We start from the raw sequence: 288,358 nt of genomic DNA, 5'->3' as shown, positions 1-288,358 counted from the left end.
GACAGATTTATGGCCATGACTCCTCTCACTCCTCATGAACGCCTCTGACAGCTCTGGGGGCCGGCCTGGCCACGCCACAGCCGTTTGCACCCTGGCTTTGCACAAAAATATAATCTGGTTTCGCAGTCAAGTTCGAAGGCAGCCTATGGAATTGCAAATCTTTTCAACAATCCAGTCTGCACCTGTCTCAGCCTTGTCACGGCCAAGCAGTGCTGTGGGCACCAGCTGCAGGAAGGGCACAGCCTCTCCTCCTGGAACGGCTGGATCTCTCCTGGCCTGATTTGCTGCTGGTTAAGGACCTGTTAGGGATGGAGAGTGATCCATGGGTGGTGATGGGGAGAAGCAAAGTGTCAGCATGCAAATCATGATCCTTCTCTCTTTCCTGCTTGTCTGGTCTCAGAAATGATGAGGGTGTGAATTTCAGTTCATGTCACCCCACAAGTGGCTTAATATAGTTTTCTCAGAGCTACCATCTTGGTTTCTCAGAGCTACCATAATGGTTCTCCATCTTCTCATGTCACAGTTGGGCTCTGGTTTTGAGGACAAGAAAAAGACAATAGCCCTCTATTCTGACGAAGCCCCTGGATTCTCCCCAAGGCTTGCTAAAGGGATTCTGTGTGCCCATCATTCCTCTGGGCTGCAAAATTTGTGGTAAAAGATCTGACGTTAATATTCTTTTCCCTCACTCCTCCTGCCAGACCCATTCTCTGCCAGCCTAACAGGATGGGTCATCCACACCGATGAAATAAGAACCTGTTCTGTGAAAGACTGTTTCCTTTGCATTAATCAATATGTTATTTACTTAGGAAGTTAAATTACCTGCACATTGACCTTGAGGTGCTAAAATATAGATGGTTTTCATAAGCTGGGCATGAAACACAAGTAACACGTCTAAGTCAAAAGTTTTGTGATAAATGAAGAGAGCAAAATTAATCTGATATTTATGGCCATTTTGAGTCTGTTTCATGCTGCCAGCCATGAGGAGAGAAATCAGATTTATGCTCCAGAGAAGAAGAGCTGAGCCCCCTCGGCAGCCTTGAAGACGCTGCGTTCTGCTCTCACTGAAGCAGGAGCTGGACGGGTGCTTGAAACACTGTGTCTTTCCCGGGAGCCCTGACTCCCGAGGGGCTTCCCCCTCCCCAACACACGGGGCCCGGGGGGTCAGGGCAAGGGGGCAGCAGCAGCAGCCCTTGGACTCTTCCCCCTCCATTGATCCATACCTGTGTTTACAAGGCGCTGCATACGTCTTGCCAGTTAACGGCACCCTGCAAACCATTCTGCTCCAGTTGACAGCAAAGAAGTACAGTGTCGGAGGTGGGGCTTACAGCTGGGAAAGCCCCTTGTTCTCCGTGACCCCATCTGGTTCTCTCAGTGGCAGGGAGAGCAGATGTGGCATGTTTGCAGGGGGCGGGCACAGAGGGGTGGATGAGGCTGGGATGCTCAAGAGGGGAAACTGAGGCAGGGGTGCACTCAGAGATTTGCTTAAGAGCTCAGAGTGATGGAGTCAGAACCTGCACCCAAACTATGATACATTAACCCAGGTCATGCAGACCACGCCTGTGGGTTTTTTTAATTAAGTCCTGGGAATGACTTCAGTGCTTAAACACACGGCGAGAATTTGAACTGGATTATGATTCCCCGAGGGTATTTTGTTCATTTTTGAATGCTAGACCCTAACACAGGGATTAGTGCACAATTTCACACAAATCCATTTTGTGCATAGCTCAGACCAGTTAGAAGTCTTTTGTTTGTGTCGTTTGTGATGTCTTTTATTGCATCGCATGTCATCGAGCTGTTCTGTCTCCAGAGAGAGGCAGAGAGTATGATCCCTTTAGGAAAGGACCCCTGCCTGCCTTCCTGGATGGAAAGGGCTCCCTGGCTGATGAAAACCTGAAAAGATGCTCATCCCCCGGGAATCAATGCAGGTGTGGAGAGCAGGGAGCGCCACAGGATTTCCTGTCCGTTTGCTGGGCGGGGCGGGCAGGGGGGTATTAATTAGTAAAATTACTTTGGGAAACTGTTTGACATTCTCTCCTAAAGTCAAATATTCATATGCCTTCTTCCACAGACATTTCACTCCTAGATAAATACCCAAGGGGATTACCTGCCTCTGGACACCTGGAGACACTCTTAGCAGCACTGTTGATATAGCAAAGCCCTGGAAATAAGTCAAGTGCCCATCGGTGTAAATGGATGGATAAAAACTGTGGTGTACTCAGCAAAGCATTTTCTAGAAATCAAAGTGAATAAACACAATAATACAACCTGATATGGCTTAATCTTAGCAATATAATATTAAGTGAACAATTAAATCCCTGAAGGTTACAGGCAAGAAAATAACATTTTTATAAAATTAAGAATAATGAAAATTAAGAATAATGAATAATAAAATAAAACATGTAATTTAAAGAAAAATATGCAAATTGGAAAACAAAAGAATGATGAGTCTGGGATTGAAGATATTTACTTTGGATGGAAGGAGGCAAGGGAGGGGATGGATCCACCATAGGTTAGAGGTGGTTTCTTTTCTTTCTTTCTTTCTTTCCTTTTTTTTGGCAAGATCCTAATTTTTGTTTTTGACAGTGGATTTGCTGGCACTTATAATATCATAAAAATAACTAAGTAAAATATAACTAAAGGAAAGAGCTACATGTTCTGATAAAAGGTTTCTCTCAGAGAACCCTACTACGTGCAAGGCAGTACTTTAAGAAATAATGTAATATTTAATACCGCAACTTTCTTATAAGGTAAATACTCTAAATTTCAAAGATACTGTCTAAATTTCAAATCAGGAAACAAAGGCAGTTTCTAAACCCAGGCTGCCTAGAACACAGTCTAAGGCACATTTAAAAATTGCAGGCACAGCAAATTCACGGTTTTGAAGAACCACCTTGAAATAAAAAGTGTTTTCAGGAAAATAAAACCAGGAAAATTGACCACCCTCAAGCCCTGCTCTAGGGAATTCTAAGAGATGCACTTCAAGGGGAAGGACACGCTCTCAGGAGGATGATCTGAGGAAGCAACAAGACTGGTGAATGGGGTTAAATCTAAACAAAAACAGACTGTGTGAAAATAACGGACGCTCGGTTTCTGGCGGTAAAATGGGGACAGGTGGTAAAGAGCCCAACAGGAAGTGGGGAGCGGGGATCAGAGTTCAAGTGCTTTAGAGAATTTGTGTTTTTCCTGCAGAAGAGGGAAGTATCGATTATCTAGTCTCTATTCAGCCTACAGTGGAAATTTCCAGGATAACCACGAAAGGACAGCACTGGGGCCTTGGGGAGGCTCTGGGGTGAGTGTCTCGGGGTAGGGGGGTTATGACATGCGGGGTGGCGTGACCTCCAGAAAGGACAGCTGGGCATACGGAGGAGATCCCAGACAAGACTGGATTCCCTGTCTTTCAGCCATAGGTGGAGAGGGACATTGGTGACCCTCCAGAAGGGCCTGCTTGGCTGGGCTCTGGGCGGGACCCGGGGCTGCAGTGTGCCCCTGGGCGAACCTAGCCCCTGCGCACCGACCCTTCTAGCACAGGGAGCTCGCACCAGCACAAACATACTTTCAGCACCTCTAAGAGTGTTGTTTTTCTCACCTTAAGAATATAGCTGGTTTTTCTTTTCTAATATAATGGTAATTGCTGCCAGTTATTTTGAGCACAGACACCCGTCCCTCAGCTGTTCCACAGAGCTGGGCTGACAATCTGCTCTCATCCCAACATACATCCAACCCGCATCCCTATTTCACTTCTGCGTGGCTTACTACTGTTACAGAAGATGGAGTAGCTTTCATATTCTGAGAGTTTGTAAACTTCATGGACAAAGACTTTCGTTCCTTCTCTTAGCATTGTCAGCGGTAAATAAGGAAAGAGAACAATTTGACATAATAATTATCTCTCGCAGACCATTAGCAACGACTCTGGAAAGGATTTTTGTTTTGCTTTTTACAATGAGAATTAGTCTTCTTTGGTTTTTGGACCCTGAAGTAGCATGTCAAACGCTCAGGTGACGTCGCTCTGGGGAAAGTAAACCTCTTTTGTACTCAACCAAGAGCTAATCATCTTCTGTTATTTTCAGAATTAATTTTTCCCTAGAAATATTAATTATCTCTTCATGTATCAAGTTGTCAATACAAGTGAGTCTAGGAGTCTCAGCTTGGGGGAAAAGAGAAACAGAGTCACATGAAAACAGAGTGAATTTTGTGTTTGGGTCAGTAAGACAAGCTGAGACTGCAAACATCATGTGGGTGGATTTCTGGGAAATGTTTCCTTTGGTCAGAAGTGGTGCTTTTATCTTTGACCAGTACGATACTATCTATAGCAATTTTGTATAGTTGAGAACAGACTCTTTTCAATAAAATGAGGATAACACTAGTAGTGTCTTAGACAGTTGTTCCTGAGATCAAATAATCTCCTGTGAATGGAAAAGTGGGTACATTTTAATTCTAAGTGTCTGGTTTAACTTTCTTGAAAATTTTGAACAGGGACTGTGCCTGCAGCCGCCTGAGCAGGCCTGAGAAAGGGGACGCGGCCGAGCCAGACATGGGAGGAGTGAGGGGGCTCAGCGGGTGATCAGGGTCAGAGACAGAGGACCCACCTCTCCCAGGGCTGGGGGACGGTGGGAGGCTGAGCGCTGGCTTCCCACGCCCCCAGCCCGCAGAGGCCAGGCATCCGAGGGCCTAACAGGCCTGGCCGCGGGACTGAATCACCTCCCATGGCCCACCTTTGCTTTTGGTGGACCAGAGATAAGGACACCTGTGTGTTGGTTTCCATTTATAAACTTCCTCCACCTCTTCCAAGGGCAGCGCTTAAGGGCGAGGCCCCGCCGCATCGCAGCAGGATCGTTGCAAGAGCCCAGGGACCGAGTGCCAGGCTGGCCTGGGGGTTATCGAAGGGGAGTCAGGACAGAGTGAAGAGACCTGAGGTGATGAAAACACTTGCACGAGACCCCAGCAGGTCCTGTAGGGGCCCATCCCGACCTTCCGCCCCGGAACTCCCACCCTGAGTCCACAGCCACTGAGAGCAGGCCCTCTCCTGTTCTCCTTCAGGCATACCTGGGCCTGCACCGTTGTTTCTCCAGACTCACAGCCGCCGTCCCCCTGTAAATTCCACCGATCTTATGTCCTGGTTTCCAGATCCTTCTCAGCTGTCGCTCCCTACACATGGCACCAAGAACCCGAGGTGGTGCCTTTCATGGTCTTCCCTGCAGGGAGGGAAGCCCGTGCCTACACCTGCTTAAATCTGGAGTCTGCTCTCCTCTGCATGTCTGTGTCTGTGCCTGGAGGGGTAGGGGTGGAGGTAAGCAGCCGGAGTCCATCCGTATTCCCGGGGAGGGAGGTTCAGGAGCAGAAGTCTTTTCCTGGGAAGAGCAGTGGTGGTGAATATTAGTAGGATCGGGAGAAGCTGGGAGTCAGCAGAGAAGTCGTACAGGTCCTAGGACTGACGGCAACACGGGTTTGGCCACAGAGCAGGGGCCGGGGTACTGAGACCAAAGGTGTGGTCCGTCAGGGCACTGATGTCAGCTCCCGCCCCCACACTAAATGCCCCTGTGGGAGAAGACCCAACATTAAGGCTCAATATTGGGTGCTGCCCTGGCATCTGAAATTGGGGGGCCTCGAACAGCTAACTGCTGGTGTCCCCTCTCATCTCTGCTCCCACCGATAAGGTTCCCTGGCCGAAACAGCCCTCCTTCTCAAACAAATTGAATACAGGCCCTGCCCATCCCTGGGTGGCGAGTCTTGGGTCCCTGCCATCCTGAAGAATTATCCAAGCAAGCCAATCACATCCTCCCTCAGGATCCAGGGCACCCGCTCTCCTGTCACTATAAAGCATCCCCTGGCAACCCCTGCTGGTTCACTCTGCTCCCCAGAGCACCTGCCCTATGACCCCGTGTGGCAAGCCGTGTCCTCTTTCCAGGAGCCGTGAGCACATTTGATGGATGAACTGTGCTGATCTCCTCTGTCTGGGGTCAGACGTGTGTCCGTCCATCCCCATAACCCTAAGGCGGAGGCTCCTCCCTCACCAAAGGGGTGAAGAGGAAGCAGTCAAAACAACCACATGTGCAGCCCAGCCGGCACCCTCAGAGGGAGCCTGACCCAAGCCCGGGAGAATGGGAACCGCTTAAGCCCAATACGTTGGAAAGTGTCTGCTTGTCTTTCCCTGGCCTTGTTCTCCAATTGGATAACTGGGCATTTATCACCTTCCCGATGTGGTTTCCCCAGGCACCTCCAACCGGTGACTGGGGCCCCTGCCCGGAACCCTGACCTGAGTCTGAGCCAGCCCACCTGCACCCAGACCTGCCCCGGGTTGCCCGCTGCCTGGCTTTCTGTCTGGGTGACACCTCTCTTGGAGTCACAGTTGTCAAACTCTCCCTGCTGGGGACTGAAAGTTTATGTCCCTCCAAACTTCATATGTTGAAATCCTAACCCCCAAAGGTGGTGGCATTGGTAGGTGGACCTTTGGGAGGTGCTCAGGTCACGCGGGTGGAGCTCCCATGTATGCGATCAGTGCCCTTTTAAAAGAGGCTTCAGAGAGCTCCCTCACCCCTTCCACCATGTGAGGACCCAGGGAGAGGGTGTCAGCTACGAACCAGGAAGAGGGCCCACGGCTGACCACGCTGGTGCCTAGATCTTGGACTTTCCAGCCTCTGGAACTGTGAGAAATAAAGTCATGTCATGTGTAAGCCACCCAGTCTGTGGCATTTTGTCATAGCAGCCCAAGCAGAGTGGGACCTACCCAAGCTGAGGCTTCTTCAGGCTTGTCACCACCCCGACTGGCTCTCACTGGCCATCTGCCTCCCTGGCCTCTGGAATCCACTCTTCCTCTGTGTTGGCAGTGCCTGCCCACTTCTGAGCCCTGGGACCATGCAGTTGGCTCACTGGATGCTTTTCCCAGGGCTTTGCCTGCACGTCGATGGCTGGCCCCACACGGTCCCCTCCTGCATCTCACGATCCCAGTGATTCAGCACAGGATGAATCCAGAGCCTGGGAGCCACAGAGCCCGACAGCTAGCAGTGGCTCTCGGGTCCCCGTGGGCAGAGTGGCCATTGCTAAGTGACCACGTGGGGTCAGTGTCTGCCCACAGCTAGTCAGAGGGCGATTATTCCAATCCATTTTATTCCAAAAGCAAATGATACAATTCAGATTTCTTTTCATGCACAAAAATAATTTTATATCTTTAAATCACATAATCACTACTAATTGATTCTACAGGCTATTCTATTTTATAAATGGAGAAATTACTTTATACAAAAAAGCCAGGAAATATTCTAAAATGATATCAATTTGAATATTACTCATAAATGGTACAAACGAAGTTTTTTAAAGTTCTTATTTTACAAATGTTAAGTGACATGGCCTATCATCATTTTTATTTTAATTTTAAGGTTTTTACTGTCTAAAATTTAACAAATGAGTATTTGAAAAGGACCTTGTTTGGCTTTGGTTCAAGATAACACAGACGGCAAAGAAAGCCTGATGGGGGGTGAGGTTTCTTTGATTGAAAGCAGTGGAAACTCTCTATGATCATTTAAGAAAAAAGGAAACGCATGGAATGATTCTGGTGGCTCATTGCGCTGGAGGTGGTTGGACCCACGGGCCCCTGGAAGGAAGGAGAGCAGGCTGAGATCTCCTGCCATCCTTTCCAGGGCCGGGAGTCCTGTTGGCCTGGCCGGGGTGACCCCTGGCTCTAAGAGGTCACGGCCCCCAGTCAACAGACTCACCAAGACCTCAGAGAATGTGTGGCTCAGCTCCCAGAGGAAAAGGAGAAGCTACGACCAAAGGGGGAAGAGCAGGGATCCTGGGCAGATAAAGCCCACGCGTGCCCACGGATGGCAGATGTTTAGTGATGAGGAAAAAGTGGCCTAATTCGCAGCATTCAGACACAGGCACATTGTCAATTTCAGATAAATGATCAATAACAGGTTAGGATTTAGTAGATGAATCATCCTTTTGTAAATTTAGAACATAATCATAGGATACTATGTTTAAAATATTTGTATTATAAAACACAGGCTAAGCATAATTATAAAAATCATTTGGGATGGTGCATTTTTCTTAGTCGTTTGATAATTTTCTGAGATTGGATTCTCATACTCATCTCTAAATTATTACCGGGACAATCTGGCATTTTGTAAGAGTAGAAGAAAAATTACAAAAGAATTCATCACGATGTTTACAAGCTGGGAGATAAATTTTGTGGAAATGTACCTAAAAGGATTCTTGGAGAAGAGTTCTTCTTGCGTTTGAATATTCATCTTATTCCATCGATAGGAATTTTCTTGGTGCCTCCCACATGCATTGGACTGAGGGGAATGTTTTATATATTTATAACTATTTCTATGTCTAGTTATTGATCTACCTATCTGCCTGTCAACCATCTATCTATCAACCTCTCTGACTTCTGGGCTGACTACCTTTTGGCACCTGAGACATGTACATACAACTGACACATGTACTCCAACTACTGAGTCAATTCCAATCCAGGTGTGTATGAGATGGTCCCAAATGCAGGGGAAAAGGGAAACACTGTGAAAGTCATTAGGAAGCAGGGAGGTCTCTTTCACATGTGGCCGGAGCCCAGGTAGAGAACACCTAGGACTTGAAGGACTTGTGTGAGGACTTGGCCACACACAAGGGAGAAGGGAAAGTGTGACGTGGGCACAGCATGAGCTGAGGCTCCGGTGTGTGTGAGTAGAGGACGGGAAGGAAGCAGGTCTGGATGAAGCCCTGGTTATATTTTGGGGTCCATGGGAGATAAGACAGTTTGCAAAGACCGAACACAAACATTTACCTCAAGAGCCCCCACTGCTCTGATGGACAGGTCCCAATGAGAACAGAAAGTTGCCAAGCGGAGGAATCTCCAGATAAAGCTTTTGTTTTCAGAGATTCAGAGCCTAGAAATGGGAGGAAGGGGAGCTGGAAGGGGGATCAAGGCAGGGCTGCCGTCCCTTGCCTCTGCAGGTACAATGTCCCGGAGTCCAGATACCTGGTGGACATTGAGGGCCTCGCTGCAGGAAGGAGGGATACCCAGCCTGTCCTGGTCCCCGTCCATGCATCCCCTGGAAGAGTTTTCTCGTGCCTTTGTCGAGCAAAGTGTTAAAACAAACCATTGTTGGTTAAGTGCCAGCCTTCGGATTGTACTTCTTTCCCTCACCAAGGAATGCAATGTGAGCTCTTGCATTTTATAACGCGCTCCAATTCTTTGCGTGTGTGGGATTGTAGATGTATTTGCTCTCTTCAGTTAAAAATCAATTTTACATGACACTTTTATTCTCAAAAGTCTTCTTTTTTTAAAAGTGAATAACTGCTCACCCTAACAAAAAATGATGAGCATCTTGGCTTTTCATTTATTGTTTTAATCAGAAAAATGATACCCAGTTTCCCATTACTGGTCCAGCCCACTTTTCTCATGAACAACAAAAACATGATGCACATTTTGCTCCATACTCTTTTTACAACACAGTATTATTTTTTTTGAGGAGTTTTCTACAATGGTCAGATTTTAAACCAGGGAGCAAAGTGGAGCTTTTGGTGGCTGCACTATTGGTGGCCATTGCTGTTGGGTTAGGGAGGCCGAGGAGAGAAACAGCGCCGACAGAAAAGACCAACTAAAATACATCACAAAAAAGTGCAACCCAGGGAAGTCTAGAAGGAAAAAAGCAAGGCACCAAAAACTGCAATGAATCTACCTCAGTAAAATCAGCTACAGATATTAAATATGCTTTACCCTCTGTCTTAATATAAAATGGTGCCCAGGAATAGCTAACTTAGAAATAACTCATATAAATGTGCGTATCACAATAGGTATGTACACAGATGTGTGTCTTCAGCAAAGAGAAAGAAGTTGAACAAATAAGAAGTAATAGGCACGGTCTAAATTCAGCCGGGGGTTAGAACTCTGAAGCTGTGAATGTTCATAAAATGAATCCCTCTCGTTGAAGTTCCTGCTCAGACTGACAGTAAGCATAGCTTCCATTGCTAATAAATAAGTAAATAAGCTCTTCTTTCCTTTTAATTCGGCTACTTCCGACCATGGAACCAATATTGTTGTTTCCTTTGATGTTGAATCGCTAACCCTATGAGGCTCAGCTTGGCTGCAAGTGTCATAGCCCATGGGGTCAGCAGTGTCTGCATTAACACAGCCAGGGGTCCTCAGCGAGCAGTCTTACTTCCAGTACAGAGCTGAGCTCTGACTACTTGGAGCCAAAGGAAATTTTGAGCAGGAAATGAAGGAGCCACAGCACCTGCCCTAGACTGGGGAGCCCGGCTTGGGGTCCCAGGCGGCCCTGAAGGCACCTGCAGGCTGGGTGAGGGACGCCGCATGCTCTCCCAGAAGGAAGGGGTGGATGAGTGCCCCGCGACCTGATGACCATCTGCCAGTTCCCTCTCGTGTGCACTGTCGGAGGCTTGGGTGCGTGGGGTCTGTCTGGCTGAGGTAAGTTCCCTCTTGGGGGAGGGAGCCACTGCTACAGCCCTTTTAGCTGTCAGCTTTCCTGGTGGCAGGAACCACCAAGCAGAGACATCACTTTCACCAAGATTGCTCACACTGGGAGGGGCTGCAGCAGATTGGGAGGGCACGGTGAGGAAGGGACCATCCTTATGGACCACCAGAAAGGAACAGGTATCCAGGTACGCTGTGTAGCTGGAGCACTGCAGAGAGTCTCCTCAAAGCTGATGGCAGCTAAAATACCCACTCGAATCTAAGAGCTTCTGAAGGTTTGCAAGTGTTAATAAACAAACCAAATATCGGACTCAATTTCAAGCCAGTGTCCGTTCTCTAAAAGGCGGTGTTGCAGGCAGTCTCTAGGGCGCTCCTGTGATCCCGCCTCCTGGGGTCCACCCTGTGTGATCCCCGCCTGCAGGGCATGGGCGGAACTGTGACTCGCTCCTACCCACTGGAGTATAGCACGTGACAGGGTGTGACCAATGCACGACTGCAGTGATCGCCTTACACAGGCTCTCCCTTGCTGGCTTTGGAGAAAGAAGCTGCTGTTTTGTGAGCTGCTGCGGGGAGAGGGTCACATGGCACAGAGCAGAGGGCAGCCTCAGGCCATCAGCCAGCAAAAACCGAGGCCACAGTCCTGTAGCCACAGGACCTGAATACTGCTGATGAACACATGAGCTCAGAGATGCATCCTTCCCCAGTCAAGCCTCAGATGAGACCCCAGCCCTGGCAACACCTGATCTAGCCCCTCAGAAGACCCAACGGAGCTGTGCTGGGACCCCTGACCCCCCTGGAAATGAGAGGTGATTGTGTGTTCAGTTCTAAGCACTAAGGGTCTGGAAATGTAGTTACAGAGCAACAGATAACATACAGCTGGTTAGTCATAACTCCCTGTGTTTCCTGTGGAAAACAAATAATCGTAGAACTGTAGGAGCTCCAGCACCCCTTACATCAACCACGCTTGGATGCTCAGGGCTTCCTAACCAGATGGAGGTGAGGACCAGACCACATCGCCAGCCTGTGGGCCCCCAAACTCTGTGCCCCCGCCTGTGTGCCCCTCATCTTCTCTGAAAGCAGCTGGAAGTTGAGGTTTTGCAGTCTTACTGAGCATATTTGACATTTAGGAATAGACAGTACAGTCTGTAATCTCCTCTTGGTGTTTTTTGGCCTGTTGCTTATTACTTGTCAGCTCCAGTTGAAGATCAAATCTCTATGGGAGAAACAATTACAAACATAATGGCAGGGGAAAAAAAAAACCCCAAAACCCTCCAAATGAAATATTTATCTGGCATCACTCATGTTTTTTAAGTTCCGCAGATCTTTTTCACAATTGATAAACTGACCATTTTCTCAAACAAAATGAATACGAACGGGCTTTGAAGATAAAGTCACAGCTGGAGCAGGTACGTTATTGTCAATGCTCCTTGGTCTGCTTCCCCCTGCACCCCCTCAGCAGGAAGCAGCCTTGAATGAGGTGAGACAGACAAGGTCCGTTTGTCTGAGCCCTGAGCCAGGCACAACTTCAGGCTGTGTGAAGGTCATGAAGGTCAAAGCTCAGAATCCTGCTTCCTGGTTTAGAGAAGCACCTGCTTCACTTTTTTTTTTAATTGTTTTTTGATCCCTGGGTTATGAATTAGGATTAATTTGTAAGCATTTTCCATCAATTTAAGTGAATAAATAAACAAGCAGGAGTTCTCAGCTTTCGGGGATCAGTGACCCCAAAGGGGAGAGTTGATGTCCCAAGGTCACAGCCCGTCCTGTCTCATCTGCAGTTGTGATGGACCAGGGCTGGGCCCTGAGGGCTGTCGGGTGTGTTCCCCTAGCCCCCTGCTGCACTTTGCTAAGGGCTGCAGCCCAAGTGCGTTAGCAAAGCCGAGAAGGAGATGGCAGTGAGAAGCACGTTTGTCCAGCAGAGCCGTTCCTGTCCTTCCTCCCAACTGTGAGCTGAGGGCCATTGCGGACGGCGGGCCAGCAGAGCTGTTGTGTTGGGCTGCACTCCGTTATTTCTTGGTGATGGTCCCACCCTGTGCTCGCTGCACTTGGGAAAAGGGCCCCGGGTCGCTGCTTTGTCATCTTTCAAACAGCGGCAGCTTCATGTTTATCGGACAGGAGATGATGCTTCCACACCGTTATCCTCCTGAGGTGTCACTGGCAGGCGGGATCAGGTTCAGGAGGGACCCAGGAGACGCTGCTCTCAGACACCCCGTGCATCTGCTCATGCGCTGTGTGTGCGCGACGTAAAAAGACTACGGTTTTTTGTCCCCCTAAGAAACAATTCTCGTTGCCCTGACATCCCTGTTGAGAATGCACATTTGGACCAAAGGAGGCTTAAGAAATAGACTGTAACTATTCGAGTAGGACAAGGGCAGGGGAGGCTCGGGGAGGTCGCCCAGGCCACGCGGCCCCTCAGCATAGGGACACAAAGGAGACAGCGGTGTGACATTGGCAGGGAGAGCACAGTCATGGGGACGCTCTGCCAGCGTGGAGGCCGTCCCAGAACTCAGCCACCGTGAGAACCACTGGGACAGACACCTGGGTCTCTCTCCTCCCCCGGCGTCTCCTGCTGGGGTCTCCACGGCTGAACTCAGCTCTCCCTTGGACACCTCAGGCCCCGAGGCACAGGGACAGGGAAGGATGGAGAAGGGGGGTGGGTGGATCCGTGGAGATGCAGCAGGGCTTCAGGGCGCCCTACCCGCCTGCTGGCCTCTCTCTCTCCCTGTCGGCAGCGCTCCCCAACAACTTGCCCCCCCAGATGAAGCAAGCCAGCCCTGCCCCACCCCACTCTGCAAGAGCTTGGGCTCCCATAGACCACAGAGTTCATTCATGGCGGGCAGGACGTCGCCAGGCCTCTCTTGGAGGCCTCTGGCCGCCTGCTCTGCCCACTGGACCGTCCACCCCAAGTGCTGTGAACTCATCACGTCGGGCTTTCCTCGTCCTGATCCTGCCGCCTGGACGCCCTCGCCTCTGAGAAGGGAAGGTGACTTCCTACAGAGCACAGCTCAGTCCCCAACTCTGCTTCCGGGGCCAGTCCTCTGCAGACCCGCTCCGCCCCGGTGCTCCAGAATGTTCCTCTCACCGCCTGCGCGTGCAGGGACCTAGGCCTGTCCAGGCGCAAGCTCCCTGGGCAGGGAGACACCACCCCTGTCTGTACCCCTGCAGTGGGTTGGGGGCTGGGGGACTTGCCACATGGAGAGTCCCAGCAGCCCGGGCTTCGTGGTGGGATGAGGAGATTGCCCCCCGCCAAGGCCCTGTCCTCCCGCAGGGCAGGTACGGAATTGCCTTCCCCAGACAACAGGGATAACGCCACCCTGAGTCTTGATGGGCTAGGAGTTCACCTGGGCAGGAGGGGCTTTCATCCATTCGGAACACATACGGCATGCTCACGCTTTCCTGCCACACAGGAAGCTCAGGCTCCAAGGCCCAGAGAGGGTGCGGGCCCAGCCAGGCTGTGCGCCCTGCATCCTGTGTGTCCGTCCGTCACCTCCGCCTGGGCAGGGTGGACGTCGGGTGTTGTTCGCACAGTGAGGCCGGCGTTGGGTCTGGGTGTTACCTATACAATGCAGGGGTGGAATCCCGGGGTCCTCAGGACCCACGTCCCATCCCCTTTTCAAGGCCGTGGCGGGTTCCGTAACATGACTCTCCAGAGCCCGTGCCGGGTGGTCTGAGGGGAACCCTTTATCCTGAGCTGCCCCATCAGCCAGAGCTGCCCCTCGGGTCACCCGTGTGCTGGAGATACTTGCTCTAGGAGAGTCTTTCTAAAACCAGCACAAAAGGCCCATCTTGGAAGCATCCAGTTACCTATTCCCTGGATTAGCCCCACCTTCTGTGGATACCCAGCTGCGCTGTGGGTTCACAGATGCTCGTACCCTCTTTCCTGTGTCCACAGGAAGAGGAGGAAGGTCCCCAGGCACAGCACAGGACCAGCTCGAGGGGAGCAGTGGGCCACTTAGAATCCAGGTGGGGGGCTGCCAGCTCTGGGGTTGATCAAAGATGAAGTTGGACAAAGGCACCTTCCTTAAGAGACAGAAGGGAAGTTCCCGGGAAGATAGCACGTGCATTTCACACAGTGGCCAGGATGGAAGGACACCTCACCAGGATAGCACAGCTCGGCCCCCAAGGAGCCAGGACCCTGAGGCAGTGCCTTCCTGAATGCAGGCTGGAGGGGACAGGAGTTCATGACCCCCCAGGACAGGGCAGGATAGCAAGTTTGCAGGGACGGTCAGAGGACGTGTCCCGGGGCTTCACAGGGGACAGAACGCGCGGTGCGGTGTCCTCGCTGAGCTCTCTGAACGTGTCCATCAGCAGCCCGGGACAGGGTACTCTGTCCTGCCCTGGACCCAGCTGCTCGGCCCTGGAGCTGGTGCATCGGTGGCCCGCTGCTGAGTGGGAGGGAAGGAGAGCTTGTTCTCCAGAAAGCGGTCACACGGCAGGAACCCCAAACACACCGCAGGAAGGTCAAGCTGGTGAATGGAACCAAGAAGGGGGGTCTCGTGGAGGAACGAGGGTGTCCAGCAGCCTTCCCCTTTGCTGCCCCCTCACCCGAGGGAGTGGGCACCTGGGCCCTGGGTCACAGGACGACGAGGCCCCACCCCAGGACGGCCCTCGGGCTGGTCCTTTCAGCTTCTCCGCACCAGGGCTGTCCATGTGCAGCCCCTGAAGACTCAGGATGGTGGCCTGGAGCCTGTCGGACCTGCAGGCACACAGACAGTGCCCGACAACTCACTATCAGGGTCATGGGATCACGCGAATCTCCCAAATATAATTTTTTAAACTTGGCCCAAAATGCTGTCCATCTAACCCCACGTACCTGCCCCGCCCCCATCATTGCAGGGCAAGGATGGAATTAGCCGGCATTAGTGTCATATTAAACACATAACCTTTTTAGCACATCAGGGAATCCATCCACCCAGGGCAATAAAACAGCAACTGCAGACCGGCCCGTACCCTCCAGACACAGGTCTGCCTTAGAGAATGGGCCAGAGGGGCGGGGGCTTGCTGGAGGGCGGGAGGGAGACCTGACCTGGAAGGGCTGCTTCATCATCTCAAGGCATCAGAACAAAAGCCCAGGTGTGATCCAAGACCAGGTGGAGCTGGTCCTGGAGGACACGCCTGCCCTGGATTTCACAGGGAGGGTTGTGATGCCCACTGAGATGAGACCGGGCCTCACCTGGGGGTGCGTGTCCGTCCCACGTGAGCCCCTGGAGGCCAGTAGTCCAGCCCTGGCACGCTGCGTGTGGCACAGGAATCGAGGCATTTCCCCTACACCCACCAGCAGAGAACCTCTCACTGCGGCACAGAGGCGGCCTGGGGAAGATGGCAGCTGCAGGTGCCGCGTTCACGTGGCTTCTTGGAAATCCTGAGATGCAGGCTGGGCTGGGAGCCTCGATTGGCTGGACAGACAAATCAGTCCCAGTTGGAATGTTTTCCCCAAAGAGATGCATCGTAGAAACTGGTTTGAGAGTCAGGTGCACCAAATTTGAGAGCCTGGGTAGGTAAGGAGGGCAAATTGGAGCTATCAGTGGGTTTCTCCTTCTGCATTTTAAGGGTAATAAACTGTAGAAAGGTGATTTCAGTGATGGTGTTTCAGAGCAGCACCCTGGCAAGGCTCCCAGGCCACCCGCCCCACAGAGCCGCCTGCACTGTGCAGGACACGCAGGTGTGTGGGTAGGCGGGGCAAAGGCCCATCCCTGGGACAGTCCTCAGGGCCAGGCTGGCGTCCACGGCCCTGTGGGATTTTCTGCACAGGCTAGCTGATGGGAAGCAGGGGCAGCCTGGACCAGCTCTTCTCTGGTCACCGTGCCTCTTGCCTGCAACCTACCTTGGTCCTGGTGGCCCTTCAAGGTCCTGGGCTGCAGGAACTGCACATCTGTCACTGCCCCACGCACACCCCCCCCCCCAAACACACGGGTCAAGAGTGTGGACTGGGGCTTTATAATAGGGTCACCACACGTCCTGCCTACAGGGACACTTCACTTTACGTCCATCGTGTCTCTTCAGTGACCCCCAGCCCCTCTTCTCTCTCTAAAGTGTTCTGGTCTGAACGACAGAACGTAAGACCACCCCATGAAGAACAAACAATTCGGCAGGGGAGTCTTTACTGGTCAGAATTCAGCATCCCGAGACTCTAGGGGAGACCCTGCCAGCTTGCCACCCTTTGGGGTCCAGCTCCTTGAAGAACCAGAAGTGCAGACACCACATGTGCTCCTCGCTGGGGTCCTCCCATGGGGGATGTGCCATCAGGACCCGGCGAGAGCACAGACCAGGCCACGACACAGCTGGAGGAGGACAAAGCTACTGAAAACTCTCGCAAGAGTGACCATCTCTATTTTCTGTACAGTGATGTGTATCTGTTCATCCCAAACTCCTAATTTATCCCCCCTTTCCCCTTTGGTAACCGTATGTTTGTTTTCTATGTCTGTGAGTGTGAGTCAATTTCTGTTTTGTAAATAAGTTCATTTAGGTCATTTTTTTTTAGATTCCACATATAAGTGATATCATATGGTGTTTGTCCTTCTCCGCCTCTCTTACTTCACTTTGTATGATTATCTCTGGGACCTACAACAGCAAGGACCTACTGTATAGCACGGGAACTATATTCAATAGCTTGTAATAACCTGTATAATGGGAAAGAATCTGAAAAAGAATATATATATATATATATAACTGAATCACTTTGCTGTATACCTGAAACTAACACAGCATTGTAAATCAACAATACTTGAATAAAAAATCTATTACTAAAAAAATGCTTTTCAGAAAGCTCTATTTACTTAGGCAGGCCACCTTTACTTTACCTCAAAAATGTTTTGTAATTTTCCTGTGTCTGACTTACACAACTGTTAGTTTTACTCTTTGATACAGGATGCTTCTTGATGCTAATGTAACTGGTATCATTTTTAAGAAATCGTGACTTTATAATTTTATCTGTTATTACACAGTAACATATATTTATTTGTATATTGACCAGGTATCTAGAGACCTTGTTAAATTCATTTTCAATTTTATTTCAATAATATTTTGGATTTTCTATATACATAATAAGGTCATACGTGAATTATGACCATTTTGTTATTTTTTCCTAAACCCCTATGCATTTTCTTTCTTTCGTTTTTTTTGTTCCTTGCCGTATTGTTGAAGAGAGGACTTATCTCAGTGTGGAGATAGTGGACATCCTCGTCCTGTTGCTGACCTCATGAGCAAAACTCAATAGCTCACTGTTGAGTAGATTGCTTGTTAGAGATACATTTTTGTATATTTTTTAGTTGAGATCGAGCTTATATACAATACAGTGCACAGATATTAAGGATTCAGCCTCATTACGGTTTACATGTGTATATACTTTTGGAACCACCACTGCGTCAACCACCATTGAACATTCCAGTTGTCTCAGAAGGCTCAGGTGAGCCCCTTCCCATCCTCACCATGCCTCTGGCTTAGTGACTGAATCCAGTCGGTTCCTGATCTGTTCGATTCATCTGAAATGCGTGACCCAGAAAAGCCCCCTCTGGATGTGTCCTGGGTTAGCTCCTGTCCAGCAAGGACACTCAGCTGATGGGCTTCTACCTAATGCACACTTAGGAGGCCTTTCTCTGCTCTCTCGAATTTTGAGTTCCTAACTTCCCTATAATTCTTCTATTTATTTAAAAAGTTATAATACTTACTCAACCATAAAAAGAAACGAAATTGAGTTATTTGTAGTGAGGTGGATGGACCTGGAGTCTGTCATACAGATTGAAGTAAGTCAGAAAGAGAAAAACAAATACCGTATGCTAACACATATATATGGAATCTAAACAAAAAATGGTTCTGATGAACCTAGGGGCAGGACAGGAATAAAGACGCAGATGTAGAGAATGGACTTGAGGCCACGGGGAGGGGGAAGGGGAAGCTGGGACGAAGTGAGAGAGTGGCATGGACATATACACACTGCCAAATGTCAAACAGATAGCTAGTGGGAAGCAGCCACATAGCACAGGGAGACCAGCTTGGTGCTTTGTGACCACCTAGAGGGGTGGGATAGGGAGTGTGGGAGGGAGACGCAACAGGGAGGGGATATGGGGATATACGTATACGTATAGCTGATTCACTTTGTTATACAGCAGAAACTAACACACCATTGTAAAGCAATTATACTCCAATAAAGATGTAAAAAAAAAAAGTTATAGTACTTGAAGATTGATTTTTTACTTAATTCTTATTCGACGTAAATGGTGTTTGTTGCTATAGTCACATTTCCATTTTCCCTCTCCCCTCTAAGTAGTGACGATACTGTTTCCACGCTGATTGGGCTCCATATGACTGACATTGAATTAAATCAGGCGCTGGTGTGGCTCGCCAGGGAAGGTGAGGCCCACGGAGGCCAGAGGCCTCCCCCCAGCACCCCTCCCCCTTTGCAGCTGCAGGACAAATGTAGTTGATTCTGTGCTCATCTGTCTTCACCAGCACAGCTGCGATCTAAAAGTAATCAGAACTCTGACCCCACGGTGCAGCTCGCACTTTATAAGGCGAGGGGTTCCCCTCCTGAGCTGGTCACACGGACGCTCTGAAAGGTCACAGAAGGATCGCTGGTTGTTCTCAGAGACCTCCATGGCGAGCATGAGGGCCCCACGTGGTTTCTGAGGTTAGGGGTTGCTCCCCGAAAGGGAGGCGATACACAACATCGCAGCGATACAGGACATCCCCAAACATGTTGGCTAGGGGCCTCCCCCCCACCGGATCCCCTGGTTTTGCTCATGAGATGCATGAAGAGGGTAAGTGTTGCGAAGAGCAGCCTTGACTTAGTATTTCCTCGTTCACGTCTCAAAGCCGCCCTCAGGGGCAGGTATTCTAAACCCCTTTGCAGAGGCACAGATGTGACCCTCCAAGGACATACAGCTGGTGTGTGCCACTCTGGGCGCCGAACCAGGTGTGGGTGACCCCAGATTCACGCTTATCCCCTTCAGGGCACGACTTGCATGTGGGCAGTGGCTTCACCTGGATGACTCTCTCCCCTGCAGGAGGCACCTGGGCACCTAGCATCGGAGGGATGGAGGAAAGCCCACCGCAGAGGCACACCCAGACCCCGGAGGGAGCCCTGGGGCCGCCCGGCCAGTCCTGCAACTGCACCCAGGTCTGCAGCGCCGCAGAAGGAAGAGGGGCCCCGACGTCCCAGGAGCTGTGGTCTCGCTGGGGAGATGGGAGGAACTTGAGTGAGAACTGAGCATGCGTCAGAAGGAGGCTCTGCGGGAGGGTCCGGCTCTCCTGAGCACGTGTTGACCAGGAGGTGCTGCGCCCAGACCGTGCCGGACATCGGGGTGAGGGCTGGGTGTGCACGAGGTCACAGGGGGGCTCAGTCTCTCCTGGGACACGTCCCGCAGCCGCAGGATGGGAGCCCACAGGGAAGGCTTCTGTTGACACAGCCGGGGTCTGGGGCTGGAAAGAGGCCGGAGTGGGCAAGAGGAGAAATGGGAAGGACCCTCCAGACTGGAATGGGGGGCGGGGAGGGCAGAGGCTGGGCCTGGGGAGGGGGAATGGGGGTGGGCCTGGGATCCTTCTCCCGGTGATGGAACTCCCGTGGCTGTGGTGGTCCCCTCTGCTCCCCCAGATACAGCCAGCCACAGAAGGGGCGGTCAAGACGGGCAGAGCTGCTCCTCTTCCAGCGTCTCCCAAGGCCGCGGGCCACCCTGGTGAAGGCGCCCAGGCAGGTTAAGCCAGCAGCAACCCACAGCTTCACCATGCGGGACACCAGCCAGAGACCCTACAGGCAGCCTCTTGGGAAACGTGACTCGGAGGATGGACATCCGTCCGCAGTGCCCGGGAGGGAGGGGCTCTCAGAGCAGTGGAGCTGGGGGACCTGGCTGGGATCTGCTTCTCCGCGCAGAGACGGCCCAGGTTCCCTGGACCTGCGGTGGGTGACACGGACCAGTGGACACCGGAGGCTTGTGACAGGCAGAGGCAGTGGGGAGGCGGTCGGTGCCCAGCAGGCAGGTCAGGGCTCTTAGGTTTGAATGTTTTTATTAAGCTATGAAATATTTTTAAAACAAAGGAGCCCAGAGAACATCGTCATGAAAACATGGGACCCCTTCCCCGTCTGTAACAAATCTTAGCACTTCCGCATAACTTCTTCAGATTTTTAAGGTGTAAAACGTGGTGGACGCATCGGAGGCCCCGGCCCCTCCCCGAAGCCCCTTCCACTGTCTTCCTCGCCCCAGAGGCACCCCTGGTCCTGAGTTTGTCGTTTCAGTACCCGAGTGCTTTTAGATGTGGGTCATATCAGGTTTGCGCGAGGGCGCAGGCCAGGGCTGAGCAGGGCCACGTGAGCCTGCACCCAAGAGCCCTGCCACTTGGGTCCCTCGGGGGCCAGCCCCCCAGCGCCACCCTGGGAGGAGTGGCTCCTTCAGTGCTTCCACGGTGGAGGTGCACCAACATGTGGCCATGTCGGGGTGCCCTGTGATTTCTGTGTAAATCCATAAGCAGTTTGCACGTCCTACAATTTTATGTAAATATCCTGCGATCCTCCCCGCAACTGGCTTTGGAGATTTAGCCGTCTTGACATCTGTGGCTCCTTGTTGCTTATTTAAACTGGTGTGTCACTGTGCATAGTTTAAGTCTACAGACTTTACCCGCCCATCTTCTTATTCATGGGAATTCAAAGAGTTTCAGCGTTTCATATCACAACACGCGTTCTGATACTCGTCCCCGTGTGCATATGTGGAGGACTTGGGGGGCATCTTCAACTTTACTAGTTTTTGTTAAATTGCCCTAAAACGGGGCTGTAGGGTACTCTCCTCTGTCAGTGTCTGAGCGCCACGCCGCTGTCTCATCCGAGCGGCTGAGTCCGATAGCTTCTCATTTCAATGTCCATTTCCCCAGTTGCCTAAGGCTCAGAAATGCACTGGATGTTTTTGGCCATTCGTGGTCCTTCATCTGTAAGTTATGTGTTTGTGCATTGGGTTTTGCCTTTTATCTTATCGATTTATTGACCTTTATTTATCTCAGACATTGATTCTATGCATTGCAAATACCTTCTCTGTCTGCACCTTGAGTTTCCATTCTGTTTATGGCATCCTCTCTTTTCAGAAACGTAAAACTTTAGTGTTACCATATTTATCAGTCTTTTCTTCTACAATTTTTGTTTTGTGTATCTTATTTAAGAAATCTTTGCCTACCCCAGAGCCAAAGAGACTCTCCTAAAAGTTCTTCTAAAACCTTAAAAAAAAAGCCCTGTGTCTTTTACATCTCTGTTTCTGTTCTATTTCCGACACACAGAAATGTATTAAAATTATTTTTGAGCCTAGCTATGTCTCTCTGGCTTCCCTTTTCTGTACTGTGTATGTCATTGATCTTCACTGGAAGCTGTGGAATGCATTGAATCGTAAGCAGTGTCCCCTTTTGGTCAGAAGTCAGCTCTGATCCTCAGGGAGACAGCCAGGGTGGCAGGCGGGGTGGGAAGGATGCCTCCCCGTGACCTCATCGAGGGAGTCTTGAGTCTACAGGTAAAGTTCCCCTGACCTCTGTTCTCATTCCTGAGATCAGCAAAGCATTGTGGTATTTGCCAAAGTGGCTCATTTCTTCAGCGCGTTTCCTGGGTATTGAGTGTTTAGCTTTCCAGCTCGCTAACGCAATGGCCTCGACCTTTCTCTTGCTGGGGACCCAGGGCTCTGGCAGGATATAAGATTCCCCGTGACAACTTCTCCATCAGTTCTTCGCAGGCCCCGCTTTCAGAGAAAGCCCCCAGGCAACAAGGGGGCTGGAGGGGGCCCCCAGCAGAAGGGCCCCATCCTCAGTGTTGGTCCACCGTGGTTCTGCAGCGGGGACGCTTTCTGCTGTTGACGCCCTGCCCTTCTGAAGCCACACCGATCCTGCACTCAGAGGCTGGTGCCTCTTCTCATGGACAAGCTCTGCTGCATCAGCTAAGCAGTGTGTGTGCGTGGAGCCATGGGTGTCACACCATCCTTGTCCCAGGAGTCTGTGCGTGACAGGCGAGGATGGTTTTGGGGGTGCTGGGTCCTCCCAGGCAAGGACTTGCCCAGCACACCGAATTTTCTCTAAACTCCTTCCCCTCAAAATGCACCAGTGTCATTTCCCATTGGGAAGTCTTGTTTCTTATCACACATGAACTCAGGAAGACGGGAATGACGAGGGACAGCTGGCATAGCTTTGGGGGCAAAGGTGGCCTCGTCTTCAAAGGCAAAATCAGATGCAGCCAAGGTCCTGGCTCCAGACATCCCTGGGGTCACCTCTCCTGCACTGGTGGACACGCCACCCTTATACGTCAGCATCGAGCAGATTCGAGGCTTTGGTGGTCATGGCTGTTCTGGTCTGACCTGCTTTCCTTCCAACGGGGACCCCCACTCCTCATTCCATGATGTCTTTCCCAAGTGCCCCCTGCCCAGCAATGCCCCTCATTTCCCCTTCCTACCACTTCAGCACCCATCAAACTCGATACCCTCCTCCCTTGACAGCCATCATTCCTGTCAAAGCGTCACGATGATTATGTTTCTTGTTATGACCCATCTCCCCATGAGAGGGTAAACTTTGCGAAGGCGGGCATGCTGCCTCTTGTCTGTTTTGCACCCACACTGTCACCAGTGCCTAGAACGTGCCAGCCACGGGAGGCGCTGTTCTAGAACCGTTGAGTTATGTACAAGGATGTTCTTCCGATGGGCCCCACGGCTCAGCACGACTCCCGTTTGTCCAAGAAGAGGTGACAGATCCAAACCGGCCTTTCAGAGCTCTTCTGGGGAGCCCAGGGAAGCTCCCTCTCCCTTGCGGATCACAATCTGTAAGGACAGAGGCTTTGGGCTGCCGCCACCATCTTCCCCTCCACACGGAGAAAGCCCATCTCTGGCAGAAGCGCTCAGAGACAGCTTGAGAAGAGGCGCAGAACTGAGGGATGAAGAGTAAAAAGGAGGAAGAGAGAGATCAATGACATCGCCTGAGTCCTAGGATCCAGCTGTTCCTGAAGCTGCCCTTCGAATGACAAGTTCCATGTATCAGTCAATTGGCCTCTTGGCTGGGGATTCCGTCACTTGCAACTTTTGATGTACTGGATATTACAATGTGCCAGCCTTGGGCCCACACTAGAGAGCTAACGGAGCCCCACCCCCCAAAAGCATCTGAGAAATACAGAGCTTTGAAAAACGCCCACATCCATGCTAAAGGAATGAGAGGTCAATTTCAGCCAGACCTCTGCCCCTCCAGGAGGGCACTCAAGGCTTCCCAGGTGCCTGGTCCCTGGGCTCCCCCTTTAATCCATAAAGCTCCAGGTACGGGGCATGCCCTAACTCAGGCCTCCACGCAGCAAGGTCCGATGTGAAACCTACCTGCCAGCCTCCAGACCTTCCCCGCTCCTCTTTCGTGTCACATAACCCCGACTGGGTTCAGACAGCTCTGTGCTCAGCCTGGAGGCTAAATCAGGGTCTGCCCGCGTTGATCCTGCCACCTGCTGCCTCTTTACCTGAGATGGGTCTGGGATGGCGTACAGCCCAGCTCTGGCGAATGAGAAGCACAAGTCTGCTGATCAATATTTTTTAACATATAGACTTAAATTTTGAAATCCCTTAAGACTGACAAGATGCAGCAATCCCACAGTGAGTTCCTGAAGCCCCTTCCCCCAGTCTCCCCCAGTAGTGGCGTTGTGCATAATCAGGTGCCTTGTCAAAAGCAGGAAATCGGCCTCAGTACCATTCAGTTGATTCAAATATAGTTCTTGTCCGGACTCATCAGTTTTTCATGGACTCTCTCTTGTTTTACGTGTTTGGCATATAGTCCTATGGAAACTTAGCATATACACAGATTCAAGTTACCATCAGTACCACAGGATGCAGGACTGGTCCAGCACCACCTGAACAGTCATGAGTCATGTCCTCCCTCATGCTAAGCCCTGGCCACCATGTTTGTTCTCCGTCACTATAGCTTTGCCACTTCTAGGATACCATAAAAATGGAGTTGGATGGCGTGGAAACATTTGAGCCTGGCTTTTGTCACTCAGCATGATGCCCTTGAGGTCCATTGAGTTATTGTGTGTCTTTTTACTGCTGACTGGTATTCCATCCTATGGACCTACCACAGTTGATTTATTCATTCAGTTCTTGAAGAGCATTTGGGTTGTTTCCAGTTTGGGGAGATTACAAATTAAACTACTATGAATATTTGTGAACAAGTTTTTGTATGAACATAAATTTTCATTTCTCCAGGATAAATACCCAGGAGTGTGATTGCTGGGTCATAAAGTAATGTCTGTTTAACGTCATAGGTAACTGCCACTTTTCAGAATGGATGTGCCATTTTGCATTCCCACCAGCAATACATGAGGATTCCAGTTGTTCTGTACTCTTGTCAGCACTTGCTATTATCAGTATTTTTATTTTATCCATCCTAATAGGTGTGCATAATTTTTTCATCCTAGAGCTAATTTCTGTATTGTTCATGATTAATAATGGTAGACATATTTTCATGTGCTTATTTGTGATCTAATTCTCTAAAGAAGGGACAGCTATGAATCTTTGGTCAAGCGTCTGCTCAAATATTTTGCCAACTTTCTAATTAGATGGTCTGATTGCTCCTCACTGAGTTCAGAGTATTCTTAATATATTCCAGATACAAATCTTTTCAGATATGTGGTTTGAAAATATTTTCTCTCAGTCTGTGGCTTATTTTTTCATTCTTTTATCTTGAGCTTTCATAGGGCAAACATTTTTAATTTTGATGAAGTTCAGTTTATCAATATTTTAAATGGATTTTGTCTTTGGAATCATACCTAGTAAGCCCTTGCCTCAGAACAGGTCAAGAAAATTTTCTCTTATATTTTCTTCTAAAATTTGTACAGTTTTCTATTTTACATTCAGATCTATGATCCATTTTGAGTTTATTTTTGTGTAAGATATGAGGTACTAGCTGCTTTTCAGAAAGATTTACCTCACTGATATATTATAGAACTACCACTAGATGGCCCTTCACCACCTCCCTTTCTTTGCCAGTTTTGGATATTATTATGAAGATGTGATGGCAGGAGCTGTGGCAGCTATTTGGGTATCATGAAGTGAAATGATTTAGGATGAGAAATAACATGACAAGAATGGTAGAGTAAAAGAACCAAAAAAGTCACCAAACCAAACTTGGGGCCTGATACCTTCAGACTTCTTGTTCAGTAAATGTCTTTATAATTTGAGACATTGTTTGGGTTTTCTTTAACTTGTAGTTTAGTGCATCCTAACAGATGCCCCATCCTGGTCAACGAGGTGCCTGGTATAGATGGATTAGTCATCACCGTTTAGTCCAAAAGTCCATATTCATAAGCCCAACAGAGAATGGAGGAAACTTCTTTCACGCCTGTCCCAACAAAGCTGAGGGGGCAGTCAGTCCCAGCCTGAGCTGTAGAAGCATCAGGAGGTCTGTTTTTGCCTGGTCAATGGTGAACCAATGAAGAAAGGGGCTTCTGAGTTTGTAACAGTCAATCACGAGCCTGATCCCACCCAACATAGGATGGAGACAGGACACAGTGGGAGCTGTGCTGCCACAGAGGGACACAGAGTCCCCACCTGGGCAACAGTGACAAACCAGACAGCCAGGGCCGTCACCAGGCAGCACTCCTTCTGGGCACAGCTGAATTCAACTGTGTCCAGCTGGGTTTTGTAGTAAAGTTCTTCAGCCACCCTTCTTGGGACCAGGACTGTGGCCAACCCTGGATCATGTGGGTGTCCTGCCAGCTACAAAACCCATCAAACAGTGTAGGCTTCCCAGAGACACTCCTGCAGGGATCTCCACCTACATCTTTTATGAGCATATTTATAATGGATTTTGAAAGCATCCAACATTAGCACTGTCTGTAAACCAGGCTGCAGCTCCAGAGTTCACAGCGTGGTTAATTGTGGCTAACAGGAAAATGGGGGACATATGCCAATATTTATGCAAATAGCAAGGCTGCCCCGGGCGTGTGCCCTGGGGACATCTGCTCAGCATGGCCATCTTCCAACGACACAGGCCTTGTGTTCACAGGGCAATTTAGATTACTTTGCAGACTGGATGGAAATAAATTTTGAATATTAATGCTAATGGTGTCAAAGGTTCATAATCAGACTCTGTGGCCCTAATTTTAGACCCAGTAGTGTGTCTGTGGGAGAGAAGAAGTTGGGAGTGTCTACGGCCATCATGGGAGTGGTGGGAGAGGGGGTTAGTAGCTCAGCTGTTCACCATTCTGGCATCAGGAGAACTTGGTATGAGCACTGAGATGTGAGGACCTCAAATGCTTAAGATGCAGTCTAAGAAATCCCCCAGACACCCAGACTTTATAAAATCTGCATAGCTACTGGCCCAGGTCTGGTCCCCCAGAAGCAGCACTGGAGATGGGAAAGCATGGCCCATTGATGTGTTGCGGGGATGGCCCTGAGGATGCGGGTGAAGGAAGAGGGTGGGGCTGGGGACAGCTAAGCAAGGGTGGGTCTTGGCTGGAGACTGGCTTCATTCTGAACTGTGGAATCTCCCAGGAGAGCAATGAAACTCCTTGCCATCGTCCCATTCAGGGCCCTGGAAGCCTCTTTCAAATCAGGAAAGGGATGGAGGGGAAACCTTCTCCCTTCTCTCCCCATCATACATCCATTCATCTGCCCGATGGTGATTTCATTCAGACGTGCTGGGTGATGTCCATCCCGTAAATATGCCTCCACCTCTGCCTTCGAGGAGGCTTGGAGAACGTGCTGGCTCCAGATGGTCAGAGGTGGAGTGGGCAGCAGGGAGCAAGTGGAGGGAAACTTACAGGCTAAGTAACGATAGCAATTCCTCATGCGTCCTGATGGGGGCGCAGCAAAGGAGTTTAGATAAGGGTGTGGAGACCACGAAGGCACCTGCCTGGTGGCCATGCTCCTTCTTTCCCAGGAAAGCATCCCTTGTGGACCAGAGCGCATTTCCTGACCACTGGAGCTCTGATGGGTCTCTCAGTCATTCCCAAAGCAGCGCTCCGGGAAGCCATCACGGGTCACTCGGGGTGGGCAGGCAACTTGGACTCTATTTGCCTCGGCTAATCTAGTCCACAGGGAGATACTGAGGCGTTTTGATTAGGGGAATAATCTGAGTGATGCTTTCGTAAGACTAACCAGGCAGGAGAGATGAAGGAGCATAGAGGCCAGGACCACAGACTGTTGGCTTTGACGGTCATCCTAGTAAGGGGTGAGGACTGCTAGGAAGCGGGTGGGTGCAGCAGTCAGTGCGATGGGAGTGGAGCAGTGGCTGCGTGGGTGGTTGGTGTGGAGGGGGCCATGCTCTTGCCTTTGATGGCAGAGGAGGCTTCCAGGGGTTCCTCTACCCACAGCCTGCCCAGGAGAGCAGGATCTGAGATTCGGCAGCAAAGACTGCTGGGGGGCAAGCACGCTACCTAAATCCAGTCAACTGGGGCACCGCCTCGCCCCTTTCCTGATGGTTACAGGCAGGAGGGAAGGTGAGTCCCACTGCCACAGAATTGGCTCCAGGGCATTCTCAGGAATGTCCCCGCCCACACCCTCAGCCACTGTGCTCACTGGTGTGGAGCTCACAGCTCACTGCCTGAGTAAAGGAGCCACGTCTTCTCCCCAAGAAAGGGCACGTGATGTGTAGAAAGACCATCACCTCAGTGTTTCTCCTTTCCGGGAGCCGGGGCTGCAACACTCACCGCAAGCTTCCTGTCCCCTGTCCACAGTGCTGTCCCAGGAACTGAGGGGGGCGAGGCCAGGCGTGGAGGCGCCCCAGTGTCTGCAGATGCACCTGTGCAGTTCCCAGGCTGTCTGTCGTAGGCTGGTCACTGTGTCCAAGGCCATTGGCTGGGCTCGTTTGTCTTAAGCAGAGCCACAAAACACTCATTGTCAGGAGCCTTGCTGGACACTTGCTGGACACAGGCTGTGCCTTCCCGAGGACCTGGGCACCCTGGGGTCACACGTCTGTAGGAAGCTGCTGTTGCTCCTGGGACAAAGGAGTTCCTCCTGCTATCGCACGATGAGGCAGCTGCCGCCAGGGAAGAGACGCTCATGCTCCCGGGCATTTTGTTAGCGCAGGTGAGGGACAGGACCGGGTGGCCTGCATCTGCACCTGCCTCGTCATCCCCAGGGACCTGTTCCCTGTCACATGGGCCAGTAAAGTACAATAAGAAGCTCAGGCCTTCTCCTTCTCCCTCTCTCTCTCCCCCAACCCCTAGCTCTCCCTCCCTCCCTCTCTCCCTCCCCCCCACTTTCTTGCAGTCACCATGGCAATTTGAGCAGATGTTTTCATCTCTCTCCTTCACTCTGCCAGAGCACTTGGGTGGGTGCAGCTGAACTTCTGATCACTGATCTTTAATATAGCACTAATTACAGCCACAGAAATCAGGCCACAGGGGCAGGAGAAGGGAAACCAGCATTTGTGGAGCCCACTGTGAGCCGGGCCTGCTGCTGGCGCCCTGACCCACGATGTCCTTGGATCCACGCCAGTAACCAGGCTCCAGAAAGGCTTCTTGTGCAGACCCCTGGTCCCGTGGCTGGTGCGTCTGCCCCCTCCAGGTGAGTGAGGACCCCCGCAGAGCCTGGGGAGCCGACCTGAGTCCAGATCAGACCAGGGCACCGCAATGAGGAAGGCAGGTGGGTTCTCCCACAGCCCCGCTGAGGTCCCTTCCAGCCAAGATCATGCTGTTGGTCTACATGGAACTCAGCCGCAAGCACCTCCAGTGTGAGGGGATGGGTTACCTCATCCTTCCTTTGGCATCTCATTAGAGGGAGAGGGAGACAGAAAGAGAGAAGGAGGAGGAGGGGGAGGGGGAGGGAGGGGAGGGGGAGGGGGAGAGGAAGGGGAAGGGGGAGGGGAGGGAGGAGAAGAGAGAAAGGCGGGCAGTTCTTGTTCAATTTTTCCACCTTTAAGCATCTTGATCTGGCCTCCTGGGGGTACAGCTTGTAAATGAGAACTTTCTCCACTAGAAAAATACTACAAAACAACTATTAAATAAGGGGAGCAGGTACCATTCATACCTTAACATATGACTAGAAAAATAGAGCAAATTTTCTAATTTTTGAGACAAATATACATTTTGCATCTGCTCTCTGCCTGGCATGTGTAGGTTCACTCTGGAGGGAAATAGTGACCAAAAAAGGTGTGGTTTCCCCCAACACTTCCTCCACTTTTGTATTATCTAAATTCTAGCATAGGGACAGAATTTAATCATAAAATATACATTAAACAAAGTAGTCATCTGATAAAATTATGCAGAGGAACATGGATTTGCTATAACATTTCTTTTCCTATTCATGTTTTTCATGTGAAACACCCAATCAGTCACAGATTAGTTCCAAGGTGTTATGAAACCCAAATAAATCTGTTTTTTTTCCTATTTGCTTTAAGGCCCATCTCAGCCTAGTTCCACGTCTGAAAGAAATACGTTTGCCTCTAGAAACCTTAAAGTGCACATGAGTATTCAAGGAAGGCGTTCTTTAGGGGGCTGTACCGAGAAATGACATCGTGTAACTCAGAGCAAGATTTCTGCCTGATCCCCACACCATTAATCTCCTCACAGTGCCCCCAAAACCCCTTTCACAAGAAACTTGCCTCTAAATAACACTTCCCCTCGCTTGCTTCCCTCCTTGCTACTCCCCTTTCTGGCCACCACCAGGAACGCTTAAGACAAGAGTTTGGTCCCTGTCATAACGGCAGTGGACCTTCCTTCTGCTTCCGAGAATCTCGTGGGGGAAGAGACAGAATTTAGGAGCTCAGAGACCACTCTGCCAGGCTGTCACACCTGGAGGGGGAACAGCACTGGCGAGGTGGGCCTCCAGGGTGGCCCCCATGGATGGATGCCATGTGCCTGGTCCCCCTGGTCAGGGGCAGAAGGCCACGCTGAGAGTCCTGTCAACGGCACCCCGGACACAAGGACTGACCCTCCCCAGGCAAGGCGGCCTTGTCCATGTGGAGCCTCCACTTTCCTGGCCGAGCCGGGGGCCAGGGGACCATCCTGGGGAGCAGTGGCCAGGGAGATTGAGAACCGGCCAGCAGTGCAGGGGGGAAGAGGAAGATGCAGGATTACAGAGGAAAGAAGCTGCGAGAACAAAGGCTTGGGCGGGAAGTGGCTGCGTGGGCTGGGAGGGTGTTAAACAAGGGGTGGAGGAGCTTGCGATGCTGTGAGCACTGTTTGGAAGGGGCAGTGGGATGAGGGATAACTAGATGCTGGGCTTCAGGGGAAGGGCGGGCTAGCCAGGTCTCCGGCTCAGGAAAGTGGGACCCCGGAAGCCATGGTTAGTTCCAGCAGGGGACAGAGAAAGTGGAGTGAGTCTCAAAGGAAAAGGGGTGGGAGACTTTCGAACACCTGAGTTTGAGAGGTTGTGAATGAAACTATGTAGATCGTCAGAAATTAGGGTCAAGAACAACAGAGTTGGGGTCTCATGAGTAAAAGATGGTATCTAAAGCCAAGAGAGTGGATAAGCCTATAAGGGAAGCATTGTGGTGGTGGCATGAGAGGAGGGACAGGGGAGAAGTCCTAGGAGGGCACTGGAGGAGAGACTCCGGGGAGGGTGAGAAGAACTTGCCAGAGATGTCGGAGTGGAAATGGGAGAATGTGGGGTTAAAGAAGCCAAGAGAAAACACTTTGAAAATTAAAGCATGGAGATGGTGCCAGATTCTTCCAGAAGAGGGGGATGAAAGAGGGGAAACGTGCACTGGCTTTCCCACTGAAGCTGAAGCCCTCTTTCAGATGTCACACGTCAAGGGAAGAATGCGAGGTGAAGAGGCGAAGACCTAAAGCAAAAGCATTATTCTCCGTGATGCTGATTTCTGAAGGAAAAGAGCGTTTGGTGGGGAACCCTGGCTCTGGGCATGGATTCGAGAGAGAGAGATGTTTGACAAGAGACACAGCCATGCGAATGCCGAGGCGAGGACGCTCCGGGAGGAGACCTGGCAGAGATGCATGAAGAGCTCACCTGCAGGAGGGGCCCAGGTGGGAGGATGAGACAGGACCAGAGGGAGGGCGCCTCTGAAGCCCAGTGGATGGGAAGGAGCCAAGGAAGTTTCAGAGGCAGGAGAACCTGCAGGTTTGAAGTCAGGACATTGACGGGGCTCTTGGAGCCCCATGAAACCTCCAAACTCTAGGTCCCCGTCTTGCTCCTCTCCTCCCAAAGCCCTGGGAGGGACCCTAGTGAAGTGTTCACATGTTCCTATATTTTTAATAAAATTTGTAAAATCTCTGCCACTCTTCCCCTCATGTGTGGTGGTGTTGGGTCAGATGTAGATATTTTTAGGATCCAACTAAGGAAGACTTAAGTTCAATAAGACATATTTATGGGTTTAGAGTTAGCGCCTGTCCTGGTGTAGGGGTGGCTTTGAGGAAGCGTGACCTGCTCACCGTGGTGACTTCTCAGGTGTGGGGACATGAAGGTGCAGGACCAGGCTTCTAGACAATGTGGACCTGGCTCATGGCACCAGCACTGGAAGAATATGGTTCACGAAGGAGGAAAAGGGCTGGAAATCTACGGAGCCAGAAGCTGGTCTGGGGGAAATTTTCCCAACCATCATCTGGGTAAAACTCTAAGAGGCGAATCAACTTTCATTAATACCTAGACAAAAGGGAAGTCTCTCTTGTCAGGTTAAACTCAATGACTGAGCACATACAATTGAAAACGTGCCATACACACATGTGCCATAGATATATATTCTCTCTGGATGGATAGATAGGTGGATAGAATATATGCTCTCAGAATGTATATTCTGTATATTCTATGTCATATAGTTTCAATAAAAATAATTACATATATAATATATATGTCTATGTATATATAGAGAGGTATGTATAATTACTTTTGACTGAAATTGCATGGAATGTAATTTATCAGAATTCCTATTCTATATGGCACACAGTTAGCAGGACTGCCTGAAGCCCCATTACCAACCCAGTTCACTGTTCTCATGCACTCACATAAACCCACCGGGGAAATATTCATATTCTCTGCTCAGATGACATGAATGTTTACATCAAAGAAGATAACATAAAACTCATACCGCATGAGTCCATCAATGACAAACTACTTAACAAGTGTTGACAACTCAGTGACTAATTGAGATTTAGCAGCTGCATAGGACACTCAAATGCCCTGAAGTATTAGGGTTCATATATGAAAGAAACCTGACGAGATTTTCCCACATTTGACTACAGTCCTAAAATGTGCACCACATTCCCAAGAAGTTGGGAAGCTGAAAGAAATTGTCTAAGCTATCAATTAAAAAGAAAAGAAGAAAAAAAAAGTTTGATCTACCATGCTAGAGGAAAGAACTGATTCATTTTACTATTCTACGTAGAAAATGTTTTGCAAAACCATGTTAAGTGAAAAGTCATTGAAGAGTCCACAGTCAAAAATGTAGTAAAAATAAAAAGGATCATATGAATGTCAGGCAGCTAATACATGCATGATGGCTTCTTTGTTGCGGGGAGGAAGTTTGTGATGTTTCTGGTATTTGTCGTTATTTTCAGATTTCGTAATTTGTTGTGATTTCTCTCGTCATTATACATATGTATTTTTGTATCTAACTTATATTTGTCATTTCGTTGTCTTTCTCAAAGGTTTTTCTTTTTCCTCCCCATCAGCAGTGCCTGGCAGGTGACGGAGCAGCCAGGAAACGATACCTCTCTTCCTAGGGAAGGACACGGGGCTCAGGTAAAGTGACGCATTGCTGGTCCAGACCAGGTGGAGATGGACGTGAAGATGAGAAGGAAATGGTGGAGCAGAATAAGGCCCCGGGGCTGCTGGCCCTGATGAGGTCCAAGAGGGGTGCTGGGAACCAGGACGTGCGATCCAGAATGACAGGCGCCAGGGCACATGTTAGTTTCTGGTCTCAGAGATGCCACCGTGCCACGGTGAAACTGTGTGCGGGGGCTGCAGTGTGTAGAGGTGATGGTGACAAGGCACGAGGGCCAGGCATTCGGATGGCTCGTTCCCAAGGACCTAGGTCACTCTGGATGCAGGTGGGCATTCTGGCCCAGGAGAGTATCACCGTCCAAACACCGTCTTCAGGGCGACCAGGACAAGAGTAGATAACAGATAAGGAAGAGGGAAGCTTTTCTCAAGAGAACACAAGCCTTGAAAGAAAAACAGAGCTTTGTGGTTCCTGTTTTGTGAAGAAAAATGGAGCATTACCTGGAAGGAAAATGAACATTCTCTCTCCTCCTCTGAACTTGGAGCAGCAGTTAACGATCACAGGAGATGCTTTTGGTGTTCAAGTCACATCCTCTCCACCCTGTTCCAATTTCAGCCACAGCAGCAGTGGATGGCACAGGCTCCATGCTAACAGCTGGGGCGCTTGCAGCTCAGACCACCCCCCTAAGCTCCCCTGAGCACCGGGGTGGGGGGTGCCTAGAACTGGGGCTGCAGAGGAATGAGGCCTCAGCGTAGAGGGAAAGCTTGGCAGTACGCTCTGAAAGTGAAAGCCCAGCAGGCAGGATGCTTTCAACACACACACAGGAACCAGCACTTTAGATCTGATCCCATTCTTGAGAAAAGATCAAAATCCAAATATCCCCCCTCCACTGTGGTCATTGTGATGACATTGGAGATAATGCCCATCAATATATAACAAAGACTGCAGTAGCTGTTCTCACGGCACCCTGCCTTCATTTGCTCAAAAGTAAAGACACACCGCCACCTTACAGAAAAGTAGGAACCCCCCACGTTAAAAGGTAAATTCTCTTCTCTAAGAGTTTGCTTTTTATCTGCTCTATTGGAAAAAAAACTGCCTCTTTGCTCAGTGAACTAATGAAGGGTTTCCGCCCACCCACCTCCACTGCACAGTGTGTAATCCCTTTAGCATCACAAACGGGGTAATGAGCCTACTCTTCCTCCAGGCTGCCCCCCACAGAGTTAATCTTCAGGATTGTCAATAGGAGGGGCACACTTCAGTGGGCCCAGCCGGTTGCAGGGGGAATGATGATTGGGGCCAATGACAATATTTTTCAATTACTCATCCCTTGTGCTCGGATGACTCAGGCTAAAGAGACCCCAGTGGGTGCTGCCCTGTGCTGTCTGGGTGCCTGGTCCCCACTCTCCAGGGGTCCTGGTTCTTCTCCCAATCCCTCTCCTGGTCTGATTCTTCAAAGCAACACTTTACTGAACAATAGAAACGCTACCGTACAATACAATACAGTTGTATTTTCCACGCAATGAAGCAAGCCACAAATATCACTTTTCAACATATTTCTGAGGACTTCCCTGGTTGTCCAGTGGTTAAGACTCTGTGCTTCCACTGCAGGGGGTGTGGGTTTGATCCCTGGTCAGGGAACTAAAATCCCATATGCCGTGCGGTGCAGCCAAAAAAAAAAAAACCAAAACAACATTTTTCTAGCAGCCACATTTAAAAAAAAATGAAACAGGTGAAACTAATTTCAATAGTATTTTATTTAATCCAATATATCAAAAATATTATCGTTAAAACATGTAATCAATATAAAAATTGTGAGTGAAACACTTCCCATTTTTTTCACACAAAGTCTTTGAACTCTAGCATGCATTGCGGACTTACAGCACGTCTCAGTCTTGCTCAGCCCCATTTCAAGGGATCAGTAGCCTCACAGGTCTAGGGCATCACTTGCCATAATCCTCTGTTCAAGAACTTCACTGACTTATTATTGCTTCTTCAGGGGTTCAGATTGTGGGTTGCAGAGTCAGATCACCTGGGCTAAATCCTGCTACACCTCCTCTTGGTGACCTTGGGCAAGTTGTTTCACATCTCCGAGACTTGGTTTCCTTATCCTTAAAAATACCATAATACCAGTGTGTAGTTCATGGACCTCATGTGTCATGGCGCTTGTCTCATAGGAAGTGCTGAGTCTGGGCTCCCCAAGCCCGTTGGGCAAGACTGTGGGGTTGCTCCCCCTGCAGCCCTGGTTTTGAAAACAACTCTTTTGCCCTTTTCTTGTTTGCCCGTTCCTGTTCCCCTCTCACCTTAAAAGAACCTGATTACAGGAACGTGATCACCAGGCAATTTAACCTAACTCCTGACGTGCTCCACCGAATGCGCACCATGCCTTACCTAACCTGTTGATTCTCTTCCTAGACTAAAAGAAGTAAGAATGAAGAATTAAGTAGTTAAAGAATGACTAGCTCTCTACCCCCAGCAAGCCCCCTTAGCAGTCCGTCAGGCAGACCACACAGGCAAGATAACATCTGAAGAAGGATCATGAGTCAGCCAGTCTGCATGGAAAATGATGCAGAATCCATCCTCTTGTCTCAATGATTTACTGAGATTCTTTCCCTTTTTTTCCTTTAAAAGCTGTCATGGCCAAGCAGAATCTTCAGAGTTGGTATGGGACACAAGTCTGCCTTCTCCCCAGGTTTGCCAGCACCCTGAATAAAGCAACCTTTCCTTTCTACCAACACTTGCCTCTTGAGTACTGGCTTTTTGAGTGGCAAGTAGTCAAACCTGAGTTCGGTAACAGTTTGCAGATGTGTCTGAGGGTAGAGAATCCTGGACAGACCCTCATCCGTCCCCCATTCCTAAACATCATCACAACCCTCCATGACTACCCCCCCCAACAACCCTTCCCCACCTTCTGGTCTCATTCCCCACCAACCTGGTCCTTTTCCTTCTGCCACCTCCCCACTCCTCGGACTTTTCTCTAACCATAGTGAATTTACACAATTTCTCTTCCCATTAAGGAATTCACTGTGACACTGAAGCTGAGCCCCCTTAAAACCAAGTCCCTTGCCGAGTTTATGATTAACTTCCTTATCCAAAACTGTATTCCCTTTCTTGTCCTGCTTCTGTTTCCCTGAGGATTGAGGAGCAAAAGAAAAGGGGGGGTTGGAACCAAGCAGATCCCTGTGGGGCCTCCCAGGTACAAAGTCCCTCCTTGTCCCCTGTTTCTTGCTTGTAGAAAAAGGCATTAGTCTCCTAGGCCTTCCCTGAGTTCCAAAGAGCAGACTCCAGCACTTACTAATTAGAGAAGTACAGGAATGCAGAAACAAAGGAAAAGCAGTTAAGCCAGAAAAGTAACAACAGTACTTCAGTGATAAAACAGAGTCTTATTTTTCCCTCAAGGGATATACATAACAATCTGATGCATATCTTTTGAGCACCAGCTGCCCATTCTCCTTGCTTGGCACCCTTCAGTAAATGCTGTACTTTCCTTCACCACAACGCCATGTCAGGTTTGTGAAGGGTTGCCACCTTCTATATATTCCAAAGACTGTAGTGGATTCCATGTTAGTAATTACGAATCATTGAATGAATGGCGTGCATAGGGCTTGGAATAATGGTGCTTGTATTTATTGTTTAGCAAAAACGTTCCGGACCTGGCACTTTAGTCATCACTGAACACATGAATCCAAGCAGCTGCATCACTGGAGACAGAAATCATAGCTAGTGCAACACAGCAGTGCAGTTCTTGTGCTGTGTGGAGTTAGTGCAGACCGCATAGGGCACAGCCCCCAGCAAGACTGTCCTCACTTCAGATGCCAACTGCAAGTTCAGGGGTCCCCAGGCCTCCTGAAATTCCAGCCAACTGGCTACAAACTTGAGGGTTTCATGACCCTCTCAGTTTCAATAATTCACTAGAATGACTCAGAGAACTCCAGAAAGTGGTACGCTTATGATTCAGTTTTATTATAGAGGCTACAAATCAGGACCAGCCACGTGAAGAGACTGCTGGGGAGGGACACAATTTTCTTTTGCCCTTCTAGGTTCTTCTGGCTGGTCTAATAAAGTGACATGAGACAGATTAACAGGAGAAAATCAAGCAAAAGTTTAATAACAGGTATGCATGGGAGAGACCCAGGAGGACTGAGTAACACCTCAAGATGGCACCTTAAGTACCATCTTCATACAAGACAGAAGAAGATATTGGGGGCTGTGGTTTGAGACTTCAAAGGGGAGAAAGGCAATTGACATGGAGAATAAAAAGCAAAATTTTTGGTGTCGCATTGTCTCTCCAAGGCCCAGCAAACATTTGTTTACCAAACCTTTGCTTTTCCATGAATTACCTAGTTAGTATAAGCACAGATGTGGTCCCAGTGCCCACCATGAATAACAAAGACATCAACTCTTATGCTCACGGAATCCAAAGTGTTTAGAAGCTTCCTCCCAGCACATGGGGATAAAGGCTAGATGCATTATTTATTATGCACGTTAGTTATTCAAAATGCATTGGAAATAGGGTTCTTGTTACTGCCATTTCTAGTAAATCAAGAATTATTACGCTCTTACTTCTCTCTAAAACTATGAAATAAAAGTTTTACACGGGCACACACATTTTATGTGCACTCACAGTATATTCCCAAAGTCTCTGGGAGAGCACAGCTCCCATAAGGTAATAGAAGGATAGAATGTTGTGCCACTTTATGCAGACGGAAATAACGAAAGGGCTGGAATTCACATATACAGATGTTTAAAACACAAAAATACAATTATTATGATATAGAAAATTCTGGTAATGGATATATTTTTTGAGCCGAAGGATAATAATTTTCTTCAAATTGTGTAAATTGACATCTAGTGAATGAGCATGGCATTACAGGTAAATAAAATTGTATTACCATAAATTAATGGATAAGATGATGAGCCCTGTGGTCCCTGTTACTATTTTTATTTTACTGTGATCATATCACAAGAAATGCAAAGTAGGAAAGAATTTGTAGAGCAAATCTTCAGTTTTTCCCCCAGAATTACTGCAGTTTAGAGTCTTATTTTTCTGTTACGGTGGAAAGTTGAATTTAAAAAAAAAAAGCAAAAAAACCCTCCATAACTTAGAGGCTTCCTGGCAAGGGAGGAAATTTCAAACTTTATGACCCTTGATGATTTAATTAACCTGTGAAATTGTCTTTCTAAGTGCCTCCAGAACCTCCTTTATTTTTGTCCTATGGCCTCTATCAAACCACTTCCAGTATAAAACACTAGTATTTGTGACACAGCTCTTCTCAATTTAGAACTTTTGCTTTTGAGAGAAAATAAGTAAGTCACTTTCCTGAGGTTCTGGTGAACTTGAGTTCCATTTTAAAGGAAGATTTTCTTGGTACATGAATATCCTTCAAAGGAAGAAAACAGGAGTTCTTTACCTAAGGTCTACTGGGGTACATACACCTTACTTGGAATTTTTACAAACTGCAATATCAAATGATCTCATTGGTTATTTGGTTTCATTTCTAAGCATGGGATGTGACCGGGCAGAATTATTGCAGGAAGGGGGACGCCTTCTAGGGCCCAAGAGTGGGCTCTTTTCTAACACTCGGAAATGAATTGTCTGAGGAGACACACGTGCTGATAAAGCAAGAGACTATTGGGAAGGGGCGCCCGGGCGGAGTGCAGCAGGGGTGAGGGAACCCGGGAGAACTGCTCTGCCACATGGCTTGCAGTCTCAGGGTTTATGGTGATGGGGTTAGTTTTCAGGTTGTCTCTGGCCAATCGTCTTGCTTGGCCTGTATTTGGTCTGACTCAGGGTCCTTCCTGGGGGCACGAATATCTCTCACCCAAGAGGGACTCCAGCACGAGGGTGTTTGGGAGGTTGGCAGGACATATTATGGGCTGGCGTCTCTGCCCTCTTGTGGCTCCTCCCGAATTCTCCCAGTTAGTTTTTGGTGGCGGCAGCATCATGGTCCTTATCAGACCTCCTGCTGTGAGACAAGTCATGCACGTGGTTATCATTGTGCCTGGCCAAGGCAGTGGTTTCTTTCAACAATTCCCAAACAGAATCAGGTAAAATACCAATCATTACCACCATGTTATAGCCTCTAATAATCTTTATGTCCAGCAGCCAGAATTTTTAAAAACTGCTTTGTCATCACTGATGTTTTTTTTTTACATTTCTTTTAACATAATTGAGGTAAGCAAAGAAAGGAAAGCACAACAGAGAGAAAGTGTCCATGGAATTTACTTTTGTCCCTGAGTGGAGTGGGAGTCAAAGGGCACAGAGCTTCTTGTTAAGGTTGTTGGCAACTGACACACTTAGCAGTGATTTACTTCTGTGCATTTGCATAAGTACATTGGAGAATATGGATCATTTCAGAGGAGAATTGCTCTTTTTGAAAAGATTGTAATTTAAGCAAAACTCAAACCGGCCCCAAGGCAAAAACCTTGCCTTGAAACACCCTGAAAGGCTGCTCATTTCCTGCTGAGTAGAAAAAGCCACATAAAAGTGGGGAGCCATGAAAAAAACCCTGGGTCCTGGAAGAAACTGGATTTGTAGCTTAGAGTGGAGGAAGGGAAGGGAAGCAGTGCCTCTGTTTAATGATGCAGCCGTTTCCAGAACTGCTGCCATTTCATGTGACACACCTGAGCAGGTGTCCCCTCCTCATGCACCCGGATGACTCCACTGGTACCTGCTTTCCACTGTGTCCACTTGTTACCAAACACAAGTTCATGTGCCCGACATACAGCGAGGCCAAACAAACTGAAACATCAGAGTTTGGAGCAGAGAAAGTTTTATTGCAAGGGCCAAGCAATGAGAACGGGTTGTTCATGGTCAAAAACCCTCACTCCGTGATGGCTTTGGGGGAAAAGTGTTTCTAGGCAAAATTTCAGGTGAGGGCTGCAGGGTGTGTGACTTTCTTTTGATTTTGTTTTTTTTTTTTTTTTTTAGTGGTGAAGTAACAGGGCGGTGCTCCAAGGATCTTGTGCTCAGCCTGAAGTTACCATCCTCAGCCTGGGTGCAGGCCTCAGTTCCTGCAGAAGAGCTCAAAGATATTATTATGTATATCCCTTGAGGAGGAACCGGGACCCTGCTTTAATTGTTGGACAACCATTTCTTGACTCTTCCTCCCTTGTTTCTGCATTCCCTCCCTTCTCTGATTAACAACAGTTTGAATCTGTCCCTTGGAACTCAGGGAAGCTCTAGGAGCCTGAATGATACCTATTTCTTACAAACAGGAAGTGGGGGACATGGAAAGGATTTGTACGCGGGAGGGTCCCACAGGGTCCTGCTTGGTTTCACACTCTGCCATCGTGATCTGTATGCTGCCTATCCTTGGCTTCCCTCTCCTGCTTCTTTTTTAAACTTCAAAGGATGTACATATCTTTGAAACTGTGGAAAGTTTTCATTCCAAGAGTAAGTTTGACTGTAGTAAAAATCTTAGTATTCAATACACAGACAGAATGCCTTCTGTGTCTGGCAACCCATCTGGCTGTGCTGCTTTTGGTGTAGGAATAAGCGCCATGAGCCACCCTGTCTCTTCGCATCCGATATCAGATTACACTCCAACACCATCAATTATCTGGAAAATGCCTATGACCATGGATTTATCAAATTCATAAGAGACAGTCTTGAATTACTGCCTTTCAAGAGATTTTTGTCAAGAAATGGAAGTAGGATGTAAGATTTTTCTCCGCAGAAATCCTTTTGCTTTTCAACGCGTTCTTAAGTGCCCACTTGAACCTCATACATACACTTCGCTTTGCGGGAGAAGGGGAGCTGGCTCTGGGGACAGCTTGACACGGGAGATGTAATTCACAGCTCGGCTCGCTCGGTGAATTCTGCTGACATGTGAGCAAGGTAAGCAGTGTGATTAAAAGTCCCACCATCACCATGTTGAGTGCGACTGCAAAGCTTTCCATGGATGAGAGCTTTGTCCTGCTTCAGAAATTCAGGGCTGGGGCTTCCCTGGTGGCGCAGTGGTTGAGAGTCTGCCTGCCAGTGCAGGGGACACGGGTTCAAGCCCTGGTCTGGGAAGATCCCACATGCCACGGAGCAACTAGGCCCATGAGCCACAACTACTGAGCCTGCGCGTCTGGAGCCTGTGCTCTGCAACAAGAGAGGCCACGATAGTGAGAGGCCCGCGCATCACGATGAAGAGTGGCCCCCGCTCGCCGCAACTAGAGAAAGCCCTCGCACAGAAACGAAGACCCAACACAGCCAAAAATAAATAAATAAACAAATTAATTAGTTAATTAATTAAAAAATTAAAAAAAAAAAAAGAAATTCAGGGCTGCCTCTCCCATATTTCTGCAGACAAAAGCCCAGAAGAAAATATCTTTCCATTTCTCTTTTAAAAGGAATCTAGGGCTTCTTCCAGCAAGATGGAGTAGATGAACTTTTCCCTGTGCATCCCACTAAGTCCACCACCACCCCAGATGCTATGTATGTTATAGACACAGGAAAACTGTGCCCTTGCAGGGAGTGTGGACTGGTGAGCCACCTCGGAGGTCAAAGATGACAGGTTGCCATGTCCAAGTGCCAGCTTCACTTTCAACTCACTTAAGCCCGTCTGTGGAAATATTCTCATTGACTTTTTCTGTTATGCACTATTTAAGTGCACTTTTTTGTCTTACTGGTCTAACTAACATTTGTGTAAGGTATCTTACATAAACTGGAAATCAATTTTTGCATGAGAACAAATGAAGGCTAAAAGATATTTCCTACAAAATGTGGTCATTTGTTTTTATTAAAGATAGTTGTCTCTGGTGCGATATACCACAACTGTATGCAAATTTCTATGAGCATGTGTCAGTAGAATATAGCTTTTCTCAGAATCACAGAGATCCATGATAATACATACATATATATATATTTATACATATATAAAATATATAAATATATATATTTTATATATAAAAAATATATAAAAATATATATTTATATATAAAATATATGTTTATATATATAAATATATATTTATATATATATTTATATACATATATATAGTGAAGAAGCACTGAACTTCTAGACTTTAATAACTTGTAGAATTTCCCAGTAGGAATTTCTTGCAGAGTGTAGTTTAGACCAAGGGTCCCCAGCCCCTGGGCCTCGGCCTGTTAGGAACCAGGCCGCACAGCAGGAGGTGAGTAGTGGGCGAGCGAAGCTTCATCTGCCGCTCCCCACCCCTCCCCAGCCCTCCCCACCCCTTCCCACCCCTCCCCATCCCTCCCATTACAGCCTGAACTATCCCCCCCACCCCACCCCAAGTCCATGGAAAAATTGTCTTCCACGAAACTGGTCCCTGGTGCCAAAAAGGTTGGGGACCGCTGGGTTAGAGCATCTAAATGTTATTTACTTAGAAAGGAAGATGAGAAAGAAGCTGCTGTCCTAGGAAACAGAGACGCGACGCACTGGGTCCGGAGCAAGCGCGCGCCCAGAGGCCCAGGTGGCCTTGATTGAAAGCGTCACCCAGCCTCGCTGCTCTGAATTCCTGTTGCCTTTCAGAGACGGTGCTCAGGTGTCCGAGACAATGACGTCAGTCCCGGTCTAAAAATGACCCGCTATGGAATATCAGAACTGGAAATCTTTCACTCTGGGTGATAATCTCCCTCCTTTGAGTTTCAAGCAAGGGCCTTGGTTTCCTCACCTGTGACCCGAGGGGCAGATATGAGTTATTACTAAGCTCTCCCTGTGCTGGTGCTTGGAGACCGCGTGTTCCTGCATACGTTTGAAGCACCTTCTCGCTGGTTAAGCAGTATCACTTCTCGGCCCTCTGGGCCTCTACTGGCGTGGCTGTCTTTGGGTGGAGGGCCTAGGAGTGAGCTGAGGCAGTGTTGGGCTCAGGTTTAGAAGATGCCACAGCAGCATTCCCTGAGTGTCTGGATCATAAAACATAAGACGGGCTCGGCATGGGAAAAGAAAGCACCAACTCCTATGTGTCAGAAACACCACGTAGGCCACCAGCTAGTGACCGTGGGGTCCTGCTCTCCTGGGGACCGGGGCGGACACCCACTAGTCATCATAGGGATACTCTCACTGGAAGCCCATAGGGACGCCTGCACATCCACCCACTGACATCCCATCTCCCCACAAGGCTGTGCCAGTCTGGACGGTCCCACATCTAGGTCCCCCTCTAGGGAGACACAGAGGCCTTTAGGATGTCTTCTCAGGCGGGACTCGGTGAGAGTCAGCATCCAGGAAAAAGCGAGCAGCCAGAGCAGGATTTATGGGGGAGGCAGATGGTGGCGGGAAGTGCAAGTCTTCCCGAGGAAAGGACAAAGGAACACGGGGCCTGGCATCCAGCCACACAGCCCCGATCCCAGGGCACTCAGGGTGTCCTCTCACACACATCACAGTGGCCTCTGTCTGAGCCCTGTGTTCCCACTCACGGAACAGCCTGAACCAGCCCGTTTCTCCACCTGTGCTGCTTCCTCTGCCTGGAACCCCCTGACCTGCTTCCTGCCCACCTGAAAAACTCCTACGTGTACCTCAAAACCCAGGTCAAGCATCACCTTGCTGACAAAGCTTCTCCTAGTTTCCCCAGTGCCTCACCACTTCCGGGTCATTCAGCTCACACACTGTCTACATCAAAGAGCATCCTTGAAGACAAATACCCCTGAGCAACTGACTCTTACCCTGGATTCAGAGGGCGTCCAGGTGAGGGCTTCCAGGTGAGGGATTCCAGGTGAGGTTCTCCAGGTGAGGGCCTCTAGGTGAGGGCTTCCAGGTGAGGGCTTCCAGGTGAGGTTCTCCAGGTGAGGGCCTCCAGCTGAGGGCTTCCAGGTGAGGTTCTCCAGGTGAGGGTTTCCAGGTGAGGTTCTCCAGGTGAGGGCCTCCAGGTGAGGGCTTCCAGGTGAGGTTCTCCAGGTGAGGGTTTCCAGGTGAGGTTCTCCAGGTGAGGGCCTCCAGGTGAGGGCTTCCAGGTGAGGTTCTCCAGGTGACAGCTTCCAGGTGAGGGCCTCCAGGTTAGGTTCTCCAGGTGAGGGCTTCCAAGTGAGGGTCTCCAGGTGAGGACCTCCAGGTGAGGGCATCCAGCAGCTGAGGCCTGACCCCTCTACAGGAGGGTCTTGTGGTATTCTCTGAATGAAGGGAGTTTAACTGGAGGCCACTGTGCAGATTTCAGTGACCAAACACAGAGCAGCTGTGGCCAGCCAAGACAGTGACACCTGGGCTGGGGACAATGATATATGCCTTGGCAGCTGGAGGCAGACACAGGGAAATGCACAGCCTTGAGCCCACTCATTGGCTCAAACAGGGCCACCACCCCTGCATCCCAGGGTCAGGGTGGGAGTCACAGATGTGGAAGTCCTGGCCTCTGTGGCTGGGCTCAGCCCCTCCTCTGATGGTCAGCTGAAGTGGGACAGAAGGCCATGGTGGGTCCTGAGGCACCCAGACAGGAGGGGACAAAACAGACTGGAAAATTAAGATCTATAAATGTGTAATGATGTATGACGAGGAGCTTCTTTAGTCAATAGAGAGCAGAATAGAATGATGTGATTTTTGCAGGAGGCTGACTAAGGCGGCAGATGGAAGTCTAGCTAAGAGGAGGAGTTGATTTACACGGTAACTTTGGGGTTTTGAAACTCAAGCACCCTAGCTCAGCTGCTAGAGCCCAATACAGCTCTTTATGTAAAGGACTCTGGTTTTGTCATTACTATTATTTTTAGGAAGTGATACATACTTATAAGGAAGAATAAAGAAGAGATATTTTAAAGAAGAAATGTATTCTAAAGACCTATAATGCCATAACACAGGGGTAAGCACTGTTAAATTCATCTGCATTTTCTGCTGGGCTTATGCACAGAGATTTACATAATTGGAATTATACTGCATGTGTAATTTTGTATCCTGATTTTTTTTCAGTTAATATTGTGTAGTAAAATTTTTTACATGTTGTTGACAATTTTCGAGAAGTATTTTCTTGGTGGTGTAATTATCTGTTGAGTGATCTAGCACAATTTAATAATTCCCTATGGTTGGACATAAGACTTTTGCATTTTTTCACTGTTATGGATAATATTAAGATGAGTACCTTTACAAAGAAGTCTTTGGTGGTCAATTTGACTGTTTCCTGACACTAAGAAAAGTAAAACAGATACTAACAAAAGGAATCACTGGGTCAAATTTTGTTGAGTCAAGAAAGACTTTTTTTTTTTTTTTTAGATTCATAATTGTTTAATTAGATACATTTTATATATCCTGAACATAATGGTTCCCATAGAAATAAATATTTTGTACACAAACTTTATTTACTTTGCCACAGTCATAATGTGCCAGTTAATCCTTAAGTAGCAGAAGCAAGCTCACTGCACTCTTCCCTAACAGGTAATAACTATTGTCATTATTTTTAAACTTTTCTAATTTAGTAAGTAACAAATATCTCACTATTGTGATAAATTGTCTGTCACTAATCACCAGCAAATTTGAATAATTTTTAAGTTGGCTTATCAGTAATCTCCTTGTCAATAATCTACTCATTTCCTTCAACCACTTTTCAATTAAGGAAAACAAAAGACTTTATTAATTTCTCTTGAGTTTTTGTCACTTAGGAAATTGACTCTTTGTTTGGTATATTTGTAGAAATTCTCTTCCCTAACTCCTGCTCCCCAGGTTATAAATCATCTCGTGTGCTTTTCAAATGATGTTTTGAACATTTATTTAGTCCTATCCAGAAGAACATCATCTTCTTGTGATTTCTTGTATTGTTTATCTACTTCAAACAAAAAAAGAAACAGCAAACAAGAAATTTCCACTCATCCAGAAATCAGGTAATAATCTCCTAAATTTCCTTCTTGTTCCCTGCCCTCAGCGCTGTGCTTCTGCCTTTAGCTCCACGTGGCTTTTGTTTTGTTATAATCGTGTAGTGTAAGAACCCTACGGCCCCCTTGTTTTTTTCAAGATAAGAAATGTCTTGGTAGATTACACTGACTAATGCATCTCTCCCTGATTGAGCAGCAACAATTCTCTGATTAAATATTAAGCCCTCAGACTCAGTTGGGTCCATCTGTGAAAAGCCTTTTCTGTTTCTCTGATCTCTCCATTCTTCCAAAAGCATCGCACTGTGCCAGTTCCTTCAGGATTGCAGCATCTGAAGACTTCTTCCAGAATGGCCCCAGCTCTTCTCACCTGCCGATTATTCAAACACATTTCTCTGAATAACCGAGTGTAAGCAACTGTCTGATGGGCGTCTAAGAAAGGAGCGCTGCCCCTGCCCTTCATGGGAATTGCATTTTTACAATCCACCTGCAACCACAAGGGGGTGGAATGCTGGAGGCAAGCAGACTCAGGGAACGTCTAGTCCAACTCCTAAATCATACCCCACTCGAGGCCTGTGGCATTGCCGCCTGCCCCTGCCCTGGCCCCTGAGGGTCCCCATCCTTGGTGGCTCTCACGGTGACTCAGGGCTGCTGACCCCTCTGGGGCTTCCTCCACCCACAAGGACCTGAGCCCTCCAGAGACACAGGGAGCAAGTCACTACTGCCCCCGTGAGGATGGTCCAGAGTCTATGGAACCAAGTTTGAAAACAGAGTTTGCAGGGCGGGGCCTATCAGGATGCAGGCTCTCGGCGGCGGGGAGATTCTTTTGCTCCTTGGACCACTCAGGAGATGGATCCTGAAGTGATGCCTTCTAAGGACCAGACTTATGGTTTCTTCATTTAGACAGTGCATTGCATGAGTCTGATAAGGAAGCTGGGCTGGGAAAATGTCATTTCTGATACAGAAGATAACAGGAGTGACTATAAGCCGATGAGGAAATTTGAGGAAATAATCTCGAAGGAGGCTGGAAGTGTAGATTTTCATCAGGAAACCCGGGGACACTTTTTGAAAAAGTCACCTGTAAAATGTACACTTCACCTGTGTGCCGTCTTCCAGCAGGAATGCTAACATGATAAAATCCATGACTATTAGAAAGATAGGAAAAACTGTTTGTTAAAAAAATAGGAAAAAAGACTATGTTCTGCATACGTCTTTAACTTAGTTCACAAAAGGAAAATTCAAGGTTGACCAGTGATCATTCAATGAATAAATTTTCTTGAGAGTTTTAAATGCCAACATTCTGAGAGAAACACAGAAATAAGTAAGAGTGGTTCTCTGCCCTCATGTGTAAACAGCTGAAAATAAAACAAGATTCGATTTTAAACTCTGTGGGGCAAGGACCGGGACTTTCCTTCAGCCCGTGGTCCCCAGTTCCTGGCACAGGCTACGTACTTGATAAGCGTTGTTGAAAGAGTAGGAAGCAGCCGTCCTGGCAACCTTCAGAGCTTGCTGTTGACGGGACTCTCCCACCTGTCATCTTGTTGGCGTCTCCAACAGTGAGTGGGGGATCATTCGCTATTCCACAGCAGTTACTGAGGCAGGAGCCGACCACAGCTCAGCTCTGCGTCGACCTCTCAGCCCCACCAGTGCCCCTGTCCTCACTGCACACGTGCCAGGAACACTTGTGGCTGCGGGGCCGGCTCTCCTGGCGTCCTCACCACGGATGAGGCGCCCTGGATTGTGGGAAGATCTGTTTGCTGATGACACACAGGAAATGGGTGTCTGGGTTGACACTTGGCGTTGTGGGGCCAGTAAGGACCAGGTGGTCCCCAGGGTCTGGAATTCCAGCTCTGAACCTACGGAGCCTCAGAGCCACGCTTGGGACTCCAGCACGGGGAGCCCCTGACAGGTGGCCACTGTGGGTCCTGCCCCATTCCCAGCCGGATCCCAAACACTCGGGGCTGTGTTCCAGCAGCAGGGCCAGCACCTGCTCTGAGGAAGAGCTTTCCTCTCAGAGTTTTGTTGGATGGGAACAGTGGTCAGACACAGAGTGGTGCTTCCTGGAAGCTCCTTAGAAGCTCGGCCCCCAGAGCAGCCGGCACAGGATGAGTGCTACGGGGGTCATCTCTCAGGCACCTCCCACTCACACACAAGCACTTCTTCACGAACACCGGGGTCCAGAGCGGGGGAGCTTGCCATGAGATTAAAAACCAGCCTAGAGCACCGAACCGAGGAATTAACATAGCTTTTCTTTTCATTGAATTTACATCCTTTTTCTTTAATTGAGGTATGGTTGATTTGCGATGTTATATAAGTTTCATGTGTACAACATAGTGATTCACAATTTTTAAAGGTTATGTTCCGTTTACAGTTATTATAAAATGTTAGCTATAGTCCCTGCGTTGTACAATAGATCCTTGTTGCTTATTTATTTATTTTATTTTTTCTGTATTTTTTTTTAATTGAAGTATAGTTGATTTACAATGTTGTATTAGTTTCAGGTGTACAGCAAAGAGATTCAGTTATATATATATACTTTTTCAGATTCTTTTCTCATATAGGTTATTACAAAATATTGAGTATAGTTCCATGTGCTATACAGTAAATCCTTGTTGTTTATCCATTTTATATATAGCTTTTTAAAGAACTTAACCCCGACCCAACAATGCATTCAGCTGGCACTCAAACTCAATGGGCACAGTAGGTGTTCATCTAATGCCTGGTTTGCTTAGTGTTGAGGGAGGGTGCTGGCCGGGCTCAGTGCACACGGCCCTTTCCTCTCACAGGAAGTTCTCTCAGGAGCTGGGCCTCTCCCACCTGAGCGTGTCTGGCTGCCATGGACAAGGGCCACCCTGCGTGTGGGACACAGAAGCTGCGGTCCCTGCGCCTACAGTCTTTTATTCCTTCCTGCCGGTCGACCCAAGTCCTGAATGCACAGCTCCTGATCCATGATAGGTCTACATCTCAGAGGTTGCACAGCAGGTGAGGCAGACACAGTGATCCCCGCTTGTTTTCACCCTGCAGTTTCCAAGGACACAGTGCTTGGAGACAGCCCTGTGTGAAACTTCATGCTTGCTTTGTGGCTTCTACAAATCCCAAGGCCAGTTTCTGATTAAAACAGCAACAACAAAGATGCTCAATTAGGTAGGAATTGATGGTAACAACCTTGATGTGATAAAATATCCCTCAGTCCCAAAGCCAAGCTGTTTCCTAATAAGAAAACATGGTGAGACGCCGCATGCACCATCTCCATGCCTGCTGGATGTTCCGCTGGAGGTGTCAGCCAGTGCAATCAGACAGGAGGAAAGAATAGAGGGGCAGGAAGAAGACCTCCTGTTTGCAGTGCAATCAGACAGGAGGAAAGAATAGAGGGGCAGGAAGAAGACCTCCTGTTTGCAGTGCAATCAGACAGGAGGAAAGAATAGAGGGGCAGGAAGAAGACCTCCTGTTTGCAGTGCAATCAGACAGGAGGAAAGAATAGAGGGGCAGGAAGAAGACCTCCTGTTTGCAGTGCAATCAGACAGGAGGAAAGAATAGAGGGGCAGGAAGAAGACCTCCTGTTTGCAGTATAATCACACAGGAGGAAAGAATAGAGGGGCAGGAAGAAGACCTCCTGTTTGCAGTATAATCACACAGGAGGATAGAATAGAGGGGCAGGAAGAAGACCTCCTGTTTGCAGTATAATCACACAGGAGGAAAGAATAGAGGGGCAGGAAGAAAACCTCCTGTTTGCAGTTGTGTAAGCATATCCCTAGAAAACCCAGGAGGATCAAGGATAAAGTTAAATTTACTAAAGTAAAACTGAAACCTAGATGTACAAAGGCAAAGCAAATTCAGTGAAGTATCAGGATATAAAATTAACACAATAATAAATAGCTTCTGTGTGTACAAACAATGACCACATAGAGGGGATGGTGGATTAGAGAACACCATTTAAATAGAATAAAAAGAAAAAAATACAAAAAAATAAACTTAACAAAACTGTGAACTTATATGAGGAAATCTTTTAAGTACTTAAAAAAAATAAAACCAGACTTGCCTGAATAGAAAGGCATCTTCTCTTTTGGGGTGAGACTATTCAAAGTTATGAAGATGCCAGGTCCCTCAGGTTAATGTATAAATTTCCTGCGATACCAATAAAAATACTAATGAGTTTATTTTTTCTGAAAACAAACAAGTAGATTCTAAATTTCATATGGAAGCTAAAGCAAAAGATCTTTTAAAAAATTAAAAGGAGGACTTCCCTAGTGGCACAGTGGTTAAGAATCCACCTGCCAATGCAGGGGACACGGGTTCAAGCTCTGGTCCAGGAAGATCCCACATGCCGCGGAGCAACTAAGCCCACATGCCACAACTACTGAGCCTGTGCTCTAAAGCCCGTGAGCCACAACTACTGAGCCCGTGCGCCACAGCTATTGAACCCCGCATGCCTGAAGCCCGTGCTCCGCAACAAGAGAAGCCACCGCAATGAGAAGCCCGCGCACCGCAACGAAGAGTAGCCTGCACTGGCCACAACTAGAGGAAGCCCACGCGCAGCAACGAAGACCCAACTCAGTCAAAAATAAATAAATAAATTTTTAAAAAATTAAAAGAAGAGCAATGAAGGGAAACATTAGATATTAAAAATATGATAAAGCATCTATGATGAAAAGAGTGTAATATTGGGACATGAATCAACAGACCAATAGATGAAAATAGAAATCTATAAATCAACACAATTATATGTGGAAATTTAGTATATTTTAAAGTATATTTGACTATCTCTCCAATCTCTGGGGAGAATATAAATGTTGTTTAGTGATTTTTAGGGACTTGACAGCCACTTGGAAAATTTGGCCATCCCTCTCATCTTTCATCATAACACAGTTCAGATAGATCTGAAGATAAAAATAGATACATGCAAACATTAGGGGAAAGCAGGGGTGAACTTCTTTGTAACCCAGAGATGAGAAAAGCTTTTCAATTTGGAACTCAAAATTTAGAAACAATAAAATGAAAGATTGATAAACACAACAGCATACTTTTAAAATTGTGTGGTACAAATCCCCATAAATGAATTCAGGAAAAGAGCAAACGTGAAAACGTATTTACAGCTTTACTCATAAAGGAGAGTCATAAGTTAAAACAACATGTTGATCCCATTTCTCACCTCTCAGATTAACACGAATTCATAAGTTTGACGACACTCCCCTTGGCAGGTAGGGGGAGGAAGGGCCCCTTCCCCAGTGATGTTTGGTGTACAGAATGCTACTTCCCTGTGACGGGGAACTAAACTAAATGTCTAAGAAAATGGCATAATCACACAATTTGGCCTCAGGGTGCACTTCTAGGAATCCCCTCAAAGATGAACCCACCTTTGCACACATTCACCAGGGCAGCGTTTTTCCCTCTGGGAATAGTGGAAGCATCCCGGGGGTAGTCATGTGGACCACAGCACCTCCTGCTGGTGGGAAGTCAGGAAACTGGAGAAATGACCAGGGGCCTCTCTATGCTGAGAGGGCAGGACCTGTTTTATTATTACTTTTACTATTTAAAAAAGATTGGAGTATAGTTAACTTACAATGTTGTGTTAGTTTCAGGTGTATAGCATCAGTTTTATATATATATATATATATATATACATATATTTTTTTTTCAGATTCTTTCCCATTATAGGTTATTATAAAATATTGAGTAGAGTTCCTTGTGCTATACACTAGGTCCTTGTCGTTTATCTATTTTATATATAGTAGTTTGTTAATCCAAAACTCCTAATTTATCCCCCCCCACTTTGGTAACCATAAGTTTGTTTTCTATGTCTGTAAGTAAAAATAAAAACAAAAACAAAAATTCCAAAAATTGCACATAGTACACAATCACTTGTTTTTTTTTACAAAAGGAAGCCCAGGAAGACTAAACTGTATGATTTGGAAGGACACATGGTGAAGGGGCAGGAATGGGTGTGAGGCTCCTCTGATTAATCTGTTTTATGATTTTAATTTTGAGCCATGTAAATATTTTCCATATTCAAGAAATGAAATTAGTTAAGAAAGAAAGAGGAAATAAAAGCAAGCCATAAAATGGAATTCAAACAGAACTACATGGACCCAAGTGTATATCAAATTTATAACAAAAAACAAACAGGAAAATAATTCAAAGATCTTTTAAATAGTGCACTCTGTCTACCCTTAGTGGGATATATTTTGAGAACGAAAATAAAAAAGTTTTAAATTTTAGTTAGGTTTACTGTTGAAAGTGGCAATGATGTAGTAATTGTGAAATGATTTTGTGCGTACTGTAGGAGACAGCAAATGAATGAGAGCTCTCACTGTGGCAGAAGGGAAATAAAATGCAGAACGACAGAGGGTGTAAGAGAAACCTGTGATGCTGGCTTTGAAATAGTAGTGTCGGTATAGCCTATGATCTTAAAGATATACATTCTTTAATTAAAAATATAAAAATAAAATTCCATGTACCTCTGCTGTAATTGTGTGTATATATGTGTGATGCGTGTGCCTATACGTGTATGTATATATAATCTCCTGTATCTGCCCAGTAAAAGGAATCAGCGTTCCTCAGAGCCTGGCAGAGGGAGAGTGGCACATGAACCCAGGACATCTCACTGTCCCAGAAATAAGGCAGAGCCCGAAGCCAAAGGACTCCATGCCAAAAGGACACAGATGCCCATTTCAAGGACCACCGACTGGCTATATCTGAGACCATTTGAGCATCAAAAAGAATATTGGTGATAAAGGGTGATAACGCATTGAAAAACCTATCCATACAGATGACCATGAGAGAGGAAGAGGCAAAAAGGAATATTTCTCTTTACCAGTGTAACACACGTCCCACTATTTTGCCACCTGTGGTTCCCTAAGTGAAGGGTCGTGACCCTGGGAGGGAGGTGGTGTCCATGCAGGCTCAGCCTCACCCACTGAGTGCACAGCACTGCAGAGCGCGTTTCCAAGGACACCACCCAACTTGGGGACCGATAGCGGAGCAAGCGCCATCATGCGCCTCCTGACAGGAGGCAGGGGGAAGATGACATAGTCGAGTTCTGGGCGAAAATGCTGATTCCGAGGTTAACCATATGGGACAATCCGACAATCCCAAGGGCTGATGCTGAACTTCCAAAGAACCAAGGTCCTGAAAAATAAACAAAATACTGGGAAGCGAAGGGAGTTCTGGATTTTTAAATGTCCAAAGACAACTGACCACATCTAGTGAGTGAACCTGATTGTATCCTGGGGGAGGAAAAAGTCTGGCGTTTTTATAAATAGAAAAAACTTGAATATGGACCATGAGCTGATATTATTGCATTGCTGTCAAAACGCCTTAGGTGTGACAATAGCATTTTTGGCTGGGTGGGCAAGAGTTCTTATTCTTTGGAGACTCATGATGAAGCATTTAGCGGTAAAATGTCATGATGTCTTAAATTCACTTTCAAATAATTTAGAAAAAAGGTAAGTGTGTTTACAGAGGTGTATGTGTACATATGTGTATACATATATAAAGAGAGAGCACAGATATGACAAACTGCTGAAAACTTATGAATCTGAAAAGTACAGCACTGTTTGTTTTACAATTTTTAATCTTTTTTTGTAGGTTTCAAAATTTTAGACTAGAAGCCAGGGAACAAAGAATAATTCTATGTACACAAAGCTAGGTAATTTCTTTAATCACTAATATGAAAGGTGAGTCAGAGCTGATTCTGGCTGGAAAAGAAGGAATCCCTCAGAGAAGCAAGTATGTCAGGCCACCACCCGGCAGGGACCGGAATTGCCTCTGGCCCTCGGGACACGGAGGAAGAGGGGGCTCTGGGCACAGTGTGGCCGACGGCCGCATCCTCCTCCAGCCCTGGGCAGAGTGTCCTGGTCTCTGCCCTCCCATCCCTGGCTGGGTGGTTTGTCTTCAATGCCCAGAGTTTCCTCAAAAATACCCCCTTCCCTAAGCTGTATCCCTCTAACTATACACTTGTAAAATTGTTCAGCGCGAATCTACTCGCCCATGATTCCATTCATTGCAACAGCTACATGATGTCCGATGTTTATGTGCTCACTACGAAATATTTTTATAGCAGAATAAAATTCATATTTCAAAAGGAAGTGATGCCTTTAACAATTTCTGTACCCAAATTATCTCACACTTGCATTTCCCAGCGTGCGTGGGTGTGTGGACACAGGGTGCACTGGGTCTTGTGTTGAATGAACACACATGCAGGGCTTTGCTCTCCCCGTTGTCAGGAAACCACAGGCCCGGCCTTGCTGCTGCCTGCCATCCAATCCTGCAGTCCAGGTGTGGACAGATCACCCACCACGTGGCACTCTTCTCCTTTCCTTTCCATGCACACACACGTGCGCGCACACACACACACACACGTGAGTCCTTGCTCCCCAGGTACTTTCAACTCTACGTTGCATGTTTAACCCTCATAGCTCAGACCGCGCACCGGGTCCCTACGGCATCCATGCTTCCAAAGCGTGAGAGCTCAAAGCATCCCAGCCCAATGGGACAGTGGTCCCTGCACCCTGGTGGCCCACACAGCTCGCGCTACCTCTACCCTGAGCACCCCTCCACCCAACCTGGCCTGGCCTCCACTGCTGCCTGTCTGTCCAGGCTGAGCTCAGTAAATGTCGTCCAGGTAATTGAGAAAAGCAGGGTGAAATTGTTGGGTTGGGGCTCATGGCAACAGGCATGAGTGCCTGAGAGCCACAGGTCAGCAAGGACAGAAACGACCCTGACCCCGACGGAGAGACCCCGTGTGTGATGTTCCAGGGGAGGACCCACCTTAGAGCCCCGCTGGGCATGTGCTCTGGCCGTGGTCTCAGCCCCCAAGGATTCTGTTGGAGGGAAGGGTGTGGCATGTGTCCCTGCAACGCAAAAGGGGCTGCTGTGGCCCCTTGAGGACCAGCCCCAGGCTGTCTAGAACACGGCAGGAAAGAGCCCAGGAACACAGAAGTTTCCACCCAGAACCAGGCGGCTCTGCAGGGTCTGTGGGGCAGCCTTAAGGCTGTGCTCCTTCCTGCACGTGACCCCATCTTCAGGTCACCCCCCTTGGCTTCACTCCCTTCTCAAGCAGATCCCCGGCCCCTCCTCCAGATCTCCGCAGCCCACTCCTTTCCTGACGGCAAAGCGCCCCGAGCACTCCCTTACAGAAGACCCTAGCCACAGGGAGAGTCCTCGCGTCACCTCCACGAAGGCTCCTGAAGCCAGAGGCGCACACGGTCACCGTCACCGGCACTGTCCCTCCAGCCTCACGACTGCACACACGACCCTCCCTGCAGGGCTGCACCCGGGCAGGGCGTGTGGGCTCAGGGAAGGGCCTGGTTATGACGGGCGGAGCTCAACCGGCCCTGGCTGCGGAGTAACTACCCTCCAATCCACTCAGAACACAAGCTTTTCGGTCCAGGGGTTTCGGGAGACATTCTTTTCCTGCGTTTCTGTATTGAGTCTGACCAAGAGAGTTCTCAATGCCTCTCTCGTAGAAAAAAAAGTCTTTTCATTAATCAATAGTTTGTCTAACGACTCTGCTGAGACGATCAATAAACTTCTAAAGATGTAGATTTTGTCCTAGTCTCATTATTGGGCCTTCATCACAAATTTCTATTTCGCGCAGCTGATTCTAAACTCAAGAAACAGCAGGAAGGTCGGCTGACCTTGAGCAGTGCGGGGCCAGGCCCTTGACGACCGAGGGCCCAGCAGCACCTGAGAGACTGGGCCCACGTGGACGAGTGGTTTCTGCACCCGCTGAAGCTTGTCTGCCCAGGAGAACCGGGCTGGCCACACCCAGATGTCACCTCCATGGAAACTGGTCTACACGGCACAACGCCGCCCAAACAACAAGTGCACGCAAAACCGAAAATGAAAAGAAACATCAAACCAACCAATGCACAGAGGACCCGGCGGGCCGAGTGGCTGGATTTCCGTGGGCCTAGGGAGGAGGTGGGCTTTGTTGGGAGGTGGACTTGGGCTGGTCATCCCTCGGCAGCACGAGGCGGGAGCAGGGGCCTGGGAGCAGGGGCCTGGGGTCCGGACTGTTTCTCTCTTTATGTCACCACCGCAGGGTCAGGGCCGTCTCCACTCCGGGCAGAGCTGAGTGGGATGCTGATTGGGGCTTGTGCCCAGGAGCCCTCCTCGGTCACCCCCTGACCCTTGGTGCTAACTCTGGAGTATGAAGTCTGGATCTGGAGGAGGAGGGGGCACCCAAAGGCCCAGCTATGGGGACTGGGGCTCCTGACATGAGGTTTGGGGTCCTGGGGGTCACTGCTTTCTCTCCACTCTTCTACATGTTTGAAAAATTCCATCTTAACATTTTTTAAAGGCCTTAATTCATCCAGGTCAGAATCTCATCTAGGTCCGTCTGAGTGCTGCTCAGAAACAGGGAAGGGTGATGGTTAGGACGTGTAAGGACTTCGCCCGTCATTCTTCTGGTGCCGAGTCAGCCCTCGTTCCCTCCTGGGACCTCGCTTTCCCCGTCCTGGTCTCCAGCCGGGCCTCCGTCCACTTCGGGCCGTCACTGCTTGCCAAGAGGAGACGTGTTGCTCACCACGCGGTCCCAGCCTCGCTGCCTCCTGGGTCCATCCGCTCCCGGGCTGAGCAACCCAGACGCGGCCAGAGCCTGCTGTGAAAGCAGCCCAGTGCTGGCCTGGGCCCCTCGGCCACCAGCGTGATCTGATCTGGCAGCGTCCCTTGCCTCCCTGTCTTTGCTCCCAAACAGCCTCTGGCGGTTTGGTGCGAGGACTGCTGAGAAGGTGACTAATTCATGAAATATGCATAAAGGTAACGAGAGGCTCCACCAAGCTCGGAGCATTCAGCAAGGCCTCTGCGGTGGCCTCATTCACAGCCCGGGGGTGCTGCCAGAGGCTGGGAGGCAGCACAGAAGCCACAGAGGGAGGCTTGGAGATGATGGAACCCAAACCCTCACCGACGGGTGGAGAATCACAGTCCCACAGAGGAGGAGGGATTGACCGGCTTGTGCTGCTGGATGCCGCCCCCCACCCCCGCCCCGTGGCCAAGCCCGGACCAGGAGGAGGCGGTGCTGCTGGGGGGAGGGGGGGCACAGGCGAGGACACCGCTCCCCCCCCAGCCACGACCCCCCACCTGATCAGAGGCTCTTTAAAAAGCCACCCTGCACCCGGCCTGCTTTCTCAGCCTGTGGATGAAAGGAACAGTTAAATCCTAAATATTTTCATGTAAATTTGCCTTTAGACTTAATACTAAAACCACAAATGATCGTGGAAGTGAACACATAGCTGAGAGGCTGATTTTTTTTCTGGAGATATTTTCATTATTTGATAAGGATATAAATGGATTTTAACTACCTCCCCAGATAGTTCTTTTTAAATGTTTTAATTTTAAGAGCTTCCTGGCTTCATATATTATATGGTACATAATCAGGTTACATATTCTCTCTCCTAACTCTGCCTGAATAATAAGAAAATGGGATTATAATAATACTTCTGCAGGGGCGATTAAATGCAGCAAGGCTGGTCTCCTCCCCATCTGAGCTGGGCGGGGGGGAATCTTTGTCCGCATACCCGCCATCTCCCTGACCTCCTCCGCCCCGCTTCCACTGTCCGCCTCCGCAGGCCCAGGGTCCTGGCCACGCCCAGTGCAGTCCAGACCCCAGGGTTCCTTCCCTGTGATAAGGACGTCTTGGAGGCCTAAGATGTTGTGCATGTGGCATCGGCCGGACCTGTCTTGTGCCAGCCACCTGCACGTGTGACCCCCTCGCCCTGCAGCCCTCACGAGACGGGAACCGCTATCTGGCAGCAGAAGAACCGAATTGCCTCTTCCGAGAGTTTACAGGGCCAGCCCTAGCTTGCTGGCTGCCCACCAGCCCTCGCTGACCCTCTGGCTCTATTCCAAACAACACTGAACGTGAGTCAGCCCTGGAGGGACCACGAGGTCGGGTGTGGGCTAGGTCTGTGGCCCTAGGTAAGTGCCTTCTGTCTGAGCCTCAGAAGGCATAAGAAAGGACTCCTGAGAGCTGGGTGAGTGCGGGAGGGAAGGGGCTAAAAGGATTGATGGGGCTCTGGGCACAGAGTGGTCATCACAGGAAGTTCTCTCTCCCTGGAGGTCACCTCCCGTCCTGACTGTGAGGGGGCCGTGTGGAACGGTGGCTGGACACCCAGGTCCTCGAGACAGCCAGCTGTGCTCCAGTCACTGCCCCAGTGCACACGGCCTCTCTTTGACTCAGTCTGTCCATCTATAAAATGGGGCGATAATCTTGACCAGCTCCTGGGTGCATGTGAGGATCACAGGAGTCTGCAGCGTGAAGCAGAGAAATGCCTGGCAGGGGGTCTGCACTGAGGACATCGAGGGCCATTGTTGCCTTCAGCCCATAACACCCTGGACCTGGCTGTGCTAGGTCAGCAGGGCCCCGTCTCACGTCTCCCTTGTCTCCACTGTGAGCCCTGGATGCAGGGGCTGGGTCTACGCCTTCCATCCCCAGAACATAACAGGCCCTGACACTTGGTAGGGATGCAGCATCTGTTTTGCCAAGTTGCCACGTGGGACCTAGTTAGTTGTCCCACCGTCCACAGCTAGAGATGAGGGCGGTGGCAGGATTCGGACAGCCGACAACCCACTGGGCAAGGGGCTCCTCAAGTCGAGAACCCAGGGTTTGCTGACCTGACCTCACGGAAACCGTCCCGGCTGCCGGAGTTCATAGTCCCCTGAATTGGCGCCAGGAACACTTTACGCTTTACTGCGAGCAGCCCGGAGAGAAGCGGCCCTTCCCTTTGCCTCCCGGGCGATGCTGATGCGTTCACGGCGGGCTCACCGGCTTCTTTATGGGCTGTTTCCATTTCTAAAATATGGTGTCAGTTGCCGAGTGATGATGCACGTGGCAAGAAATATTTATTACGTGCAGGACCGTAATAAATATTTCTTTTATATCCTAAATAAAACCTAAAACTCCTGAGCATTTTGTGGGCCTATTTTATGTCTTCCCATTATGGACTTTGTCCTGTGATTCAGCCAAAATTTAGTGGCCATGAACGTGAGCTACCGTGGGGCTCCCCTGTCCCCGGGCAGCTGTCAGCACTTGGTGCCCAGAGCGGGTTCCATCACTTTTGCCCTGAAGGGAGACCCCAAGGGGGGTGGAAAGCAGGGGGGCGTGGCTGAGAGGGACAGCTTTCAAAACACAGGAAGTGGCCTCTGATATGCTGATTCCTGCCTTCAGGAGCCATGGTTGGATCAGGATTTCTGTTTTCAGATCTCCGAGGGCAGTGCGTTGTGTAAAAGGTAAGATTGGTGAAGGCAGTATGTTTGCAGATACATCTGGATTCAGAGAGCGTCTCAGTGCTGTCGGTCAGACCTACAAAACAAGGGGGGTGCTGGTGTGGGCCTCTGACTTGCGTATGGGGTGTGGGTATGGGCGGCAAAGTGGTGGAAGTTGGAAGGGGCGGAAGTGTGTGTCACTCCTCGACACACTTGGCCAGAAGGTGATTTATCGTAAGAGGCGTGTGGGACGCCCACATTCTAAGGTTTCGCTGGCAGCATAGGAGGACGGGAACGGAGAGGTTCACCGCGGACGACGTGGAGATGAATCCAGATGGATCCAGTAGCGTTGCCACCAACGCCACCACCCAGTCGGCCTGCAGCTGTAGGGGGTGTGTGTCCTCCCCTGGGAACCGTCGTCCCGTTTGTGGTCATGTTCTTAACTGTTACCCCCACGAAGTGGCAATCATCTCCCTAAGACTGGTCCACGCAGGACCAAGACAGGGGCCCTAGAGGACGGCTCACGGAAGAGATTTCAGAGAACAGACACATCCAGGTGGGGCACAGGGGAACCCGGAAACACTCACAGTCCCCAGCATCCTGCTGAGAGGCTCACTCTAAAAGAGCCTCTGAGGGGACGGACTGCCTAAGGACAGGGGAGTGGGCGACAGAAGGTGCAGGGACATGGCGCTGTTTTGGTGCTCGCTTGTGCCCCAGGCGCTGTCATGGGGCTGTCCACACACACACTGCACACGCGTGTACACATATAGCCACACGCACACACCTCACACACGTGCACGCACTCACTGAGGAGGGAGAAGCACGGCCTGCTAGCTCAGCACCGCTTCGGTGCTGGAACCTCCACCACCGGCCGCCAGGCACACAGAGGCCTTGATGCCAGCTCTGCTCTCGAGGGCAACAAAGCCACAGGGTTATTTCTCCTGATAACGCAACCAATCCTCCTGAAATGAAAATGTTTCTACGCCTTCTCGCCGCAGCTGGCGCCTCGAGCCCCTCTGCCTTCTCTTAGACAATCCCCTCCTGCGAGGGGTGGTAGAGGCAGTGAGGATGGTTCCGGGACCGAGGGACGGACACGGGAGCAGGAGGTCTTGCTCTGACCGGTGTCCAGTGAGCCCGCTTCCTGTAGCTCACAAGGTCATAGCCCAGCAAAAGCAGAGAAACAAGAATCCAGACCAAAGGACAGGAGTCCCCCCCCCTTCAACAGAGACGTTGTTTTAGACCATCTGAGCCAGGCCTGCGTGAGCAGTGGATGGCACGTAGGTGCCCATGTCACTGATGTGAACCTACCGGTGGAGATACTGCTTTAAAATCCCGCCTCTGGGTCCTCGCAGAAAAGACATGTTCTCACGTGGAAAAGCCCTGCAAGGGAAGAAGCTGGCCGCGCGGTGAGCTGAGTACAGTGGCTGCGGGTCCCCGTCTCCTCCCGGCAGCTGGAGGCTGAGAAGGCGCTGGAGGAGCTGGTGTTCGGCTCTGGAGGAAAGAGACTCGGGCAGGGGGTGGAGGAGGCGACACGGGCAGGTGTCCCCCAGGCTGGCAGGCCCGCCGGGCACAGGCGCTCCAGGCCAGGGCACCTGGAGCCCAGGGTCCCCGTGAGAGCAGGCTAAGGGGCACATGTGCTGCTGGCCACCAGGCAGCAGGAGGGTCACCTGGGCTCTTCCCATCAGCTCCGTGGCATTTCTGAAAACAAGGGACCTGCTGATATGTTACTCAATCCTTACTTCCCTTTCCTCCCGACCCCCGATCCACCAAAAATTGAAAAGTGACAAAGTTCAGTGTCCTCAGAGAACCAGCTGGGTGGCCTGCTGGAGCCCGCATCTGGGTCATCCCCACCAGGTGGGCGGGGGTCTCCTGACCTCAGTGTCCGGAACTCCTGGAGGATTGACGATATCCCCAGAGTCCACCGAAGGGGGCACGTGGAGGACTGGCCTGGACGGAAGGTTGGCAGACGGCTGGCTGAGGACTGACCATGAGGGCACAGCACCGCTGGCATGAGGCTCTACCTGCTGGGGGCAGTGTTGCTGGAGAACGTGGAGGAGGGCATTTGGAACAAAGAGGGAATGAGGATGGCAGCCCCCAGGGACATTCTCCATGAGCAGCGGCTGGAACCCGGCCGGGGGGCTGCTAGGGTCGCCGGGAGAGTGGTGCCTCCTGGGTACTGCATAGGACACCCTCTGCTGTTCTTGGGGCGACAAGGATATCCCAGATCATGCCAGCCTGGGAATAAAGCCAGGATCCTAGGGACAGGGGAAAAATGGAAAAGTAGGGACCCTCTGGTTTAGGTCCAACCTGCTAAGGCATGAGCACCCTTGTCACCCCCCCTCCACGAGATGATGTGGGCCATTTCTAAAGGTGTCGCTCTGGTTTCACAGCAGCTCCTGGGAGGGTCCGTCATCCAGCTGTGTTCGGGGTGCGTCCTGATGCCCTGGGTGGGATGGAGATGGAGTTGAGTTTCGGCTGAGGGCTCGGCTTCTGCACACTCCCTGTTTTCAGGTTATTTTCTCAGTGTTCACAGCAAAACGCGTGTGCCGGGCTTTGAAGAGAATGAGTTGATAAAGTCATCTGATTACAACTTTTCTGTGTCGGGGAGAGGTGTTACGGAGCCGGGGAGCAGCTGTTTTCATCTGTGGCTCGCAGGAGGAGGTCACCAGGTTGAGGGCATCTGGGTGAGGTCACTGGGCTGGGAGTAATTGATCACTTCAGGACAGTCTCGGCCGGCACTGCAAATTCACAGCCGCCTGACACAAACTGCATCTGAAAACCCGGCGCCTGTGTGCTGAGTGAACAGGGAGACTGCACAGCTAATTGGCTTTACTGTTTCTCTTACACGATAGCAGGGAGATGGAGGGAGCTGAGCAGCTGCCAGCTGTGTCACCCAGGCCAGGGACACAGTGGATTTAAAGTCACCCCTTCCCTTTCCTGGGGTTAGAGAGCACTGACATCCCAGCCCCCGGGGCCTGAGCCTATGAGACCGAGGGCAGGGCAGGGACCGGATGAGAATGGTCCCGTGACTGGACCCAAATCAGACGTGAACTGGAATCAGGGTAAGGGCAGAGATGAGACGGGCTCTCGGCCAGTGACCAGTGAGGCCTGGCTCCGCCGGGATGGAGGGCTCCGTGCTTCTAAAGAACAAGGGGGCGTGAGGCTTGGAAGACCTGGGAGAAAATGGGGCAAATACCAATGGTGCTGATTCAAGTACCGTCCAGGGTAGAGGTTGGGCAAAAGGACCTTGAGGACCATAGGCGCCTGGGGGAGGCTGTCCCCTCACAGGGGTGAACGTGCGGCCCTCGCACGCCTGTGGCTGACGCACCACCTACAGCAGGTGCTCTCTGCTCCCACCACAACTGCCTCGTCCTCCCAAGAACCACGGCTCAGCAGGCCGCCCGCCCTGGGGTTTTGGTCCCACTGGGCCCTTGACCCGGGACCTGCCCCCTCCCGTGCCTGCCCAGCCCCATCTCCGCTCCCCCTGATTATCTACACTGGGCACATGCCCCTGGACCTCTGTCCCAGCCACGACCCCTTTGTGACCCCACGTACGGACCAGGTCATTCCCAGAGGGCGGGGTCACATCTCTTCGTTTCCTCGTTTCCTGCCTGGCACCTCCTAGAAGCTCACCAATATCTGTGGGTCAAATGAATGAATGAGACCATCCAACAATATGATCTTGCTCTCCATGGACACACATGTGACAGACTTTGAAGAAGCCTCCCGGGCCACGTCACTGACTCAGCCATTTGGTGTGTTTGTGCTGCATGCTTCCCTAGGAGGGGCCAGGCGCTGGGTCTTCCCTGGGCCTCAGGTGCATGAGACATGCCCTCGCAGGGTCACTGATGCTGGGACAGGATGTTGTGGGAAGTTCCCGGGGCTGATCTCGCCCCCCCTCCTCTGAGCCTTTGCTGAGCTCTTCCCTCCCCCTCCACCTCTTCCCCTCCTCACACTGCCCTGCGCCCTCTCCTGCAGCACCTACCTAGCTCTGCATTAACCGCTCCATCATGGGCTGACCCTCCTGCCGGCCTGGGAGCCGCTGCTGGGGTTTCCTTCTTGCAGGGCCTGGTGCGAAGACACACAGTAAACGTGAACGTCCCTGAGCAAAGCAAGGAATGACCACTTCCAACCACAGCGGCCTGAGTCCTATGTGCCCTGGCTGGGGGGGTCGGGGGTCAGGGAGGGTAGTGGTTTAGAGCACAGATTCCAGAGTCAGACCGGCTTCTGTGCAAGCCCTGCCCGCATCTCAGTCTAGGTGCCTTTGGGCAAACTGCTTACCCTTCCAGACCTGAGATTCTCCTGTGAACGGAGGAGGGTAACAGAACCCACCGCAGAGGTTGCTGAGAGGACACAGGAGGCCCTCGGCCAGTGCCTGGCACGGAGCAGCGTTCGTGACATCAGCCACCATGATTGGTGTCTCCGTTACCTGCACATCAAGTGTGCTGGTCGCTTGGAGCCAGGAGCTTGTCCAGGCTACCGAATCACTCTGGACCGCGGCGGCTCCGAGCACGGGCATGTCCCGTTTGGCTCACAGGCCTGCAGTTTGGGTGAGGCTGGTGTGTGCTCCCCCCAGGGTCAGCGGCTGCCTCTCTGAGGCCGGGAACCACGTGCGTGGCCCCCAGCTGGGGCCGTGAGTGGGACACCCGCACCGGGCGTCTCCGGGGGGCCAGAGCTTCCACACAGCACGGCGGCTCCCCGGAGCGGCGCCCCGGCCTGGAGGAGCTAGGAGACGCGGCAACCTCTCCCCTCCTGGCCCGGGGAGGCTCAGCACCGCATCTGTCACTCCCCGCTGGTGCAGGCGGGCGCAGACTCCCACCCAGCTCCTACCTTGTTGGGAGTGTCAGGCAAGACGAGCAGGAGGGGTGCGAAGGGGGCGTTCATTTTGGGCAAAGGCGATTTGCCACAAAACTGCACCAGAGGGAAGTGTGTGAACTAAAAATGTCACTGCCGTATCAGTAAACAAAGGATGTTGCTGCCATCAAGCCATCACATGGCAGCTGCCCCTCGGTGAGCCCAGAGGGAACTTGGGATAGAGGCAGGCTTTGTCGCCCACTCCCCACCTAGCTGACAGCCCCTGCAGCCGGCAGTGCCCCGAGGAGACTCGGGATGAGACAGCACAGGACACCGGCCCCAGAGAGCTGAGGTGCCCATCGAAGGGACGATTTCAGTGAGCCCAGACTCCTGCATCTTCTCACACACAGAAAAGTGCTACATTCCTTAACTTGAGATGTCTGGTTTTCTTTATTTAACAGTCATCTTTTGATGTTCTGATTACCTGGTCTTTGTTGCAGAAACTCCTCTGGCTTCACCCTGACCTCTTCGGAGCGGCCCCTCCGAGCGATCTGAGATGCTGTGTCCCGGGATTAAGTCCTCAGTTTTGTCCACCGAATAAAGCGTAACTCTCATCTTCTAGGCTGTGCATTTTTTTCAGGCGACAAGAGGACGCTGCTGAGCCCTGCGTCTGGGAGAAGCACACCCAGGCCCTGGGAGAGGTCGGAGCTCCACGTTCCCCCACTTCTGCAAACAGCAGGTATTCTCTTCATGGTCGTAAAAACATTCTTAAGTGTAACGCAACTTTTAAAGATTGTTTCTTGGGAACTAGAAAGTGGAGGTGGAGAATTATCACATGACAAAAATCTCTAACGTTCCATTTAAACAACTCTGTTTGCCCCGCATTCCATGCTCCTGAGAGGCTGTCCGAGCCCCTCCCTCCTCTCACTCGTGCCCACCCGCCCTCTTCTCTCCCCACATCATCCCTCTGCCCCCCACCCCCTGGCTCTGCCTTTGGACCTTATAATTGTCTGTAAAGGCGAGCACGGTGGTTTTTTAAAGGCCTTCCTTTAAGCTTTCTTTCATAGCAGTGACCCCCGGCAAAATCATCGCTTCGTTATCTCGACAGCTGTTTCATGAATCATCAAGAGCCTTTAACCTAGTTGACACTTTAAATATTTTATGGGGAAAATATAAACAAAGCAAAGTTTACGTACTTGGGGGAAAAAAGACACAGGAACAACTTTCCCTCCTTATTGTTGATGAATTATTTGAAGCGTATCATTCAAATGAAGCAACCAGAAAATGAACAGTAAAGACAGTAAACATTTAGTAAGAAAATAAACACTCAGCAGATCAAGGACGAGGAATCTGTCACAGCTGTCAACAAGGAAACACGTGGGAAGGAATCCACTCGTGTTTGTCATTCTTGCTCATGTCAGCAGACATGACATGCTCCGGGCCAGTAAGACCCAGGTCCAGGCCCCCTGCCCGCCTTCCAAGGACCCTCCCTGCGGGGCTGGGGACCTGAGGAGGGAGATCCCTCCTGAGGTGAGCTCTCCCAGGGATGTCTGCCCTGAGCGAGAGGTCCTAAGACGATGAGGAAGTGAGGGACACGGCATCACCAAGAAGGACTTGAAAACTGTCGGGTGGAGAGAGGGTCACTGCCCACCCAGGGACCACAGACAGGACCCCACCTGTGGGTGGTGTGTGGCAGGATAGCGGGGGAAGCACGGTCTGGAGGACAGGTTCTTGTCTGGGTGACACACGGGAAGAGAAGCGAAGGGAGGGGGTCAGGTTGAAATGGAGCAGGACCCTATGGTCCTTCCCCCCTGACCCCATGTCCTCCACCTGCCTTTTGTCTGTGGAAAAACTTCAGCCAAAGAATAAGTTTAATAAGAGAAGTGAGAAAATGTAGAGACAAAGGAAAACAGTCCAACAAGACTAAATAATAACAGTTTAGTCATTAAGCAAAGTCAAGGACCTTTACTTCCTCGTCAAGGGCCATAGATCATATTCTGAGCCATATCCCGTGAGCTGTCTTGGGGATACTGAAACCCTCCACCCGCCAACTCCATGATGACCAGGCTGTAGCCACGACAGAAGCTGCCACAGTTCCGAGAACTGGACTCAAGGAAATGGGAACAAACCGACCCTGGAACTGAAGATTCACTGTACCTAAAACAATCAAGAGGACGCTGGTCAGACCACCGATGCCCTATTTCAAGATGACTGTCAGAGCTGTCTGGGCTGTTTCTGCACGGAGCCCCTTCCCTCCGCCTATAAAAGCTCTTGCTCCCTGATTGTCAGAGGCAGGGGGAGGGAGGGCTGGGGTGGGGGGGCTTTGGACAGGAGTCCGCTCTGCAACCTCACCCCCGTCCCCCGTTACCGGCATCCAAAATAAAGCAAACTTTCCTTTCCACCAACTTGCCTCTTTTTTGGCTTTTGAGCGTCGAGCAGCTGGACCCCACTTCTGGTTACAAGGGGACCAGGGGACCAGGACCAGAGCCACATCGTCCCGAAGCTCTGGCCTCTGGGGCATGAAAGGAGGTTTAATCCAATGATCGATGACAGGAAGACCCACCTCTTCCTCCAATTCTCATCTTTGTCCTTTGATTGGATCCCGTGTTAACTGATTGACATGCTCACAGATTCCTGCTAAATTGTTTTTTAAGAGAAGACGCACATGAGGTTTATGTTTTTTCTCTCCTTTTCACCCATTTCTCCCACCTCCACCCCTTGCCCCTGGCAACCACCAATCAGTGGTTAGTTTCCTACTAATTTTTAACAGCTGAGAAGTCACTACTGAGTAAACCTAATCTATGCTAGTGGCATTTAAAACGAAAGTGAAATGTGCAAAAATTAAAGGAACTTACCATTTAAAAGAAATCTTAGTCTATTGTATTTTTTTTTTAATAAATTATTTTATTTTATTTATTTATTTTTGGCTGTGTTGGGTCTTCGTTGCTACGCATGGGCTTTCTCTAGTTGGGGCGAGCAGGGGCTGCTCTTCACTGTGGTGCGTGGGCTTCTCGTGGTGGCTTCTCTTGTTGCGGAGCATGGGCTCTAGGCGAGGGGGCTTCAGTAGTTGTGGCACGTGGGCTCTGGAGCGCAGGCTCAGTAGTTGTGGCGCACGGGCTTAGTTGCTCCATGGCATGTGGGATCTTCCCGGATCGGGGCTTGAACCCGTGTCCCCTGCATTGGCAGACGGATTCTTAACCACTGTGCCACCAGGGAAGCCCAGTCTATTGTATTTTTACAATGACTTAAATATATACAGAAGTCTAAAAAAGTGTTGATTACTCCTGCAGCCCTGAAAAGGAGCAAATATTTTAAATATAGTCCATGTACAAAGATAAACCAGCTTTTTTGAAACTTGTGTTTCTCCTTGAGGGCTTGTCTGATTAGACCCTAGCTGCCCTTTTCCCTCCTACAACATACTGATTGATAAGTGATAGGTGTGAGTCTAGATGTAGATATAAAGACAATCATAGAGATGATCTGTCTATCCATCTACAACTTTAAACCATTTAATTTTCTTAGATTCAAAATCACGATTATGTGAACTAATATGTAAGCTTCTAAATACTTGGGTGAAAAGCAAAAACGTCTAGAAATGTTCCTACAGGCCATCAGGCGCCTGTGTCTTTCTAAGCACTAAGATATGTATAATTTAAGCTCATAGGCAACATTCCTTTAGTGATTAACTTGTAGCAAAAGCAGTAGAATACAGAGGTTAAAGTAAAAGAAACAGATCCAATATGGAGTCAGCTTTGTTCTCCCTGTTACAGTTTCAGCTCCAAGAGGAGTCGACATGGCCAGAATCCAAGCGTCTAACTGAGCAGAACCAAGGCGCTGGATTCTGCCCTTGGGCACCAGGCCCTCCAAACTTACCAAGCTGTGGGCAGTGGGAGTAAGAATTCCCTGTGTGGGTAACTGAGAGGGGCCCCTCCCCCCTCCCCTCCCACTGCAGTCGGCACGGGGAGACAACCCCACACCCCGGCCGCGGGTTCACCACCTCCTGTGAGAATCACCCAGCCTCACGGGGTCTGTCCCTCTGGTGGCACTGTGTCCACACCGTCAGCGGGCTGTCCAGCACTTCATCAAGCCAGCTGCTTCCGGGGGAATAAGACCCATGGTCGCACCAGTGAATTTGGTGGGCAGGAGCCCATTGTTGCCTTGTTTCCCTTAAAACAAGTTCCGTGGTCAATAGGACGTCCTGTGGGAAGCCAGGACGATAGACAAGGCCTTCTGGGAGAGCGTAGACTGTGATGATGGTGGAAGCGCTTTGGGCAGGAAAGGAATCTGCGTCTTAGGGATTCATTTCTTCACGAGGAGAAATTGCTGCCCCGTTAACAGCCAGAGGATCCACGTGATCTGCCTGGAAGGGCGCTGCAGTGGGGACTCAGAGCCACCTCTTGCGGCAACAGTGACACCACGGTGACAGCGATGTTGCTAAACTCACACACACACCCCCACCCCCAGCATTGCAGTCTCTCTGCAGGTTGGACCACGGAGCAGGGATCCAGGGGAGTACGCGGCTGATGTCCCGCAGGACTGCCCACCTGGCCCACCTGGCGTTGAGAGCTCTTTGTGACGCTCGTGGGGCATCAGTACCCCCAGCTCTGTGGTGACCTCATCATCACCCATCACCCCAGCCGCTGGCGCCGCATGAACCCCAGCCCAGAGCAGCGTGGATTCCTGCCTCGGGCCACCTCCCCCTTATGTGGTGGATGACGCAGTTTCCAGAGCGGTTGCTTGGAACAGCCTCAAGCTCCCCACGGAGAGACTCTCCCTCCACTGGTGCTTTTGGGGTCTCTCCTGACCAGGGCTGCGAGGGGCAAACAGCAGCTCATGGCTGGGGCCAGCGGCACGTGAGTTCGTTCACTAACCCAGGCTGCACCTTCTGGGTGATGTGCAGGAGGCAGGAGGCAAAGCCGCAGACAGGGAGAGGCATCCGGAGGGGGGCGTGGGTCCTCTTATGCCTCCAGAACGGCTCAGGCCCGGTCTCGGCTGTAGTCGTTCATTTTAAACGACGTTGTCATGCACATCTGGTGTTATGCTGGGGGATCAGACGGCAGCTCATGGAGGGCGACTCGGGCTGCAGACACCTGGTGTTCCGTGGTCAGGTGGTCAGCACCTCCCCACACCCCGGGCAAGAAGCAGGCAGCTGGCTTGGCAGATGGACGCTGCCAATGGCAGGAGAGAGCACCGGCTTCGTGCAAAGCCCCAGGGGTCCCCGGAGGCCCCTTACTGCAGCTCCCAAGGGCTGGGGAGCCAGAGCCCCCCCTCCCAGACACCTTTCCTGGTGGTTCTGGGCGGAGTGCAGCTAATGAGACATGGCCACAGGGCGACCTTCCCCCGGAGGGTGGCTCACCAGCAGCTCCCGTCGGCTTCCTGGCAGTTCGCTCGGCCGGGCTGTGCCTTCTCTGGCCATGTCTGGATCTCTGTGCTGGTGGGAAGCTTGTCTGAGCTGGGGTGGGGCGTGGGGATGGCCGCTCCTTACCTCTGCTCTTCCCATGTTCTTCAGACCTGTCTCTACTCACAGCCCTCATCACCCCAGTTCCCTTTCTGTTCAGTTCCTCTCTTCACATTACGAGGGGATTTCTATCTCCTGATGGACCCTGTCTGATCTGGCAGCGGCATATGCATCTCAGAGTTCATCTCCTGCAGCGCTGATGGCCGCAGACGCCCAGCCCCACTGGGTGATGGTCTGAATCTGAGCCACGGCTCCGGAACCCACAGAGGTCACTGGCATAGAAGGTAACCAGTTAACAATACGGGCATTAAGACCAGGGCGTACCCCGATAAAGAGAGAATCCCTCCTTGCCCAATTCCCTCCTAATATGTGTGGCAAAAAGTGTTCTTTTTTTGGGAACTGACTGATGAGAAAGAAGGTAGGTGGGGAGGAGGTGCCACTGTGAGCTAGAGACAAAGACAGGGTTAGTGACTCCATAAACCTGAAATCAGTGAACAGGTGTTCAATTGATTAGAATGCAATTAATTAGCTGGAGTTCTATCAAGTATGGTTCCACCCGGAACTCGTAATTTGAAAAGCAAGATTTCTATTTGAGTAGTACTTTCACAGCCCTTACGTGCAATCGTAAATATTTTTATGAATCTTTCCAAATAGAGTATCTTTAGCTGAAACACAGTTTTGTTGCTTAAGATTGTGTTGGAAGTCTAAGCCACAAAAATATACTGGTTTAAAATATTTATTAATTCAAAAAAATTTTTATTTTTTATACAAAGATGGTGAGAAAAATCTCATGCAAACTCTGGGCATACAAGAAAAATAACTTAAATATTAATAGGATGATTTTGTACAAAATAATTCTTTTTTAAGTAGGACCTCCCACAGAAAGCACAGCCCTCTTCTCCAGGCCCGATGTCCCCGGAGGGGGCTGAGGCGATCGCCCTTTGACCTGTAGGTGGTCCACAGTCCAAGTGTCCGACGGTCACAGGTGTCACTATGATGATGAACAGCCTACACTACTACTTGGAAAACTAGACCCGGGGACCCGAGCCGGGACGTCCCAACACCACAGAACTCCTGAAGGATGGAAGGAACTCATGAAAATTTTCACAAAAGTTTCAGATAATCAGCTCGACTCATGAAAACACCTTGAGATGGTCAGAGATGGTGTCTGTTTCTGCTGAGGTACAAACCTGCAGCAGATTTAGAATCTGTCTATATTACAAGTAATTTGCATAATTAAAGCAATTAAGGGAGCAACATATCACGGCAATTAGAAATGCATCAAACTCGGAAAGTTGTACCAAAGGGAGCTTCAATATGAAACAATAACCCTCTGAGAACGAAGCCCACGGCCCCTGGGGCTCCCGACCTGGCTGTGTGGGCAGCCGCCGCCATGGTCAGCCTGATGGCATTTGCTCACACTCATCTCATTTTCCGGAGCCTGAGTCTGTTTTCCTTGTCCCGCTTCTTGAGAATAAGGATGAACTGGTTGAAAAAATGCTCCTGGTCCTTCCGTTTTTGGACGAGTCGAAACCTCTGATCCCGGCCGTACTTCTCAGCAAACTCCTTAAATGTGGTCCTGAAAGACCAAAAGCACCCTGAGACCCCTTCCTGGAGGAGAGCGGGCGCTGGTGCTCTGCGCACCTCCTGCCCGAGCTCAGGGTGGGGATCTCCCCCTTCCAGGCCTGGGAGCAGCACCCTCGGCTGGAGGGCAGCAGGAGGACGGGCGGAAGGAACAGCGCCGGGCCTCCGGCGCCACCTGCCTGCTCCCCTCACTGGCTGTCATTCCCCACTGGGCCCGGCAGGGGCCTGAGCCACGTAACTCGCACACTTGCCCATCTCTGCATCCAACCGGCCTCTGGGCATGAGCCTGGCCTCACCTGCCTCCTGGGCCTGGTGTCACTGCGAGCTTCTCACTGCCCACCCCCATCACCGCTCCGGCCACACAGGTCTTCTGTCCCCTGCTCTCACTGGGCTCCAACTTGCCATGGTCTTTGCGTATGCTGTTCCCTCTGCCTGGCACACCCTTCCCTCATTTCTTCCCTCATCATGTACAGCCCTCTCCTCATTAGATGTGAGGACCAGCCCGTCTTCCTCAGGGAAACCCGCCCCATCTACGGGTCAGAGAACTGGGTATCATCCTGAGGAGCCTCAACTGTGCAATGTTACTCGCCCCTCCCTGCTCGAGTAGAAGTGTGTCACCTGCTTTGTTTTCTGTGGAGCATCTCGAATGTCTAAGCCCAGTGGCCGGCATGTGCTCCGCACCCAAATACTGACTGAATCCATGATCGCCCGGCCAGGGAGTCCCCTGTAAGAAACTCAGTGGCACCAGCCAGGCCAGGCCAGAGCGGGTGGGGCAGCTCAAAGGGCAGAAGGAGTGGACGTGGCTTTGCAGACAAATGGAACCTTTGCCAGCATCGGCTCCCCACGGCTTCCTCTCCTCCCAGGCCGGAGCTTGAAGCCAGTGGTTGGGACGGCTCCAGGCAATGGGGGGGGAGGCGGGAGGGGGGGAGGGCGGAGGAGACAGTTCCTGCACATGTGTCGCCTGCCTTCTGCTCGCAGAGAGCTGGGGCCGCCCGCCTCCTGCTTGCACAGAGCTGGGGCCGCCCGCCTCCTGCTTGCAGAGAGCTGGGGCTGGGGCTGCAGGAGGGGCCCGAGGTGAGGGAGAAGCGCGCTCGCCCTGTGCTCAGGGGAGGCCTCTTGCTCCTCGTATTTCTCTTTGCGGAGAAATTTATATTTCATTGCAGACATTTAATTGTTGCATTAAGTTATTATAACTTAATGGTTCTTTTTTTTATCCGTGAATAACAAGATTATACTGATGTGGTTGTTAGGAGACAAGATGAATCATTAGTAGCCCCACCCTCACTGCTGTCACTAAACGATGAGTCTCATTCCTTCCTCACCAAGCACTGCTCTCCTCCCTGCACACGCCGGGATTCCGCTTGCTAGACACTTCCCGAGGAGAGAAAACCCTTCTCTCTGGTTTTCAACTTTCTCCGTTCGTTCTTTCCTTCTTTTCCTCCCTCCCTCCCTCCCTTCCTTCCTTCCATGATTTCACAATTGCCATGAGGTGTGACTAACGCACACTTATCTGAGCTTCCATCACCGACCTTCTTGGGAAAAGTGAGACGCTGAGAGGCACAGGGGGCTTGTTATCCTGGTCGCGTGTCTGGGGGGAGCCTGAGCACCTTCAATCAGGGGCTGGGCGGAGCCCCTTCTAGAGAGGTCCTATTCTGGGCACCTCTGAAAAGAAGTGTCCCTGAAAAGAAAAAAGAAAACTCCGACCCTTTAGCCGTGCCCAAGGGGACAGCCTGGCTTACTGCTGACCCTGGTGGACCGTCCAGTGAGCCTGGGGAAGTCCTCCGAGTCACCTGCACTGCATCTCCCTTTCCCCTGGGGACGTGGTCACCCGCAGTTGAAGGAGGTGGCCGCTGTGGCCAGAGCACCAGTCCGCCAGCCCATGGGGAGGTCCCCAGAGGCTCCTCTCCCCTCTCCAAGACCCCGAGAGCCGGGCAGGGCTGGGATCTGGCCCTGGACTATCCCCACGGCTAGCATCAGAGCCAGGATGACTGGAGGTGGGGCCGAGGGTACTCAGGACGCCTGCGCTGAGCCCGCTGGCGACCAGTGGGCGGCAGGGAGAACTGTCACTAGGACGCCTGCGCAATGGCAGGAAGAGAATGTAAAGAAGATCTGAAAAGGGTTTTGAAATGTCGCAGAATTAGCTACCTTTGAAATAAAAACTAGTTTTATAATTATAAAAGTAACATATGCCCAGTGTACATTTCTAAAACATAGCAGGCAATTAAATCTAATTTCAAAGAGTAACTTCATTTCTACCACTGATTTTCCTTCTCTGTGTGCATAATCTTGTTCGTAATTGCTGAATACATTCTGAATATCTCTCCTTTGCCTTCATAACATATTCATGGCAGGGGGACTAGGCTGGCTATTGTTAACATTTTACCAATGGATGGCCAGAGACGATTAGCTAATTGTCTTCACCGACGGCACCAGTGGTAATGATGAGAGCTCTCCAGGACCTGCCAGGTGCCGTGTGTCTTGCCTACACGAAGCCCCACACACCATCCTCCTCGTGGCCCGTGAGGCAGGGCCGCTACACCCCCTCAGATCAAGACACTTGAGCTGGGAAGGTCCAGTGCCTGGCCCTGCGGCGGGGGCCAAGGATGGGCAGGGCTGCTGTGCACTGAGGCGGGGGCTCTAGATCCAACCCCCTCTCCCCCCACCCAGGGTCACCAGCTGGGGGGACAGAGCAAAGCCACGGCTAGAACCCAGAGTTCTCATAGAAAATCACAATTTACAAATCATTAGACCCACATTTGCTTTCCTGGGTTAGCATTTGGTGATGGGGATAATTCATGCGAATTTTTTTCCCATTCAGAAAGTATCTATCCTTTAAATAGGCGAAGAAGTTTTCTGAGGCCTATGTAACCAACACTAAGTTATATTATCCAGTTATTGGCCAATGAATTAACCAATTATTGATCAAAATGTAGATGCCTACATCTGCATAGAAGGCAAACATCATTCATTCCTTAAAATGAATTAATGTTCATTTAAATATGATTTATTTATGCATTATTAAAAATGCATGATGTCAGCATTATTATAAAAATTATAATGTGTAAATGTCCATTTAAAAATAATGTCTCAATTTAAAATGAAAATACATCAAAATCAATCATTTTTCACTCATAAAAGTTATAGTTGTATAATTAAGTAGTTCTTGTGCATTAATTTTTAAATGTCAATTAAAGTTAATTTTAAAGTCGAGTTCAGCTTATGTATTTCTCTAGTTTCTAACATCGTTTTCATATTAGTTTGTTTTATTTCATGGGAATAATGCCTGATTATCTTAGGTGAGGTTGACAGCCAATTTCACTCGGGCCATTTGCTGGTGTGTAGTGTCTTCACTTCACACTCTGGACAGCTGCCCAGGCGTGTGGAACCCAGGGGCTGGCAGGGTTTATTTTACTGTTGCTGTGTATCATTTGTTTTGCATTTGTATTCCTCCATCATTAGATCAGGGGAATTAGGCCCCATCTCACGAGGGCTGACCTATTGATGAGTTATTTTGGCCTTGGAGTCAGGGCTGCTGACCTGTGGAAAACCACCACGCAAGGTGGACAGAGCTGCCGGGGTGCCTTTGGTTAGCAAGCAGTGCTGGGAGGTTTGTTCACGGCCGGCACAGGGGAGAAGGGCTTCCCGCTCCAAAATTACACGTTTGATGTCTATGGAACATAGGTCACATGATTTAACCCAAACTGACTTTAAAAGACCCCTTACAAAATTTGGTAAATTTCCAGCCCCAGAAATCGCCTGGCCTTAACTCACTTTCCATACCTGGGTGAGAGTTTAGATTCCTCTAGAAGTTTTTTGAATTCTTCTTTGGCTAGCAGCAATTTGCTTTTCTTTTCCTTGTATTCTTCTTTTATTCTTGTCTTGACAAACTGTTCAAATATCTTAAGACACACACAAAAGAGAACTATTACAAGAATGCATACCAGAAATGAACTCTTGTGCTTCAAACACCACGCAAAAACACAGCAAGAATCTGAGATGAGCCTGCCTTTTTCACAGTTGCTGGAGCTACAAACTAGAGCCTTTAATCTGGCCTCTCCATGAAAACAAGTGTCTGGACAATTACACCTGCTCTCCCACGAGGCCAATGTGCTTCTCCACGTCCAGGCACCATCTGGGCGTCAAACACTGAATCAGCCTGCTTAGGAATCCTGGGTATGAGTGGGCGGCCATCTCCAGAGGCGCGGTGGCAGCGGTGGACAGTTTGGAAATCCCAGCCCCAGTGCTCCAGAATTTCTTGTTTTGGAACCTCTTGAGCAGCACTTACCTGCATGCGTTGTCTCACCGACTTTCACATCCTGGCCAGCAGTACCATGACACATGAGAGTACGTGCTTTGTTCTAGTAATCCCTATGGCAATGTAACTGGCATTTGAGTCTCCAAAATGACTTTGAACTTGTGAAAAGAAAGTCAGCCCAGCATCTCTGGTTTCCCACACTCTAGTCTTCAAGAAGACCCACTTGTGAACAAGGGTCTGGTTCCCCAGGGGCTCCTGTGGACAAGGTGAGCCTCTCCTGGGTGTCATGGAAACACCCAGTGAGGAGACCTGACCACCGGGCACTGCACTCCCACTCCCCAGCTTGATGAGAGGTGGGCTTTGAAGCCTACCTCAACAGGAAAACCAGCCCCTTAGCCTAAAGGATATGGAAATTGTCTGGTAGGCAAATCCATCCAAGACCCTGGAAAGGTTTCTCTTGGGTACTGGCAGCCGACATAACTAAATGCCACCAGGGAATCCTTCTTTGCGGTAGACCATAGTGTGAACCTCCCTTGCTTGGATTAAGACCGCTCGTTGTTCTAATATCAGAAAATTGTCATTTGTAGACTAAAGCCAAAGGGAGGTGGAGACAGCTGTTTCATTCCCAAAGCTCTCCAAGCCTCGAGAATGTTAAAAGGAGAATAAACTGGAGAAAATTTAGACGTGTGTACGAACGTAGATAAAAAGATCAACAAAAAGCCCACATCTGGTCCTATTAGGCCAATAAATAGCAGTTCTGTACCAACCCAATCAGTGGCCACTGCAGATACTGGAATCTGAGCCAAGAGCTCAGGGAATCTCCCGCCCTCCTGCCAAGGACATGGAACCAGGAAGCGGCGACTTGGCCGAAACCCCATCACTCCCCTGCAGAATGGGTCTCCCGGCTCTGCCTGATGGTTTCAGATTCCGTTTCAGTCACGGCCAGTGTTTACAGGAGTATAAATACAAAATGCTACTCGCCTGCTGAAGAATCATCAGCAAAATGAAATATTCAAGAACAGGTTAGACGGAGAGCGTGCATATATATTTAAGTGAGAATATGATTGGCTTATTTCACCTTCAAGGCAAGTGGTAATGTAAACTCTCCAGTTCTTTTATAATTTAAGCTAATAAAAAAGGTAAATGTAGGGTTATTATCCAAATAAAAGCGTGTGGGTCCATCATTAGTCGGAGTTTTGCTCTATTAATTTTAAATCTGGATAGAAACCCTGGCTGGTGGTGGGGTCAGAGCTGGTGAGAAAGACCTCCTTCTCTCTCTGCCTGGAACCATTTATCCCTCTAATCAGATTTTGCTCTCTCCTCTGCCTTTGCTCTGCTGCTTTATTTATGCCGCTACAATTTAATGTAACAGGTTCTTTTCCCCTCCTCTTTAACAAATTACACCAGTTTTATTCAAAATGGGGCATGACTTTTTAAAAGAGAGACCATTGGCCATTATCTTGTCATGGCGTGTTCTAGTGAAATAAGATGGAACACTCTGTGTTACCATAGAAACAGGTCTGATGAGCGCTCCCAGGACCCCTACTCTCTGTTTCGGCTCATTCACATCTCCTCTGCAGACCCCGTGGAAGGATGGATGCAATATGCATACACCATGAGCCTCGGCTTTTCCCACGAACGCTACGTGACAGTAGGTCCCACACAGGGTCCACGTTTGGTGCTTGCCAGCCCAATTCATTCATAAATAGGACTGTGTTTTCTGAATGGGGCCCAAATATTGTTTCCTTCATCAGTTCAGCTTCAGCCCCGTGCCTCTTAGAAACTACAACACTGTCGATTTGCTGGGGTGGGGTTTCTCTTACGATGCAGGCATTTAATCTGAGGCCTCTCTGGTGGGGAAGTGCATCAGCTACGGGAAGCCTGCTTCCTCCTCCTCCTCGTGGGGCTCTGGGACCACGCTGTGGTATGAACACAGGCCTGATGTTTCCTCTGCGTGACTTCACAGGGACGTCTGAGGGCCCCCCACCAAACGGCGGAGTCTGGCTGTGAGCTGACCTTCTAGTCTGATCTGTCTGCCCCGAGAGCACCCTGGCAGTCACGGCCCCTCCCGGTCAGCGCTTGTCTCTCTCACCGGGGCTGTGGGCGTCCAGCCCCCCTGCTCCCGTGGGTGAGTCCTGTGCCATGACCGCCCCCCAGACACCCGGAGGGCAGGAGACCCTGCCCTGCCTAAGAGCCTGGTCCATTCCGGGCAAACAGCGCCCTGAGCTCCCTGACGTCTGAGAGACGGGGCTTAAGCATTGAATCATCAGCTCGGCTTTTCTTCGGGGTGTGGTGGGAAGGGTCTTACTTCTTCACTTCTTCAACTTCCTTTAAAGGGCCTGATGGCCTCTAAAACCACCCATGGACTAGAGGTGGGATAGCACTGATCACGACAGTCAGTGAGGCAGAGTCTACAGCTGTGCTGATCGTTACCTGTTACGGTTTAAAGTGATCTTGTCACCAAAATAAACGGGCTTCTCTCTGGTCACAGCTGGAGAGCTGAACTTTGTGATTTGTAATAGGGCAACAAAAGGGTGAGATATTACCAATGATTAAAATCACCGAGTTTCCTCGGCTGTGGGGAAAACAGATATAAAACACCCAAACACAAAGCGAGGCCCTGCCCGCTTGGCCTGCATTGAGCCCCTTGGTCTACACCTAAGGGAACTTCACGAGTTGATGACAGAATTGAAAATAAAATTGCACTTTCCATCCTCTTGGGCCGGGCTTTCCCAGACCCTACTGTCTGAAATCAGATGGATGCCACCAGGGCCGTGACATCGGAGGTGAGATGACCCTCGTGGGCTTGTGTCTCTAGTGATGGCGCCTGGTCACCCACTTTCCACATGTATCTGCTCTGCACTCAGAGGTCAGAGGGAGGGAGACGCACGATTGGGGCGGGACCAGAGATGCAGATGCAGAATCTGGATCCTTCTGGAATTTATCTCGGGGCCCTTCTTGGATGTGCTCCAGGAGCCACCAGATCCTGGCAGGGCTGTGAAAGCTCAAGCGTCCCCACCGGTCAGCACAGCCTGTCCCTCTGTCTGTCTGCTTAATCCGGAAGACAGTTCTGGCTCTGTGACTTGACTTGTCAACAAGCCAGGGCGGACCCCTGTCAAGTGTCCATTTAAAATGACCTCCAGGCCAGCTATCTCTAATCCATTCTTGCTTTTCTGGGGACCCACTTTCTAGAAAAGTCCATCCTTTACCTTTGCTACTATTGTTCCCTGGACCCTCTCCTATTTCACTTTAATTATCTCAGATCTTAAGTCTTTTTAATACAGCCATCCAGGATGTGGTTAATGTTCCCCAGAGCTGAGTTTTCACCTCTGTATCTGTCTCACGGGGTCATGACCAGGTGGTTCGCTAACAGCAGGTACCAGGGTGGCCTCCCTCTGCGCCCATAGCTCTTCCCATTCACGAGCTCACAGGCCAGCACTCAATTCTCATGGCTCCCCCACTGACACAGCAAAGATGACAGGCACCTGCTCGTCCGCAGAGATCTCGGGTGGAGCACCGCTTTAACTCCACGTCCTCGAGTCCATCACCACACCTCCTACCACCTTACCTGCTTCCGCTCCTCGGAGTTCAGCAGGAGATAGCGCGGATCAAACACGATTTTATGTAATTCTTTCTCCCAGGTAGAAAACGCTGACACCTGAAGAAAGATAGTCAATAGAGTTGCTTTTAGCATCTCATGCTGAGCCTGGAGTCACACTGAAATGATCAACGGTGAGAGACAGCACTAAGGAACCGGGGGTTCAGGGATGTAGCATCGTTTAAAAGTGTTCAACTTGTCAAACTTTTAAGAAAATCAATATTTAGAGCATTTGAAAATCTAATTTCTAGACTCATGACATTATTTCCTCCCTGGATATCTTCCAGAGCCATGCGTCCTGCTCTAAAACCCCAATTATGCCTGTGAAGCTGGGACATTCTGAAACGTCACATTGTGAAAGGAGATATTTGTAAAAATTTTCAGGACACCGCAGGTTGTAACAGAGGACAGTGTTTTAGAAATAATCAGAGTTTGGCACAATTTTAATTGATTTTTAATCAACATTTAAACCTTTTTTAGATAGGTAACCTTTTTAAACAAACTACCCTACTGTCTAATAGTTTTAGATTTACAGAAAACTTGCAAAAATATTATGAAGCTACCGTCTACCCCATACCCAGTTTCCTATATTGCTGACATCTTAATGTTAGTATGCTAGATGTGTCTACACTATTATTAACAGGAGTCCACACCTTACTCAGGTTTCTTTAGTTTTTGCCTAATTTTTTTTTCTGTCCCAGGATTCCACGCAGGACACCACATCACATGTAGTCTCATGTCTCCTCGGACTCCTCTGGGCTGTACAGTTTCTCACTCTCCTTGGTTTCGATGACCTTGATAGTTTTGAGGAGTACTGGTCAGGTATTTTGTGAGATGTACCTCTGCTGGGATTTGTCTCAGTTTTTCTCTTGGTTCAACCAGGGCTGTGGGTTTGGGGAGGAAGACCCCAGAAAATGTGCCCTTCTTGTCCCATCCTATCAAGGTCCATACTGTCAACGTAACTTATCAGAGCTGATGTTGACCTTGATTGACCAGCTGAGGTCTTTCCTCTATGAATTTATTCTTTTTCCCCTATCCCATGCTGTCCTCTTTGGAGGGAAGTCACAATGTATAGCCCACACTTAAGGGGTCCTGCTCCACCTCCCGAGATGGGAGTATCTGTATAAGTTCCTTGGCATTCTTCTGGATGGGATATTTGTCCATTCTCTCACATTTACTTATTTGTTCAATCATTTGTTTATATCAATATAGACTCATGGATATTTATTTCATACTTTGGGTTATAATCTAACATGATTATTGATTTGCTCCTGGTTTGGCTGTCGTGGTTGGCTCCTGTGTCCCTGGGACGTACCCCATCATTTTGTTTTCTGGGCCCTTCAAGATGCTCCAGGGTCATCTCATATCGCTCCTACCTTGGCCCTATTGACTGTGCCTTAGGCCCCATGCTGGGTGCTGAGGGTTCAGAGAAAATAAATCAAGGCCACTGGCATCAGGAGGCCCACGGTCCAGGGTGAGGCAGAAAGCTAACTCAGGATCTCCTGGGGGGCATTAGTGTCCTTCTGGAGACATGCCCAGGAGCCAAGGGGACACAGAGAAGGGCCTGGGGAGAAGTTGTCTCGAACACTGGCTGTGCTGGAACCGGGCCCATGAAGGGCCTGGGAGGTGCTCACGAGGCGCTGCCTGCGGAGCGAAGGCCAGGCTCCAGGAACTGTGGGGAATGTGGAGATGACAAGGGCGGAGCACGGCTGGGATGAAGGAGGCCATGCGGGGCTGGGAGGAGGCAGGAGAGACGGGCAGAGCAGATGCGCGGGACACTCCCAGACCCACTTAGGCACCAGGGCCTTGTCTGGAGAGCAACGGGAGAAGAAGAGCCAGACGTGATGTGTATCTAGGAGCCTGGGCAGGGGAGGGACTCCCAGGACGTGGGGAGGTGAAGCCAATGGGCAGTTTACAAAAACAAGATCCCTTCACATTCTGACTTTTGAGCAGGTTAAAACATTTCTGGTAGAGATATTATTTCAATAGGAATTGTGCTTTGCTTGGTGCATCATAAAATAATGATTTTTCAAAATTGACAATTCCTATCCTCACTAATAAAAATTGAAGCCCTTTTTAATACTCATGAGCTCTTTTATCAGGCAGGGTGACCCAAACTCCACCCAGGGATTTTTTTCAGTTGACTAAAAACATGGTGAAATTTTGACACATTACAGGGATTGGGGGGAGGGGCTCTGGAAAAGCATCAGGGAAGAATGATTTCTCTATTTTTTGAGAGCTGACACTTGACCACGTGAGCATTAGGGTGGATATGGAGAGAAGGAAAGGCCAACTTCAATACAGCCCAATCACATGGACGTCTATCCACCATGTAGGGACCTGTAAACCCCTCCAAGGTCCTAGTTTTATAAGGAAGGCCAACGATTATTAAGAATTGGCGTCACTTAACTGACTCCACCAGTTTGTTGAGAAGTTTTGGAGTTCTAGATGTATAATCAACTACGTTTAAAAAAATTAATATATTGTCCTTGCCTCCAGAGGAATTTACAATCTGTATACAAGGCAAGATGGGCCATCTCCCCAGTGACTGTAATTTGTGATAAAACAGACATCGTCACATAACCTGACAGCCACACTAACAGATGCTTTTGAAGTTCAGAGGAGGGTGGCAGTTTTGGACAGAGGGGCAGCCCGGGCGTGGGACCTGTGACAGAGGCTGGAGCAGAAGGGAAGCCTGGGCAGTCGAGTGTGAAACGGGGCCCGTCACTGCCTGCGGGTGGGCACAGCCTTGTCTGTGAGACAGACTCTTGCCAAAGAAGGACCCTGATGACTGTCGTTCCCTCGACTGTGAGACTCACTCTTGATGGAAGCCCAGCCTCCCTGGACCTGTGTCCCCATGGTCACGTTGTCTGGTAGGTTCATTCCATGGGGCAGGGGCTGAGGTCTCCCCTTTCTTGCTGGAGGCCTGCGGGGAGCTATTCTCCACTCCCAGGGGTCCCCAAGTTCTCCACGGTGGGCCCTCCACAATAGGTTGGCTTCCTTAAAGGCGGTGGGAGAATCTCTATATATGAGACCCAATCTTACATAACATGGTGTCACACCGACATGAGGGTGACCCCCCATCCTATTCGGAGTCCTGCCCACTCTCAAGAGAGGGGGTTATTCAAGATGTGTGCCCCGGGGTGGGAGTCTTGGGGCCACCCTAGAACTCTGCCCACACAGCAGGTCCCCAAGACAAATGCACGTTCTTGCCTCTAACTTGGCCTTCGTTTCTCAGCAGTGATCTCCACCCCACGTCTGCCTAACAGTCCTTTGAATCTCTGACACCTTACATGTGATCTGGTCCAGGATAGCGGAACTCTTCAGCCAATTTTAGACCCTTTCCTGCAGAAGTCCCGTCCTTCCCTGCAGCCTGACCGTGTCGTGTAGTGATTCCGCCTCCCTTCCTGGGCCGTGTTCTGTGATGTATACATCATCTCCTGACAGTTGGCAACGTATTCCGTCTCAGGGTGCTGACACCAGGTGGCTCCGGGCCGTGGGTGAAGGTCAGCACTACTTGTCTTGCTGAGAGTGTGTTTGGACACTGTCCTAGCCCATGCCGCTGGCCTCTGGTTAGCACTCATGCACATCTTTATTTAACCCCCCACTGGAACATCACCCGCTATGGGCTGGGAATCGGGAGACGTGGGCAGCGGGTCCCCTGAGCTGTGCTGGAGGCCAGCCTCCTGCAGTCTTGTGCTTCTCCTGCTGGCAGACTCCCCACTGATTCATCTTCAGTGTCTGAATTGTGTTCCCTGCCATTTCTACAACAGAAGACACCAGAGCTGGTGGTTGGAAACACAGGCACAGAGAAGCAGCGGCAGCGTGGACTGGCCAGGGCGCAGTTCCCAAACCTGGACAGATGCCGCCATAAAGTGGAAACTGTCAGCAGGCGTCCACCCCCGGCAGTGGTCCGAGGCTGCCGCCTGGCTGGCTGACACGTGGGCATCCCACGTGGCACTGTCTACACCTACAGGTGCCACTGCTGGAGGGACGACAGTTCCAGCGAGGCTGCAGATCAAAGGGGAGACACTGGTACCCTCTCTGCGGCCACATAAACCAGGCCCTTCCTGTCATAGTTGTTTTCAAGGTTCTCCCAGAAAAATAACCTTGTTTTAAAACCCCAAAGAATCGTGCCAGCACAAGTAGCAAAATGACGACCTCACCCTTGTCGCCTTTGGGGGTGGTCATCTCGTGCCTGGACGACCACAGTGGCCTCCTGATGGCTCCCCGTCCCCCAGCGTCATTTTCCCTTGACCCGCAGCCCCCATCTTTCCATGAGCCCTCAGACCAACGGGTCGGCCACTCGGCCAGCACCCAGGGCTCTTGGGTCTGGCTCCAGCTGTCCACCCAGCGTCCTGTCCAGCTGAGCGGCCCTGAGCGCCCCCCACCAGCGAGGGTCCCCGACGGTGCCCACGCCGGGCGGCTGACCCCTCCACCCCTCCACCCGCGGGGCACGGCACGGTGACACCCTCTCAGAAGCCACCACAAGGTGACCCTTCCCCGGATGACACCGGCTCCAACCTCAGCCCCACCTTCACGGAAACCTCTCCGAAGGCCAAGGAGTGGGCCCTGCGTTGCTCCTGGGGAAAGGGACCCCGTTAAGTAACGTGCTCTGAGAGCGTTGGGTTAAGGCTAAAAAGTGAGATAATAACGCAAGTCCCATGGGTGCCACGGGGCCACGGCCGTACCCTCGGGGTCCTGCCCCCAGGCTGGGCACCCAAAGGAGGCAGGCATGCTTCGTCTCCGAAACCAAAGGCTGTTTTGAGTGCTTGTCAAGCCTTGGGTCACAGAAAAGGCCAGGAGCCGAAGGACGAGAGGAAGGCACCCGTCTGCCTGTCTATCTGCCTGCACGTGCGGGTCGGACCCTCGGCTGGCATCCTCTCTCCCCTTGCTATCACCTCTGGTCTCTCCTGGTCTCAGGGAAACGGACCAAGGCCTCAGTCGGGAGGTGCGAAGGCCTCTCTCACCTGGGAAGGGGAGAAGCAGGTATGGGAGCTCTGAGGGGGCACGAGGCCACTGGGGGGGGGGAACCTGACATGCTGAGCCGTGCAGGAGGCCCAGTGGCCCCTGAAGACGGTCCCTGAATCTCCCTCCAGCCTGAGCCCACTGCCCTCTGCTTCCAGGGGCCGGAGACCGTGGCCATGGCCCCTCCGTGCATTTGCCCAAGTTTGCCCTCCTGGCTTCTCTACCTCCAGCCCCCACCCTCGCCCCAACACCACCTCCCTCCGTCGGCGCTCACCCCACCCCTCCCGAGCCCAGACCCCCTCCCTGCCCACTACCTCTCCCTCCGGGGCCACCCTGCCTGAGCGCCCAGACCCCGCCGCCCTGACACGGCGGGTCACGTGTGAGGACGTGCCCAGCATCCTCCGGTCCTCTGCTCTGTCCTCCACGCCGCCTGCAGGCTCCGCTGATGGCAGAGGGCGTGTTGCTTGTAATTAGCACTCCCGCCATCACCCTCTTTATCCAATTTCCTGGAACGCACAGCTGTGTCTTCTATCTCTGGCTCTGGAGCTCCTGACAAAGGCGGCTTGAGGTGGACACAGCACAGGATGAAGTGAGCAGGCTGTGCTCCGGGCTCACCCTGGGCGGGAGGCGGTGTCATCTCCGGGACCATCTAGAAGCAGCCGCGGGAACGGAGCTTGGGTGACGGCGGCGCATTGGGGGGGTGACGTCAGGCATGAGGGACACGGACACGTGGAGGGAGAAGAACGGTGCATCAATGGGCAGGTGGCCCCTGGGGGCCCCAGGCCGCCGTGCCCCCAGGGAACCGTGGAGACTCACGCAGAACACGCTGGAATCTGCCAGCAGTTCGTCCCACCGAAGGCGGGGAAGTGGAGGTTCACCTCCTGCTCCCACCCTCCCTGGTGGAGCGCTGCCCCTGGAGATGCTCAATCCCTAAATTTAGAGGGGGGAGTGGTCGGCATGTGGAAGGTTCCCCTGAGCCCAGGTGAGCCAGGTGACCCACAGGTGATCCAGAAGTGAGAAAGGGGCCGCGTGCTTCCCCCAAACTCCAGAACATGTCGATGCCCACCCTCAACTCCTAGCGCTCATGGTATTTTGCCAATTTTGGTGCTTTTTTTGGGTATTTTGATTGATAAATAAAACTTTGCACTGTTATTCCACCGTATCTCAGCTAAAACTTCTCTTTCACATTAGGGATAGTTATAACCCCTTTCTAGGCATTACAGTGGGTGGTCCACAACTCCCCCAAGGTCATCTTCATGATTAGACCGCGATCTACTCACTAATAGAGAGGTGACCACAGTAATATCTGCAGAGCTGAATCGCCAAAGGCCACGGCAGTTAACTCAGGAAAGAGAAACCACAGCATAAAAACCAAGAGAAAACCCAAATCAAAGGAAAAGAAGAATGAGAGTCAAAAAATAATAAATAGTAAATATTTATACTTCTTACTATTCAGTGCTGGTGGAGCACGCTGGTCAAACACCGCTGGGAGAATACATTGTAAGAAAACGACTTTTTCCAAACAATTTGGTAATACAGGTCAAATGTTGACAGCGTGTAGGAAACAATCCTACACACAAAAAAACCAACATTAATGCATCGATATGGTCATCAGAGTGTTATTTAAACTAGCAAAACTGGGCAATAAACTAAATAAATGAAAAAAGGGATTTTTGAACTGACAATGAATCGACTACTATACCCTCATCAAAAATGTTCCCAAAGGTTTATAGTAATATTTTAAAAATGGGTAAAAGGAGAAAACAGTATACCAATGTATAAGTTAGGTTGAACCTTATGAAATTGACTATATTAAAAAACTTTGGTTCAGCCATGTTCAACTACAGTTCAATCTTGGTTATACTATATAACACCAATGTTTATTTTTGCTATTTCTTTAAAATCTGTTTCTAGAAAGAAAGACTGGAAGGAAATGTACCCACTGATGATAATAATTGTCTCTTAGGGTTGGGTTTCAGGTGATTTTTTTCTTATTTCTATTCTTTGTATTTTGCAATTTTCCTATAATGAGCATGTGTTCTTTTGAGAGCACGATTTTATTTTATTAGTTGTATGTGCCTGGTGAGACTTTGAAGAGCTGCCATCGGAACATGAAGCGGATAAACTTCCCAAGGAGCAAAGATTCACCTCGTGGAAGAGACCCTGCAGGTGTCCACAACTCACGAGCTACAGCTCAGGCACCTCACCTCCAGAGCCATCTCACCTGTGATGTGTACCTGCACCTGAGGGTGACCGAAACCCTTCCCCACATGTCTTGGCCCAAGTGCCGCTACAGCCCTAGGCAACACCACTTATGCATCTGGGTGAAGGAGCACCGGACATCCCCCACGAGGGAGGGGGTCTTCCTGCCACATGGGAGAAGATGCAGCTTCCCTGATGGTGGGAGGACACCTGGTAAAGAGCCTCTCCTTCATTTGGACCAACTTTGCACCAAAAACCTCAGGGTGGACGCCTGTCTTAGCGCAGAGAGAGACCACTGTGGCTGGGCTGGCGAGGGCCTGCGGCCTGTGAGTTCCATATTTCAACACAGACTCGGACCCAAGTCCAGGGGTCTCAGCTGCAGAGCTGGCCACTGTGCCAGTCCGTCTCCCCAAGGCTGCCCGCTGCTGGGAAGCTGGCTGGGGGTCACTCGCAGAGGGACTCTGGAGTGCCTGAATCAAGGTCCAGGGTTGTGGAAGAGTCTTTCTTTCTCGGCGCCTGGGAAAGCCACTTCCAAGGGATACTTTGCAGAAGGAAGACACCTTCGATAAAATGCCTCTAATGCATTTATCTAAATAGACAGGGTTAAATTAATCCTCTGCTACTCAATGAATCCTGCCCCTTTATAGACCGAAGTTTAAAGAAAACCCTACTGTGGTTTATACTAGTGAAACAATATAAAAACAAAACCTTCCACTTACATATTTCAAAACCACAAAACCGAAGGCCCCTTCCCCAAGCCATAATCCCCATGGAATGCCCCAAACCATATGCCCTTTTAAAACTACTAGAAATCCACACACCTAGTGCCATCATTCTATAAGCACATGAGTTTCTGAGCTGAAGCACTGAGCAAATGCAATAAAAAATCTTATTAATCACCCAACCTATGAAAAACGTGACCTTTCTCGGCCGCATTTTTAAGCAACTGGAAATCTGATGGGCTTAGCTATCAACCCCTCTTGAGCACGAGTAACTCATAGAATCTGCGGCACACTTTATAAAGTCCAGAAGTCATAAACGCTGCCTTTGCTTTACGACATCAGCAGTGCATTCAGGTTGGCCTTTTTTCTTCATGAGCAGCATACGGGCTTCTTCTGAAACCCTTGTAAGATAGGGGTCTAGGCTTCACCCCAGTCTCTCTCCAGAGAAAACCCAGAGCACTGGAGTTGGTGCCTCCCATTCCCAGGGTGTTTTTGCTGAGGCTCATGCATGAGTACCTAAGAATCAAAGGCTGAATGGAATCACCCACCTCAACGAGGCAAGAACACACTGAAAATCTCCTGAGTAAAACTGCTCAGCTGAGGCCACTGGGATACATTCAGAGACTCACATCCTTGGGAAGGAGAGGGCGGAGTCTCCGGCAGCCCTGATCTCCCACGTGGGTTAGTCTGATGTTGTGTTGGTAAGATGCGCCTGGTTGGTTTCCAAGACAAAGAGGTGGAAAACTTGGCCACTGATGAGATGAACGCTGCATCTATTTCTCAAATGCTCACAATGCCATCACGTCTCACGGAGGACGGGCCATGTCTCCCAGTTAACTCCACTGGGACAGACTGGCTGGGTCCATTCAGATACTCGGAATTATGACTATTTCTGCACTGTCCTTGCAATCAGAAGAGGTGTGGCAGCACAACTCAGGAGTATCCCTCCCAGTGGGTTTGCAGAAGAGAATCTTATTCTCAGTGGCTCCGAGGGGAGAGGATCTGCTTTATCACATTCACGTGAGCGATGCCATAAGCCCTTTCGTGCAGATGCCTTGGGGCCACACGAGTGGCGGAGAAGGAAACAGAACAGCAGCTGCTCCAGGAGATAAACCCCCTTACCCAGGCTCATGGGCCCACTCTGGGATCAGTGCTGGGCCGGCCCGGGGCACGTGCAGCAAGACCAGCGCTCGGACACGAAGGGACTCCTGGGAAATCATTGAGTGCCTCCTGGGAGCCGGGCCCTGGGAACCCAACGGCGCGTTGGAGAGTCCCGCGTCTCCAGGAGCTGCGAGCCAGCACGGTGACTTGGCGATGTGGAGGGGACACAGAGCGGCCGTGTGGCATCATGTGTCAGCTGGAGAGCCAGGGAGGCGAGGGAGGGAGGGCTACCCAGGGAAGGGACCCCGTGCCAAGAGTGGAAGGTCGGTGAGGGGGGCTGTGAGACAGCTGAGGGCGGCCACCAGGGATGGTGACCGGTGGTGACACTGGGTACAAGCCTCCAGGACCAGGAGGACACTGACAGCCATGGAATAAGCAACCCCGTCGAGTGGCAGTGACGACATCTAAATGGAGTCAAAGCCCTGTTGGCAGAACCCTCCCGGGGTGGCTGGAGAAGGGAACACGGGCACTGGACCCATTTCTCCGCTGTAGGAACAGAGGGGCTGGGCGGCCAGAGCTCGGAGCTCCGGCCTGTGTTCCTGGCCTCCTCTCCTTAGCCAGGTAGTGACACTGGCTTTGTCTGCCCGTCTTTGCTGTTGCAGTGGGAAGGCTGAGAACGGGGTGAGGGCCGAGGAATGGGCGAAGGGAGAGGTCGGCCGGAGCCCTTTCCCAACTGCCACGCGGAGTCTTCGGTGGGTCGGGCAGGGAGCCCACACCACACACACAAACACACACACACAAGCATGTACACTCACAGGCGCACACATACACACACACACAGACACACCTCTCACAAGAGAGTCAGTTGTTTCAAGGCTATTTCATCCTGCAGGATTTGTTTAATCAAATCATCTCTATGTCTTGGTAAAAAAAAAAAAAAAGGAAAGTTGCATGGGGAGGGAGTCTTTTTTTAGAAATAAAATTTTAGCCTAGTAAACATAGTTTTTAAAATTATGTCTTTTTACAAAAACACGCCCTCCCTCTACACCAGGGACCACTCCAGTATGCGTGTGCGTTCACAGCCTTCCCATCTTGCACTTCTGGGTTACTCGGCATATATGTGAATATAGGCTTAATCCATTGCATCGCAGTTTTAAGCTCACAAGCCTACTTTTCCTTCCAGGTCCTTGCGCCAAGGGCTGTATTTTATTTTTGAGTGAGTCTCTAGATAGATAGAGCAATGCATGCATTAAAATTCATGGTGCAGAGGAAGAGAGGTCTCCCACGGAAGGTGCCTGAGATAATCTCCTTCTTACGCCTAACTCTTAAGCGCTGGCACCGTTTAAGTTTCCCTGTAGCCCCAGGGCCTCACCCTGCCCAGGTGCCAGCGCTGCTCAGACCCCCTGCTCTGGGGGAGAGGAGGTCTCCCCAGGCCGCCCCCCACCTCAGTTCCCAGCTGCACCTGCTCTGGGAGAGGCCGTGCGGGAAGCAGCCTTGGGTGGGTGCTGACTGCAGAGGGAATTTGCTTTTGAATTCCCAAGGCCATTTCCAGTGTTCATTACAATTACCATTACACACCGGTTCCTATTACTGCCTTCTGCGTTCGGTCTCATTTTATGAAGAAATCCAACTGGGCTAAACTATTGTATCGGGCTCATTTTATACCCAAAAGCCAAAACAGGAAATAAAAGTCATTGGAAGGAGATTCAATTATAAACTGTTTTTTCCTCCTCAATTCAAAATGAGATTCAGAAGTCAACTACAATTAAGACATCCCAGGTGTACGAAAACCTTTGGGTTGATCCCGAGGTGTACAAGTCCCTCCCCAAGTGAAGTGGAGGGCTCGTCCCTCTGGGGGTGTGGACCCCGGAAGCCAGCAGGGCTCCAGCAGGAAGGCCATCAACACAGACCAATCATTTCTCCACATGGCCCCGGGGACCGTCCCTTCCAGGTGACCCACACCTGTTCACCTCTCAGCCGCTTCCTTGGACAGGTGGCGACAGCTACCCCGCGATGCATCACACCCTTCAAACCTCCTTTCCCTTTTAGGACAAGAAGCAGGATTCATTTCCCTTTGCTTTGGCCTCACATCACGTGGCCCCTGAGTGTCAGGCAGCGTGACTGCGGGCTCGGTGAGGAAGGGGAGGGGTCTTGGGCTGGGGGACAGTAGCTCCGCCACCCCCACTGAGGAGCGCTATCATGTGGCATCCTTACCCCTCTCTCCAGGAGCATGTCTCGGAAGTGGGTCACCCGCTCCTCCAGGGGCAGAAGAATCTGGGGCGGCGGCGTCTTGGCACCCGTGTCTTTTCTCTCTGCCTCCTCGGGCCCGGGACTCACATGGCCTTCCGTCCTTCAGGGCACAAGACACAGAGAGTCAAACGTGACCTTGGAGACCCAACTGCTTCTCACTGCAAGCTTTCAAAACCCTCTGGGTAACCCTGTAAGGGGCAAAGATTCTTTGGACACATGGCAAAGCGTGGAACAGTCAGCCCAGAAAAGCAGAGATTTTGCTCTTGGGATGTAAACAGCATTGCTGCCTTTGGGGCGGAAAGTTGAGACTGAAGCCCTAACAGGATGGACACCCTCGGGAGGGAAGGCGACGGTGGGAGCCCGAGGGCCGAGGGCACCCCGCTGGGCCACCAGGAAGGAGGCTGTGAGTCCCTCACCATTTCACCGCCAGAGACCGGTCGTCACCCGAGGGAATGGAGCGAGCCTGTCACTTGAACCAAGCGGTGGAGCTTCAACCTGGTTCCGCTTTTGTTTTTAGATACTGTTTCATTTCGGATAAATGCATGGAAGACATTTACGGGGAGACTATTCTATCAACACTCAGGGGACAGAAAACATTGTTCTGATGTCTAACCTGCAAGGGAGATTTCAGTGACAGCGGGGAGACGGGATGCCACCTGGGCGATCTGCACAGGGACGGGGACAGCTGGGCAACGTGAGCCCAGAGACGGTCCGTCCCCCTCCACAGGGGTGGCCGTAGCCACGGCCCGGACACAAGGGGCAGGGAGGAGGAGGGCCCAGCGTGGGCCCAGGGCAGGGGCCAGGCAGGGCAGCTGGGAGGAGGGAGAGAGCCTGCTTTTACGAAGCACCAGCTCGGCAACTTGCATCATTTTATTTAACTGGCCATTTGATAGATCTCTTTATGGTTCTACACCTTCTTCTGAAAGCATCTGGAAACCTCCTTCTAAAGCACCTTGACGTTTGCTGCTGGAAGAAATCATCTGGCCAGATGCAGACGCGGTTACCCCCACTCCTGTCCCTCCTGCTCCCCAGCCTGGTAGTGGGGTCTGCCCAGCCCCACCCCCGGTCTCCTCCCAGGCAGCCTGTTCTCAGCCATGATGCACAGACCGGACCTCGACCGCCTAGAGAGCAGCCCTGCTTAGACACCCAGACCCCTCTGCGGGGCCTCCTCCTGGCCTAGCCCTGCCCCCCCAGGACCAGGGCCCTCGGGCAGTGACTTCAACAGGCTGGTGCAAACCTGATCCTGAGGCCACCTTTCTGACATGCGCTCAGGTCAAGTGAGGATGTCAAACCTAAAAAGCAGCCCTCTGGGAAGCACTGGGACTTAGTGTCTCCTGCATCCGGGACAGCGTCCTAAGTGCTTGGAGGTCCAGAACAGCAGGGCACACACACTTCAAAAGCCTGGCACTTCCCTCCCTCTTTGCAAAACCAACCTCAACCCGGGAATTGCAGGGTTGAAGGTGCTCACGCCACGCACATCCGGGTTTTCTGATGTAGGTCAAGATCAGGGCTCTGGCCTGGGTGCTTTGTTCCTGGGGGACTTTGGCAGTGTCTGGAGACATCTGTGGCTGTCACCACTGGGAAGGTGCTCCGGCACATAGGAACAGAGGCCAGTGATACACAGGAAGATCTGGGCACATCTGCACTCCCGCGTTTCGGGAGAAGGAGACGGACCGTTCAGGTCCTACAGTCACTTAACGGCTCAACCAGGGCAGCCCCACCTCCTGACGCCCACCAAATCTGCAGCTTTTCCACCTCTGTCCAGGGTGCTGTGAAAATATGCAGGCTACCAATTTGGGGACATGATGAGAACATGGTATACCATGTGCTACGTCTAACAAGGGTTTTCACGCATCAGGGTTATAACGTGGATTAATCAAACCTCATACAAAATGTGCAAAGAAAAAAACCTGCTCGCTCAGCCCAGTAGGGAATCTTATTTATAGACCAACTAACTATTGCAGGAGAACTTACATTCTTCGTTTCTCGTGCAATTATGCGGAATTTTGAAAAAAGAAAATTATCAGTGGATTTGCCATTGAATCACACTCCAAAGGGTATAATTAGGATTTCTTTGTAATACATTTTCATTAGTTAAAAATAGAAGCGTGGAAACAAGCCTCGCATTGTTGTAACTTGAAATAAGATTAATAGGAACGTTGTGAGCGTGGCAATGATCACGGATTACAGCTTATTCCACAAAATATTGTGTTCAGAACCACTGGGCACCTTCCAGACTGCAAAGCTATTGGTTCAGTTAGAATTAATCAAAAGCAAATGAAAACTTGCTAAATATATTTTCAATATTCTTATGGCTGAAAAATTTTGGTACAAAAAGTAAATTCTGGGAGGAGCTTCAAGATGGCGGAAGAGTAAGACGTGGAGATCACCTTCCTCCCCACAAATACATCAGAAATACATCTACACGTGGAACTGCTCCTATAGAACACCCACTGAACACTGGCAGAAGACGTCAGACCTCCCCAAAGGCAAGAAACTCCCCACGTACTTGGGTAGGGCAAAAGAAAAAAGAAATAACAGAGACAAAAGAATAGGGACGGGCCCTGCACCAGTGGGAGGGAGCCGTGAAGGAGGAAAGGTGTCCACACACTAGGAAGCCCCTTCGCGGGCAGAGACTGCGGGTGGCGGAGGGGGGAAGCTTCGGAGCCACGGAGGAGAGCGCAGCCACAGGGGTGCGGAGGGCAAAGCGGAGAGATTCCCGCACGGAGGATCGGTGCCGAGCAGCACTCACCAGCCCAAGAGGCTTGTCTGCTCACCCGCCAGGGTGGGCGGGGGCTGGGAGCTGAGGCTCGGGCTTTGGTCAGATCGCAGGGAGAGGACTGGGGTTGGTGGCGTGAACACAGCCTGAAGGGGTTAGTGCGCCACGGCTAGCCGGGAGGGAGACCGGGAAAAGTCTGCAGCTGCCGAAGAGGCGAGAGACTTTTTCTTGCCTCTCTGTTTCCTGGTGCGCAAGGAGAGGGGATTCAGAGCGCCGCCTAAATGAGCTCCAGAGACAGGCGTGAGCCGCGGCTATCAGCGCGGACCCCAGAGGCGGGCGCAAGCCGCGGCCATCAGCGCGGACCCCAGAGACGGGCATGAGACGCTAAGGCTGCTGCTGCCGCCACCAAGAAGCCTGTGTGCGAGCACAGGTCACTCTCCACACCGCCCCTCCCGGGAGCCTGTGCAGCCCGCCACTGCCAGGCTCCCGTGATCCGGGGACAACTTCCCCGGGAGAACGCACGGCGCGCCTCAGGCTGGTGCAACGTCACGACGCCTCTGACGCCGCAGGCTCGCCCCGCCTCCTCCGTACCCCTCCCTCCCCGTGGGCTGAGTGAGCCAGAGCCCCCGAAGCAGCTGCTCCTTTAACCCCGTCCTGTGTGAGTGGGAACAGACGCCCTCAGACGACCTACACGCAGAGGCGGATCCAAATCCAAAGCTGAGCCCCGGGAGCTGTGCGAACAAAGAAGAGAAAGGGAAATATCTCCCAGCAGCCTCAGAAGCAGTGGATTAAATCCCCACCATCAACTGCATGTACCTGCATCTGTGGAATACCTGAATAGACAACGAATCATCCCAAATTGAGGAGGTGGACTCTGGGAGCAGGATATATTAATTTTTCCCCTTCTCCTTTTTTTGTGAGTGTATATGTGTATGCTTCTGGGTGAGATTTTGTCTGTATAGCTTTGCTTTTACCATTTGTCCTAGGGTTCTGTCTGTCCTTTTTTTAAAGTATAGTTTTTAGCACTTGTTATCATTGGTGTATTTCTTTTTTGGTATAGTTGCTCTCTTCTTTCTTTCTTTTTTTTTATTACTTTTTAATTTTCTTTTAATAATTATTTTTTATTTTACAAACTTTATTTCATTTTATTTTATTTTATCTTCTTCTTTCTTTCTTTCTTTTTTCCTCACTTTTATTCTGAGCCGTGTGGATGAAAGGCTCTTGGTGCTCCAGCCAGGCATCAGGGCTGTGCCTCTGAGGTGGGAGAGCCAAGTTCAGGACACTGGTCTACCAGAGACCTCCCAGCTCCACATAATATCGAACTGCAAAAATCTCCCAGAGATCTCCATCTCAACGCCAAGACCCAGCTCCACTCAACGACCAGCAAGCTACAGTGCTGGACACCCTCTGCCAAACAACAAGCAAGACAGGAACACAACCTCACCCATTAGCAGAGAGGCTGCCTAAGATCATAATAAGGTCACAGATACCCCAAAACACACCACCAGACGTGGACCTGCCCACCAGAAAGACAAGATCCAGCCTCATCCACCAGAACACAGGCACTAGTCCCCTCCACCAGGAAGCCTACACAACCCAAGGAACCAACCTTAGCCACTGGGGGCAGACACCAAAAACAATGGGAACTACGAACCTGCAGCCTGCGAAAAGGAGACCCCAAACACAGTAAGTCAAGCAAAATGAGAAGACAGAGAAACACACAGCAGATGAAGGAGCAAGGTAAAAACCCACCAGACCTAACAAATGAAGAGGAAATAGGCAGTCTACCTGAAAAAGAATTCAGAATAATGATAGTAAAGATGATCCAAAATCTTGGAAATAGAATGGAGAAAATACAAGAAACGTTTAACAAGGACATAGAAGAACTAAAGAGCAAACAATGATGAACAACACAATAAATGAAATTAAAAATTCTCTAAAAGGGATCAATAGCAGAAAAACTGAGGCAGAAGAATGGATAAGTGGCCTGGAAGATAAAATAGTGGAAATAACTACTGCAGAGCAGAATAAAGAAAAAAGAATGAAAAGAATTGAGGACAGTCTCAGAGACCTCTGGGACAACATTAAACGCATCAACATTCAAATTATAGGGGTCCCAGAAGAAGAAGAGAAAAAGAAAGGGACTGAGAAAATATTTGAAGAGATTATAGTTGAAAACTTCCCTAATATGGGAAAGGAAATAGTTAATCAAGTCCAGGAAGCATGGAGAGTGCCATACAGGATAAATCCAAGGAGAAACACGCCAAGAGACATATTAATCAAACTATCAAAAATTAAATACAAAGAAAAAATATTAAAAGCAGCAAGGGAAAAACAGCAAATAACATACAAGGGAATCCCCATAAGGTTAACAGCTGATCTTTCAGCAGAAACTCTGCAAGCCAGAAGGGAGTGGCAGGACATATTTAAAGTGATGAAAGGGAAAAACCTACAACCAAGATTACTCTACCCAGCAAGGATCTCATTCAGATTTGATGGAGAAATTAAAACCTTTACAGACAAGCAAAAGCTAAGAGAATTCAGCCCCACCAAACCAGCTTTACAACAAATGCTAAAGGAACTTCTCTAGGCAGGAAACACAAGAGAAGGAAAAGACCTACAATAACAAACCCAAAACAATTAAGAAAATGGTAATAGGAACATACATATCGATAAGTAGATTAAATGTAAATGGATTAAATGCTCCAATCAAAAGACACAGACTGGCTGAATGGATACAAAAACAAGACCCGTATATATGCTGTTTACAAGAGACCCACTTCAGACCTAGGGACACATACAGACTGAAAGTGAGGGGATGGAAAAAGATATTCCATGCAAATGGAAATCAAAAGAAAGCTGGAGTAGCAATTCTCATATCAGACAAAACAGACTTTAAAACAAAGACTATTACAAGAGACAAAGAAGGACAATACAAAATGATCAAGGGATCAATCCAAGAAGAAGATGTAACAACTGTAAATATTTATGCACCCAACATAGGAGCACCTCAATACATAAGGCAAATACTAACAGCCATAAAAGGGGAAATTGACAGTAACACAATCATAGTGGGGGACTTTAACACCCCACTTTCACCAATGGACAGATCATCCAAAATGAAAATAAATAAGGAAACACAAGCTTTAAATGACGCATTAAACAAGGTGGACTTTATTGATATTTAGAGGACATTCCATCCAAAAACAACAGAATACACTTTATTCTCAAGTGCTCATGGAACATTCTCCAGGATAGATCATATCTTGGGTCACAGATCAAGCCTTGGTAAATTTAAGAAAATTGAAATTGTATCAAGTATCTTTTCTGACCACAATGCTATGAGACTACATATCAATTACAGGAAAAAATCTGTAAAAAATACAAACATGGAGGCTAAACAATACACTACTTAATAACCAAGAGATCACTGAAGAAATCAAAGAGGAAATCAAAAAATACCAAGAAACAAATGACAATGAAAACACGACAACCCAAAACCTATGGGATGCAGCAAAAGCAGTTCTAAGAGGGAAGTTTATAGCAATACACTCCTACCTTAGGAAACAAGAAACATATCAAATAAACAACCTAACCTTACACCTAAAGCAATTAGAGAAAGAAGAACAAAAAAAAAAAAACCCCAAAGTTAGCATAAGGAAAGAAATCATAAAGATCAGATCAGAAATAAATGAAAGATCAATAAAACTAAAAGCTCGTTCTTTGAGAAAATAAACAAAATTGATAAACCATTAGCCAGACTCATCAAGAAAAAAAGGGACACAAATCAATAGAATTAGAAATGAAAAAGGAGAAGTAACAACTGACACTGCAGAAATACAAAGGATCATGAGAGATTACTACAAGCAACTATATGCCAATAAAATGGACAACCTGGAAGAAATGGACAAATTCTTAGAAATGCACAACCTTCCGAGACGGAACCAGGAAGAAATAGAAAGTATGAACAGACCAATCACAAGCACTGAAATTGAAACTGTGATTAAAAATCTTCCAACAAACAAAAGCCCAAGACCAGATGGCTTCACAGGCGAATTCTATCAAACATTTAGAGAAGAGCTAACACCTATCCTTCTCAAACTCTTCCAAAATATAGCAGAGGGAGGAACACTCCCAAACTCATTCTACAAGGCCACCATCACCCTGATACCAAAACCAGACAAAGATGTCACAAAGAAAGAAAACTACAGGCCAATATCACTGATGAACATAGATGCAAAAATCCTCAACAAAATACTAGCAAACAGAATCCAACAGCACATTAAAAGGATCATACACCATGATCAAGTGGGGTTTATCCCAGGAATGCAAGGATTCTTCAATATACGCATATCAATCAATGTGATACACCGTATTAACAAATTGAAGGAGAAAAACCATATGATCATCTCAATAGATGCACAGAAATATTTCAACAAAATTGAACGCCCATTTATGATAAAACCTCTCCAGAAAGTGGGCCTAGAGAGAACCTACCTCAACATAATAAAGGCCATATATGACAAACCCACAGCAAACATCATTCTCAACGGTGAAAAGCTGAAAGCATTTCCTCTAAGATCAGGAATGAGACAAGGATGTCCACTCCCACCACTATTATTCAACATAGTTTTGGAAGTCCTAGCCACGGCAATCAGAGAAGAAAAAGGAATAAAAACAATACAAATTGGAAAAGAAGTAAAACTGTCACTGTTTGCAGATGGCATGATACTATACATAGAGAATCCTAAAAATGCCACCAGAAAACTACTAGAGCTAATCAATGAATTTGGTAAAGTTGCAGGATACAAAATTAATGCACAGAAATCTCTTGCATTCCTATACACTAATGATGAAAAATCTGAAAGAGAAATTATGGAAACACTCCCATTTACCATTGCAACAAAAAGAATAAAATACCTAGGAATAAACCTACCTAGGGAGACAAAAGACCTGTATGCAGAAAACTATAAGACACTGATGAAAGAAATTAAAGATGATACCAACAGATGGAGAGATATACCATGTTCTTTGATTGGAAGAATCAATATTGTGAAAATGACTATACTACCCAAAGCAGTCTACAGATTCAATGCAATCCCTATCAAATTACCAATGGCATTTTTTATGGAACTAGAACAAATCATCTTAAATTTGTATGGAGACACAAAAGACCCCGAATAGCCAAAGCAGTCTTGAGGGAAAAAAACGGAGCTGGAGGAATCAGACTCCCTGACTTCAGACTATAATACAAAGCTACAGTAATCAAGACGATATGGTACTGGCACAAAAACAGAAACATAGATCAACAGAACAAGATAGAAAGCCCAGAGATAAACCCACGCACCTATGGTCAACTAATCTATGACAAAGTAGGCAAAGATATACAATGGAGAAAAGACAGTCTCTTCAATAAGTGGTACTGGGAAAACTGGACAGCTACATGTAAAAGAAAGAAATTAGAATACTCCCGAACACCATACACAAAAATAAACTCAAAATGGATTCAAGACCTAAATGTAAGACTGGACACTATAAAACTCTTAGAGGAAAGCATAGGAAGAACACTCTTTGACATAAATCACAGCAAGATCTTTTTTGATCCACCTCCTAGAGTAATGGAAATAAAAAGAAAAATAAACAAATGGGACCTAATGAAACTTCAAATCTTTTGCACAGCAAAGGAAACCATAAACAAGACGAAAAGACAACCCTCAGAATGGGAGAAAATATTTGCAAATGAATCAACGGACAAAGGATTAATCTCCAAAATATATAAACAGCTCATTCAGCTCAATATTAAAGAAACAAACAACCCAATCCAAAAATGGGCAGAAGACCTAAATAGACATTTCTTCAAAGAAGACATAGAGATGGCCAAGAAGCACATGAAAAGATGCTCAACATCACTAATTATTAGAGAAATGCAAATCAAAACTACAATGAGGTATCACTTCACACCAGTTAGAATGGGCATCATCAGAAAATCTACAAACAACAAATGCTGGAGAGGGTGTGGAGAAAAGGGAACCCTCTTGCACTGTTGGTGGGAATGTAAATTGATACAGCCACTATGGAGAACAATATGGAGGTTCCTTAAAAAACTAAAAATAGAATTACCATATGACCCAGCAATCCCACTACTGGGCATATACCCAGAGAAAACCGTAATTCAAAAAGACACATGCACCCCAATGTTCATTGCAGCACTATTTACAATAGCCAAGTCATGGAAGCAACCTAAATGTCCATCGACAGACGAATGGATAAAGACGGTGTGGTACATATATACAATAGAATATTACTCAGCCATAAAAAGGAACGAAATTGAGTCATTTGTTGAGACGTGGATGGATCTAGACACTATCATACAGAGTGAAGTAAGTTAGAAAGAGAAAAACAAATATCGTATATTAACGCATGTATGTGGAACCTAGAGAAATGGTACAGATGAACTGGTTTGCAGGGCAGAAGTTGAGACACAGATGTAGAAAACAAACGTATGGACAGCAAGGGGGGAAAACCACAGTGGGGTGGGGATGGTGGTGTGCTGAATTGGGCGATTGGGATTGACATGTATACACTGATGTGTATAAAACTGATGACTGATTAAAAAAAAAAAAAAAGTTAAAAGGGACTTCTCTGGTGGTCCACTGCAGAGGGCCCGGGTTTGATCCCTGCTCGGGGAACTAAGAGCCCATGAGCCATGCAGCACGATCGAAAAAAAAAAAAAAGTTAAAAATGGGCAAATCAACTCTGACCTCTTCATTGGGCATATTGAGCCATTTTCACTGTGTTGGGCCTTTTCCAGCACCATGTCTGACAGTGGAATAAACTCACAGCCGCTCTCTGTCTCCCCTCCCACCATATTAAGATCTCTTTGCCTTACTAGAAGTCATCTCAGCTGGGCCTTTTGAATTTGTCTGAGCTGCCTCTTCCCCCGGCGCTCATTTCTCTGTGGCCTGTCCCTGTGCTGACAGCAAATCTCTCACCCTCCTCCATCCTCTTCAGGACCAGCCTCCGTCCCCATCACTGGGGCAGCAAACGTCAAGCTGAGCACGCTTTCCGGCAGAAGGCGTCGCAAGACTGAACAGAGTTAAACCATTAATTACCACAAACAGAGGCCAAATACATGGAGATACGACGAAAGACTCTCAGATGACTGCACAGTTATACCTCCAAGGGGCTGTACAGAATGGGCCAAAATTCTTGATAACCAGTCTTGGGAAGAGGATGGTGGGTCGATGTGAGATGTACTCCCCGCCTGGCGACGTTTCTCTGTGTCCCTGCGATGAGGTGCAACAAACCTCTGGCAAACCATAATCACAAAATAAATAAGGATTAACTCGATTACACGGAAGGATTGCTGAAGACAGACCCGCCATCTGCAAGGAGGCACGTCTCCTCCAATGCCCTCTTCCTAGAGTCCTCTGCTCCCTTGAGAAATCTGTCAAAATCCTACTTGATATTTAAGACTCAACTGACACGTCACCTCCCCGATTGCCTGATGTCCCCATGGCCTTGTCGAAGTCCCTGAACTGCTTTATCACGGATACAGCACTGGCCGGGATGCAATAGCTCCGGTGTTGATGGGAATCTCAGAGACCTGACCCCTGGGCCGTCCCTGCCCAGGGCAGGAACTCAAATCAAACAGCAGCTACTGCTCCAAACATGCAGAGACCCAGGCTTGTCCACCCAGAGACCCTAAGGAGAAGCCGGGGGCCCAGGGAGGCATGGGAATCAGGCAGCGTGCCCGGCCCCGGTGCAGGGGCGGCAGAAGGTCCCCGTGCCCAGGGGGAGGGGCTACAGCTCAGCCATGTTCTCATGAGATCACCAGACTGTCAGTTCAAAAAGAAAGGGCCAGAAAGGAGTAGTGACATGGTGGGACATGGGGCAGGAGACAGAGATATTTCTGCAGCTACGAGCTGGCAGCAGGGTGCTTCCAGCCGAGGAGACGGTGCGATTCCCGGGGTACCGCATAGCAGTACTCTCGCCGGGAAGAGCACATCTCACTGTGGTCACCTGACACGCCATTAAGACACCCTTTCTCCTGGGCTAGAGCATCTAGGGGCATGGAACGGCACCTAACTGACCTGTGTCCCCTGCTACCCCGCTCCCCCCCCACCCACACGATGGGTGGCAATAGACCTGTGTTCAATGCTTGTCCGAGAGAGAGGACGTGGTAGGTGGGGGAGGGGCAGGAGTAGTTATAATCTGGGAATGCGGTCGTTTATTTTTTCCTCCATCTGCTTTGCCTGCCTTCCCAGGGCCATGACCTTTCAGGGAAGGGCCAAGCCTCCTTCTTCTGCAATCAGTTGGCAGGTGATGTGAGCCTCACACTGTTCCTGAAAGTCTCCATCCCACCAGGGAGAAGGGGGCCTTGGGAAGCTCCCAGATGTGTCCCGTCAGGACCAGATTGGGAAACTGGCATACAGTACACTGCATACAGCAGGCACTTAGCATCTGATAAATTACTGGTCAGAACCTCAGGGTTGGAGACAAAACAAGGTCTCCTGTCTTTCCATCTGGGAGTGGCTTGGTGCCACTCCGTGGGCAGGAGAAAGACCTGCCTGTGGGTGGGCGCCATGTTGGATTAGATGGTCATCAGGGGCTGGGAAGGCCCCCAGGTCCCCAGCAAATGCTGGACATTTGGGCATGCTCTCAACTGCTGAATGAAGCCTCAAAGAAGAAGATTCTACAACAGGCCCCTCCCTCACGCAAGGGAGGACAGACCTATGATGGATTCATCTCAGAGGTCACGTGCCTGCTGCCAGCAAGCAAGGGCCCCAGGAATGCCCGGCCAGGTCTCCTTCCTATCGGTATGTGAGGATACGTGATACGTGGTAACAGCTGAAGGCCAAGTGCTACTGAACAACAGGGCCAAAGGCAGTGAAAGGCAGGCTGACTTGTCTGAAAAAGAACCAGTGAAGACACTCTAAGGTCAGGGGCTCTAGAACCGATTCTAGGTTGGCCGCCTAGTGGTCAGATTTCAGATTTATCTCCATGTGGGTGAAAAGTTTCACGGAAACTGGAAAGAGAACTTGGCCTATTCACCCAAACCCTAGGAAACAACACCTGCCATAGTACACGAGGGTGTGATGCACGGGTCTCAGGATTAATGCTGATATCTGGTCTCCCTTCTCAGAGATTCATGTTTTATAATCCTTTTTTGCAGAGAAAATAAATGCCAGGTAATATTTATGCTTCAGTCTGAAAGGACAAATTAAAATCCCATGACAAATGACTGTGCACACAGTCTTCTCATGGGCAGGTATTAATGAGGCGTCCATCCCAGGTAGGATGTCCTAATGACACAGGGCACAGACTCCGTACGGTTTATAAAACCGCAGGTTTCTATAGAAACTAAAATCATGAACTATGTACAGAGACTAACTTACAAGGCAAGTGGATGTTAATAATTCATTTTCCATGCATGTCCAAGGCCACAAAGAGACGCACACTGCCCTATCTTATGAAGAAATCCAGACTCCGGCACTGGCATTGGAGTGTAGATCATTCTCTTGTTATCTTGGGACACATCAAAGATATAATTTTATAGCAATCTTAATTTGGATTCACATACTTTCTAGCATTACCTTAGAGCATTTCAGAGGAGCCATGCTCTTACTTTCTCAACAGCTAATTTTTCTGGGATTCTGGAAATCATGTAAATGGAAGTGAAAGAGCTGGTCTCACGGTTCATGTGAGGACAGGGCCCAGCACGCTGGCCCCTCCTTGCTGCCCACACTCACTGACCATCCTTTGCCTTTGCACCTCGGGTGGCGGCAGCAGCTGTCTGACTGTGAACAGAGTGTTTCCTTTCCTCTCTCACAGTTGACTCTCTCTAGGTGTGGGCTTGATCTGGGGACAGGCTCAGGGGTGGCGGCTACAAAACCTCCAGACACTAGATTGTTTGGTCTTGTCCTGTCTTTTGGATGGTGGTGTTCTTTGTTTGTCCTAGACAGATGCCCCCTGCCCCAGGTGGCCCCCAGGTGGGATGCAGAATTGCAGGTGGATGGATCACAGTCTCACAGCTCTGTGAGGGCACCCTGGTGTCACGGATGGGCATGGGGGCTGGGGACTACCTCCTCAGGCTGCCCCCAAATCCTTAAAGATGCAGCCTGGTCCAGGGGACATGCTTTCAGTGTGACATGGTCACCTTGGTTTGTCAAGAGGAGAGTAATGAAGGGCATATTTGGGGAAAGCAGAAAAATGCCACAAGGGCACTTCTTGCTAATTCCATGCTCTTGTGTCTCCAGCCATAGCTGTATATGACTCCACGGGAGCGCCTACTGTAGAAGGTCAACGTTACCACTTACATTCAAGGCCATCAACGGGACTTCCCCAAAGTTTACGAGCTACCACAATAAACAATGTTCCAAGCCAACAGATTTCTTTCGGTCACTTACCGTAAAAGGCTTCTGTACCAAATGGCCTAGAAACATAAATACATTTCCAAAGCCGTGGGGCCGATGATATTTAAAAACTCAAAAAAGTAACTGCACCCTGTCACGCTACAGAAAACCACTAGTTTAGCAGGAATCCACTGGCTCAGCAACTGGCAAAACCTGGCACCTCGTGAAGGGGCTGGAAGCCGTACGTACCACTGACAGTTTCTTTATTAACGGGTTTTGTAAAGAGTGATTATTTCACTCTGGCTTTTAAACCAGCTGACATACTTTTGCTGAATCCTTCAAATAATTCAACTCAACGATTTGAAATAAATTCTAAATTCTTTAAGTAGACAGCACATTTGAAAAGCAGGTCTGAACTATAAACAACCTACACATCAGAAACCAGCCGAACCCCTGGGCACTGCACACAAAGGGGAGATGCAAACGATCAATTTTCCGGTCCCAGGGAAGACGCACTATCGTGCATCACAAACACATTCCATTAAACAGTAAATAACAAGCCATCTGCAACAGCGCTTACCAGGTAGCTGAAAATATTTGGGTAATTTGAAAGCTTGTCATTGTGACATATTTCTCTTCCCAGGGAACTTTAGGAAAAGTTATCATTTGGACCTGAATCATATGCACAACTGATTTAATCCCATCTGTGTAAGAATGTTCAAAATGTATACGAACTGGGCCAGGGTGTGAAAAAGATGCAGGGAGCAGAGAGCAGCGTCCAAAACGTGCCTCGTAGTTTAGAGGCCAGGATATGGCCGCTGAAGAGTCATAATTTGCAGAAGCACTTAAGTGCTTTTTGATGTGAAACATTACACTATGTATACGAAAGGGAAGGTCAAAGTGGACTGATTTGGGCAGGTTCTCTAGAGCCTGGCCTCTTCCTAGTTATGCAGCGTCTGCTAAATACAAGTGCCCAGAAGCAGCTGGAAGCTTGAGGAGTCCTTGGGCTTACTGACAACCACCTTCCCCAAAAGGACAAAAATGCCAAGATGATGCTGGGGTCCATGCACCCGAGTGAAGAGCTCTGAGCAAGGGGCACGCAGGCCCAGGCTGGGAGGAAGCTTTGGAAAAAGCCACACGAGGGTGAAGCTTCCCCTAGACTGGGCGCAGTTTGCAAAGTGGCTCAGAAGTGAATGACCAGGACTCACGGAACATTCCAGACCCTGAGTGCAGCCCCCCCCAACTTCCGCTGAAACTTTTCCTCCTGGATCTCAGTGGCAGAACAGAGTGACCCAGGGACTGAGGCCTGAACCATGGCGGGAGCCAGGTGCCTGGGCACCTGACGGCCGAGGGGGCTTGGAATCATATGATGGCCAAAAGCTTCATGCAAGCACCCGTGTTGGTTTCAAAGTCAGTGCTGAGTCATGGAAGAAGTCTTTCAGATGATGAAAACCGAGACTAATGCTTTGACATTATTTAAATGCCGAGTGTTCAGAGTTTGGGGCCAGTCCCACAGGAAAACGAATAAAACTGGGTGATATAGGCAGACATCCCCACTCCTTTGGAACCAGCTGAGACCTCCCTCCTGCACGAGTTCAAAATGCATCCAGTAATGGCTAGATTGCTGTTTCTCTTGTGCCTCAGGAAGCTCATCTTGTTTTTAAAATTATATACATTTATCCAAAGATCACAGAGACTGGCTTAGCTGACAACCAGGGTGTGAACACAACAATAAAGAGATGACGCTTGATTTCCTTTCCTGGAGCCCTTGGTCCCCAATGAAGACACTTGGTGTCCATCCTCTGTGGCCCACGCAAGTGTCCTTTGACCCCAAAAGTGACTGTCTAAGCAGAGGATATGGGGGAGCAGGAAAACAGTGGCCTGGGCGATTGGGTGGGAGGTGCCTTGCTCCAGTGCCGCAGGGAGCCCCCGGTCCCGCCAAACTGCTGCCCCAGGTCTCCTTCACCCGTGGAAGGAGAACCCACCCTCCACCCAGACTGCCTTCCTGTCTTGGGAAGGACACTGCTTACCCTTCCCTACATTGTTTCCAGAAAGTTCTGTGGGGTCTGCTTGGTACCAGTTAAAATAACAATATACCTGGGCCCTGGTCAGCAAAATAGTTTTGTGAGGGGTGCACAGTGGAAAAAGGTGTTGAAATAAAAGGAATAATGTACCCACTTAGGACTAATTCTGTAGGTTTGTGTCTCCACAGGCACCCTGACCCTTGGCTGCCAGCCCTGCCTCCACTTCCTCTCTCTCTTCCTCTCCCACCGTCTTTCACCAGGAAGCCACAGGGCAAGGATGGAAGAGGTGAGAACGGGCACAGGTTCTGAGTTAAGACTGCATTTTCCTTCATCGCTGCGAACATTTGTTACTGCAAAAGTACTTCTTCTAAGGCACATTTTTTTAAAGAGAAAATACGCACAGTGCAAACATCCTGACAGCTGCTCAGGGATTCCTGCCGCAGGCCTGGGGTGACCCATGATGGGGGCTGATAAACGGGCACCCGGTACAGGACTGAATGCCCTGCTAGGCTGGGATGAGGGCCATTCCCGCCGGGACATCGAAACCACGTTGGCACAGGAAGCGGCCTCGTGGATCCTTTTTAGATTCGCCTTCATCCTTCCCTGCCTCGTGCCTCCCACCTCCCCCTTCTGGGAACTTGGACACACAGACCCCTAATTTTACCCCTTTACGCAGAACTCAGTAGGAAAGGGACCACAGACCGGGCCTTCCAGGAGGGCCAAAGCAGGAACAACCATTCCCCGCCCACCGCTTGAAAGGAAGGGCGGATTTCCCTCCTTCCTGTGCTGTGGCCACAACCAAATCATAACAAGCAAACTTGGATGGAGAACTTATTCTCCTGGTGCCACAGGAAGTCACACGGGCAACATCTCACTAGGGCGTCACCCACTTTGCAGATGAGAAGTCTGATGTGGGAGTGAAATTACTTTGCCCAAAGTCACTAAGCGAGCAAGACACAGAGCTGGACCTCCAACCCAGGGCTGCCAGACGCACAACGCCCCCCTCACCCGGCGCACAGCACCACCTTCACCTCGGTGCTCTCTCCACTCCTCAGGGCCCCAAAAGCAAGGCTAGGGGTGAACGTGGCCCCGGGGAGGCCAGGGGAGGGGAGACGACATCCAGTGTAGACCCGGGACACCCAGAGCTGGTTCTGCTAAGACAGACCTGGGACCTCCCGCCCTCTGTTTAGGGGTTGGATCCATTCTTGGCTCAGTCAATAGAGTCAAAGTGATCCCTTTTCTTTCTCCACCACCAAATCATCCCTCGAAGAAAGACGCACAGGAAAGGGCGTGGCCACCTACCGATTCCTCTTGGTTTTCACGTGTGGGTCTTCCCTGCTATCTTCGGAACGTGATCCATCACCGGGCTTGGCTGAAAGAAAGCCAAGTTTGCCTGTTAGCACGGAGCCTGTGGCTTTGACAAGCCGTCGGGAAGCACCACTTTCAGGCAGACTCATCTTGAAATTAAGAAAACAGACTTCCCTTAAAGATGGACCTCAAATTCTGTAACTACGCTCTCAGGGTGCACTCCTTTCATATTTCAGCAGAAGAGAAATCTGATGTGCTTTGGTGCAGAGAAGTCATCTCTAGCTGCTGGCTGTGTAGAGGCTGCTGGACCTCCCAGAAGGGCTGAAGGAGGAAGGGGCGTCCACCTGACCCCACCCCTCACAGGACTTAGGCCCTGGACCAGCCCTGCTAGCCACGCTGCCTTCACCTTCTTGTGCTTGAACCACGGATCCGGACTCCCCGCTTTGTCTCCTGCAATGAACAACCCAATTTCTCCTGCATGCGGCGTGCCCACCACCGCTGTCTACATGTCTGCTTTCTAAAAGCCAAATTGATTTTGAAGTCGGGTCCCCTACTTACATCCTGAAGAGGTTGGCCCTATAAATGTTTGATGAGCTTTCGGAATGAAAAAGTAAAAAGGTGCTTCGGTGTTTCATATCTGTCTCCAAAAGGAAAGAGGAAAAATGAGTATAAAGATGGTTCTAGAGCATCATTGTTTCGGTGTTGACAGGTTGAATGATGTCCAAACACTCCCTGGCATCACAACTGCCTCCTTGCCTGCTTTTTATTCTGTGTCTGTCATCCCCAAGAAACCACTTTCTCATAACCACGTCCTATGTGGGCACAGGTGCAGGGTTCTGGGCTCTGCAGTGCGTGTCCCATGTCCTCACCCGCTGCCCCCGTCCCCCAGGACTGCTTGAACCCACGTCCTTCCTGAGGAGGCTCTGTAATGAGCTCATAACGAATGTGAAGCTTATGGGAAAAAATATGAATTTCCACGACTGCGAAGCCCTCCACACCTCTTCTTTTTATAAAACCTGACAATTCTCCATATGCGCTGTTTGAAATCCCAGTAATGCCTCCTGCTCCAGCTCCAACCCCCATCTACTCTCAGGCTTGCTTTCAGCGCACAGTGTGGGGCTGCAGCAAGCTGAGAGGGGCGGGTTCTGGAGGCGCCCAGCTCGTCCAGACCACCCTGCACCTTGGTTCTGGTGGCCTCCTCCCACCGACGGCCCGTCCACGGCGGGTCCTGCCCAGTACAGCATTGTGGGACCAGTGAGCGCTCCCTCGGCGACAGCCCAAGCCCAGGTGGGCCTTTCGGGGCTCTCCAGTGGGGCCCTCCCCACCTTGGCTCCAGTGACACGTGGGGCTGGATGATGGGGCGTCCCGTGCACCCTAGGGTTCTGAGCAGCACCCCTGGTCTCTGACCCCCAGATGCCCGGCGCCCCTCCCAGGACTGACAAGCACAGGTGTCTCCAGTAATTGCCAAATGTCCCCCAAGGGACAGAGCCTCACCCCGCCCCCTGCCCCTGATGAGAACCAGTGGTCTAGAGAGAGACCTTTGCAGTGACCGAGCTGACGGGGCGGGCACGGGCTTTCTTCTTCACTCCCATGCTCTCTCCCCACGAGCCCATACATGGCTCCAACAGTCAATCCCCTCTCTGCTGTGACCCCAGAAGGTACACTTACCTCCCCTGCTCCTGCCCGGCTCTCCACCTCCGTGCCCCACGGGCCCCTCATCTCAGCACATTCAACCTGGATCTACCCTCGCTCCCACTCTGCCGTCTCAGCCTCCAGATCCACCAACAGCCCTCCACGTAGGAGCTGGGACTCTCCCTTACGATGCCCCTCCTGGCCCCCACTGGCTCTGGCTGGGTTTTGAGGAAGGAGTGGGTTGTGTTTGTCTGCTTGTCCTTCAGGCGGATACGCAGACATCAACATCAAGACATTTAATAAGGTGTAGACGAGGCAGACCCTTCCCCACACCCCGCACAGGACACACTCGGGGAGACCAAAGGCAGGACAGGAAAACTGAAGAAATAATGTTTTTAAATGAGGTCACACAATTATAAAGATGTTGGTTATTTTCTAGAGTGTTTTTGTTCATTTTGAAGAATTCTATCATGAGTGAAGTTTCCTGATCAAGATTCAAAATTCAGAAGTCATAAAGGAAAACACAAATTTGACTGCCTTTAAAAATACAAGACCAAAGGAACATCAGGAAAAACGGTGGAATAGGGGACTCTCGGGTCCGTCCCTCCACCAAAACAGCTGTTGAGCTGGAAAAGTGACTGGAGTCAAGTATTTGAGAGCTCTGGAAACTTCAACATCAAGGGCAGTGCTGGCTGGGGGGAGAGGTTGCTGTCCTTCAGCTGACCTCAGTGATAACGGAACAGAAACTTCAGTTTGGGGATTGAAAGTGACAAGGAATACACACATAAAAACTAGTTTGGAGGGACTTCCCTGGTGGTCCAGTGGCTAAGACTCTGCACTCCCAATGCAGGGGGTCTGGATTTGATCCCTGATCAGGGAACTAGAGCCCGCATGCCACAACTAAGACCCAGTGCAGCCAAATAAATAAATACATATTTTAAAAATCTAGTTTGGAAAAGTCACAAATGGACAGCTCCAACCCTCAACAAGCAGGAATCAGAAATCCTTGAGGAGTGGGAGAATCGCATTTCCAGGGTTGCCCCACCGTCACACTCAGAAAGTCCAGATCTCAATAAAAAGCTACAAAGCATACAAAGAAATGAGAAAGCACGGTCCATTCACATGAAAAAAAAGAATTTGACAGCAGCCATCTCTGAAAAAGCCCAAGTAATAAAATTCACTCAAAATGGATGAAAGAGCTAAACTTAAGAGCTAAAACTATGCAAATCTCAGACAAAAATGTAGGGGGTAAAAGCCATGATGCAGGATTTGAAAATGGTCTCTTAAATATGGCACCAAAACACTGGCAATAAAAGAAAAAAAAATAGATAAATTGGACTTAATAAAAAATTTTAAATTTCTTGCATAAAAGGACACTATCAACAAAGTGAAAAAGCAAACCACAGAATGGGAACCACATTTGCAAATTAAATATCTGATAAGGGATTCGTATTCATAATATATATGACTCCTACAACTCAGCAACAACAACTAAAACAAAAACAGCCCAGTTACAAACGGGCAAAGACTTAAATGGACCTTTCTCCAAAGAAGACACGCAAAAAGCCCATGAAAAGGTACTCAACACGTAGTCATTAGGGAAATGGAAATCAAAACTGCAATGAGGTACCACTTCACACACTCTGATGGTGATAAAATAATAATAAGAAGAATTTTAAAAAGGAAGACAAGTGTTGGCAAATATGGAGAAGGACATGGAACCCGTGTGCACTGCTGGTGGGAATGCAAGATGGGGCAGCTGCTGTGGTAAAAGGTTTGACTGCTACTCTAAGAGTTAAACACAGAATTACCATGTGAGCCAGAAATTCTACTCCTAGGTATGCACCAAAAAGAACTGAAAACAAGGATTCAAACAGATATTTGTATGCCAACATTCATACCTGCATTATTCACAACAGCAAAAAAGTGGAAACAACCCAAGAGTCCATCAACAGGTGAATCAATAAACGAAATGTGGTTTATGCCTACAATGGAATATTATTCAGCTGTAAAAAGGAATGAAGCATTGACACATGCTATAACATGGATGGACCTTGAAAACGTTACGCTAAGTGAAATAAGCCAGACACAAATGGACAAATATTGCATGATTCCACTTACATGAGGCATATAGAACAGGCTAATCTATAGATATGGGAAGTAGAATAGAGGTTACCAGGGGAATTATCAATAAATGGTTACAGAGTTTCTGTTTTGGGGGAGGAAAAAATGGGACATAATGGTGATGGTTACATAATACTGTGAAGGTATTATTGATAAATGTCTCTGAACTGTGCACTTAAAAATGGTTAAAAAGGCAAACTTCATGTTATGCATGTTTTACCACAATAAGAAAAAAATTCAAGATCAATTAGTTTTATGGAAAAAAAATCAAAAGAAAAATCTTGGAATCACACTATAGACAAAATATTGATCTCCTTGATTTACAAGATTCCGTATAATTCAATAAGGAAGACAAACACACACTTCACAGGAATACAGAACAAAACAAATGGCCAATCAACCAGTTGAAAGGTTCAATTTCACTCATAATTAAAGAAATGCCAACTGCCACAATGAATGGGTCTAAACACTTAAGATTGGATGATCTACAGTGCTTATGAGAATAGGCAGAATCTATTAGTGGGCATGTGAACTGGTTGATCTTTTTGGAGGACGATTTAGCAATATCTGTCAAAATAAAATGCATGTACCTTTTGACCTGGCAATTCCAGTAATATGAATTTATACAAGAAAGGTACTCGTAAAAATGCTCCTAAGATAAATATATGTGTACAAAGGTGTTCATATCAGCATTCTGTGTGTGCATGAACAAACAGATGACCTAGAAGTCCACCAACTGGAAAGAGTCATGGGTATCCAGCGGAGAGAGAGGGGAGAGAGAGAAAGAGAGAGAAGAGAGATGGGCTATGGGGGTAGAGGGGCTCAGAACACGGGGAGCCGGAAAGATGCCCACGATGGTGAAAAGCAGAAAGTGCAGCATGTCAATTCCTCAGCTGTTCTACTAAAAATATATTCAATACATACTCACAAACATCTACCTATTTTCAAAATGTATTGTTTCATGCCTTTAACCGGCAAGGAAAGGCATGTACATTTTTTAAAAAAGGCACTGAGCATACAGTGAGGCTGGAGCAGGTGGTCAAAGTTCTTCGGAGTCTGTGAGACAAACGTCTTCCTTTGGGCAAGTGGAGGTGATGACCCCTATTATATGTTCGGTCCCCTCTCTCAGAAGGGAAGGCACAATGTCTGGTTAAACTTGCTGGAGAACTGCAGGAGCGGATTTGTCGGGGGAGGGCATGTTCGCATTCAGAGGAGAACCCTGGTATGCGGCATACACCTGTGACCCAGGCAGATGCAACTTGGAAGAGTCCAGGGCTGTAGTTGCCCCCGGGGATCTAGGAACAGTGGTGCTCTGGCCTGTGAATTGCGCGGAATCCAAAGTTCACCCCTTAATGGCAGGTGCTGGTCACCAAGGCTGGGGTCGCGTCCATCACCTGAGCGGGCTCCACTCCTCAGCTTCCAGACTCACTAGCTTTTTCCAGGGGAGCCGTACGCTCTTAACACAGATGAGCTTTCACCTTAACACACGTGAGCAAAGCACGTGACCTGAGATCTCAGGGAAGTTCTGGGGGCGTCTGCAAACATCTGGCTGAAAAGACTGACAGCGGGTTAAATAGCCTTGATATTCAAGAAAGGCACGGGCTAATCAGCAGAAAAAGACCTCAAAGTTTCTCCAGCCCTGGACACGCCCACAGCCCACAGGAGTGCTGGCCCGAGATGGGGCCGTCATATCAGTGGGGTGGCCCCTCCGGCCAAAGTTCCGTCCTTTCACTGGGGTGTGTGCAAACAGGGCAGTTTGGGAACCTAGCAGACAAAGTGATGCGGTGCTTCCGTCCCGGTCTCTGCGAGTCATCAGCCCCTCGAGGGTCGTCTGCCCGATGAGGCAGCGCTGAGCCGAAACCTTCGTCAGCTCCTGAGACTGTGACCTGGGAACCCTGCCAAGAGAACGTGTGCTCTGCCCACCTGGAATGTTTGGGGAAAACGGCCCTGGGTGGAAGCCTGGCTGGGCTGTCCGAGCTTCCTGGGCCAGGAGGGCAGGGCATTTGAAGCACTAAGTTCTGGGGGAAACTGCTTTGAAAAATGCTGTTCCTGTCTCACCTGTTTAACGGTCCTGGGTCTTGAAGGCACAGAGACAGGACATAACTCCTTTATCGGCACTAATTCACGGTGGCATCCAGAAACCTGGATGAGCCCTGGCCCTGCCCGTCCAGCAAACTGAAGGTGAGTGTTACAGAGCATCGTAAAGACCCCACGGTGCCAGCACGTCCGGCTCCTCCCTTCCCATCACAGGCTGCCTGGTAAGTTCTGTCAGTAAGCGATTCTCTGGAGGGATGACCAGTCTCCACTCACCTCCCTTACTTGTGGTCCTGTTACAGGGACTGACCAGTGTGGGCACCGATGCTGATAATGGCGTTAACAAGCCACCTGGTTCATTCATTGTGCAAAGAGGAGGCGTAGGCGAGGCTGCCAGGTGGTGTCGGGCTGTGGATGGAACACAGGTCCCAGGTGATGGTCAGGGTTCCTCCCAAACAGCCGGGGCAGGTGACTTCTGCATGGGGAGAGCCCCTCTCATCCACCTGAGTCCTCGCAGATGAACAATGAGGCACATCTTTGGCACTTTGGAGAACACCCAGCACCTGTGTTTTCAGCAGTCCTGGGTCTTTTGGAGTACCGGGCACCTGGTCCCACTGTGAGGTGGAGATCAATGCACCGTCCCTGGGCAAACAATGCTTGGGAACATGACCCGTTCACAAGTCCTAGCTGGGTTTACTCACAGGGACGGTTTCATGTCCTCTTTGGTGAAATGCATGTCATTGTCAATGTACATTTGTCTTGAATATAAACGACTAAAATGTTTACAGAGCAACTGAAGCCAAGTGACTTCCTGCCACGTGGAAGCGCCAGGCTCCCTGCACCTGACTGTCCTGTGTCAGGCACAGGGAGCAAAATGATCTCCAGAAACTCCTTTTTATCGTATGCTCATAAGATGCCTGGCGAAGCCGCCCCTCCTTAGATCTGGAGTCAGACCCTCCAGGGTGCAAACCCTGGTCCCCCACTGGATAGAAGTGTGACCTTGAGCATGTCAATTGATCTCCTTTCTTTAATTCCCTCTTCTGTAAAACAGGTATAAAGATGATGGATTGCAGAATAATGGCCTCCAAAGATGTCCACATCCTGATCCCTGGAACCTGTGAATATATTAGGTTGCGAGGCAAGGGGGATGAAAGTTCCTAACCATTCGACCTTGAGACGGGTGGTGAGCCTAAGACATCCAGATGGGCCCAGTGTCATCACAAGGACCCTGAAAAGTGGAAGAGGGAGGCGGAAGAGTCAGCCAGAGAAAGAGCTGAAGATGCATTGCTGCTGCTTTGGAGCGGGTGGGCAGGGCCATGGAGCCCAGGAAACCAGGTGGTCTCTTGAAGCTGGAAGAGGCAGGGGAACGAGTTCTCTCCTAGTGCCTCCGGAAAGAATGCAGTTCCGACAACACCATTGAGACGTAAGCTGGGCTTCTGAGCTCCAGGACTGGAAGGTAATACACTGGTGTTGGTTTAAGCCACTAAGCTTGTGATGATGTGTTACAGCAGCAAAAGGAAGCTGATATGGATGGCGCCCACCTCCTGCGGCTGCGGTGGGCATGAGGAAACAAGCGCCCCTTTTTCCCTCCAGGGTTCCCTCCCCCTTCCCCCTCAGCACTTCTCGCCCCCCCCCCAACGCCCCCCCCAGCCCCCCTTCCTGTCCGCCTCATCCACTGGGAGGCACCTGAGGGAGACAAAAGGCAGGAGAGAGAGGCTGGGAGATACTCCTCCTCATCTCTGCCCCCGCCTCCTGTCTCCCCCACCCCAGAGGATGGGCCCCCAGGCGTTTTATCTGATCACCCTCTGATACATCCCCCCGGACTGCACCAAACCCTCCCAGCAGAAGGGACGGAACCCGCTGTGGATGGTGCAGGTGCCCAGCCAGACTGCCGGAAGATTTCTACCTCGGACAAAAAAAGAGGGCGCCTGCCGTTTCAGTCAACAAAGAATGTTTGTTTGATGGCTAACAAGCCATCGGCCATGGCAGCTGTCCTGATGGTGAGCCCTGAGGGGACTTCAGGATGGAGAAAAGCAGGGTACTGGCCCTAGATAGTTGAGATGCGTATCTAAGGAATGATTTCAATGAGCCCAGACTCTTGGGTCTTCCCACAGAAAAGCACTAGAATCATTAACTTGAGATGTCTGGTTTTTATGATTAGCTGTAATCTTTGATGTTCCATTAAATGTTTTTTGTTTTTTTTTTCCCTCAGCAAAAACTCCTACATATCCTGGCTCTTCCCTGACCTCTTCGGAACAGCTCGTGATCTGACAGGCTGTCTCCCTGGCTTATAGTCCTCTGTAGGTCCCCGAATAAAACGTTAACTCACAACTTTTAGTTTTCCTTCAGTCTACACTACCCATTGCTCAGAAGAGAGGTCTTTGGTGCTGCAGGTAAATACAATGGAAGAACTGAGCCTCTAAGAGATTTGAGAAATGCTGAAGCTGGCGGAAAAACACACATGAGTATGGTACCCTCCACACTGAAGTGCTTGTAGCAGCCCCGAGAGCATCAGGACATAGAACGGATGTGGGGTGAAGGCTGGTACTTCTCATTTCACGTTAGTTCAACAGGCATTTATTCCCAACTAACAGTGTGTCTGCTAGAGACATAAAAAAATCTGGATGTGCTGCAAGATAATTAGGAAATAATTCAGGCCTTCATCTGAACCTCTCAGCAATGAAAACAGAATGGAAAAAAGGGGACTTTTCCCTCATCTGCTGAATGATGAACCGCTTAGCACTTTGGGCATCTCTGTATCCTTTTCCCCCGAGTTGTCTGACACTCTTAGCTCTCCCTTCCACAGCTGACATTCCTAGTACACACACACACACACACACACACACACACACACACACACACACACCCCTTCAAACCTACTAGCAGTTCAATGTGGCAGCGATTTTGTCAAATTCATTTATTTCATTTGCCTATTGAAAAATAATCAATATCAACTGGAATGTTTAATGCTTCCATTTCAGGCGAGAAACAGGCTTTAATATTCAAATCTATAATGACTCATACTTGAACAAAATGTGAAAAACAAAATTCTACACTGAGAACAATCTCTTCTAGAGCTGGTTCTTATAATAATTAGGGTCAAATCATTGGATGAGTCATGATGGATGACCAGCCAGGGAAAAACGCCCCTTGCTGGTGGCCTGAGGTCACCAACTCTGCCTGCTCACTGCTAATTAGTCCTCCAGAAATATTTCCTGTCCTGTTTCGCAGCAAACAGAACAATTGGGGTGAGTGGCTCTTAGGAAATTAGAAGTAATGCATTTAAATGCCAATTCTACTCTGCAACAGCAAGTTGAGAATTGAGGTCATTTGCATATCTTTAAGATTCAGGTTAAAATACACTGGTTTAAGGCAGTGTTTTCCTCTTTTTATAAGAGTAAGTAAGGTTAAAGCTCATTTTGTAACTGCTTGTAAGTTTATAATCACACATCTATCTAGATAGAGTAGTTAAGGGGCTGCCATTATAAAGGTGGCAGACAAAATGACTTGATACGTTAAATCTAGGAGAATCAGGTATTTCCGGTTGTGTTTGTTAGATTTAAGGTTCCATTCTCCACCTTTTTAAGTGTAAAATGAGATTCAGGTCAGCGGAGTGAAATGGAGCCATGATCTATGACCCAGATAATTCAGGTCCTTGTTGCAATTAATTATACAAGGAGGCCATTGGACCAACATCTAAGCCAGTAGAAGCCTCAAGGTTACAAATCAATGGAAACGCTAAGGAGGACCAGTCTTGGCAGCTGGCTGGGCTTTACCTGTCGCCCATCAGGTAATTTCCTTTCTCTGCCTCTGCGCCTTCACTAGGTCAGCCTTCCCAGGCTCTAACCACTTCCAGTTTGGTGCTGCGGGATTGGAATCGATTTTTGGTCAGATGAACTCTTCGCGTTTCTAATATGCCTGTTACTCTTTTAACGCTGTCTTCCACGTACAGACCTCACAAGCCTCGAAAGGGCAGAAGACCCAGTGGGGGACTCTGCAGACCCCTCTCTGCTCTCGCAGCCCTGACTCGACTTGGTCCAGAGGAGAGAAACAGGCCAACAACTGTATACTGACTGCTAATGAGTGCCGTCCTTTCTCATTCCTTCCAGGCCTTGGGAAAAAAAAAGAAACATCACCCAATGATCTCCAAGAATGATAAGCTGAAGAAAGGAGCAAGGAATCTGCCTGCATTGTTTGCGTCTACCACGAAAATAAACATCATGGCTATGACAAACTGCACCCGACTGTCCTCGAGGGGTTTGCGGGTCTCAGGACACCCCCTCCCAGGGTGTGCTGCTCTCTCTTGCCCCAGAGTGAGGGCCTGGGGACATGGCTGTCTGTGAGGGGTTTTTGGTTCAAGCCTCCGTTCAGCGTGCAAAGCATCCCTTTTAGAAATGGATGCCACTTAATAAAGGAGGAAGCAAAATCACAAACCCAATTCTTCCTGTCCCCGAGCACAGCTCAGTGTTACAGACTCAGCTGGATGTGCACCTAGAACGTTCCTTTCTCTCCACATCAGCTGACCTGAGTTGACTCTCGGCAGCGGGTGGGGTGGTGGGTACGGGGCTGTACTCTTTATCTTAAGAGAGGGGGACTATTAACCGTGTCAATCTCTCCATCCTAGCAAACTGCTACCAGCTTTGCAAGAGCAATCTTTCCCATGTCTCTTAGCACTGATAAAAATGTTAAAACTTTTATGATACCTTTTCCTAAATTTCTGTTCAAATACCTCTGGCTCTGACTAAAAATGGGGGCTGGTCTCTGTCATCTGTGTTAGCCCCACCTCAGGCGGAATCAAAACTATCACTGCAAACCCAATAAAACACCCACAAAAATAAAACGAACACTTCTTCAAGGGGTCAAGATCCTATTCCCTGGCCTTTCAGCCAAGCTCTGCGGGTCAATCAGGGAGAAGCGCTGATCTCAAGTTTCCCCAGTGAGGCCAGTACTATTTTAACCCACGTGCTCAGGGAGTGGGTCTTTCCCAACACAGCAGCTGATTAAAAATGTATGAGATCTAATCGGAAAGGATCCTTTCTGAAAATGTTAAGTGCTCTCCTCTGACTCTTGGGGAAACGAGATTTGCTGGGGCATCATTGGGAACAGTTACTGCTCTGCAAGCATCCGATTCCTCTACAGCTGAGAAGAATCCTTCTCCTCTCCACATGCACTTCCACTGAAATCAAGCATCCCTTCAAATAAAGAACAAATGGATTTCATAAAAAGCTCTGAAGTGGGTGTGTGAGGGGGAAGGGTTACGTGCTCCCATTCGTGACATGTGGTCTCAAGGGGCGTTCCTATGACATTTGGAACAAAAATAAATGCTGGAGAAAAAAAAAAAAAAAGGAATTAGTACATCAAAATGACCACCACGGATGAGCTTGAAAGGTGAGACTTTTCTGCATTTTCTAAAATGTTTAACCAGTACACATTAATTTGATAGTAGAAAACAGATTTTAAAAGCAAAAAAAAAAGAAAAAAGTTAAATGCAGGCTAATGTCTGTGCTGGACAGGAAGTTTTGAGTGGCTGACAGATGAGAGGGCTTCCCCAGGTTAGTAACTTTATGTGAAAAGAAAGTCATTAGAGAAATGCAAATCAAAACTACAATGAGGTATAACCTCGCACCGGTTAGAATGGGCATCATCAGAAAATCTACAAACAACAAATTCTGGAGAGGGTGTGGAGAAAAGAGAACCCTCTTGCACTGTTGGTGGGAATGTAAATTGATAACAGCCACTATGGAGAACAATATGGAGGTTCCTTAAAAAACTAAAAATAGAACAACCATATGACACAGCAATCCCACTACTAGGCATATACCCTGAGAAAACCATAATTCAAAAAGACACATGCACCCCAATGTTCATTGCAGCACTATTTACAATAGCCAGGTCATGGAAGCAACCTAAATGTCCATCGACAGACGAATGGATAAAGAAGATGTGGCACATATATACAATGGAATATTACTCAGCCATAAAAAGGAATGAAATTGGGTCATTTGCAGAGACATAGATGGACCTAGAGACTGTCATACAGAGTGAAGTAAGTCAGAAAGAGAAAAACAAATATTGTATATTAATGCATTTATGTGGAATCTAGCAAAATGGTACAGATGAACCGGTTTGCAAGGCAGAAATAGAGACACAGATGTAGAGACAAACATATGGACACCAAGGGGGGAAAATGGGGGCAGGGGGTGGGATGAACTGGGAGATTGGGATTGACATATATACACTAACATGTATAAAATAGATAACTCAGGAGAACCTGCTGTATAAAAAATAAATAAATTAAATTAAATTAAAAAGAAAGCCAGAGCCACCCCCTTGGGAGGATCAGTGTTTCTGCAGAAAGCACCATAAAAACTTAATGACTAAATTCTGAAACAGGGAACACGATTCCTTCAAAATCAATTGCCAACATAAGCAGGAAAATCGTGCTTTCCTTTCATGCTCATTGGGAATGTACAGTTTAGACCCTTATAAAACTGGGTTCACAGGGCCCGTCTCTTAGTTACCTGTTGCCGCCTCCAGCTTGCGCTTGTGGGGAGGGTCTTCGATGATCCTGTTGAGGTCCCCGCGGTTCCTCAAGTCCATCGGCTTCTCCCAGACGGACAGCTGCATCGTCGGGTTGAAGAAGAAAACCCGGTCATCGCCCGTCCAGACCACACACCTGTGTGAATCGAGAAACTCCTCTTAGTTTCCCTCAAAGACCCTTGGCATGAGCCCTAACTCAAAAAGCCCTTCAAGGCTGAAATCCACACATTTGCAAAGGTTACTTATGCAAAGTATGAATGACGGTAGCAATGTCTGGCTTTTAGGGTGATTTACAGATATTTCTCACATGTTGTCTCATTTGATTCACAGGCAGACATTGTCCTCACCTTCATTTTACCGGTAAGGACACCAAACTTCAGAGAAGTGAGCGGCTTAACTGAACCCCAGGAGCTCTGAGCTCTTCCTGTAGGCCAGCTCTCTCCTTTTAGCGGAATTCCCGCTCTGGCCCTGGATCCAGGGACCCAGTAACATGCAGCGCGGTGCCCGGTAAACCTCCCCAACTGGGCGCCGCCTGTGCGGCCGGGTTCACAGGCCCCGGAGGCCCACACAGGCCTGCAGCCCACCCCTCTCCAGCAGAGAACTAGCACGTGGGCTGCTTGAATGAGCGGCCTCAGCCTCAGCTCAGTCCTGGTTTGTTTTTAGAAGAGCAAGGAATTAAGCTTTGTGTTTTCACATGTAGGATTCTAAAATCTCCGAAAGGAATAGTATGCAATTTTAAGACCTCTTATCTGTGAAAGGTTATCAGGGAGGAGAAAAAGATTACGAAGGAAAAATAGTGAAGAAAAGAAAAACAAAAGAAAGGAAAAGCTTCCTTCCTAAGGAATATGTCTGTAACGTGGGAATGCACACAGAAATTCGGATTTGGCCTCAATGTATCCCAACAAACAAGGCCAGTTAAGGCCACCAGACTGGCCTCTGGCTGTGTCCTGTGACCAGTCTTGTGATGGTGCAGAGAAATGAGCTCTGTACCTGTTTCTGGTCTGGGCCTTCCAGAAGATTCCTCTTGGGCAAGAGGAATCCTCTCCCCTTCCCGGACCTCAGCTTCCCCCAGTGACCTCTGAGGGCCCTGAAAGCTCCAGGACTCTCCTTGGGCTCCTCAAAAGCTGCAGGAAGGGGCGGGACAAGTCCACGTGACCTGAAACCCTCTGATCTTTGATTTCTCTCTGGGGGGAGACTGATCAGGGACACTTCTGGGCAGTGCCTGGGCTTCCGGCAACCGGCTCCGGCCTTACCAGACAGACACACATGGATGTCTGCCCTCTCTCTGGATCTGAGCCAGCACAAGCCACTCTGCTTCCCGCAGAGAAAATCATTTCCACCCTTGAATCTCCATGCTCAGCCCAGCCGGCCACTTCCCATAGGCCGGACAGAGGGTTCAGGGGCTGAGCCTCATGTTAGGGGAACTCTGTACAGACCAGGTCCCTTCGTAGAAATGACCTTGAGTTGGTCTGTCTGATTTACTACCCGGCCAGGCCAGGTTCATGGGAGCGGTGGACAGAATAATGGCCCCAAAGAGGTCCACATCTGACTCCCTAGAACCTCTGAATGTTACCTTACACAGCAAAAGAGACCTCGCAGACGTGATTAAGTTAGTATCTTGAGACGGGGAGAGTAGCCTGGACTGTCCAGGTGGGTTCAGTGTCATCAGAGGGTCCTCATAAGAGAAAGGGGGGGGGGGGTCCGAGTCAGAGAAGGTGTGAGGACAGAAGCAGAAGTAAGACAGACAGACAGGCAGACACACGCACACACCTGGGGTGGGCGGGTAGGGGGGGAGAGAGATTGGAAGATGCTCCAGTGCTGGCCTTGAAGTCGGAGGAAGGGGCTAAGGAATGCCGATGCTTCTAGAAGCTGGAAAGGCCTGGAACAGGTTCTCGCCTGGAGCTTCCAGAGGGAACCAGCCCCGCCCACACCTGGATTCAGCTCCGTGGGGTCCGTGTTGGATTCTGACCTCCAGAGCGATGAGATGACAGATTTGTGGGGATGAAATCTCTGAGTCTGTGGTAGACTACCCAGCGCGCTTCACCCTTGGCCGCTCTCCGTCCTGGGTGCCAGCATCCGGGCCTGCATCCCTCCAGCAGTGACCCAGACCCCAGTGCCCACAGCGCTGGCCCCTGCTGGCCTGGTCAGCCAGGTGGAAGGCCACGACCCGCCTCTTCAGTGGACGCACCCTCCAGCTCTAGACCTGCCCTTGACCTTCAGGTGATCTTGAGAGCCACCCTCACCCTCTGTGGCCTTCGTTCCATCATCTGCACAGGCGGGGGTTGGAACGGAGATTCGTGTTGTTCTGACATGCTCACCGCTGTGGGAAAATTCAGGCAAGACGTGAGGGTCCCGCCTTTATTAGACGCTGGGCGGCTCATGGGCCCACAGGGGCTGGAAGTCGAGGGGCAACGCTGGCAAACTGGGCAAGATCCCTGCCTATGGATTGGATCCGCCCCAGCCCCAGCGAGCCCAGGCAGGGGACAGGTAACCTCTCGGGGCCTGGAGGAAGCTGCGTGCCTTTTGGTGCAGAACTCAGCTGGCATAAGACGTTTTTATTGAGTATAAAGCTGCAGGTAATTATGCTGTGCTGTAGATTATGTACAATTCCGCCACTGAGTGAGCTCTCAAACAGGATTCGGGGCTAGCAGGGACGGGACCATAAACCCTGCTGGGGACTGTGGCCCCTTCCCTCTCGGACACGGCTCCGGTGGGTGATGGAGAGCTTCCTGGCGGGTCTGGGAGCTGCGCTCTTGGGAACACTGAGCACACGTTAGCTTCTGGGGACCATGGGGCGGGGTTGGGGGAGGTTGCCTGTTGTGAACGCAGGCTGTTTCCAGCTTCAACTGGATGAGAATGCAGGTGATGTCAAGTAAGAGGCAAGCAGACCAGCAGCAGCACAGGGGTGATGGCAGGTCCCACCCGGGCACCTCCCTCCCTGTTGAGTGCATCAAATCAGGTTTGTCTGGGGCACAAAAGCAGCCGGTCACCTGCCCACATGCAGGCTTCTGAAGCCTTCTTTGGCTGGGCTGTGGCTGGAAAGATTGCTCCAAGACCAAAGCTCCTGGCAGCCACCAGGGTACGTTTGTAACAGTCTGGCTTGAATTTTTTTTTTTTTTCATGATGTTTGACTTCACTTGGCCTGAGTGAAAACTTCTAGAAGCATCTTTGGCTCCCTGCATCCCTGTCTATACACTTAAAAATTTAAGAGCTGCTGTGTGGACCCCAGGACCCCTGACCTCACTTGTAGGACAATGAAGTCCTGCAGCTGACACACCTGACAGGTACCGCTGTCCTGGCAGGAAGTCATCCTGTCCCCACCACCCATACACACACAAACACGCGCATACCAGAGATCTGGGCTTCACAGCCCAGCCCCCAGCAGCCTCATGCCCACAGCCGACTGGTCTATTCCCTCCTCTAAGAGTCACAGAGGGGAGCTGGGGGCGGGGGGTGGGCACCCAGGAGCCCAGGGGCGTGGAGACCTGCCTTCCAGGACGGCTCTGTCTCTCTGTGTCTCAACACCTCAGACAGTGAATTCACTCTCCTGGGCCTCAGTGCCCTCATTTTTTTTTTTTTTTAATTTATTTATTTATCTATTTATTTATGGCTGTGTTGGGTCTTTGTTTCAGTGCGAGGGCTTTCTCTAGTTGCGGCGAGCGGGGGCCACTCCTCATCGCGGTGCGCAGGCCTCTCACTATCGCGGCTTCTCCCATGGCAGAGCACAGGCTCCAGACGCGCAGGCTCAGTAGTTGTGGCTCACAGGACTAGTTGCTCCGCGACATGTGGGATCTTCCCGGACCAGGGCTTGAACCCGTGTCCCCTGCATTGGCAGGCAGACTCTCAACCACTGCGCCACCAGGGAAGCCCAGTGTCCTCATTTTTACAAGAAGAGTGGACGAGGCTCCAGCCCCAGGTGATTTCTCAAATCCCTTCTGACTTGTATTCTAGCTTCTATTCTTTTCCCTTAATTTTCCAGCTCAGTCCAGGGCCCCAGTCATGGTCAGGTCGGTGCCCTCCCCGTGGATCAACCTTACGGGCCGGCGCACCCACCCCCAGCTCCCTGAGCTGGTCTGCCCTGGGCTCGGATAATCGTGCTCAGTGGGTCACTGCCTCACCTGGAGATCATGCCCACCCTGGGGCAGCCTCCCCTAACAGCCAGGGGGTGAAAGCATGGGTCAAATCCAGGTGTTCATGGCCCAAGGCACCCAAGGCTTGGCCTCCAGCTGAGACCACATCCTCTCTTAGCCCAGCCCCCTCCTGCCCTGCCTCCCCACTGCCCCCTCCCTGGAAATCACTCCTCAGGTAACTGGTAACTCACAGGCACCCGGAGCGCTGTCCCGGGTGCTGCTTCTGGGGACCCCGACTCAGGACAGACCCCAAAGGTGAGGAAGGACTAACTATTCAGGAAGACCTTCCGAAAGCAAGGCAGCAGGTGGTGTCTGGGACGGGCCACCCTCCCCCACCACCTCCCTCTTCCCTAAAGACCTGCACTCTGGGTTTTCAAAGATGAGACCTGGTCCCACCAAACACGGCACCGCCATCGCTACAGCAGCTGAAGGACCCAGGGAGTGATGCGCTTGCTGAGAAAGTGCAGTCAACTAGGATCTGCCGACGTGGGAAAGTCCGGGGCGTGTGACTCCATCCCACAGGGGACAGGGTATTTCGGCGAGAATTACTGAGGAGCTGGCAGCCTCGGACGCAGAGGCAGGGAGGTGGTCGTGCATCCTTGGGCGCAGAGAGAGCAGCCCCGGGCCAACCCCCCAAGGCCGTGAGAGACCAGCCTCAGCACACCCCAGCCCTCCCACTGGCTCTGCGGGGCGTCCTGAGGTCCTGGAGCCGGGGGCCTGCCAGACATGAGAAGGTTCTGGTCGGCGGCGGGCAGGGCCTGGGTAATAAGAAGCAGCTGGAAGTAGGTGAGTGAAGGTGTCCCGGCCCCTGGCTGCGGGGAACGGGCCCTGTCCTGTGCTGCTGGGGGGTGAAGAGCAACAGGGTTTCAGCTTTCAGCCCAGGCAGATGCTGACAGATGTCATCGCCACCTAATGCTGGGCTGAGGGCAGACGGCTCACCTGGGCAGGTGTCCTCCCCCAAAGAATCGGATAGACTCAGATACAGGGAAACATGGGCTCCAAAAAGTCCCCCTGACGCGAGGCCCCAGATGTTCTTTATCAGGTGGACACAGTTCAGTATCTCAGTTTCCTGGGTACCTGCCCCTCTGGCTCCAAGCCTGGCTATTAAGAAAGAAGCTTTCCATTGGGGGATTGACTTGGGCCAATTCTCTCCCGATGCTGGATGGGTCTGTGCTGTACCTTTGCTGCCTCGGGGATGCACTGACTCTGTAAGCGCCCGGGGCTGCGTCCACGGATGCCCACACCACACCTTCATCGCGGGGAAGAGCCAGTGCCCAGGACCACAGTGTAGGACACATTCACAACCTCCTGCTTTCACCACCCGCTGAGCCTCTCCAGCGAGGGAAGAGTGGAGCTAATTAGGGACTTAATAGGGGATTATTACCTGGGAGATAGAGGAGTGGCAACAATTAGCACAGCACATGTTCATATCTAGGCTACAAAAAACCCAGTTCCTGTGCCGCAGGGGCACGTGTGGGACTGAAGCAAAGAGCTGGTGGCCAGGTAAATAAACATGATTCCCCAAGAGAAATCTGCTTATCCACTTGTTACGGTTGGTGTCAACTAGACCAAGCCAGCTGTGACATGCAAAATTAATTTTATGTATCGTTTTATGCACATTTTAAGTAATATGTATACGTTCCTCTGCTTTAATCACGCGGTATAATTTCTGGATGGTTGCCATATTCCCTCTTCTCTTTATCTGTCCGCAGATCCCAGAGGACATAATTAGTGCACCAGAGTTAGTTAGGCCTGGTACAAAGCATCCATACTTAGCAGCCTTACTATACGAAGATCTGGATTTTAGCAAATGGAAACGGGGATTGCTGGTTTGTCGTACAAAAGGATCCCCGCAGTCACCTTCACATTGCAAATCCAGATGTTTATGGTTCTGCAAGATGGAAGTCACCTTTGCTTCTCCCTCCAAGCGTCCATCTCAGCCCAGTGGGGAGAAGGTTACATGCCTTGCCACCCCCGACAAAGACACACGTAGGTCCCTCTCTCCACCTGTTGCTTGCCCCCGAGCGCCCTGTCCCAGGAGGAGTGTCCCATCCGCAGGACATTCACTGGGTCACATCCCCAGGGCTGAGGTCTCTGAACTGAAAAGGCAGCACCTCTGTGTCCTTTGCTCTCTGTTCCTCTCCTCATTCTGCCCACCTTTGTTCCTGGGAAGGGGCTGACCTGGAAGGACTGAGCAGCCCCGGCTTCATGGGGCAGGTTGCGTGAGGCACACTGGGGCCCGCAGACACGAAGATTCGAGGAAGAGAGAGTAGAAACCTCGCTCCCACTCTCCCTCCTGGGATATCGTGATTTATGCTCAGACATGTATATTTGGTCCCCGTCCCCATTTCTGCACAGAGCTCCTAAACTCTTCCCAGGTGAGGAGGGAGGAGGGATCGAGGTGGAAGGAGCGTCTTCTTACTCACATCCCAGGCTCCTTCCTCCACGCCCGAGGTTATGTCAGTGAGGGACTCTGGGAAGGTCCCTAAGGAAGGGGGCTGGTGGCCAGGGGACCAAGCCTGTGATTAGAAGGTGGGAAATTTCTGTCCCCTCCCCAACCTCTGGGGAGGGGAGGGGGCTGGAGGTTGAGTCAGTCACCACCGATCAATGATTTAATCAATCATGCCTATGGAATGAAGCCCCCATAAAACCCCACAAGCACTGAGAGCTTCCAGGTCGGGGAACATGTGACACTTGGGGAGTGTGATGCCTGGGGGGCCATGGAAGCCCTGAGCCCCTTCCTCATACCCCACCCGGTGCATCTCGTCCATCTCGCTCTTCCCCAGTTGCACCCTTTTATAACAACCGATGACCTAGTAAGTAGACGGTCTTCCTGAGTTCTGTGAGTCGCTCTAGCAAATTCACTGAACACAGAAGGAGGTGCTTCGAATCTTGATCTATAGCCGGTCAGTCAGAAGCACAGGTGACAACCTGGACCTTCACTCGGCATCTGAAGAGGGGGTACAGTCTTGTGGTCTGAGCCCTGAACGTGGGGTCTGACAGTGTCAGGTGGGTTGACCTGTGGGACACCCAGCCGGTGCTGCAGAACCACTCCATGTGGGTGGACCACACAACCTGTGTCAGAAGTGAGGTCAAGGCTTAGGGGGGTCTTGAGAGCAGAGGACACACCGGCGCGTTTTTGTTCATCCTCTCAGCCTGGTCTCCAGCTCGGGCACCTCCGGCTGCCGTGCCCACTGACACCAACGTGCGTTTAGTGACCCGATAACCTGCCGGCTGGAGGTGAGGGCAGTGACCAGCCATGGGAACGCCTCGCGTGTGCCGGGGAAGCACCCGCGGGTCCTCAGCTCCCAGCTTGGGACACGGGCGCCTGGAAAGGCCCCAAGACCCTGGCAGCGTGGGAGCTGCCTGGAGAAGGGGATCCACCCGTGCCCCTGAAGGCCCCACTTGCTTTAACTTCTTTGTGAAGCTCCTGGAACATGCTGCCTGCCAGCCCTCAGTCATTGACCGTGAACTTATGGTCTCATTTTCAAGTGGTGGAGACAGGGGACAGCACAGAAGCATCAGGCAGCCCTGCGGAGAGAGTGACCCCCGCAGGGGGCTTGTTCTCACATCTCGTCCAGGACCCCAGGCCATCTTCACGGAACAGACGCCTTCTGGGCGGCTCCATCTCGACCACGGGCCAGGGCGTCCAGGAGAATCCGCCTTCGGGGACAGTCACAGTGTTTCCTCCTTTGCTGTCACATCAACCAGCCGCTGCCCTCAACCAGGCAGAGAATGTGCCGGGGACCCGCTGCAGAGTCCAGCTTCCTCAACCCGGGGGTCTCTCACTGCAGGGAGGTTTGAGCGCTGGCTTCCCTGCCAGCCTAAGAGGGCAAGACGGGGGTCGGCTCGGTGGGAGCGGGCCCGGAGTTTGACCGGCTGGGGACCTCCATGGAGAGGACGCACCATCAAGGGAAGAACACAGTGACTTCGGACACGGAGAGGCACTCCGGGTGCTCGGCCGTGAGAAGTGGAGACCCACTCGGTGGAGACAGCCGAGCTCCCCCGCGGCCCTGCCCACTCCTCTGGTCACCGCAGCCTCTGACAGCGCCTGGGGACCCGCGGGGATCCCTGGACTCACGTCTTACAGACCCAGTCACCTCCCCCAGTCTCCCCAGCGCACTGTCGTGTGGACGCCCCACTGTGAATCCCTGCTTACCAGAGAGCTAAAGGCAGCGGGTCCCTGGCACGTTCTCGGTCTGGGTGAGGGCTTCCTTACACACGTGGGCGAACTCAAGCTTCCTGGCCTGCGATGGCCGGCGGGGACGGCCGGTGGAGGGGCCAGCGTCTTGGCCTCCTGCACCTCCAGGAGGTCTCCCTGTCCTCCGCCTCCTGAGGACCTGGTTGACCCCAGGCGCAGGCTGACGACTAGCCCACTCCCTGGACGGGGTCGTGGTGGGTGACCCGAGCTCACTGGGTGCAACAGGTGCAGCCCCCAGGGCAGAAGAGCTCTTTCCAGAGGCAGATTGCAGTCACACAGGGTGTGTCCTCACCAAGGCTTCCGTGGGGGCAACACCAAGGTTAAGGACGCGTCGGACCACGCTGCACACAGCCTCCCCCAGTCGGGAGGGAGGGAGGCTGCAGGAGAAGCCTGTCTGGTGCTGCCCCTACGCCCCCCTGCTCCCTGCGAGGTCCAGGTCCCTCTTCCACTTTTCAGGGGATGCCCAGACCCAGCCTCCCAGGAGTGGGGGATTTTATACACCGGCACCCTTTACCCCGGGCTGCTCAGTGAGGCCAGGCAGCCTCGCTCAGTTGGGGCTGAGTCAGGAAGGCAGGGAGATAGGGGAGCAGGGGTGGGAAAGATGCCCAGGTCCAGCCGGCGGGCCTAATTCCCGCTCAGAAAGCGCACCACGGCCTCATCTGAAAGTCCGGACCGCGGCCTGGACACGCCTGCCCTGCGGGCACGACTTCCTCGTGCAGTGTGACAGCCTGAGCCACCAGCCTCCCTGTCCTGTGAGTCAGGAGAGGACGGCTCCCGCCATGGCTGTCACTCGGGCTGGAAGCCTGATCAATCATTCAAGGCAAAGGACCCACGCAGAGGGCGAGGGGCAGCCGAGGACGGTGTGACTTCAGGATCCCAGGAAGCATTCTGTGCTGCAACACAGTGTTATTGAGGAATCGAAACCACAGCTTCCACAGTTAGAAGCTTCCAGGGCCCAAGGTCATGTCTTCTCCCCAATTATAATCCCCAAGGGCAGCATCACGTACTCACAGTAACAGGGCCACGCGCCGCGCTGAATTTATCCCCACCCCCAGTACGATTTGCGGCAAAGCGCGGTTGCCTTAGAAACACACGTGAGGAGTCCGGTTACAGAAGACCCCAAACAGCCTTCGTGGCGTCATAAAAAATAAATGGTTTAATTTTGTTTTGTCCCCCATTCGGTTCCTGGCACCAAGCTCCTAAAGCCCTTGGAATCAGCTAAGTGACTGAGCGTCTTTTTTACTCACAAGGAGCCCCTCTGAGCACACTCGAGTTTGCGCCCACGCCCCATGTGGTGACCCTTGGGGGACGGGGCTGGGCCCGGAAGGACCTGCTACGTGATGAGAGGCTTGGTTTGTGGCCTCACCTCACGCCCTCCAGGAGGGGAGAGGGCGTGCCTAGTAATGAGACATCCATAAAACCTCCTTCAGGTCAGAGAGGTTGAACGTGGTGACCACACTGGTGTCCTGGGACGCTGATGCCCCCAAGAGGGCATGGGGGCCCCGAGACCCCTCCCACACCTTGCCCTGTGCCTCTCTTCCACCTGGCTGTCCCTGTGTTGTGTCCTTATAATAAAACCGCTATCATAAGTAAATCACTTTTCTAAGTTCTGTGAGTCGTTCTAGCAAATTCTCAAACCGAGGGGAGGTCGTGGGAAGCCCTGAGTTTGCAATCAGCTGGGCAGAGATGCCGGCAGCCGGCTGGGTCTGAAGGAAGAGGGGTGGGACTGAGCTCTCAGCCTGTGGGGTTTTGGCTAACCCAGGAGTTGGTGTCAGAAACCAACTGAATTGCAGGACACTCTGTAGGCGTTGGAAACGCTGTGTCACTAAGTGTTAGCATAGGGAGCGCCGACCCGTGAGGCTTCCCCAGGGTGCCGAGCATTTCAGCTGAAGGCAGAGGGCGGGAGGCCCCCGGGTGCCGGCGACACCGACCATTGACCGGCCGGAGGAGCGGGTGCCCCGCCTGTCCAGTTAAGAGCACAGGTTCTTGCCGTGAGCAGGTGACCAGGGCAGGGCCGCAGGGCAGGACAAATGCCGGAAATCACTCAGGACACCATGCAGGGCGAATGCCACGGCCGGGGACCACGGTCGGCTGCTGCTGCCGCCCTGATGGTACATTAAGCGATGCCAATGGTTCTATTTCTGTTCTCTAAATTAGCTGTTCCTCCTGACTGTATCCTGCAATCTAATCTTCAGGTTTTAAAACTAATTTTACTATAATAACCTTTTTTTCTGCTTCCAAATTACTCCATTATAAAAGGACATTTTAAAAAACCAAAGTCAGTGGCTCCCTCGTGGAGGGCGCTTTGAGTGCGGCGTACTCAAAGATCAGGAATCCTCGCAGGGCAGCTGCAGAGAGCCAGACACATCTTTAATTAACATCTATTCAGTTACGCTTTTCTTGGAGTAGAGGGAAAGGCCTTTGAAGCTCAAGGCGTGCTGCCGTTTCTTCAGACACTGCCTTTCACTGATATGTATGCAACAACATTACTATTTTAATACATATTTGCAAGTATATTCGAGCAGGGTAACTTATCACTTAAATGCTATTTTTCGGCAGAAGTTGACAACAGTGTGAAGCGCTACCTGCCAGGAGCTGCAAATTAATTTTTTAAAACAGCATTACCGATAGAGTAGGCATTTCTCTTTCGTGACAACAAGCAAATGCTGGATCAGACAGGGCTCTTTCCCACCGCTCCCAGGCTCCGGGCATCTTACCAGGGGGATCCGGGCACCGGGGTGGAGGCCACGGGTCTCGTGCCTTTGGCCGCACTGTCTTCGCCTGTCACTAGGATCGATGCAGCCTCCTTTCAGTAGAGAGAGAAGGAGAGCACTTAAAAAAAAAAAATTTAAACAGTCCTCTTCAATTACAGGCAACCGAGTAAAGAATAACAAGTCTCCTGCAGACAGACCTGCCCACAGTAGCTATTAGATAATGACCTGCTCAGTAGAGCCAGCTAATGGGACCCGGCAGTCACGTGAGAATTTAGAAGTAATGGTACCACGGACCGTGTTGAGTGACTCAGACTAAGGCTTCCCTCTAATTATCCCCAATTGGCTCAGCTGCCTGCTTTTGTAGAAGCAGACACAGGCGGTGGTGGCTGAGGGTTTGCTTCCGGATGCCTTAGTGTCTTGGGGGCAGAAATTCCCACTGGATTGTCTCTGGAGATGGGCTGACCCAGGGGCTGGAGTTACTCTACCACCAAACACTGCCTTCAGTGGCAGGGAACCCTGGAGCGGTGAGGGCCCCAGGTGCGGCTGGGCTGGCCCGTCTGGTCCCTTGAAGGCAGGGGGAGTGACAAGCCTGTGTCCTTGCAGTGTTCCCTTGCTCCAGTGACTCGCCCCCCCCCCCCCTTCTAGAGCATCCATGTGAGGGCAGAGTTCAGGGCGTGTTCTACATTGTGCAGGTGACTGTGGTGCACAGTTGGGTTTGAAAATCACTCTGTCTCTGTCTTCATGTAGAAAATAAAGAATGTTTGAATATGACATCACCCAAAAGAAAATGAAGATTATTCCCTAAAGTTAAAAAAAAAAACCAAAACCTATGGCTGGGACACTTGATCATTGTTCATTATGGACAGAATCCAGAGAGAAACAAAAGTTGTTTGAGATTAGAAAACATGGGCAATTATGACGCCAACATAAACATGGATCCAAGATTTAGATTAACTTATTTAGCTGCACTGATGTACGACATGTATCAGATTTTCTTAAACAAAGGGAAACAGAACCAAACTCCTACAGGTGGAACTGAAAAATTACCATGAGGAATTTTTTTTTTTAAAGTCAGTGCCATCTCAATTTTGGAGCAGCTATAAGAAAGAAATGAAACCATAGTGAGCACAATAAATTCTAGTGGTGAGGAAATACTTTTTCTTCTTCTACCAGCTGTTTCCATGGTTTTAATCTCAAATTTAGAATAGTATAATAAGGACTGTGTTCTCCTTCACAAAATCAGGTGAGATTAAAAGATACCAGTGCATTATCCAAAGAAGCGACCAGGTTCTGAGTTGAGAATTAATTTAATTGTCAGGAGCAATTAAAGCTCTAGATTCGTTTAAAAAGAAATTAAATGTCATCCTAAAATTTGAGGATCTGTTTCTACCATCGTCAGTGTCAGTGCTTTAGGAGGTAGTGTGGGTGAGGAAACGGTTAGCCATTTGTGGGAATGATTCAAAGTCAAGGACGCCAATGCTGCCACGCCCCACGTGGGCACCGCTGCCAGGCTGGCTGCACAAGGACAGGGCAGTTGCACCAAAAGCCCACAGGCTTGTTCCAGGGCCCCCGAGGGCCATACTGTGACCAGTACTCATTCCCACCGTCCCAACCTCCTTTGAAACAGAATCGTTAGCAAGGAAAGTGCTACTTTATGAGAGCACTGAAACATAAAATTCAAATATAAAGTTAAAAGATCACCAAGGGTCTATAAGGGTAGGAAAAAGCCCCAAACAAGTCACGTGAACTCCGGCAAAACCACAGGCAACGGAGTGAACCTGCCTCCTGCTCACTCGGGAGTAGGGCCCACAACATCAGGAGAGAACGGCCAGTGCCAGCAGAGCCAGGCAGAGGACGGACGGGAAGGGCCGGGATGAAAAGGTCATCCGGACCAGGTCCAGCGCGGCCTCTGGGCAAGGACCATGGGGAACCGCATCAGTTAAAGGTTAGACAGGCAAGATCCATGACATGAGGGGTGATCTCGTTCACGCCTGTCCATCCTGGTGTCTTACTGGGGTCTTCCTGGGGCCCTTCACTCACTGTGACGTATAATTACACTGACTAAATGATTTGTAATTTACGTAATTATCCCTAAGCTCATAAATTGAAGAACAATCTTTTTTTAGAATTTTGGGGTAGTAGAAAATGTCTTTGTTTCCTATGAGAAAATAACATAACTGGGAGTATTCAGAAACAGTTGTGTTAGAAATACATGTGTATATCAAGACCAGAGTTTACATTACTAATCCAATTAGAAAAACGAGGAGAGATTTTCATTATGAAGCTAATTGAAGAATGAAACCTAATGAGGGGGCTCTGAGTAGTAGATTTCCCCCACTAATTATTCAAGTAAATACGGTGGGACATGATTTCTGATGGGGACTAACACTTAAATTTGGCAAAGCTGGGGCTCTCTTGGTGATTCTCACTAATTACCAAGGTCGTCTTCTTGAGATGCACGCTGGTTATGATTTCCTGTTGGTGATAAAAATGGCTAATCATGGCATAAAACTCCCCTTCCACACTGAAGTCATAAAAGTGAATTAGAGGCACAGAGCCCAGAGATAAAGAAAGTAGTTAAAACAGAAGAAAGACGATCTGTTTAATAAATATGTAATTGTGACACGGATGTTAATCTCTTACAGAGAAATCTTACATCAGGGAGCAACAGTTTAATTTGCACTAGCGTTCGTGATCCATTTATACCATTTAGCATCGGCACTAATGATGGGGAGGAAGGCGTGGGCCACAGGTGAGTGTGCCCAGGGATGTCACTACCGGGGAGCTGGCAGGACAACCGCGGGAACGGGGACGTAACAGGCTGAGGCAGAGACACACCTGGTAACAGCAAAGGAAGAGAGAATGTTCACACGACACTGGGGCAGACCAGAGGCCAGCAGTGTATCCGACAGATCAGACCAGAGGCCAGCAGTGTATCTGACAGATCAGAGCAAGTTAAGTGCCATTTGTGACTTTCAAAAGCAGCAATGAAAGCTGATTTCTTGGGTTAGTCATGGGAAGAGAAATGCACCCAACACATTCACAGTCTATAAAATGCCTTTTGGTAAACGAGCAAAGGGAAGGACCTGAGATTCTAATGCGTTCAGAAAACACAAACAGGCGCTGGTTTTCCTATAACAGTGAAACCAAACGCAGACCGCAGCCTCGCCTGAGGGGCGTCCAACTGCCTAGCCTGGCTGCCCGCGTGCCCGTGCCTGCTGAGACGTGAGGACGGCGGACCCAGACCAGGAAGGGAAGGCCAGGCTGCTTCTGCCCGGCTCCCGGATGCACCTTCCCTTCCTCAGGGCTCTGGAGCTGTCCTGCTGGACCCGGCCCTGTTCCACACAGGGGACCGCAAAGCACCACTGCCGAGAGCCAGGTGGGAAAACAGGGGCGAAGGCCGTGCGGGCCCCGCAGCCCCCAGCCCGGGGTTTCCCGTCTTCACAGCCCACTGACCTTGGCTGGTCTGTCCCCCGCCGGGCTCTTCGTCTCCCCGTGCAGCATCAGGGCCGGCGGGCAGGGCGCCCGGCTGCGCTCTCTGCTTTTATCTGCGGGGCCAAAACAACCGTCGTTAGCATCCGTCTGTCCTGTCAGTTTGTGAAACTGAACAAGGACAAACAGTGGCTTGGAGAACTCAGAGTGGTGGCGCACACGGTGCCTCCCGCGGGAAGCTGTGCCGACTGCGCGGTGCTGACCACGCCTCCGCTGCGACCTCACGGCCAGGTCCTGGCAACCCCGTCTGAGCCTGCCCAGCGCCAGCCACGGAGCACTTGGCCACGCACGCATCCTGGACCAGGCCACGTGGGTCACGATGGATGGGACTCAGGTCTCCCTGACAGGGGGGCCAACGCGGGCAGCAGAGCCAGGCTTCCGTAGGCTTCAACAGCCAGTGGCCGTGATGGGCCACCCTGAGCCCTGTCCCAACAGGGGCTGGGGGTCCATGCTGGCCAGACTTCCCGTTACCATTGTTTGCCCATCACTGAAGTGGACTCTGGCCCCCGTGGGTGGCCTGCACAGTGCTTTGACTGTGTAGACAGTGACTGTCTGGGAGGAGGGAGGGGAAAGTGGCAACAACCTGACTCCAGATACGAAAACAGACTTAGGCTTCATCTTATTCAGAGACATTGAGTAGCCTCAGACGTCTGTGGGCAGTGACGGACAGCAAGATTAACCATGGTGTTAGGACCAAGGATTAGCAGAAACACCAAGCCACCTAAACACACCAGCCTCACAAATGGGTAAATTCACCGAGGAGACCCTGGAAGGGTCTGGAAGGGATTGCTTGACCTGGAGCTCCTGTCTGTGCAGCACAGTTGAGAAGGTCCCAGGGTCTCTCCTTCCCAGGGGAAGGGAGGAAAGAAGGATTGAGCATCGCTCTGTGTGTGTGTGTGTCTGTGTGTTCTCATGAGTGTGCATGTGTGTGTACATGTGTGTGTATGTGTGCGCGTGTATGTGTGTACGTGTGTGCACATGTGTGTGCATGTGTGCACGTGTGTGCGCGTGTATGTGTGTACATGTGTGTGCGTGCGTGTATGTGTGTACATGTGTGCATGTGTGTGCATGTGTGTACATGTGTGTGCATGTGTGCATGTGTGTGTACATGTGCGCACGTGTACGCGTGTGCGCGTGTATGTGTGTACATGTGTGTTCGTGTGTGTATGTGTGTGCATGTGTGTGCGCATGTGTGTGCATGCTTGGGCTTGGCGCCCACCTGGGGCCCGGCCATGGCGCCACGGTGGGCATCGGTGCCCGGCACCCTCGTGGCTGCAGAGCCAGGTTCAGGCTGCAGAGCAGCGGCCCCGGAGCCTGGGTGAGGAAGCAGGCACCCCACTAACAACCGTACCTCAGAGATGCAGCAGTGCCCCAGGGCCACCTCTGGACCTGGACCAAAAGTCCAGTCCCCACAGAGGTGCTGCGTCTGGGCGAGGCAGAAGCACGCGGGAGCCAGCCCTGAGGCCCCGCCTCCACCTGTCACGGACATGGATGGACGGACAGAGGTTGTTATGACCACAGCCAGGCTTGCTGTCACTCTGAAGAGTGGCCTGGCCTGCAGGCTCTCCCCAGGGGCCAGCTGGCTGGTCCTGGCTGTTAAAGGGACCTTAGCTCAGGCTGGTGGCAAACAGACCGAGCGTGGACCCCAGACCTTGCGGCTTCCGGCTGCCCTCACATCTCCAAACCGTGTGCGTCTGGAGCCTGGAACGCACATCGCCTTCACACGGGGGCGGTCAGTGCCGACCACTGGGCTCCCGGACAGCCGTGACCACCACCCAGAGGCTCGCCTCGGGCCTGGCAACACCGCGTACAGGGCCATTTCACCATCGGCCTTGGGGAAGGAACTGTAAACCACACCTCAGTCAACAAACCACATCCCAGCCTCGAGGGCAGTGGAGCTACTTTGTCATCCCTCACGGGGACCAGCAGAGCCCCTGGGCCACGTGAGCGTTTCCAGAACCTGTAAGAATGACCCCCCACAGCCTGCTTCTTGTCAAGGTGCAGAGGGCTGTGCGGGGCCAGGACGGCTCCACACCGGGCACTCCTGTCCCCGCCCCCTTCCTGTGTGCGCAAAACAGGCCAGTGCGTCGCACCGTCTACAAGAGACAGAGGAGCCGATAGATGGGGAGGATTTAGGGAAACGGTCACTTGCTCGGTGACACTGCGGCTCTGCTTGAAAGAACAGAGGCAGAGACAAGTGTGGCCCAGAGAACAGACAGCCCAGGAGCGGGGGCTTCGTCATGAGGTCACGCGACTGCATCCCGCGCACCTTATGCTGTGTGTGGGACGGCACGTCCCCAAGTCAACCACGCGGGCCTCGGCCACGTCCATGTCAGACCACCCTCTCCAAGCTTCCTCCCGCGGCTGCCCGCTCCTCTCCTTTACTCGGAGACCCTTCGCGAGGAGGAGACCCAACGCTCTAACCCCCCGGCAGCCCCCAGCAACAAGATTTTCCTCGTCTGGTAGAAAGAGCCCTAAAGCAAAGGCGGATGGTTCCACTGAGTCAACAGCAGATTCTCTGACACCCGGTCCCCGCTCGTCCTGCAGAGCCTGGCGTGTCACGAGGTCTAGAGCCGGGGACCCCCGTCTGGGCTTCTGCTCAGGGCCTGATCCCACCAGCCACCAACTCCGTGCCAGACGGGAACGGGGGTTTGCCAGGGGGCATCCGTGGGGCAGTCCTGGAACCCAGCCCTTCCCGCTGCGGCAGCTGAGGAACAGGATGGGCGGCTGGTGCCCAAGGTGGGCAGAGGGGGTTTGCAAGGATGCCTGGGTGTGGGGAGCCTTAGCAAGATGTCTACACCGGCCAGAAAAGCGCAAGGGCCTGGGCCGGGGTGGGGGGAACACTGAGGAGAGAGCCACGGAGGGTGGTGTCTGAAGAGGCCACCAGAGCAGCTCTTGTGAGAAAGAGAGGCCAGGGACACAGGGACACTGCCTTGCCCAGGAGACCAAGGCTGCAGAACCTCCCCAGAGCCGCCCGCAGGACCTGGGACCCTCGACCCCTGCTCTGTGAAGGAGGCCAGAGAACAAAAAAGAAGCTGAACTCCCCCCGCTCCCACCTTGCCTCCCGGCAAGGCCCAAGGAAGGGGGAGAAAAGCTTGAGCTTGCAATGAAGTGGAAGGGTCTGGGTTATGACCCTGGGCTCTGCTTTCTAATTGCTGGACCGAGACCTGAGCTGTGCGTAGAAATGAGCAGCTTTCCACCACCTGAGCACACGGTGTGGGCTCCTTCCCAGTCCGCACGGGCCGTGCCCGGAGGGAGGGGCCGTGTGCCAATGCGGGGGCTCCGCACAGAAAACAAAGCAATCGGGCGTCCCTGGAAACGTGAGGATCTTCTCACCTCATGCCAATACTACACGGTGTAAAAAGTGCGAGGAAACTGACCGCAAGGCCCCGTGCTCATCATAACGCAATTCTCAGTGAGAACAGTCTTGCTTACGTGTATTCCCTCGTTATTCTGAGAAAATATATTATTTTTTTTCCTTTATTGAAAACACTTGATCTTTGTAAAAATCAGCTCTCAAATCTGGCATTTGGGCTCCATGCACGGCGTTGCTCGCCATGATGGCTTCTTTGCAAAGATGGTCCTGATCGTCACGCTAAAGGCCCTCACGGCACACGCGTCCCCCAGAGCGCCTGTGACGATCTTGAGCCTCGCCCTGCACGGCTTCCTTAAGAGCCGGCCCCTCTCACAGCCGTGGCTCGCGCAGCCTTGCTGCTGGGCTGAGCCGGGGCACCCAGATCCCTCTCGTAACAGCCTGGGTCTCCACGTTTGTCCTGGAGGAGCCAATGCTACGTCTCCCCGAGGGCCGCTCCGGCGCCCACTCTGACCTGCTTAACCACGCGTGCTTGGGGCCTCTCCACAAACCCCGATGAAGCTGCCATCACATGCTCCCTTGGGTGTCAAAGAGAACTAGTTTGTGGAGGAGAATCAACAAGTCTGAAGACCTGGTGCTGAAGTGCTTAGGGGCGTGCATGACGCCTTTCCACCCTGTGAGGGGGGCAGGATGGTCAGATCTTTTGGGGCGGTTGGTCTATTGATCAAGTCCAGCCCTGAGAGGGGAAGAGCTCTCAGATAGTTTGCTTTTCCTCCTGGCAGGGCTGAGCGACAAGGAGGCCCAGAAAGGTCGCATGGAAGCCGGGAAGAAGAAAGGGGGCCTGTGTGAAAACTGCCACACAATCCACTGAAAACATGTATTTGCTGCTTGTACAGAATCCAGCACAACCCTGGCTGTTTGTGGGGAGAAGTGGGGGGAAGTGGAGTGAGCAGTTAGACAGCACCTTCCCTCAAAATGCTGCAGGAGTTGGCAAGGGTGACGGGAGGGGATACAAAACAGCCCTCGGAAGGTGAATAGTCGGCATAACTTGTCCCGTGGAACAAAGGGGACAGAAAAGCCATGCTCCTTCCATAGGTGAGACTTAGCTGTGGAAACGTCTAGCTCAGCAATCAATCAACCTCGTTTCCCTAAAAGAAGAGTGAGGTGGGCTTGCTGTGTCCTAATCTGAGGTCAGGGGTCCATGTCATCTTCCCAGCATGTCACCTCTTGGTCATTAGTCCCCATCTAAGACACCTGTTCCCTTAGAGTCCTGGGGACGTGAAGACTCAAAGTTATCTGGTATCAGGCCTTGGACCAAAGATGGCTTATATACAATGGTAATGGGACAATAGCTATATACCCCGAACTATATTGAATAAAGCACTAGGATTGTTTCAAACATTTAAAAATTGCTTTCTTAATTATTAACATAAAGAACCACTGCAGACGAGTCAAAATTGTCTAACTTGTCAAAAAGATATGAAAACACGTCTGCATCTTTTAATTAAAAAGGTGACTCTGAAATTCAATCTCATTTTAATCCAATACATTTTGCCCTCCCTTGGTCTCAGTTTCCTCATCTATAAAATGGACCAATCTCCTAAGTGTCTTCCAATTCTGGGATTCTGAAAGTCAACAGGACATCTGGAACTGTTTGGGGTATATTCCCCCCAAATAGAAGATATAAGCAGTGAACTTGGAGGGCCAGAATAATCTTCTGGTTTCCTGCTGGGGAAGAAGGAAATGGATAAACCCCAAGGAAGAGGGCAGAAGAGACAGTTAACCTTGTCTATCCTGAAAACCAACAGTGGCTTCTGACGAATTTGGAATTAGTGGGGAATCTCCTCTTAGACCAAGGGGACCCTTGATCCACAGATGGTCTGCACCACACGACCCTGACTGTGACCTCCTGGGGGAGCCCGTGAGGTTGGGGGGACAGCAGGATGACTTGAGTTCCCTGGTCACTGCAGACCATCGGCCATGATGGGAAGGCTGACAAAGCCAGCCCACACCACGAAACCCCACGTGCGCACAGGCCTCCGCCTGCAGAGACTGGAAGTGAACAGAGTGAACAGGGTCCCTGCCGGGAACTGTGCCCAGAAACAGAGGCTTCTCTCCAGTGACCCCCAAGTCCTGGAGAAGCCTGTGTAGGAGATGGGGTGCTAGGGGCAATCCTGGAGTCTTGAGGTCCCATTTTCTGTGTTTGCCACGATCTAGTGACCCCACTTCCATATATGAATGTTCTCACCTCCAAGAACCAATAGCGTATCACCCACTTAAAGAAATGTCTTAAGGAGAATAATGAATGGTATTTTAATCTTGAATACTGTCTCCTGTAAGTGCTGCCTTAAAATAATTTCTGCGATGCTTAAGCAAAGTAGAAACAATCACCTCATTTTACACCTAAGAAAACTAGACAAGGCCTTCTAGCCTCCACTGTAACTGAAGATCATTTTCAGGCAAATGGCAAATCATTTGTGAGTCCTCCTACATTTTTTATAGGCAGTGATTTCCCAGAGTTGACAAGCTGTAGAGAGAATTCATTTTCTACCGGTTTGTAACACCCTGGGCTTCCCTTTGCAGGAACAAAGGGTTTTAAAACACTCACATTAGAGGCCTTGAACTTGGCTTCCTCCACGAGAAAGGATCACAGCACTGCCACGTGGCTCCACCCCTGTAACCTGACTGTTGCCCACTTCTGCAAAGCGACCACACTACACGTAGCTTGTCTCCATCTCCTCGGGCCCAGCCAGGATCTCAGGCCAGGGCTTCCGGATCCTGCTGCTGGCCTGACTGACTTAACAAGGGTCTGATGTCACCATTGCCCAGAAGGGCGGTGGAGATGATGGGCCAGCCTCACCAGACTGTCCTAGAGCCTGAAGCACCCCGGTCCTCTCGTGAAGGCAGTCCGCATTAGATGACAGGGAGCCACATTAGAACAGAGATGCAGGAAACCTGCCCGCAGCACGGCGAGCTGTTGAACACTGATGGTCAGAGCACTCCTGCCCTGTTTTCATCAGGAGACACGGAGAAGGGCACAGTGACTGCCTCATCTGGACGTGGGGTTCCCGGAGCAGAGGAATGTCAGGGTCTGGGAGGGAAACTGGCTCCAGTGCTGTGCCAGCCCAGAGAGCTACTCCCAAGGCACCTGGGCACCGCAGCCACCCAGGAGCAGGCCCAGAGGAAGCTGGCACCCAGGGACAGTGTGTATCCAGGGGATGCTCCAGAGGGTTGGCTGTCTAGTCCACACCCCTGACCTCAGTAAACACGTGTTCAGTGCATGAATGGATGCATGAGCTGCATGTGAGTCCTGTGCAATTTCAAACACATGTTCAAAGCTCTAATTATCATCCCCAAATAGGGATATCAGAGGCAAAAGAGACGCATTACATGAGACAATTTCTATAAGAAAAGAAATTAAAAATATTCTGTGCACTTCGTCAGATGTATGGTGAGCCAACTCAGACCAGGAAAAGAGGAGAGGCTGGATGGAGAGATGGAGGTGGAGGTGGAGACTGGAGGGGGAGGGAGAGGAAGAGGGAGATTCCTGTAGACTGCAAACCATCATTTAAAACACTTCTCTCTGGCTCAGGTAGAGCATGTTGCAAAAGTGCAGCATTCAACCTTTTCCAAAAAGCAGAAATCCATTTCACAGTCCCAGGCTGAGTTATGTCAGCAACGCCCACCTTTCAAGGCAGCACAGGAATTACAGCTGCTGAAAGAGGGAAAACACCCGCCCATCACTCTACGTCGCCCTGGGGATGCCAGAGAGCACACACCCGGCAGTGCTTGTTCCACCAAAGTGGGTGTCACAAGAGTCACAGCTGGGCTTGTCACGGTGGTTACCCTGAGGACCTGAGCTGGCACCAGGGGCTCAGGTGCCCATCCACCTGAGAGGCAAGGGTGCACCCCCAACACACACAGGCACGTGCTTACATGCAGACAGACAGACATACACACGCACGTACCCACACACACAGAAAAGACTACTATTTTGATGATTTTTCAGCCATCGCAGAAGTTAAATGCATTATACAGAAATCCACTGCTTAGTTAGGTTACTCTCTGGTCCACCCATGTCAGAAAGGAATGGAAAAAAAGCTGACATATGTGTGCAGGAAGTGTGATGACTTTTTCTACAGCTGACATCAAAAATAAGTCGTCTCTGTTATAAGAACTATATATACTATGCACTGCTTTCAAAACACGGACAGCATCTTTGAAAATTGTCCTACAGTCTATCATTTCCCCTCTTCTGACTCCGAGGGCACTCTGCCACCTCCTCTTGCTTGGGCGCTCACACCTGCAGGCATGTGACGGGCAGTGTGTGCTGTGCCCCCACCTCCAGCAAGCCTCCCGCGGCCACAGCTAACAGCCACCTCCGGGGCTGGCACCGAGCAGCGGCACGGGACAAACGTCAGCTGGTGGGCAGGTGAAAGGCTGGAGGGCGGGCTCCCAGGACAGGACTCCCCACGATGCCCCCTGTACGCTCCCCCCGTATCTCCCGTCTCCACCGACGTCTCACCCTTCTATATCCAGACTCCAGTTTCTTTTCGTCTTGAATGACACTTGCACTCCCAGACTGTAGCCGTCCAGCCCCCAAGCCCCTCTGCTGTGGTCCTTTTCCCTCTAGTAACAGGGCCTGCATGGTGCCATTTTTTACCTAAGGGGCCTCTACCTTCCTGGACAGTTATTAAGTCTCTTCCTTCTCTTGGTCCTGAGGCTTTTTCAAGCTCCCTCGTGGCCCTCTCGGAGCTTTAACAAACCGCGGCTTCCACAGGGGACTGAAGTCACGGGGGAGGGAGGTTCTGACCTCATGTGGTCAAAATGGCAAAGCCGGACGCCTCCCTGCCCGGCAGGTGCAGACCTCGGCCCATCCCCGGGCCCCTGAGAGCTCTGCCTCACGGCTGAAGTCTCCTCGGGAGGACCGCCTGAGGAAGCTCCGTCCAGCCTCTGCGCCCCGAGGTTACCTGTGTTAGTAGGATAATGAATTTAAAACAAGACGACGGCCAGCGTGATGCTCCCAGGAGCTTAGCAGTGAGATTCTCGTGGGCTGGTGCAAGGAATGGGAAGGCCCGCCGGCTGAGGTCCTCGCAGTCGTTTAGGACAAGGATGACACGGTTGGGAGTTTGAAGGTCTCTCTTTCCATCAGCTGAGCTTCGACACACGTAACGACGAGCATCTCACGACTCCTGAGAGCTCCTCCAAAGGCCGGAAGGAGGCCCCTCGGGGCTGAGCGTGGTTCCAGGGTCTCACTCGACAGGCGGGCTCCTCCACCCTCGGGGACAGGACCCCCAGCTCTTGCGGGCACTGGCCTGAAGGTAGAACCTGGTCGTGGAGACTCTCCCCCATGCCCCAGACGTGAGGTCTCCCCAACGCTGGGGCTCCGGGGGAAGCACACGACACGGGGCGGCCTCCCCCCCGCCCCACCTCCCAGGTGTCTCCGGATCCCTCAGGACCCAGCATCTGCCTCAGTGTAAATGCTGCCAGGTTGACTGTCCAGTTTCCACACCTGCTGGCTCTCTCTTTTATCAAGTTAAAGAACAGAATCAAGAGACAGGACTCCACTGTACCCTCCAAAGAGCCCCAGATTAACTGTTTAATGAGAAAACACAGCAACTCCAAGAGAGAAGTGTTAACTCCTTCACTGGACTCAAGCATTTAATAACTCGACATGATCCTTGACGCTGGTTTTGGTCCCTTGGGGACACGCTCCTGTATGGTCCCCACCGAGGGGGGGCCTATGATTCTCTCTCCTGGTGACACCAGGCAAACATCCCTCCCTGGGGGACCTGTGTGGGCACCTGTCAACACACCCCCACTTGCCCTCCCTGCGGTGGGAAGGGTGAGTGGGGCCCCGTCACAGAGTGGACGGGTAGGGTCCACAGGCCACCGGGGTGGGAGCTACACCCCTGAGCAGCCCCGGGGGAGAACCTCTCTGTTTCCTTTCCTGGGTCCTGGTGACAGCCCACGCTGTGCTTAAGGGCAGGACTGGCTCCAGTTAAAAATACAGAAACATCAAATTGGTATCATTTAAGTTAATTTTTAAACTTTCTTCTCTATTTGAGAATGCACTAAGCAGAGGTGTCAAGACTCCTCTGTTTAAAGCGCTGGGATGTGAAGAGCTCAGCCTGTCCTGCCCCACAGGCCACTGGGTCCCCCGGGTTCCCCTGGGTGTCAACCTCACAGCAGCCAGGAGGCCGAGCCAGCCTAGCCCCAGGAACCTGGGAAGTTCAGGCACAGCCCAATCACCAGTAATACCACCATGGAGGGCTGGGAGACGGGGGCTTCCAGCAATTTCTTCAAATCCGAGGTCATTAAAGCAAGGATCACAGATTTTTATTTGATTTGGGTTTTGAGGTTAATGGAAAGGTTACTAATTTCTGGTCTACAGCAGACGAATAGAACCTGCTGTGCACTGGCACGTCACAGTGATGGAAACAGTGCACACACAGCGATGGTTTTGTCACACCGCTGATCAGGGCGGGTCCTTCCGTGAGAGGGGGCCCACGCACCCTGATTCCCCAGAAGCCACTTCCGATCTGACCGCAGAGGGGTGACTGCCAGCAGGTTCAGTAGTCACCATATTCTCGTTTCTGCACCTGGTGACAGCAGTGCTCCAAAAGGCTCACGACAGTTTCTTCATTTTTTGGTCAAAACATGTGGCAGGTGTGGCCCTGCTCTAACGTAGCATGAAGTACAAGGTGGGCAGAGGGAAAAGAAAGGCACGTGAGGACTTGAGGACATGGGGAGGGGGAAGGGTAAGCTGGGACGAAGTGAGAGAGTGGCATGGACATATATACACTACCAAATGTAAAATAGACAGCTAGTGGGAAGCAGCCGCATAGCACAGGGAGATCAGCTCGGTGCTTTGTGACCACCTAGAGGGATGGGATAGGGAGGGTGGGAGGGAGATGCAAGAGGGAGGGGATATGGGGATATATGTGTACGTATAGCTGATTCACTTTGTTATACAGCAGAAACTAACACAACAATGTAAAGCACTTATACTCCAATAAAGATGTTTTAAAAAAAAAAGAAGAAAAACAAGAAAGGCACGTGAAGCCAGGTGAGCTGCAGGCCTCAGGACCAACCAACCCTGCAGCCAGGGGCGCCTGGGAGAGGACAGGACAGGTCCCTCTGGAGCTGGCAGGTGAATCTACAGTGGAGGGAGGGTCCAAAGATGGATAGGAGTTGGGACAAGGGGGAGGGAACAACTTATGGAGACAAGGAATAGCAAGTCCCAGAGCTGAGACCCACATCTGGGACAGGACTCAGACCACAGTACCAGGGTAGGTGACAGAAGGCAGGGCCCAGTGGGGAGATGAGGCCACTCAGGCCAGCGAAAGAGCAGCCATCCCCCTTCCCCCCCGCCATGTGGATATGACAAGGAGCAGTGAAAGCTAAATATACGAGGACAATGGCATATGAAATTGTCAATATAAATAATGTTATACATACTACATTATACATAGTATATTATAGAGTGCTTTATACATGTAACAAAATAATTAAATTTTATTTTCACACTGAAGATTTTTTCAAGGCTACTAGCTACTGTTACTATTATTTCATAGACAAGGAATCTCAAGAGAGGCCTGTAGCAGTCTTAGGAGCCTTCTGACGATGCTAAAATTAAGTGTTAGAGTCTTAGAGTTCAGATATCGTATTTAACACATTAGTTATCTTGGCATAAGTATTCATGGCCTCAGATTTTAAAACATCCTCAAAGTACATTTTTATATAACCTTTAGTTATATATGGAAGAGATACGCATGATTAAATATATTCATATTCTAAATTACATCACTAAATTTTATCGAATAGGAACATTTATGTAAAAAAAAAAGAAATTCAATATTAAAGCAATTGTAATATAAAAGGGAGATTTGTGAAACCCTTGTTGCTGGAATGGGAATTATGATCACTGAGCGTGTTCTATTATTAGCAATGTCCAGCCCCGTGAAGAGGAGGTGTGTGGCTAGGCCCTTGGGTTTGATGTGGCCGTTGGAGGGGACTCTCATCTTGGCGAACGTTAAGGCTCAGGACAGGGGGGCACAGCCTCCCATCAACACACTGCCCACCAAGGAACTGAAGCAGCCGTCCCAAGTCTGAGGAATGTCCTGGGTCTGTGTGGTTGGGACATACCCTCTGGTTCTCCTGCCGGGGCTGGGCCCTCCCCCAGCAATGGGTCCCTGGCCTGGGAGGAGGGAGCTGCGGTGGGGTTCAGTTGGGGACCACCCTCTCCCTTCATCTGGTCTGGGAAGCTCAGGAACCAGGGAGTTTGGCACAGCAGCCACTGCATCCTGGGGGACCAGACTGGTGTTGGGCTCAGCACAGAGACTGGGGTTCGGAATCAGGCAGGCCTGGGAGTCTAAACCCGGCTTAACCACTTACTAGGCCTGAAATATGGGGACAATCTCTCACCTCCTTTGAGTTTCAACTTTTCCAACAGAACAGGAAAAATAATACCTTAGTCAGCTCAGGCTGCTATAACAAAATACCATAGATGAGGTGGCTTAAACAAAAGACATTTATTTCTCCAGACTCTTCTGAAGGCTGGAAGTCCCAGATCAGGGTGCTGGCACTGTGGGGTTTTGGTGAGAGATCTCTTCCTGGCCTACAGATGCCACCTTCTCCAAGAGTTTTCATACAACAGAGAGAGACTGCTCTGTGTCTCTCTTATAAGGGCACCAATCCCATCATAAGGGCCTCACCCACATGACCTCATCTAAACCTAATGACTTCCCAAAGGCTCCACATCCAAATCCTATCACATTGAGGGTTATGGCTTCAACATATGAATTTGAGGGGGTGGGGGCAGGAACATTCAGTCCATAGCAATACCACATGAAGATTCTGGCTGTGGACAGAGATATTGAGTATACTACAGAGCTGAGCACAATGTCTGCCAAGGCAGCTGCTCATGCAATGGGACCCTAGCAATAATTGGGGCAAAATCATCCTAAACTAGCCTCATCTACTGCACAGGGTCTGCCTGCCATTGAGCAGGCAGAGAGGACCCCAGCCTGGACGGAGGCCCAGGAGGGGCCCTGTGAGTCAGGAGCATAGGGGCTCCCTGTGTCCCTGCTCCCCACGTGTGTAAACTCAGCCCCAGGTCCAGTTATCTTCCATGCAAAATACAGCTTGTTATTCTGGCCAGATCTTCAAAAAAATTGTAGTAGCAACTATTCTATCATGAAAATCTTAAGGGAAAGTTTGTCAGCCCTTTGCAAGTACTATAGGAAAGACCATCTATTGCTCCCAAAGCATCATCGCTCATGTTAAGATGTAGCTGCAAATCAGAACACAGAAGTCAAAACCATTCTGGGGGACCCACCATCAGTCCCTACCATCAGGAAGCTTGCACAATCCTCTTAGATAGCCTCATCCACCAGAGGGCAGACAGCAGAAGCAAGAAGAACTACAATCCTGCAGCCTGTGGAACAAAAACCACATTCACAGAAAGATAGACAAAATGAGAAGGCAGAATACTTTGTACCAGATGAAGGAACAAGATAAAACCCCAGAAAAACAACTAAATGAAGTGGAGATAAGCAAGCTTCCAGAAAAAGAATTCAGAATAATGATAGTGAAGATGATCCAGGACCTCAGAAAAAGAATGGAGGCAAAGATTGAGAAGATGCAAGAAATGTTTAACAAAGACCTAGAAGAATTAAAGAACAAGCACCTAAAAGAATTAAAGAACAAACAAACAGAGATGAACAATACAATAACTGAAATGAAAAATACACTAGAAGGAATCAAGCAGAATAACTTAGGCAGAAGAACGGATAAGTGACCTGGAAGACAGAATGGTGGAATTCACTGCCCTGGAACAGAATAAAGAAAAAAGAATAAAAGAATGAAAAGAAATGAAGACAGCCTAAGAGACCTCTGGGACAACATTAAACACAACAACATTCACATTATAGGGGTCCCAGAAGGAGAAGAGAGAGAGAAAGGACGTGAGAAAATATTTGAAGAGACTATAGTTGAAAACTTCCCAAACATGGGAAAGGAAATAGTCACCCAAGTCCAGGAAGTGCAGAGAGACCCAGGCAGGATAAATCCAAGGAGAAACACGCCAAGACACATAGTAACCAAATTCACAAAAATTAAAGACAAAGAAAAATTATTGAAAGCAACAAGGGAAAAAATGACAAATAACATACAAGGGAACTCCCATAAGGTTAACAGCTGATTTCTCAGCAGAAACTCTACAAGCCAGAAGGCAGTGGCATGATATATTTAAAGTGATGAAAGGGAAGAACGTACAACCAAGATTACTCTACCCGGCAATGATCTCATTCAGATTTGATGGAGAAATCAAAAGCTTTACAGACAAGCAAAAGCTAAGAGAATTCAGCACCACTAAACCAGCTCTACAACAAATGCTAAGGGAACTTCTCTAAGTGGGAAACACAAGAGAAGAAAAGAACCTACAAAAACAACCCATAACAATTAAGAAAATGGTAATAGGAACATACATATTGATAACTACCTTAAACATGAATGGATTAAAGGCTCCAACCAAAAGACACAGGCTCGGTGAATGGATACAAAATCAAGACCCATATATATATACTGTCTATAAGAGACCCACTTCAGACCTAGGGACTGAAAGTGAGGGGATGGAAAAAGATATTCCATGCAAATGGAAATCAAAAAAAGCTGGCGTAGCAATACTCATATCACATAAAATAGACTTTAAAATAAAGAATGTTACAGGAGACAAGGAAGGACACTACATAATGATCAAGGGATCAATCTAAGAAGAAGATATAACAATTATAAATATATATGCACCCAACATAGGAGCACCTCAATACATAAGGCAACTGCTAACAGCTATAAAAGAGGAAATCAACAGTAACACAATAATAGTGGGGGACTTTAACACCACACTTACACCAATGGACAGATCTTCCAGACAGAAAATTAATAAGGAAGCACAAGCTTTAAGTGACACAATAGACTAGGTAGATTTAATTGATATTTATAGGACATTCCATCCAAAAACAGCAGGTTACACTTTCTTCTCAAGTGCACACAGAACATTCTCCAGGATAGATCACATCTTGGGTCATAAATCAAGCCTTGGTAAATTTAAGAAAATTGAAATCATATCAAGCATCTTTTCTGACCACAACGCTATGAGATTAGAAATCAATTCCAGGGGAAAAAATGTAAAAAACACAAACACATGGAGGCTAAACAATATGTTACTAAATAACCAAGAGATCACTGAAGAAATCAAAGAGGAAATCAAAAAATACCTAGAGACAAATTACAATGAAAACACGACGAACCAAAACCTATGGGATGCAACAAAAGCAGTTCTAAGAGGGAAGTTTATAGCAATACAAGCCTACCTCAAGAAACAAGCAAAATCTCAAATAAACAATCTAACCTTACACCTGAAGGAACTAGAGAAAGAAGAACAAACAAAATTCAAATTTAGTAGAAGGAAAGAAATCATAAACATCCGAGCAGAAATAAATGAAATAGAAACAAAGAAAACAATAGCAAAGATCAATAAAACTAAAAGCGGGTTCTTTGAGAAGATAAACAAAATTGATAAACCTTTAGCCAGACTCATCAAGAAAAAGAGGGAGAGGACTCAAATTAATAAAAGTAGAAATGAAAAAAGGAGAAGTCACAACGGACACTGAAGAAATACAAAGCATCCTAAGAGACTACTACAAGCAACTATATGCCAATAAAATGGACAACCTGGAAGAAATGGACAAATTCTTAGAAATGCACAACCTTCCGAGACTGAACCAGGAAGAAATAGAAAGTATGAACAGACCAATCACAAGCACTGAAATTGAAACTGTGATTAAAAATCTTCCAACAAACAAAAGCCCAAGACCAGATGGCTTCACAGGTGAATTCTATCAAACATTTAGAGAAGAGCTAACACCCATCCTTCTCAAACTCTTCCAAAAACTTGCAGAAGAAGGAACACTCCCAAACTCATTCTATGAGGCCACCATCACCCTGATACCAAAACCAGACAAAGATACTACAAACAAAGGAAACTACAGACCAATATCACTGATGAATATAGATGCAAAAATCCTCAACAAAATACTAGCAAACAGAATCCAACAACACATTAAAAGGATCATAAATTTGTATGGAGACACAAAAGACCCTGAATAGCCAAAGCAGTCTTGAGGGAAAAAAACTGAGCTGGAGGGATCAGACTCCCTGACTTCAGACTATACTACAAAGCTACAGTAAACCAGACAATATGGTACTGGCACAAAAACAGAAATATTGATCAATGGAACAGTATAGAAAGCCCAGAGGTGAACCCACGCACCTATGGTCAACTAATCTATGACAAAGGAGGCAAGGATATACAATAGAGAAAAGACGGTCTCTTCAATAAGTGGTGCTGGAAAGCTGGACAGCTACATGTAAAAGTATTAAATTAGAACACTCCATAACACCATACACAAAAATAAACTCAAAATGGATTAGAGACCTAAATGTAAGACCGGACACTATAAAACTCTTAGAGGAAAACATAGGAAGAACACTCTATGACATAAATCACAGCAAGATCTTTTTGGATCCACCTCCTAGAGTAATGAAAATTAAAACAAAAATAAACAAATGGGACCTAATGAAACTTAAAACCTTTTGCAAAGCAAAGGAAACTACAAACAAGATGAAAAGACAACCCTCAGAATGGGAGAAAATATTTGCAAACGAATCAATGGACAAAGGATTAATCTCCAAAATATATAAACAGTTCATGCAGCTCAATATTAAAAAAACAAACAACCCAATCCAAAAATGGGCAGAAGACCTAAATAGACATTTCTCCAAAGAAGACATACAGATTGCCAAGAAGCACATGAAAAGCTGCTCAACATCACTAATTATTAGAGAAATGCAAATCAAAACTACAATGAGGTATCACTTCACACCAGTTAGAATGGGCATCATCAGAAAATCTACAAACAACAAATGCTGGAGAGGGTATGGAGAAAAGGGAACCCTCTTGCACTGTTGGTGGGAATGTAAATTGATACAGCCACTATGGAGAACAGTATTGAGGTTCCTTAAAAAATGAAAAATAGAACTACCATATGACCCAGCAATCCCACTACTGGGCATATACCCAGAGAAAACCATAATTCAAAAAGACACATGCAGCCCAGTGTTCATTGAAGCACTATTTACAATAGCCAGTTCATGGAAGCAACATAAATGCCCATCGACAGACGAACAGATAAAGAAGATGTGGTACATATACACAATAGAATATTATTCAGCGATTAAAGGGAACAAACTTGAGTCATCTGTAGAGACGTGGATGGATCTAGAGACTGTTGTACAAAGTGAGGTAAGTCAGAAAGAGAAAAACAAATATTGTATATTAACACATATATGTGGAACCTAGAAAAATGGTACAGATGAACTGGTTTGCAGGGCAGAAATAGAGAAAAACAAAAACAAAAACCGTTCTGATGCAGCAGTGAATCTAAGCGCATCTGTGTGCTGTGTGTGCTCTGTGTGTGTGTGTGTGTGTATGTGTGTGTGTGTGTGTGTGTGTGTGTGTGTGTGTGTGTGTGTGCATTTCTAGGCTTTAAACCAAGTCATGCTGCTGAATATTCTAGACCCTTTCACAGGTCCCTGAGTCTCCGGTGTGAGTGGACACAGGAAAAAAGGCCTGAAGAATTTTCTCATGCCTCTTAACAAAGTTCATCTTGCATTGTCATTGTACAGACAAGAGGAGAGCACACAATGAGGGTCTATCAGTATAAAGACAGCGAGGTGCGTGGAGCCTCGTTGCGTGGCTTTCTGTTCCCTGCATCTAGCAGGAGGCCTGGCACCAGTGGGGCCGCATTAGGTATATATTTAATAGGAATAAACACCTACTTAAAATTTTTTTCTTAGATATAAATCATGATATGTGATAAATTCATCCTAACCTAACCCATTGGTGTGATTTAAATGAATAGATACTTACCAGGGTATATGCCCAATGCACAAAAGTGTCCTTACGTTTCTTCAAACTCTGCATGGCTAAAGCAAAGGGTGATTTGGAAAGAGCTATGCAGACTCCCTGCATACTCGACGTGGCAGCCATGGATTTATATACCCACCGCTTTAGCATTTGTAGGCTGGTTATTCTCCCAAGAACTCATACTGAGGCAGCTCTGACTTCCTGCAGACTAATCTATATGAACCTGCAGGCCTGGCTGAGATGATTTATTTTCACATTTAGATGCAATAAAATTAATAGTGCAGTTCTATGTCAGTTGATGAAATTAACTCAGACTTTTTTTTGGGGGGGAGCCAACTTCTTTCAGTTATTTTCTTTGTTTTCAAAAGGGAAGTTGTTTCAGTCATTTGATACAAATGGCTTTAATTAGTTTAAGGCAAACATAACCTTTAACAACGATACAGGCTGGGGACTGCAGGTCTGTGTGCTACGGGAGAAAAAATGGTGCAGTGCTCACGAGTTGGTTTGTCACGGCTGCTGCATGATCCGATTTGGTTCGACGTCAGAGTCAACAACCCATCACGTGGGAGAATGATTCCTCTGTTGAGCCCGTCAAGAAGCCAGCCCATTGCCGCACACAAACGCATTCTTGTGACAAGTGCAGGTGCGTGGAATGATGGGGAGGAGGAGACCCACGGCATCCATGTCCGGTCTATTCTGCCCGGTGCCGCCCAAGACAGGGCTTGCACTGGCTGAGAGCATAGGGGACGTTTTCTAAGGGACTTGCATTTTTAATGACGAGCTCTTTTAAAGGTATTAAAAATTAAAAACAGTCAATCCTACACTTACCATGAAGCACCTGATAAAAAGAGACCCTTTGTTTTGGAAATACTCAAATGAAAGTTCTTATCTTAGGTTTACCCTTCCCCAGTTCTATGGGGCTGGTTACCACCTGGGTCAGCTCTTTGTCAGCTAGAATCAGAATTATTGGTCCAGAAATCAGCCCTTCTGTTGTAGATCTGACCTTGGACCTCTCATGCCTTTCAGTGGCACCCCTTCCTCCACAGGACAGAAGCCAATCCGTTCTTTCCTTGTTCTAGGACTTGTCAATCTTGTTCTCCAGGACCCCTGCTGCTCTGAACCCCTCCCCAGAATAAGCACAGGGTGCAGTTTCACGTCCCCGCTGTGTCTGCAATGATTTCCTGCAAAGGGGGCTCGGGGCTCATCCTCGCCGACGCTGTCCATGACTCTCCACGTTGAGCAGAGCATCCTTGCTCTGCCCTGTGCTCTGTCCTTTTCTTATCTCTTCACTGGAATTATTGGTCGATGCTGGAAGATAAACTCCATAAGGTAAGAGCCATGTACCTACACTGGCACTGGTGTTCAGCGGGGATCATCTGACCCCTTTGGCCAAAGTCACCTCCCCACTTTGACTGTTCCTTCTCTCTGCATCTGGTTGGGCTGGGCTGTTGGCTTTTCCACACTCCCTGTGTCTGTGCCTCTGCACTAGAGTTTTCTGTTTGCTGGAATTTGCTTCCCTCTCTGCCTGACAAAGTCCTTCCCTCCTCCACAATTGCCAGCACCACTGTTGCTTTCTTCTGCAAAGCCTGCACTCAGTGCCACTCGGAGTAAAGACCTCATGTCCTTCTGTGTTTTAAAATCCGTGATACATATTTCTATTCCTGCATATCACTTTTAAATGACTGATTTCATAGCTGTGAGCTCCTTGAAAACAGAAGGAGCTCTTTTTTTCTTAACATCTTTATTGGAGTATAATTACTTTACAATGGTGTGTTAGTTTCTGCTTTATAACAAAGTGAATCAGCTATACATATACATATATTCCCATATCCCTCCCTCTTGCGTCTCCCTCCCACCCTCCTTATCCCACCGCTCTAGGTGGTCACAAAGCACTGAGTTGATCTCCCTGTGCTATGCAGCTGCTTCCCATTAGCTATCTATTTTACATTTGGTAGCGTATATATGTCCATGCCACTCTCTCACTTCCTCCCAGCTTACCCTTCCCCCTCCCCATGTCCTCAAGTCCATTCTTTATGTCTGCGTCTTTATTCCTGTCCTGCCCCTAGGTTCTTCGGAACCATTTTTTTTTTTTATAGATTCCATATATATGTGTTAGCATACGGTATTTGTTTTTCTCTTTCTGACTTACTTCACTCTGTATGACAGACTCTAGGTCCACCCACCTCACTACAAATAACTCAATTTCGTTTCTTTTTATGGCTGAGTAATATTCCATTGTATATATATGCCACATCTTCTTCATCCATTCATCTGTCGATGGGATTTAGGTTGCTTCCATGTCCTGGCTATTGTAAATAGTGCTGCAATGAACATTATGGTACATGACTCTTTTTGAATTATGGTTTTCTCAGGGTATATGCCCAGTAGTGGGATTGCTCGGTCATATGGTAGTTCTATTTTTTGTTTTTTAAGGAACCTCCATACTGTTCTCCATAGTGGCTGTATCAATTACATTCCCACCAACAGTGCAGGAGGGTTCCCTTTTCTCCATACCTTCTCCATGCCTTTTCATCTTTAAATCTACTTTAAATCAACTGTGAATGACACAAAGTAGGTGCTTAATAAGTGTTGAATGGTTGAGTAAATGTGCACACAGATGGATGAATCTACCCCCTGGAAGAGGTAAGTGGTCTTGTCAACTGTCCTCTCCCCTGTAGAGAGCAACCAAACGAAGAGGAACAAATCAGCAGACAAGCAAGAGACTGGACGCGCCGTCTGGCAAGAGCCGAGGCAGCTGGTGTGGGGTTTCCACTCCAGAGCAAAGCCCTCTGCACCAGTCATCTAAGGAGCCCACTACCAAAGGGCGAGCTCCCAGCACACCCACACCCAACCTCAGGTGAGATTTGTCTACAGAGGCTCTGTGGGAACACAAGAGATCACAGCAGGAGCTCACTTTTCTACTGGCTGATTCTAAAGTGTGGACGGGCAGCCCAGGACTGCCGGACACCTGAGCAAGTCTGCCGTGTGAAAGAACAAGGTCAACTGTAAACACAGGGCAAAGAGTGACAGTGGATCTCAGATAACAGAGGAAAAGGCAAGACATCCCACCTAGGGTCTATTCTTGTTTACATAGTGTCCTTAGAGGGACTGGAGAAGGTACTTTATCCATGAAACAAGAACAAAGTGCTATCAAAAAATAACAATCAGAAAACATAAATAAGCTCTAGGAAACTATATATATATCCTATTATATTTATATATACTTATGTTTATATTTCCCAAAGAGTACTTTCTTACTCTATAATGTATATAAATATAATATATGTATATATTTATCTTAACATATGTATATTAATATAGATATGGATATATATCATCCAAACAGAAAAATAATAGAGGTTTGAAAGGCAATATCAAGTAAATATCCCCAACTAGAGAAGAATGTGATAAAGATTTTAAAAAGAGAGACATGAACTTGGACTTGGCAATGGATTCTTAGATATGACACCAAAAGCATGAGCAACAAAAGAAAAAAAGTAGATAAATTGCACTTCACCAAAATTGAAAACTTTTGTGTATCAAAGGACAATATCAAGAAAGTGAAGAGACAACTTGAAGAATGGCAGAAAATATTTCCAAATCAGGTATCTGATAAAGGTTTAGGATCCAAAATATATAAAGAACTCTTGCAACTTAACAAGAAAAAGACAACCCAATTTAAAAATAAGCAACAACTTAACTAGCTATTTCTCCAGAGAAGATACATAAAAGGCCAACAAGCACATGGAGAGATACTCTACATTATTAGTTCCTAGGGAGATGCAAATCCAAACCACCCCACGAGGGTCCTTTCCCACCCAGCCCACTCCCTCACTCCCTCCAGCACACAGCTCTGGCCCTGTGACCAGAGGCAAGTCCACCAGAGCTGACACACACGGTGGCGCCAATGGTAACAGGGAAGCATAGGCTGAAAGCTGGACGAAGGACAGAGTCTTGAGATACCAAAGACAGTGACCTCGGTGACAGCAGGGCACCTGGGTCAAGTTCACTGTCACCACCACCCTGACCCTAGCTCTGGGGCAGGAGGGTCTTTTGGAGGAGGGGGTGATTCACAGGGGATCAGGTATTTACTAGGGCTGCGTGACCTCGGAGTCAGGGTCCACGCTAACCCACAGCTGCCCTGGACCCTCCCGTCGTCCAGGACACAACAGTGGACGTCCAAGAGGCCCAGCAGGGGGCATCCCACCTGGCGCTCCACTCTGCCGATGGTCAACCCGGCGGCCTCACTCAGGACTGCCCGGTCCCTCCTTGTGCTCCTTGTAAGGCGGGCAGGTTCGCAGGAGGCAGCCAATCTCTCCTGAACTGTGTCCTTAACTCCGAGACGGAAAGCCAGAGGCTGAGGTACGTGCCCCTGTGGTCGGAGTCTCCTTGGTCTTCCTCAGGTCCTCAGTTTCCCAACTTCCCGCCGGCCCCCCTCCCTATCCCTCACCCACAAAACTGCCCTAAATGGGGGTGTTTGGGTCACTGGGGGACTCTCACGCAGGCCCGTGCCATGCTCCCCTGCGACACGCTCTGTCCCCTGCTTTGGGGGACTCAAGGTGAACAGGTCAAAAGAAGGCAAGGACCACACGGTCTCCCGCAGAGGGGGTGTCCCACACAGCCTATACGGTCAGCACGAGCCCCACACCTTCCCAGCCTGCCTCCTGCCTAATGGATGGAAGGGGGTCCATCTGGAGGTGAGTTAAGTGCGCGCTCTGCATCCCAGGATGCTGCTACTCTCCTGAAAGGCAGCCTATCGTTTGTCCCCAACACACTCTGCGCTGGGAGACTGCAGACACCTCCAGCGCCCGCCTCGGTGCAATTAGAGCCAGGAGCACACAGCTTTTGACAAGAAAATGGAGGGCTTGGCTGTCGTGCCGGTTAATTGGGGGTGTTATTTATGTGTTTTGAATGCTTGTGATGTTCCCTGGCTGTTTCTGATGCAATTAGTTTCATTGACGGCCAGGTTTACGAGTTGAAATAGTGGGAATCAAAGTACCGCCGGATACAATACAATAAAAATGAGTAGGCTCTGCTGATTTCCATGCAGAACACCTAGAAAATGGGTTTCAAAGTTTTTACAGGGAGATAAAATCTCCCTCTTGCCTACACAATTACTTTATCTACTTTGGAAATATATAGGCTGCAGTCAGGGAGAAATGAGCTTCTGAAATAAGAGGCGAACATAAACGGAAATAATTTTACTGGTAAGGCAGCTCCAACATCTAATTAGTGTGGCAAAAACAGCTAAATTTCTACATTTCACTTACTTCTACATTCAGTAATGGGCACATAATTAACATGAATTCAGGACAATTATTACAGAAAAATTCAAACGATGTCTCACACAAACGTTTCAGTGGTTTGACTTTGGATTTTTTGCATGTGTAAGTAGGACGAGACTCTTCTTTTTAAATCAATTAAAATTTTTAAAGATATACTACTGTGTCTTTGGGATCCAGGTGAATAAAGCACACAGTGACCTTCTGAGCAGCTCAAGATACCCATTTCATGGATGCACCAGCGTCTGTTTTCTCTAGTCTTTTGTTGTAACATGCAGCCCTGCACACACCCACCTGGCACCAGGGAGTTTACTGAAGCTCAGTCCCCTTAGGGGAGTAGCTGGGTAGAAGCTACACGTACTTGTGATTTTGATAACGTGGCCAAACTGACCGTCTCATCTTTAATTGTAATGAATGACCAAGCCTCCCACCTGGAGGCGAGTCCCTGGCTTCCTGCATCCTGGCCTCACAATGGGACATTCATGACCTGTGCCAACCTGAGGAATGAAAATGCAGGTCTTAATAGAGATTCACCTAACTTTCACTCCTCCATTCAACAAATACTTTTTGAGAACTTACTGTGTCCCCGGCACTGTCCTTGGCCTGGAAGAGCACAGAACAGATGAAATTCCCTGCCCCGTGGAACTTACATCCTGATGGTGGCAGACGGGGTATCATTACGATCGAGTCTGAGCACCTTCCCAAGGTTGACAACGTTGCTGTGCTGTGCTTCCTCTTCCGTGACCTACACACTCGCGTTTCTGTTCTTTTCCCTTTTGGGTTGTGGCTCTATTGTCTTAAAGATTTAAGGGCCCTTCTGTCTAGGATAAGAATGGCAAAATACTGTTTTCCTTCTGACTTTCCTTGTGATTATGGTTTCTACGCCCCCAGTTTTTTAAGGGGTTAAATTTACCATTCTTTTCTTTTAGAGCGTCCGGGTTTTTGTTGTCTTGGGAAAGACCTGCCTCACTCCAAAAGTTGGTAATAATTCTCCCGTGATTTTTCTCTGGGAGTTTCACGGTTTCATTCTGCATGCCATTGTTAGGTCCATCTGGACTTTATTCAGGTGAAGGTGTGAGGTGTGGATACACCTCTGTAACTCACCAGGTGGCTTCCCTGTTTCCTCAACACCATCACCCTGACAATCCATTTCACCCCTTGATTTGAAATGCCTTCCCATCATACACTAATTGCCCGCGGGGACCTGAGTCTATCCTTGGACCTATATGCACATATTTAGATACAGGCAGACCTCATTTTATTGCACTTTGCTTCACTGTGCTTCGAAGGTGTGGTGTTTTTTTTACAAATTGAAGGTCTGTGGCAACCTTGCACTGTCAGACAATAATTAGCATTTTTTATAACGGAAGTATTTTTAAATTAAGGTATTTCCATTGTTTTTTTAGACATAATACTACTGTACACTTAATAAACTGAAGTATAGTGCAAACATAACTTTTATGTGCACTGGGAAACCAAAACATCTGTGTGACTGGCTTTATTGCTGTATTTGCTTTATTGCAATGGCCTGGAACCAAACCAAACCTCTCAAAATCTCTGAGGTGTGCATGTACTGTCCATATATTTTTGCATACACACACATGCATGCACACGTGCTATTTTAAGATGGTAAAATTCGGCTGATGATACACATGTTACTAAATCCAACCCACCAAGGTTTTTACCATTCCGTTTCTTGAGGTCCCTGATGGAGGCAGACAGCCCTGGAGAGCCAGCCCTCCTGGTGTCTGTAGAATTCACCTTCGAGACAATGGCCCAGGCTGCATTTCAAGGTCAAGTGCTTGGGACTTGTTCTGGCAAGTGTGGGGAACAGAGGTGAAACGGCGATTAGCAAACCCACGCGGGAGCCTGACGTTGTGAGCACCGTGCCCGAATCACAGCCTGTTCGTCCTCACCTGGCGGGTGGGTGTGCCGTCTTCCTTACATGTGGGTGCACATTTCAGTTCAGAAACAAGTGCTGACGGACAGAAGGGCACCTCACCAAATCCCTCGTCTCAAAGGCTTAGAACATCGTGAGTATAACCAGACCGGCCAATGAAATCAAACTGAAATTGAAACAAGGAAGTCCCCTAATTTCAAGGTTGATTAGCATTGGGAATCCCTTCCTGAAATGGACCACAAGGAGGCTGACTTATTTATAGAGAGGCTCTTCTGGACAGTCTTCCCAGCTCCCCTCCCTGAGGGCTGCCGGAGAGGGGCCCATAGGACCAAGACAGAGCCCCACCTGCCCCTGGGTGCCTGGAGCGCCCATCAGCGGTGGGATGTGGTCCCCACACACCAGCCCTCTTTGTGGGCTTGGTTCTTCCCTTGGCCCGGGATGCTTCACTGTGGTTCCCCAAGCCTATTCTTTCCTCCTGCTCTATGCACCCTATGAGGGATGCCTGGCTCAAGCATCGCCCCTCTGCAGAGCCCCCTGCACACGCCGGGGCGGTCAGCTCTGCTTACGCCTCTCTCATCCCTCTGGCAGTGCAGAGGGGGCGAGCACAGCCGCTTGCGTCCCAGTCTCAACTGGACTGGGGGTCCTCGAAGAACCATGTCACGTGGGTACAGGAAGCCCATCCCCAGAGCCTGGCTCGGGGCTGGTACGCGGCGGACGCACTAAACCAGAAGGATAAAGGTCAGCCGCCCTGACCACCGGCTGTGCCCGCATGTTCGGTAGCCCCACTGGGGCGCCGGTTGGTAAAGAGTCCAACATTCATGTGTTGTAGGGGACACAATAACAAGGGAAAATTAATGGAGAAATGAAAGTGATAAGATGTTCTGAATACAGTATAAATTAATAACAGACAAAGCAAGCTCACGACCAGTCCCTGGGTGGACGCCGGGGGGTCGGGGCTACAGCCTCTTGATAGCCTGGCCACCGGACAGCTTCAGTTTGCGGGCAACCTCTGTCTCCAGCAGCTGTGGGTACGGGGTGCTTTATGTCAGGGAAGAAAGTAACCTCCATGCACTGTAAAATGAGTCTCCATCTGTCCCAGCAGATGGAGATCGGAGATCTGACCTCTGCCCTGGAGACGGGACTTTCATAGGCTCAGCGCCATCTGCAGACCTGGTGACAACACCCTCTGGTCACCACTCGTCCAAGCCTGGACGATCACTGTCTTCCTTGAACCCGAGACAGAGGCGAGGCATGTGGCCTCTGTACAGTCACCTCCCACGTCTGCAGGCGTGCGGGCCCCTCCCAAGAGGAAGAGGAGGCAGGACGCTGGAGGCCTGGGTCACGGGCGCTGGTGTGGCTGGTGGCACCCACGCCTGAGGCTGGAGTAGTCCCTGCAGACGGCCGGATGTGCAGGGGACGTCTCCGCTCTCTGGGCTCGGAAGGGCCAGTCTCCACGGTCCTGAAAGTCTGTGAACACGGCCTGAGCTCCTGCCGGTGCAGACTTAGAGACAGGGCAGGAGGGGGCCATGGGGGCAGGAGCCCACCTCCCCACCCCCGGGGTCACTGCCCAGAGTCTCAGCTTTTCTGCGGCCTGAGCGGATTCACTTTGCCTGGCCAGACTGGCTGGGATGCCACCACCAAGCAATTTTTAGAATTAATAAACATCCTAAAGACAAGCACCAATCACTTCTACTAACATCACGTAGCAGTTATTCACCTCTTAGTATAAGTGGGTAAATTTGTGTTGTTGATACCGGCGATACTAAGAGAAGAGGAAGAACTTTTTAGAGTAGGAGGTACTTAGGAAGGGCCCTGACCTGGCCCTAAAAGAGAGGTAGAATGAGGGAACTGGGCAACAGGACAGCAAAAGAGTCGGGGCTTCTCCAGGGAAGCAGAAGGGCAAAAAGAAGCAGCCGATGGGAGCACAGCCCGGTTGGGAGATCCTCCCACACACGCCTCCCCTTTCTGCACACGGCGCTTCCCTCCCGGTCCTTCAGCATCGGGGACCAGAAGTCTCATCACAGCTTTCAGTGGGGACCCAACTTGGTTCCCTCTTCCTAAGCATCACCCAAGGGTTCCCTTCTCCCTCTACTTTTCTCTGACACTAACCGCAGAACGTTTGTCAAGGATCAAAATACAAAATGAAGCAAAAAAGAAAACTATCCATAATCCAGTATTAAGAGACAATAACTAAACCCTAGTGAATATTCTGTTTACATTCTAACCTTTACCGATAAACACACCAACCCAGTTGAGATGATTCAGGGTAGAAGGCTCATGTAGATGCTGGGCCCTCATTAAGAAAAATAACATAAAAGTATATGTATATGTATATATATATATCACCAAATATTGTATATATGTATCACCAAATCCAGAAAAATAACATAATATTTACATCAACTCCCTTTCATTTTTCTAAAATTATTTTTGCTCCTACATCTTCAGGCTGCATCCTTGTCAAATGCTTCTTCATGTGAACATTTTGTAACATCATTGCATCACTCTATAGAAGAATAGAAATGTAATTCCATTTTCCTGTAGTCTCACTGGTAACAGTCGCCACACCTAAAGCTGTTTCCACACGTGCAGACATGCTGGGCGGGTGCAGCGTCCCTGCCCAAAGGCACAAGCATTCAGGTAAATTCTGTTTTGTGGCATTACCGTCATTGTACATGCTGTGTTATAAAATATAACTGGACCAGAGAGCATGCGTATTTGACCGGCTGTTGTTGAGAAATGAATCCTCATCTCACAGTTTCTATGTCACTGTATTTTGGTCTTCAAGGTACACTGCTAAGTAAAAAGACAGAAATACACGCACTATACAACGCCACGCTAGTTTAAAAAAATCCTTCATGTTTTTAAGAATACATGTGAATGCCATAAGGAGTAGGAAATATTTGATTATCACACCAAATTGCTAATAGAAGTCTCCTTTATGAGAAGAATAAGGTTGAGAGGAGCAGAATCTACATACTTCTAAATTGTTTCCATTTCTTAAATAGAACATATTCACAATTTATCGTTTAATTCGAAAAAATGTAAACATTTAAATAATTCAGTTTCTAGTCTACAGAGACACACATCTCAGCTTAAAATTGCCTGGTGACTTATGTTAATCAGTCTCCATCCTAAGTGGCAGTTTGGGGTGAAGAGGCTTCTTCTGATTCCTGGATGATGAGAGGTGGGAGGCGGGGGCAAAGACCCTGCGGACGCGCGTCTGTCTGCTTGGTTTATCACAACACCGCTGGGAGCGCCACTTCTAAACTCAAGAACCACGGAGAACAGCCCTTGAAGAGTGTGAATGACTGTGACAGCTTCTCAAGGAGCGGTGACTGCATCTGTGAATGGTGCCTGAGCCCCATCGCCAGCCTCAGAGCTCCGCGCACGCCATTCCCTGAGTGCAGCCGAGTGGGAGGAGGGTCTGCCTTATGACTTTCAACGTGTTCCACGGAGACGCCCACGGGGGCTCAGCTCTTCGGACCAGCTTATCTCGGTGAAGGACGGCGTGTTTAGTGAGGTTGATGGCTAAGCAGTCCCCAAGACTGCTCTTTTGTCATAAGACAAACCATTCCCGGTGGAATACCCAATCGGCGCCAGGCACGCATAGATGTTTTCACCTTAAGAAAATGCAGTCTAGGCCTTGTTAGCTCTGCCACGAAAATGTCCCTCTGTGTCAACCCATTCAGGTTGGAGATTAGTCATCCCATGTAAGAACCAATGACTCAGGGCCATGGTCCCTTCCTTTGGGGGTCCTGCCATCCCCAGAGCCTCAGAGGAGTTAGAATGAAAGTTAGGTGGGGGACAAGAGTGGAGAAGGCAGGTCCTGGTCTTGGCCACCGTGCCGGGGAGCTGGCCTCGCCACTCTGCTCAGTCTGCCGGTCTGTGGTCCACCGCCAGTCACCTCAACTCAGGGCAGCAGGGAAATGCAGTCCTGAGCCAGCAGCCACGTTCCAGCTACAACCCTGCACCTGGCAGGGGGAGCAACCTTGAGTGGATGGCTATTGTCTCGGCACAGCACAGCTGGCACAGAGCAGGGGACATTAAGTCACAGGCCAAGAAGTGGGCTGGTGTCACGGGCTCCACCTCTCAGGTGTCCACAGATCACCAGGGCTCCTGGGTCTCGGCGTCGCTGGCAACCCTTCAGGGATGCCCCGTCAGGGTCCTCATGTAGGTCCCCTTGAGCATCCAGGATGGGGGTCCAGGGCATCAACCTCATGCCCTCAACTCACTTGGTGGCTTCAAGGGGTACGGAGGTGCACTGCTGTAGAACACCGGCTCACCCAAGGATAAAGCGGATATTTTTGTAGGAGACAATGGATTATAACGTTTGCTCTTAATTACTGTCATTTTAATTGGGTCATTTGGCGTTTGGGTGTGCTGCCACCCAGCGTGGATTCCATTACGTCGTAGAAATAAGTGGAATATTTTGACGAAGTCGGCCGTGGGCGTGTAGCTAAGGATATCCAGCCCTACTGGGCTCCTCTGTTGAATGTCATTCACGTCCAATGTCACGGCACCTTCATGAGCTGCCAGCGCTGTTACCAGGCCTCCAACAATAAAAGGTGCTTGGGCCGCAGGTGTGCACCCCCCTCTGTGCAGTGGGAAGGGTCCCGCCGGGCCCTGGCTGGGAGGGGCTGGGTCAGCCTGCCTGGTGGGGTCTGCTCCCTCCCACCTACGACAAGCTTTCTCTTCTCTGTGGCCTGTGCAAACTGAGCGTATTCTGGGTGGAAGTGAAGGGGGCGGCCAGGGAGGGGTTCCAGGAGAGAACGTTGACCATGAACCAGAGCCACCACTGGCAGGTTCCGAAAACCCTGCCAAGTGACTCGTCCTCGTCACCTCCATATGCACGCCTGAGAAATGGGGTGAGAGGGTCAGACCCGCCCCAGGCGCTAGCAAGCACCTGTCCAGCCCTTTCCACAGGGAGGAGTCCTATCAGATGGCAGCAGAGCTCACAGCTGACCATCCCTTTAGCTCTGTGGGTGGAAGGATGGGGTGAACCAAATGCACGTGTCCTCGAGTTGAAGGACTTTGGTGGAACATTCTTCCTCTGGAGGATACAACAAACCAATAAACCTGCAGTGTTTTCAGCGCAGAAGCCTTCAGGGAGAGGCCCCTCTTTTTTTTTTTAATTGGGGTATAGTTGTTTTACAATGCTGTAGTTGTTTCTACTGTACAGCGAAGTGAAGTTCCCTGTGCTATAAAGCACGTTCTCATTAGTTATTTATTTTATACATATTAGTGTATATATGTCAATCGTAATCTCCCAATTCATCCCACCCTCCCCTTGTCCCCGCCCTTGTGGGGTATATTTTCCATCAGCCCTTTGCAACCGGCCTGCAAGGCCAGTGGGTTGCCTGGGGACCAGACCTGTGAGAGCCTGGACCTCAAAGGGTCTCTGCATAGATAAAGCCGTGCAGACAGACCAGAAGATGCAGCAAGACTTGGGGAGTGGGGGGAAGATGTCTAAGGCGGGGGGTGGTCACGATGTCCTGTGCTGTGTCATATGCATCACACATCCCCCTAATTTTTCCAAAAAATGTCACATTGCCCAGTGTATTGGTGTCCTGGGGTTGCCAAAATAAATTACCACAAACTGGTTTAAACAGAAATTTATTATCTCACAGTCCGGAGGCCAGAAGTCCTAAGCCAAGGTGTCGGCAGGGCTGAGATCGCTCTGAGGGCCCAGGGGAGGGTCCTTCCTGCCCCTCCAGCTCCCGGCGGCTCCAGGCAGCCCTGTCTTATGGCCCCATCACCGCCATCTCTGCCTCTGCCTTCACATGGCCGTGGTGCCTAGGTTTCTGTGTGTCCCTCCTTTTCATGTAAGGACACCAGTCCTTACATTGGGCTTACGGTCCATCCTAAGTCCAAGATGCTCTCAAAATCCTTAACTAATGATATTACAAAGACCCTCTTTCCAAATTAAGTTCCATTCTGAGCTTCCTGGTAGACATGAATTTGTGGGAGGGGACGCTATCCAACCCTGCACACCTTCTGAAATAGATTTCTTCCCAGAAGAGGCTACAAGGAGGTTCCTGCTTCCAAGTCGGTATAAGTTGACACCATCAAGGGGTTTGCACAGGAATGAAAACACTGAGATATTCAAAGGTGGAAACGTTACTTGGTCCTTTGTACTAAGAAGGGATCTGGGGAATAATGCCGCCCACTTCCTGGACTCCAGGGTCGGGGTCCCGGGAGGCCAGGGCTCAGCCTGCCTATATTCGGGATCCAGACTCCGTCTCTGTCTCTGGGACTGACCCCCCAACCCTGCCCCTTTGCTTGTCCTGGGGCGGCTCTGAGAACCCAGCCGAGTCACGTCAACTGGCTCATTTTGTTAGCAGACCCACCCTCCCTCAATCCAATCTCATCACACCTGCTTTATTGCCTTTTGTGCCTGATAAGTGATTCCCGTAAAAAGGGAAAGAAAATGTTCATCTTAGTGCTTTATCCTTTCATCCCAACAGATCTCTTTCGTGGGAAGTTGCATAATTAAAAAGGGAAGGAAGGTCTCATTGTGCAGCATAAATTAGACGCATCCTGGCTACTGGCTGTGTCACTGACTTCTAAAATGTGAAGCAACGAAATCTAAACAGGTTTTCAATTTCTCCTAATGTCAAAAAATGGCAATAAAATCAAAAAGTGAGAGAAAAAGGGGGAAGGAGAGAGACTCGGGAACAGCGTCCGCCCGGAAACGACATCAGGTGTGAATTATTCCCACGATGATTTCTCTGCAGAATTGCCTCATTCCTGCCTCTCTCTCACACTGAAATGCTTTCACAGGCTGAAATTTTATTTGGAAAAAAATAAAGACTTCCTCCTAAGTGGCCCAGCTGCAGGGGGCACTGCTTCCTGGGACCGCAGCACCTCGCCCCCTACCCAGGGGCCTCCTCGCTGAGGACACCGGCCCTTCAGGCCCAGCATGGCAGGGACTTGACCGCTTCTAACATGCAGTGCCCAAGGGGACCAGAGGCAGAGGGTGCCCCGGACACAGCGTCCGGCACGTGGCCGACGGCGTAGGGCCCAGGTGACAGCTCCCTTCCCATGCGCCCCACCTCTGAGCCTCTGCAGGGTCTGCAGAGCCCTGGGGATCTCTGCAGGGGCAGAGATGGATGGATGTTGCAGACCCCTGCACCTGCCCTTAGGATTCCCCGGTCTGGAGAACCAGCTGGCAGCTCTGCATTTTAGAACAAAAAAGCACAGATGGCACCTAAACAGCGCCTTGGGCACCAACCGGCCTCACAAGAGAGGGGCCTCACAGGAAGGGCTGAGGGGTCCCGCCAGAACGGCTGGGCTGGTGACCAGGGTCTATGACCCCGTGGGCTGAGGCGGCAAGGAGCAGCAGAGGGTCCTCCAGTGGGCACAGGCTGCTGGTTCGGACGTGGGCATGTGGAGAGAGAACAGTGGCAGGGAGCTCGGACCCTGCCTCCGCGGCCCTCTGACAACTGGGACAGGCGGGACCTGGCTTCAGGACACAACAAAAGGCAGAGTAGTGGACCTTTTGTGCGCGTACCGGCGTTTGTGGAGGCCAGCTGTGAGCCAGGAGGTGGGGCTGCTGTGTCCCTGTCTGTGACTCTCGGACTGGGAGCTCCACACATGCTGGCCGTTGGCAGAGCCCAGAGAAAGCTGCACGCTTATTCGTGGGGAGGTCACCCCCCTCTGATCCCAACACCTGGGACCCCACTTCAACCTCTGCTCCAGGCAGGGTGATGCCAGCTTCCCCAAAGGAAGGAAGGTTCTGTTGGAGACATGGTGATGTCAGCTGTGCTTTCCAAACCAGCTGAAATCGGCAAAACGGTCGCGCGTGGAGAGGGGGCTGCTGTTGACCGAGACCCAGCTGCCAGGAGGGGCCCCAGGCACAGTGCCAGCTCAGTCCCTCGACCAGAAGCCAGTCACAAAATGCCCCCTTCCACTCAGGCTGGGGCATTCTCTCGCCTCAGTCGCATCCGTTTTGTCCTGTCCTGGCTGCAACCAGTGGGCAAGGAAGAGCCGCATGGGGGTTAAGAACGCGGACTGGCAAAAACTAAAAATGGAGAGACGGGTCATGCAGGTTGGGAACGTGCATCCCCAGGCTGGACGCGAGCACCGCCCCTGCAGACGCAGGGCACCCCCGGTGACCATCCTCGGACACAGCCTCGGCAGGCCCAGGGGCAGCCAGCCGTGAAAAACCAAGGTTCCCGAGTGGGTCTTTGGCAGGGTGGCATTGATGGAAGGAAGAAAGAGGGCACCAGTATCAGCTGGGGACAGGCTTGACCTCCAAACGAGAGCCCCCCCCCCCCAGGCCAGGCAGCTTCAGGGCTGAGGCAGGAGGAGCCGGGCTGGGAGACCCCCAGGGGCCTGAACTGCCCCGCAGGCCAGCCCACCCCTCCCACCTGGGCTGCCCCACCCTGTTTTCTTGGGTTCCGGTGGCCTGTTTAGCCTCCGTGGATCACAGGGCCAAGCTAACAACTTCTCCTGGAGTCCCTGGCCTGGAACGCACCTTTCTGAGCACACCAGCCAACCCAGAGTCCACACCGCTCCCAACCTGCCTCCACAGCAGCCCCCTCTCCCCTGCTGAAGGAGGCCACCCTCACCCGAAGCCCACCGAGACCACTCAACCCACCAGTCCTGAGCCCTCGCCCTGCCCCTCCTGCTCTCTCCTGAGGAGCCACCGTGAAGCCTCTGGACTTGGCAACAAGTCCTTTCAGTGGCACTTGTCTCTCCATGTGGTCACAAGTCATCTCTATGAATTCAATCCCAGACACAATGCTACCCAGCCTCACCCAAGCCCCCGGGACCCCGAGGACTGCAAGAGGACAGGCCTGAACTTCATCAGCCACCATCGCCCCGTCATCTGAGTCACACTGGCTGCAATGCCCGGGGGGGGTCAGCAAGCCTGGCCGTCCTCCACTGACCTCCCCTGCGGCCCAGTCCAACAGCCCTCCCCCAGGAAGGGTCCCCAAAGCCAGTGCCCCTCCCCCTAAGGGATCCCCTAATGCAGTGCCCCTCCTGCAGGGAGGATCTCCAGATTACTTCAATTGCAAAAGCTCTCTGCCTGAGCTGTGACAGCGCCGTCACCTGAGTCGCCCTGGCCGCCATGCCTGGGAGGGTCCACGGTCCTGGACTTCCCCAGCTTGGCTCCCCGATTCCGGCCACGTCCAGAAGCACCAGCTCGGTAGAGATGATGCGCTCCAGCCCGGGCTCTGAGCGGACCTCTGTGGAGGTGACGTCTTAGCAGACAGAGTTTCGTGGTCAGAGTCAAATATAAACAGCACTGATGTCAGGGCGCTGTGTCATCTGTCCCCCGCCTGACCACAGGGAAACACTGTCTGCCTGCCGCAGAACTCCCCTTCTCAGCCCATCCTTAACAGATATGAGAAAATCTGGGAAACCATGAACCGTTTACGTACAAACGCAAACTTAGTTCATGGATAATTTCCAGTGTAACAGTAAGGGAGGTGTTTACCTGCATACTGCAGTTATGATTAAAAATAGCAGTTTTGTTTAAAAATCATTAAGAAATCACTATTAGAGCTTGAAGGAATGGACATTTTTATATGCACATGGCATGATGAATACAATAATTCTATTATCACAAATGTAAATGTTCTAGATAAATGTACTTAGCAATATAAAATAAATAATCCCTACCACTTGTGAGGCCTGCCAACCTTCTCTGAACAATCATTCAAATTCTGTAGGTTCTGGCAGCTAAACACCCCTATCTGTCTCCCCCGCATAATGACCGGCACCACAGAACAGCATTACAATAATCACTATATTTTATAATTATTTAAATACTTATTAAAATAAGTTATGAAATAAAACATTTTAAATTATCTAAATAAATATAAGTATTGATTTTAACCTGAAAGAATACTTTATGTTTTTAATATTAATTTTCAGAAATAAATGCTTTATAAATATCATTGTTTAATATATCAGAATCTTAACGATACATCAGCCCAAATAGCTATATTTCGAATATATTGTGTACCTACAAATGCAGCATTCATGGATCAGACTGTATGATGAAGATACCATAATTTCACTGGGCTGGTCAGGTCATACCAACAAAAGTGAGAATTTTGAAATCTAGAAAAATACTTTTCTTTTCCTAGTTTTCAAAAAGGTATTTTTGTAACAAATATCCATGAGATAAAGATTAGCAGGAGAAATATAAAAGCCCTGATCTGAAATTCAGTATAATACACTTTCACGCATCCTGACACCCTCTCTCTCTCAGTATAGCCATAATTTCAAGAACGCTGGGAGCTGTTCTTGTGCCCATTTTGCAGATGCAGACACTGATGCTGGAGGGACGCGTTTTCCCCAAGGGCTCCAGCTTTGTAAGAAGTGTCAGCTCACAGGCCGACACCAGCACCTCCTGGTTCCTCACCAACCCCCAGCCCTGATCTCACCGCAAGCAGGGCTGAGAACCTGCCCTCCTCGCTTTAGTCCCTGCTCTCACCTGGGCCACCTCTGAAGGGGCCCCCTCTGCAAAGCCCCTTCTGGCAGGGAGACAGCAAAATGGGAAATGCCAAGGGGGAAACAGGAGAAAGAAGATCATTTGGGGAAACTAGGGCGTGTGCATCCAGGCTTTGCCTCTTACAGGTGGTGTGGCTTTGCTGAGCCATTTAAACCTGGCGACTCTGACACTGAGGACACTAGGAACATGCTTAGCCCCGGGAGCATTACAGGATGAAATTCTGGGTCAGGAGGAGCCCAGCAGGTCTGGCCTAGGGCCACATCCCCCTCTCCCTCTCCCTCCTGGTGCCCACCCCCTCACCCACATCTTAGTATTCCTTCTTCCGGCTTTGCTAACCACCCCAGCAGGCCCAGGTTACAAACATATTTTTCTCATTAGTAAAATTAAATCTGCAGTCGATAATTCATTTTCCGAAAATTAACTTGGGAGCAACAATACCCAGCTCCCCATGTAAAATCAAGGAGGCACTTCAAGCCTGGGAAACACCAAGCCATCATTTCACGTTCTTCCTGTTTTCTCATTTTCCTCCAGTAAAGATTTACAATTTCCACGAGGAGCTGCCACACACTTTAATGTTTTAATCAAAATAAAATGTCTGGAGACTTTGCATTCAATCTCGCCTTCTGACTCAGTCCCACTTGGGGACCTGCTGATGCTTGTTTTCGGACTCTGCCTGCAGCGTATGCATCTGTGCTCTGAGGTTGGCAGCAAAGGGTAGTGCAGCAGGGCAGGGAAGACTGTCCGGGGATGCCGTGTGGGTGGTGCAGTGCGGTCAGGCCCATTGCAGCCCGGTGCTTGATGCCAGAGGCACAACAGCCCTCCAGCTGCAAGTACAAAAACTAGGACGGCCTGGTGGGGACAAGGGCCATCCTGGGCCCTCAGGCCCGCAGCAGGTAGGACTAAAATTAGACCAGATGCCCCAAATCAGGACAGTGCCTGGGCACCTGAACGTGCAGGTACCCACGGCTCTGTCCTACCCCACCATCGTCCCACGAGATGATGAAGGGCTTCCTGCTGCAATTCCTCTCCTGGTGTTCTGGACCCAGCCTGTGATGGGGCCCTGCCCTTAAACATAGCACTTCTACAACACTGACATCCATCATCCACCACTGCCACCACTGCTACCAGCTCCACCACCACCACCACCACCGTCACCAACATCACCACTACCATGACCACCATCATCACCACCATGGCAGCTGCCATCACCAGCTTCACTATAACTGCTCACACTTTTGGAGCTTTACACGGTACAAGGCCCTGCATTAATTATCCTCACTTGCAGCATTTAATTTAATTCTTCCCTCTACCCTCTGCACTATAAATATCCACATTTTATAGTAAAGAATCTGAGGAACAGAGAGGTAAAGTAACTTTCCTAAGATCAAACAGCTTTTACATGATAAAGCTTAATTTTGAACCCTAGACCTCTGACTCTAGGACCATGGTGTCTAAGCCCTAAACCATTCGTTAGGGTCCCCAACACTGTCCAGTGCTAACCAGTTTCATTCTCCTCATCTCTGGGCCAGATGTCTCTTTTCTAGTACCAGACCATGATTGATGGGAAGGTGAGGCTGCCACCCCCGACTCCCCTTTGACCTGTGGCCTGGACTCCCATCCAGGTCCCACTCCTGGGCATCCCTCAACCCTCGCTCGTGGTGCTGTGTCCTGGAACTGAGCTGGAGGTGTCATGGTCCTCTGGACAGTGGCTGGTTTCCCTGCAGGGAGAGCAGAATCAGCGAGCCAGTTCTAAACGCCCACCTCACCTCGTGCATCTTCTCCCTGGAGCCTCCTGAGTCTCCCTGAGCTCTGCCATGCACATTTGACTATCACTCCATGTGGTTCCCAGGGAGCAACCCCTGGCCAGAGACTGAGCACGGAGCCACAGGATCGGGGGTTCCAGGGTGAAAGAAGGGAGTCCACTGGACGCTGACATAGACCGGCTTCCGTCTGGAAGTCAAGGCACCCAGAGGAGAGAGCCCATCCCCCATCAAGGCCCTGCAGGGGATGGCATTCCGGAAGGAGAGTGTAGATGGGCAGCACAAAAGACAGGTTCCCATGGAGTGTCCCCTTTACATGGCCTAGTCCCTCTCCCTCCCTCCCTCCCTCTCTCTCTGTCTATCTCCCTGACCCATCTGCTCTGCTTATCTATGGACCCATATACATAAGGCTGGGAAGCAGGTACCTCTGCCACAACCTGCCACATCCCATCAGCAAAAGGAGACAGTTTTAGAATGAAATCAGCCAACATGCAAAGTGATACAGAGAACCACAATAATTGTTTGCATGTGGACAAGTTAAAACCCACTCTTGGAAAAGCTTATGACGTTTTGAGGGTCCATCAATCCAATGTCACCAGGTGTTCTCGGAAAGCTCCTTCCCCTTTCTGCTGAGTGCCTCAGTGAAGTCCTCCTGCACTTTGAAGTTAGTAACTGAAGAGCAGGGGCTCTCAAACTGAGGAAACAGCCTCCAAGTCTGGAGAGGTGGTGGGGGCTTCATGGACCATCTTCCATATTTCAGAGAGCACAACCCGCACCCATGAGGATCCTGGGGCGACAGTGTACAGGTGAAGTGAAAGAGCTCAGCGCACTGACAAAAATGGTGAACTCTCCGAAAGAGAAATTAAGGAAACAATCCCATTTACAATCGCATCAAAAAGAATAAAGTGCCTAGGAATCAACCTACCTAAATGAGGTACAAGACCTGTATTCAGAAAACTATGACACTGGTGAAAGAAACTGAAGATGACACAAACAGATGAAAAGATATACCATGTTCTTGGATTGGAAGAATCAATATTGTTAAAATAATCATACTACCCAAGGCAATCTACGGATTCAATGCAATCCCTATCATAATACCAATTTTTCACAGAAATAGAACAAATAATTTTACAATTTGTATGGAAACACAAAAGACCCCAAATAGCCAAAACAATCTTGAGAAAGAACAGAGCTGGAGACATCATGCGCCCTGACTTCAGACCACACTACAAACCTACAGTCATCAAAACAGTATGGTACAGCCACAAAAACAGACACATAGATCAATGGAACAGAATAGAGAGCCCAGAAATAAACACTTATGGTCCACTTATCTATAACAAAGGAGGCAAGAATATACAATGGAGAAAAGACAGTCTCTTCAATAAGTGGTGCTGGGAAAACTGGACAGCTGCATGTAAAAGAATGAAATTAGAACATTCTCTAATACCATATACAAAAATAAACTCAAAATGGATTACAAACCTAAATGTAAGACCAGATACTATAAAACTCCTAGAGGAAAACAGGCAGAACACTCTATGACATAAATTGCAGCCATATATATATATATATATATATATATATATATATATATATATATATATATATGTATTTGGTCTGTCTCCTAAGGCAAAGGAAACAATAGCAAAAATAAACAAATTGGACCTAATTAACTTAACAACTTTTGCACAGCAAAAGAAACCATCGACAAAATGAAAAGACAATCTATGGGATGGGAGAAAATATTTGCAAATGATATGACCGATAAGGGGTTGATATCCAAAATATATAAACAGCTCATACAACTCAACATCAAAAAAACAAAAACCCAATTAAAAAATGGTCAGAAGACCTGAATAGACATTTTTCCAAAGAAGACATACGGATGGCCAACAGGCAGATGAAAAGATGTTGATTCAAATGAGAACCATTAATATCTAATTCAAATTGGAAAAGGAACTATGACTTTGATGCAGTTTATTTTGCAGGCAGAATCCTTTAAAACAAGAATCCATGGTGTGGAGAAGTGTGGCATAATGGGAGACCCGTGGGTGGTAGAAAGTTGCAGGGCCCAGGACTCAGGTGCTAGATTTGATAGAACCTCATAAATTGCCATGACGTGTTACACCTTGGGGCACAGTGACACCTTCATTCACCTCCCAGACCCATGGAAGAAAGGCCAGGCTGCAGCCCAAGTTCCAGCCAAAGGTGGAAATTTGTAAGAAAGATTTTAAGTGGCTTCTTTCATGCATACAATGTACGTTATTAACATTTAGAGTTTCGAACTGCCCTAATGCTGTTCTAACTGCTCAGCCACGGCACAGGAATTGCCCGAGTGGAGGAAGATGACTCTGGGATGTGGACTCAGGCCTCAGGGTGGGCTCTGCCCCAGGAAGTGCCAGAGAGCTGGTCACCTGGCCATTCACCCATAGGCACCTCCGGGACACCCAGCGGCTGGCAGCACCCATTTCTCTGATTGAAAGGATTGTGCCAGAACTGTACAGCATCCAACTCCTCAAATAGACAGAAATGTCCATAGCATTAGTCCTGGGGAGAATCCTCGTTGTGCTACTGCTGAGAGGGTATGCAACCATTCATAGATTTTCTTATTTTTTCCCAGGTTATGAAGCAACGACAGATGATAAGACACGGTAAGTCTAAGGCTTCGTGCAGACATGTACACGAACACACTTAGGGGCATGCATTCTTTCTGTGGAAGCTGGTGCTGCCTGGGGAAGCACAGGGAGGGGACTCCATGGAGAAACCACTCTGGCCCTCTGGCTGTGTGGCCCCAGGAGAGAGGCACAACCTTTCTGTGCCTCAGCATCTTTATCTGGGGAGAGAATCATAGCAGCACCTACCAGTGCCTTACCCAAGGGCTTGCAAGGTGAGCAAGATAAATGCTGTTACTACGATTATTATTCTCGTGGGATTATTAAAAGTTTCACCAGAGAAGACTAGATTATTTTAGGGGAGCACTTTAGCATCCTGAGTTGGCTTAGTATTGTATTTCTGGGCTGGAAGCTTACGTTTGTACCCACTGCTAAAATCTCCCAGCTGAATTTAATTCTTGGTTTGGCTCTCAGTCTAGCAAAACTCAAAGACACAACACACAAAGGCTTTGAGACACAAGGTGCAGTGAGTCACGTTACCCTCATCTCTCAGGTGGACAAGAGACCATCTCATTCCCTGAGTGATGCACTGAGGTGCGGGCAACGTCAGCCAAGCTGTGTCTGCTCCCCTGTCCTCTCTCTCTGCCTGCTCACACCATCTTAACTCAGACTCAGAGACCAGGCAAGAAAGCCGTCCCCTCTCCCCATTGCCCTCAGACCCACGGCACAGTTTATTTTGCAAGGTCTTATAGAAAAGATCTTGAAAATCCTCCTCAATGTCCACATCTATGACCTGATATTGAGTATCCCAAATGCATGATGGGAAACTCATTCATCCAGCCAAATGCATGATGGGAACTTTCATTCATTTAGAAATGGCACCTGTAAGATGATAATTATGAGACCTTACCTAATGAACCCATAATTAAATTTAGCATGCAAAAAGGAAGGGAAAATAAAAGAGGCGAGGTTCCAGGTGATCTGACAAATGTGTGTAGATAATTCTTTGAAGGGTCTCCGGGTCCCTCTAATTTGCACATATAGAAGTCTGCTATTCCAAGATTCTTAATTACACCTGAAACCACTAAATTAGGCCTGTTGTTTACTGATGGCTAATAAAACAACTAATTAACTTGTGAATGCTATGAGTAATCACAGATGCAAATAAAAGCTCATTTTACAATAAGATGAAAATTGCTAAGGCGTGAGTAGTTAGGACAGTTTAAGAGGATATGGTGCAGGCCCTGGGTGACACATGCTATGACAGGTGACAAAGGTGCCCCTGCGGGGCTGTGTCCCTGGAGCACTCTTTATAGAAAGGTTCCAAATACACCCTCCCCACAGCCCATTGTTAGACCTTCAGCGCTTGTTGGATCTGCAGACTTTAATCACTAATCAGCCCCCAAATGCCCCTTTCCACTCCTGCGAGGCAGGCAGCCCAGAAAACCATTTCCTAATCGGCCTCAATCAGAGGCGGCATCAGCAATGGGGGATGTGGAGCGGCTGCAGCCCCCTAGAGTCCAGGCGGGGCCCCTCCTGTGGCTGGTGCAGTCCAGACACCCCGGAATGTCTTGCATTTCAGGTTGGGAGAAAGGATCACCCAGACTCTACAGAATCAGCACCTGCATTTCGATCTTCCCCGAGATGCTGGGAGGGCTGGAAATCCAGGACATTTCTACAGAAATTCAAACACTGGAAACAGATATAGTTGGAGCCATAGCTCATATTATAAAATAATTCTTCACTAGGACCAGCCATTTGTGAACTTCTATAAGGTACTTAAACATGATTCTGTTCTTCAAATTCCTAGTAAACTATCAGAGAGCAGCTAAGAGCTCAGACTCCGGGAGCCCTGCAGACTAAGTCAGGTTCTGGCTCAGCTGGCCGCCCTCTGTCTGTCCAGCCAGGCTGTGTCTCAGTCCCTTTCTGCAGATGTGGACAATCCCCAGAGCTGTGTCCAGTGCTGCTGGGGAGGTTCAATGAACTTATTTAAGCAAAGCACTTACAAGGGCATCTGGATCAAGGTAAGCCCTGAACAAATGTGATTGCTGTATCCTGCTCTCTGCTTTGTTTGCTGAACAAATGCCTGATTCAAAGACCGATTTACACGTGAACGTGAGAACTTAGGTCAGCAGAAGCTTAGGGCTACTGACGTGCGGAGCTCCAGAGACAAAAAGGGGGAAAACCGGACACCTGCCCCACAAGAGGCTGGGAAGCTTAGCGGGAGGACTGTGCATTCCCGGGTCCTGAGAAGCCCTCCCAGGTACCAGTCTGTCCTACAGTGGGGATGCTGTGAATCAGTTTAACCCAGCAGAGGTTCCCTGCGTGTCAGAATGGGGACGGGCTTTCAATGTAAAACAAACAAAATGAAACAAAACTCAGTGACTCTGTTGACTGAAGAACTGGGCATTTTTTGTGTGAATTCCCAGCTCCTTGCAGATACCTGCAGGCTTCCTGGCATCGCCTGCACGTGGCTCTGAGGTCCTGCCAAGTGAAGGGTGGGGTTCTGAGGGGCCGGGGCTCACGTCTGAGCCAGCTCGGCTGGTCCTGAGCTCCCACGTGAAGCTGATTCACCAGACCCCAGGGTCCCTTCCCATCTTCAGTTACCCCTCAGTGGGTAACTGTGGGACCATCAGTGTCAAGGGACATTTGGGCAAAGCCGGGCGGGTTATTGGAGTAGCTCTGCTGTCCCAGATGGACCCAGATCACTTCTAAAGTCACCAGGTTGTCCTCCACAAAGACACAAGCATGTGCTCTGCTGCCCCGGTGCATTCCAGCCACAATGAAAATTCAGAGTGGCCGGAGTCCCCTGCTTCCCAGACAGCCCTTGTCCCTTAGAGAAGTATAATATGTCCTGTGCATCTTTCAGACTCTGACCCAGATGCCACCTCCAGGAGCTACCCGTCCTCCTCCCGCCTGGCAGAGCCCCGGCCGCACTCTTGGAGGACCAGACCACTCTTAGACGTATGCGCACACAGGGGCTGGTTGGTGGACTTCTGGTCTGAGTCGTGCCCACCAGCAACGGGCTGCCTGGACACTTCCTTCTCTCCCAGGTGACCCCTGTGCTGGTCATGGAGCCCGGCACACAGTAGGTGCTCAATAAATATGTGTTGAGGGCTGAATGGCCCTTGGCCCAAGACCAGTCAGCAGCCCATGGGCTCCGACCCTAAGCTACATGGGGTGTGGTGCTCAGGCCCCTGGGCGGCTTCCTCGCTGCTCTCTGTCCACATCCCCAAATCCCCCGGGAAAGCTTTCCCAGCCACCCACCCCCCTCAGGAGTCTCTGGGGCACAAAGTCCACCGATGGGCAGGTACCCCAAGGCCACGGCCATGGGAGTTAAGGCTCATCTACCTGCATCTCCCATTTATGCCACACTAAGTGATTTAAACCATAGTTGTCACCACAAAACAGTTACCTAACAACTGGAAGGCAAAATTAAAATCGATTGTTACCATAAATGCTGTGGTTGAAAGACCGCCCTCTGCCGCCCTAGGACCCTCCTGGGGGGTGGGCTGAACCCCAGCCCTGGTGGAGCTCTGCCTGCTTGGCAGGTCCCTGGCACCCAGCACAGAGCAGAGTGTGGGACACACACACCCACACCCACACCACGCACGTGCACAGACACTGTCTAGATTCTGCCATCCTGCCTTTGTAACCTGGAAAATGTGCCTGGGTCTCATCCCACTGAGATGCTGGCAAAATAAAAACAAAACCCAGAACAGAACCCAGCGGTGCCAGTGACGCCTTGGAGCCCTCCATCCCTTTCACACGCAACCCCTGGCTCCCCAGACCCACTGTGCATGTTTTACATCGTGACCCAGAGCACGGACTTTGGCTCTGGACTCACCACCTTGGAGTTCTTCCATAAGCTACCTGGGCTGTGGCTTCCTCTCCTGTAAAATGGAGGTAAGACCAGCACCTTTCCCCGGGCTTGTTTTGAGGGTCACAGGAGGTAAGATGTATAAAGACTGCACATCACAAAGTAAGTGCTTAATAGGTGCTGAATTAATACTTAGTTAAGTAAGTGCTGAATAAATGCTCGGTGCTCTGTAAGTATGATTTTACAATACTGGCTGATGCCCTGTCTTTCCTAGACTTGGTCAACACCCCAGGCATGGACCAAACAGGGGGACCGTTCCCTGTCGGCCTGGACTGATCAGAGAATGAACAGACAGGACACTTTGACTGACAGCCTCCACTCTGCAGACACCAGAAAACTGACCCCAGAACACAAGTGTGGGTGGGCAGGTCACACGTCAGCAGGTCACCTCAGATGCAGAGCAGCTTCTGTCTCCAGGTAACAGGTTAGGATAGAGATCCTGGTCTCCCAAGGGAAGAAGGAAGTAAATTAAAAAGTGTTTTTCTCTCCATGACTGAGACCCAATGTCCCACCTAATTCTCCGGAAAGTTTTCAGCTCAAGGAAAGTGCTGATTCCAATGTTCATCAACTGATTTTAGAGAAAGAACACATTCAGAATTTTCAAACCTATGCCTTTTAGAGACATTTCGAGCAGAATGCATCTTAAAATTTTATCAAGAAAATCATCTCTTTATTAGCAGCAAATTTCATTGGTAATGCCAATTGTATATTTCTATGCATTTAATTTATAAAGATTCCTAAAGGAGATATTTCCTGTGAATTAAAAAATTTAACCACACTTCTTCTTTTATGCTACACTCGTCTAGTTGTGTACATACAAACACAGTTTTTATGCTGAGAAACATGCTGTTATGCGTTAGGGAGGAGATTCAGTTCTGAGATGGTAACACCAGTACATAGAACCGAGGGGCTTTCCTCTCAATGTCAACTTCTACAGAAACCGCCAAGAGGTGCCGTGAGGAGAAATCCTCCAGGGAGAGGGCAGGGAAGGCAGTGGAGAAAGACCCTGCCCAGGAGAAAAGAGCACCATCCCCAGAAACCCACCTCCTCCGAGCAGCAGGCAGCCCGCGAAAGACGGGGTCTTCCAACCAGGTCTCCAAGTGGGAGATTTCCAAAAGGTATATAACAGGCATACAGCATCCAAAAGTAGTACACTCTTAAAATATGCCAAACAGGTTAAAAATCACATGTGCTTTTATTGTTCATTAAAAACAGATTTGAGGACTTCATTGGTGGTGCAGTGGTTAAGAATCTGCCTGCCGGGAGATTAACCAAGATGGCGGAGTAGAAGGACGTGCTGTCACTCCCTCTTGCGAGAGCACCAGAATCACAACTGACTGCTGGACCATCATTGACAGGAAGACCCTGGACTTCACCAAGGAGGATACCCCACGTCCAAGGACAGAGGAGAAGCCACAGTGAGACGGTAGGAGGGGCGCAAGCAGAGTAAAATCAAACCCCGTAACTGCTGGGTGGGTGACTCACAGACTGGCGAACACTTATACCACAGAAGTCCACCCACTGGAGTAAAGGTTCTGAGCCCCACGTCAGGCTTCCCAACCTGGGGGTCAGGCAACGGGAGGAGGAATTCCTAGAGAATCAGACTTTGAAGCCTAGTGGGAATTGGATTGCAGGACTTTGACGGGACTGGGGGAAACAGAGACCCCACTCTTGGAGGGCACACACAAAGTAATGTGTGCATCAGGACCCAGGGGAAGGAGCAGTGAGCCTGGGGGAGACTGAACCAGACCTACCTGCTGGTGTTGGGGGGTCTCCTGCAGAGGCGAGTGGTGGCTCTGTTTCACCGTGGGGATAAGGACACTGGCAGCAGAGGTTCTGGGAAGTTCTCCTTGGCGTGAGCCCTCCCAGAGTCTGCCATTAACCCCACCAAAGAGCACGGGTAGGCTCCAGTGTTGGGTTGCCTCAGGCAAAACAGCCAACAGGGAGGGAACCCAGCCCCACCCATCAACAGTCAAGTGGATTAAGGTTTTACTGAGCTCTGACCGCCACAGCAACAGGGAGGGAACCCAGCCCCACCCATCAACAGTCAAGTGGATTAAGGTTTTACTGAGCTCTGACCGCCACAGCAACAGTCAGCTCTACCCACCACCAGAGCCTCCCATCAAGCCTCTTAGATAGCCTCAACCACCAGAGGGCAGACAACAGAAGCAAGAAAAACTATAATCCTGCAGCCTGTGGACCAAAAACCACAGTTACAGAAAGATAGAGAAGATGAAAAGGCAGAGGGCTATGTACCAGATGAAGGAACAAGAAAAAACCCCAGAAAAACAACTAAATGAAGTGGAGATAGGCAACCTTCCAGAAAAAGAATTCAGAATAATGATAGTGAAGATGATCCAGGACCTTGGAATAAGAATGGAGGCAAAGATTGAGAAGATGCAAGAAATGATTAACAAAGACCTAGAAGAATTAAAGAACAAACAAACAGAGATGACCAATACAATAACTGAAATGAAAACTACACTAGAAGGAATCAATAGCAGAATAACTGAGGCAGAAGAACGGATAAGTGACCTGGAAGACAGAATGATGGAATTCACTGCTGCGGAACAGACTAAAGAAAAAAGAATGAAAAGAAATGAAGACAGCCTAAGAGACCTCTGGGATAACATTAAACGCAACAACATTCGCATTATAGGGGTCCCAGAAGGAGAAGAGAGAGAGAAAGGACCAGAGAAAATATTTGAAGAGATTATAGTCGAAAACTTCCCTAACATGGGAAAGGAAATAGCCACCCAAGTCCAGGAAGCGCAGAGAGTCCCATACAGGATAAACCCAAGGAGAAACACGCCGAGACACATAGTAATCAAAGTGGCAAAAATTAAAGACAAAGAAAAATTATTGAAAGCAGCAAGGGAAAAACGACAAATAACATACAAGGGAACTCCCATAAGGTTAACAGCTGATTTCTCAGCAGAAACTCTGCAAGCCAGAAGGGAGTGGCATGATATACTTAAAGTGATGAAAGGGAAGAACCTACAACCAAGATTACTCTACCCGGCAAGGATCTCATTTAGATTTGATGGAGAAATCAAAAGCTTTACAGACAAGCAAAAGCTAAGAGAATTCAGCACCACCAAACCAGCCCTACAACAAATGTTAAAGGAACTTCTCTAAGTGCGAAACACAAGAGAAGAAAAGGACCTACAAAAACAAACACAAAACAATTAAGAAAATGGTCATAGGAACATACATATCGATAATTGCCTTAAACGTGAATGGATTAAATGCCCCAACCAAAAGACATAGACTGGCTGAATGGATACAAAAACAAGACCCATATATATGCTGTCTACAAGAGACCCACTTTAGACCTAGGGACACATACAGACTGAAAGTGATGGGATGGAAAAAGATATTCCATGCAAATGGAAATCAAAAGAAAGCTGGAGTAGCTATACTCATATCAGATAAAATAGACTTTAAATTAAAGAATGTTACAAGAGACAAGGAAGGACACTACATAATGATCCAGGGATCAATCCAAGAAGAAGATATAACAATTATAAATATATATGCACCCAACATAGGAGCACCTCAATACATAAGGCAACTGCTAACAGCTATAAAAGAGGAAATCGACAGTAACACAATAATAGTGGGGGACTTTAACACCTCACTTACACCAATGGACAGATCATCCAAAATGAAAATAAATAAGGAAACAGAAGCTTTAAATGACACAATAGACCAGATAGATTTAATTGATATATATCGGACATTCCATCCAAAAACAGCAGATTACACGTTCTTCTCAAGTGCGCACGGAACATTCTCCAAGATAGATCACATCTTGGGTCACAAATCAAGCCTCAGTAAATTTAAGAAAACTGAAATCATATCAAGCATCTTTTCTGACCACAACGCTATGAGATTAGAAATGAATTACAGGGAAAAAAACGTAAAAAGGACAAACACATGGAGGCTAAACAATACGTTACTAAATAACCAAGAGATCACTGAAGAAATCAAAGAGGAAATCAAAAAATACCTAGAGACAAATGACAATGAAAACACGACGACCCAAAACCTATGGGATGCAGCAAAAGCAGTTCTAAGAGGGAAGTTTATAGCTATACAAGCCTACCTAAAGAAACAAGAAAAAGCTCAAGTAAACAATCTAACCTTACACTTAAAGAAACTAGAGAAAGAAGAACAAACAAAACCCAAAGTTAGCAGAAGGAAAGAAATCATAAAGATCAGAGCAGAAATAAATGAAATAGAAACAAAGAAAACAATAGCAAAGATCAATAAAACTAAAAGTTGGTTCTTTGAGAAGATAAACAAAATTGATAAACCATTAGCCAGACTCATCAAGAAAAAGAGGGAGAGGACTCAAATCAATAAAATCAGAAATGAAAAAGGAGAAGTTACAACAGACACTGCAGAAATACAAAGCATCCTAAGAGACTACTACAAGCAACTTTATGCCAATAAAATGGACAACCTGGAAGAAATGGACAAATTCTTAGAAAGGTATAACCTTCCAAGACTGAACCAGGAAGAAATAGAAAATATGAACAGACCAATCACAAGTAATGAAATTGAAACTGTGATTAAAAATCTTCCAACAAACAAAAGTCCAGGACCAGATGGCTTCACAGGTGAATTCTATCAAACATTTAGAGAAGAGCTAACACCCATCCTTCTCAAACTCTTCCAAAAAATTGCAGAGGAAGGAACACTCCCAAACTCATTCTATGAGGCCACCATCACCCTGATACCAAAACCAGACAAAGACACTACAAAAAAAGAAAATTACAGACCAATATCACTGATGAATATAGATGCAAAAATCCTCAACAAAATACTAGCAAACAGAATCCAACAACACATTAAAAGGATCATACACCACGATCAAGTGGGATTTATCCCAGGGATGCAAGGATTCTTCAATATACGCAAATCAATCAATGTGATACACCATATTAACAAATTGAAGAATAAAAACCATATGATCATCTCAATAGATGCAGAAAAAGCTTTTGACAAAATTCAACACCCATTTCTGATAAAAACTCTCCAGAAAGTGGGCATAGAGGGAACCTACCTCAACATAATAAAGGCCATATATGACAAACCCACAGCAAACATCATTCTCAATGGTGAAAAACTGAAAGCATTTCCTCTAAGATCAGGAACGAGACAAGGATGTCCACTCTCACCACTATTATTCAACATAGTTTTGGAAGTCCTAGCCACGGCAATCAGAGAAGAAAAAGAAATAAAAGGAATACAAATTGGAAAAGAAGAAATAAAACTGTCACTGTTTGCGGATGACATGATACTATACATAGAGAATCCTAAAACTGCCACCAGAAAACTGCTAGAGCTAATTAATGAATATGGTAAAGTTGCAGGATACAAAATTAATGCACAGAAATCTCTTGCATTCCTATACACTAATGATGAAAAATCTGAAAGAGAAATTATGGAAACACTCCCATTTACCATTGCAACAAAAAGAATAAAATACCTAGGAATAAACCTACCTAGGGAGACAAAAGACCTGTATGCAGAAAACTATAAGACACTGATGAAAGAAATTAAAGATGATACCAACAGATGGAGAGATATACCATGTTCTTGGATTGGAAGAATCAACATTGTGAAAATGAGTATACTACCCAAAGCAATCTACAGATTCAATGCAATCCCTATCAAATTACCAATGGCATTTTTTACGGAGCTAGAACAAATCATCTTAAAATTTGTATGGAGACACAGAAGACCCCGAATAGGCAAAGCAGTCTTGAGGCAAAAAAATGGAGCTGGAGGAATCAGACTCCCTGACTTCAGACTATACTACAAAGCTACAGTAATCAAGACAATATGGTACTGGCACAAAAACAGAAACATAGATCAATGGAACAAGATAGAAAGCCCAGAGATTAACCCACGCACCTATGGTCAACTAATCTATGACAAAGGAGGCAAAGATATACAATGGAGAAAAGACAGTCTCTTCAATAAGTGGTGCTGGGAAAACTGGACAGCTACATGTAAAAGAATGAAATTAGAATACTCCCTAACACCATACACAAAAATAAACTCAAAATGGATTAGAGACCTAAATATAAGACTGGACACTATAAAACTCTTAGAGGAAAACATAGGAAGAACACTCTTTGACATAAATCACAGCAAGATCTTTTTTGATCCACCTCCTAGAGTAATGGAAATAAAAACAAAAATAAACAAGTGGGACCTAATGAAACTTCAAAGCTTTTGCGCAGCAAAGGCAACCATAAACAAGACGAAAAGACAACCCTCAGAATGGGAGAAAATATTTGCAAATGAATCAACGGACAAAGGATTAATCTCCAAAATATATAAACAGCTCATTCAGCTCAATATCAAAGAAACAAACACCCCAATCCAAAAATGGGCAGAAGACCTAAATAGACATTTCTCCAAAGAAGACATACAGACGGCCACGAAGCACATGAAAAGATGCTCAACATCACTAATTATTAGAGAAATGCAAATCAAAACTACAATGAGGTATCACCTCACTCCTGTTAGAATGGGCATCATCAGAAAATCTACAAACAACAAATGCTGGAGAGGGTGTGGTGAAAAGGGAACCCTCTTGCACTGTTGGTGGGAATGTAAATTGATACAGCCACTATGGAGAACAATATGGAGGTTCCTTAAAAAACTAAAAATAGAATTACCATATGACCCAGCAATCCCACTACTGGGCATATACCCAGAGAAAACCGTAATTCAAAAAGACACATGCACCCGAATGTTCATTGCAGCACTATTTACAATAGCCAGGTCATGGAAGCAACCTAAATGCCCATCAACAGACAAATGGATAAAGAAGATGTGGTACATATATACAATGGAATATTACTCAGCCATAAAAAGGAACGAAATTGAGTCATTTGTTGAGACGTGGATGGATCTAGAGACTGTCATACAGAGTGAAGTAAGTCAGAAAGAGAAAAACAAATATCGTATATTAATGCATGTATGCGGAACCTAGAAAAATGGTACAGATGAGCCAGTTTGCAGGGCAGAAGTTGAGACACAGATGTAGAGAATGGACATATGGACACCAAGGGGGGAAAACTGCGGTGGGGTGGGGATGGTGGTGTGCTGAATTGGGCGATTGGGATTGACATGTATACACTGATGTGTATAAAACTGATGCCTAATAAGAACCTGCAGTATAAAAAAACAAACAAAACAACTAATACTAAACTTTCATTGGGTTATTTGTATGGAAACATGTTAATATAAATGTTTCAGACATTACATGAAATTTCTAAAAATCTTATATTTGTATTTGTATGGAAATATGTATGGAAATATGTTAATATAAATGTTTCAGACATTACATGAAAAAAAAAAAAAAAAAAAAAAAAAAAAAAAAAAAAAGAATCTGCCTGCCAATTCGGGGACACGGGTTCGAACCCTGGCCCGGGAAGATCCCACATGCCGCAGAGCAACTAGGCCCGCGCGCCACAGCTACTGAGCCTGCGCTCTAGAGCCTGAGTGCCGCAACTACTGAGCCAGCGAGCCACAACTACTGAGCCCACGTGCCACAGCAACGGAAGTCCGCGCCTAGAGCCCATGCTCTGCAACAAGAGAAGCCACCGCAATGAGAAGCCGGCACACCGCAAGGAAGAGTGGCCCCCGCTCGCCGCAACTAGAGAAAGCCCGTGCTCAGCAACGAAGACCCAATGCAGCCAAAAATAAAGAAATAAAATTAAATATTTTAAAAAAACCCACAGATTTGAGCTCTTTGCAAAATGATCTTGGTACCATTTTTCACAGCCAGGCAAGTCCCCGGGCTGCCACTAAACACAGACCCCAGGATGCGTCATCCTCAGACAGGAGGCAGCGTGGCCACCCTCTGCTGCACTGACATCATCCAGGAAGCAGTGGGGGTCCGTCCCTCTGCGGACTGCTGGCCCCGTCTCACACAAGAGCCTGTGAGGCCACCCCACCTACAGTGACCTCAACCTGAGGTGAATGGAGGAGCCCAGCTGCGGTCACAGCGTGCTCCCTTCCACCCGGGTCCTCCCAGGCCCCCAAGTCCTAGTCCTCAGAGAACACAGAAACCCACTGAGTCCCTCCAAGCCCTGGGAGTAGTCCACATTCTGCAGCAACCCAAACCCGGCTACCTTCCTCCATCTGGAGCTCAACTGTGTAACGCGTTACGCGGTAAAAATGAAACAGTCACAGGCCCCAGGCCGCTGAGATGTTGTCTCTCTGCAGGTGCTGGTTTTATCCCGGCAAACACGACGACTCATTCAAAGATGCCTCCTCCGGACCCCGAGTGTCCCATCTCTGACAAACACTTCAGAACTATTCACACAGGGTGTTTTTGTTTGGACAGCGATAGTTATATTTGGAACCATGCTCTGCTTACTATTCATGCGTGAATTCGTGCTGCTCCAATGGCCCATGAGTCTGAAAAATGCGTGGGCTCCTTTACACAAAATTCAGCATTCTGAGAAAGGTGCGTATCTCTATTGGCAGACGGGAGACTCACTGTAATTTCTCCATCTAAATCAGGAGGCAACCACAGGGTGTGTGTGTGGCCAAGGTACTAAGTTTCCTGATGAGAGAGGAGAAAGTTCGAGGTTCTCAGACGGTTTGTTCAGTGCAGTGGCTCTTTGCAAAGTGAAACTCCATGAAACAAGCAAGATGTGGCCTGTTTGGGACCATCCCTCTCAGGAGAGGACATCACGCACACAGCCATTGGCATGGCCTCTCTCACGTGGGCATTCTCGCCTGGTCCCCTCCTGCCCCCTCTCACATGTGGGCAGGGTCCTTCCCAATTCAGAGCCTTCTGGGAGGTCATGAGAGGAGCCCTGGGGTCCCGTCAGCCGGGGGCACTGGCTATGCCCAGTCTGATCACCTGCCCTCCCTGCCCTCTGTCATTAACCTTGGGGCAGAATTCCATCCTTGGTGATGACCTGTCCCCAGCCCCCTCCCTGGGGCCACAGAGCATGCAAGCATAGTTCTTAATTCCCCATGAATCAACTAGGAGGGGCGGGGACCCCAAAAGTTCCCAATCAGCTGTGTGTCTAAGGGAGCAGAGACCAGACATGATTTGTGCACTTCATCAGAGCTGCGTTTCACCATTTCCCTCGGTCAAGTTCCTCACTGTTAACTAATGGCTCCACATCAGGCCTTCGCAGCCACGGGCCTCAGAGACGCCCCAGTGGGCAGTGGGGCAGAGGACCAGCCGAGCTGCGTCCCACTCAGCACAGGAAGACCCGCCGGAGGCCCACCGCCAGGTGTCTGGGGCCATCTCGCCTCTCTGCTCCCCTGGGCTTCGCCCCTGAGGGCTCCCCCATTACCGCAGCTGCGCTTGTGTTCTGCCCCAGGGAGGGTAAAGCGGCACCACTGTGATGTATTCAAGTATTCTTTGAAGACCACCCTTTTCTGTGTCTTCAATTGCTCTCTGTTGACTCTTAGAATATAAATAGATCCCAAAGTCTTTACCCTAAAAACCAATAACTACAAAAATTAAACAAAGTATGTGTGTGTGCACACTCACACAGGGTCACACAGCACTCCGACACAGAGGCTTACACACACACACACACACACACACACACACACACACACACACTTTGACCCAGTTGGGGTCCAGTTACTGCTTGGTCAGCTTTCTTATCCCAGGGCACTTTCCTGAAACATCAGACTCTGTTCTGAGTCCGTGTCCTGCCCCCTTTAACCCCCGCCCCAGCCAGTGACAAGATAATCAGATAAACTTTGCTCTTACTGCAGTGACTTTACAGACAAAGGGCGCAGGGTCTACCCTGGCTCTGCCCGGATGGCTGCTCTGAGACCGGATGCTGGTGACGGGCGTCCTGGGGAAGCATTGCTGGGACCCATCGGACTGCAGGTTTGGTTCAGCTCTCGGGTCAGGGTCAGGGTCACCCCCTCACAGTCTGCCCCTCGCTCACCGAGCCCCTCCAACACCCAGCGTTGCCCAAGGGTCCTCCTGGCTACTCTGTCCCGAGTCCCTCCCCCAGATCTCCCAGATAAAACATAAGAAAACACCAATAATCTGTGCAAATAACCAAAAAAAAAAAAAAAAAGCAAGTCTGGCAATTTCAATCTTCATAAAATCACTGTTTCTATGCTAATGAGAGCACTTCTGCTTTAGGAATTCTGAATACAGTGATAAGTAGAAAGTGTTATTCTGATCATTGGAGACAGTAATAATAATTTGGAGATCACATGGCAATGACGACATGGTTTATAATAATAAGAATAACGCACATCACTCTGCAGTGTGTCTGTCCTGCACCAAGCCCTGGTCCGGGCACTTTTGCTTATTAATGCCATCAGCATGTCACTGAGGGGAAATCTGCTCATCCCATTTCACAGGTGGGAACCAGGAGGTGCTGAGGGCACAGCCCTTGCTCAGGATCCAAGCTTGCAGCAGTGGGATTCCAACCCACTCCCCTTGGATGAGCGCGGGCTTCCTTCTGCCTCAGGCATCTTATCAGCTTAGCAGAGGACAGCCAAACTGCTACAGGCTGACGAAGCGTCCTCTGTGAGGGACCACGTACCCCAGACACGAGCATCCAACAACGAAGCCCAGAGACAGTGACCTGGCCGAGCTGCTCAGACCGGAAACTATAGCCCGAATCGTCAATAATGATCTAAGAAGACTGGCACCTGATCTAAGAACAAGCACATTCAGAACGGGGCGGGTGGCAGGGGGGGAGTCGGGGAGAACACAGGCCATCCTCATTTTCCTCATTTTCTTAACGAAAGGACTCCAAGGACACCAGCTCAGAGCACTGCCCTTGTGACACTCCCACTTGTTTTTATTCCAGACAAGGATATACTTTGACTAATTTCAAGACCCAGTTGCCATTTAATGCTGACACCCAAAGCAGCACATCAGAAGGAAACCCCCAAATCTCACAACCAGCACAGAAGTGGTCCCCCCAAAGTACTAGAATATGGACCCCCTGAGATGCAGATGAATAAAAATTCCCATGTCGCTGCACATCCCTGGATATCACACACCATCCCTCACATGAGCAGTGCTCTTATCTGTGTGTGTAATGATACCCAAAGTTAGGCTAAAATAAGTGTTCTCAGCTGCATGAAAGCAGATTCAAAATTAGTGACTTTGTTTTAAATCATTTAATGAGATGAAATGACTTAAAGGATACACACCTCAGTGTCACAAACTCCAGACTCCAACTATGAATGTCCCTTAAGCACCTAACTTGCCCTATATTTCTCCACTCAGCAGAATTCTAGTCAGTCTTAGAAACAGGAAGAACACTGTTCTTCTTTCAAAGAACAGTGGAGAATCCAGAAAATGATTGGGTTTTCAAGTTTTCCTTCAGAGCCGTAAAAATTAAGATTAGAGCCAGGGAAATCAGCATTCAGAAGGAGCAGTTTTTTCTGCTCCGCAGCCGAGGAACCGAAGCATGGTCTTATTAAGCAGACAACTAAAGGAAGTGAGAAATAATCAATGCAACAGCTGGTGTGAAAGAGAGAAAAATACTTCCACAAATTCAATTTCAAGGCATTCAAGGTAAATTAGCCACATAGTAAATACACGTAATCAAAAATAATTATCGTTTATAAGTTTAAAAGCCCAAGCAATGAAAACTAGGTTCATTTTGAACAAAGAGGAATCCTGTTTTTGCCTCAGGGCACATGGACAGAGAAAATGTTGTATTGTAATGTTTGTGCAAAATTTGGAAGGAACTGAGCTTTCCTGCTTCAAAATAAAAGCACAGAAACCAAACAAAGACCGGAATTTGGGACATTCTTACACCTGCTGGCCTCTGTGTCAGCTCCCAGCTGCGGGAGGTCGCTGCTCCAGGCCAGGGGGGCTCCAGAGGCAGGAGGAAGCGCCTCCCACTCTCTCCCCGGCGCTCACCTGCTCCCTCCGGTGTGTCCCCTGCCTCTGGCCTCCTCACCACAGCAAGGCTGGCGGCCCCAGGAGAGAGCCACAGCCCATCAGAGGCCTGCTGTCCAGAACTTTCCATGGCGGTGGCCACGGGTCTCAGGCAGGGAGATTTCCTTTAGTGAGGAGTCACGACCAGGTGTGAGCCGCCAGCACCTGTCCCCATGGAGGGCTCCCATCTCTGTGCCCGGGCAGGGTGGTCTAGGGAAAGACCGCCCCCATTTCTCAGCCTCCCGGGCTGCACTCAGAGCTGGGAAACTGAGGAACAGAATGCACCTGGGGGTCATGAGGTACGGGCGGCGACGGACAGAGTCGGCCGCCCACACAGCCCCGGGCTCTGCCCGCTCCCAGGTGGGGCTGTGGACCCCCGGCGTCAGGGCTGGGAGCAGAAGGGGGGGCTGGGAGCAGAAGGGGGGGCCCACCCGGGGCCCACCCATCCCTCACACACACCTGACACAGACCTAAGACGGCAACGCCTCCAAGGGGCAGCCCGAGCACGTCTGCAATCACAAACACCGCTGGTTTTCACTGAACTGATTCTCCGCTGAGCCAAACGACCAGTCCAGCCAAAGCTTCAGAAGCCATCACGCTGGCTGTCTCTGAATTGGCCATTTTGGACTGAATAGATGAACAGGTTACGGACAGGAGCACACCGCCTAAGAGGTGTGTTGTGATTATTACAAAAAGATGACAGTCATATTCGCTAAAACACCGATCACTTACGAATAATGGGGTTTTTTTTCTAGAAAACCTCCGTTTTATTGTATATTCTTGTGTTTGCATTATTTCATAAAAAGCACATGGAAAGTTAAGGCTACCCTAGCTGCATTCACAAAAGTTCAGACTTACCGAAATATTCCCAATTAATCTATCAACCACAAATACATAAGGTGAATATAACAACAATTGCCTTGCAGAGTTATTAGAGGAGATTATTAGAGGATTACAGACATTGATAATGTATGTAACACAATGCCTTGCATATTAATAGATGCTCAATAAACTGGACTATAATAAAACATATTCAGCAATGACAACAGTCTTAATTATTTAATTATTTATAGTACTTACTAACAAATTTGTACCATTATTAGATAATTCAGAAGTTAACTCAGAACCTGGAAGTACCTCAAGGTCATTGCCCCCTAAACCCACTTAGTCACCAATAATGTTCTTTATTTCTCATTTTTTAACAGAAAAGGGAAACTCTGCTCACGGTGTCTGTCTAGCATCCAAGTTTTCATTTGAGCACCAGCATCTTTAAGGTTGAATTCAGCAGCGGCCTGGACACACTGGCTGGAGACATTCATCCACGTTTCATTCCCGCTGCCCCGGCAGTTCCCACCTTCGCCCTCGTCACCCCAGTCCTCCCTTCGTCCTGACTTTGATCCTCTCCCCCCAGCCCCCCACTAAGGCCACCGCCTCTCCTGCTCAGCCCCACCTGTCCTTAGCTTTCTCAGTAACATCCCAGGCGTATTACTCTGGATGATTTCCATGTGCTTCAGAGTAAGGAAAAGGTAGCTCTCAGTGACCCTTTGAATCTCTCCTCCTGGTGTAACCTCTGGGTCAGAGTCGCTCCAAGCCAGCAGGGGCCACTTCCCAGGACAACAAAACTGGGGGTCAGTTCTTCCTTCAGAATTCCACACAGATTTTTTATTTCTCCCCAAAGAGATGGACTGGGGAGGAAGCTAAATGCCTTCAATAAAATATCAAGGTCTTTAAGCAGCACGGGCGTCGGCAGTCAACGACGTTCGCGTGTTTCATGCTTCCCGCCCTCACCTGCCGCTGAAGTGCCTGCTGGCACGTCCATCCTCCGGCAAGAAGGCTGTTCAGCTTCACTCCCTGCACACACCTGACACAGAGCGAGGGGAAGGCTGCGCGCCGGGAAGTAGAAATGCCCACGACTAATTAGTACAGTCATGAACCTCTGATTCTGGGAGGGGAATGGAAGCCTTAAATAACCCGAGAAATAGAGGGATAGTCTGCGTAGAAAAGCGAACAACTAAGAATAAAGAATAAAGAATAGAATAAGAAGAATAAAGGGATGGATGAGTAGCCTTCTAATTCGAGTGCAAGTGTGACCTTGGAAGAAAGGGATCCCATCTGGCTCCCCCCACAACCCTTACTGCGTTTAAGAGAACAGAGCCGGCCCCCCACAGAGAACTGGCCCCGAAGTTTCTCTGATCTGCAAAGAGGGCAACGACAGTCACGGATAATCGACAGACTCAGCCCCCAGCCCCCAGCACGATGAGGTAGCTGTCTACCCACATCCCAGCGGGAGCACATTTTAGCGCTGTGTCCCTACCAGGCGTCAGCAACCTCAGAGCAAACAGCCACCCGGGGCAGCAGCCTGGGTGAAGCGGCCTGCGCTCCCCGCGGGGCTGGGCCCCGTCCATCCGCGGGGGCCCAGATGGAGGAAAGGAGTGGAGGAAGGAGGGAGGAATCGCGCTCTGCCTGACCCAGTGCTGGGACGTCCTTTTCTCCTGCCCTCCCGCTCCCGGCTCTCAGGCCCTCCGACAAGGCTGCAATTCACCCCACCCACATTCCTGCTCTCAGGCCTTTGAACCACGCTCCGGCGCTCCTGGGCCTCAGCTTGCAGACAGCAGATGGGATGGTGGGACTTCTCAGCACCCATAATCACAGAGCCAGTACTTTATAATAAATCTCATTATAATCCTACAATCTCAGGCTATAGAACCCTTAATAATACAACATACATACAAGTGTATGCACGTGTCTGCATATATGCACGACTGTATGAGAGGTACATATGTCTGATGCATGTGTATACCTTTAAAGTGAAGAGGGACCTTCACTTTCATGGACAATTTTGAGATTCTAATTGTTAATATTTAAATATGTGTCAAAGGGAAACCTATCTAACGGCCGATCTATGATCTTTCCCGATGTCGGGGACCACAGAGGCCGGGCGCTGCTTCTGTGTGGCCTGTGCCTCAGCAGCGGCCTGAGACCATCAGCAGTGCAGGCTCTCAGACCCCACCCAGACCCGGGAATCAGAATCCGCATGTTACCCAGCTCCCAAGGGCATGACGGTGTGAGTCACGCTGGCTCAGAACGCTCCCTCCAACCTGGAGAAAACTCTGAACCAGCGCCCAGCCCGCAGGGCGTTCAGGATCGCATCCCTCCCCGCACGGCACCCTCACCTCAGCGTCCTCGCCGGGAAGCAACAGCGCGCCCGGCTGCAGCTGCAGGGCCCGAGGCTCCCACGGGGGTGCGGCTCCTCCTCTGCTCACTGACCACCCGGCCCGCTCCCCCCAGGGCCACTGTCCTAAACTCACCTGCAGCCCAGCCAAGCTGTGCTCACACCCTGGCCTTGGGTTACTCCTGAGGCTATTAGCCTGCACACCAATGAACAGTTAAAACACGTGTTCATTATAACCCCGAGGGAATCATCTTCGAATGGAAACAGAGCTGATAGCTTCCAGGAACGACGGATACCAAACACACAAAGCCAGTGTTCTCCCTTTTGTAGAAGGATGTGTATGTGAGTGTGTGCGCATGAGTGTGTGTGCTAATATGAACAGAAGAAGGAAAGCTCACAGTACTACACACCACACTTTCTACCAGCAGCTGCCGTGTTCCCAGGGGAGCGAGATCAGACTGGGTACAGAGTATTTTCACGTTCAGTCTATATACATCTCTGTTGTTCGGATTATTTCAAAAAATACGTGCCACTTTTGTCATTAATCCTTACGTCCACCGCGTGCCTGTGCCTGGCTCTCCCGCCTGCCCGCCCAACTCCTGGGCCCCCAGCCCCACTCAGGCTCCCCATGGCCACGTCTCTCATGGGCTCCTCAGAGGGGACCAGGTGAAAAAGCAGAATCTGGGCAGTTTTCACCCGCGGCAAATCTCTAGCAGGGGAAGGAACACCAGGTAAAACAACCATCTGCAAAAGACACAGAAATATTCTGCCACTTGGTGATCCTGGTGGATCCCCAAGGAGGGACAGGGGACACTGAGTCACACCTCAGCAAAGCCATTTGTTCTGGAGCAAGATGGCAGCTGTAGGCACGCAACCTGGGACACTGATGGGCTGATCAAGCCGGGAAGACCCCGTCTGGGCCCCCTGACCCTTAGAAGAGATCTGGTTGACACCCTGCAGAGCTCAGCAGAGGGTCTCGGACCGCAGTGAGGGTCTCAGGTCAAGCCACTCAGGGGACAGCAGCCAGCACACCCAGGCCAGCCTGAGGCCCCAACACCACAGGGACACTGCGGGCCCGACAGCTTCTATCCCGGAGAGGCAGACGCAACCCAAAGTCACCCAAAGAGTGAATAATCCAAGGAGACCGTCTTAACCAACCGCGACAGGGAGTTTCCTTTTGAAAAGACTGAATCTTTAAAGAGAGTAAGGCACTTGCACACAGAGACTGTGAAATCCTGCTTAGTTTAGTGGAAGGATAACTCAGAATACAAGGCTCACAAGGAGGTGTACTTGCCGTGTGTGGTAGCAACGCTCTGTGCAGCCTTGAAGGCTCTGAGCTTTAATGTCACAGAGCCCATCCACCCTGGGAGGGGCAGTCCCGCCTCCTCCCTGACCTTCAGCCAGGAGGCTTGGGGCTGATGGCACGTTGGCCGATGTGATGCACCTGGGGCTTGAAGAACCTGTGCCATCGGGCTTTCTCCCTCTCACGCTTCTGCATCCCCGTGACACGTGGCTGGCGGGCAGCCTAAAGGATGAGGGCCGTGTGGAGCACCCGTCATTCTACATGAGACCATCCTGACTGCCAGCCAACCCCCCCGACCTGCTGAGCAGCTGCCCAGCTGACGCTTATTGTTGCCTGCCACCAGGATCTTGTTATTTGTTATGCGGCATCACTGGGAGGATAGCTAACTGATACACCTCAAGTACCTAAAACCAGTATGTGCCTCCCAGAAGGGGCTTTGAGGAAGTCTGTGCAACCGAATCCATTTCCTGTGCTTTGCCATAGCTCATTTTCATTTGACGAGTCCTGAAAAAAGTTTTAAAATAGCTTTTGTTCTTTCTCTTTTAAATTGCAGTGTGTAGAAACTTGCCAAGAAAGAGCTACTGTGTTCTCAGTGCTGACTCCTCAAGGAGTGTGTGCACGGAAAGCTGTTGCCAGGAGCTGCTCAAGGATGCCTGGAAACCCCTCCCGTCCCATCTCCATCACACAAGTGCCCGCCTTCAGCTCTCGAGACAGGAGGCCAGGGACAAAGACTGGCTTCATGAAATCCCCCACCAGCTTCCAGCATCTGAAATACACCATGTGTGGTCAGCATTTCATGTTACTCTGTAGACTTGGTAAATAGCTTTTTGAAAAGGTTACATAAAAGAGTTACTTCAAAGAATAACATATATACAATACTGTTGGAGACGTTAGCTGCTACCCATATTAAATATCACAAAGAGCCCTGCCTAGAGTCAATTTCCTATGACCTGAGACTAAATTCCTCCAAGGAAAAGTGTTGGTCAGATCACACTAACTCTATAAAGGAAATGATACAAATTCTCAAAATGTTTTCGAAAAGATACTTTACCCTGCTAACAGCAGCCTCTGCACAGGTAATATAGTACTGCAGGGAGGGTGGGAGCCATGCAGTAAAATATTGAGATCTCATTGTTAAATTTGTGTTTTTCGAATAAACGTAAATAAAAATATAATAATAAAACCAATGTTATATTTATTCAATAGTTTATTAACTCACGTAGTTCTGTTTTCTTGTTTCTTTATTCACAGCACTATATTTTTATAAACAAGAGATAGTGTTCATACCTATGTGTATGACACACATGTATATATACACATATGCACATACACATATACATATGAAATTTAGATTATGCATTCAAGTTTCTCTGTCTTTCTGGTGACTTTTCTCTCATTTCTACAGTTTACTAGTCCTTTTCTCTCCAGACGTTTTTCCTAGTTAGCACTGTTTTTATATGTAACTTTATAATCCATTTTTAATGGTACATTAAAATATAAAATTGGAAACTATCAAATATATTGCAGTAGAAAAAGAATCTGTACTTTTACTTTCCATTAAACTTGTAAGAAATTACTTACTTCTTTAAAAATTCTTGGAAGCTGACCATCAGGTATTTTTATTTTGATTATTTCCTGCTCCAATCAATCCCAATCCATTGCATCCCAAAGACCCAATATACCTTTCAAGTACACTGTTGGAAATACACTTCATAGTAAAATATGCTAATTTTACTAATGTAATTTCATGAATGACTGCGATGATAAATAATATTTTTGCAATTTATCACTAGCTGTTAAGCACACCAAATTGTTAAAATTGTGGAATGAAATATGAAGCCTATGGAGCAAAATTATTAAAACATCTTATGGGGAAGTTTTGAGGAAACCAGGGCTTCCTGGCTCGAAGACAGGAGGACTGAAGGAGACGGAGAGTTTACTTAGAGAACCGTCTTTGAAAGTGATGTTTACATCCTCCTATCACAGCATCGTAGCATTTAGCACGTTTGTAGCTAAAAAATGGCATCCGTTCCATCCCAGCCATCCCTGCAGCGTGGAAGAGCTCTAAATCTTTTAATCAGCTCTCTCCCTGTCTTGGATCACAGCTATGGATGACCCAGGGTGAGGACACTGCATAGAGGCAACTGTGTCTATAAGGAGGATCCACCAGGAACTCAGACTCTGAGAAGAAAACCACTACCACTAAGGCAGGCAAGTGAGAACATCTACAGGTCCCTACAGGCCGGTACAAATCAAAACCTTCAACGGATCCATTTGTTTTACACGAATCAACAACTTGACATGGAGAGACAATCCATTGTTCTAGTAAATTTTATCAGGTGAACATCTGCTTTGCCCTTTGCCCCACAAGGGTTATTCTTAGCAGCCAGAGCGGTACTTTCTAACTATGGAACGTAGTGGCACATCCTTGTCCCAACCCTGTACAGGCCCCACTTCACTTGCAGTAAAAGTCAGTCTTGAAAATGTAACAGGGAAGAGCAAATCTGACTCCATATTGGATCTGTTTCTTTTACTTTAACCTTTGTATTCTATTGCTTTTGCTGCAAGTTAAGAATGTGAAATATATATTCTCAAGGCTTTGACCTTTAAAGGTATAACACTTTTCCATTCATACATAGACAAAAAGTTGCAGAACAGAGAATAACATTTGTCTTGTTGGAGGTTTACAGGAACATCGTGACCTGACCTACGCAGACAGCTGCAAGAACAAACGATTCCAGCACCAAGAAGTCTGCAGCAACCAACCACACCCCCTCTCCTTTTAGTATAAAAGAGGACTAATTCTAACTTGAGGAAGATGGTTCTTTGGGACACTAGTCCACCATCTTCTCAGTTTGCTGGATTTCTGAAAAAAGTCACTATTCCTTGTCCCAACAACTTGTCTCGCGATTCCTTGACCTGTCGCGCATCGAGCAGCTCGAGCTTGGGACTCAGTTACAAAACCTCCTCCATAGCCCCTCTCCCACCACCCCTGTCTTAGCCTCCCTGCTGGCCCCTGAGTGCATCAGACTCACTCCTGACTTAGGTCTCCATGGCGGCTGTCCCCTCTGCTGGAATGGTCTTCCCCCGGTGAGTCATGCAGCTGAACCCCTCACCTCTTTCCAGCTTTGCCCGAAAGGTCATCTTCCCAGTGAGCCTACCTGCCTCCCATTTAAACTGTGACGGTCCCTCTGCGCCCCTTGCTTCCTCTTCTTTTTTGCCGGTCTGTTTTCCATAAAGCTATCACTTTCCAACATTCCATATAATCCGCTAACATACTTTATCTTTTGTTTATCATTTGCTTCGCCTGCTGCAGTGTACACCCCTCAAGGGCAGAGATTTTTATTTTGTTTCTCAAGGTTTTCCAGGACCCAAAACAGTCCTGTGCACATAGGTGCTTAATGAGTATTTATTGAAATGAGTGAATGAATAAATAAAGGAAAATAAGTTAATGCATCCACTAATTTAATATTTACTTGCATTGTACCTGATGAACTAAAATTGCAGATGGATAATTTGAGGGACATACATAAAATTCCACCATTTTGTGTAGTACTTTAAAAGGGTATTGATGTTTTCCAAAAGGAAGCGTTACATCTCTCAGGTGTACCTGAAGTGGGTGTGCCTGGTGGTCTGTGGCAGTAGGTGTTTTTCATTACTTGCAGAACTGTGTTCTTGGCAAGGCCAGGGGCCATGCCACTTAGCCCCACGTCCTCTGTGCTGACGTCAAGCAGATGGGCAGTAAATAAATCTCTGCTGAATGAACAGAGGATTGAAAGTGTGGCTGTGTCTTGCTTGGCCGAGCCTATATCCGGGCAGAGACCGAGGGGTTCCCACATCTCCCATGCAGACAGTTTTCAGGGATATGACGAAGCACCGAGAGCAAAATACTTCACAGCCTTAACGCAAACGGCGGGATTGGGGCAGTTTCATGGTTTATTTTGAGACACTAAAACAAGCCAGTGACTTTAGGTAGGTCTGGAGAATGTGGCTGGGATTCCTAATGGCCAGACCTGTGCTCGCACCTGCAGTGACACGGGAGCCGTCCACACTCTTTGCTTGAGCAGCTGGTCAAGGGGTCAGCTGGTAGAAGAATGTCAATCTCACAGTTCCACCGGCCAAATCGCTTCTCTTCTAAATATTCCCCTGCAGGTAGAAAGGGGCTGCACCCAGTGACACCCAACAGTTCGCAAGTTTCAACGCTCTTTCACCACACGTACTGATAATTGAGCTGTATCTGCTCATATTCATGTGCTCTTTGATTAGGTATTTTATCCATTTTTGAATTAGAGTATTAGGTACAGCCCTCCCACCCCCAAAGTCTTAATTTAGAGCATTCCTAACTCAAACATGGTGAAATAAATGACTTTACCTTCATCAAAATACTTCTTTGTGTTTTGGAAAATCATGGAACTATTGGTGACGCTGGGGTCTGCCCGATTCCTGCTGCCCTCCCAGCCCCCCTCTGCAGCCACCCCAACCCGGGCCTGGGCCAGCCTTGCCCTTCTGTCTGGCGCTGCCCCATGGCGGAAACTTGGGGTGCATCTCTGTGTGCTGTCCAGTTTGCAGGGCCACCTCATTAAGGAATCTTCACTGGGGCACAATTAACGCTGGTTGTTCCCTGGATCTGATCTTCTGAAACATTTCTGAGAAGGTCCACAGCTTTCACACTAAAAGAAGGTCTGATGGAGCAAGCCAGCGCCGAATGGGGGGGCAGGGGCTCTCCCCTGAGACCACCCGAAGCCCGGCACGCGCAGAAGCTCGCACACAGGGCGGCATCAGTGCTGGGCGGCGAGGCCAGCGAGTGGGCACCCCACGAAACATCGGGAAGAAGCCTCATCCAGGGAGAGGCTTCCTGGAAGCTGCGCGTGTGTCCGTGCCAAGCCTCTCTCCGTGTTCATCTCCCCTGCTGGGTCATTCGAGTGTCCCAACACTCCGTGGGAAATAGGAGATGATGCCTGCACTTGTGGTCCTGCAGCGTCAGTGCGAGCGATGAGAACCAGGGCCCGACCAGAAGTACACGCCTGGGAGTCTGGTGGTGATTGCTCTAGAAGCGCCGGGGCCACCGGCTGGAAACCCTGGATGGCCCAACCCTCTTGCCATCACGAAGGCTGGGCTGAAGGGAAGGAGGGCTGGCTGCAGCCTCCACCCGGCACTGCAGGGCCCAGGGCCTCTCTGCCCGCAGAGACTGCGCCCTGGGGTGGAGGGGGGCGAGGAGCTACTGTCCCTGGTCACGAGGGCGTCCCTGGCCCACACCGCGCACCAGCACACAGGCCGGCTGCCCCGGGCCCCCTTGCCCGCCACGCACTTGAGCTCCGAGAACATAAAAGCAAAGGCCCCAAGGAGCGTGTGTGCCCCTCCATTTGCTTCTGGGCAAGCAGAGCCCTTTTCCCAAAGGACAGGCCATGGGGGCCGCAGGACCCACGCAGCTGAGACCCAGTGCAGCTCGGAGCCAAGCTGGGACAGGCCTGCGCTCTCACCAGAGACACAAGTCACATCTGCAGCCCCCTTTCTGCAATGTAATTCCACGCCTTCACTTGAATGCAGGCTTTATCAGATGTTAAAAAAAAATGAATAGCAGTCCCTAAATTGTTTTCTGATATGGAAACCAAAGATAGGCAGATAGAGATACAGCCGCCGAAGACATGTACGGGGCACCCAGAATAAAACCGAGAATTAAATGTCAATGTATATCTTATCTCCCCAAAATAAAATCATGTCAAACAAAGAATATGTTCCCTTTGTTATCTGTTTATTTATTACCTCAAAAGAAATCTTTTCACAGATTTTGACAAGTGGTCAAATAGCGGAAACAACTTTGTTAATAATCAGATATCTTTCCCAAACGTCACAATCCACAGTTTCTATTTGTAGGGACTGCCCAACGCCTGTGCCGTTCAGAGCCCAGCTGCTGAGACACAGAGTAATGAGAGGTCAGCGGATCAGCAGAGAGCAGAGGGGTTCTTATGGGATTGACCTCAAAGCCCTCGACGCCAGGCACGCCGGCGAGAAACTGCTTCCTGCACTGTGGAAATCTAGCCGCTTGACTTTCACCCAGGCTCCTGCAGAAAGGGGGTTGTGGCTGCTTCCTAATCTGCAGAGACCCTGCACCAGCTCGGCTGAGAACCAAGACCCTTCCAGGGTCCTCACGGTCCCCTACAATGCGGGGGGGAGGTCATAAAGTGCCCAGAAAACAGAGGATTGCGATCCCAGCCGGTCGGGCACAGGTCGGGTGGGGTCAGAAAATGCGACCCTGGGGTTAGGGAAAGAGTCCTTCCCCTGGACCACTCTCGCTGCCCGTCCCTGTGATGGGAGGTGACCCTGGATCTTAGAATGCCGTCTCTGGAAGCCCAGGAACACCATGTCACCCCCAGACTTTAATTCTGTGCAGAGACATGGCCTTGTTTGGGGGACACAGTGACCTGCCATGCCAGTCCTGGGCACAGAAGCTGCTGGGACCAGAGGCAGTGCCCTGGCCATGTGGCCGCACGGCTGTGTCCTCCCTCTGGCTGCAGGCGTTTTGTTATCAGCACAGGAGTTAGGGATGTTTTTCTCATGCCCAGTGCCGTCCCCTTCATTCATTTACTGAGTATATTTAGGGGCTGATTTATTGTGTTTACTATCTGCCTCCTCTTGCTACCCTGGAAGCTTCCTGAGAGCAGAGAGTTTTGCCTTTTTCATAGACGGACAACCTCAAGCACCCGACCCAATCCCTGGCAGCAGTAAGACCTCGATGAGCATCTGCTGAATGAATGAATGAATGAATGAATGATGGTCTACTCCTGAGACCAGGTGTGGAGATGTGACAATGACCACCAACGCAGTCCCCGCCCGGATGGAGTTGAGTCTCGTGGGAGGACGTGAATCCAACGTTCTCAAGGACTAACGCCCATCCTGGTGCCCCGAGGTGATGGGGAGGTGCGTGTGCCTGCTGCCCAGCCCTCCCGAAGTACAAGCACCAAGAGGATGAAGCGATGAGAGGAGGGGGAGCCGGGGGCTCTACCGGGGGGAGTGCACAGGTTTCAGGGAGGTGAGGGGCAGAGGGAGGGCGGGGGAGGCAGGGGCATCGGGTAACGTGGCTGAAACCTGAGAGGCTCTGGCCGTGCTACTCAGCGCAGAGGAGACCCCAGCCTCAACTAGGAAAGAAGAACCGAGCACGGGAGGGAAACACGAAGATACCCAGCAGTGAGGGCAGATAAGGCGGGGAGCTGAGCAGTGACAGTGAAGCAGGATGAGTGGCCGCATGCAGGGTGGGCGGGGCAGACGCCACGTGAGCCACGGGACCAGGAAGACGCGCTTAGAGGACGCGAAAAGGAGCTCTGACGCGCAGACAGACATTTAAAAAAATTCAATAGATTTGGGAAACAAAGACAAGGAAGTCTCCCAAAATGTGGAAAAGAAGTCAAAGAGGCAGAAAACATGAGAAAAAAGAAGAAGAGACCAAGGGGAACAATCCAGGACAGCCAGCCGCCCAGTGATAGGGACCCAGAAACAAAGCACACACGTGGAGGGGGGAAATTACGTAGAACAGATCATTTATGTTATACTATATATCATATGCATTTTATACTACATGTTATACAATATACTATGTTATACTATATGTAGTATATAAGCTGTAAATATAGCATAAAGATATAACATATACTATATATTAACAGCATGTGTGAATATGTGTGTGTGTGTGTGTATGTATGTATAAATGGAAGAGAATTTCCCAGAGCTAAAGAATATGAATCTTTGTATTGAAAAAGTTCATAGAATTTTCCATGAAATTAATATTTTTAAAATGTGTAGATATCCTTAGAAAATCACTACACGTCAAAGAGAAATGTGACACCGTTACCACTGTATTTTTTCACAAAGAAAACACAAGTCACCTATAAAGTAACACCAACTGGAACGTGTCTTTCCCTTTGAGAGTTCAGAATTTAGGAGATATTAGAGCAATGTCTTTAAAATTTCTAGAGAAAAACAATTCAAGCAAATGTTGTATAATTCGACAACCTATCAATCAAGTTTGAAGGCAAATGAGAGTTTTAAGCATCAAAGACATCAGAAGTATTTTGTATTGGGACGTTATTTCAGGATATCCTCCGGGAAAGGGTGGCCGTGGACGAGGAAAGGAGAAGTTCTAAATTCGAGAGATCGTGGCTCGGAGCCAGCAGAGCAGTGACATGGGGCTCTAGCATCCCAGCCCCGAGGGAACTGCCAGGAGGATGTGAATCACAGAGATAGACGCTCTGAGGAAGGAAGGGCCCGGGGGAAAAAGAAGAGGAACAGAATAGAAAAGCACAGTGAGCAATTTGAAAAAGATATTGGCAACATGTGAGAGAAAAGAAACGAGGAATGGCAGGACAGCCAACCAAAGACGTAAGAAAGCCATGGCTTTACCTGGCATAATTTTAAGCAATTAGAGGTGCGTCACACATCTGTCTGGCTCTGATGATAACGCGTAGTCCCAGGTGGGGTGGAGGGGGGCTCTCCGGAACAGCATCTACTTAATTATAACATTGAAAATGTATTTATTTATCTACTTATTTATTAACTTGTAGAACCAATCTATGAATGAATCCAGAAAATCTCCATGGTTCCTGTAGAATATAATAATTAGCACCCTTGACCATGTAAAAGTGTAGCTGACCGAGGTTAGCAATGGGAAGGCTGGCAGGGAAATGGGGAGGCTGAAACCCTCATGTTATGAAAAAGAGAGTCACCATGTTAGGGAAGAAACTCGCCATCTAATGGAAGAAGAATTGGAAGTTTAAGTGTTTTATTTACCTATAATTTATTGAAAGAGTATTTAGTTTGGAATATCTAAGACAATATAAGCATCATGGTGTGGGACTGTGTACGTGAACTCAATTCTTGAGAGGCAGTGGCAGTAGACAGCGGACTCCTGTTTGCTCACACCTCCCTGTGTCCAAGCCCCTCGGATGTGCACACACCCCCGCCCTCACCTTGACCATTAGACCTGCATCGCCAATGGGACAGGAGCAAATGTGACACGAGCAGAGACTTGAAAACTGCCTGCCAGTGAGGTTTGCCCCTTCTTGCTGCCCCTAGTATCCTGCAACCTCCGTGTGGAAAATGCGGTCTCCGAGAGGAGGGGCACGTGGCCCACCCCCTTCCTCCCAGCTGAAACCAACCGACAGGCGTGTGGTTAATACCACCCTGGATAAGCCACCACAGGGCAAAATGGCAGCTGACAGTGACGCATGAGGGACCGGTCGGGCGCAACAGAAGAACCACCCAGCTGAGCGCGGCCCCAAGTGCTGACCCAGGGCATCGTGAGCTAAATCAACAGCAGTTGTCTTCAGCCACTAGGTTTTGGGGTAGTTTATTATGTAGCAGTAGGTGACTGCCACAGAAAGTGGTATGGAAAGAGCCACCAAAGTAAAAACCTAAAAAGCGTGGCATTTACATCAGGACCCATCGGAAAGTGGATGCCGGATCCTGTTATGTACCATCGAGACAATCAGCAAGGCCGTGGCCTGTGGTCATTTGGAAGATGGAAAATACACTCAGGGACCTGAGTCACTGACCTTGGAAGATGATTTGCAGGCCAAAGGCTGCAAGTGCCAGACAGCCCACTGTCTGCGGGTGATGAGATGTGAGAGGAGGACAAGCTAAAGGAGGAATTGTGCAGTTTGCAAGTGGGATTGAGAGGGGCTATGACCTGTGGAGCTGGAAAAAGCACTATTTCTCATTCCCAGGCCCCCAGCTGGTAAGTGACCTTCAAAGTGAAGTGAAGCCTCGGCCAAAGGCCAAATAAAAGAAGTTACACTTAAACACTTAACACTTACCACTTAAACACTCTGGTAATAAGACCTCTGAACGATTTAGGGTGATGCCTTGCGGCTAGATAAAGAAGCTTCCAAGCAATCTTGCAGGTGCAATCCTACAGAAGCCTAACTCTGTAATTGTTGACAGGTCTATCTTAACAATACACGTGGGTGTGGCTTTTGTTGAATCTGACGCATGGTAAACCCACAAAGTTTTTGAGTGTTGTACCAGCAGAAGAACCACCTGCCTGAACCCAGCCCAAATTGCTGACCCACAAAATCATGAGTTAGATGAGTGGTCATTCTTTTAAGCCGCTACACGGGCTGTTTGGTTAGTCATCAAAAGCTTACTTTTCCATTATGCAGCCGGAGATGACCCACAAAATTCTTCATCCTTCATATGACATCAATAGCCATTGTCTAAAACTGAGAAATCAAGAAATAAAAATATCAACAGTCTAGTTACAGTGGAAAAGTTAACTGAAAAAAATACAAAACTGAAAAGTAGCAGCCACAGAAAGAAGCTGCCTCTGGGGTGGGGCAGGAGGTGGGTGAGGTCCTGGGGCAGGAGACCCTCACTCTTCATCTTGGTCTTCTGTCCCCACGTGCACAGAGGCATAAGTAAAAATACACGTGAGAAACCTATGAAATTAGAGCCACAGATGAGAAGTGCTGGATGCATCATGCCATATAGCGGGCACAGGCTTTATCTGGGAGTTTGGGCACATGTCCACGAGAAAGGGAGATGTGGGTTCAAATCGGGCAGCCCCAGGGACTGAACTGTGTAAAGTGGGAGGGGTGGTTTGGGGGTGCCTGAGGGAGGCAGCCTGCGAAGGTTATTTAAGGTGTGATGGGTAAAGGATACAAGTGTGATGTCACCAAGATTTACAACAAGGGGGCCGGAGGTACAATTAAAATTAAAGTCTGCTTGGAGAGCAGCCAGCAGCCAGCTCACTCACGATGTTGTGTCCCCTACCAGCCCAGCCGGGGACCTCAGTGTCAGGGTGTCCCAGTGTGGTGGGACATCCTTGATGGGGTCTGGTCAAGACGACTGGCTGGGGAGGGCTTCCTCCAGCTCATGGCCATTGAGATCATGGAGCAATCTGAATCTTCTTTCCCTCTGGACAGAGTCATCTGTGTGACCACAATAGCACCACGGACTAAAGGGCCCAGGGGTCCCCAGCCCGGCTCAGCTGCTGCCTAGACTACTGACGTCGTTCCCCTTGCAGGTTGGGGGAACCACGAAAGACCTGGTGCATTTCCGATCTCACGAGCTCAACTGGGACCAGGTGTCTTCCTGGCCCGGACATTCTGGCTTTGGGGCAGCAGCCCGAGAGCAGGAAGACCTGAGGAGATTATGGGAAGAAGCAGGTCCTGCAGGGGACCCAGGAGAGAGAAACCCCATTCAGGGCCATTGTGGCGACGCCTGGAAAAAGCCATGTTCCAGCCCCAGAGACACAGATACACTGGCGGCATCACTGTCAACCATGCCCAGACCCTAGGTAGGCTCGCTGGAAATGAGCCTGACTTCAGTCCCATCCTCCCCACTGGAGACATCAGGATTCCTTGGTGACAGATCTGCCCTGATGAAAGGCCAGCAGGACCTCACGCTTTCTCGAAAGGGCCTCATTGGTATTTCTGCCGCTGGCGTGCGGAGCAGGGCGCCATGACCCACAACACACTGGAAAAAGTGTCAGTGAAATGTAATTACAGAGGCAAGTGAAAGGAGGCTGCAGCAGCGATATTAACTCCAGTATTTAATCCATTGGGCAGTGCTGCCAGCTTAACCTCCTCGGAATTCTTTGAGTTCGTCTATGATTAATTGTTTTTGGAAGTCACAGCCGACATCATAGCTTGTTAATAGGTTTAAAATAATAAATGAAAAAAACACTGTGAGAGGTGTACATCGGCTTTAGCTTCCTAACTGCCCGCAGTAGTTTCCCTCGTAAAGCGCATCCCCTCCCTCCCGAGGCCTCCTCCTGCATCTGCGTCCTCTCCCCACAAAGGCGCGGCTCTCCCAGTGCGGGAACAGGAGGTGCGCGAAGTCAGCAGCTCATGACCCTCCCAGAAAACCACGCGCGGTTCTCCGCGGTCCAGGCCAGAGGTGGGGCCGCCCAAAGCTGCCAGAGTGATCTGTTCTGGTCAACAGTTAGTACCAAGTCCTCACACAGAGCTGGTCCAAGGTCTGCGTTGGTGGCGGGGACACGGTGGGCGCTGCGCACACTTAGGAAATGTGCGTGGGCTCTTTTAATCTGAGCAGGATGTCCTGTGCCATGGGGATGATGGGGACTTGGAAGGCTGGGCTAGAAGCCCGGCCTGGGCGGCAGAGGTCTCTATGGGGGGCAGATGTGCGGGCGGAGGGGCTCTGACAGTCAGTATCCCCCATGAAGATGGAGCGCCTCCAGGCTCTGAGGTCGTCGCCCCCAGGATCACTGCTGGGGGGGCGAGGCTGCGACCACCATGCAGCACGTTCGTCCCGCCACGGTGCTGTTGGCCACCCTGGGCGCTGGGCTGGGCCGGGGCAGGAGGGAGGGTCACACTTCATCCGGGCCCTCACAGGCTCACAGTTTGGTGACAATGGACAACGAGGGACGGGCATAGTGCTGAGCAGAGCACAGGTAACCCACGTGCACTCGGGGAGCCTCTCTGGGGCGACACCAGCTGAGCGTTCAAGGGTGAGCAAGTGTCGGCCGGGACCACCACGGAGAGAAGCCTGGGGGTTCCGAGAGAAGCAGTGAACGCTGGGCCTGGAGAGAAGAGCCAGCACGGTGGGCGGGCTGCAGAGGGGGCAGAGGCCGGGGGGGGACAGGTCCGCAGGCCAGGCCAGGACCTGATGCTGGAGCCCGGGGAGCGGGGGGTGTGCGGGGCGGGGACCACGCGGCTGGGGCGGCTCTCGGGCTGCGGTGTACGCCTGGCCGTGGCAAGAGTGGGCAAGCCGGCCAGAAGGAGCCAAGGGGCTTTACCAGCGGCACAAAGGATGGTGGAGCAAAGGGAAAGCTGGGGGGCCATGAAACTCCCCTCCACGCCCTCATCCGCCTTCACGCATCAGTTGGTATCCCGAGTTATACTCTCCAAGGACAGAGCCACCAGTACTCTGTGTTCAAACATAAACGCAGACCCCTTCCCTGACATCCTTGGCACCCAGCGCTCAGGAGCCTGGGCTCAAAGAATTCCCAAGTTCACGCGTGTGCAGAGATGCAGACGCGTGAGTTCATTCAACACTGCGCATGGATGAAACACAACACCATCTCGGGTAGAGATGGAAACATGAATTATGCGTGTGCACAGCCATGAGAGCACACACACACCCCACACATATCCACACCACACCACACACACACCACACACAGCAACTGGCACATTTTCACTAGAAGGAGCACCTAATGGCATATGACTCAAACCTGCCTTATGCTGGGCTGGAGCAAAGCGTCTATGTGTGTAATTTATTTCAATTAATTACTAGAAATTATTATGTATTTGAGTACATGCGTTAGCTGTTCTTGTGCACGGTTACCACATTTTGAGACATGTGCACACAGATCTGTGTGTCCACAGGGCACGTGTTTATCCCCTGCTCCCTCCAGGGGTCCCTCCCTTAAATGACCTCATGCACCCATAGCCCTGACAGACAAGCCCCACGGGGCACGGAAACAAGACAGGGTTTCTGAGGCAGAGGAATTTACAACTTGATAAGAAGGACAAGATCGGACAAGATGGGACAAAAGTGATGAGAAGCACGAGTGAGTAAAACTCCTCCCGGACGAGAGCACATCAGGGAGATTCTAAGACAGATCCTCTTGGACTTTTCTCCCCACGTCCATCCTGGACGGATCCCCAAGCCTCGTCCGTGCACTCTTTCCCAAATGGCTCCCAAATCTGTGCCTTAAAGCTCCCTCTCTCCACTGCCCACCAGCACCAGCACTGGTCACCTGGCCTCCAGCCTCGGCCTAAATCACACCCACACACAGCACGCACACTCACACACCGTCTCACACCCTGGGACACACAAGCACACACGCGTTTGCACACAACTGTAAATCTATGTGAGTCACTGAGCAAACCAGAGGAAACGTTATGGATTCTGGAGAGAAATGCCAGGTCCTCTGACCCCTATAATCTTTGAAATGAGTAGGACAGATGAACACAGCTCCTGGTCTGGCGCACACGTGGAATGAGTGTGAGGTTTCCCTGGAGGGTTACGGATGCGGAGGCTACGGAGACGGAGACGCATCCCCCAGCCACACCCTCATCCTCGGAGCCGGAGCCACGACCCTGAGCATCTAGGGGCCGGCTTCCTCCACAGCTCCATGGGGCCTGCCCTCCCTCAAGAGACAAGAACATTCCAGAAGGGCTGAAGGAGGGGGCAGACCTGCAGACACAGGGATTTAGAGCCGGGGGACAGGCGGCTGCCAGGAGGGGCTGGAGTCCATCCCTTCTTCAGGCGGTGCTGTCAGCCGTGTCCGGGCCCTGCTGGGCCGGAAGGGGGCTCCCTGTGGACGGACGCCCCGCCTCTGCTCGCTGGAACCTCACCCAGCCCGCCTCTGCTCTCCCCTACGGAGAAGGACACGGCGCCTCTTGTCTGTTCTCTGGGGAACAATGGGAGCTACCGACCGTCCCGACCACAGCCCGCAGCCTCAGCGCCGAAGTCCAGTCCAGGGCACTGGGGAGGGCAGGGCGTTACAGACACAGGAGGGAAAGGCTCTTTGCATTAAAAAAAAAAAGGGAAATAAACAGCAGCTGTGGTAAGCTCAGCCCCTCCTGCAGGCAAAGCCTGTGTGTTTCCAGATTTCACTCCTTCTTTAAGTCAATGAAGGATCTTCAGAAGGTTTTAGCCGGGACCGTTAGCTACGAGCAAAGCTAGACTACAGGTGACCTCCCCATGTTATCTCTACAGAAAAGGGACATAGGGAACCGCTCCCATAAATGTGAATAAAAATGCTAAAATAAGTTTATGTGCCATTGGGAAAACAATAAAGTCAATTTCAGGTCACAGGTTTACCAGTTACTTAAATGTGCCTGAGGATGTGTGTCTGCTGACCAGCGTGCACATCTGGTCCGGATACGCACTCTGGTTACAGGTCCCCTGAGCAGCGCTCCTGGTCTCGCCTGTAACAGGTAAGGACTCATTCCAAGAGAAGGGCCCGGGGAGGCCCTGCCGGTCACAGCGCCTCCTGTCTTCACTGCACAGGAGCGGACACTGCCAAAGAGGTCAGCATCCGCCTCCCGCTGACGGGAGCCGGGCACTGCCCAGGTCTGACATTCCACTGCCTTTGAGTCCTCTCCCCCATCCCTCATCCCTCCACTCAGCAGGCCCACAGCCTCTCCTCCTGAACCTCCACCCCTCCATCCCAGCGCCCAGGGGACCCTTCCCCGATGGCGAGGGGCCGGAACCTCAGGTGGCCAGACCAACACAGCGGGGCAGCTAGGATCCCACCTCTCAGGGCCTGAGCGCCCCTTTCTAAAGGACCCCGGCCTCAGACGTAACAACGGCTACAATCATCCAGGTCTGCAAAGCTACCAGGAAAGGGCTGGAAGTGACCTGAAAACATACTTAAATAGAAAATCACGGAAATTAATGGGCTTGACAGACCACTTCTGCTCTCCCTCCAGGAGGGATGTTTAACCACTGGGATCTGAAGTGGTTTTCACGTGTCACTTTATTCCAGAAGGACGCACTGCAACTCCCCGCGAAGCTGCACACGGCGGGGGGGAGGGGAGTGAAATGGGGTTGTGTGTATATTTGTTTTTCTATTATAGCTTTATTAAGATATAATTCACATACCATACAATTCACCCACTGAAAGTGTCCAAGACAGTGGTTTTCACTAGATTCACAGAATGGCAACCATCACCACAAACCATTTCAGAATATTTTGTCACCGCCCCTCCCCCAACCAAAGAAACCCCGGGCCCACTAGCAATCACTCTCCTTTTCCACCCAGGCCTCCTCATCCCACCCCTCACCCTAGGCAACCACTAATCTCCTTTCTGTCTCTATGGATTTGCCTATTCTGCACATTTCACATAAATGGAATCATACAATGCATGGTTTTTGTGACTGGCTTCTTTCATTTAATGTAATGTTTTCAAAGTTCATCCATGTTGTAGCCCGTGTCAGTGCATCATTTCTTTTTATTGCTAACTAATATTCCATTGTTGAATTCACTACATTTAATTTCCCCATTCATCAGCTGACGAACATCTGAGTTTTCCCACTTTGGGGCTATTATGAATAACGCTGCTGTGAACATTTGTGTACGGTTTTGTGCAGACATATGTTTTCATTTCTCTTGAGTATATACCTAGAAGTGGAACTGCTGAGTCTTACGGTTATTCTATGTTTAACCATTTAAGGAATTGCCCGGCTGTTTTCCAGAGTGGCTGCACCATTTTGCATTCCCACCAGCAGCGTATGAGGGTCCCAACTTCTCCACATTTTCACCAACACTTGTCCATCTTTTTATTTTAGCCATGAAGTGAGTATGAAGTGGTGTTTCACTGTGGTTTTGATTTGCCTTTCTTGACGACTAATGTTGTTGAGCGTCTTTTCACGTGTTTATTGGCCATTTGTATGTCTTCTCTGGAGAAACATCTATCAGATCCTTTGCTTATTTATTAATTGGGTTATTTATCTTGCATATATCCTTTTATAAGTCCAAATGAATCTTTAACAAATGTCATAACTCTATGACATGTGGCAAATGACAGCTACATACACATAATTAATGCACATTGGATGGCTTGGGTAGTAAACACAAGCTCCTCTCTGTTAGACCAAGGCCTCTTACCAACGTCTACACAGCCTCTCCAGGAACAAGGGCACAGTCTCGGTGACCACAAAACTACTACCAAAGGATGCCCAAAGAGCCACAAGTGTCCCTGCCTCCCGCCCCCAGCCATTGCCCCTTACATACCCTCCACTTTCATACCCTACACCCCCTTTCTTTTATTTTTCCCCAGTGGCTGCCTTGAGAAAAAATGAGTACAATAAAAATTATAGCTTATTTGTTGGAATTATAAGGACACTTGGGCACAGTTTGAGATCTGGTCAGTGTGAGGTGGTTACTAAACATACAAGTAGGAATGTCATGTGGACTTCTGGACACGCGAGTCTGGAATTGGGGGGGAACACTGTAGAGGTGACAATGTAGCCATGAGACTGGGCGATTTCACTGGAAGTCATACCCATCAACTCAGGCGGCTTTGTTGGAGAAGCTGAGTGGAGACGGTGAAGGAATGAACACAGGTTGGCTCCGTATTTGGAGGATGGGGAGTGGCCAGAGACACACAGCACAGACACGGGGAGGTGCACCCAGGAAAGTGGGGTAACCAGGCTCATGGTGACCTGGTGGCAAATCCAACAAGGGCGTGTCAAGGAGGAGAGAGTGATTAACTCCGTCAAATGCCATAAAGGTCAGTAACAGGAGGACAGAGAATGCACCATGTGAATTTAGGAAAATCCAAGTTGTTGGTGACGTCTAGAAGAGCAGTTTCAGTGGAGTGGAGAAGCCAAGACCTGCTTGGATTGAGCTCAGAAGAAAATAGGAAGACAGAAATTATACCCAGGAATAGGCGGCTTACTTGGAGGAAGGTTGTTTAAGGAAAGAGAGACGCAGGCTGTTGCTACAGGAAGAAGCAGGGTCAGAGAAAACTCCGGATCTGCCTTCCCAGGACAGCCCTGCTCAGATGGCCCCTGTGTGATGAAGGACGTTTCCATTCGCTCAGTTGCTCAGGACAAATCTTCGATGTCACCCTTGACTCCATCTTTCTCGCACATCCGCAAACATTTGGCAACTAATCTGCTGAGTGAACCTTTAATTCGGACCCCAACTCAGGCTGCTCCCCAGCCCCCATCACGATCTGCTTGGTCCAACCTCTAGCATCTCACACTCCTGTCACCTCGGTAGCCCCTTCCCTGCTTGGCTGTCCAAAACCGGATAAACTAACCCAATAAAGACTGCACAAGACCCTTAAATACACTACAAAGACCCAACAGGGTTGATGCAAGAGCAATAAACCAGGAAGATATTCACAAAAGGCTGCACCTGGCATCCTGGCTGTGGTCTCCCCTGACCTTGGAAGGTGCCAGGCTCCCGCATCCCTGCACCGGGGCGCATGGACCCTGCTCTGTGGTCTCACGGCTCAGGAGAACCGGAAGCGTCTCAGGGATGATCTCACTCTGGGGTCTCATTTCACCACTGACCAAAGCAATGCCAGAGAGAGAAGCGGACGGACCCCTTAGATTTCAGAGCCCCTTCGAACGGGGTCCCCAGGCTGAAATCTCTTCCTGCCAAGATCTTTAACATCACGGCGCTCTTTTGCCACGGGGCTCTTCCTGGCTCCACACACACTCCAGATCCCCACTGCCGCCCACTGCGGGGCTGGAACTTGGACCTCCGTAGACCCCTGCTTTCACGGTGGTTCTGCTGGTGTTTTCTTCTTACGTCCACAGGCACCTCTTTATTCCACGGGCACTCACTGAACACCCACCGTGTGCTGGATGGTTCCATGGGCTGAGCCCGGTCCTGGCACCCATCACTCAGCATAGCCGCATCTGCTGCCTCGCCTGGCTCCTGTGTCTGTCTGGCCACTGCCACCGCCCTGTCACCCAGAAAGAGAGCTGCCCTAAAGGTCAAGAGAAGCCTGGGGGAGCCCTGAAGAACGGCCTGGAGTCTGAGGGCCTCCTTCCCCGGCCAGCATCTCAACTCACCGTGAACCAAGGGAGTCCCTCTCACTGTTTACACACAGGATGGCATGCAGGCCCCACAGCCACACTTGGTAAGAAATGTCACAGCTGTGAGAACAGTCCGCAGGTCTTCACGACCTCACACGTCATCTTTGGTTGTTATGACCTTTGGAGAGGTCAGGTCACAAAACCAAGCACACCGCATCCCTCCTTGCATCCCTGGGAGCTTGGCTCCCAGAGGGTCCACAGGCTGCCCCACCACGCTCCAGAAGCCCTCACCTTCCCATGAGGCCGAAGGCCTCCTCCTGCGACCACGACGACTGACTCTCCCTGCCTCAGCGCTGTGTCTGGTGGGGGGCGGTTTTGGCCTTGGTGTGGGGTGAGCAGAAATGCCAGGAAACTTGAGCCATCCGGAGCTGCCCTCAACCAAACGCAGGCCGACGCTGATGGGAAGAGCCTAGCTTCCTGCCTCCTTGCTAGAAGAACCTGGTAGACCCTCTGCTGCCTTATTGCTTTCCTATCATACTCCCCCTCCTCCACCCAAGCTCACATAAAATCTCCACCCCAGAGTCTTCTTCTGGGGCCACCCGACCTGAGACAGCCCTCCAGGTCCTGTGTACCTGGGCCAGCTCCTCGCATAACGACCAGCCCCCGAAGGGGGGGATGCAGTGGGCGCTGACCTGGTCTGATCCTGCTCAGGACACGTGGGGTGGCTGGTTGATCTTTTGAGTGGGGAATGGGACGAATGACTCTATTTAAGAAAATTCAGATTTTTGACCCTGCAGAGTCCATGATCCTAAGTAGATCTGAGCAGGTTGTGAGAATGCACAACCTTAGCGAATGCAACATCCCAATTAAAAAACAGAAAAACAAAGGGAAGACAGCCCGCTCGGGAAAGCCATCCTCCAGGCTCACAGAGCATTTAAACGTCAGGGCCACTGACAGCGGGCTCCAGGGCCTCGTTTAAAGCCCAGCGTCTGGGAGTCCCAGACAAGAGGGGTCCTTTTCAGCACAAGAAGCATGTTCTGGGGCTTCCCTGGTGGCGCAGTGGTTGAGAATCTGCCCGCCGATGCAGGGGACACAGGTTCGAGCCCTGGTCTGGGAGGATCCCACATGCCGCGGAGCAACTAGGCCCATGAGCCACAATTACTGAGCCTGCGCGTCTGGAGCCTGTGCTCCGCAACAAGAGAGACCGCGATAGTGAGAGGCCCGCGCACCGCGATGAAGAGTGGCCCCCGCTCACCGCAACTAGAGAAAGCCCTCGCACAGAAACGAAGACCCAACACAGCCATAAATAAATAAATAAATAAATAAATTAAAATTAAAAAAAAAAAAAAAAAAGAAGCACGTTCTGTTCTTTTGGTTACTATCACAGTTTCAGTGCTTTCTTGAAAAGCCTCAGATGTGCGTGTTTTCCGTCCACGTGTGTAAATTAGCAAACTACATACATAAATCTGCTGTCAGAACTTGGGCAGCATGAGTCCCTGCTGGCTCTCCTGGCGCGTACTGACCTTGGCCCCCGCCCGCGTGCACACACCGGTGGCTGCTTTAGGCGACAGCTAGCGGAAGCCGAGCCCTCCTCCCTTTCAGATCTGTGCAGGACAACGAGAGCAGCTGGGGGCCTGGGAGCAGACAGTCCTGTACAGCGCTCATAGAATAATTCAGACACTGCTCTCCTCCCCTGAGAGAGCTGCGCTCACAGAAATCAGCTCACACCTGCCCAAACGCCCAGACTGGACCCCGTGGGCAAGCACTGCCCCTGGGACTGTGGTTTAACCACATGCTTGACCACGAGGGCTGCCAGCTGACCTGACCAGAGTGGAGAGTAGGAAGCTTTCCCAGGCTGGGCGTGGTGGAGAGGGCGGCGTGGGGTCTGGACCATTTTGTCAGCTCTTTCCTAGACGATCGGGAACTGTTTCTCTGTCCTGAAGCGATGGGCTCCCCTTCGCCTCCTCTCCTGGGATCCAGACCTCCCTGGCTCTGAGGTTCCACCTGCCCCGCCTTCCCTGCACCCCTCGCCCCTTGGGACCAGTGGGACGTAAACACCTGGCACCTGGCTGGTCCAGGCTCCTCTCCAGCCCACGCCTGAGTGCACGGTGATAGGTGATCCTGGGCGACTTCCCAGCCCCAGTCAAGGGAAGCCCCCAGATGTGGGTCATTTGTGAGCACCGTGGGCCTTCTCGGGCTCTGTGCCTTTAACTCTCTTTTATGTTGAATGGCCCAGAGCACTGCTGTTCTCTCTCCAGCAGAAAGCAAATAAGATGTAGCCGATGCCTCCTGTGGCTAGAGGTGGGATCATAAGTACCCACGTCTCCCCAGTGAGGCTGAGCAGCTGTGTGCAGGGAAACACAATAATACCTTTAGGAGGAAATGTACCGGATGATGACTGTTTCTTTCTTCAGTCAGTAGGACTGTATTTACACAGCGGAGAACAGGAAAAAACATGTTCTCTACATGTTGTATAAACAAGGAGGGGGCTATTCTACAAAGCGATTTAGTTGTAACAATCCAGCCTAACTTGACCGATGGAAGTCACTGCATGTCCTCTAGTGGCCGAGCCTCCCACCTGGGAAATATCCTCAGAGCTGGTTTAAGTGCTGAGCGGGGAAAGAGCCAGCCCTGCGGCCCGGCCCCGTGGACGTTCAGCATGGGGAGATGAAGTGCACTCTCGTGAACAGCTTGGCTGTCACTTAAGTGGCAGGTGAGACAAGGACAGGACAGGAGGTTGAAGGCTGGAAAGCTTTTGCTGGACCGAAGGGGTCAAGCCAGTCACCACAGACAAGTTCAGCTCTCAACTGGGCTTCCAGTGAGAGGCCAGGATGTGAACAGAGCAAGAGGAAAGACCATGGAAGCAGGGCCAGATGGGAGCCCAGCAGTGAGCGTGTAGGTGGTCGTTCTAACATCCGATCCTGACTCCTTTCTGAGGGTCCTCCCAGGAGCATCCTCTTCATATCCCTTTTCTCGTGAAGGTGGGCCTGCAGCCCGTCCCTGGATGGGCCCAACCTGCGCTGAGACAAGGTGCCAGGGGGAGCCTGGGACCCCAGCACAAAGCGGGGGCTCCGTGCCACTCCCCACCCCCATCAGTCCTCCCAAATGGAAAAACGTCCTGTGCATCCGAGCTTGAGAAGTCTCGTCCCAAGAACCCTGGGAGCTCAGGAGACACACGGATGGTGAACTGAATCTTGGACATCGGTCATAACCTAGGTTCGAGCACAGCCATTCTTAAATACATCAGGGAAGGGGAGGCGAGTGGTGAAAGCCAGCGTTGCCCAGGGTCTGCTTCAAAGCAGCGCCCTCCCCTCTCCACTCCCTGCAGTGGCTGACAGGTACGGCTGTTAGCTGACTTCTTAAGGAAATGAGGAGCTCGTATGCTGTTAGCTAAGTAAGCTCGCTCTCCTAGCTATCGGCGTCTATAACTGCAAACCACCGATAGCATATTTCAACGGGGCGCACCTTCCTCAGCTAAAGTTTCCTAAGCACTCACTTCTCTCTCGCGTGGCCCAGCATCACAGGCAGGGTGGACACAGACCCTGTGCTGGCGTCCTCGCCCTTCCTTAGCTGTTCTCCGCAGCTGGAGCTGCCAGAGGACTGGGCGCCTTGAGGACGCTTCAAGCAGCCCCCCGTGGGCTCCAGAAGTTTAAGCACCAGGAGCAAAATGCCAGCTCCCTCCCTGACTTGGGCCAGTGAATAAACACAGATCCCGCACTCCTACAAGGCAGAGGCCTCTGTGTGTGCGGCCCTGATCTTACTGACACACCAAAAGGGTCAATTTGGGAATTAAGACCAAAGTAGCTGGGCCCGAAGATGCTCCCAGGTGCTTCCTGGACCACGGCCTCCAGTGAGTGCACGTCCGGCACCTCATCCCCTCCCGCATCCTCAACTAGATGCCACGGATACTGTTTCCAACGGCGCTGTTATCACAGATCAAATGAGACAGCCCAGCCCAGGAGGGGGCGGCTGCTCTCGTTACAGGGAACTCGCCAAGACCAGGCTCTGACTTGTGGCTGTAGCAACGGGACCGAACGTGGCAACCAAGGATGCTCTCTTAAAGGATGCTCTCCATTAAAGCAACAACCGTCAGGGCTCCTTCCTCCTTCCTCCGTCCGCAGACCAATCTATCTTCTCAGTCCTTCTAGGGTCTCTTCTAAAAACGCCCACCCGCTGGAAGAGCCCAGGCCTGTTCCAGGGATCAGACCACATGCATCATGTGTGTGTGTGGCCTGGCCGCCCTCTCTGCCTGGGCTGGTCACAGAGCTGAATTTGGTCAACGTCCCTATAGCACCGGCAGCCCAGCCAAAGCCTCAGTCATCAGGTCATGGGTTCTAGCTCAATGGCTCTATGGCTCAATGTGAACTGTGGCTAGCGGGAGGGATCGACGGTGGGAGGGGTTGATGGAGATGCCTACGAAAGGAAGGCAAGGCCCTCAGGAAACGCGGCTGAGTTCCAGGTTCGCTCTGCCCTTCTTGGCTTTGGAACTTAGGTAAGGAGGTCTTTAATCCCCTCCCACTCTGTCCCCCAGTTTAAAGAATGGGATCAGCTACATGGGATCCATGCAAACTTTCAGGGTGAAAAGCTGGGGTTTCAGGACACACCAGTCTTCAAGGATGTAGCGACGGGGGGCTGGCCACTCCTTTGAAGCCCTTCACAGAGCAGCCTGGTTTTCTCCTGGGCATCCTGACTGCACGTCCCGATCGACGCCAGGTGGAGACCAACGTCAGTAGCCAGGCTCTGCGGCCGTGAGCGCCGCCGAGGGCCCTGGCGTGCGGATGGTTGCCCCGATTCCCACCTTGTCTGTGAGGACTGACTGGGCTGGGGCGGGGGTGCTGAACGAACACCTTCAAGCAGGCCCACCCCCTCCTCTCTCTCATCGAGAACACAGGGAGCAGATGTGCTCCTTCAGCAGAGGCAAGGGGAGACCGTTTGGCCCCAAGCACTGACCTTGGCCCTGAACTCATGGTGAATAAGACACAGAGGCCCCTGCCATCCTGGATCTCACATCCGGGGATGGGGAAGGGCAGCAGAGAGAAACAAGCCAGGAACAGACACTGAGCTGATTCCAGACAATGAGAAATGCTACCAAGGAAGTAAACAGGTGATGAGGGGGAGTTGATTCCCAAGGGTCCTTAGGATGAGAAAGTAGGGGCGCTTCTCAGCTGGGCCTGAGCGGTGAAGGAGGGCCTCTAAGGCAGGGCAGTGGCCGGTGCAAAGGCCCCGAGGCAGCCAGGCTGGGTGTGCTTGAGGCTCGGTGGGAGAAGGGAGAGTGGCACCAACAGCAGCAAGAGCACAGGCTGGACCACAAAAGGTGGTTCCAGAGACTCTGGGGAGAAGTCTGGGGTTTGTTCTAAGCTCCACAGGAGACAATCAGTGGGAGTCTTAAGCAGGGGCAGGCTTGGCCTGCTGTACATCTTTGAGACGGGAACTCTGGCTCCTGTAGGAAACAGTGGCTGATAAGGGTAAGTGGAAGCAGAGAGATTTTGTGCAGCCCCCTCAGTCAAGAGATGGTATCGCTTTGGACGAGGAAGTTGGACTTGGGATGCAGATTAGGAGGGAAGACAGCGCTGATGGGTGGATGTGAGGTTATCAGGCAGAAGGAGGAACCAAGGATGACCCCGGGGTGTTGGGTGCAGACTGGGGTGCTACTTACGAATGAGAGAGTGCTAGTGGAAGAGGGGGTTTACCCAGAAGCCTACAGGAGAAACCAGTTGTTTTGCATTGTTTCATAAGCAGGACCATGGGTAGGAAATCAATACTGCTTTTATAGAAAAGTGCAGCTTGAGGTATCCATCAGAAAGTGCATGTGTCCAGTGCGAAACTGGGTCTATCAACCTAGCACTCAAGGGAGAAACAGGGACTGACATAAAGTCGGGATTAGTTACTACCTGGGGTAAGAACACTCGGGACACCAGAGAGGGAGGGTCCTGTGCACCCCAGACTCTACAGATCTGTGCAAAGACCCCCCCACACCCGAAACCTGGAAGGACTATCAGAAGGGGAGGAAAGTGCTTCCAAAAGGAAAGAGGGGGCAACTGTTCCTGACATTTCAGGAATCAGTCCAGATGCCACCAGTAGCAGAATGGATGATGCATTGCGTGGATTCATACAAACCAACAAACGCTATGCCACAGTGAATGTGACTGCATTACAACTACAAGCCTCAGTGGGGACTTTACGAAAAAAAACAACAACATCATTTTGAGCAAGAAAAGGCAATCACGGAAGAATGCACGAACTATGATGACATTTATGTAAAATTCAAAAAGCGCCTAAACTATGAAGTACATTGTTTAGAAATAATGCTTATATGTAAACGTACTTCTCAAAAACAGCATAGCAACGATTGGCACCTACTTGGGAGAGTAATTATTGCTGGGGAGGGTTGAGGCTCCCAGGAGCGCTAGGGGTACAGAAACATCCATTTCTTGGGCTCAGTGGGAGGTACTTGGGGGTCTACTGTATCAGCGTTCTTTATACTTGGCATAGACACAGACATGCTTTTGTGTGCGTGCTGGGTTGCCAATTTTTCTTTTCAAAGAAAGAGTGAATTGGAGCTAACAGTGCAAACGAAGAATACAGCTCAAGTGACAGCAGTTCCTCAGGGAGGTTGCAGCAGACAGGTCACAGGAGGACTTTTCTAGAGGGACAACCTTAAACAAGCTGACTTGCTGATAGGAAGGGTTCACAGCTGGATCTCCATTTAGACACTTCTGCACCCGGCACGGCTCAAACGCGTTAACATCTGCTTGACTGACTATTTGTATCTTGCATCCACAGTATGAGTTCATTTGTGGATAACAAACTATACAAAGTCCTTTTTTGTTTGTTTAAATCCAATAATTTTTCTACTAAAAGCAGCTCATTCTCTCCATTAGAAACACATATGTCTTTCTCACAAGCCAGCTGAGTCTCAGGCACTCTGGGGTATAAGTAATTACGTTGCAGCAGTATTTTTGTCTCTACAAATCTCCAAAATGTTAATATGTATTATGACATTTTTTTATTACAGTGGAGGAGGAAACAATTCCTGGATAACAAGAGAAAAGGCTGCATCCCCAAATGGCCGGGTTACTGTGGTTACAGAGCCCGTTTCAGCATCCTTGGATTCCGCTAATGGGATGAGTGGACAGCCCCCCCAGAGGCTGCATGGAGAGTCTGCCTTGTTATGCAGCCTGGCTGGTAAGTTCCTGACTGAAAAAAGAATCGTCACTTCCCAGCTGTTCTGTGGCAGGACAAAATGTTAAATTTAGACCATTAAATTGTTCTGGAAGCAAAAGAACAGGTGGTAAATGGCTTCCAAGGCAGATGGTACTTTTTAATAGTTGTATTTGCTAGTCACTTGCTGTACTGGAGACCACGGCTCTCACTCATGTTTTACCTTTTTCACTTCAATGCTTATGAAATGGTGGGCTAAGTTTTGAAAATAGCTGCCATCATTCTTAAAAAAGAATCACTTCGTTTATTTCATCAAAGAGGGGCAGACGCTGGAGTTGCCTGGTGATTGTACCCTCCTGAATGTGGGCTCCCGCTTCCCACTTCCCTGTAACATCGAGGGGGCAGGTGAGGGAGTGCAGGTCCAGCGGGCTCCAGCCTGGAGAGCGCCAGGAAGGCACTTCCGTTCCCTAGGGCAAATGCTTCTGCACGTCTTCCGTTCCCCCCAGATAAACTCCACCTTCGCCTTAAAAACTAAGAAATAGACAGGATACAAGATATGCTTTTCCCCCGGAAGTGTTCCTTCTATAACCTGAAATTCCAAGGCTTCAAGGAATAGATGGGAATGAGGCAAAGTGCGTTAGCTGAGACCTGCGGGGGGGAAACGAAGAGAGCAGCCCACCCCCGCCCCTGTCTGCTCATCCTCCTTCAACCGCCGGCTCCCAGCCCACGTCTGAATGCCCAGACCTCTCCTGGTAAACCCTCTGCCCTGCCCACACTTCCCTCTGCCGTGCCCCTGATTCAGAGGCAAGCATGAGAGAAACAGCGTTAGAGATTACGTGAACACGTGGAATCAGCTGGATTCATCCTTTGGATGTCCAATACAGAGAATGGACCTGAGGTTCGGGAAACGGCCCGGAGCCGCTGCAGGCTGGGCGGGGACAGGGCGACAGGGCCCGCCAGCGGGTGACTCACAGGCGGGGAAGGGGCAGGCGAGTGAACAGACGGCCATGAGCATGAGGCCAGTGGGAGGCCCCGGTGTGCGCGGGCTCCTGCAGAAGAGCAGCAGCGAGGACTAGCTTGGCTGCACACGCTGGCGACACTCCGGAAGAGAAAACCCACTTTCCGATTGAATTTGGAACTGGTCAAGGGGTTTGTATGTCTGTCTGTCTGTCTGTATGTATGTATGCATGCATTTATTTATTTGCCTTTCCTCAGGTTTATTTTTTTTATTTTTTAGTTTTCATTTTATTTTATTTTTTTACAGCAGGTTCTCATTAGTTATCCATTTTATACATATTAGTGTATATATGTTAATCCCAGTCTCCCAATTCATCCCACCACCACCCCATCCCCCCACCACTTTCCCCCCTTGGTGTCCATACGTTTATTCTCTACATCTGTGTCTCTATTTCTGCCTTGCAAACCGGTTCATCTGTACCATTTTTCTAGGTTCCACATATATGCGTTAATATACGATATTTCTTTTCCTCTTTCTGACTTACTTCACTCTGTTTGATAGTCTCTAGATCCATCCACGTCGCTACAAATGACCCAATTTCGTTCCTTTTTATGGCTGAGTACTATTCCATTGTATATATGTGCCACTTCTTCTTTATCCATTCATTGGTCGATGGACACTTAGGCTGCTTCCATATCCTGGCTATTGTAAATAGAGCTGCAATGAACATTGGGGTGCATGTGTCTTTTTGAATTATGGTTTTCTCTGGGTATATGCCCAGTAGTGGGATTGCTGGGTCATATGGCAATTCTAGTTTTAGTTTTTTAAGGAACCTCCATACTGTTCTCCATAGTGGCTGTATCAATTTACATTCCCACCAACAGTGCAAGAGGGTTCCCTTTTCTCCACACCCTCTCCAGCATTTGTTGCTTGTAGATTTTCTGATGATGCCCATTCTAACTGGTGTGAGGTGATACCTCATTGTAGTTTTGATTTGCATTTCTCTAATAATTAGTGATGTTGAGCAGGTTTTCATGTGCTTCTTGGCCATCTGTATGTCTTCTTTGGAGAAATGTCTATTTAGGTCTTCTGCCCATTTTTGGACTGGGTTGCTTGTTTTTTTAATATTGAGCTGCATGAGCTGTTTATATATTTTGGAGATTAATCCTTTGTCCGTTGATTCATTTGCAAATATTTTCTCCCATTCTGAGGGTTGTCTTTTCATCTTGTTTGTAGTTTCCTTTGCTTTGTAAAAGGTTTTAAGTTTCATTAGGTCCCATTTGTTTATTTTTGTTTTTATTTCCATTACTCTAGGAGGTGGATCAAAAAAGATCTTGCTGTGATTTATGTCAAAGAGTGTTCTTCCTATGTTTTCCTCTAAGAGTTTTATAGTGTCCAGTCTGCTGATTTCTCAGCAGAATCTCTACAAGGCAGAAGGGAGTGACATGACATATTTAAAGTGATGAAAGGGAAGAACCTACAACCAAGATTACTCTACCTGGCAAGGATCTCATTCAGATTCGATGGATAAATCAAAAGCTTTACAGACAAGCAAAAGCTAAGAAAATTCAGCACCACCAAACCAGCTCTACAACAAATGCTAAGGGAACTTCTCTAAGTGGGAAACACAAGACAAGAAAAGGACCTACAAAAACAAGCCCATAACAATTAAGAAAATGATGATAGGAACATACATACTGATAATTACCTTAAACGTGAAGGGATTAAAGGCTCCAACCAAACCACACAGGCTCGGTGAATGGATACAAAAACAAGACCCATATATATGCTGTCTACAAGAGACCCACTTCAAACCTAGGGACACATACAGACTGAAAGTGAGGGGATGGAAAAAGATATTCCATGCAAACGGAAATCAAGAGAAAGCTGGAGTAGCAATACTCATATCAGATAAAATAGACTTTAAAATAAAGAATGTTACAAGAGACAAGGAAGGACACTATGTAATGATCAAGGGATCAATCCAAGAAGAAGATATAACAATTATAAATATATAGCCACCCAACATAGGAGCACCTCAATACATAAGGCAACTGCTAACAGCTATAAAAGAGGAAATCAACAGTAACACAATAATAGTGGGGGACTTTAACACCTCACTTACACCAATGGACAGACCATCCAGACAGAAAATTAATAAGGAAACACAAGCTTTAAATGACACAATAGACTAGGTAGATTTAATTGATATTTATAGGACATTCCATCCAAAAACAGCAGGTTACACTTTCTTCTCAAGTGCGCAGGGAACATTCTCCAGATAGGTCACAAATCAAGCTTCAGTAAATTTAAGAAAATTGAAATAATATCAAGCATCTTTTCTGACCACAATGCTATGAGATTAGAAATCAATTACAGGGCAAAAAACGTAAAAAACACAAACACATGGAGGCTAAACAATACGTTACTAAATAACCAAGAGATCACTGAAGAAGTCAAAGAGGAAATCAGTAAATACCTAGAGATAAATGACAATGAAAACACGATAATCCAAAACCTATGAGATGCAGCAAAAGCAGTTCTAAGAGGGAAGTTTATAGCAATACAATCCTACCTCAAGAAACAACAAGCATCTCAAATAAACAATCTAACCTTACACCTAAAGCAATTAGAGAAAGAAGAACAAAAAAACCCCAAAGTTAGCAGAAGGAAAGAAATCATAAAGATCAGATCAGAAATAAATGAAAAAGAAATGAAGGAAACGATAGCAAAGTTCAATAAAACTAAAAGCTGTTTCTTTGAGAAGATAAACAAAATTGATAAACCATTAGCCAGACTCATCAAGAAAAAAAGGGAGAAGAATAAATCTATAGAATTAGAAACAAAAAAGGAGAAGTAACAACTGACACTGCAGAAATACAAAGGATCGTGAGAGATTACCAGAAGCAACTATATGCCAATAAAATGGACAACCTGGAAGAAATGGACAAATTCTTAGAAATGCACAACCTTCTGAGACTGAACCACGAAGAAATAGAAAATATGAACAGACCAATCACAAGCACTGAAATTGAAACTGTGATTAAAAATCTTCCAACAAACAAAAGTCCAGGACCAGATGGCTTCACAGCTGAATTCTCTCAAACATTTAGAGAAGAGCTAACACCCATCCTCCTCAGACTCTTCCAAAACAATTGCAGAGGGAGGAACACTCCCAAACTCATTCTACGAGGTCACCGTCACCCTGATACCAAAACCAGACAAAGACACTACAAAAAAAGAAAATTACAGACCAATAACACTGTTGAATATAGATGCAAAAATCCTCAACAGAATACTAGCAAACAGAATCGAACAACACATTAAAAGGATCATACACCATGATCAAGTGGGATTTATCCCAGGGATGCATGGATTCTTCAATATACGCAAATCAATCAATGTGATACACCATATTAACAATTGAATAAAAACCACATGATCATCTCAATAGATGCAGAGAAAGCTTTTGACAAAATTCAACACCCATTTATGATAAGAACCCTCCAGAAAGTGGGCATAGAGGGAACTTTCCTCAACAGAATAAAGGCCATATATGACAAACCCACAGCAAACATCATTTCAATGGTGAACAACTGAAAGCATTTCCTCTAAGATCAGGAACAAGACAAGGTTGCCCACTCTCACCAGTATTATTCAACATAGTTTTGGAAGTTTTAGCCACAGCAATCAGAGAAGAAAAAAAATAAAAGGAATCCAAATCGGAAAAGAAGAAGTAAAGCTGTCACTGTTTGCAGATGACATGATACTATACATAGAGAATCCTAAAGATGCTACCAGAAAACTACTAGAGCTAATCAATGAATTTGGTAAAGTAGCAGGATACAAAATTAATGCAGAAAAATTGCTTGCATTCCTATACACTAATGATGAAAAATCTGAAAGAGAAATTAAGGAAACACTCCCATTTACCATTGCAACAAAAGAATAGAATACCTAGGAATAAACCTACCTAGGGAGACAAAAGACCTGTATGCAGAAAACTATAAGACACTGATGAAAAAAATTAAAGATGATACAAACAGATGGAGAGATATACCATGTTCTTGGATTGGAAGAATCAATATTGTGAAAATAGCTATACTACCCAAAGCAATCTACAGATTCAATGCAATCCCTATCAAACTACCAGTGGTACTTTTTACAGAACTAGAACAAAAAATCTTAAAATTTGTATGGAGACACAAAAGACCCTGAAGAGCCAAAGCAGCCTTGAGGGAAAAAAACAGAGCTGGAGGAATCAGACTCCCTGACTTCAGACTATACTACGAAGCTACAGTAATCAAGACAATATGGTACTGGCACAAAAACAGGAATATAGATCAATGGAACAGGATAGAAAGCCCAGAGATAAACCCACACACCTATGGTCAACTAATCTATGACAAAGGAGGCAAGGATATACAATGGAGAAAAGACAGTCTCTTCAATAAGTGGTGCTGGGAAAACTGAACAGCTACGTGTAAAAGAATGAAATTAGAACACTCCATAACACCATACACAAAAATAAACTCAAAATGGATTAAATTCCTAAATGTAAGGCCAGACACTATCAAATTCTTAGAGGAAAACATAGGCACAATACTCTATGACATAAATCACAGCAAGATCCTTTTTGACCCACCTCCTAGAGAAATGGAAATAAAAACAAAAATAAACAAATGGGTCCTTCTAGTATATTTTTCATTTCAGTTATTGTATTATTCATTTCTGTTTATTTGTTCTTTAATTCTTCTGGGTCTTTTTTAAACATTTCTTGCATCTTCTCGATCTTTGCCTCCATTCTTTTTCCGAGGTCCTGGATCATCTTCACTATCATTATTCTGAATTCTTTTTTCTGGAAGGTTGCCTATCTCTACTTCATTTAGTTGTTTTTCTGGGGTTTTATCTTGTTCCTTCATCTGGTACATAGCCCTCTGCCTTTTCATCTTGTCTATCTTTCTGTGAATGTGGTTTTTGTTCCACAGGCTGCAGGATTGTAGTTCTTCTTTTTTTTTTTTTTTTTTTTTTTTTTTAACAAAGTAGTTATTTTAGTACTTTTTTTTTTTTTTTTTTTTTTTTATAAATTTATTTATTTATTTTTGGCTGTGTTGGGTCTTCGTTTCTGTGCGAGGGCTTTCTCTAGTTGCGGCGAGCGGGGGCCAGTCTTCATCGCGGTGCGCGGGCCTCTTACTATCGTGGCCTCTCTTGTTGCGGAGCACAGGCTCCAGACGCGCAGGCTCAGTAGTTGCGGCACACGGGCTTAGTTGCTCCGCGGCATGTGGGATCTTCCCAGACCAGGGCTCGAACCCATGTCCCCTGCATTGGCAGGCAGATTCTCAACCACTGCACCACCAGGGAAGCCCTGTAGTTCTTCTTGCTTCTGCTGTCTGCCCTCTGGTGGATGAGGCTATCTAAGAGGCTTGTGCAAGTTTCCTGATGGGAGGGACTGGTGGTGGGTAGAGGTGGGTGTTCCCCTGGTGGGCAGAGCTCAGTAAAACTTTAATCCCCTTGTCTGCTGATGGGTGGGGCTGGGTTCCCTCCCTGTTGGTTGTTTGGTCTGAGGCGACCCAACACTGGAGCCTACCTGGGCTCTTTGGTGCGGCTAATGGCAGACTCTGGGAGGGCTCATGCCAAGGAGTACTCCCCAGAACTTGTGCTGCCAGTTTCCTTGTCCTCACGATGAGACACAGCCACCCCCCGCCTCTGCAGGAGACCCTCCAACACTAACAGGTAGGTCTGGTTCAGTCTCCTATGGGATCACTGCTCCTTCCCCTGGGTCCCGATGCGCACGCTACTTTGTGTGTGCATTCCAAGAGTGGAGTCTCTGTTTCCCTCAGTCCTGTCGAAGTCCTGCAATCAAATCCTGCTAGCCTTCAAAGTCTGATTCTCTGGGAATTCCTCCTCCTGTTGCCGGATCCCCAGGTTGGGAAGCCTGACGTGGGGCTCAGAACCTTCACTCCAGTGGGTGGACTTCTGTGGTATAAGTGTTCGCCAGTCTGTGAGTCACCCACCCAGCAGTTATGGGATTTGATTTTATTGTGATTGCACCCCTCCTACCATCTCATTGCGGCTTCTCCTTTGTCTTTGGATGTGTGGTATCTTTTTTGGTGAGTTCCAGTGTCTTCCTGTCAACGATTGTTCAGCAGTTAGTTGTGAATTCTGGTGCTCTCGCAAGAGGGAGTGAGAGCACGTCCTTCTACTCTGCCATCTTGAACCAATCTCCTTCAAGGGGTTTTTCAAATACGGTGTCTGACTCGAAATCCTAAATCTTGTTAAAGGCATATGATTCAGCCACTCTCGTGGCTGATCTTCTTTCCAGCACAGAGGCTTCTTCCTTTTGGGTCCTACAGTTACTGGACCAGAACTTCTTCTTCATACACCAGTCCTGGTTTCCACGGTTTAGGTGGACCTCTAGAACACGAACTAGGGTTTCTTGATGGAGGCCCTACTAACATCTGGGGCCAGATAATCCTTTACCACAGGTGCTGTCCTTTGCTGTCAGATGTGTAGCAGAATCCCTGGTCTCTATCCTCTAGATCCCAGTAGCAACCACCAAGTTTCAGTGACCAAAAAATGTCTCTGGTCACTGGCGAGTATCTGCTGGGGACAAAACTGCCCCCAGTTGAGAACCATAAAGCTAAACCACATAGGGCTTCTAAGGTTATCTGGCTTTTATCACCAAGCTTAGGGTGTAAATAAAATAGTCTAACTCATTTATCTAAAATGGGAATTATTATCTTCTGAATAAAAGCAGGATTATTCATCTGTGGATAAATTAAAGTTCATGTGCTTTTATAAAATCAGTTTGAATATGGAGCAAACTTCCCAGAGAGATGCGTTTTTCTGGGCCTATGAAATCTCTTTTTCTGTCGATGCCATTCTATCCCCTTGGCCCCCCTCCCTCCACCAGCCCTCCTTTCTCCTATCCCCATCCCTCCTCCACTCCGTTTTCAGGGGGGTTAGGGATTTCCAAGCAGAATACCTGGACTTCCACTGAGAATCAGGACAGTCCACTCTTCAATCTCACTGGCTCTCATTCCATGGGGCTACTGACAGGGGTTAAAAAACCCCAGCTCTGATGGACAAATTGTCTGCCCTCAGTCTCCTTCAAGGCCTGGTTTTCAGAAAGTATTCAAGGGAAATTCTGAGAAGGTTTTCATCAGGGACCTGGCCAGTCTCTCTCAAATGCCTTCTTCTAACATCAAGAGGAGAGCCAGGGTAACCCTTCTAGGTGGGTAGGTGGTCCTCCCTGCCAGAGAACCACTTACAGGGGCAGCCCTGGCAGTACCATATCCAACACTGGGATTGGCCAAAGAGCTCAGGGACCACCCACTGGGCTGGGGTCATTGGTCCAGACCTGCAGCCCCAGTTTCAACCCCTGTAGTGATTGGGGTTTTCAGATCAAAGGGACCAACGCCAGCAAGACAAAGGCCATTTCAGAAGCCACCTGTTAAGTAGGGCCCCTTCATCTTCTGACCATCCACTTCGGCAGTTTTGTACACGATAGATCACACGGAGGTTGTCTTTTTCTAACTGAATGCACATTATGGCAGATTTGATTATAGAACCTTATAAAATGCCAACATGGAAAGACGCCTAATGATTATGTCACTTTATAAATCATATAAGAGACATGAAGAGTGAAGCCGCCCCTTGGGTACACAGGGTTTGGTTTTGGGTTCTTTCTAAGATTAATTTGCTCAGAAAATAGTAAGTCATCCTTAATAAATGCCAGTGGACTGATGGATTTTAAAACCAGAATCTTGACACAGTTGTAAATTATGTTCCACACAGGAGATTATCCATGTGTTTTATTTATTTTCCCCGTCACATCCTAACTGCATGTTCACTAACATGCTGAAATAGAAATAAGATTTTGTTCTTGAGAATACAACATTCTATTGACCAACTAATTTATCAGGTCAACATAGAAACACAGAAGCCAAGGTCCAGTGTTGAGAAGACCACATCAGATTTACTAGAAACACGACCAGAAAACCAAAAACACTCCCCAAACTGGAAAGTAATGAAACCAGGTTAATCTATTTCTACAATGAAAAAAAGATATGTATCTCACAATCTAGAGATGTTTCTATCACTGACAACCTAGCAATTAATGATATAATGCTAGTATACAATTCTAGGGTTAACTCTAGTATAGAATTAATATTATAATTCCACAGAATTTCTATCCAAGTCTTACTGTATCATGTGAAAAACTAAAACTCAAGTAATAGTCCTGGCTCCCAAGACTCCAGTACTTACTAAAGGTCATTCCAAGTCAACGCTGTTTTTGCGACATTTAAGGACGGACCCAAACATGCACTCACCAGGACAGCTGGGACACGTGGAGTGCTGGTGACAGTGAGCAGATGTGCGCGTACAGCTGAGAACACGTTTGGACAACAGAGTTGCAACCAATCCAGGACCAGGCCTTCCGCATCTCATCCTGCATCTCAGCATCGCTCACAACACCAGAATGTCTGCCAGCCCCGCCTCCGCCCCGCGGACTTAGAATAGTACACCCGCTGCACGGATGAACTCCAAACCTTGGTGGCTACCCTGTCTCTTCTTCAGCCACGGGCTTCAGTGGACCTCTGCACCGGTCCCGCCGTGGTGGGGAGGACCCCACCCCATGTGTTCAGAGCAGGCCCAGCTGGCCAGCCCAAGAGGGATGGCTCAGTGAGAGCCCCATGCGAGTCTGAGTTTTGTACTTTTTTGTGTTTTATTAACTCAGATGCTTAACTGTTTTCCACCATGTTGCCTTTGCTTTTTTCCAAGCCCCACATAAGAAAATTAGAAATTTCTCGGTCATGTGCATCACTCCCCGTGAAGAGTTAGTAAAGGCATGTCTCATTTCTTCAGACAGAAACTTTACACTTTGCTTTATGGCAGAAAATGCCCGGGTTATCTAACATGACCTTGGTCAAGGGAACTGAGGTCCATTTGCGTGATCTGAGCATAAGCCCTCTCCCGACGCCCCCAACACGAGAACGCAGGAAACCATGAATCTGGGGGACGGCAGGTCCCTGCCTTGGTCTCCACGCTGTGGACTCCGAACCAGCCCAAGGCTCTGAGAGACCAGGCTGTGTACTTACCAGAGAAGGGTGTGGTCCGCAGGGGTATTTTGATGGGCGCCAGGGTCAGGAAGTGGCAGGGCTGCACGCTGGAGGGGGACGGGCCCCCAAGTCCCTCGGGGTCCACGGAGACCATGGTGGCGGTGGCAGTGGTGATGGCAAAGGTGGGGCCGCTGCCGACAGGCTTAAGGCTGTTGTGATGACCACCTGCAGAGGGGGGACAGGGAGGTCAGCACAGGATGCCCCGTGTCCCCTGGAGTCAATGCCATTTCATCATGCAACATACGAGCAGCCAGAAAACAAGGGCGTGGTAACCCCCTTTCTTGGAAGCCCGTGCCCTGGGCCACTGTCCCTGAAATAAGTGTGATGAGCTCTTTACCCACCCAAATGTCACCTGTGCACAGAGCTGTGTGCCCTCACAAGGCTCACAGTCACCAGGGGACACGCCTGCCTTAAAGAGAAGTACTTTGCTGCAGCTCACAATACGACGCTCAGTAAACAAAGCCAATTATACAGTCATTTCCACTTCTACACTATGCAGTCATTCGGTCAACAAATTTCATTTGGTCAATTAGATGCCAAGCATGTTCTAGCTCTTAGGGACAGAGCCACACGTCTCTCACTTTAAATCAAAAGGGCACACTCACTCCCAGATCCTTGAATTTCTCTTTCTGTTTTTCTGTATTTTCCAAATGTCCTATGATGGGCATTTACAGATTTTTAAAATGTAATTTAATTTTTTATAGAGCAGGTTGAGGGTTACAGAAAAACTGAGCAGAAAGTACAGAGAATTCCCACCTATTCCCCCACACCCGGTTTCCCCTCTTACCGCCCTTTTGGGTTGGGTGCTACGTTTGTTACCATTAATGGATAAACCAACACTGATACATTATTATCACCCAAAGTCCATAGTTTACATTAGGGTCCACTGTTTACGTTGTACATTCTATGAGTTTTGCCAAATGCAAAACTAAACATCCCGTGTGCTCTGCCTGTTCATCTCCACAAGCTAGAAATGATTGAGCTCAGTGAGGAAGGCATGTCGAAAGCTGAGACAGGCTGAAAGTGAGGCCTCTTGGACCATTAGCCAAGTTGTGAATGCAAAGGGAAAGTTCTTGGAGGAAATTAAAAGTGCTACTCCAGTGAATACACGAATGATAAGAAAGAGAAACAACCTTATTGCTGATGTGGAGAAAATTTGAGTGGTCTGGATAGAAGATCAAACCAGCCACAACATTCCCTTAAGCCAAAACCTAATCCAGAGCCAGTCCCCAGCTCTCTTCAATTCTATGAAGGCTGAGAGACGTTAGGAAGCTGCAGAAGAAAAGTTTGAAGTTAGCAGAGGTCGGTTCATGAGGCTTAAGGAAAGAAGCCATCTCATAACACAAAAGTGCTGGGGGAAGCTACAAGTGCTGATGTAGAAGCTGCAGCAAGTTATCCACAAGATCTAGCTCAGATCATTAGTGATTTTCAGTGCGGATTAAACAACCTTCTATTGGAAGAAGATGCCATCTAGGACTCTTATAGCTGGAGAGGAGAAGTCAGTGCCTGGCTTCAAAGCTTCAAAGGACACGCTGCCTCTCTTGTTCGGGGCTAATGCAGCTGGTGACTTTAAGCTGAAGCCAATGCTCATTTACCATTCTGAAAATCCCAGGGCCCTTAAGAATTATGCTAAATCTACTCTGTCTGTGTGCTATAAATGGAAAAACAAAGGCTGGATGACAGCACATCTGTTTACAACGTGGTTTACTGAACATTTTAAGCCCACTGTTGAGATCTACTTCTCAGAAAAAAAAGATTCCTTTCAGAATATGACTGCTCATTGACAATGCACCTGGTCACCCAGGAGCTCTAATGGAGATGGAGAGGAGATTAATGTCGTTTTCGTGGTAACACAATATCCATTCTACAGCCCATGGATCAAGGAGTTATTTTGACTTTCAAACCTTATTATTTAAGAAACACATCTCATAAGGCTATAGCTGCCATAGATAGTGATTCCTCTGGTGGATCTAAGCAAAGTAAATTGAAAGCCTTCTGGAAAGGATTCATCCTTCAAAGTGCCATTAAGAGTACTTGAGATTGGTGAGAACGGATCAAAACATCAACCTTAGCAGGAGTTTGGAAGAAGACGGTTCCAACCCTCATGGGTGACTTTGAGAGGTCCAGACTTCAGTGGAGGACGTTACTGTAGATGTGGTGGAAATAGCAAGAGAACTAGAATTCGAAGTGGAGCCAAAGATGTGAGTGAATTGCTGCAATTTCACAATAAAAATTTTAATGGATGAGGAAGGAGTTGCTTAGGGATGAGCAAAGAAAGTGGTTCCTTGAGATGGAATCTACTCCTGGTGAAGATGCTATAAAGATTATTGAAATGAAGACAAAGGATAAAGAATATTATATAAACTTAGTTGAGAAAGCAGTGAAAGGGTTTGAGAGGATTGACTCCAATTTCGAAAGAAGTTCTACTGTGGGTAAAATGCTCTCAAACAGCATTGCATGCTACTGAGAGATCATGCTTGAAAGGAAGTCAACTGATGCGGCAGATTCACTGCTGTCTTATTTTAAGAAATTGCTGCAGCCTCCCCAGCCTTCAGTGACCACCACCCTGACCAGTCAACAGCCGTCAACATCGAGGCAACGCCCTCCAGCAAAAAGATTACGACCCACTGAAGTCTCAGATTGTGTGGGCATTTTTAGCAATAAGGTATTTTTAATTAAGGTATGTACATTGTTTTACACATTATGCTATTGTACACTTAACAGACTGTAGTGTAGTGTAAACACAACGTTTATATGCACTGGGAAACCAAAAAAATTGCTTTATTGCTATATTCCTTTTACTGCAGTGGTCTGGAACCAAACCAGCAATATCTCAGCGGTGTGCCTGTACGTACTTAAAGTTCCTTTGTGTCTTTTCATGGCAAGATAGCTCCTTTCTTTTTATTACCGAGTAATATTTCATTGTCTGGATGTACCACAGTTTACCCATTCACCTATGGAAGGACATATTGGTTGCTTCCAAGTATTTATGATTATGAATAAAACTGCTATCAACATTTGTGTGCATGTTTTTGTTTGTACATGAGTCCTCAGCTCATTTGGGTAAATACCAAGGAGTGTGACTGCTGAGTCACATGGTAAGACTACCTTTTGCTTTGTAAGAAACTTCCAGACTGTCTCTCAAAGTGGCTGCACCGTTCTGCATCCCCATCAGCCATGAAGGAGTTCCTGTTGCTCCACATCCTCACGAGCACTTGGTGTCAATGTCCTGGATTTTAGACATTCTCGCAGGTGTGTAGTGGTGTCTCATTGTTGTCACATACGGATTTAAAGTCAGCAAAAAACCCACACTATGCAATATATATTGTCTTAATTAACAATAAAAACACATTATAGAAAAGGTATAAAATGGAGTAAATAAGCATCTAACAATGTCCCTATGGTCCCCCAGCTGAACACTGTTGATCTTCCGTCATGCAGCTAACCAGAAGTTTCCAGAGGCATGGTCTGGCTGTACCGGTGACGGACCACCAGTACACTGCACACACCGCTCTTCCACTTCTCCTGTCATTAAATGGCCTTCCCAAGTCCAGTTATTAATCAGAGACTAGTATTCCAGGCAGTGGAACCGCCACACAAATCTGCCATGCTCATTTAACCAGCCCTCATCATAATAGGTGTTGCCTATTATAAATAAACATGACATAAACAACTGTGTGCAAAAAGGTTAATTTCTGCATTTATTGCCCATTCCAGGATGGTTGTTCAGGGCCAAACAGGGTGAGCATTTTGAGTGTGCATGTGTCAGTTTAATGAGGCAGTTCTGTGAAAGTCCACATACTATGAAGCTGTACACAAATATTTCTTTGTAAATTCAGCTTCCCTCCTTCAAGATTCCTTTATTTGTATTATTTTACCACAGGTGTTTCCACTGCAATTTAACCATTGTTGGCCCTGTTCAGAGACAGATCCATTGGTGTGACAGAGGGCTTCAAAGAACTGCGATTCTCAAAGCCAAGTTCAATGACCTCAGTGATAGGCTACCTGATGAATTTGTTGAATGAACTTGATCTTCTGTTCAAAACGAAGATGACCCTTCAGCAAAGAATGAGAAAGTAACAACAGTGACTTATAAGAAACAGTGCCACAGCAAGAGCATTTTACAGATGGAAGTGTGGGAACAGTTTTATCATCGCATGACTTTGCTGTCAGAAATGATAAGTCAACCAAAAAGGAAAAAAAAAATAAGTAAACCTTATCTGCCTCTTTAAAAAAAAGACCCTGGAAAGATAGTTTTTAACCTGCTTTGAATCCATCTGGGTCCATATAAAAATGCACCACTCACCAGTTAGCTCACAAAATCGACTGCATAATATCAGTGGAGATAAAAAGTTAATAACCAATGTCGACAAAATTACTGTCATAATTGGTGGATGAGATGAGATGGAAAGAAGGGGTCTTATCACTGCCAAGCTCCCACCAGCTTCAGGCCTTGCGCAGGTGCGTTGTGTGTTGATATTAGACCCAGGCACCTGGTGTGGGAGCAGGGTCTGGCTCCCAACCTCCAGGACACAGACAGCACAGATGAGCTCAACCCTGGCCGGCAGGTGGGAGAGGTAACGCGCAAAGCGGGAGGAGGGGCTCAGGAACCTCCACTGACCAGTGGTAACCCCTGATCCCCATCTGGAACGCCACGTGGGCAGGAGCTGCTGGCAACTTCCTGCTTCCCACCCCACCCCCCACCCCCAGCTGAGGCATTTGTGGAGCATCTCCACCTGCCAGATGGCACACAGCTCGGCCAGGAAGACGCTACCTTAGGAAACACCGCTGCAAACAGATAATCACCCGCCAGGAGGCAGGCGGGGCCGATGGGCCCTGGGACGCCAGCTGCTCCCAGAGAGACGCCTCTTGAGCTGCGTGTTGGAAGCTAAGCAGGCCCTCAACAAACTGTGTCGACTGATAAGTAATTAGCATAACTTGCTTTCCCCGAAGGACTGCAGAGAATCCCCCAGTTGAGTAAATAAACTGAGATAAGAGGCCCAGCCAAAAAAACCTGCTAAGCCAGCTAAGAGATAAGCCACAAATGCAATCCCATCAGCATCACTAATAAAAATCAATGTTTTAGAGCTTCCCTGGTGGCGCAGTGGTTGGGAGTCTGCCTGCCAATGCAGGGGACACGGGTTCGAGCCCTGGTCCAGGAGGATCCCACGTGCTGCGGAGCGACTAGGCCCGTGAGCCACAACTACTGAGCCTGTGCTCCGCAACAAGAGAGGCCGCAACAGTGAGAGGCCCGCGCACAGCGATGAAGAGTGGCCCCCGCTCGCCACAACTAGAGAAAGCCCTCGCACAGAAACGAAGACCCAGCACAGCCGTAAATAAATAAATAAAATAATTTTTTTTAAAAAATCAATGTTTTAGGCAAAACAGTAATTAACCGTGTGCTTCTCGGCCTGCAGCCGTCCCGCCCTGTGCTGCCCCTTCCGTCACGGCCACCTCCCTCCAGATCCCCCTCTGATGGCCCGACTTGCAAAGGGGCTTTGTTTGCATTTTTAGTCTGAGTGACCCCAGGATAGCTGGATGAAGGAGAACTTCTGCGGTCCCTGTTTGTCGCCGGAGAGCAGGTCTCAGTGAGGTTCAGGAGGCTCACAGGAGCCCTGGAGAAAGCTGGCCCCGACTTAAGGCCAGGCGTGTCTGCCCGAGTCCCTCTGCAGGGCTGGCACTGGGGCCCCACCTGGCTGAACGCGTGCCCCATCCCAGCTAGACTCCTGGGCGGGCTGGAGCGTCTGGAGCACTTTCTCCTTTGTGCCACCAGAGGCCCCCCTGCTGCCCGCACGGGGGCCTTCGGTCACTGACACACTGAGGGACTCACAGGAGGGGGCGGGCAGGCTCTGCGCGGCCACCTGTGCTCACAGGCACCCTGACCACTGACCTCTCCCGGTACCTGCCTCCAAAACCGGAACCCAGCCAGCAGCTGGATGTGCTTTTCCCACGATTCAACAGAAGAAAAGGAAGAGAAAGGCTGGTGGCCCTGGGACGGCGGGACAGGCAGGGGCTCTCACCATCCGGCCTCAGGCTGAGACGCTAACTGGGGACTGTGCAAGTTCAAGGGTGTCCGATCAGGCTGGACAGTCTGGTGTGTTCCTGTTCCCTTGGGTTTTCTCTTCCTCTTAGGCCTGCGCTGGAACAGAGCTGCTCTCAGCCCCAGGTTCTCTGCCGCTGGCCGCCTTCCCCAGAGGAAGAAGGGGAGGGCAGGGCTGGAGACGACGTTTACCGCGTCCCTACGGGAGGAACACTCGGTGTGGAAGGCCTGCGCTGGCAGCAGAGGAGCCCCAGAATTATAACCGCTAGCGGGCTGCAGAGTAGATAGGATGCTAGACATTTAGCTTGCAAATCTTTACAAAAGAGCAGGACGAAGGCCTCGCCTGTAGCATCTGACATTGAGGACACCACGTAGAGAGGAAGACCTTTATCTTGGGATGCAGGGGGTATGGAGGAAACACCAGGATGGCGGCAGGTCTTCCGATGAAGAGGAACCTCACCTGATACACAGGAGATGATGTTCTCTCCTCTCAGCCATGTCCCCAAAACAGCAAACAGTCATCGGCTAATTTAGTTTATTATGTCCGTTTAGCATATGATTCAGCTCTGGTGGAATCCTTCAGGCGGTGTATCTGCCAACTGGTAATTACTTCTGCAAACAGGACCGGTCAGGGGGTGACTTCAGGCAGTGGTCCCTATGTGGAGGCTTCGCCAGGAGGAGGGTCTGGGGTCTCTGGCAGCATGTGAGGCTTTGACAACAGGCAGAGGGGAGGGAGGAAGGCTCGTCCTTCCTCCCCTGTGCTCGGAGGGCGTCGTGTCCCTGTGCCCTGACCCCCAGCTCTGGGGAGTAAGGAGATCTGTCAGCGCTTACCTGGCTTCTTTTAGGAAGAGCAGTGACGGGCCTTGGTGTCTAAGTGACAAGCCAGCGCCCAGCTCCTGCACACGTGTTTGATTTTGCTTGCCTTTCTTGGTGTTTGCCATTCCGGCAGTTTTCTGAAGGAGACATCCAGTTCCTGGTTTTGGTAAAGTCTTCCATGTTCCGAGGAAGCAAACCCGTAAGCTGGGCTGGATGGTCACCCAAAGCTCCAAGGCCGCTCTCACCTTGCCCAACAAAGCATCTGTTTCGTGATCGGCTCTGGCGGGTTGTGAGCTGCTCAAGACACGCACCACATTTGTCTTTTCTGCCACCCCGGCACCTAGGCAGCACCCCGGTGCCGACGGAGTGTCTGTCTGCCAAGAGTACCCATGGGTAGCGGGTGGGCGACCCTGGCAGCCTGCACTCACAGCTCACTGACATCGCCCTGCTCCTTCTCCCAGACTGTGCCCTCCCTCGGAGCCTTTGTAACCGGCAAGCTGGATGGGGGGGCTCTCCCCTCCCCCTGCCAGAACCGCCAGCCCCCCATACCATGGAGCAAGCACAAACCCCTTCCCAGGCGACACCTCTCATCTTCCCCCAACACCCCCGTTACATGCTGACCCACAAGTAACAGAGTCTCATACCTTGCTGCCTCCTGCCCTGGAGGGAGGGCTCTGACAATGCCCTTTGACCCAAGAGCCCCCTTTCTGTGTCCCCTTTTGACACAATCACCTATGTGTGCATCTGCCTCCCCCAGGGGACCCACAGAGCTGCAGCGCTCAGCTGGCGGTCTAGCTCAACCGCGACGTGAGCCTGGGCATAAGGGGGTGAGCGGTTGTCTGGAAACCCCTCTTCTCCATCTTTTCAGGAAATAGGAAAATGATGTCAGGATGTGTCCCTAAGTAAGAGTCAGCGGTGAGGGGGATACGTATGCCCAGTTTGCTGTGAGGAATGCCCCAGGAGAAGTAAAACCCTCTGTCTGAATCTCCCGTTTCCCACTGTTTGGATGCTAGAACAGCAGTGTGTTGGTTTGGCGTGTCATACAAAAGTGACAGCCCTCTGAAGTTTCGCCCCTCGTTTCCCCTGCTGGGCTGACTGCACCTACCTCATGGTCCTGGACCTGGAAGCACTGGAAAGGGAAGACCGGGAAACAGCATTTCTAGAAGGACCCACGTCTTCACTTTCTAAAGCATCGTTCGGTTCCTCAAATGACGCTCAGCACAGAGTCCAACCTGTGGACCGACGGAGCACCACACCACCACCTCTCAGGGTGACGCCTGCTCGCGGGAGATGCGCCAGCGTGGCCAGAGCTGACACTGGATCACCAATCAGAACCCGGCGCCTCCCTGCCCCCCAACAGGAACTAACGTAAATCTTTAAGTCTCGGGGTCTGGAGACGAAGAAAGGAAGCTACACGGAGAGAAAAACAAAAACCAGGTGGAACCAGCTGGGACCGAGACGGTGATGAATCTGACCTCCCACAGACCCCGGGTCTCATGCTGGGCTGATTTTCCGACATTAGCGACTAAATGACACACCCAGCAGAATGATGCCATGACTGGAAGTCGGGGACTGAAAAAGGGTACAGAGGGGTGGCAGCCGCTCCCTGGGAAAGCCCTGCCCTTCCCCGGAGACTAACGCATGGGCCTCCCCATCATCAGCCTCACCCCTCCTCCCTTCGTCTTGACTCTAAAATCAAACCCCTCCCCACGTGGGCAAGAAGTCGACCTGTGAACCAAGTTCCCGCTTCTCCACGCTTTGGCCACTGAATAAAGCTGGCGCTGCGGCCATCTCAGCTTCGGTTTCATTATTTGGCTACACGAATCCGAAGGGGAACAGAACCTTTTTCCTCCAAGGCAAATGGTCCAGCCGGGCTAGGGGTTATCCATACAACTTAATTCGGTAACACAAGCCCGGCTCCCAAATGCACGTGTTCTTTTCTGCTAAACCCATCTCGGCCGCCTCCCCTCATTTCAGACATTTGGAAGATGACTTTCCCGTACAAATCCTCTTCATCTACCCACAGAGCCCCCTCTTGGTTCTTCTTGATGTGCAGGCATGTCTGGCACAGAACTGCTCTGCAAAGGGTGGATTTCAGTCTGGCTGTTTCACTTAAAACTTCACCAGAACCAGCCCTTCCCGAGGAGGCACTGCAGCTATTTGACTCATTTTACTCCAGCTCTGTCTGCATATCCGTACACATTTTCAGCTATGCCCCAGCACTGGGACACCCCAGTGACCCCTGATACATCTAGTCTGTGGGCACCGACCCTGAAGACCGCATGGTGGTGCTCGGAGCCCCCCACCCCAGGACTGATGACCCCTCCAGGTCCTCGTCCCTGACCATAGGATGAAAGGTGCTCCCGGCCCTGAAGCTGGCACTGAATCCCAGCCAGATTCGTGCGGCCCCTTCCCCTCCCAGCCTTGGGGACCCTCTCAGCCGGGTTCCCTCCCACAGAGCAGAGAAGCAGATGGCACGGCTTTGATGTGTATCTCTGTCGGGGACACTGATGACACAAGCGCCAACGGTGTGCTGGACCCACTTGGTCACTGTGAACCAGCACCCACCCCCACTGGACAGAAGTCCATGCACCTCAGCCAAGTCACCCCTCGGGAGGGGCATGCATCGCCCGGGGGAGGGTGGGGTGGGGGATGGACCAGCCCTCCCCCGCCCATGGCAGACGGTGCCAGGCAAAGACATATGAGTTACCTAATGCTAAGAGGGGGAAAATTCACTTAGCTTTGTGCATCAGCTTAGAAATATTAATTTATTGTTATTTTTATGATTTCATGTAACTTGGTACACAATAATTTGAATATTCACTTTATTAAAACTAGAGATTAATTACACTGCCCCGAAGAACAAATTGCCACTAATACTGGGTAATCTAAACGTCCTGATTGCCGTAATGAACTGAGTCAGTGAAGAAGAGGGGAAGACAGCAGCATAGGAACTATCTTCACGAGGACACAATTGACCGGCTGACACTAACACCTAAGGAGCCCCGAAAGCACCGTCTCCCGCTCTGGGCCCACACCTGCTCTGGAATCCCAGGTCCATTGCAGAAGGAGTGGGGTGTGCAGCTCAGGGGCCTGGGGTGGGAAGGGGCTAGGACAGGGCCGTGCACTCTGGCCAAGCAGACCCCAGGGCTGGACCCCAGGGGCTGGGCCCCAGGGCTGGCTGGGCCCCAGGGCTGGGTCCCAGGGCTGGACACCAGGGCTGGGCCCCAAGGCGGGCTCAGCAGAGCACCTGCCCCTCCCACAGACACACTTTCCACCAGAACACCCAGACCACACGCTCATGAACTCCTGGAGGGCAAGACTGTGCTCATGGGACACACCAGGTACCGGGTATACAGCAGGTGCTTAACAAATCCACATCAACCGAGTGCCTCCCAGGCAACATTTGTCTCCTGAGGGATTCATCCCGTAAGAGGTTTCGTGGGTTCAGTGGGTCCAAGCAGATTCTCCAACCTCTGAGTTTACTCTTAGCAGGGTCACCCTCGGGGGTCCGGCCACACCTGTCCCATGGAGGGTCCCAGGGTGCACGTGGCTGTCCCCAAAAAGAGTGTCATTTTCTATGGAACGCAGTGGCATTGGCAAAAACGTAAACTTCTGCCTTGAAATCAACGCGTCTCCCCGTGAAAGCTGCAGCAGATGGATTCTATCCCTCACAGGCAGCCCGAGGTTTTGTTGACCTTCAAACAGGACACAATCCCGTCTGTCTGCACAACAACACAAGTCGTGGGAAGGGCTTCTGCGAGGCGTTTACCAAAACCATGCTGTTCATCACCAGGCAGCTGTTTTCCAACCACTTCATTATGCTCAACGCACACGATTTACACTCACCTCTTACCTGTCTCGTAACATCCCGTGGCAGTAATAAAGCACAGGAAATGATGCTCAGCTTGCGTCTTTCTCTTCAGAGACACATTTAGACAGCGACGCAATCAACCAGCTGACGATTTTTAGGAATCTTCCTGCTTGATGGTGTCTCTCCCCATTATGAAATTAAGATGACTGACAGCCTCGTAATGGCGACACCAAACCCGCCTTTCCCTTCAGCACCTGCCAAGGGTGGGTTCCGCCCCGAGCCCCACTCGGTAACGGTGTGCGGCCCATCACAGGACTCGTTGGGGCGGCGAAAGGGGCTTTAATGGGTCACGTCCACACTGACACCTCCGCTCCTCAAAACCCAAACTCTCTCCCAGGAAACAGCCACTGGATCAGGGCTCCACACATAACCCCAGTGAAGATGCCCGGTGTTTGAGAATAGGAATGTCTAAGACAGGAATTTTCAGAAACATGTTCTCATCATATGTAGCTGCTGCTAAAATGTGCTGCACTGAATCCATGTTTCAGCAAATAGGGTGCAACTGTGCCTGTCCTTGTGGAACTGATGCCCGAAGTGAGAGGAGTATTTGAGTTTGCAGAATCAAGGCATCCATCGCTGGGGATGGGATGGGGGGTGATATCCCTGCTGACACAGCTACAGGAGGGAGCAGAATTCTCCCCTCACATGCAGACCCGGCCCAGGGAGCCTGGGGCGGGCTCAGAACTGCCAGTTCCGGCAGCCCACGTGGGTCTGGTTCGACACTACCCTCCCGGAAACTGGCTCAGCCTCCCCGTAGAACGAGTGTCCCCCAGGGCAGGTGAGGACAGTTACCTGGCTCCACAGAGGCCTGTGCGGGTTCGGTGAGGTCATCCCCGCACACAGCAAGGCCCTTATAAAGTGTCTGCACGTAGTTCATGTTCAAAGAAAAACGCGTCATTTTTCTTACAATTTTAAGGCATTCTGCACATGTGCTGACTTTACAAAGGGACAGAGGAAGGGAAGGGGGAAGAAAGAAAAAAGGAAGGCAGCAGTTGGCAGGCAGGCAGGAGAGTAATTGTTTGCTGCAATATATTCACCTGTAACTGTCATTCCTGCCAATAACGTCCAGGGATCCTGTCACACCTAGATTTCTTACGGCCTAAAGCATCCCAGGAAAGGCCAAAGAAAAGTCATACCATCAGAGCTGAGAGCAAAGGGAAGGGTCCCTGGGAGAAGTGACACTGGTGAGACAGACTTAATGTTGCACGTTTACTGTGCCCAACGCAAAGAGAAGACTGTGGCCACGTTAGCCTGGAATCCATGGACGTTCCAAGCAAAGGAGATAGAAAATCAAGATGGACCTGGAGGAACGCCGGCCATCCAGCATCCCCGAGAGGACGGTCATGCTTCAACAGATCCACCCCGACCGTGACAGGGAAACAGTCCATAAATAGTCCGAAGGCATAAAACATGGATGCGTTCACGGCTGCAGCGGGTCTCAGGTGTGGCCGCGACACCCAACGCAAACGTGTCCAAACCCACTTCCAGCCCCGCCTCCGCCTTCCATCGCCCTGGTGAAGCCACCCTCTCAGGCGGTGTTTCCTCCTTCCATCGGGAATTCCCACTGGGAATTCCTTGATGAGAGAGTGTCCCTTTGTAATGGAGCCGAGCAGAGCCAGCCTGCATCCTTAATACTAAGCTCCCCGTGACATCGGTGCCTCTGGGAAGATACACACGCACCTGTTTCCCTCGTGTGGAAACAGCCACATGTTTACTTGTGTAGCCTTCGGGAGCCACCTGTGGCAGGCTCAGAACGGGCAGCGGTGGGACTTGTCACCAGAGGCTCTGCAGCCAGAGGCACCCTGAGTCAGGGCTCCTGGGCCCCGACTTTTCGCATCCCTCCAGCATACAGAAAAGGTTCGTCATCCACGGAATCCTGTGGCCCTGCCCTTCCTCTTGTGTCTCAACATTGATATCTTGGCCTTCAGCGTCCATCACAAGGTTGCAGTTACAAAGTTGCCGTGGTCCTCTGAGGGCTGCTTTTCGCTCATCCGTCAAAGTCCACATGCCTCTTAGGATCTCAGGGGCAACAATCTACCACCAACGGTCACTAGCCTTCTTCCTTCTATTGCAAACGGTCAAACCCCATTCTCTGCATCCCACATTGCATCCAATCTTCCTTTTCCTGAATCAACGGACATTTGTGAGTGTCCGTCACGTGCACGGTCTCGCAGTAACGCCTCTGACGAGTGCCCTGCGTGGCATGGGGAAATCTACAAGTAGGCTTGTCTCTCTATCACAGGGAATGGATGCAAATAGGCTAATTAGTTCAGACGAGATTCAAGGTTCACTTCCAATGTAAAAAATCCACTCTACGGAGGATAATACTGCCTGAAATGAATACTTATTTTCCTTAAAGACTGAATAATACGTTGTTTATATAAACGGCATTTGAGTTGATGCCAGAGGAACAAGGAAACTGCAAGTAAAACTCAAGACCACCAGGTCATTATCACAAGAAAAAATGCAAGGCTTGATTATTGGGAAACACTCATATTTCTATTCTTTCCAAAGGCAGATAGATCTGCCTTAAGCTGATGAGGCTTGAGCTCCAGGGTCTTCATTCATACAAACTCTACCAAGGCTCCAGCCCTAATTCCGACTAGTGATTTTGTATTCTTTTCCTTAAAGAGGACAGAGAGTTTTATAAATGTCATGGTCCAAAACACCTGGTCTGCCCCTGCTTACCACCTTCAAAACCTAAAGGTAAATACTGCTGGATACAAATGTAAAACCATTCTTCTACAAAGGCACTTAGAAAGATTTTACCCAAATCTTCATCTCCTAAACCTCACGTGATAGCTAGACACTGAGATCTTAAGCTTTCATGCGTCTCAGAATTCTAACTGAAGTCACATTTACATGCATTCAAGAAATACAGTTATGACAAAGATGGCCATGACATGCAGGGAGTTTTAGGAACACACATTATTTTTTGTGATTCCTGATGCAGTTTTTTTTGAAGACTTGTAGTGTTGGTGATATTTGGAAGCAGAAGGGAACTGATTCTTCATTACAGACACCAGGGACAGTAGCCCCAAGGGTCACACCTGAAAGACTAGGTCTCCCTATCTGAAAACTTCCCACTAAGAGTATTTTAGTCTAGTAATACAACAAGTGAGACACTAAAATATTAACACAATAAGCTGGGCTGTAAGACCTAGGGAAGCAGAAGTTTTAATCGGTTTTATTTACTGCACTATCCGCCAGCACATATGCCAGAGCATGGTCCACGGTAGGGCTCAATCCATATTTGTGGTATTGATTATTGATTTAATATTTGCCATGTTCTTGTTAGAGACAAGACACTTTACCAGGCGCTGGAGGTTCAGTAGTAAATTAGACAGACAAGGCTACTGCCCTGTTAAGAACACATATTCTTACCTGAATGACATTGACACTGAATGCTTAAAGGAAGAAAATCATGGTAGGGGAAGCTGAATATTTAATTTTCATCAAAACATTATTTCTCACCATTTATTTCTTATAGGCCTTGAACCTAACTTTTGACTGAAATAAAGTCCTGGTGATCATCTGTAACTCAAGAGAAATCTAAGAACCTATCTATCTAGCTCTCTTCCTGGCTATCAGACCACAAGGGTATGTAATCTGAGAAAAAATGTATACTCTGATGAATATTTCTTATTACACGATTCTAGAGATAAGTGGGTACGGGCCACTGAGCTGACCAGTCTTTTCAGTCATCTCTAAATTACGATAACAAAACGTAACCACTGGCGAACTAGGAATGGAACGAGCTTTCCTAAGCTCGAGGAAAGGTAGTTAATAAAATCTACAATCCATGCCATTGATACAGGGAAGTATTAGCAGCATCCCTTGGCAACGGGAACTGCAGAGTCCCTACGGCCACTCCTGCATTAGATGCTGCACCGAAAGTCCTAGACAGCAAAGGTAAAAGCGGAATTTGGAAAGTGAAATTAAAGAGCTCGAGAGTAGAAGGAAAGAAGCAAATCCTTTTCCTGTTCATCAACCCTTCTGCGGTTCTGCACGGCACCCTCGCATCCTTTAAAGCAAGTGAAAGACTCTGACAATTTAGACTAAGATGCCTGTAAGAAGTCTCAGAAAGCATTATAAACAAATGATGCCAAAGTGCCTACAAAATATTTACAGACAGTGAAAACTTGGAAATTGTTTTCTCTGGCTTCTGATGTTAAGTATATTCTGCCTCATCTGCTGGATTTTGAAAAATTCATTCAAGACGACATTTACTGGGCTTCCCTGGTGGCGCAGTGGTTGGGAGTCTGCCTGCCAATGCAGGCGACACGGGTTCGAGCCCTGGTCTGGGAAGATCCCACATGCCGCGGAGCAACTGGGCCCGTGAGCCACAACTACTGAGCCTGCGCGTCTGGAGCCTGTGCCCCGCAACAGGAGAGGCCGCGACAGTGAGAGGCCCGCGCACCGCGATGAAGAGTGGCCCCCGCTTGCCGCAACTAGAGAAAGCCCTCGCCCAGAAACGAAGAGCCAGCACAGCCATAAATAAATAAATAAATAAATAAAGATGACATTTACTAATTTATGCTATTATTGGGAAATATATATTAAAATATTAAATCACAGTAGAATGCAAAACTGTGTTACAAGAGTGCATCATGTATGGCAAAGCACCAATACACTAGCAATGTTTGTAAATATTTAGTGGAGTTGAAGCGGAGCAGGACCCTATGGTCCTTCCCCCCCAACGTCCTCAGCCTGCCTTTTGCCTGTGGAAAAAATTTAGCCAAAGAATAAGTTTAATCAGAGAAGTGAGAAAATGCAGAAACAGAGGAAAACAGTCAAAGGAGACCAAATCATAATAGTTTAGTCATTAAGTATAGTCAAGGACGTTTAGTTCCTCCTTAAGGGCTATAGATCATATTCTGAGCCGTATCCCGTGAGCTGTCTTATAGATACTGAAACCCCCGCCAGGTGAAAGAAGTTAACTCCATGATGACCAGGCTGTAGCCATGACATAGGCTGCCACAATTCCAAGAACTGGCCTCAAGAAAATGGGAACAAACCAACCCTGGAACTGAAGACTCACTGTACCTAAAACAGTCAAGATGATGCTGGTCAGACCACCGACGACCAGTTTCAAGAAGACCGCCAGAGCTGCCTGGGCTGTTTCTGCATGTAGCCCCCTTCCTCTGTCTATAAAAGCTCTTACCCACTGGCTGTCACGGGGGGAGTCGGCCTTTGGACAGGCATCCCCCCGCCCCGGTTGCCAGCATCCAAAACAGTTTTCTCAGGAACTGGAGGGAGGCCTGAGTACACTAGCTGGGTGGAGGACAGACACTAAATTGGCCACCGCAAGGCTGAAGTGCCCTTGAGGGTTTCCTGTTACCTCTAAGAGTCAAACACATTTGCATCTTCTCCTGAAATATCTGTTTTTCCATGAGAGGAAAGTAGAGTGTCTCCCCCAACTTTCTAAGCAAAATTGGGGACCTGAAAGGTTTATCTGTTTATCCTTTTCCTCCAGAAGTCACGAGGCATGGGGTCACCCCCGCACCCCTAGTCTGAGGGCTGAGGCAGAGGGACAGCGGGGACATCATAGTTTGACTTCCTAGTAAGTCGGGCTGATCCCCGACTAGGAGTGATTAGTCTATTTACACTTTACTCCTCCACACCCACACCTGCACCAGCATCTGGACGTACGATGTCAGGTGAAGTCAGACCGGACCGTTCAGGATGGGCGCTCTGTGGGGACACCATTGTGCTGCCACCTGCGCTGGACCCCAAGGCTCCACAGGGTAGTTCCAAGGAGGAAATGAGAGACCTCTGCCCAGCGTTCTTCCAGATGTCTAACGCTGTGGCCGTAAGATGGAGAACTCCTCCTTACCCAGATATGATGAGTGGCTTAAAAAAAAATCAAGCTTTGCCTCAGCAGGGCTGTTTCTTTGTGGAAACAGCAACTCCAAGATGGACACAACTCCATTACAGTGCTGTCAAAGTCACACGGCTGATGAGAGGCTCAAACAGCACTGAATATTCTCATTTTCAGTGGCATGAAGAAGAAAGAAGTATTTTCATGTATTTTATGGCATTCTATATTATACTGTGTAAGTAAATTCTGTATAACCTAAGTAATGCATGCTCATTAAAAATGAAAAACAAAAGGTATTACATCCAGCATCCAGAAATAACCATTATGAACATTTTTGGATGTTTCCTTCCGTCTTTTATCAGCATGTGTGTGAACTGTGTGTGTACAATGCTCTCAAAACTGGTACCATCCTGTTCCTTCGTGTTGTAACCTGCTTTTAAAAATTTACTAAAACAAAAGCATTCTTTTGTCTAAATAATCTTCCGAATGTGATTCTACTAATGGTTGAAGACTGTTCATTTTTATTGCTATATTGTAACTCACTTAACCAGTTATTTAGTCATGAACATTTGAGATTTTATTTTTCCTTTTGGCATTATAAATTATGAGGTGCTGAATCACTGTGCATATGTATTTGTTCTTCCTTTAACTTGCCATAGAAGGAGAACCACTGAGTGAAATTATATTAATTTTCTCAGAGGAAAATGGAAGCCAACTTCCATGACCCAGTACACATGACATTTAATACCATGTACGAATGGGTGTACATTCTATTGCACTATTGCAAACACCAAGGAGCACCAAGGCTTTTTGAAAGTCTCTGCTAATTTAATAGGGGAGTATTGTATTTGGTGGTTTAAATTTGCATTACCTGAATTACTTGTGAGTAAGCCATATATTGCATAATGACCATTTATAATTATTCTGTGAGTCATCTGTTTATGTCTGTCTTTTATTATGGTATTAGAATATTGTCCTATTAACAATTCTCTTAAAACTCATTGTGTTAATCTATATGTAGATTAGTATGTCAGTACCACATTTTAAAAAAATGATGTAACTTTAGAATAATTAGTTGGGAACTTCCCTGGTGGTGCAGTGGTTAAGAATCCACCTGCCAATGCAGGGGACATGGGTTCGAGCCCTGGTCCAGGAAGATCCCACATGCCTCAGAGCAACTAAGCCCGTGGGCCACAACTACTGAGCCCACATGCCACAACTACTGAAGCCCGTGCATCTAGAGCACGTGCTCTGCAACAAAGAGAAGCCACCACAATGAGAAGCCTGCACACGACAACGAAGAGTGGTCCCCGCTCGCCGCAACTAGAGAAAGCCCACGCGCAGCAACGAAGACCCAATGCAGCCAAAAAAAAAATAAATAAATAAATAAATAAATAAATAAAATAGAATAATAAGTTAAATCTCTCATAGATTTTTTTAAAGTACATATTTGTTCACCTCATGCGTATTTCCATGATCAACAATTTTAAATGATTTTCTCATGTTCCAAAAAGTAATATAATTAGCATTATGTTATATCCATAAATTAATTTGAGAAGAATTGATATGATCACAATGTTCCATTTTCCTATCCAAGCTCACAGTGAGTCTCTCCAGTTGAAAAATATCAAAGTCAGCAAATTCTTTGTTTTCTTTTTTAGGTTTCATTCATAGTGAAGGCTCTGATCTGTATACCTGTGTTGACAGTGTGCCCAGGAACTTTATGCATCGCCCATGCTGTGTGAAGAGAGGCTCATCCCTGCTGCTATATTTAAATAACTATTAATATGTAGGGACTATGTTGTCTTTTGCATGTTTATATTTTATCAATCCATTTTGATGAACCAGCTGTTTAATTCTGAGAGTTTTTAAGTTGAATTTTGTGAGTTTTCAAAATACAAAAAACCTCAAGTGGTATTTCTGTTTCATTTCTTATTGCACTGGCTGGAACTTCCAGAAAACAGTCAAAGTGAAGAAAAAATAGTGACTGATTCTCATGGGAATGGCAATGATGCTTGCCACATGATATGGCAGTTTTTAGATAAATATTATGTATCATGCTAAGGAATTACAGTTCAGTTTTTACTTTCCTGGTTTTTTAATGGCTGTTTACTTTTATCAAACGATACATCTTCCTGTAGTCTAATGAAATGAACACACGGCCATGATGTTGTTGTCAATGCCTATCTTATTATGACACAATTTCTGCAATCATGAAATGCACTCCACTTAACCTTGGCAGATGTTAATGTCACTATACAGTTAAACTTTCAATAATACTTTTAGGATTTGTACAGCTAGCTTTACAACTGAGATCTGCCCATAAAATATATTTGCTTCTTCTTTTCTCCTATTTTTGAAAAACATGGGTAAAATGGGTAACCAACCTCATAATCTATATTAATGCCTCACCGTTTTCTATGTTCTGAAAAAAACTGTGTATGAGGAGAAGATTCTCCTTGGAGTTTGAGAGATTTTACCCATAAAATCCGTGGAGTGTCAGGGTGTAGAGGGGACTCAGGCTAAGAGAAAACGTGAGGATAAGGTCCCCACGCACTTGCCCAGGTAGAAGAGCGAGGAGACCTGTGGGCGTGTACACGGGCCGCTCCATGGTGATTCAAGTTGAAAAGCTGCCAGAAATCAGTTCATCTAATTGTTAAAAAGCTGCTGATATCAAGCAGAGATGTCTCCATTTAATGTGTTTCTTTTTTTCTGATCATGGGAGGGGAGATTTTAATCAATTTAATTCATTTCCGTTTTTGAAACTATAAATGTTTGCCTTTATTTTTTATCATTTGCTTCCTCAGATTTTCCTTAGTTTTCGCTAAGGAAACTTTTCTAATGCCTTGATTTAAGCTGATTTATGCTGTGCCTATGCTTTCATAGTTCACATATCATTTCTGGCTCTACATTTGCCTTGTAGTACTGTTGGCTACATATTATGACTTCTAATATGGGCACATCACGTTTGGTTATTTTATAAAAGGTTTATTTTGTAATATTGATTTCTGTCTCGTTCATTTATTTTGGGGGGAGTCTTTTAACTTCAAGGCTGCTGGACATCTCTTTACAGCTTATTTTAAGGTTTCAGTTTTGTTGCACTGTGGCAGGTATATGAATCTATAAAATGACTCTTTGGGGGCTTCCCTGGTGGCGCAGTGGTTGAGAATCTGCCTGCCAATGCAGGGGACACGGGTTCGAGCCCTGGTCTGGGAAGATCCCACATGCCGCGGAGCAACAAGGCCCGTGAGCCACAACTGCTGAGCCTGCACGTCTGGAGCCTGTGCTCCGCAACTGGAGAGGCCGCGATAGTGAGAGGCCCGCGCACCGCGATGAAGAGTGGCCCCCGCTCGCCGCAACTGGAGAGAGCCCTCGCACAGAAACGAAGGAAGACCCAACACAGCCAAAAATAAATAAAAAATAAAATAAATTAATTAAAAAAAAAAATGACTCTTCGTAATTTCTTGAAGTGTCCTTCATGATATTACTTTTTACTCTTTTTTCTTTAATTTTTATTCTGAAAGTTTTCAACAGTAATATAATAGAGAATAATATAATGAACCCCACGTCCCATCACCCACCCTCCACAATTATCAGCTCATGACTGGGCTTGTTTCATCTTCACACCTGCACTCCTAGCACCCACACCTGGATTACTGATAAAACATAACAGATTTTATTTCAGCTGTGTATGTTTCTGCAGGCATCTCTAAAATATACAGGTTCTTTTTAAAAGCATGAGCATAGAACTCTAACAACACCTACAAATTAACAAAATTAATCATTTCTTGGGCTTCCCTGGTGGCGCAGTGGTTAAGAATCCGCCTGCCAATGCAGGGGACATGGGTTCGAGCCCTGGTCCGGGAAGATCCCACATGCCGCGGAGCAACTAAGTCCGTGCGCCACAACTACTGAGCCTGCGCTCTAGAGCCCGCAAGCCACAACTACTGAGCCCGTGTGCCACAACTACTGAAGTCCGTGTGCCCTAGAGCCCATGATCCTCAACAAGAGAAGCCACTGCAATAAGAAGCCCACGCACTGCAACAAAGAGTATCCCCCGCTCGCCACAACTAGAGAAAGCCCGAGCCCAGCAACAAAGACCCAAGGCAGCCAAAAATAAATAAATAAAATACATAAATTTAAACAATCATTTCTTTAAATTGTTAAACACTTAGTCAACTGTTCCAGTTTCTCCTGTTGTCTCACAATTTTTTGTATGCCTTGTTCAAACAAGGGTCAAATAAAATCCACACATTTTACTGGGTATGTCTCTTTAAGTCCCTCTTACTCTAAAACTTCGGTGCATTCAGGTGTAATTTATCTACAGTGGAATTCATTCTCTTTGTGTACAGTTCTCTGAATTTCTGCAAAGGCAGTCATGTAACCACCACCACAATCAGATAACTGTCCACAACCCCAAAACCTGCCCTCTGCCCCTTTGTGGTCAGTACCCTCCTCCCACCAATCCCTGGAAACCACTGATCTGTGTTTGGTCTTATAGTTTTTCTTTTCCTAGAACGTCATGAAAAGGGAATCATCTATGAAACAAATGTTTGACTCTGGGTTCTTCCACTCAGCATGATCTATTGGGATTCAATCATGTTGCCGCGTGTATTAGAAGTCCATTCCTGGTGGTTTCTGCTGTGGTCCATTGTTTGGATGTGCCCGAGTTTGTCAATCCATGCAATAGTTAATGGCTATTTGGACTGTTCCCAGGTTTTGTTACTCATAAAGCCATTATAAACATTTGTGTACAGGCTTTTGGGTGGAAACATCTCTTTATTACTCTTGGGTAAATACCTAGGAGGGAGATTTCTGGGTATAGAATATATAGCCCTTCCAGTAGGTGTGTAGGGACTCTTCATTCCGGATTTTATTTGTGTTTCCCTAAAGATAGATAACATTGAGCATTTTTTCATGTGCTCATTTGACATTATATATCTTTGTTGGTGATGTGTCTGATCACATATTTTGCTGGGTTATTTGTTTTCCTATTATTGATTTATAAGAGTTCTTTGTATATTATGGATATCAATTCTTTATTAGATATATGGTTTGCAAATATTTTCTCCCAGTATGTGGCTTTTCTTTACATTTTATTAGAAGTCATTTCAAAGAGCAACAGTATTTAATTTTGATGAAATCCAATTATCAATGCATTTTATTCTATGGTTCATCTTTTGATGTCATATCTAAAAAAATTTTGCCTAAATCAAGGTCAGAAAATTTTCTTTTATGTTTTCTTTGAGAAGTTTTAGGACTTTGGTTTTAAAATCAGATTTATAAGCTATTTTGAGTTAATTTTTATATATGATACAAGGTATTTATCAAGGTTTGTTTGTTTATTTTAAAGATGAATGTTCAACTGTTCCAAAACCATTTATTGTAAAGGCAAGTTTTTCTCTACTGAATGCTTTGGCACCTTTGTAAAAAAATCAGTTGACCATGTATGTGTGTGTCTATTTCTGAAGGGTCTATGATCGTGTCCTACTGATCTCTGTTCCTCCGATTTTGCCAGTTCCACAAAGCCTTCATTCTTCTAGCTTTATCATAAGCATTCAAATCTGTTCCATATGAGACCTCCACATTTGCTGTTCATTTTCAACACTGTTGTGGCCATTCTACTTCCTTTGGCTTTCCATATCAGTTATAGAATTAGCTTGTTAATTTCTGTGAAACTGGGATTTTGTTTGGGATTACACAGAATTTATAGATTACTTTAGAGAGCACTGACATCTTAACATTATTGAGTCTTCCAGCCCATTAATACAAAATATCACTCCATATATTAATGTCTTTGATTTCTCCACTCAATGTTTTGTAGTTTTCAGGATTCATATTTTGTTAGATTAATCCATAAATATTTTCTGGTTTTAGTGCTTTAGTGACACTGCTATTTATTTTAATGTCTAGTTGTTCATTACTGGTCATACAGGGATACAATTGAATTTTCACACTGACCTTGCATCCTGCAACCTTGCTAAATTCACTTATTGGTACTAGCAGCTTCTGGTAGACTCTTTGAGATGGTCGATATGGAAACAATTTTGTCTGCATGTAGAGACAGCTTTATTTCTTCCTTTCCAATCTGTATGCTTTTCATTCTTTTTTTTTCTTTTCTTTTTGCCTTATTGCATTGGTTAGGACTTCAAGTATAATTTTGCAAAGAAATGGTGGAAGCACAAACCCTTGCCTGGTTCTCCATCTTAGAGAGAAAACACCAGGTGTTCACTGTTACATACAATGTTAGATATGGTTCTTTCATAGATGTCCTTTGTCAGTGTAATATTGAGGTATGGCCCTTGAATATCCAGTTTGCTGAAGTTTTTGGGTTTTTTATCATAAAAGAATATTATATTTTTGCCAAATTCTTTTTCTGCATCTATTGACATGATCATGTGATTTTTATCTTTCATTCTATCAATATGCTATATCACATTTATTGATTTGGATATGTTGAACCAACCTTGCATCATAGGGATAAATCCCACTTGATCGTGGTGTATGATCCCTTTAATGTGCTGTTGAATTTGGTTTGCTAATATTTTTTGAAAATTTATTTTTTAATATAGGCATTTTAGTGCTATAAGTTTCCATCTGAACACTGCTGGAGCTATGCTCTGTGATAATATTTTTAATATTGATTTTCATTTTTATTCAATTCAAAATATTTTGTAATTCTCTTTGTCACTTCCTTTTTGGCCCATGGGTTATTTGGGAGTATTTTTTTAAATTTCCAGATATTTGGCAATTTTTCTGGATATTTTTTCTGTTATTGATTTCTAATTTAGTTATACGGTGGCTAGAGAACAAATTGTGTATATTTTTAATTATTTAAAATTTGTTGACTTTTTTGTGGCTTAGAATAAGGTCTGTATTGCTGAATGTTCCATATATACAAAAAAAATATGTATTATATTATCGTTAGGTAGAGTATTCTATAAATGTCAATTTAATCAAGTTACTGGATAGTATTGTGTAAATTCTGTAAATCCTTATTGATATTCTGCCTTCTTGCTCTATTAATTTCTGGGAGATGTGTTGAAATTTCCAAACATAATTATGGATTTGTCCATTTCTTTTTTAAGTTTGATTAGTTTTTGTTCACGTATGTTGAAGTTCTTTTGCTAGATGCACACACATTTAGAACTGTTATGCCTTCTTGGTATGTATTTAATTATGAATTTTTAGTTATGGAGTGTCCCTTCTTATTCCTGCAATACTTCTTGTTCTAAATTCTAATTTACCTAATATTAATACAGTACTCCAGTTTTCTTCTGATTTGCATGCTGTATCTTTTCCATGTTTTTACTTTTATCTACTCTAGGTTTTTATATTAAAAATGAGTTTCTTGTGGACATAATATATACAAGGATGAAAATCTTTCCTTTTAATTATAAAGTTTACACCTTTATATTTCTTTATTTCTTTACTTTGGCTTAGTTCTATTTTTATTGAAGTATAGTTAATTTACAATGTTGTGGTAGTTTCAAGTGTACAGCAAAGTGATTCAGTTATACAGATATGTATATATTCTTTTTCAGCTTCTTTTCCATTATAGGTTATTACAAGATATTGAGTATAGTTCTCTGGGCTATACAGTAGATCCTTGCTGTTTATTTTATATATAGCAGTGTGTATATGTTAATCCCAAACTCCTAATTTATCTCTCCCCCCATCCCCACTATCACCTTTGGTAACCATAAGTTTGTTTTCTAAGTCTGTGTGTCTATTTCTGTTTTGTAAATAAGTTCATTTGTATCTTTTTTTTAGATTCCAAATATAAGTGAAATCATATATTATTTGTCTTTCTCCATCTGACTTACTTAATATGATAATCTCTAGGCCCATCCACATTGCTGTAAATGTCATTATTTCTTTCTTTTTTATGACTGAGTAACATTCCATTGTATGTATGTACCCCATCTTCTTTATCCATTCTTCTCTCCATAGACATTCAGGTTGCTTCCATGTCTTAGCTATTGTAAATAGTGCTGCTATGAACATTGGGGTGCACGTATCTTTTTGAATTAGAGTTTTTTCCAGACGTATGCCCAAGTGTGGGATTGCAAGATCATAGAGTAACTCTATTTCCAGTTTTTTAAGGACCCTTCACACTGTTGTCCATAGTGGCTGCACCAATTTACATCTCCACCACCAGTGTAGGAGGGTTCCTTTTGCTCCATACCCTCTCCAGAATTTATTATTTGTAGACATTTTAATGATGGCCATTCTGACTGGCGTGAGCTGATACCTCATTGTAGTTTTGATATACATTTCTCTAATAATTAGTGATATTGAGCATCTTTTCATATGCCTGTTGGCCATCTGTATGTCTTCTTTGGAGAAATGTCTATTTAGATCTTTTGCTCATTTTTTTATTGGGTTGTTTGTTTTTTGATATTAAGCTGTACGAGCTGTTTGTATATTTTGAAAATTAATCTGTAGCATCGTTAGCAAATATTTTCTCCTAGTCTGTAAGTTGTCTTTTTGTTTTATTTATGGTTTCCTTTGCTATGCAAAAGCTTTTAAGCTTAATTAGGTCCCATTTGTTTAATTTTGTTTTTATTTCCATTACTCTAGTAGATGGATCCAAAAATATATTGCTGCAATTTATGTCAAAGAGTGTTCTGCCTATGTTTTCCTCTAGGAGTTTTATAATATCCAGTCTTACATTTAGGTCTTTAATCCATTTTGAATTTATTTTTGAAAATGGTGTTAAAGAATGTTCTAATTTCATTCTTTTACACGTAGCTGCCTGGTTTTCCCAGCACCACTTATTGAAGAGACTGTCTTTTCTCCATTGTATATTCTTGCATCCTTTGTCATAGATTAATTGACCATAAGTGTGTGGGTTTATTTCTGGGCTCTCTACCCTGTTCCATTGATCTATGTGTTTGTTTTTGTGCTAGAACCATACTGTTTTGATTACTGTAGCTTTTTATCAATAGTATAAAGTCAGGGAGCGTGATTCCTCTAGCTCCATTCTTCTTTCTCAAGATTGTTTTGGCTATTCAGGGTCTTTGTGTTTCCATACAAATTAAAATTTTTTTTGTTCTAGTTCTGTGAAAAATGCCACTGGTAATTTGATAGGGATTGTACTGAATCTGTAGATTTCCTTGAGTAGTATGGTCATTTTAACAATATTGATTCTTCTAATCCAAGAACATGGTATATAGCTTTCCATCTGTTTGTGTCATCTTCAATTTCTTTCATCAGCATCTTACAGTTTTTGGAGTACAGGTCTTTTGCCTCCTTAGGTAGGTTTATTTCTAAGTATTTTATTCTTTTTGATGCAAAGGTGAATGGGATTGTTACCTTAATTTCTCTTTCTGATATTTTATGGTTAGTATATAGAAATACAACAGATTTCTGTATATGAATTTTGTATCCAACAACTTTACCAAATTTGTTGATGAGCTCTAGTAGTTTTCTGGTAGCATATTTAGGATTTTCTATGTATCTGCAAACAATGACAGTGTTACTTCTTCTTTTTCCAATTTGGATTCCTTTTATTTCTTTTCCTTCTCTGATTGCTGTGGCTAGGACTTCCAAAACTATGTTGAATAAAAGTGGCAAGAGTGGGCATCCTTGTCTTGTTCCTGATCTTACAGGAAATGCTTTCAGCTTTTCACAATTGAGTATAATGTTACCTGTGGGTTTGTAATATATAGCCTTTATTATGTTGAGGTATGTTCCCTCTATGCCGACTTTCTGAAGAATTTTTATCATAAATGGATGTTGAATTTTATCAAAAGCTTTTTCTGCATCTACCGAGACGATCGTATGGTTTTTATTGTTTAATTCGTTAATGTGGTGTATCACATTGATTGATTTGCAGATATTGAAAAATCCTTGCATCCCTGGGATAAATCCCACTTGATCATGGTGTATGATCCTTTAACACATTATTGACCAAGGGAGTTTTGCAGAAACTAATGCCTGTGGCGATAATACGTCTCCACTCAATAATGTTAATGTATTGTTTGAGTCAGTGGGCTAGTATTTTGTTGAGGATTTTTGCATCTATGTTCATCAGTGATATTGGCCTGTAATATTCTTTTTTTGTGATATCTTTGTCTGGTTTTGGTGTCAGGATGATGGTGGCCTCATAGAATGAGTTCAGAAATATTCCTTCCTTTGCAATTTTTTTTGAATAGTTTCAGAAGGACTGGTGTTAACTCTTCTCTAAATGTTTAGTAGAATTCACCTGTGAAGTTAACTGGTCCTGGACTTCTGTTTTTTGGGAGTTTTTAAATTACTGATTCAATTTTGGTACTGGTAATTGATCGGTTCATATTTTCTATCCCTTCCTCACTCACTCTTGGGAGATTCTACCTTTCTAAGAATTTGTCTGTTTCTTCTAGGTTGTCCATTTTATTGGTGTATAGTTGCTCATAGTAGTCTCTTATGATCCTTTGTATTTCTGCAGTGTTGGTTGTTGGTTGTAACTTCTCCTTTTTCATTTCTGATTTTATTGATTTGGGCCCTCTCCCTTTTTTTCATGATGAGTCTGGCTAAAGGTTTATCAATTTTGTTTACCTTTTCAAAGAACAAGCTTTTAGTTTCATTGATATTTTCTACTGCTTTTTAAGTCTCTGTTTCATTTATTTCTGCTCTGATTTATGATTTATTTATTTAATTTAAGATTTATCATAAATCTTTATGATTTATCATAAATCTTTATGATTTATTTTCTTTTATTAGTTTTGGGTTTTGTTTGTTCTTCTTTCTCTGGTTGCTTTAGGCATAAGGTTAGGTTGTTTATTTGATATTTTTCTTAGTTCCTGAGGTAAGCTTGTATTGCTATAAACTTCCCTTTTAGAATTGCTTTTGCTGCATCCCATAGGTTTTGGATCATCATGTTTTCATTTTCATTTGTTTCTAGGTATTTTTTGATTTCCTCTCTTTTTTTGATTTTCTCTCTTTTTTTCAGTGATCCATTGGTTTTCAGTAGCATATTGTTTAGCCTCCATGTGTTTGCATTTTTTTGCAGTCTTTACTCTTATAGTTGATTTCTAGCCTCATAGCATTGTGGTCAGAAAAGACACTTGATATGATTTCAGTTTTCTTAAATTTACCAAGGCTTGCTTTGTGACCCAGCATGTGATCTATCCTGGAGAATGTTCCATGTGAACTTGAAAAGAAGGTTTATTCTGCTGCTTTCAGATGGAATGTTTTATAAATATAAATTAAGTCTATCTGGTCTAATGTGTCATTTTAAGGCCTGTGCTTCCTTATTGATTTTCTGTCTGGATGATCTGTCCATTGATGAAAGTGGGTGTTACAGTCCCCCCCTATTATTGTGTTACTGTTGATTTCTCCTTTTATGTCTGTTAACATTTGCCTTATATATTTAGGTGTTCCTACATTGGGTGCATGTATATTTAAAATTGTTATATCTTCTTCTTGGATTGATTCTTTGATTATTCTGTAGTGTCCTTCTTTGTCTCCTGCTACAGTTTTTATTTTACAGTCAATTTTGTCTGAAAAAGTATTGCTACTTCAGCTTTCTTTTGATTTTCATTTGTGTGGACAGCCTTTTTCCATCCTCTCACTTTCAGTCTGTATGTGACTCTACAACTTTTTATTTAAATATACCATATTGTAGTTATTATTTTTTAAATTATTTACTTCTTCTGTGCTTTGATCTTTTGTTCTCTTTTTCTGACTGAATTTAGGTTGAGTATTTGTTATGATTCCAATTTTATTGTTTATTGTTAATCTATTGTTTTATTAGTTATAACTCTTTAATTCTTAAGTGGTTGCTATATGCTTTACAATATGTATTTTAATTAATTAGAGTTCACCTTCAAATAATATCACACCACTTAATGTATGATGAGAGCCTTGCAGTTATATCCTTCCAATTCCTTCCTCCCATCCTTTGTGATTCTTGACATTGTTTTGATTTCACATATGCTATATGCACATACTACATCACTCACCATTACTTATCCTTATACAGTTAATTATCTTTTGGAGCAATTAAAAACAAGGCAAAATATATATTTTACCTTAATGTAGTACTCTTTATTTCTTTGTACAGATTCAAGTTCCTCTCTATTATATTAGTTCTACTTGATAAGCTTCTTCATAATTTCTTGAACTGCAGGTCTACCGACAAGTAATTCTTTTCAGTTTTAGTTTGGGAAAAATCTTCATTTCACCTTAGTTTTTGATAATTGTTTTTGCTTTGTATAAAGTTCTTGACTGAGATATTTTTAGTTCAGTCTTTTAAAGATGTCACTTTGTTGCTTTGGGGTTTGTATAGATTCTGACAATACAACTCCTGCAATTTTAAATTTTTGTTACTATCTGTGTAATGTGTCTTTATTTCCCTGTTTGTCTTCAAGATTTTCTCTTAACCTTTGAAACAGAAGTTTGAATATGTTTTGCCTCATTTTCAGTCTTGGGGTTTTCTAAGTCTCTTGGATCCATGTTTTGATAACTTTTATTAATTGTTTATTACCTTTGGTCACTGTGACTTCAAATGCTTTTTTCCCCCCTCATTTTCTCTCCTCCTGAAACTTCAATTATATGTATGTTAAACCATTTGATATTATCTCATAGCTCTGGGAAAGTATGCTCCATTTTTTCACTGTTTTCTCTTTGTGTAACAATTTTAGTAGTTTCTGTAGACCTAACTTTAAATTCATTCATACTTTCCTTGGCTGTATCACATCTACTCATGAGTCCACCAAAGTAATTCTTCATTTCTGATACCACGTTTTATTTTTTCTAGTATTTCAGTTTGGCTTTCTTATCTTTTCCATATCTCTGATGAAATTCTCTTATCTTTTCATGCATGTTGCCCTCCTTTTCCATTAGACTCATTAATATATTAATCATAGTTATTTCAAAGTCCCTGTCTGAAAGTTCCAAAACATGCCATCTTAGGATCTGGTTCTGTTGCTTACTTTATCTCTTGACAATGGTTTATCATTTTTTGCTTTGTGTGTCTTGTAACTTTCTTATTCAATGCCAGACATCATGATTAGAACAATAGAGAATGAGGTAATTAGGATTTACTCCTGGAAATGGGCACACCCTTTCTTCTGTCAAGCTGAATGAGATGTGTCAATGTATTCAGGTGTTGACCTGGATTTGAATTTTGTTGCCACAGTTTCCTACCATGCCCTAGAGGCTTCAAAATCCTTTAACGATGCCTTTTTCTTAGAGTAAGTTCTAGGGTGTCTGATAGTCTTAATATTTGTGTCCCCCTTAACTTTCAGCCATCCCCATATTCCTGCATCACAGAAAAGGGTCACTCTCCATGCCCGGTCCCTGCACCAGTGGTAGATGGCTGTTGCTTTTACTCATATTTGTAAGGCTGGCTATAGGGCAGGATGTCTTGCCCTGTGTCAGTCTTAAATAACCTTGTTTTCTGGGCTTCCAGCATGAGAGTATCCTAGTGTTTCAGCTTCTTTTAACTATATGAGGGATTTTGAAATAATTTGTATGCTCAGATTTCTCAATTCTCCTCTTCCCAATTTTACCAACATAATTTGAGGTTACGTATTCAGATTATAATTATTCTTTTCAGCTTCAGTTTGGGGGAAAAAAGTTGCTTAGAAATTTTCAGTCATTCCTGTAACCAAATTAATGAATGTTTACATATATTCTATGTTATTGACAAAAATTGTTGACGATTATAGATAGTTTGAAACCTGACTTCCCCATTCTTAGCTCTTGCTTTTGATTAATTTCTCAATTAGTGGAGGAAACTAAAGAGAAAAAAAAAAATTTATGATATAAGTTTTTCCCGAATTTTTCATAGTCTATAAAAGAATTCTAAAGTGATAGTATTGTCATAATTTGAAAATTAAGGGAAACATAAAGCTTAAATCTGTTTCTTTAAAAATCTTACTGGTAATTGCTTGAGAAAATAGGATCAGTATGAACATATTCTAAATCACCATATAAAACAAAAATAAACAAAATCAAACAAAACATACATGGCACAGCAAAAGAATAAAAACAGACTAAAATAAAGAAATAACAAAACACTATAAAAAACAGGATATAATAATATGACAGAAGAAATATAAAAATAGGAATTCAAATATAGGTATGCTAAACTCCATTTTTAAAAGGCAAAAGAAGAGACTGTGCCTTTAAATGACTGACCTAAGCTTAAAACAAAAGACAAGGTAAACACTGATAAGCAAGATAAAATAGAAATGTAGAGTGACAGCAACATTAACTTGAGACAAAGTAGAACTTGAGGTAAGAACATTAGACGTGAAAAAAGTCTATCCATTTGTTGTTTGAGAAGGTCTTTTCCTTGCTTATGCATATGGATGCCTTTCTTGTTGGGCATATATTACTTTGATCACAAACGTTTTTCCTCCTAATTCTCTAAAGTTTTCCCCATTAGGTGATCACATCTAGTGTTGTACATTGATCTGAAGCTGTGCCCACTTTTGTGTTCCTGGAAGGAGTGGCTCTCCCATTCGTAAACTCCACTAGGATACAGTGAGCAAGGTATATGGCATGGCCACATTTAATATGTCTGCCACATTGTATTTGTTTTTCAAGGAGATCAAATCAACATCGATGTGTTGTTTGCTCTCTATCTCACTGTCACCTTCTCATGATTACCATCCCTTTGTTCACTGCCACAGCTACACATGCTTGAGAATCCGTCTATGTTGTTTGCCATCATCCAGTTCAAACCGTCTTGCCACGTGATTTCATGCCTCCGCCAGCTCGCTTTTGATTTTTCTTTTATTGCTTTTCTATAAAGCTCTTTTTTTCATATTAAGGTAAACTGAAAAGTGATTTATGCAAAATGCTTACAAGCTCCTGTGCAAAAGCTGTTTCCCAGATTTGTCTTTCTTCTGCATCTTTTGAGTAAACAAATCTTTCATGAAGCAGAACAGTTTCTGTTGTCCCACCTCATCTTCCACTTTCCCTCCCTCTCTCTCTAGTCATCTTTGAATGGCACAGCCAGTATTTTTTTTCCAACAAGATATGGGTAGAATCAGGCTCTTTGATCTCCAGCCAAAAGGCAATGTGATATAGACAAATCTCCAGTTTCCAGCAAACTATAATGCCATGTGTCCTTACTGGACAGAAGCTGAGTAAATTATTCTCCTGCTTGATACTCTGAATCTAAGTACTTGTATTTCTTAATAGCTTGAAGGACTCTGAAGTTCTTATTTCTACAAGTGAAGAACAGGGATGCTTTGAAAAGCACGATTTCCACGCTGGCCCTACTCCCACCTCTACTTGTGATAAACCTCATATCCTTAGAAGCAATGCAAGCCCATTTCTCCCTGGGATAAAGAGGGACTTAGCACTGCATGGGAGAAGGGAGATGTTGAGATTGGAGACAAAGTGATGGGGTCTCGTCCTAAGTGCAGAGACTCCTGAAGAGGAGGGGGTGCCTGTGTCCTCATGCGTTCTCGCCTTTCCTGCATCAACTTCTGAGGACTGGGAATGAATGAGTCCCAGCTTATTTCTCAGTTCAACCCGTTCACACTGTAATTAGGGATAATTCCTTAAAAAGCCACTAAATTATTCACTGGAGACTTTAGTTTCCGGTACAGTTGTAACTTTGCATATTTTTGGACGCTTGTATTTATTTTTCGGTGAGAAGACTCGGCCCTTTCTTTGTCTGCTCTGCTTCCTGAGGACAAATTTACACTTTCCTGAAGAAACCATGGCTCCCAAGCTGAAGAATGATGGAACATCCCAGGACACTCTGGAGAGCGCCCAGGACTTTCAACACAGGTCCCGTGGGATAATGGGATTCATCCTGCACGAAGTGGCCCTGAGCTGGGCCACCACTGCCGCATCCCACCACCCACTCTCCTCCTTGGTTTAGGCTGCTTGGCTGCTTGTCGTCACCTGATGAAACATTTGTCATGAGTTTGTGACTTTCCATGTTCTGCTCCTCCATTCCCTCTCCTGCCCTGGTCAAGTTTTGCTGATCTCTGTGGTGTGTGTCAGGTACATCATCCCCTGGAGACCTTCCCTGACGACCCTCCCGAGACCCTCCTTGGACGTCTGCAGAGAGCCCCTAGGATGGCAGTGCTGGGTAATGATCTACAGAGTGCACTTCCCCAGGAGAACATGAGCTGCGAGGGCGCCTAGCAGAGCCCATGTCTACACCACCTGCAGGGGAGGGAGCTCCTCTGATGAATGCAGGTGGGAACACGACTGACCTTCATGCTTCTAAGTGGCCATCAGGCTTTCTTCAGGTCTGAGTATAACGGCAAATCATTACCTCTATCGTCAACATAAGTGAGTCTAGTATATATCAAAAATAAAGTCCTTCAAAACATTTATTAAATTTTAGATGAGTTACCCAAATTCGTTCAAGTGGTGCTAATATTATATGAGACCCTGCTGCAGTGCAGTTACTTCTTAACCAACCACAGATCAGGAGGGGAGCAATATTAACATGAGCCTCAGAGGTCACCCACCCGACGTCCCTGCCCATCACACCTTCTAACTCAGTTCAACAGACCACATGCTTATTGAAACAAAACCACTTTCTAGTGTCACATCATTGGAGCTCATGGTACATAATGCCACTGTCAAGAACGATTATTACACAAATGTACTATCCATCCAAGAAAGGAGAATGTGAAGAGCCTGTTTAACATGAGGCGAGTCGGTCAGAATGGCCGTCATCAAAACTCTACAAACAACAAATGCTGGAGAGGGTGCGGAGAGAAGGGAGCCCTCCTGCACTGTTGGTGGGAATGTACACTGATACAGCCACTATGGAGAACAGTATGGAGGTTCCTTAAAAAACTAAAAATAGAACTACCATACGACCCAGCAAGCCCACTACTGGGCATATACCCTGAGAAAACCATAATTCAAAAAGACACATGCACCCCAATGTTCACTGCAGCACTATTTACAATAGCCAGGTCATGGAAGCAACCTAAATGCCCATCAACAGACGAATGGATAAAGAAGTTGTGGTACATATATACAATGGAATATTACTCAGCCATAAAAAGAGATGAAATTGAGTTATTTGTAGTGAGGTGGATGGACCTAGAGTCTGTCATACAGAGTGAAGTAAGTCAGAAAGAGAAAAACAAATGCCGTATGCTAACACATATATATGGAATCTAAAAAAAACCAAAAATGGTTCTGATGAACCTAGGGGCAGGATAGGAATAAAGATGCAGACGTAGAGAATGGACTTGAGGACAAGGGAAGGGGGAAGGGTAAGCTGGGACTAAGTGAGAGAGTAGCATGGACATATATACAGTACCAAATGTAAAAGAGATAGCTAGTGGGAAGCAGCCGCATAGCACAGGGAGATCAGCTCAGTGCTTTGTGACCACCTAGAGGGGTGGGATGGGGAGGGTGGGAGGGAGACACAAGAGGGAGGGGATATGGTGATATACGTATGCATATAGCTGATTCACTTTGTTATACAGCAGCAATTAACACAACATTGTAAAGCAATTATACTCCAATAAAGATGTTAAAAAAATCTAAAAAAAAAAATTAAATTAAATTAAAAAATAAAATGAGGTGAGTCTGACTCCCTCTCCTGGTTCTCCTGGAGTTCTAATAGTGCTTCATTGATTAACTGAAAGGGGATCAATAAAATACATCTAAGATTCTAAGGCAATTTGCTTCTGAATATAACAATTTACAAGATGGATCAACTTAAAATATCAATCATATAATATATTCATACATTATATATTAATATAGTGTATATAAATATTTATATTTATAAACGCATAACTATATAATATAAATCAATATAATATTTAAATTTATCAATTTATAGCAAGAAATAAGATTTAATAGCAATTATAACAATAACTTTTAACAACATATCTGAAAATTTACATGTAAAATGTTTTAATGAGGCTATGTTTTCTCTTTAATTACATTAAAATTGAAACAATGTATCTTAACTTTTAACTGACTCGGAGCTGACCCTACCTTCCACCTTTACTTGCTCCCCCTTCCAGGTTCTCAGTTAAGCAGTTAGTAACATATAAACAACACCCTAAATGTGTTCTTTGGACTAACGGTCATTTAATACATGTTTCTAGAATAGTAATTTCTAAGAATCTGAAATGTATCAAAAAATCAAAATTTTCATGAAACAGTTCAGAAACCCCATCTCAGAACAAACGCATTTGACTGTTAGTAAAATACCTCTGAGCACAGATACATTATTCTCCAGAAGATAAGTAAAGTGTGTTATATTCTTACGGTTCATGAGTCCAAAAAAAAAAAAAAAAAAATCCAAGGAAGAATAAAAGCAGAAATTTGACAAATGTTAGATGGGGCAGACAGTTATTCTATGATCGACCATGTTAGTAAGAAATATTATTTTATTTTGTCCTTTAAAAAGGCTTAGTCAAAAAGTCAAAAGGTAAAATTAACATGAATATGCTTTAAGTATGAAATAGGTGCCACACAATGGCAAGTAAAAATGTCCATATGATATAAAAGCTATGATAATTTGCCATAAGCTTCTTCGACAAAATTGGTAGTTAGCATGTTCAGTATGAGTTTCCTAAGAGGACAGAGGTATAATGCAAATGTCTACATGATATTAAAGAGTGAGCTGACAGGAGGAAAGGTCACTCAAAGCTTTTGTTGGAACAGTTAAACTAATTTCACTGTTTTTTCAACTAATCGTACTGATTATTTTGGTGACAGCATTGCCAGTATATTAGGAAAGTAGAATATTATCCTTTCATATACTGAAAAAGACGTCTAAAGCCCTGGAATACCATATATTACATGTTATCTGATCATCTTCTGTCATCATTCAATTAAAAAGGATATGTGATCATCTTAGTGTAAAATGTTTATAAGCGTATGTATGTATGACGCTTATTCAGATTTTAACAACTCAGTAATAGATGATTACAAGGGCAGAAGGCAAGTTTCAGTCAAGAATCATTAAGGCCTATGAAAAAACCCAAGAGCTGAGTGTTCTTCCTGACTTATTACTAAACAGGACACGTAGCAAATTATAATACAGAAGGTAGAAAGAGAAAGAGATAAATATGTCTCCTAAACCAGCACTGAACTATCCACAGATACGTGTCCTTATTACTAAATTTTAGAGCTACATATTGGGACAATCTTGGTAGGCAGGAAATTACAAGGAAGATAATATAATTCTGCAGTCATAAAATATTCCGTAATGGAAGGTGTTGCAAGATAATTTGGGCATGAGCAACATTTGCTTCTGTAATATGATCATACATCAAGGTGATTTTAAAAATCAATTAAAAAATTCATAAGATGATTTTATTCTCTTGTTACTATATAGGTTTATTATACCGTCTATCAACCAGGGATTATTTCATGGGAGTCTGTTCCAGGACAAATGTTCTTTCAGGTCACGAGACTCCAAAGAGAGAACAAAATCCATCTTCCAAACAGCACACATTTATAGACCATCGCCAGTATCACCCCATATTCGTGAAGGCGAAACGTATAAAAATCTTACATGTGCCCGTGTCCTGCGGACCAGGGAGCTATGCACCTCACCCCCAGTAAAGAACATTTTTTAAATGAGTTGCCTGATCAATTAGGGCTCCTACTAAGAGCTATCAGCAGAAGATTTGGTCCAATTCTAAAAACAGAGCACCAAAAATATGATTCTGTACGAATCCCCTCAGCCATCTCTTTGCCTTAAAACAGATTCCATTCTCCAAAAACACAGTGAATAATCTACCCCAAACTCAATTTCATTATGAAAAGGAATCATGCCCATGAAAAAAGAAATTATATTTTACTGAAAGAATTTGAAAGAATTGTTCCATTAAAGTGGCAAACATAGTTTTCATACCCAAAGCTAATTTGTAGCTACAGCAAGCAAACAAACAAAAAACAACCACACATTTTTACAGCTATTTGGGCACCAACCTGGGATGGGCTGAGGTGCTAACACCACTGTGGGAAGAGGCCTAGAGGCAGGAGCTGGCCTGGACAGGGACACGGCTACTTGATTTGCCAACAGTTGAGGCTTCTCATGCCCATGGAACAATCTTGATTCCTCAGGATATATCCATGTTGAGTCCAGAGCAAAGGCATTATTAAAAAAGATCTGTCCAAAGAGAAAGCAAGCATAACATTTAAGACCATGCACATAATAAAAGCTTAAGACTGTAAAATACTTGTCTTACATTGAATATTGGAGATTCTATGCATGGAGATTCTATAAAGCCACTATCTTAAAACCTGAAGATCCACGGGTCTCTGATACCAATCACCTTCTAGTCAAGTCTCCTGGGCTGGTCTTCAGCTATTGACTTGGTTAGTTCATCCCAGCAGCCAGTTAACAGATACAGAATCACCCCAGTGAGATAAGCAGTGGCTTGTAGAACAAGTGACTGTACTACTTTCTATTGGTCTTCAGGTAAACAAAGTGTAGCCAGTATATCTGAATTCAAAAGCCAAGATAAACCATCAGAAGGATGAACACTCAAAGCAATAATACCAAGGAAAACTTACTTTTAAAATGTACACTTGAGTTATATAAGGTTTAAGGCTAGATTCTTAACAATAGTTATGGACTTAAAAACTGAAAAATTCGGGGCTTCCCTGGTGGCTCAGTGGTTAAGAATCTGCCTGCCAATGCAGGGGACACGGGTTCGAGCCCTGGTCTGGGAAGATCCCACATGCCACGGAGCAACTAAGCCCGTGAGCCACAACTACTGAGCCTGCGCGTCTGGAGCCTGTGCTCTGCAACGGGAGAGGCCGTGACAGTGAGAGGCCCACGCACCGCGATGAAGAGTGGCCCCCGCTTGCCTCAAATAGAGAAAGCCCTTGCACAGAAACGAAGACCCAACACAGCCAAAAATAAATAAATAAATAAATGAATAAATTAAAAAAAAAAAAAACTGAAAAATTCAAAAAGTGGATTCTGATTCAGAAGTAGCAATTTTATATTATCCTATGAAATCCAAATATTTTAAGCTAAAACAAAATCCCCCACCACCACCATCTACTGGTGCTTTTGAACAGACCAATCTTATTCTGAAAAGATTTCTCTCCAGACCTAGATGGCTGATCTATTGCAATTAGAAACTAGAAATACACAGTGATTTCTGTTATGGAAATACCCAACAACTTAAAAATTAATAGCCCATTTATCCAATCAGACTAGCTGCATTTTTACCTTACAATTAGGTATCCTTTCGTCTATCCAACTTTTCCCAATGGGAAGTGGAAGAGAAGATGGGCAGACATGTGGGAAAATGGGCACCAATTCCACAGTGGAAGAGGGGGACAGTCCAATCGATGGAGAATGACCACCAAACAGCCACTGAAACCCAAGAAAAGAGAAGGGTGTGCTCATTAGCCTGTATCAATCAACTCTACTTTGTACCAATAGATGCTGGGATAGCTGCTCTAAAAGGGAATTTTAAAATGCATGTATTTGATTATGAGAAAAATCTCCTTTTTCCCAGTCCAAAAAAAACCCCACAAATATTCCAAAATTCTAAAAATTTATAAAAATTTTCATATCTGAATCATCACAATGCATTTACAACACTGCTTTCTGTAATATTAAGAAAGAACTTCTAAGCACAAAACCATGAGAACATGGTAAGAAATGGATTTCTGCCCTGAGAACATGAGAAACCACAATGGAAAGGTGAAATGCTGGGTATTCCTTTTATAATTCTTGAATTCTTTTTATAAGCAAGCAGAGAGCTATATTTTATGATATTCTTTTCCATATAACATTTTATATTAATTATATTTATCATTTTAGAAACAGGCACAAGTAATATTTTCAAAATAAGAGGTTAAGATCAAAGTTTCCCAAGGTTCGCAAATGCAAATAGATTCCAAGGCAAAGAAAACATAAATGAGCTTATCACATAACTGAAGATCCCAATGCACAGAATAAAATAGCAAACGTTGAAAGCGGGCAGACAATTTAGGAGACAGTCTCTCTAATTAAATAACTGAATCTTTATCAGTGGAGAATAAGATCATTGTTCAATGGTATGGAATACTTCAATACGTATTTGTTTTAAAATCATAAAAGCATTTTTGAATTTCCTGTTATGTGAAAATGTTCTTCTGGTTTAAATAGTTATTTAACAGACAATATGGTAGCACAAAATATTTTAAAGATTAATACTAAGTTTTGGGGAGATTTTTTGTTTTAAATTTACACAAGAAAAAAAATGCATTTTCTATACAGAAAAAAAAAAAAATGTAGTTCCTTGACATCATATACCTCTAGTGGTAGCACTCGGATATGACAACCCCTTCGAAATATCAAAAAAGCTACCAACGCTTATTCAAAAAAAACCCCAACATGAACTGCATCACACATCAAAGTACCATATCCAGTACCACATATGTGATGTATCATTACGTGTAAAGACCAGTTTAGGAAGAGTTAACAACATCTTTTAGAAAAGCTCACAATATAATATTGGAATTAAATTAATTATGTGGTGTATTCTAACATCCACTCGTTTGAATATGCTAATTAGGACAGTCATTGGAATAAAATACATGTTATTCTCTGATTTAAATGCATCTGCCTAGTTAGATAGCAAACAATGGATCTTGCCAAAACCAGCTTCCCTTGCTCTGTTACACCATTAATCAAAGGCACAGTCACTTTTTCTTTTTAATTCCAGGTTTTAGACGCCAAACTCTTCTAAAGTGCAATATGACACTAGGTAATTTGGTGGACTCAGGCAGACCCAGGGTGGGAGTGGAAATCACCGGTAGCATTTCTCAGTATTAAAAGCAGGATTTCCCTGCAAGCTTCCATTGGCTTGAATTTTCTTAAGCATTATTGTCCTGAGTCTATTTTCAAATGAAAAAAAAAAAACAAACTAGATCAGAATCAGAAATAGCTATTGATTCCCAGCTTGCTTTCCAAGCGTGGCAGAGACTGTAAAAGTATTAACTTCTATTCGGTAAGTCGGCCACAGTTCGCAGCAGCAACGCCGGGCTCCGGAGGCGGTACTTAAGCACCGCGCTCTGGACAACGACCCCGGCCCGGGCGAAAGTTGTGGCCAAGGCGGTCCCAACTCTGGGCTTGGGGTGCGGGTCTCCAAACTGCTCGGCTGAGAGACCGGGAAGACATACTGCAAAAACTGCCCTGAGGCAGAACGGGACGTCGAAGCATGAACTTTGTGGCCGAGGCATGGCTGCCAGGCTGCGCCGTGATGGGCCGGGGAGCCGAGGACCACCGCGCGAGGAAAGCGCGCAAGCCACAGGGCCGGAGCCGCCGGAGCGGGGCGAGGGCCGCGCCCAGGGGCCGGGGGGGAAGCCGGCGACCCCGAACCCGGGGCCGGGCCCGGGGGACACGTTACCTGCCCGTTGAGCAAGGGGTAGTGGTGCACAGCTGCGGCGGCGGCGTGGTCTGGCGCAGAGGGCAGCGGCAGCAACGGCAGCCAGCCGGGCAGCCCCGGGAGCAGCGGGGCGGCGGAGGGCTGGGCCGAGGCAAGCAGCCCTGGCGGGGGCGCGACCCCGGCGCCCAGCCGGAGCAGCCCGGCCGAGCCGGGGACCATCCAAACCCAGGGCGGCGGCGGCGGGTCTGCATTCATCGGCCAGAGGAGAGGCTGCCGCCGCCGAGGCTGCTGCGGCTGCTGCAGCTGCCGCCGCCGCCGCTGGAGCCTGGCGCCCACCAGCATCCTACATCCCCGCGCGGGCGGCGGCTGCGGGCGCGGCGGGGGCGGCGGGCGCCAGAGGCACGAGCCGGCGGCGGCGCGGGCTCCGGAGCGAACTCACTTGGTTCCGCTGCGCGGCCGCACGCTCCGCCCCTGCCCCGCGCCGGGAGCCCCTCCTCCTCCTCCTCTGCTAGCGCTGCCGCCCGCGCCGCCGCCGCCCCCCAGGCCCGGCCCCGGCTCGCAGCGTCCCGGGTACCGGGCTCCCGCCAGCACTGACCCCGGGACCCCCGCGGCGGCGGGGGAGGGGGCGGGAGCAGGCGGAGGCGCGGCGCGCAGAGGGCGCGCCTGGCCGGGCTCCCGCGGAGCTCAGGTTCGGCCGCTGGAGGCCGCCGGCTCTCGCGGACGGAGCGCACGCCGGGGAAGGCGCGCCCGGCCAGGCCGGGAGACGGGGTCCACCAGCAGGAGCGAGCCGAGGCCAAGGTGGCGGCGCCTGAGCCAGGCACGTCCAGCCGCGGGGCGGTGCTGGGGGCGCCGTCGGGGACCGCGCGCGGGCCGCTCTCTGCCTGGCTTAACCTGGGTCGAGGGCGGAGGGTCCCCAGGGGATGCTGCCTGCAGCCCCCGACGCCCAGCGGGCACCGATTGCCACTGGGGACGGGTAGATTTCTCTCCCTGGAAAATCTGCCAAACACTTTCCTAAGACCCTAGCGGGTCCTCTGCCCCGGCGGCCCCTACCCCACGCCCCACTAGTTCAGGCGCCACACTCCAGGCGGGTCGCCTCCGGGCCTTTGCACGGGACATCCGGTTGCCGCTGGGATTGCCCACTGTGCACTGGTCCTGGATTCTACCGGGCCCAGAATTGTGCTCCCCCTTTACCCACCGCACGCGGCCTCTGCAGTGCAACTTGGGCTGCCTGAGGCCAAAGACCACCCCTCCTGCGAGGACCCTCGCCCGGCCTGCACAGCAGAGCCCGGTTCCGCGCGGGTCACACGCGGTCGCCGCCAGGCGGCGCGCGCCCCGGCTGACCTCCCTCCTGCGGCAGGCCCTGGTCCCGCGCGGTATCTCCTTATGATGCCGGGGCTCTGAGACCCCGCCCAGCTCTGGGCTGTTCGTCGCCAAGAGCTGGTTGGAGACTTCCACGTGCTAATGAACTGCTTAGGTCGCTACGCCAGAGAAACCCCACCACAGTCAACAGCGCAAGCACAGTGTTTCTTAAGACCCATTTGGTGAAGGGCCTTCCTGCCGCCTAAAGCAGAAGGAAGGTATTATGAAGCATGCTTTTAAGAGTTTGTATGAAAAGCCCACGCTGACCTGGGCAGGAGAGCATGCACCCACCCAGGTACACCACAGACACACCTGGGACTCTCCAAACACGGGCTCCCCTCACCTCTGGACTGATCCGTCGACCTCTCTCCTGAGATAAACTAAAGCACCAGAGTGCTTTCAATTTGCTTCTAGGGTTGTTTCCTCATTCTTCTAATTTGCTTATTTCCTCCTGGCCTGGCAGGATTTCTTTTAGATCCTGGCATATGCTAATTTACATAGCTGGCATCTCCATGTTTTCCTCCAGGCAAACCATTTTTCAATTAGCAAGTTTATCTCTCTCTTTGATGCAAAAGTCCTGGCAAGATTTTGTTTTTTCTCACCTACAGTCAGAAAGCTCTGCAGATTAGAAGACTGTTACTATTCAGCTTAAGCCCTTAATTCATGCGCATATATTTGTATGTGCACACACTCGTGATATGTGGCTTGATCTCGGTGGCCACAGCCAGACTAAGGAATTGGGGCAGGTGTCTTTGGGCAGGCTAAGGTGGACCCCTTAAAGGGTCCTGTTTGAATGGGAGTTATTCATCCCTTCTCCATTGTTTGGAGGCTGGCAGTGCCCGGCTTGCACGCTGCTCTCAGCAAAAGCAAGTGCAGTGTGCACAGAACCCACACTCCCAGGAAACAGGGTTTAGCCATGATCTGGGGGTGCTTCAGCACGTGCTGTGGGGGGAGTCTCACCCGTTCCCACACAGCCTGGTCCTTGAAGTGGTTCTGCTAAAGTATGCTTTTGTCAACTGGTTGTATTTATTCCCTCCCTGGGCTTTCCAGTGCCCTGAGCACAGGATGCCTTGGGCAGCTGATCGGCTCTGAACAAGAGCTGGGAAATTACAAGTATGTTCATTCAAAGAACCTCAAAGTAGCCCAAACTCCTTTGCTGCTTCCTGCTATGGGCTTGACTGTATTCATTTATTACAGCGTTTTGAACCCCTTTCCCTACCATGCTGTGCTCTGAATTCTGGGAACACAGCAGAGGACAACAGAGGTGCAGAGCGATGTTCACTAATTAATTAATTGATATGACAGGGGAACCCGGAGATGGACTTATCCCCTATTTCTGGCTCTTGTTTCAATCACATGCATCTCAAGGTTTTCCCCACACACCCCACTCAACCCAGGAACAACCAGAAGCCCCCTTTCCTTTGGGTACTCTCTTTCCAATGGGTATTTAAGAGGACTCTTTGAAGGCAGGAAGACTTGTTCTCCATGAGGACCAGAAATCAGGGGATCTCCCATCTGTGCGTGGAGGCTCCCCGCCAGGTAGACCTGTGCCGCTGGTGGGCAGGTGTGCTCACCTATCAGTGCCCCCAGGGGGTCAGCCCTGGGCTGGCACCCCATAAACTCAGGCCCTTTATCTCCCTATAAAAATCAGTGACAAATTCTCCTTGTAATGAGTTTTATACACAATCTAGTCTCAAGTTCTCCTAACCAATAAAAACAACCTTAATTCTGTCTGTATTATTCAGTCAAAACCAGCAGAAATTTCCAGCTAATCTGTGACAGACTGAAGAAAGACGAGATCCACAGCACGAGAAAGGTGTGAATTATCCTCATATGCTAATGAGTTCTGAATTGTTTATCACCGTTTTGGAAAAAAAGAATGTTGGGTGTTAGGGAGAGATGGATGAAGTAAGAGTTTGCAGCTTGTAGAAGGATTTTTTTTCAAGTTTTTTTTTTTTTTACTCTTTTTCTAAGTAAAATATAAGAGAAACTCCCACCTCAAAAGAAAGAGAGAGAGAAGCATGAAGATGCCTTCTCCAGGCCTGCCGAGTTAAAATAATCCTCAGAGCAATGGGGCAGGCGGGAGTGGGGACGTGTGGGGTGGAGAACTGAGGTGTTGCCTCAGCAGCGGCCCTGTTCCGCCCACCAGCTCACACGGCCAGGACATCTTTCCAAAACCAATGCTGATCCGACTGGGTCCTTCCCTGCTGAAGACTCGCCAACTGTGCTATGATGAGGCCCTGGATGAAAGCCACGAAAGCGAACTGCCGCCTCGGGAGACCGGCCTCTTCAGGAGGAGGAATTGGTGATTTGATATCTGAGTTGGTGTGGGGTGACAAGGAGCGGGTGTAAGAGTGATTTCCAAAGTTCTGCCAGACTCAAGAGTCTGCAGCTGAGTATCCCTTCCCAGAGATGAGGAGCCTCTGGGGACGAGCCGCAGAGAGGAGAGGTTGCTCCAGACAGGACGACTTGGAAGGCTCCGAGGGACACCTGGAAAGATCCGTCCATGGCACGGTTGTCTGGAGTCAGGAGCAAAGTCTTGGATGAAGACACGGAACTGGAAGTAGCACAAGAATGGAGAGGGGTAGCCTTCCGCGGTGGTGGCTGAGATCGGAGATGTGGATCGGGTCACCCCAGGCGAGCACAGAGCGGGAGAGGAGAGGCCGTCAGGGGGTCCCCGTAATGGGGAGTGAGGCTCTCTAGGAAACACGGAGGGGAACCGAGGCAGGTGGTAGCACGAAACCACCCTGGATGGGCAGGAGTGTGCTCGTTTGTTAAAGGGTATTATTATTGTTTTTATTATAAATGTGGTATTGCAGAATACCTGGAAAATATAGAAAAGCATCATGAATCAAACCCACTCAGGGAAAAGGAATATGCACCTTTTGTTGACCTCCCCTCCGTAGTATTTTTGTCTTCTCATCTCTCTCTATATAGCATGGTAATGTATATTGTATATATATTACATATAGTAATATATGTATAGCGCATATTATAGCATCTTATCGTATTACATTTTATATTAAATTGCATTTTATAATAAATAGTTTAAAACCTTATTTTTCACTCAGCATCATAGCATGAGCAGTTCCCCACATTGTTGAAAATACCTAGAGGAACCCCGAACAACAGCAAAGCGGAAAGCTCGCGGAGGACGTGTAGGAGTGGAGGTGGGTCTGCCCTGAGTGGGAGTCAGTAACCGACGTGGGACAGCAGCACACCCTACTCAGCAGCTATCCATTTTGTAGCCATAAAGAACCACCCATCTACCCACCTAGCTTCCCACCATCCATCGATCTAAGTCGTAGGTAAAATGTCGCAAACACTGGAGTGCATAGATGCCGTGTGGGGCACAGTGAAGACCTTGAAAACCAGACACCCCGGGCAGTTACTGAGGGCTGCTCAGGACAAGGCAGAGGCCCCCCTCCCCGCGTCCGGACCCGCCACCCTCCGTGGAGCACTTCCCAAGGTCCACACTGATCTCGGGTCAGCTCAGTAGAGGCCCTGGATGGCAGGAACCACGTGCTCTCCCCTCTCCTCTCCACAACAGCTGAGTGTCCAGTGACTAGATCAGAATACTCTTCATGCTGGATTGAAACCCCAGCCTGGGATCATTACTGAGCCCCCAGTGGGTGCAAAGACAGGCCAGCTGTCTGACCACGTCCCATCCAACAGACAATAACCCAGCCAGGGCTTTGCAGGTTGTGTCCTGCATAAGGGTGCCCAGCCAGGAGAGGGACTGGGGTCCAGCCAGGCACAGGAATGTGTCCACCCAGAGAGACAGCTTCCTGGGACCCACACCAAGACAGCCTGGGCTCTGGAGAATGATGGTGAGGAAGACAGATGTCCCCCATGAAGCTTAGAGTCTGGGAGATGGTGACAACCCCAAACAGGTGACCACAAAGAGCAGTGGCCCTGCTTATCCTGGTGCCCCGGGTCCAGAGAGCCAATGGTGAGACAGGGCCTGGCCCAGCATCCCCGCTGAGGTCACCCCACCTCTGCTCCTGGTCCCTTCCTGGGCCCTTTCCTTTCCCAGGGCTCTCTGGTGATCCCAGCTGCTGGGGGAGGGGACGGAGGCCTTTAATCGTATCAGAACATGATTTACGGGCACTTAGACAAGGAGGGACAGGGAGACCTTTGGTGCCATGCATTCTCACAAGCCACACGATTCATCGGCCTTATTCTCGGCTCACACATCTGGTGGCGTGATTTGTGGGCTCTGGAGACATGAAATCGTTTGCGTTTTCTCTACAGAGCCTGACCAGACAGCTAGAAAGCCGCCATGATGTGTGCTAAGTAGGGCTTTTGCCAGTCAGAAAACACCCAAACTTCCTATTTGGACACAAACATTTGTGCTTGTGTATACTTTTATTTTATCTTGTCAAAGCACGCTGATCTCACACCAGATGAAGCCAGTGTGTCAACCCTGCTCCCATCTGTCCCACATAAAGCGCTCGTTCCCTGGATTCCTTAACTGGAGCGGAGGAGGGGGCGGGAATTCCCACCACCCGTGTCCCTGTGAAGGGCACACTTGGCCGTCACTCTGCTTAATTATACTGTGGCCAGGCCACACGCTGACACGTAAGAGGGGCCACAACTGGGAAACATGTTACAACAGCCCTGCTAATTGGAAATAATTCAGGAGGAGAAGCAGCTTGGTCTGAACTGGGAAAGAACGTAGATTATCAAGTGCGTTTTTAACACAGTCTTACGTTAGGAGGCGTAACCGGGAGCACGAGGTAACAGGAGGTCGGAGAAGCCCCACTGTGCCGGGCTCGAGCAGGTGAGACGCTTCAGCAATTCGCGCCCTGAGAGGGTCCCTCTGCCTTCTCAGGCTCATCAGCCTCCTCTGTACAAGGCTACACTTCGCAGTTCCAACCAGGTTCAAATTAGCACCAACTCCAAAGTGCAGGGCCTGAATTCATGACATAGTCCAGAACACGTTTCTTTAGAGGCACCAGGAGAGCAAGATTCCTGGGGAGAGGATGGTCCCCGCCGTCCCCAGTAGCAGAGGTGACCGGGGTGCCGAGCGTCACAGCACCGCCCCCCCCGCCCGTGAGCAGCACGCAAGCCACCAGGGTGCCAGGCCTGCCACACCGGCTCGCTAGGCAAGGTGGCCGTCCACGTCTGGATCCGGCCCGCGGTGTGAGCCGTGCGCCGGCCCTCAGAGCGCTGAGAAGGGTGGAAGTGGGGTCCTTCAGCAGACCAGTCACCAGTGGCTGGTCGTGCTCAGGCCAGGGTGACGCGTCCATCCTTGACCTCATACGTGTTCACACGCTTCCCTTCACGTTGGCAGGGCACAGCCGGGCAGCTGTTCTCTCCAAGTCTTTGATTTCACCAGCAGCATGCTTTCCTGAGAGGTGACAGCTCTGAACCCAGCGAGCCTAATCCTTTCAAATCCAAATTCTCTAATCTCAACGGTGAGTTACATCTCAACAGAAGAAAAGATGGAGATGCCTGAAGTGCTCTCTGCGCCGCTGCCTGTCTTAATAGTTTTCACCTTGACAAAATATTCTTAGGGTAAGAAAAAAATACAGTTTCACAGAAGGTAGTCTGTGTTTTGTCTTCCCTGAACTGTTAACTTAAATAATTCTGTACATTCAGCACATTCTGCCACTTAACCTTTTCTCCAACTCATTAATAAATATATTGAAATAGACTTGCTTTGGGACCAATCTCTGGGGCATCCAACTTCTGACCTTTTTCTATGTTCAGAACTACACAGGGCAAAAGTTTTGATTATTTAAGGAGCTAAGTAGGAAAATAGAGGTGCATACGTGAAACCGGGGGGGCCCCAGGAGTGAGGTTTTCGTGGGGACACCGGTGGAAGGACCGCTGGGCCGTCTTGCTGCTCAACAACCTGTTCTGTGAGCTTCCCAGAGCGACCAGGAGATCACGCAGGGCAGCATGACTCAGCAAGTGGCAGCCTTTTCCCTGCATGCAAGCCATTCCGTAGGATGTCTGTAAGTGGTCGGGGGGCAGAGACCCCCCGGCCCAGCCTCCAAGCCCTATCAGGCAGTTCATAAGGATTCTGTCCCTCCTACCCCCGGCACCTGCTGGCCAAGTCCCTGACATCTCTGGGCCTCAGTTGTCCATACGTGAGACAGATTTGGATCAAGCCAGTGTTAACACACAGTGTGGGATCTCTGAGCTCAGTCTGCGATCCATGTGTCCTGAGTGGCTGCGTGCTTCTGGACAAGTCCTGCCTCCTTTGTAGGCTCAGTTTCCCCCAACGGAAGCTAGAGGTGAGTCACATCAACTTAGCAGGGATCCGATGGAGGCAAAGCGAGGGAGACCAGCTGGGGATGTTTGCCCGCCGAACCACTGAGTAGGATGTCGCTGGGGTTCACAAGGGTCAGTAAAGTACACGTGCGCCATTTTCACCTCGTGTCTCCATCCAGCAGCGTGTATGCCGCTCCTCAGCCACTTCGTCAGGGCTGTGTCCCCACCGCCTGGAACACAGTAGCTCAAGGAGAGATAAGGTGTCTTAGTCCATCAGCTGCTACAACAGAATATCATACACTCGGCTTGTACAACAAACCTTTACTTTCCATAGTTCTGGAGGCTGGTGCCGTCAGATTCCGTGTCTGGTAAGGAACTGCTTTCTGGTCCACAGATGGCTGTCTTCTCGCTGTGTCCTCACATGGCCAAGAGCAGAAGGAAAGCAAGCTCTCTTGGGATTCTTATAAGGACACGAATCCCATCACAGGGGCTCCTCTTCCATGAGCTCATCGTCCGATCATCTCCCAGAGGCCCTACTTCCAAACACCAGTACATTAGGGGCTAGGCTTTCAACCTGTGATTTTAGGGAGGCACACAAATTCTGATAATAACAGCATGTGTGTGCAAAAGTTTCTGAACTCCATCCCAAAATAAAACAAAATGTGCAAAAGCCCAAAGAGCTTGTGCTGTTGAGGGACATTCCTACCATGAGATGGTGATCGTACAGCAGACTTTCTGTGCTCCCAACCGGCAAAACTGGCTCAGGGCCTCGCCCACCCCTGGGCACCTGAACTCTGGGAGTCCCGCTCACTGCCTGGGGTCCATTGGCTAGGTACCGGGCCAGCCAGACATGGCCACCCTCTTGGGCCTTGGATGCCTCAGAAGGGATACCTTCCTCAGCACAGAGAAAAAGGCAAAGATCCTACCGTACAATACAATACAACACAATACGACATATAGGATAAAACAGCCTTGAAGGAGGGAAGCAGGTAAATCATCCCAGACCCCACGCTGTTCATTTCAAGATGAGAGCTCCTTTCGCTCGACCAGACACAGATTTGTGCATTCCAGAACCAAGCCCAGGCCGGGCCCCCAGACCCTTCTGGATGCTGCCGTGGCCTCCGCTTTGTGGGAGAGGAGACACCCACGACGCTGGATGGGGGGCTGCGGGAGCCCGGGGAGCTGTGCCCTCCTTACCAAGTCCCCGCTGCGGCCCTGGGTGCCTGAGGCCCCTCCAGCAGCTGAGGCAAGGCCAGCACCCTGGTTCCTGGACAGCTGGTCCAGGGCTCTTCCTTCTATCAACAAGGCCAGGACGAATTACAGATGGACAGACTTGTCTGGGGAGGAAAGAGGGCGCCCTCGGGGCCGTCACCCCGAAAGGCCCAGCCCGGCCGGACGCAGACCCGCCCTGAGCCTGGCGGGGCCCCGGGAGCCCGGCCCAGCTGTGCGGTTCTAACCAGTGGCGCCTGCCCTCCCCCAGCCTCTCCTCTGCACCCTCTCTTTCTCTGACCAGGGTGACTGTTTGAACCTGTGAAGGCTAAATGTTCACCTGAATTGACAGCCTGCCTCAGCCCTGCTGCCCGGAGGAGGCTGAGTGGGCATCTCCCCGGGAGCTGCTGCCCCTGCCCGAGACCGTCTGCGCGCACACAGAAAGCCAGCGCTGGGGAGCAAGCCGTGTCCTCAGCCCGGGGCAGCAGTGTCACCCTTTCTGATTTTAATATACAACTGTGTACCGCCCGGGTGTGGGCACCGCACAGGGGTTCGCTCAGGGAGCCTCTGACCTTCACGGGGACCCGCCCGGGGCGTGGTGGGCCGGGGGCACCGGTCAGCTCAGTGACCGGGGCTGAGCCAAGGAGCGGGTCTGAGCCCCAGGGTGGCCGGCTCTCCCCAAGGCCCGCTGCCTCGCTGGTGGTCAGAGCCCCCCACCTCCCCGAATTTTCCCCTCTCCTCTTCCCACGCAGCCCTCGGAGTCTCCCTGTGGCCCCTGCTCCAGTCCCACTCCCCCAGCCGCCGCGGAGAAGCTGCACGCGGGCCCCTGGCCCCCACGCCCTGTCCGAGGGCCATCTGTCACCCCCTCATCCTCCTGCTTCAGGTCGACCTGCTGCAGGTGCCCCTTGACAGTGACAGTGACTCCCCAGGGGGTGGGGAGGAAGGAGGGCACTCGCTGGGGGTCCCGAGTCACCTGGACACCCCCTGCCCGGAGCACAGGAATCTCTAGACTGTAAGCCGCGTGCATTGTGTTCTTGGAACCAGGAACATAACAGACCAGCACTCATCCGTACACTCGTCAGATGAAATGTGTCTTGAACAGAGTTTCTAGTATGAAACATTTTTTTTAAATTATGATTAAAACTTAAAAAAAAAAAAAAAAAGACAGGGCTGAATTGGGAAAAAAAGAAAAGGTAGAGAGATTCCTAGAAGCTAAAAATGACAAGAGAACCCAAAATGGAAACATGATTAAGCTGAATCCGTCATCTGACCTGGACATTTGCTGCCCCGGTAACCAAGTGCCCCTGCTTTCTTGTGCTGCCGCTGTGGGGAGCAGGCAGCCCGCGAGACTCCCAGGAGGGTCTGGGTCCAGCCGGGCTGGGCCTTTTGGGGTGACAGCCCCAAGGGTGCTCTCTTTCCTCCCCAGACAAGTCTGTCCATCTGTAATTCGTCCTGGTCTTGTTGATAGAAGAAAGAGCCCTGGACCAGCTGTCCAGGAACCACGCAGCCACCAGGAAGACTGTCCTGCAAACAGAGATGGTCAGAAACTTGCTCTTTGTGCATCAGATTCCAGCTGGTGGGTGGAGAATGCCTCCTTGGATAATTTATAACTACGGACTGTCCCACATGACAAAAAAACATATTTGAAGTGGTCCCTGATGGGAGGTGGCCCCAGGCACCTGGCAGTAAGGAATACAAACCCTCTAGAGGAAGACATAGTAAATGCAGTCCCCAGAGACATGTCACAGAAGACGATCAAAGGGACATCGCAAAGCAAGAAGCACAGGAGGAAAGAGGTGATGGAGGTTTGCGGGAAAAGATTAAAACAGAAGCATCAGACCCCAAAAGATGAAGAGTGTTAGAATTATAAGACGTGGAATATAAAATAGGTGTGCTTGACATCTTCAAATAACACTTAAATATTTTAGTGAGCTCTTCCAAAATATTTTAAAATAATGCACTAAAGTTGCCTCTAAAAAATAAGAGATAATAAAAGACAGCTAGGTGAATTTGTAAATTGATTTAATAAACCTTTTAGAAATGAAAAACACAGTGTTTGAAGTTTAAAACACAGCATGTGGATTAAAAAGCAGATCAGACAGAGCTGAAGAGATAAATGAATGAGAGGAGGAAGGAATCTCCCAGAAAACACCACAGTGAGAAAGCACTGGATGATGTGAAAGTGATGAGAGGAAACATGGAGGACAAAGTGAAAGGGCTAACGTGTGTCTAGTAAGAGTTCCCGGAAGTGAGGAAAGAGAAAAAGAAGAGAGGAGAGACACGATATTCAGAGATGATGGCCAAATATTTTCCAGAGTGTACAGAAATCACAAGTCCCTGGTTTCTGGAAGTGTGACAGACCCCAGCTCATCCCCCGTGTGCTCTGAAGCAGACTTGAGTGTGTGATCACCACAAAGGAAGCCCAGGGACAAGCTCTGAGTGGCTCATTGGAAGCCAGGGTTCGTGGCCAGCAGCACCGACGGAGCAGTTTCTGGAGTCATGATGCAGGAAGTAACACACACAGTATTAAACCACAGAGGCGAGAAACGCGGGCTGGTCCAGGCACACAGGTCCCCAGGGCCACACACTGCGAGTCACAACAGCATTGCCATCTTTTTCTCCTGTTGGGAAACAAGAAATTGCCCAGGACTGGTGCCCTTGGCAACAAATAACAAAGAGAAGATTCCTGGACCTGAACAGGAAGAGATAGTTTCTCCCAACGACCAAGCATCTTCACGTACACTGATTGGAGAATAAAGCCGCGTCTCTGTCCATTGTTCTAAATCTTCATGGATAAATCATGATACCTCAAATGGACCCATGGATTTCTAATATGTATTTCATTTAAATTAGTTTTATAGATAGCACCCCACATAAAATACTTGCCCAGGGCCCCACAAACACTAGGGACAGCCCTGGCTACAAACACTAGCCTAAAGAAAGTTGATTTAGGTACACTGATATCGAAGTACACTTTAAAAAAAGGAACATTATTAGAGATTGAAGAGAAGCGGCATATAATGACATAAGAAGATAATTCCGTTCTAAATGTATATGTACCTAATAACATAACCTCAAAGTATAAAAAATAATTATCAGCAGAATTTTTTAAGTAGACAAAATGAGTAAACACACCGGGAAATTTTAACACATCCCTCTTTGTAACCAATAGACCAGCTCGACAAATACAGAAATCAGCAAGTGTATAGACAAAATTTAAAAGGTGATAACAAAATTCACCTTTTTTGATAAATATGGAACATGGTACCCAACATCCGTGGAATGCAAAAACAAGGGCAAAATAAAAACTTGTGAAAACTGATAAAAACGGGGAGTGCTTACTTCAATGGCCTCTCGCTAAAGGGAGTTACAGTGAGGTTCTAGAGAAAGAAGGTAAATGATGCCAGGAGGAAGGTCAGGGGCGCCCCCAGCAAGACTGAGCAGAGTAAGTATTACAGTAAAGGTGCGGGCAGGACGTACACCTGCATCAACCCAACCGTACTTGGTGGGGGTAAAAATTAAGTTAGAACTACCTCACTGCACAGAGATAGCATGCAAATCTGGGGTGAAGTAAAGATATTTATTAAATTTTAACTTTAAGTTAAATATGCATGCTAGAATTTCTAGAGCAAATACTAAAAGAATAAAAAGAGAGTTTGGCAAGTTTTGAAAGATCAATATATAAAAGTTATTTGCATTTTCATAATAAATGCAAGTGGAACATATAATTTAAAATTATGTAGTATTTAAAATAGTAACAAAAATGATGAGATTCCTAACAGTAATCCAACAACGAAAAATGTATAGTTTCTTTATGGCTGAAATTGTATAACTTTCTTGAGATATTTATTTTAAAAAAAAAACTTTAAAAGTGGATAGACCATATATATGGATAGGAAGACTCAATATTTTAAAGCTGTCAATTCTTCCCAAAGTGATGTATAATTTTAATGCAAACAAAATAATCAAAGGTGAGGGTATATACATACTTTATATATACTTGATATGCTAATTCTAAAATAGATATACAAGTGTAAAAAGCAAGAATAGCCAAGGCGTGACAAACTGTTCAATAGGGAAAACTGTTCAAAAGTCTTTTCAACAAATGGTGTTGAAACTACAGGATAAAAGTATGAACCACAACACAAGAAAACAAGTATTGGACCCCTACCTTTTATACTCCATAAAACTTGATGCAAGATGTGTCATAGAACTAAAAGTAAAATCCAAAAGTATTAAGGCTTTATAGAAGAAAACATGTTTGAAAATCTTCCCAACCTCAGAGCTGGCAAGAATATAAGAGGATGCAGAAAGCATGAAATATAAAAGAAACAATGGATAAATTAGTTTCCATCAAAATTTAAAACTTTTGCTCTTCAAAAGACACCACCAGGGGCTTCCCTGGTGGCGCAGTGGTTGAGAATCTGCCTGCCAATGCAGGGCACATGGGTTCGAGCCCTGGTCTGGGAAGATCCCACATGCCGCGGAGCAACTAGGCCCGTGAGCCACAATTACTGAGCCTGCGCGTCTGGAGCCTGTGCTCCGCAACAAGAGAGGCCGCGATAGTGAGAGGCCCGCGCACCGTGATGAAGAGTGGCCCCCGCTTGCCGCAACTAGAGAAAGCCCTTGCACAGAAACGAAGACCGAACACAGCCTAAATAAATAAATAAAATTTAAAAAAAAAAAAAAAAGACACCACCAGGAACATGAAAGCACAATCCACAAACTGGTAGAAAAAAAATTCATGACATATATATCTGACAAAGGAATACAGAATATATACAGAATATCCATTATATATAAAGAACTTCCACACATCAACAACAAAGAAATAACAATCCAGTAAGAAAAGACCTGACTAGTCATTTCACAAAATCAGGTATACAAATGACTGATGCAAATTAAATATTAATATGCTCATGAAAATTGGCTGAATGTCATTAATTACCAGGGAAAATACAAATTAACACCCAATGGAGATATCATGTCACACCTTCCCAGGATGGCTAAAATCAACAAAGAAACCAATAAACAAAACTGACCAACTGACCGTACGAAACACCATGAGGCTGTGAAGTAACCAGAACTCATGCGTTACAGAGAAGAATTTTACTGGTCGTTCCCCACTTTGCGAGTCCATTTGCCATGTGACCAACAATCTCACTCTGAGCTACGTACCTGAGATACATGAAGACATAGGTCTGCAATAGACTCATCCAAATTGTCTTAGCAGACTTAGTCATAACTGCCCCAAACTGGAAACACCCCAAATGTCCATCAATAGGAAAATGGAAAAACAAATTGTGGCTTATTCAGATAATGGATTGCCACTCAGCAATAAAATAGTATGTTATTGATACCTACAAGTTTGATTAATACCAAAAAAAGATACATGGAATGAAAGAAACCAGACATAAGAGAATACAAACTTAGTAAGTCCATATTTTACAAAATCCAAGAACAGGAAAAATTATGTATAGTGACAGAAATTAGGACAGAGGTTGTTATGGGGGTAGAGATTGACTTGAAGGGGACCCAGAGGAACCTTCTGGGATGATGGGGGAGTCCTGTATCTTGAGTGGATGGGGTTACATGGGTGTGAACATTTATCAACACTCATCAAATTTTACACTCAAGATCTATGTGTTTCACTCTATGTAAGTTTGTCTCATAAAAGCATAAGTATTATTAATGACTCCTAGGGAGGGTAAGTTCTATTATATGGAACTGCTTGTTTTATGCTTTTAAAAATTAAACTTTCTATTTGAGATAATTGTCGATTCACATGCAATTGTAAGAGATAATACAGAGATCATGTGTACTTTCACCCAGCTTCCTCCAATGATAACATTTTGCAAAACTATAGAACATCGTCACAACCAGGACACTGACAGAGATACAGTCAAGAAACAGGACATTTCCACCATCCCAATGACCCCCGATGCCACCCAGTTACAGCCTCATCCACTTCAGTGCTATTCTGGCTCTTCCTCAACTCCTGGCAAACACTAATCTATTCTCCATTCCTATAATTTTGTCATTTCGGGAATGTTATGTAAGTGGAATCATGTGGCATGTAGCCTTTGTGGTGGTTCTTTGTCACTCAGTGTAATTCTCTGGAAGTCTGCCCAGGTTGATGTATGGGTCAGGAGTTTGTTCTTTACAGTTAAATAGTATTTCATGGTGTGGATGCATCACAATTTCTTTAGCCGTTTATCCATGGAAGGCCATCTGGATTGTTTTCGTGTTTGCCTATTATGAATAAAGCATCCATAAACATTCATACATAGGCTTTTGTATAAACATGTTCGCATTTCCCTGGGATAAATATCCAGCAATGCAATTTCTGGGTCATGTGATAGTTTAGCTTTTTAAGACACTGTCGAGTTGTTTTCCAGAGTACCTTCACCATTTTACGTTCCTGTACGAGAAATCCAGTTTCTCCTCAACCTCACCAGCACTTGGTGCCGTCACTTTAAAATAAAATTGTCCATCCTGATAGGTGTATAGTTGGTGGTTTAAATTTGCATTTCCCTAATCGGTGATACTTTTGAATTTCTTTCATGTCCTGATTTTCCATCTGTATATCCTCTTTGGTCAAATGTCTCCTCATATCTTTGCCCATTTTCTAATGGGATTGTTTGGGTTTTTTTTAACATTGAGTTATGAGTGTTCTGTGTAACTTTAGTAACTTTAGCCTCTCCCCACTGAGTACCAGTAGCAACCTTCCAAGTCATAGTTATCAAAAAATGTCCCCAGACATTGTCGTTGAGGGGAAACATCCCTCCACCCAACACTGAGAACAAATGTCACAGAATAAGAAAATAGCAAAAGAAAGGAGAGCCTTGAAGCCATGTCCATAGACCCATCATCAAGATGACCACAGCAGAACCGTCCTGTGGAGACTCTGGAACAGGTCCAGTAGTTATCACATACTCCTACACATCAACACGTACGTGACCTGGAGCGACGTGGACCACTTGGTAACCGTCTCTTAAAACTTGGCTTCCTCCCTCCCCGACTGAGGTCCCATCTCTCTATGTCCACCCTATGAGACACCAAGTGGAGGTTAGCAAACAGGACCCTAAATCTTCCCGTTGCTAATTTTAATGCCAAGGTGGGCATGACCTTGCACTATGACCTAAGTCTGCACCGTCCCGGTGGTTGTCCACGTTTTCCTGATTTCATTTTAACCAGGACGACTCAGGCTATGGTGCTTCCATTTGCCATGGTGAAGACCTTCCCCCGACTGATGAGGCATCCTGCTCTAAAGGAGGATCCAGCTTTGGTCCTCTTATTCTTCTGCTGTGTTGATATACAGAACGCCTCCACTCTCAGGGAACAGCCGGCAGCGTCCCTGCTGAAGAGGAAGGGGCCTCTCTTGAATGACATCCCCAAAGGAGAACTCCTTATTCAGATACATTAAGGAAAAACATAAAGCCACAAGCAGCCACCGAAGATATCACACCCGTTATTCATTCGAACTTGACCTTCCATAGGGAAAAGCATTAAAAAGTCATATTTAGCGATTGATGAGTTGCACTGCAAGAATGATTCCACTTTTACTATCAAGTGGCAAGATGGTTTTACATAACATCACTCATGCTGTTGTGGACGCCCCCTGGGAGCCTGCTGCATGACGGGCCTATGAATAAAAGATGCCAAAGCAGGCACTCTTCCCTGGGCTTGGCAGAAGCTGCAGGGGGGCGGTGGTGGGAGGTGAGATGGGGCCTCACACTGGAAGCCTGAGCACCTTCCTAACACCAGGAACGAAGCAGCCATCCACCTGTTCAACCTCAGAGGTGTGTCTGTTGCCCTGAAGACCCCCAGAGCAGCCCCTCGCTATGGAAGGAAGCTTCTTTCACATCCAAGTCGTCCTGATGGAAATGATGGTGTGTCCCCCAGGTTCCTCCTGGCAGGCTGAGCCCAGGGACCAGCAGGGGAGCTGCAGGACAGAACCCCCTAAGAAGGATGATGAAATTCTCAGGGAGGCTCAGTGGAGAAACATGTTGTGTGGTCACACAGGTACAAACCTTCCTTGGAAGTCACGGAGGGGAGGAATAGGTTTGAAGCCAGCCGTGTGCTCCACTGAGACTTCTGGGGCCAGAGTTTCCTCTTCTGCTCTTCTTCTAGAGGCTTCTTCCCTGGGACAAGACTTTCCCCCTAGAAGCAGACGCTGCTGTGAGAGTGAAGCCAGGAACCTACACCAAAGGCACACAGAGGGCAAGGCTCAGCAAAGGAGGGCGATACGGCCCAGAAGTCAGAGGAGGACGAGGAGGGCAGCATAGCCCTTACAGGGAGAAACCGGGTGGAGCCTGGGCGGCCACTGGGGCATCCCGAAGGGCGATATCTCCAACCCACCGACCTGGGCGGGGCTCTCCCCTCCTGGAATGTGTTGTCCCATCTATGTTAACCCTCCCCTCTCTCCAAGTCCACCTCAAAGTCACTTCTGTGTGGGCCTGGCACGTCTAAGCAGGACTGGTCACCACCTTTTCCACGATCACGTAGTGTTGGCACAAGTGGCCATGAAACACTTGTAGTGTTGGTCATCTCTTCCCAAACTGGAAGAACTTCAAGTCCCCAGGACCCAGTGCAGAGCTCGACATACAGCAGACATTCCACCAATATGTTGCAGATTAATGGGAGGATGAGAGAATGTATGAATGAAAGGATTTTATGCTGTCAACATCACCTATGGTATACGTGACTAGTGATGCAATCAGCTTGTTAACTGCACACCCCTGCCACCTCCAAACATTGTTATATATAAACAAGCAAACAAGAAGATGCAAAATCTCTAAAAAATAAATAAATACCTTCAACAAACAAGTAATATAAAATGGCACTGTTCCTCTTTTAATCTGTCAGTCTATACACAAAACCCTTTCCAGCAAACATAAGTTGGCTTTGTTGCAACAATAATATCAAGTATCCAGACAGGCAATTTCAAAACCAAAAGGTATCCCCTGGGCTGCTCTGGGTATCAGGTGGGAAGGCTCAAAGGATCGGAGACCCACCCACCCAGCTGCACCGCCAGCACCAAGCAAAACCCACACTCCCTCCGCTGATGAAGAAGGAATCTTATTTCATGCCAAGGACAGACTTTTTCTGAGGCATTAATTGCCATCAGCCCACACACTATTTCATCATTTCTCACAAATTGCCAGGAAAGAGTTGCCATGTGAAACCTCAGCATCAGAGGACATTTGGTAAGCGGATCGCTAGAAGTTATGTAGAATATTTTGTGGGGGGCAGATGGTGGGAGGCAGACACTGAAAAATGTTATGTGTACCTATTTTCCACGTCATCCTAACAGCTACTTCTGTCACCCAGGGACCAAATCCACCTTGGCAAAATGCACACCAGTTTCAGTACTTCCAAAGCAACTTGCTTCACCCCCTCATTTATGCTTCAGTTTATGAACTTGTTTTTTTCTCTTTTCTTTCTATATCTTTCCATAGGGAAGGTGCCTGGTCCAATGCCTCCATTTACCTCCACTTATGTTCTTTTGATTTTTAATTTTAATTTTTAAAAACTATGGTAAAATACACAAAACATAACCTTTATCATCTCAAACATTTTAAAGTGTACAGTTCGGAGGCATTTAGTGTACTCACATTGTTGTGCAACCATCACCAACGTTCCTCTCTAGAACATTTTTCATCCTGCAAAACTGAAACTCTCTGCCCTTTAAACGACAAATCTCATTTCCCCTCCCCACCCCCACCCCCCAGCCTCTGGAAACAACCATCTACTTTCTGTCTCTATGACTCTGAGTACTCTAGGACCCTCACAGAATTGGAATCCTACAGCATTTGTCCTTTTGTGACTGGCTTATTCTACTCACATAACGTTTTCAAGGTCAATCCGTGTTGTAGCATGTGTCAGAATTTCTGCTCTTTTTAAGGCTGAATGATGTTCCATTGTGTATATAGACTACATTTCGTTTATCCATCATCCATGGTCAACACTTGAATTGCTTCCACTTTTGGCTAATTGTGAATAATGTTGCTATGAACGTAAATGTACAAATATCTCTTTGAGACCCTGTGTTCAATTCTTTTGGGGATATACCCAGAAGTGGAATTGCTGGATGATACGGTAGTTCTACTTTTAATTTTTTGAGGAACCATCATATTGTTTTCCATCGTGGCTGCACCATTTTATTCCCACCAACAGGGCACAAGTGTTCCAATTTCTTCACATCTTTACCAACACTTCCTATTTTCTGTTTTATTTTGTTTGGTTTTTAAATAGTTGCCAGCCTAGTGGGTATGAGATGGTAACTCAGTGTGGTTAGATTTGTGTTTCCCTAATGATTAGTGATGTTCTGCATCTTCTCATGTGCTCATTGGACATTTGCATATCTTCTTTGGAGAAATGTGCTTTCATGTCCTCTGTCCATTGTTTGATGAGGTTGTTTTTTCTTGTTGAATTGTAGGAGTTCCTTATACATTCTGGATATTAACCCCTCATCAGACACATGACTTGCGAATATTTTCTCCTATTCTGTGGGCTGCCCTTTCACTCTGTTGATTCTGTCCTTTGTTGCACGGAAGATTTTGTTTTGATGTAGGCCAGTTTACCTATTTTTCTTTTGTTGCAGCCTCCCTTCCTTTTCACAACCTCTTAGCTCTCTTTGCTGTCATCCTCTCCTTCATCCTCAGCGAGCTGGTGATCTCCAGGAGGCCTTGGGCTTTCTGGACAACACGTGCTTTGGAGTCTGACTGTCAGGGTTAAAATCCTAGTTCAAATGCTTTCTGAGTGGCATTTAACACCTGCAACTCTGTCTTCTCTGGGAAACAGGACAGACACCCTAACATTTACCTGAGACCGTTGTAATGACAATGCCAAGCCAGGGTAAATGTTCCTTCTCAGCAAAGTTCTTTGCATCCTGTTTCCAGGAGCACATGGGCTGGGTCTTTACAGTCACAGAGGCCCCATGGACACGCTGTGTTCAGTAAACATTGGGTAAACAGGGAATCCCGTGCCCTGCCCCCATTTCCCATTCTGTACTGATGCCTTAGGGTCCCCTTTCTTTTATTCTCTGGCTCCACTCCATTTATACATAGGACAGGTGATTTTCTCTATAAGTGCACCTGATAGAAATACTTCACAGTTAAGATAATCCTAAGAAATAAAATCGCATGTACTTTTCTACCAACAGTTTAGATTAGGTTCATATAACTAGTAGCAAAAACAAACATCTATCTGCTTTGTCCACCTATTTTGTTTAAGCATTAATGTTGGGGGTTTTT

At 48.3% G+C, this 288,358-nt stretch overlaps 1 protein-coding gene across 1 annotated transcript; it reads right to left on the bottom strand.

Moving 5' to 3' along the window:
* Nucleotides 1–70,634: 70,634 nt before the first annotated feature.
* Nucleotides 70,635–268,652, bottom strand: TCERG1L (transcription elongation regulator 1 like). The gene is made up of 12 exons (XM_059900081.1): nt 268,332–268,652; nt 266,162–266,308; nt 264,907–265,087; nt 228,454–228,639; nt 133,130–133,221; nt 129,677–129,765; nt 118,610–118,764; nt 106,293–106,362; nt 89,857–89,992; nt 78,620–78,709; nt 74,577–74,695; nt 70,635–70,791 (listed from the first exon to the last, which is right to left on the bottom strand). Exons 1-12 carry the CDS (start codon nt 268,650–268,652, stop codon nt 70,635–70,637), a joined length of 1,743 nt encoding a protein of 580 aa, XP_059756064.1.
* Nucleotides 268,653–288,358: the final 19,706 nt, after the last annotated feature.

This window comes from Balaenoptera ricei, chromosome 16, assembly GCF_028023285.1.
Source record: "Balaenoptera ricei isolate mBalRic1 chromosome 16, mBalRic1.hap2, whole genome shotgun sequence".
Lineage (NCBI taxonomy): Eukaryota > Metazoa > Chordata > Mammalia > Artiodactyla > Balaenopteridae > Balaenoptera > Balaenoptera ricei.
Note: the sequence above shows the minus strand (reverse complement) of the source record. Positions and strands in the feature narration are given on the sequence as shown.

What these genes read in the sequence shown, in the direction of transcription:
- TCERG1L (XM_059900081.1), bottom strand. Translation starts at nt 268,652, where the DNA reads ATGCTGGTGGGCGCCAGGCTCCAGCGGCGGCGGCGGCAGCTGCAGCAG. An exon ending in AGCACCTCAGCCCATCCCAG is followed by an intron (nt 228,640 to 264,906) that starts GTTGGTGCCCAA and finishes CCCCCTCTGCAG; the next exon opens with GTGGTCATCACAACAGCCTT. An exon ending in ACATGCTCCTGGAGAGAGGG is followed by an intron (nt 78,710 to 89,856) that starts GTAAGGATGCCA and finishes ATCTTTCTTCAG; the next exon opens with GTGTCAGCGTTTTCTACCTG.